Source organism: Abramis brama, assembly GCF_963993115.1.
Source record: "Abramis brama genome assembly, chromosome: 1".
NCBI lineage: Eukaryota > Metazoa > Chordata > Actinopteri > Cypriniformes > Leuciscidae > Abramis > Abramis brama.
In genome coordinates this window covers 10,962,651-11,206,443 of record NC_139963.1, presented here as the reverse complement: position 1 = coordinate 11,206,443, position 243,793 = coordinate 10,962,651, and the positions used below count along the sequence as shown (strand labels likewise).

The 243,793-nt window shown below is 37.7% G+C and overlaps 13 protein-coding genes and 1 long non-coding RNA gene across 15 annotated transcripts in view; 6 read left to right on the top strand and 8 right to left on the bottom strand.

Annotated features, from left to right (window-relative positions):
• Positions 1–615: 615 nt before the first annotated feature.
• LOC311086361 (protein NATD1-like) lies at positions 616–1,495 on the bottom strand. Its single transcript, XM_084119206.1, has 3 exons — positions 1,305–1,495; positions 1,030–1,148; positions 616–947 (listed from the first exon to the last, which is right to left on the bottom strand). The coding sequence occupies exons 1-3, from the start codon at positions 1,468–1,470 to the stop codon at positions 828–830; spliced, it is 405 nt and encodes a 134-aa protein (XP_083975332.1). The 5' UTR covers positions 1,471–1,495; the 3' UTR covers positions 616–827.
• Positions 1,496–13,627: 12,132 nt separating this feature from the next.
• On the bottom strand, positions 13,628–14,260 carry LOC311086453. Its single transcript, XR_014607076.1, has 3 exons — positions 14,121–14,260; positions 13,846–13,964; positions 13,628–13,763 (listed from the first exon to the last, which is right to left on the bottom strand). It is a non-coding gene; the product is annotated as an uncharacterized lncRNA (long non-coding RNA).
• A 4,793-nt stretch (positions 14,261–19,053) lies between these two features.
• On the top strand, positions 19,054–24,521 carry LOC311080912 (uncharacterized protein; the record flags this gene model as incomplete). Its single annotated transcript, XM_084111142.1, has 6 exons — positions 19,054–19,140; positions 19,282–19,420; positions 20,662–20,745; positions 20,820–21,052; positions 21,146–21,249; positions 24,515–24,521. Exons 1-6 carry the CDS (start codon positions 19,066–19,068, stop codon positions 24,519–24,521), a joined length of 642 nt encoding a protein of 213 aa, XP_083967268.1. The 5' UTR covers positions 19,054–19,065.
• A 5,172-nt stretch (positions 24,522–29,693) lies between these two features.
• Positions 29,694–33,398, top strand: LOC311080908 (uncharacterized protein; the record flags this gene model as incomplete). Its single annotated transcript, XM_084111104.1, has 9 exons — positions 29,694–29,703; positions 29,797–30,137; positions 30,238–30,355; positions 30,633–30,724; positions 30,816–30,933; positions 31,150–31,253; positions 31,535–31,714; positions 31,960–32,136; positions 33,122–33,398. 7 exons carry the CDS (start codon positions 29,694–29,696, stop codon positions 31,685–31,687), a joined length of 936 nt encoding a protein of 311 aa, XP_083967230.1. The 3' UTR covers positions 31,688–31,714; positions 31,960–32,136; positions 33,122–33,398.
• Positions 33,399–48,593: 15,195 nt separating this feature from the next.
• Positions 48,594–60,365, top strand: LOC311097288 (ras-associating and dilute domain-containing protein-like; the record flags this gene model as incomplete). Its single annotated transcript, XM_084136875.1, has 7 exons — positions 48,594–48,686; positions 50,651–50,795; positions 51,451–51,629; positions 53,050–53,398; positions 56,665–56,792; positions 58,195–58,334; positions 59,431–60,365. 7 exons carry the CDS (start codon positions 48,594–48,596, stop codon positions 59,516–59,518), a joined length of 1,122 nt encoding a protein of 373 aa, XP_083993001.1. The 3' UTR covers positions 59,519–60,365.
• Positions 60,366–63,102: 2,737 nt separating this feature from the next.
• On the bottom strand, positions 63,103–120,613 carry LOC311085997 (uncharacterized protein). 2 transcript variants are annotated; one of them, XM_084118624.1, is made up of 9 exons: positions 120,512–120,613; positions 114,506–115,488; positions 111,100–111,222; positions 99,789–101,726; positions 98,215–98,388; positions 93,306–93,479; positions 90,451–90,612; positions 68,286–68,332; positions 63,103–64,621 (listed from the first exon to the last, which is right to left on the bottom strand). In XM_084118624.1, the coding sequence occupies exons 2-9, from the start codon at positions 115,450–115,452 to the stop codon at positions 64,071–64,073; spliced, it is 4,116 nt and encodes a 1,371-aa protein (XP_083974750.1). In that variant the 5' UTR covers positions 115,453–115,488; positions 120,512–120,613; the 3' UTR covers positions 63,103–64,070. The 2 variants fall into 2 exon arrangements, with proteins under 2 accessions (XP_083974750.1, XP_083974751.1); XM_084118625.1 differs by lacking the exon at positions 98,215–98,388 and having other exon boundaries at positions 120,512–120,597.
• A 99-nt stretch (positions 120,614–120,712) lies between these two features.
• LOC311086355 (protein NATD1) lies at positions 120,713–123,125 on the bottom strand. The gene is made up of 3 exons (XM_084119195.1): positions 122,923–123,125; positions 122,648–122,766; positions 120,713–122,566 (listed from the first exon to the last, which is right to left on the bottom strand). The coding sequence occupies exons 1-3, from the start codon at positions 123,092–123,094 to the stop codon at positions 122,447–122,449; spliced, it is 411 nt and encodes a 136-aa protein (XP_083975321.1). The 5' UTR covers positions 123,095–123,125; the 3' UTR covers positions 120,713–122,446.
• An 825-nt stretch (positions 123,126–123,950) lies between these two features.
• On the bottom strand, positions 123,951–129,291 carry dhrs7ca (dehydrogenase/reductase (SDR family) member 7Ca). Its single transcript, XM_084090333.1, has 8 exons — positions 129,184–129,291; positions 128,528–128,569; positions 128,022–128,169; positions 125,527–125,639; positions 125,206–125,416; positions 125,029–125,121; positions 124,559–124,714; positions 123,951–124,427 (listed from the first exon to the last, which is right to left on the bottom strand). Exons 2-8 carry the CDS (start codon positions 128,546–128,548, stop codon positions 124,216–124,218), a joined length of 954 nt encoding a protein of 317 aa, XP_083946459.1. The 5' UTR covers positions 128,549–128,569; positions 129,184–129,291; the 3' UTR covers positions 123,951–124,215.
• A 1,494-nt stretch (positions 129,292–130,785) lies between these two features.
• Positions 130,786–154,906, top strand: LOC311096815 (splicing factor U2AF 65 kDa subunit-like). Its single transcript, XM_084136212.1, has 11 exons — positions 130,786–131,016; positions 137,530–137,704; positions 137,892–137,995; positions 139,880–140,031; positions 140,273–140,389; positions 143,566–143,704; positions 144,417–144,496; positions 149,427–149,549; positions 151,576–151,662; positions 152,052–152,294; positions 153,584–154,906. Exons 1-11 carry the CDS (start codon positions 130,968–130,970, stop codon positions 153,713–153,715), a joined length of 1,401 nt encoding a protein of 466 aa, XP_083992338.1. The 5' UTR covers positions 130,786–130,967; the 3' UTR covers positions 153,716–154,906.
• A 19,641-nt stretch (positions 154,907–174,547) lies between these two features.
• On the top strand, positions 174,548–192,551 carry unm_sa1261 (un-named sa1261). Its single transcript, XM_084130455.1, has 4 exons — positions 174,548–174,756; positions 181,991–182,215; positions 187,401–187,603; positions 189,267–192,551. Exons 2-4 carry the CDS (start codon positions 182,044–182,046, stop codon positions 190,116–190,118), a joined length of 1,227 nt encoding a protein of 408 aa, XP_083986581.1. The 5' UTR covers positions 174,548–174,756; positions 181,991–182,043; the 3' UTR covers positions 190,119–192,551.
• Positions 192,552–201,313: 8,762 nt separating this feature from the next.
• LOC311067562 (uncharacterized protein) lies at positions 201,314–216,709 on the bottom strand. Its single transcript, XM_084089505.1, has 6 exons — positions 216,525–216,709; positions 209,947–212,063; positions 205,870–205,963; positions 204,153–204,202; positions 203,922–203,996; positions 201,314–202,119 (listed from the first exon to the last, which is right to left on the bottom strand). Exons 2-5 carry the CDS (start codon positions 212,059–212,061, stop codon positions 203,952–203,954), a joined length of 2,304 nt encoding a protein of 767 aa, XP_083945631.1. The 5' UTR covers positions 212,062–212,063; positions 216,525–216,709; the 3' UTR covers positions 201,314–202,119; positions 203,922–203,951.
• Positions 216,710–217,219: 510 nt separating this feature from the next.
• On the bottom strand, positions 217,220–227,976 carry mfsd13al (major facilitator superfamily domain containing 13a-like). The gene is made up of 6 exons (XM_084116779.1): positions 227,469–227,976; positions 225,055–225,774; positions 223,806–223,960; positions 221,579–221,662; positions 221,191–221,334; positions 217,220–218,078 (listed from the first exon to the last, which is right to left on the bottom strand). Exons 1-6 carry the CDS (start codon positions 227,625–227,627, stop codon positions 217,937–217,939), a joined length of 1,404 nt encoding a protein of 467 aa, XP_083972905.1. The 5' UTR covers positions 227,628–227,976; the 3' UTR covers positions 217,220–217,936.
• Positions 227,977–228,092: 116 nt separating this feature from the next.
• On the top strand, positions 228,093–236,733 carry cdr2a (cerebellar degeneration-related protein 2a). The gene is made up of 5 exons (XM_084116794.1): positions 228,093–228,227; positions 229,333–229,445; positions 231,691–231,839; positions 231,914–232,081; positions 233,673–236,733. Exons 1-5 carry the CDS (start codon positions 228,146–228,148, stop codon positions 234,487–234,489), a joined length of 1,329 nt encoding a protein of 442 aa, XP_083972920.1. The 5' UTR covers positions 228,093–228,145; the 3' UTR covers positions 234,490–236,733.
• A 2,890-nt stretch (positions 236,734–239,623) lies between these two features.
• The window catches only part of sdr42e2 (short chain dehydrogenase/reductase family 42E, member 2), a gene marked incomplete at both ends in the record, with an annotated part of 20,238 nt that continues 16,068 nt past the window's right edge, over positions 239,624–243,793 (bottom strand). Inside the window, one exon of the mRNA XM_084111094.1 lies at positions 239,624–239,842. Coding sequence (XP_083967220.1) covers positions 239,624–239,842 — 219 coding nt within the window. The remainder of the gene's footprint in view (positions 239,843–243,793) is intronic.

Here is a 243,793-nt window from a genome sequence, read left to right as displayed (position 1 = left end):
ACAAGTAAGGTACAAATTTGCTCCTCTGACTCAAGGTACAATAATGTACCTTTGAGGGTACCACCCCAGTGACAAGCTTTTGTTCCTTAAAGGTACCGTTTTGTACTTTTTTTTCTGAGAGTGCTGAGTAAATAAAAGTTATTTAAATACAATATTCTGTCACATTTTAATTTGATTCAAAGTGCGAACTTGATTAACCTTTTACTCTTCATGAACTTTTCTCAAAGGCAGCATTATCAATTAGGGGTTGAAGCGTGAATAAATGAATAATGTCCAGTACAGTGAGTCTGTCCAGTCATTGAGCTTGAAACATTGTCTTGTACTTTGTGTGAACATGCATTCTGTACTCGACTATTATGGTTTATATTTTTACATCTGCCCATTTCACTTTATTTTTTAAAATTTTGAATATGTAATTACCTGAAACAATCTGTGTGTTAAAATGACACATCTTTTGTGTTAAATTTGACACAACATGTGTTGTCCCTGAGCACACACAACATGTCATTTTGAACATCTCTTTTATAGAGTGTAAAAAAATGTGATTTGAAATTGTGAAGTTATTTTTTAAAATATTAAACTCAGTCAGTAAGATTAAAAAGAAAGATATTAGAACATAGTGTTTTTATTCAGCAAGGTCACAGTAAATTAAATTGATCAAAAGTGACATATCTGAGTGGTTACTAGGGTTTCCTGGATGGTTGCTAGGCTGTTGAGCAGTAGAGTGGTCACTTTTGGTTGATGTATATAAAAAACTTCTATAAAATGATCATAAAATAAAACATGGATGTATAAACTGTGAATGTGTTGAAGGTTTAACTCTGCCTTTATTTATCTTCAAGATGAGCCTGGTATCTCAGATGTTGATTTTCATCCACATATTTCCTAATGTACCAACAGGAGATCCTCGCTTTCATATTTTCTTCAACAACGAAATCCAGAGCAGCCTGAAGAAGAAAAAGAAGTAGATGATTGAGTTACAGGGAACATCAGAAGTTGAGTAAGTGAGGGAGTTTACAGCGGTTTGACCTTCGCCAGGTGTGCAGCAACACCTTTACCCCTGTGAGATTGAGGGACCTCAGTAGACATCAACTCCACCAGCTGATCATGTGTGATAGTGTACTTCAGCACTGCACTACTCGCTGCTCCTGCTCACACCACAGACACACAGGGGGATGTTGTTATCAGTGATGCAGGCTCATAACCTAGAGTGCTGCCTATCTAGTGGACATCAGCGCCACTGAATCTGCTGTTTTGATGCTCACTAGGTTTGAGACAGAATGAATAACGTGATTTCCTCTTACCGTCGAGAGTGATTGTGAAACGCTGATTCTGTCTGTCGTGAATCACACACAGATTCGAGGCGTCAGTACATGATCCACAACATGTGTGTTTGTGGAGTCGCTGACTGCTCTTATATCCTCGAGTGAACCGAAATATGCAGTTTACAGACAGTAAGTGTCGCGCCATGATGTGACGTCACCAAACAGTGTGTGTGTAACAACAACAGCAGAGGGCGCTGTGATCATGTTTATTCCTCCATCACATCTGAGATAGATCATGGTATAAAGTGATCTCTTCAGAAGTATTGATTTCAGTAGCCTACAGTAGCCTAACCCTTAAGGAACGAAAATATATTTCCCATTTATGAATGATCAATATATTAAATGATTTAACAGTATATTTGAAAATATACAGAATAATATATTGTGTTAATATCTTACAATAAATTGAATAATACATAAGGAATTGCCGCTTTCCATATATTGAAAAATATGTGACAATATATTTACTAATAAATTACAATGAATGTAATTTTATATTATGTAATACGCTTTATAATATATAGATGTATATATATGATCAGATATGGTACTGTATGTGTAATATATTGCAGATACATTTACTTTTGCAACATAAACACAAAATATATAGAGAAATATATAACGTAATTTATTTCTCTTTTTTTTTTATTATTTACATTCTAAATGTTTCATATTTTCAAGCTAGTTAACAAAAGTACAAGCACACTTGCATGTATTGAAGTATTTAGCCAGGAGACTATCACTGTGCTGAAGAGGGCACAGCCATTACTTTTAAATTAGAATATGTACAGTCTTAATGATAATTAGCCAAACCACAGTCTCTACTCTTCAGCACAATGGTAACACCAAAAACTCGCACATACCAGAAAACTTTTTAAATAAAAAAATAGAGCATTAAACACTAACAGATCTCCCCATATTAATATTGTAAATTTGAAATCCGGAAATCAACACCAATAGAGTTAATTTCAACACTTTAAAAGTGTATATATGGGAACCACCCACAAAGTGTTAGTTCAACACTTTCAAAAGTGTTGCCTCTCGCAACACCGACACAGTGTTACAATATGAACACTAAGAGAGTAAAATATTAACACCAATGCAGAGAACAACAACACTGTTACAGAGCTGGGTGCAGTTAAAATTCTACACTGTTCTGGTGTTGACCTAACACTTTTAAAAAAATGGAAATCACAATCTTCTCAGCCTTATAGGAGTCAAATATTACACCATCCTGGTGTTGATAAAACACATTTTTACAAATAAAAACACTAAGGGCGTTACCAGTTTTTCTTATTAGTGTTCTGCATCTGCCACTTTAAAGAACTGTAAAATAAACTCTTTGAAATAAACACATCACTCTATATTACTCTTTCAAACCTTTATTTCAAAACAATCCAGAAGTTAAACTGTAACCTCAGTCTGGGATCATAGTAGAATTCTGTTTATTGTAAAGTTAAAAATAAAGGCAAAATGCAAACAGTTGTTTTAACGAACTAGTTTTTTATTAACTAACAAGCCCCTTTACATCATAGGTTAACTTTTAAAATAAATAATGAAGGCACAATATAGGCATTTCTGTCACCAGAATTATCAGAATCATCACAGATAGCTGCTTATTCAAATGGTCTGCAATACCTCAAGTCCTGTACATGTCAGTGAATGTAAGCTCTGTGTCAGTGAAGTTGATTCAGTACCTTCGACTTTGCAATACAGCAGTGCTTGAGTCAACATTCAGCAGATGAAAAACAATTGCAGAATATGAGTGGATCAGTTGTGTCCAGTTGCCACAGTACAGTTCAGTCCATAGTTGTTTCACAGAGAAGGAAAGGCTGTGCAGATCCAACTTTCTCGAAAAATCCTGGAGTGCTGGTTCCCTAGACAACACAAAACCAGACCAATTACAATCAATACAATTTGTGTTTTATAAATACAGCAAGTTTATGGTGGAAAAAGATCAACCATCTTAGACTTTCGTGACTCAAACAAGAAACTATTTTGGTTAGATTAAGACTTGAATTTACTGATTTCCAAGTAAATTAAAGACTTTATTCATCCAAAAATTTGTATTCTGTCATTAATTATTCACCCTTATGTTGTTCCAAACGAGTAAGAGTTTTGCTCATCTTCGGGAACACTTAATGAAGTTATTTTTAATGAAATCTAAGATTTCTGTCCCTTGATCGACAGCCTATTCAACTACCACTTCCAAAGCCATGGAAAGGTATAAAGAAAATCACAAGTAATCCATGTGACTCCAGTGGTTTGACCTCAATTTTACGACTTTTTTTACGACAATTTTAACTAAACTTTATTTACAAAATATTAATCTTCAATGCACAATCACACAACAACATCTGCTCTCGCATTAACAACATGCACGTTATTGGATATCAGATGTTAAATATCCAAAGTTCGTCAGAGTTGTAGAAACTTGATGGCGTGTCTGATTAAAACACGGGACAAATACCAGTCCTTTGCTCTCTTTTATTTTCAGTTCAAGATGATTAAGTCTTGGGTAATTCACATGGCATAAAGATCATGGATTGCAGATTCACACGTTGTAAATAGACAGATGCCAACAGATGGACAGGATGGATTGGATGTACAAGATGGTTTTAAGTCACTACAAACGATACAATAAAGGAAATCAAACTCATATAATTCATCAAACATAACATGTATATACTCAAACCAAACAATTGAAATAAATAAATTCAAACAATACAATTGGCAAAAACAAACTTACTTAACGCATCTTAAGGAAAGGACTCAAAGGACATGGTTGGGTCTCCATTCAAACACCCACACCTCACCAATGCAAAAAAGAAACAAAGGAAGGAAGTGAGGCCTACTTATAGACCTTAGCCAGGGGGTGTATGGGTAATGTAGTGTACTATATTTAGTAGTGTAGTCTACTTGGGATTGTGGGATATGTAGTACATATGTATATGGGAAAAAAAAGAAAGAAAGAAAATTACAGAAAAGGGCCAAATTCACAACAGCCGCCCCCAAATACAGTGATGTATTTGCTATTACTCATCTATTTCAGGTAATGGAATCAACTTAGCAACTGGACGTACATATGTTTTTCCATTCATCACAGATACTGTATATCAAACACTTCTCATCACAGATACTGTATATGAAGCACTTCTCATCACAGATATCAAACACTTCTCATCACAGATACTGTACATCAAACACTTCTCGTCACAGATACTGTACATCAAACACTTCTCATCACAGATACTGTACATCAAACACTTCTCGTCACAGATACTGTACATCAAACACTTCTCATCACAGATACTGTATATCAAACACTTCTCGTCACAGATACTGTACATCAAACACTTCTCATCACAGATACTGTATATCAAACACTTCTCATCACAGATACTGTATATGAAGCACTTCTCATCACAGATATCAAACACTTCTCATCACAGATACTGTATATCAAACACTTCTCATCACAGATACTGTATATCAAACACTTCTCATCACAGATACTGTACATCAAACACTTCTCGTCACAGATACTGTACATCAAACACTTCTCATCACAGATACTGTATATCAAACACTTCTCGTCACAGATACTGTACATCAAACACTTCTCATCACAGATACTGTATATCAAACACTTCTCATCACAGATACTGTATATCAACACTTCTCGTCACAGATACTGTATATCAACACTTCTCGTCACAGATACTGTACATCAAACACTTCTCATCACAGATACTGTAGATCAACACTTCTCGTCACAGATACTGTACATCAAACACTTCTCATCACAGATACTGTAGATCAAACACTTCTCGTCACGGATACTGTATATGAAACACTTCTCGTCACGGATACTGTACATCAAACACTTCACATCACAGATACTGTACATCAAACACTTCTCATCACGGATACTGTAGATCAAACACTTCTCGTCACGGATACTGTATATGAAACACTTCTCGTCACGGATACTGTATATGAAACACTTCTCGTCACGGATACTGTATATGAAACACTTCTCATCACAGATACTGTATATCAAACACTTCTCATCACAGATACTGTAGATCAAACACTTCTCGTCACGGATACTGTAGATCAAACACTTCTCGTCACGGATACTGTATATGAAACACTTCTCGTCACGGATACTGTATATGAAACACTTCTCGTCACAGATACTGTATATCAAACACTTCTCATCACAGATACTGTATATCAAACACTTCTCATCACAGATACTGTATATCAACACTTCTCGTCACAGATACTGTATATCAACACTTCTCGTCACAGATACTGTAGATCAACACTTCTCGTCACAGATACTGTACATCAAACACTTCTCATCACAGATACTGTAGATCAACACTTCTCGTCACAGATACTGTACATCAAACACTTCTCATCACAGATACTGTAGATCAAACACTTCTCGTCACAGATACTGTATATCAAACACTTCTCATCACAGATACTGTACATCAAACACTTCTCATCACAGATACTGTATATCAAACACTTCTCATCACAGATACTGTACATCAAACACTTCTCGTCACAGATACTGTATATCAACACTTCTCGTCACAGATACTGTACATCAAACACTTCTCATCACAGATACTGTATATCAAACACTTCTCATCACAGATACTGTACATCAAACACTTCTCATCACAGATACTGTATATCAAACACTTCTCATCACAGATACTGTACATCAAACACTTCTCGTCACAGATACTGTATATCAACACTTCTCGTCACAGATACTGTACATCAAACACTTCTCATCACAGATACTGTAGATCAACACTTCTCGTCACAGATACTGTACATCAAACACTTCTCATCACAGATACTGTAGATCAAACACTTCTCGTCACGGATACTGTATATGAAACACTTCTCGTCACGGATACTGTATATGAAACACTTCTCGTCACAGATACTGTATATCAAACACTTCTCATCACAGATACTGTACATCAAACACTTCTCATCACAGATACTGTACATCAAACACTTCTCATCACGGATACTGTAGATCAAACACTTCTCGTCACGGATACTGTATATGAAACACTTCTCGTCACGGATACTGTATATGAAACACTTCTCGTCACAGATACTGTATATCAAACACTTCTCATCACAGATACTGTATATCAAACACTTCTCGTCACAGATACTGTACATCAAACACTTCTCGTCACAGATACTGTACATCAAACACTTCTCGTCACAGATACTGTATATCAACACTTCTCGTCACAGATACTGTATATCAACACTTCTCGTCACAGATACTGTACATCAAACACTTCTCATCACAGATACTGTACATCAAACACTTCTCATCACAGATACTGTACATCAAACACTTCTCATCACAGATACTGTACATCAAACACTTCTCATCACAGATACTGTACATCAAACACTTCTCATCACAGATACTGTACATCAAACACTTCTAATCACAGATACTGTATATGATCAAACACTTCTCATCACAGATACTGTATATGATCAAACACTTCTAATCACAGATACTGTATATGATCAAACACTTCTCATCACAGATACTGTATATGATCAAACACTTCTCATCACAGATACTGTATATGATCAAACACTTCTCATCACAGATACTGTATATGATCAAACACTTCTCATCACAGATACTGTAGATCAAACACTTCTCATCACAGATACTGTACATCAAACACTTCTCATCACAGATACTGTATATCAAACACTTCTCGTCACAGATACTGTAGATCAAACACTTCTCATCACAGATACTGTATATCAAACACTTCTCATCACAGATACTGTATATGATCAAACACTTCTCATCACAGATACTGTATATGATCAAACACTTCTCATCACAGATACTGTACATCAAACACTTCTAATCACAGATACTGTATATGATCAAACACTTCTCATCACAGATACTGTATATGATCAAACACTTCTCATCACAGATACTGTATATGATCAAACACTTCTCATCACAGATACTGTAGATCAAACACTTCTCGTCACAGATACTGTACATCAAACACTTCTCATCACAGATACTGTACATCAAACACTTCTCATCACAGATACTGTATATCAAACACTTCTCGTCACAGATACTGTAGATCAAACACTTCTCATCACAGATACTGTATATGATCAAACACTTCTCATCACAGATACTGTAGATCAAACACTTCTCGTCACAGATACTGTACATCAAACACTTCTCATCACAGATACTGTACATCAAACACTTCTCATCACAGATACTGTAGATCAAACACGTCTCGTCACAGATACTGTATATCACACACTTCTCGTCACAGATACTGTATATGATCAAACACTTCTCATCACAGATACTGTACATCAAACACTTCTCATCACAGATACTGTACATCAAACACTTCTCGTCACAGATACTGTATATGATCAAACACTTCTCATCACAGATACTGTACATCAAACACTTCTAATCACAGATACTGTATATGATCAAACACTTCTCATCACAGATACTGTATATGATCAAACACTTCTAATCACAGATACTGTATATGATCAAACACTTCTCATCACAGATACTGTATATGATCAAACACTTCTAATCACAGATACTGTATATGATCAAACACTTCTCATCACAGATACTGTATATGATCAAACACTTCTCATCACAGATACTGTATATGATCAAACACTTCTCATCACAGATACTGTAGATCAAACACTTCTCGTCACAGATACTGTAGATCAAACACTTCTCATCACAGATACTGTACATCAAACACTTCTCATCACAGATACTGTATATCAAACACTTCTCGTCACAGATACTGTAGATCAAACACTTCTCATCACAGATACTGTATATCAAACACTTCTCATCACAGATACTGTATATGATCAAACACTTCTCATCACAGATACTGTATATGATCAAACACTTCTCATCACAGATACTGTACATCAAACACTTCTAATCACAGATACTGTATATGATCAAACACTTCTCATCACAGATACTGTATATGATCAAACACTTCTAATCACAGATACTGTATATGATCAAACACTTCTCATCACAGATACTGTATATGATCAAACACTTCTAATCACAGATACTGTATATGATCAAACACTTCTCATCACAGATACTGTATATGATCAAACACTTCTAATCACAGATACTGTATATGATCAAACACTTCTCATCACAGATACTGTAGATCAAACACTTCTCGTCACAGATACTGTACATCAAACACTTCTCATCACAGATACTGTACATCAAACACTTCTCATCACAGATACTGTATATCAAACACTTCTCGTCACAGATACTGTAGATCAAACACTTCTCATCACAGATACTGTATATGATCAAACACTTCTCATCACAGATACTGTAGATCAAACACTTCTCGTCACAGATACTGTACATCAAACACTTCTCATCACAGATACTGTACATCAAACACTTCTCATCACAGATACTGTAGATCAAACACGTCTCGTCACAGATACTGTATATCACACACTTCTCGTCACAGATACTGTATATGATCAAACACTTCTCATCACAGATACTGTACATCAAACACTTCTCATCACAGATACTGTACATCAAACACTTCTCGTCACAGATACTGTATATGATCAAACACTTCTCATCACAGATACTGTACATCAAACACTTCTCATCACAGATATCAAACACTTCTCATCACAGATACTGTACATCAAACACTTCTCATCACAGATACTGTATATGATCAAACACTTCTCATCACAGATACTGTACATCAAACACTTCTAATCACAGATACTGTATATGATCAAACACTTCTCATCACAGATACTGTATATGAAACACTTCTCGTCACAGATACTGTAGATCAAACACTTCTTGTCACAGATACTGTACATCAAACACTTCTCATCACAGATACTGTACATCAAACACTTCTCATCACAGATACTGTATATCAAACACTTCTCGTCACAGATACTGTACATCAAACACTTCTCGTCACAGATACTGTATATCACACACTTCTCGTCACAGATACTGTATATGATCAAACACTTCTAATCACAGATACTGTATATGATCAAACACTTCTCATCACAGATACTGTATATGATCAAACACTTCTAATCACAGATACTGTATATGATCAAACACTTCTCATCACAGATACTGTATATGATCAAACACTTCTAATCACAGATACTGTATATGATCAAACACTTCTCATCACAGATACTGTAGATCAAACACTTCTCGTCACAGATACTGTACATCAAACACTTCTCATCACAGATACTGTACATCAAACACTTCCCATCACAGATACTGTATATCAAACACTTCTCGTCACAGATACTGTAGATCAAACACTTCTCATCACAGATACTGTATATGATCAAACACTTCTCATCACAGATACTGTAGATCAAACACTTCTCGTCACAGATACTGTACATCAAACACTTCTCATCACAGATACTGTACATCAAACACTTCTCATCACAGATACTGTAGATCAAACACGTCTCGTCACAGATACTGTATATCACACACTTCTCGTCACAGATACTGTATATGATCAAACACTTCTCATCACAGATACTGTACATCAAACACTTCTCATCACAGATACTGTACATCAAACACTTCTCGTCACAGATACTGTATATGATCAAACACTTCTCATCACAGATACTGTACATCAAACACTTCTCATCACAGATATCAAACACTTCTCATCACAGATACTGTACATCAAACACTTCTCATCACAGATACTGTATATGATCAAACACTTCTCATCACAGATACTGTACATCAAACACTTCTAATCACAGATACTGTATATGATCAAACACTTCTCATCACAGATACTGTATATGAAACACTTCTCGTCACAGATACTGTAGATCAAACACTTCTCGTCACAGATACTGTACATCAAACACTTCTCATCACAGATACTGTACATCAAACACTTCTCATCACAGATACTGTATATCAAACACTTCTCGTCACAGATACTGTAGATCAAACACTTCTCGTCACAGATACTGTATATCACACACTTCTCGTCACAGATACTGTATATGATCAAACACTTCTCATCACAGATACTGTACATCAAACACTTCTCATCACAGATACTGTACATCAAACACTTCTCATCACAGATACTGTACATCAAACACTTCTCGTCACAGATACTGTATATGATCAAACACTTCTCATCACAGATACTGTACATCAAACACTTCTCATCACAGATATCAAACACTTCTCATCACAGATACTGTACATCAAACACTTCTCATCACAGATACTGTATATGAAGCACTTCTCATCACAGATACTGTACATCAAACACTTCTCATCACAGATACTGTACATCAAACACTTCTCATCACAGATACTGTATATCAAACACTTCTCATCACAGATACTGTATATCAAACACTTCACATCACAGATACTGTACATCAAACACTTCACATCACAGATACTGTACATCAAACACTTCTCATCACAGATATACTGTATATGAAACACTTCTCGTCACAGATACTGTACATCAAACACTTCTCGTCACAGATACTGTACATCAAACACTTCTCGTCACAGATACTGTATATCAAACACTTCTCGTCACAGATACTGTAGATCAAACACTTCTCGTCACAGATACTGTATATCACACACTTCTCATCACAGATACTGTATATGATCAAACACTTCTCATCACAGATACTGTATATGATCAAACACTTCTCGTCACAGATACTGTATATGATCAAACACTTCTCGTCACAGATACTGTATATCAAACACTTCTCATCACAGATACTGTACATCAAACACTTCTCATCACAGATACTGTACATCAAACACTTCTCGTCACAGATACTGTACATCAAACACTTCTCGTCACAGATACTGTATATCACACACTTCTCATCACAGATACTGTATATGATCAAACACTTCTCGTCACAGATACTGTATATGATCAAACACTTCTCGTCACAGATACTGTATATCAAACACTTCTCATCACAGATACTGTACATCAAACACTTCTCATCACAGATACTGTACATCAAACACTTCTCATCACAGATACTGTACATCAAACACTTCTCGTCACAGATACTGTACATCAAACACTTCTCGTCACAGATACTGTATATCAAACACTTCTCGTCACAGATACTGTAGATCAAACACTTCTCGTCACAGATACTGTATATCACACACTTCTCATCACAGATACTGTATATGATCAAACACTTCTCATCACAGATACTGTATATGATCAAACACTTCTCGTCACAGATACTGTATATGATCAAACACTTCTCGTCACAGATACTGTATATCAAACACTTCTCATCACAGATACTGTACATCAAACACTTCTCATCACAGATACTGTACATCAAACACTTCTCGTCACAGATACTGTACATCAAACACTTCTCGTCACAGATACTGTATATCACACACTTCTCATCACAGATACTGTATATGATCAAACACTTCTCGTCACAGATACTGTATATGATCAAACACTTCTCGTCACAGATACTGTATATCAAACACTTCTCATCACAGATACTGTACATCAAACACTTCTCATCACAGATACTGTACATCAAACACTTCTCATCACAGATACTGTACATCAAACACTTCTCGTCACAGATACTGTATATCAAACACTTCTCGTCACAGATACTGTAGATCAAACACTTCTCGTCACAGATATTGTATATCACACACTTCTCATCACAGATACTGTATATGATCAAACACTTCTCATCACAGATACTGTATATGATCAAACACTTCTCGTCACAGATACTGTATATGATCAAACACTTCTCGTCACAGATACTGTATATCAAACACTTCTCATCACAGATACTGTACATCAAACACTTCTCATCACAGATACTGTACATCAAACACTTCTCATCACAGATACTGTACATCAAACACTTCTCGTCACAGATACTGTATATCAAACACTTCTCGTCACAGATACTGTAGATCAAACACTTCTCGTCACAGATATTGTATATCACACACTTCTCATCACAGATACTGTATATGATCAAACACTTCTCGTCACAGATACTGTATATGATCAAACACTTCTCATCACAGATACTGTATATCAAACACTTCTCATCGTACATCAAACACTTCTCATCACAGATACTGTACATCAAACACTTCTCGTCACATATACTGTACATCAAACACTTCTCATCACAGATACTGTATATCACACACTTCTCGTCACAGATACTGTACATCAAACACTTCTCGTCACAGATACTGTACATCAAACACTTCTCATCACAGATACTGTATATCACACACTTCTCATCACAGATACTGTACATCAAACACTTCTCGTCACAGATACTGTACATCAAACACTTCTCGTCACAGATACTGTACATCAAACACTTCTCATCACAGATACTGTATATCACACACTTCTCATCACAGATACTGTACAGTAATGCACCTGAAATACAATTGTGGCAAGAGCACAAACACAAACAAGATAGAAAAACGAATTCACCAAGAGCCAGAGAAAATATTAGAGACACTCAACCTGTCACATATTAATCATAGAATCCTGGAAAAAAATAATGTATCACAATTTCCACAAAAATATTAAGCTTTCAAGTTCTCAACATTGATAATAATACAAACATTTATTAATAACTGATCAAATCATCATATCGGAAGGATGATGTGACACTGAAGACTGGAGTAATGATGCTGAAATTCAGCTTTGATCACAGGAATACATTATATTCACATTATAATACATTTACATTTTAATTTTGAACAGACTTTCTATTGCAGTATATTGTAAGAATAAATATATAATGTTTCACAACATTTCTGTTTGTACTGTAATATTGATTATTCCAAACGTCTGACTTATATAGTGTACATTAATAAAAAATAAAAATATAATTGTCTGCCAGCTGCTAGTGTGTTCCAGGCGGTTGCTAGGTGTTTTGTATAGTAACTAGGGAATTGTCAGGCAGTTGCTGAGTGGTTACTAGGGTTTTCTGGGTGGTTGCTAGGCTGTTGCTAAACAGTAGACTGGTAACTTATATGGTTGATGTATCTATGTAAAAACTTATACAAAATGATCATACAATAAAACACAGCGAGGTAGAATATGTGTAATTCAGCCTTTATTTATCTTCAAGATGAGCCTGGTATCTCAGATGTTGATTTTCATCCACATATTTCCTAATGTACCAACAGGAGATCCTCGCTTTCATATTTTCTTCAACAACGAAATCCAGAGCAGCCTGAAGAAGAAAAAGAAGTAGATGATTGAGTTACAGGAAACAGCAGAAGTTGAGTAAGTGAGGGAGTTTAAAGCGGTTTGACCTTCGCCAGGTGTGCAGCAACACCTTTACCCCTGTGAGATTGAGGGACCTCAGTAGACATCAACTCCACCAGCTGATCATGTGTGATAGTGTACTTCAGCACTGCACTACTCGCTGCTCCTGCTCACACCACAGACACACAGGGGGATGTTGTTATCAGTGATGCAGGCTCATAACCTAGAGTGCTGCCTATCTAGTGGACATCAGCGCGACTGAATCTGCTGTTTTGATGCTCACTAGGTTTGAGACAGAATGAATAACGTTATTTTCTCTTACCGTCGCAGTCGAGAGTGATTGTGAAACGCTGATTCTGTCTGTCGTGAATCACACACAGATTCGAGACGTCAGTAGGCCTACATGATCCACAACATGTGTGTTTGCGGAGTCGTTGACTGTTCTTATATCATCGAGTGAGGCCCTGTCCCAAATGGCACACTCCGGACTTGTGGACTTCCTCAGAGTCCACACTTTGGTGACGTCATGTAGTGCAGACCTATAGGGCCCTTGGCGCGAGTCCACGAGGGCGCATTGAGGGGTATTTTTGGGACAGACTTGATCGTCACGCCGGAAATAACGGTCTCGTTGTTTTTGGACAGGAGCTGCAGGTTCGGGGAATATGCTGCCTATTGTTGTTGTTGTTTTTACCATTGTGTTTGCGAGATGGCTTGCCATGCAGAGAAATGTTATTTTTGCGCTCCGACGTCGTAGTAGAAGACGAGATTATTTTTCGTGCTTACAAATGCTGATGTTTTGCACGAAGGAAAGGGTAAAAAATAAAAGTTATTGATTTGTAGCTAAACGTTATAATTTGTCAAAAGTCGTAAGTGCATTAAGTAATTTTATTATTTGATTTATAGGTCAGCCATTTGATTAGATATACGGGATTAAACCGAGCTATGCCGGTGCTTCACATTTATTTTGATGCAGAAAGAGACACGCGTGTCTCAACAGACAATCAATCAATGGTCTTATTCAGATTCTTCGGGAAATTTGACATTTATTTATTGAAGAGGAAAATAACCCCTTGAGATGAACCATCTCGTTTTCGAGGGGGGTCCTCAAGTCCAGATACAAAAATTGACATTGACCTTACAGCGGCAGTCAAATAAAACAAAAAACACATACACAAATGAAACAGAAATATATTTCCATTATTTACAATAATGGTAAATGCAGAAATATATAATACATAACTCATACAAACAAGACATTCACTCATACAAGACTCTCCAAAGGTTGCTCACTCTTCCCTCAACAGAATAAACACATGTAATATGTACCAAAACACACATCTAGGCACCAGTAAACACATATGCACACATACATGTAAAGGATTAATGCACCATACTTAAAATAGGTTTCATTTAATCCCGTTCAAAGGTATCATCTCTATCAGTGGTAACCACTGTAGAGCGATAGTACAGTAATGCCAGCACAGAGAGAAAGAAAAAAAAAGAAGAAAATTAGAAGAAAATTAAAAACAATTACATGTATTCTGAAGATGTTGAGCTAGGGCATTTTTAAACAATGAAAAGGAAGTCAAAGAGCGAATAGAAATTGGAAGATTGTTCCACTCATACGGTGCTTTATATTGAAATGCATATCTTCCTATTTCTTTATTGATTTGAGGAATAAGAAAATAGATTTGGTTATTGTGACGCAAGTTGTAAAATTAGTTAAATGGAATTAGATATTGTTTTAAATAGGAAGGATAGTCCATATAAATACATTTAAAAATAAATAGTACCCAATGAAAACGCCTTCTATGTGGTAGGGTCAGCCAGGACAGTTGATGGTACATTTCACAGTGGTGTGTTCTGTAGGGGCAGCGAAGGATAAATCTACACAGGCTATTGTAAGCAGTATTGAGAGACTGAAGGCAAGAAACTGTAGTATTTTGGTATATAATGTCGGCATAATCCAAGATTGGCAATAGAAGTTGAGAAACAATTCTTTTTCTGACAAGCAAATTAAAACAATTAATTGATTGGTATAAAATTTTAAGTGAACAATTGAGCTTATTAGTTGTATTATGTACATGAGTACTAAAGGAAAAATCAGAATCAAGCCAAAGACCAAGATACTTGACCTGCCTAGTAGGTTTTATGGGAGTTTGATCAAGAAATTTAATTTTTAGTAAATTTTCAGATGAAGGATTCGGCTTCTTTTGAAAAAGCATTAAATATGATTTTGATTTCTTAAGTAGAAGCTTATTTGACAATAGCCACCGCTGGACTGAATCAAAACCATTTTGTAATGTAGTGCTGATGTCATAAATATTAGGTTTGGAACAATAAATGACCGTGTCATCAGCATAAAGTTGGATATTGCAATCAGTGCAGCTACGTGGTAAATCATTGATGAATATCGAAAAAAGTAAAGGCCCGAGAGAGGAACCTTGAGGAATTCCTCTGTCAATGCCAGTGAAATTAGAGATGCTGCCCCCAAAGGACACACACTGGCGACGATTGTGTAGATAACAATTAAACCAAAGCAAAGAAGAGGTAGACAGACCAACAGAATACAATTTGTCTAAAAGTAAATAATGATCAACTAAGTCAAAAGCTTTAGTAAGATCTAAAAATAATGCACCTGTACACATACGATTATCAAAACTGGAAAACACATCATTGGTAAATTTAAGAAGTGCTGAAGTGGTAGAAAAATGTTTTCTGAATCCAGATTGGTATTGAGATAATAGGTTATTGTCAGCTAAATAATTCGATAATTGGAAAAAGATTATTTTCTCAAAAACTTTTACAACACTATTAATGATTGAAATGGGTCTGTAGTTATTAATATTTTCAGGATTGCCACCTTTGTGAAGTGGAATAACTTTGGCACTTTTCCAGGCTAAAGGAAATTTACAAGAAGAAAACGACAAGTTGAAAAGTGAGGCCAATGGCACTGCTAGTACGTGAGAACCAATTTTAATAAACTTATTCTCGATGCCATCTGGACCAGCACCACTGATAGAGGACAGTTCACTTATGGCCCTTTGCACATCAGCTGGGCTGACCTCTGTAAATGAAAAAGAACTGCCCAGCTGGTAACAAGGAGTCAGATCAGGTAGAAAAGTAGAAGTCTGTACTTGTGGTGCTAAGGAAAAATGCAAACTAAAAGCATTAGCAATGGTAGCTGGATCATCTAACCTTTCATTATTCAGATTCAAATTAGTTGTAGCCCGCTCTGATTTCCCAAGTACATTATTAACCTGTTTCCAAAATCGTCGTGGGTTTTTAAAATCATTCATTAGACAATTTCTGAAATAATTTGATTTGGAGTTTCTCGTTTGCATAGTGCAAATATTCCTTAAACGTTTGTATTCTACCCAGTCAGCAATATATTTAGTACGTCGAAATTTGTACCAAGCCCTGTCCCTCGAAAGATTCATAAGGTCTCCATTTACCCACGGTAAATGACTACCTTTAACTTTGATAGTGGTCCAAGGAGCATGCTTATTTATAACATTCTGAAGCTCAGTATAGAGGAAATTACATGGAATTAAATTGAGCCTGTACCAGTTAATTTGTTGCAAATCATTAATAAATTGGTCACTATTGAAGAATTTGGTTTGCCTTATCTTAATAAATTTAAAGTGGATGCGTGTCAATGTCACGCTTTGCCTCCTCTAGGCGTGAAAATGACACGCATGAATGAAGGTTGAGTATCAGCAGGGGGCGATGATTTCCTCAATGCCAGCAACTCCCCACGGAGCAAAGAGAGAAGCGATATATTGCATTCTCCAAAATTCCCGCGTCAGGTTGGTCAAAGCCATACATTTTTATTATGGTTCTGTAATTTAAGAAATCCTAACGTTGCTGTAGCCTAACGTTATATTTGTGTGTGTGTGTGTGTGTGTGTGTGTGTGTACTGTGGAGTTTTTTAATCTACGGTGCTGTTAACGTTACCGTGGTTAATAACGTTAATGGAAATTGATATTAATTGGCTAACGTTAATTAATTAATCACAGAAAGCTGCAATGACTGCATATTATGTTATATTTACATTATAAAAAGTTGTTATGGTCGATGGGAAGTAACTTGATGATGATGATGATAATATATGCGCGAATTTCGATCCTGAAATATCGATATGCCTAAACGTTACTGATGTTGTATGTTTTCTAAAGGATCTATCCACACATAAAAAATATCGATCCTAAGGTGTTTTTTTTAAAACCAGTAATTGTATTTATTTAGCACGAATTTATTTTATTTAGAAAGTATGCATTAAATTGATTAAACGTGACAGTAAAGGTTTTTACATTGTTACACAAATATATATATTTCATGTAAATGCTGTCCTAATAATTATGATGCTGAAAATTCAGCTTTGATCACAGGAATAAATTACATTTTAACATATTCAAATGGAAAACAGATCGCCTGTTTTAAATTGCAATAATATTTCACAAAATTTGTTTTTACAAAGATTTACTGTATTTTTGATCAAATAAATGCAGCCTTGGTAAGCAGATTAGACTTCTTTCAACATTAAACATCTTACCGACCCCAAACTTTTGAAAAGTAGCGCACATGTAACATTTTCTATAATTATGCTAGTTTGTGCAATTAAATTTATTTGGTTTGATCGTTAAAGTTCAAATGGATTGTGTTATGTTCTGTAATTGTTGTTAATAAATCTGTCAGAAGAAAATGTGCAAAAGTTTTACCTATTGGGGTACAACAGTGACAGTCCTTTAAAAATTAACAGTGGTTTTACTACTTTATACTACTTTACTACTTTATAATATGACAAATCCAGGAAGCCTTGCTGCAAGAGAATTAACTATGTTTTTGTTTTCCTTTGTCCAACAGCTCCTGTTTTTACCCACCATCCTTCCCTGTTACCGCCACCTGTATCTCTTTATAAGAAAACCAATGGCTCTTTTAAGAGCCACTCCTATACTCCTCTTACTACCTCTCTCTCTCACACACTCTCTCTATTTCTATTTCTAATTCTCACTCACTCACTCACTCACTCACTCACTCACTCACTCACTCACTCACTCACTCTCTCTCTATCTCTCTCTCTATCTCCATTTCTTTCGTCTTCAAGTAAGTATTGTTACTCTATTCTTTATTTTTCTTTCACATTACTCTCTCTCTCACTGTCCAAAACATTTTTAGAAATGTAGCTTTATATAGCCTATACTCTGTCCTCAATTCTTTTTGTCTGACCATGTTTTTATCTTCCTTTCCAGTATAGTATCTTTGAAATGGCTGCTCAGCAAGACAGGGGGAGAGCAGATGATGCTATTTTCATTGCAGACATGCTTCTTGCTCAAACCAAAGTATTTTTTTTGAGACAGTGATCTTCCAGTATTGGTAATAATACTAAAGAGTGGGAATTAGAGTGCAAAATTTGAATGAACTGCTCAAGAGTTGGCTGTATTTCAGTGTTATCATACAATGCTCACTTTCTGTCATGCAAGGCAAAGGAAGCGAAGGGCAAAGCAACATCTGCTAAAGGCAGTAAATGTAATGTCCGATGGGTGGAGAGAGATGCTGAAGGACGTCCACTGCTAAAAAGAAGCAGAAGTGGAGAGACACGAAAACGTGCTTCAGCTACAGGTTGTCCATGTCTTCCAGGATTATTTGTGATTACCCACCCAATCTTTCTTAACTAAATATAACTTGTGCCCATTGTATACAGAATTCAGCTTGCTATTTGTTAGGTAACATAAATATGGTTTTGTGTCACTTTTGAAACATAGACCACCAAACTGTGGGGCTTCCAGTGCACAGCTTTTTCCTTTATTTTTTTTCCACGGTAAAACTTAAAAGGATTTCTGTTTCCGGTTTTTAATAATTTTCCTTTGAATACTGTATGTTAAACTGTGCCATCAGAAACACAACATGGTGATGGATGTGTTACTTATGTTATTGACTTCACTGTAATGCTAAGCAGTTCCAAAGAAATTAAGTGGAAGTGACGCAATCGGTGTCAGGTTCATGCTGCTAACAGTTCAAGATTATGTCCAGATAATGAGGGAAAAAAACTTTTAGAGATTAATGGAATTGTCAGACATGTCAATTAACCTATTATAGCCTTAAGTCACTAATGAACACTGTATTATATGCTTGTAAGACATGAAAATTGTTATCTCGTTCCTTTCTACCTATCTTTTCAGTTGATTCCGTTGTTGGCAGTGAGGGCACTACTCCTTTTGAGTCATTTGAGGAGGTTCCCACAGTTACCCAATCAAACTGCTCTCAACACTCATTTGGTAAGATGACACCTGACCTTACTGTAATTAAGCAAGTTAGCAATAAGCATGAAAGGAATGATTATTTTCTTATTTCTGTCTTTTAGACAGTGAGATGCAGAAACTGCAGGACATTCTGACCTCAGGAGATGTTCAAGGCACCAGCAAGTATCCTTCAACATCCAATCTGTAGCCCAAGATGAGTGGTGGAAAGCAAGGTCCTATCACATCAACTGCTTGCTGTCCTGCAATGTGGCTCCAGAAAATAACTGCAGCCACTGCACATCTCCTGCCGTCATTCACTGCAGAGACTGCATGCCCCAAGAGTGGCTGTGTATGGATTGTGACACACACATACACAAAAAACTCACCCTCCATAACAGGGAGTCCTGCATTGAGGGAATTTACAAGCCCATTGAGCCAACAGTGTGCTGTGTACAAAAATATACACTGGTCAATCAAGGTAGTGTTCTGAACCTTTTTGGTAAAGTGATTAAAGTTTTATTCTATTTAACTTTTTTACTTTTATTATCTTAATTGGACATATTTTTAATGCTTTCTCATTAATTATTTCACTTCTCTTTTCAGTATGTTTATTGCCTACAGTGAGACCTGTCCAGTTATGTACTTGCGACCCTTCAAACGTCACAGAATCAGCTGGCAGAGCAATCATTTTGGTTTGCATAAATGGTATGAATTATGGTTTATATTTTTATTTATTCTTGTCCCTTTGTGTGTTACAATGTTCTACTTTTTGATTTTAGGTCGGTATGATTTGCACTTGCCAAACTTGCTGTGCAGTTTATGTCTGGCACATTGGACACCTGACATGAGCGACCTAATAAGCAGTGGGTATTGGCCGGCATCTGTGAATGCTGACACGCTGTTTTCCATAGATGTCTTCAGCTCATTTGAAGAAATGAAAACTGTTGCACCAGGTTTATCGAGACAAGGTTTTTTGCGGATGTTGGAGAGGAGGACCTGTCTCTTTGGAAGGGTAAGATCAGTGTAGATCAAAGTTGCCTCAAGTAGAGATGAGAGAATATTAGTGTAGCTATTTCATTTTACTCTTTACTAATCGAATGTACAGGCTGGGAAAATACATGGAGACGTATTCCAAAGAAGCTTCATGGGATACACATTCTGCCAGTACGAGTGTGAAGAAATGGCCAGTGTAAGGCAAGGCAAGGCAAGGCAAGTTTATTTATATAGCACATTTCATACACAATGGCAATTCAAAGTGCTTTACATAAAATAAATTAAAATAATAAAAAGAAATAAGAATAATTAAAACAGTTAAGAAAAATAAAAAAAATAAAATACAGTACAGTACAAACAGTCGGACGAACATTGGCACAGTGCTCATTCAGTAAATGCATAGCTAAAAAGATGTGTTTTGAGTCTAGATTTGAATGTGACTACAGTAGGAGCACATCTGATCTCCTCTGGAAGCTGGTTCCAGCTGCGGCTGGCATAATAGCTAAAAGCAGACTCGCCATGCTTTGAGTGAACCCTTGGTATTTCTAGCTGATATGATCCTAGTGATCTGAGTGATCTGTTGGGTTTATATTCAGTGAGCATATCTGCAATGTATTGAGGTCCTAGGCCATTGAATGATTTATATACCAGTAATAATACTTTAAAATCAATCCTAAATTTAACTGGGAGCCAGTGTAAAGACCTGAGGACTGGTGTGATATGTTCATATTTTCTGGCTCTGCTCAGAATCCTGGCGGCAGCGTTCTGTATGAGCTGCAACTGTCTTATGGTCTTTTTGGGAAGGCCAGTGAGGAGTCCATTACAATAATCCACCCTGCTGGTGATGAAAGCATGCACAAGTTTCTCTAAGTCTTGTCTGGAAACAAAGCATCTAATTCTTGCAATATTTTTCAGATGATAGTATGCTGATTTAGTTATTGCTTTGACATGACTACTGAAACTAAGGTCTGACTCTAGTGTCACACCAAGATTCCTGACTTGATTTTTAGTTGTTTGACCCCTAGAGTGAAGGTATGCATTCACCTTGAGAACTTCATCTTTGTTTCCAAATGCAATGACTTCAGTTTTGTCTATGTTTAACTGAAGAAAGTTTTGACACATCCAACTTTTGACTTCATCAATGCATTGGCACAGGGAGTCAATGGGGCTGTAATCGTTAGGCGATAGGGCTAAGTAGAGCTGTGTGTCGTCTGCATAGCTGTGGTAAGCAATTTGGTTCTTTCTCATTATTTGGCTCATTGGGAGCATATACAGGTTGAACAGGAGTGGCGCAAGAATTGAGCCTTGAGGGACTCCGCATGTCATGGATGTCCACTCAGACTTATGGTCTCCTATACTCACATAATAACCTCTCCCATCTAAGTATGACCTGAACCATTTTAGGACTATCCCAGAAAGCCCCACCCAGTTTTCCAGCCTGTCAAGAAGTATGTTATGATCGACAGTGTCAAATGCAGCACTGAGGTCGAGTAGCACCAGCACTGATAGTTTGCCTGAATCAGTATTTAAGCGAATATCGTTTATTATCTTTATGAGCGCTGTCTCTGTGCTGTGGTGCGGTCGGAAACCAGATTGAAAATTGTCAAAGGATCCATTCGAGCTTAAGAATTTGTTCAGCTGATTGAAGACAACTTTTTCAATGATCTTGCCTATGAAAGGAAGATTTGAGATCGGCCTATAGTTGCTTAATATGGTCTTATCCAGATTGCTCTTTTTCAGGAGGGGCTTGACAACTGCAGTTTTCAGGGAGTTTGGAAAACTCCCAGAGAGAACTGAGACATTTACCACTTCTAGAAGATCTGCTTGTAAACTGTTTAACACACTTTTGAAAAATGATGTGGGAAGTGTGTCAAGAGCACAGGTTGATGTTTTAAGGTGCTGTACGGTTTCTTCCAAAATTTTGCCATCAATTTCTTTGAAGTCAGACATAGTAACTACTTTCTCAGGTGGTTTGATCTGTCTGACCTCAGTGCAACTCAAGGATGTGCTGATCACCTTTCTGATATTACTGATTTTCTCAGAGAAGAAAGAAGCAAACTCACTGCACTTGTTCTCTGACAGCATTTCACTGGGAATCTGGCTTGGGGGGTTTGTCAGTCTCTCTACAGTAGCAAAAAGAGTGCGTGTGTTGTTTAAATTACTGTTTATAATATTTGAGAAGAAAGTCTGTCTAGCTTTGCCTAGTTCCATATTGAAAGCATGAAGGCTGTCTTTGTAGATGTTATAATGGACTACAAGTTTTGTCTTCCGCCACATGCGCTCTACTTTTCTGCATTGTCTTTTCATATTTTGCACTGCTGTTGAGTTTCTCCAAGGTGCTTTTTGTCTGCCACTCTTCTTCCTGACTTTAACAGGAGCAATATCATCAATTACACCTTTAACTTTTGAGTTAAAAGAATCAAGGAGAAAATCAACAGAGTCTGCAGATATGCTTGGTGTTAAGGATATAGCCTTCATAAATAGTACACTAGTGTTCTCATTTAAGCATCTCTTCTTGACAGACACAGATCTAGCTTCAGTGGCAGGAGAGATCAATATATCAAAGAAAATACAGAAATGATCAGACAGTGCTACATCCTTAATAACAATCGATGAAATGTTTAGACCCTTACTGATAAGTAAATCTAGAGTGTGTCCACGATTGTGTGTGGGTCCATGTACATGCTGAGTCAGATCAAAAGTTTTTAAAACACTTTTGATTTCTTTTGCCATATTGTTTTCTGCACTATCTATGTGGATGTTAAAATCTCCAGCAATGGCAAAACAGTCAAACTCTGAGGTAATTGCTGATAACATTTCTGTAAAGTCCTCAGCAAAGGCTGGAGAGTATTTTGGAGGCCTGTAAATAATGATAAGTAAAATGCGTGGAGCACCTTTTAACACAATACCCAGATATTCGAAAGAAGGGTAATTCCCAAATGATATTTGCTTACATTGATAGATATCTTTAAAAAGAGCAGCTAGACCCCCACCTCTCTTAACAGCTCTGCAGACACTCATAAAAGTAAAGTTAGGAGGGGCTGCTTCATTGAGGATTGTTGCACTAAAGCTGTCTTCTAGCCAGGTTTCATTTAGAAGCATAAAATCCAGGTTGTTTGTGGTTATTAACCCTTAAAGAGTTTCTGTATCTTGGGGGATACAGTCATTTAACAGGCTGTAGGGGGAAGGCCCATGGGGGGAGGGGCATTATGTGGTTGCAGTTGATGAGACACACTGATGGGGTGATGGGTCATGTAATCAGGTCATGTGACTTTATGCCAACATTCCAAACATTTGTATCAAAATCCAAAATGGCAGCATACGTGGACAAAGACACTGGCTATGAGGGAAGTGTTTTTATATTTTTCATGATTATGATATTTTAGAGTGATTTTGTTTTAGAAAATAGTTTTTTAAGGATAGTTTTACATGTTCTTGTGGATATTTTTAAAAAATTTCTTCTTACATCTTTGATTATCAGGCATTGAATGTCTGTATCCTGGGGGATACATTGCCCATATAAGGGTATTTAACAGGGCTGATCACTCACATATATTCTTATGTTTTGAGGCCTGTTCTCTACAGATATTGAATAGGATAAAGGTTTTTCTTTGACTTGTAGTGTAGTGTAGTGTAATGTAGTGTAGTGTAGTGTAGTGTAGTGTAATGTAGTGTAATGTAGTGTAGTGTAGTGTAATGTAGTGTAGTGTAATGTAGTGTAATGTAGTGTAGTGTAGTGTAGTGTAGTGTAGTGTAATGTAGTGTAGTGTAGTGTAGTGTAGTGTAATGTAGTGTAATGTAGTGTAGTGTAGTGTAATGTAGTGTAGTGTAATGTAGTGTAGTGTAGTATAGTGTAGTGTAATGTAGTGTAGTGTAGTGTAGTGTAGTGTAATGTAGTGTAGTGTAATGTAGTGTAGTGTAATGTAGTGTAGTGTAGTATAGTGTAGTGCAATGTAGTGTAGAGTAATGTAGTGTAGTGTAATGTGGTGTGGTGTAATGTAGTGTAGTGTAATGTAATGTGTTGTAGTGTAATGTAATGTAGTGTAGTGTAATGTGGTGTGGTGTAATGTAGTGTAGTGTAATGTAGTGTGGTGTGGTGTGGTGTAGTATAGTGTAATGTAGTGTGGTGTGGTGTGGTGTAGTGTAGTGTAATGTAGTGTGGTGTAGTGTAGTGTAGTGTAATGTGGTGTAGTGTGGTGTAGTGTAGTGTAATGTAGTGTAGTGTAGTGTAATGTAGTGTAGTGTAGTGTAATGTAGTGTAGTGTAATGTAGTGTAGTGTAGTGTAGTGTAATGTAGTGTAGTATAGTGTAATGTAGTGTAGTGTAATGTAATGTGTTGTAGTGTAATGTAATGTAGTGTAGTGTAGTGTAATGTAGTGTAATGTAGTGTAGTGTAGTGTAGTGTAATGTGGTGTAGTGTAGTGTAGTGTAATGTAGTGTAGTGTAATGTAGTGTAGTGTAGTGTAGTGTAGTGTAATGTAGTGTAGTGTAGTGTAGTGTAATGTGGTGTAGTGTGGTGTAGTGTAGTGTGGTGTGGTGTAATGTGGTGTAATGTAATGTGGTGTAGTGTAGTGTAGTGTAGTGTAGTGTAATGTAGTGTAGCGTAGTGTAATGTGTTGTAGTGTAATGTAATGTAGTGTAGTGTAGTGTAGTGTGTTGTAGTGTAATGTAGTGTAGTGTGGTGTAATGTAGTGTAGTGTAGTGTGGTGTAATGTAGTGTAGTGTAGTGTAGTGTGGTGTAGTGTAGTGTAGTGTGGTGTAATGTAGTGTAGTGTAGTGTAGTGTAGTGTAGTGTGGTGTAGTGTGGTGTAATGTAATGTAGTGTAGTGTAGTGTAGTGTAATGTGTTGTAGTGTAATGTAGTGTAGTGTAGTGTAGTGTAGTGTAGTGTAGTGTAGTGTAGTGTAGTGTAGTGTAATGTAGTGTAGTGTAGTGTAGTGTAGTGTAATGTGGTGTAGTGTAGTGTAGTGTAGTGTGGTGTAATGTAGTGTAGTGTAGTGTGGTGTAATGTGGTGTAGTGTAGTGTAGTGTAGTGTAGTGTAGTGTAGTGTAGTGTAATGTGGTGTAATGTGGTGTAGTGTGGTGTAATGTAATGTGGTGTAGTGTAGTGTAATGTAGTGTAGTGTAGTGAAATGTGTTGTAGTGTAATGTAATGTAGTGTAGTGTAGTGTGTTGTAGTGTAGTGTAGTGTGGTGTAATGTGGTGTAGTGTAGTGTAGTGTAGTGTGGTGTAGTGTGGTGTGGTGTAGTGTAGTGTAGTGTAGTGTAGTGTAGTGTAGTGTAGTGTAGTGTAGTGTAGTGTAGTGTGGTGTGGTGTAATGTAATGTGTAGTGTAGTGTAGTGTAGTGTAGTGTAGTGTAGTGTAGTGTAGTGTAGTGTAGTGTAGTGTGGTGTGGTGTAATGTAATGTGTAGTGTAGTGTAGTGTAGTGTAGTGTAGTATAGTGTAGTATAGTGTAGTGTAGTATAGTGTAGTGTAGTGTGGTGTAGTGTAAAGTAGTGTAGTGTAGTGTAGTGTGGTGTGGTGTAATGTAATGTGTAGTGTAGTGTAGTGTAGTGTAGTATAGTGTAGTATAGTGTAGTGTAGTATAGTGTAGTGTAGTGTGGTGTAGTGTAAAGTAGTGTAGTGTAGTGTAGTGTAGTGTAAAAGTTGTCATATGAACTGAAAAAAGAATACATTGCAAAATGTTACCCTAAATGGGCAATGTATCTCGGGAGATACAGAGTGTAACTTAGAAAATAAAGGTCATATTTTGTAAAAAATGCATGAACTGTGTCATTTTAGTCTAGATACATACAAAAATAGCAATGAATCATTTTTCCATCAAATTTATTTATGCTTGCCCCTTTAAGGGTTAAATCGTTGACTAGAAGTGATTTATTTTTAAGTGAACGAATGTTTAAAAGTGCTAACTTAACAGTCTTACTTTTTGTCCCCACATCAATCTTACTTTGACGTGTAATAGGCACCAGATTAGTTAGGTTTGCTGCACGGCTATTGAAGGCCTTAGATTTTCTATCTTGTAATAAAACAGCAATAGAGAAAGATACCGGCACACTGGGTTCCCGCTTGTTCTGTAAACATTTGAGAAAGTTACTGTTATCAGAGCGGGGACCCAAAACACATCACTGAGAGCTGGTATCAGTTGTTTTTGGTTCACCTCGAGCAGATGGAGGAGGGTGTGGGCCCTGGCGTTGTGGCAGAGGCCGAAGTGCTCTCACAGGAGGGGAGGGCGAGCTGGGCCCGCAGGCTTTGGTGCGGGTGGTAATGGTGCCTGTCGTTTTTTGGTTGGTATCTGGGGGCTTGCAGCAAAAGAGTGGGATAGTTTGGTTCCAGCATACACCAGTTCTTCCATTTTCTGTGAGAAACAGAGAAGAGGCGATGCTGGAGAGAGGGATAGCGTGTCTGGTGAAAGGGGCTGTTGCTCTGGTGTTATAGGAGGCTGTGATATGCTGTCCTGGCTTCCCTGGCTGTTTTCCAGGAAGTCGTCCTTGGGTGCTGAATCTTCAAGCAGTTCTGATATGTCTCTCTGTGGGCAGGGCTCAGCTGAGATTGTGTCCGTGAGCAGAGGTTGTTGTGGCGGAGTGGTGTTATCATTGTCCTTGTGTGATATGTCAACCGCATGTCCATTTTGCTGCTGAAGTGAAGTCCTGTGGTCATTCATACTGTGTCCAGGTGTGTGTGTGCCGTTCAGATTGAGTGGATTGGCACAAACTGCAGAAGGATGATTGATGGAGAAGTAGAAATTGTCCTTTAACACTCTTGAACCAAGTTTGTTTGGGTGATGGCCATCCCGATGAAACAGTTGTCTCTGACTCCAGAAAAGATTGAAATTGTCAATGAAGTTTACTCCTTTTATATTGCAGGTTTTTTGCAGCCATGTATTTAGCCCAAGCAACCGTGAAAACCTGTTTGTTCCTCTTGCTGGGAGAGGTCCACTGATGAATGTTTGAACTTTCAGTCTTTTAAGTGTTTCAAAAAGTTCATTGAAATCCTTCTTAAGGAGTTCTGACTGCTCTTTATGAATATCATTCTTCCCCACATGAATGATGAGTCGATTTGCAGTCTTATGTTTCATCAGAATGTTCTGAAGTTCCCTGTTTATATCAGAAGTTGTTGCTTGTGGAAGGCAGCACATAGTTGTATCCCTGCTGCTAATGTTTCTGATTATGGAGTCCCCCACTATCAGAGTCCTGGGCTCGGCAGCGCTCTGAGCTGAGTGCCGCTGTCTGCTTGACCTTGAGCGCCAGTTAGCATCAGTGTTAGCTACTGGCCCATTCAGTCTGTGTTCGATCACATTCATCACATTTGGGGATTCCTCATTTACATTCATTAGTACTTCAAATCTGTTCTCAAGATGTATAGGCGGTGGTAGAAGACCGGTGTTTGCAATCCTTGTCAGAGCTGTATCTGGGGTAGAGGATGCTACTGCGGGAATATGTGATGCTCGTGACAATCTGATGTCTCGAGTGCCTTTTGGTCTCGCTCCCTGTTTGTGCCATCGATTAGTAAGTCGATCGGCTTGTTTCTCTACCTGTCGAGGAGCACTAGTTTCATGGGACTCACCGGTATGCTGAGGGTGTTCATGACGAAGCTCTGTTGTGTGCTCCGTCTGGTTTGATGGTCCCGTAAGTAACTTTGTTTCGAGAACTGCAATCCTTTGTAAAAGTCTGTGGCAGTTAGTGCAGCAAGTAGATTCTTGAACCTGAAGAGGCATTTTCTCTCTTATCCGTATGAATGTAGGCAGTTTTGTTTTCCTTTCCCGGAATGTAAGCTGGTCGGGTAAAAGAATTCTGCGTTTTTGTAGTAATCCAAACTTTGTTGTCTGAGCACTGTGCTGTTTGCTGAAGTTAAAATTAGGTGATAAAAGGAAATAAAATATAAAAATAAAGGAGATAAAATGTAAAAGCGATAGAGCAAAGCGCGGAGCAGTAAGCAAGAGCGTCCGAACAGTAGCTGAGCAGGAAGTTTAGTGTAGAGCACTTCACCTGCCCAGCATGTACACCCAACATGCTTGCTCTTTGTGCAGATGGCAACAGAAAAGTGTACCGATTTCGGCAGTCAAAAGGGTTAGTTGTTTTACACTTGTAGTTGTTTTACTTAATGTAAAATTATCAGAACATATAATGTCTGACACTGAACATATATTTTTTTCTTATTCTATCAAGGTCAGAGGAACCCTATTTTGATGGCACCTTCATTGCCAAGGACACTGATGTACACCATTTTGTTGATGAGATCAGGAGTAAAATGAAAAGTGTTAGTAAAATATGTAGTTTTTTGCACCTTTGATTTATATCCAAAATTTGCAATGTATGATTGTTGTTTTGTTAAATAGATAATGTATCCCTAGTTGGTGTAAGCTTATATAATACACTTAGTTTGTTACTAGCACTTTGAGCATGGTGCACTCTTTCAAGAAATCTTGTGTTGAGGTTTACATTAGATATGGTAGGTGTGGTGGCATCCAAAGTGGCTAGTTTAGTCATTAATTATGTAATAGCAGATCTCTGCAAGAGATAGTGACTATGCATGCAGTTTGTCACCCTGCCTTTCAACTAGTTTGTGTAGCTAGAGTAGAGAAAGTAGAAGATGCATTTTCTGAAGCTGCTCTTTAGTAGTAGTTTGAAAGTAAACCTTTATTGTCACCGATCATTACAAAGATGCCAGTTGGTGTGATGTAACCTGACTCATCCTGATGGATGAAGTAACTAGTTAGAAAAAATAGCAACTTTCAGTTTTAACCAGAATTATTGTGTCATGCAGGCAAAGGGATCTGTGGAGCCAGTCAGTGGTCTGCTGCACGTGAAACGGCCAGAAGGGCAAGCAAACTGGATGAAGAGGGCCTTGAGGTGGTTGTTTGCAGACATGGAGTGCTACTCAAGGCTCTTAACATGTACAGGGGGGAAATATTTGCTTATCCGCTGTACCTGCAGAAGGAGCTCCAAGCAGCCACAAACGGACAGTTCTATTGCACAGATATTGCTTGCAAGTATTGGCCTTACCTTGAGAAGTTGTCAGTCTCCATGCTGGACCTCAGACCTTTACTGCAGATGAGACCATTCCTTTCTGTCATGCATGCCAAGGCTCATTCAACCAAGTGTGAGGTACTGCATATTCTTTATCATACCATGAAAAAAAAAAAAATTATTACTTATATAATACACTGTATATGACTATAATTTAAGTGCCATGCTGATTTGTAAGATAATCTGGAGTGGCAAAAATCAGGAAGGTGCTGGCACAACTGCAGGGGAGGAGGTCGAAATGGTCAACAGCTACTTGTCTCGTTGTGCCCTCACAACCAAGTACATGACAAAATCTGGTAATTATTGCTCATTTATATTATTTTAGGAAACCTGTCTTTTATTTATTTTTTATTTTTATTCTTTTTATTCTAACTGTCTAATACTTTGTACTGAGATTACAAATATTATATAACATAGCAAATATACAGCTGTAAATATTCTAATATACAGTACATTAATAAAACTGCATTACATCTCTCTTAAATTAAAAATCAATTGTCAATGCGTGGATGAACTGCAATACCATGAGCATTAATGGGACTTTCCTCCATCACATCATTTTGTTGTTTAAAGCCAGGAATGATATGCTAACTGTCCATGCTATTGGGTGGAACCGACGGAAGTGGGAAGGCCTTCATCTTGCACTATCCAGCAGATACATCAAGGTATTATGTTATGTCTGAGTTATGTATACAAAGCTTTTCATGATTTTCCTCACTTTTTAAGATTGCAAAGTCAAAAATCTTTTTACACCAGACTTTGAAAAAGGCTGAGGCTGAGTCTCAGAAACTGGAGGATTTGAGCAGTGAACTGGGGTGTCCTGAGAACATCGTGCATCAGTGGGTACATGATGTCAGACAATGGGCTACTGACGGTACAGTATTTTATGGACATTCTTCTAAGTAGTTTACTAATACTGCAATTGTATAAGTGAGAATCTTGTGCCATGCGTTGTCCTGTTTTTGTTTGCTATAAACTTGTGGGCTTGTAAAACTCCTTTGACACTGTTAACAGTGATTTGGGGCTCTAAATAAACTTGAACTTGCAAGACATCATAATAATTTACTTGTATTATTGTTGTTGCTTTAAGATTCTGTAGGTACCAGATGTGATGACCAACATAACCTTCAGAAATCAATTGAACAAATGTTTCTTGGTGTTCATCAAAAAAAGCCAGCCTTTATAATCACACTGGTATGTTGAAAACATCTAATATTTGTGTATTTTTTATTACTTGCAGATGTCTTATCTGGATTGTTTTTGTATTATAGTGTTTTTAGGTCCTTAATTTTAAAATGTCTTCTTTTTAATTTTACAGATATTAGGCCTATTATTATGCCTTTTAAGTCATTTGAGTCATTTTTTCATTTTGATGTATTAATTCTTAAGTCAGTTATAAGTATTTCATGTAACTTTCTGATATCTGTATACACATGCTTGTGCATCATGTTTTCTGTGTTTTTAAAACATTTTAGACAGCAACAAAATTCAACACTTGCGTCGAAGAAAATTGTGGGAAGAGAAGAGAAAACTCCTGCAAACAATCAAGCTCTACAATGAGCAGGTGCCAGATGAGGAGCGCATCGCTGAGGAGAAGGTGGAGAGCGGTTTCTCAGGAGACAGTCTAATATGGCCGTGGGAAGTGCACAGCAGTGGTAAGTAGCAATTTCTCTCTAAGGTGTGTGTGTGTGTGTGTGTGTGTGTGTGAGATTAAGCAAACTAATGATATGTTGTATATGCTACTGTAAACATATGCCACATTTTATCTGATTAAATTTCTATTACATTTTTGCACTCTGCACCAGTTTATGGGATGTCCATACACTACTTGTGTTTTGCCTGCTGTTTAGACTGTACAGGTCAAATTTGTATTGAAGGGATGTTATTTGTGTGACTTCAGAATCCAGCAACATCCTCACCAAGAAGAAGATTTTTGATGTGTTCATGTCAAAAGTGCGGCTTCAAGAGGAAAAGATCATTGTGATGAGGGAGATGAGACAGCACTGCACCTATCTCAGAGAGCTGGCTAGAAACATTAGGACAATGATATCAGAAATGTCTTCTGGCAGAAACAGTGGTTAGAAGCTAACTTTTATTACATTCTTGCTGTAATGCTTTTGGGGATCCTATTAGGGCTGTAATCAACCAAAGAAAATCTTGGTCGACTAAAGTCCTGAAATTTTCGACTAAAAATGACGTTAGGAAAAAACAAAACGTTAAATTAATTAGCTGCGCACTGTGCGCCTTGTTGTCCGCCTAAATGAATTATAAATAAACATAAAAAACTAGTAGGCTTTTTGCAGTATATTAAATCGTTTTTGACGTAATTATTTTGCACTGAAATGAGTCTGACACACGAGTCTGTCGGCTCTGTCACGTGCACCTGCGCAATATCATAGTACTATTTTCGGAAATCATAGGCTATGTTGTCAACTAGTGATATCATGACAAGAACTTTTGAGGAATATGTAACATAATTTAGACAATTGTTTTTGTCATATGTATTATAATAAATGACAGACACTATAATTTCATATACCATTAACTTAAAGCTTTTACTCTTAAACACAAAAGGCACGTCCACTTTAATAAAAACATAATATTTATTAAACAAACCAGATCAAGTAATAATATTCAGCAAACCTTCTAGTAGCCTACTTTCTTCAATCTGTCTCTCTTCTCCAGTGGGTTGGGCTAATCCAAAAGAAGTGAAAACAAGGGGGGTGTTCTGAAGACAGACTGTTACCTGTGAAACAGCGGTGCTCTGAAAACACCCCCATTAGCAATTAGTGCTTTCCACCTGATGAAATGAACGCGACAAAAAAAATCGACCAATCAGAATTTTGGTCGAGCCAGAACGTATCGACTAAATAATCGACTAATCGACTGGGAGATTACAGCCCTAGATCCTATAACCTCACTCATTTTGAGATCCTCAAGTGTTACATTATGGATTCCTTGTGGCTGGATCTAAATGGTCTGTAGTTCTTTAGTAAAGTCAGTTAATGAATAGCTCAACAACAATGGAAGTATTATACCTCACTTTTAATTTTTCCTTCTAGGCAGTTTAAGTGAAGAGGGTCATCGCAGGCTCCTGTGTCTTCTTCAGAAAAGGCTTGCAGATGTAGAGGAGAATTTCCAAGTCGTTTGCTCAAGTTACAGCCTGGCTTTAGGACCAAATGCTGCTTCTCTGCTGGAGGATGGGCCCGAGGAGATACCAGAGGACCATGAAGAAGTTGATTTTGAGAGTTCAGATGACAGTGATTTTGAAGCAGTGTAAATGAGTGCTTCTTAAAGGGATACTCCACTTTTTTTGGAAATAGGCTCATTTTACAACTCCCCCAGAGTTAAACAGTTGAGTTTTACCGTTTTCCGTTTACCGTTTAGCGGTACCACTTTTAGCATAGCTTAGCATAGATCATTGAATCGGACAGGACCATTAGCATCTCTCTCCAAAAAATGACCAAAAAGTTTCGATATTTTTCCTATTTAAAACTTGACCCTTCTGTAGTTACATCGTGTACTAAGACCATATCAGCCTAGAAAATCGCAACTTTTCATTTTCCGTCGGTCTTAGTACACGATGTAATTCCAGAGAGTCAAGCTTTAAATAGGAAAAATATCGAAACTTTTCCAGGAATCCTCGGCCATCGTCTGCCACTGCCAAAGAATATCCAAATAACAACGCAGGAATCCCTGGTTGTTAATTTTATGCACCTGATAAGTCATGCTCACACGGGAAAGAGAGCGGACATAATCTTAAGTAAAGACAGAAGAAAATGACCTGCACTTGAAGTCCTAAACAGGTCAGTAGACTAGTCTACATGCTATTCCTACATGCCGGCTCCATAGGCGCTTCCACTCCATTCTCGAGGCTCTCCAACTGAGTAACCTACTCTTATTATCGAAACCTGGCAGGTAATTATATAATAATAATAATAATAAATAAAACAGCCAGTCCGCGCCTCCTGGATTACGGTCTATTAACTTCAGGTGCGCTATTTCACACTCTGCCTTATGATGATAATTAGTATAATAATTATTATTATTATTATTATTATTATGTAGTTCATTAAAAAACATAATTAAAAACATTACATTTATCATTTAATAATATCTCAACAATAAGGACGATACTTTTTAATGTGACTGATTGCTCAATAATATTCATCAATGATATTTTGGTTAATTAAACAATATGCTTTAGAATTAGAATGAAACAGTTAAAAAAAATGCATCATAATTAAACAGAAACTAATTGTCTTTGGACTTACTGATAGACTGGCATTCTGACACCACGACTTTGTTTGATAACCCTGTCCACCTTATTCATTCATTCATTCATTCATTGACTTATTTATTTATTTTTAGGTTGTTTTTTTTTTTTGCTTGTAGGCCTGTGTACTCTGCTCATTGTGAAAGTAAAATACAGTAGCCTAACTTTGTGACCACAAAGACACAATAGCCTACACCAACCAATCGTGATGTGTAGCCTACTGTAGCTGTACACTTCTGGGCCACCGTACATTTTACACCAGAATTGCATTGCTTAAAACATCTGATGTTAATTAACAAAGCACTCCGAAAAACCACATGCACCAGAGGTAAATGGTTATGGTAAGTATTTTTTATTTTATTTTAAATAACGTATTTAACCCCCTACGTTAATTTGATCTGGACTGACATTTTTTGCTAGCCTTCGATCCAGCGATATCATGGCAGTTCACCCAGTGTGGATATATGTGCTCCAAATTATTATGCAAGTGACATTATCAATAGGATTTCTGTATACAAATTGAAGTGTTTTTTGTTTGTTTCATTTCTCATATCTTTTTAGATAACTGGTCTAAATCTGAGACAGGTTTGTTCAGTAGTTTGCCAGGTCTTTTAGTGTAAATGGAAAACCTACTTAAAGAGGTTGTTCCACATTGTTAATAAGGACATCACATTTATCATGCACCATGGAGGAAGAAAGATCTTTCTGAAGATGGAAAGCATGAAACTTGCAAAAGGCATGAAAATGGCTAATATTTTGTGATAACTGAACAAAGATAATTGAACTCTTTTCTTCTGTGCTCCCAAGTCAATCACAAATCTTTTGACGGTTCAATAATCTCCGTTCAGTTTTCACAAAGTATTAGTTGTTGTCATACCTTTTGCAAGACATTGCACTGTTTCATGCTTTTCATCTTCAGAAAGATCTTTCTTCCTCCCCATGTTGCATGAAAACTTTAACTTGCTTAACAATGTGGAATAACCTCTTTAAGTAGGTTTTCTATCATTTACCTAAGAAGACCTGGTAAATTACTGAACAAACCTGTCAGAGATTGATAGGTTTCTAAAAAGAAATGAGAAATAAAACAATAGCTTTATTTGAAAAACTAAAATCATAATTTGTATTTTCCTGAAATCCTACTGATGTCACTTGCATAATAATTTGTGTATATAGAGATGTAATGATACAGATAAATAGATTCAGACACATACAACAATTTTTTTCATATTTTTGTAGTTGTTACAAGTCGAAAAGAAAGTAACCAATCAGGTATTATTAAAGAAAGTAAAATAAATAAATGGTGTTATAACCAAAATAATTATTTGCAAAGATCGCAAGCCCAGTTAGAGTGTTTTGCCTTCTCAAAGTCAGGAGGAGTCATGTTAAGGCATTTCACATGAAACCAGCGTTGGCATGCATGACATTCAATCTAAAAAAAATTGTAAAAAAAATTATATATATGATATATATATATATATATATATATATATATATATATATATATATATATATATATATATATATAATTAAAGGGATAGTTCACCCTCAAGTTGTTTCAAACCTGTATGAATTTCTTTATTCTGCTGAACACAAAAGAAGATATTTTGAAGAATGTCAGTAACCAAACAGTTAACTGGTCCCATTGACTTCCATAGTAGGAAAAAAAAAATACTATGGAAGTCAATGGGACCAGTTAACTGTTTGGTTACTGATATTCTTCAAAATATCTTCTTTTGTGTTCATACAGGTTTGAAACAACTTGAGGGTGAGTATATGATGACAGAATTTTCATTTTGAAGTGAACTATCCCTTTAAGTTGAAAGTACTTACCCAGTCAGTTGTTGGACCACCTCCAACACTCATCCTTTCTGAACACTAAAAAGTGTATAAATATTAAAATAGTAACAGGGTTACAGAAGACAATAACAGTTTCATGGTGTCTTTTTTCCCCCATTCATGTCTATCACCTGACGCTGTCAGGATTTCCCCAGCCATCTTCTGACGCAGTTCCTTCATGTTGGTCATAGAAGAATTGATGTCCAAGTGGGAGGGAACTTCAGGGAAACTATTGACAATCTCCCATGCCATCTTTGAACAATAGTTGTAAGTGTAAGAATGAATGGTATTTAGTGTCTCAACTATAAGGTTGATTTTCGAAAATCATTTTACAAAAAAAAATACCTGCATAACAAACACACCACAGCTGTATCCATCGTGCTGGATTGTATGCTTAATTGTGGCCTCTCTCCACTCAATCTCCACCCACTCTTTTTTTCCTTGCCTCATTTTGAAGTATTGACTTGATAAATATATGACACAGTCACAGTTAGAGGTAATACAGTTAAAGTGATTGGAAGTAATTAGAGCTGGGCTTAATACTTTTATTTAAGCATTGTATTTTACCTAAATCTGATTGCAGCTTGCTCAGAGTCCTTCTCTTCATCAGTTCCTTGTGGATTAATAAGGAAAATCTGACTGGAAGATGCATGTAGAAGATACTGGAAAAAAGAGAGAAACCCATTTAAAATTTCAGTTCAGCTTTGACTATAAAGAAGGACTTATTGGTATTTTGAAAGCTTTCACCAAAAACTTCCAGTGGTTATCATTCACATTCAGGAAACTGATAACTGCATCATACTTTCTAAAGTCCACCTGAAATATTAGATAATTTCACATTAGTAAATCTTTTTAAACGTGTGTTTTCAAATCTTCAATGTATAACAATACAATGATACCTTCCGCAGACTCTGTCTACATACTGCATCTCTCTCTTTGGTCATGATCACTTGAGCAGTGTAATGGTTGAGCTAAACGCTACTGTCTTTTCCCATTTTGTTCAGTATGGTTTGGAAGTAGCATTCAATTATCTTGATGAAAAGAGCAAATGTACAAAACATGCATATTAGACAAAGGTCACTGACAGCTTTTCAGATGTGCACAATATTTATGGTGTACTTTGGTGATTTAAATCATGCCAATTTTAAATAATAAAGCTCATGAATATTCTTGCCTCTCCCACAAGCCACTTGTGAGGTTGCAGAGTTTTGAACTCTGAGTGATGGACGGTCTTTTCTGCCGACGACACAACAGCAACCACCACTTCAGTGTCTTTTTTGGACCAAAGGTATTCGATCTGCAAATTATATTTTTATTGTAAAAAAGATGTTAAATTCATTGCAATTATTTTACAAAATATAATATGAAGTAATACCTCAGTAGTTATGTCCTTAGATGTTTGTTCCGGTTTATCAGGCTCAGTATTGTCCTTGTATTTTGGCTCATGTTTTCCTTTGGTTGACAGGTCCATTGGTGTATCTGGAGTGTTTTCCATCTCGCTGGTGTTGATGCTGATGTGTTTGTTTTTTGGACTTTGTGATGGCTTTGGCAGTATATAAGGTGGGTCAAAGTATTTTGTCCTACGTTTGTGATGTTTCCTAGATGTTTTCTTTGCCCATTCTTCTTTCTGGCAGAAGAAGTTTTCTTTCGATTGTGGATCACGGCAAGGCAGTGACAGATTATTGTTCATTATGTGTTCTCTGTATCTGGCTTGTAGGGATCCATACATTTTGTGGATAAAGTCAGCAGGACGCAGGTACTTTTTCATTTGAAGGATGCTCTGTTTCACAATCCAAAACCACTCTTCCACATGGCAGTTCGTTTCCCTGGTTTTGGATTGTTGGCTGACTGTGCTGATTTCAGAAAACCGGCTTAGATCACCAAGAAGCACTCCACTCCAGAGGGGGAAAATGCTCATGTAGGTGTTCATGAGGACGTCGATAAGTTCTGGACAGAAAAAGGAATTTTTTTCCCCTGTGTTGCTACCAAGGTTTAGGCTCTTGACCCTTTCCAAAATGGCACTAAACACTGATTTGAATGGTGATGTATCACACACAGGGGTTGCAATTTGTGGTGTTTCTGTGGCCTCTTGCATTGTTTCTGACTCATTGATTTTTATTGTCGTCTTCATTATTCTCAGGTCCAGCGAAGCTTTGGCTGCATTCACCACATCTGTTTCCTCTGGCGATGTTAACAGCACACACATATCCTCAAATACTGCCGTTGCCTCCTCTAGATGTGTGCTGTTTAACAACAAGGCAAAGCAGTAGCGTACTCTTTTACAGCCTTGCTGTCGGTCTTTTTTGAAAATGCCTGGCTCACTGCCTTTATAATATGTGAAGAGCAAAGATGTAAAACACTGAATTGATGATCACCACTGTTTACTGTGTTTGAAACAATTCGGTGTGCTCTCTGGAGATAAGTCAAAATGTTTTCTTTGTTGAATGCCAGAAGGACACTTGACATTAATCCCCAGCTGAAGTCAGTCTCCACCTGATGTACCTGGCATGATGTTATTTGACCAAGGGCCCTTAATGATTCCATTAGCCAATATGTCAAGGTAGGAATTGAGTGCTGATTTGTTAGGAGCTCACTCACATGAAGTGGTGGCATGTTTTTTCCCATTCCCGGCAGTACAAGAGCATAGTAGAGCTGTTTCTTGGGCTGACCGGGAATGCGTGAGGTGACACTACCAGTGGCATCCAAGTGAAGTGTTACTGTTTTTCTTTTTTTAAGATGCTGGGCTAAAATATGCAAACCGCATTGTGTGTACATGTGTACAACTAATGGGTCCACCTGCAGTTGTTGTAGGTAACCAGCAGTCTCAGCACCTTCAGATGTAGCACATTCTTTCATTATTTTTTGTGTAAGCACCAGCTCCATGATTATGTCGTCATGTAGCCTGGTGCTTTTTTTCAGTTCACTGGATATAACCCTTAACACGTCTTCAGTTAAGCATCGTGAGATATTGCCTGCCACAATCTCTTCTGATGGTGATTTTCTTAGGGCTTGATAGTAGTAATTGCTCACACCATGTTGAATGCTTTTAGCAATTTTTCCCCTTCGGAAATATTTGGCCTGTCTGAATTTTTTGTCACTTTTTTTGTGTTATGTCTCCTTTACGGGCTACAAAGACAGTAATTTTCTGTTTTGATTTTGTTGGGGTTTTTTTTATTGTAAAAGTAAAGACTGCTGCACAGCCTTTAAAGGTGCAGGTGGCACGTGCTGTAAAGAAAGGCAGGGATCGTCCATTTTTGCATTTAACATGTTGGTACTTAAAGCACAGCACACAACAAGGACTGGTCTTTGTGAATTCTTTGTACAGGACATCTGTCCATGGTCTCTGGAGCTGGTTTGAACCATGCAGTGGCTTTATTTTATGGCTCCAATTTTATTTCAAAACCGAATTTTTTTTGGGCCTGGTGTTGTGGCCCTCCACTCTTTGTTTCTGTCATGTTCATTTTCATGTTCATTTTCATGTTCCGGTTCCTGTTTTTCTTCCTCTTCATTTTCAGAATATGTGGACAATGAAACCAAGTCACTTTCCTTACTTTCTGTTTTCAAATCCACACCATTTGTATTTATTTCTGAGTTACATGTATGTTCATCATTTTCAGTACACTTTTGTTCTTCTAAAACAATGTGTTCTGTCTGGTCATTTCTGTCTGGACACTCATCCTGGTGATGGACTTCTTGTCCATCTAAAAATGTAATTATTATTATTATTAGTAGTAGTAGTATTTCAGTATAATTCTACCAATTGTAATGTTTTAAACCTACACTACCATTCAAAAGTTTGGGGTTAGTAAGATTTTTTTTTTTTTTTTTTTTACACAACTGTTTTCAACATAGATGTTAATAATAAATGTTTCTTGAGCTGTATATTAGAATGATTTTCTGAAGGATCATGTGACACTGAAGACTGGAGTTATGATGCTCAAAATTCAGATTTGATCATATAAATCAAATAAATGCAGCCTTAGTGGGCATAAGAGACTTAAGAGACAGGGGAAAAAAATATGGAAGTCATTGGCTACCAACAACTGTGTGGTAACCAACATTCTTCAAAATACCTTCTTTTGTTTTCAACAGAAGAAATACACTCATACAGGTTTGGAACAACTTTAAGGGATAGTTCACCCAAAAATTGTAATTCCAATTTATATACTGTTACTAAAACCAATATCCAGATATTCTTCTATTAACCAGTAACAACACACACCCTTTAAAGTTGAGATAGAACACTTTATTTATTATCAATGAACTTATGTCTTCCTTTGAATATCAATATCATACATTGTGCTGTGATTCTGTGAATAAACACAACATCAACATGTTCTTCTATTAACCAGTAACAACACACACCCTTTGAAGTTGAGTTAGAAAACTGTCTGAATTTTTAAAAGAATGATTTTAAAATTTGAATATCAAACTCGGTCCAAACAACTGCAACATGTTCCTCTAGGGGGCAGTAATACCGCACACTCTTTAGGAGGCTTTGCGGGATTTTGTACCATTTTTGCTTTCAATAACACGTGTTGTGCTGTAGTTTTATGAATAACAAAAACACACATTTGTTCTTCTATTAACCAGTAACAACACACACCCTTTAAAGTTGACATAGAGAACTTTATTTATTATCAATGAACTTATGTCTTCCTTTGAATATCAATATCATACATTGTGCTGTGATTCTGTGAATAAACACATCAAAATGTTCTTCTATTAACCAGTAACAACACACACCCTTTAAAGTTGAGATAGAACACTTTATTTATTATCAATGAACTTATGTCTTTCTTTGAATATCAGTATAGCATATACCCTGTGCTGTGATCCTGTGAATGTTCAAAATGTTCTTCTAGGAACCAGCAACATACACAATATGTTCAGAAAAACGTCTATATTTTACACAATTGTATTTGCACATCTGAATTTTTGCATCACTTATGACAGCTAAACAAACTGAAAGCACAGGGATTAAAGTTCTCCGTCGCTACGACGGATTTCCGTTAGGCTAATTGCAGCAGGTCTATGACGGATTTCCGTCAATATGGTTCCAGTCTGTCCTTAATGTCTTAAATTCACTTTTAATAATTTTAAGGCCGTAAATAGGATTTCATTTCTCAAAAAGTGTAATAAATGTCTTAATTTTAGTTTGAATAGGTCTTAAATTAAGGAAAGACGAGGTGTATTCCCCCTACTGAGGGGGATGTGATCAAAGCCTGGAGTGGAGCAAAAGCACGTTCCTCTCTCCATTCTAAGCGTTCTGTAATCACTTCGCTCATGGTCCACTCCGGGTTTTCAATTACCGCTCACGGAAAGTGCATGTCAGGCTACAGTTGCGCGCTGAGTTAGAATAACTATATTTCAGTTACCATGGACACACTTATAATGCAGGTAGGGCTAGGCGATATATCGATATAAAAAATATATCGATATATTTTTGAAATGCGATATGGAATTAGACCATATCGCATATATCGATATAGTTTGCGCTGTAATCCTTGCTCCCCGCGCCTCCGCTCCTCCTTTTCCACTCTGCATGCGTGTTTATTAGAGCATGTTATGAGAGGCGAATCATGACTACTTCAGAAAACCCAGCACAATAGGAACTACCAGGCAGTGACATGAGTGTACGCTGAAATATAGTTTTTCACCTCAGAAAAACGGACTTTCTTGTCCTGTCAGCCGTTATACTGTTCTCGTAGCGCACGCGCAAATGCAGCGGCGCGCGCTGTATCGCCTCACTGATCAAGCTAGTGCAAATGAAACTACGAGCATGCAACGCCGTTACGTTGTAAATTACACGAAATAAAAGTAATGCAGGGATGATTTTCATTCTATTCACCAGGAGCAGTTTCCATGTTTCATTAACAGTTAATGTTAATATTGTGTATTCGCCATGGTAACTGTCGTTTCCATATTAACCCCAAAATGCCACTATTTTTCTTTGTATTATTTTTTATATTTTTAAATGACTGTAGTGGCTCATACCAACTTTGTATTAACAAAAACTAGTTTGGGACTGCTATTTAATAGCTTTAGCATAGGCCTAATGTTTATTTATTACTAGTCTTTATATTCTTACAATTTATGTTAAGTAAAGGGGAAAAGTACTTGTGTGTGTTAACAAATTTTGTGTTAACGTGTTATAATTTGCCTATATATAATATTTTCCCCTTTACTTAACGAAAGTTTAAGTAAAGGGGAAGGCTTAGCGAAATGGGGGGAGAATGGCAAGCCTTTTAGTTTGTGGACTAAAAAAATCAAACCGCCAGGTACGTGTCTTTGCACAGTATGTCACAGGAGACTTCAATATGGCAATAATGGCAAAAAAGTGCTAGGTCAATCAGAAGCTAGTCACAATGCTGCCGTTCGTGCTCTCCAGTAGCCTACATGCTCCCTGCCTGGTTTTCATAGATTAAAATAGCTTTTAAAATACGCCTACTGGCAATATTAAAGCGGTTTAAAACGTCTCCCCTTAAAACGCTATTGGTCTCGACTATGTAAAAAGTTAAAGGAATATGACTTGGCCTAAAAAAAAAATTTCAGTCAGAAGAATTTTTTTCACTTTAATCCCTGAAGCAGTTATTTAGTTATTTTAACAATATAACACACTGTTAGAATTGAATTTTGTGATTGAATATTAAGGGTTTTACTCAAATTTTAAAACTTCTTAATAAGTCTTAATAACATTAGGCTACTATTACAACAATTTTATTCTTCCCAGTGTATAACATTTACTGTGTCTTTACCAGGTGAGAGAGTGTGTGTGTGTGTTTGTGTGTGCTTTTAGGCTTTGTGTGCACAGTTTAAACATTTTTTTTAAGAGTAAAGCATATATGGATCGAACTATTGAGCGTTTTTCCTCTTCGTTTTGTACTTTTTAGACTGTCCCTATCTGCTGTTTTACATTACAAAATGTATAGGTTGTGATACAGTAAAGCCGATTAAAACACAAAAACTACGTGTTCTCGTCTACGTTTTAAAACAGTTCGAACACAACCTGTTTTTCGTTCTTATGCCAAATCGTTATTGATGTATTGAAGTGTTTCGGAGCTGAATCTCTGACAAATGTCAAACGTCAAACGAACTTTATATCGGTAGATATTCTTCCTCATGGAGTTCACACAAAAAAATCCACAGACTCATGTAGCCAAGCAAGGTAGCTTAGACTTGGCCTTTTTACTCGTATCTTCATGAAACATACATCGATCATGAAAAATGACACATCGTTATTTACAGTAGAAGCTCACGATTAAAAAGAGCCTCAATATATTCCATCAATCAGATCTAAAGATATTCCTCATGGCGTTCTAACACAGAAAATACCACAGACGCACCTAGCCAAATACTCATGAAGCACTCACGTTTGATTTTCACTTATAACTTCACGAGGCATGAACAGATCATAGAAAACTGCACATCATTATTTTCAGCAGACTCTCAAGTTTAAAAAGAGCCCAAACTCACCATAATCCATCACTCAGATCTAAAGATACTCCTCATGGCGTTCTAACACAAAACATACCACAGGCGCACCAATGAAGTAGCAGTAGCAGAGATGCTATGTTGTTTTGATGTGACGTTTCAGCTCATAACTCGATGAAACATGCATGTATTGTGAACAGCTTTATTGACAGCAGATTCTCACGATTACAAAGAGCCCACACACAACATAATCCATTGCTTTGATCACGAGATATTCCTCACGAAGTTATGCATAAGCTACTTGGCTAAAAAACAAGTCTCTCATCCTTCCAGGGTGCAAAGTGTTTTCCAATTTTCCCGGAACCGTCCGTGCTCGTTTTCAAACGTGGAATAACAAAAATAACAAAAAAGAATATCATCTTAAAGCTTAGAATCTCATTCAACCACTTCGATAACTCAGAAAGACAGCTGACTAGTCGCTCTAAACCGGAGTGTACCGCCCGCGGGCGCCACCTAGCTGCGAAAATATTCATTATCATATTTTTCAAAAATATTGCCTTGAAACACAAATTGGTGTCATTTGAAAGCTTAGAGTCTGATCTTTACAGTGAATGTAGCCAATTTGAACAACTCCTAAGTATTGCTGAGTTATTTGCTGATAAATAGACATTTTTTTTTCATAATCTATAAAATACTTTTTTTGTACGATGTACTGCAATGTGTCAAAAACATCATACAACTCATGAAACATTAAAAAATCGTTGAAAATGGCACTTCATTTTTTACAGCATATTAGTACAATTAAAATGAGCCCCAAATGAACTTAATCTATTGCTTTTATGACAAGATATTCTTCATGGTGAAACAATATAAAAATGCCCATGAGGGGGCGTCAAAGACTGAACAAAAAGCCTATCTTGGTTCCAAATGCTGTAACTTTTGATTACTTTATCCAATCACCACAAAATTATATCCAGATGCAGCTCATATGTAGAGGGACTTCCCCAAAAAAGAATTTCCTTCCTGAGTAATTCCATGTCAAATAAGAAAGATATGCATTATCATTATAAAAATTATATATATATAGCAGTTTCTCAGCAGGAGAATGTCCAAATGTAATGTAATTTATATTTTCAAAAAAATTGAAAAGTGTTCTTTCAAACGATACCTACCTTTTGACTCTCCTTGCTAGAGTTTTGAAGTTATGAGTCTTTAGTTTTGTGTATGTCACTCAGAAAACTAAAAAACTGTATTGCCTTCCAAATGTGTGAGGACTAAACAAAAAGGCTACCTTTGTTCCAAATGCTGTAACTTTTGAGTACTTTATGCGATCACCACAACATTTGATCCAGATGCAGCTCACATTTAGGGAAACTTCCCCAAAAAAAGAATTTCCCCCTACCTTATTTCCTTCCCGAGTTATTGCATGTCAAACAAGAGAGATATGCAAAATCATAATAAAGATTATATATATATATATATATATATATATATATATATATATATATATATATATATAATATATATTATCAGCAGTTTCTTGGCAGGAGAATGTCATGTAATGTAATTTATATTTAAAAAAAAATTGAAATCTTTCAAACGATACCTACCTTTTGACTCTCCTTGTTATAGTTTTGGAGTTATGAGTCTTTAGTTTTGGAGTTATGAGTCTTTAGTTTTGGAGTTATGAGTCTTTAGTTTTGGAGTTATGAGTCTTTAGTTTTGTGTGTCACTCAGACAAAACAACTCTAAAAATGCCTTCGTTTTTTGTTCATAATTGCTGTTGCTAATTTTGAATAAGAGTTACTGTTCATTGAATTGTACAAAAATAATTTTAATGAAAATGTTTATTATAAAAGGTTAATAAAAAAAATGAATTGCATTTCTATTAAGTTAGAATTAAAACAATGGGTAACAAAATGCTTTCCATTTGTTCTCTTTCTAATGCAATGTTCAGGTTTGACTGTATTATAAAGTAAAACTGGCACTTCAAATTACCATTTAAACCAACCAACCAAACAAAAGACTTGACAAAAATAGTCTTTGAGAATCTCTTATTATATATTAAAATCCACAACCTGAAAAAAATAGGCAAATATGTGCAAAAACCACTAGAATTCACAAGTCTTTCTACAGAGAGCTGTAAATCCATCTAGTGGTTACAATATGATATTGCATGATAATTATGCTCACTACATCCACCAGATGGCACCAATCTGACTTCAAAATTGTTTTCTATAGGCCTAGTCTCTACTTTAACCTGAAATACAGCATTAATAAATATATATATTTTTTTATTATATATAAAAATGTTCTATTATATTCAATGGGAAAAAATTTATCATAATTATTGCATAAATATTAATTATTATCATAACATTATCTCAAAAAGAAAAAATATTATTGAACAAAAATACATTTCATTGATTTTACTGAAAAAAATAATAATAATAATGAACCCCTCAGAGGATTAAGAAAAAGCCTTCCTGCTATTGGGAATAACAAATCACACATTTACAGCGATTAACCTGAACAATAACTAATGTACAGAAACTATTATACATATTATAGTTAGTTTTATATGTGATTCAGTGAAAGAGAAAGAATCCTTGTCATCTCTTTTCTCAGTGTCGTCACCGGAGTAGCTGAAGTATGTTATGAATGATGTTTAAAGAAATGTATTTAATAAAATAAGACATCTGAACTCTCATTAAGAGCATTTCTCATTTATGTCAGAGAAAAGAGAAACACTAAATATAAAATACACTCGAGACACTGATTAATATATGCAATTTATTATAAAGTTTCAGACAGAAATACATGATAACTGCTATATAGATTTGAACCTCGTTTTAATAATTTTATAGAAAGTTTTAACAAAATACTAGACAAATCAAGTTTGTAATGTATTAATATATATTTTGTCATATTTAAACTCTTCAGAGGAATGAATGTGCAGCAAGAATCAACACAGATTTAACACAGTCTAGAGTTCAGTCATAAACACATGTTTCTCCAGCAGAGCTTCTGAACGCTGGATCATTCTGTGACTCTAATACAGTAAAATCACATGATCTCCTGAAAATACATCCTGAGAAATATTACACAATATTAATGTTGACAATACAGTGAAGCCTGAGCATCAAGTGTGTCTCTATTTGTGTCTCTTTCCTGTTAGACTGACAGAAACATCTTCATCCTGACGCTCTCTCTGTGTGTGTGTGTGTGTGTGTGTGTGTGTGTGTGTGTGTGTGTGTGTGTGTGTGTGTGTGTGTGTGTGTGTGTCACTGATCCTGAACCTGTGATTCTCTCTGGAGTGTGTGTCATCTTTATTATACAGTTTATTTAATAAATGTTCAACAGTTTCCATTCAAACTCTCTCTCTCTGTCTGTCATTCTCTCTCTCTCTCTCTCTCTGTCTGTCATTCTCTCTCTCTCTCTCTCGTCTTCCTCTCCTGGAACCAACAGATGATCAAATATATTTAAAGAAACAACAAAAACCCAGAAAACATCCTGCTGATATTCTTAATATGATCAACAAGATCTTCAAACCAACATCAACAAACATTCAGACACAACACACACACACACACACACACACACACACACAACAGGACAGTGAGTTTATACACTGATCACAGAAAACACACACGAGAAAAGAAACAAGAACAGCAACACAGTTTTGAATGCGTGTTAATCTGTGTTTGTGTGTCAGTGTGTGTGTGCGTGTGTTTCAGTCAGTGTGTGTGTTTAGTCAGTTGTGTGTGTTTCCATCAGTGTGTGTGTGTGTCAGTCAGTGTGTGTGTTAGTCAGTTAGTTGTGTGTGTGTTTAATGTGACACAGAGACACTGAAGAGTTAACATTATCAAGTCTAAATCCAGCACAGAGGGGTTCAGTGAATGTGTGTAAGTGTGTGAGTGTGTGTGTGTCAGAGACGCTGTAGAAGGACAGAGTGCCGGCCGACACGTCCACACACACTCCTACTCTCTTACAGGATCCTGAACCAGCAGAAACAGCAGTGCGGTTACTATTGTGCCAGACAGAGAATCCGTGATCAGAGCATCTCAGACTCCAGGACTTCTGATTACGTCCAAACTCACAGTCTAAACTCCCTCCTTTCCTCTTGATTCCTTTATATGACACTGATATATGAGGATCATCTCCACTCCATTCAGCCTCCCAGTAACAGCGTCCAGTCAGACTCTCTCCACACAGAACCTGAAGACACTCAAATCTCTCTGGATGATCAGGATACGACTGACTCTCTCTCACAAGCGTCACCTTTCTGTTCTCCTCAGACAGAGCGAGAAGAGTGTTTGCTGTGTTTGAATCCAGTGTGAGATCAACGGCATCTGAACACAAGAACACACACATTACAACAGCAACATTTACAACAACACACACTGTGGTTTGTAAAACATCCATTTCTGCACATAGTTGCAGATGTCTTTTCCCCTTTTCCATCCATCTATTTTGGGACAGCCATTCTGACTATTCAGTCCAGCCTTTTGTGGGTGTCTATAGCAAAGAAAAATCACAATATGACACAAGTTCTCTCAACAGTCTCTTAAACTGTGCTTCACAGATTTGTCACATATTCAAAATGCAGTCAAAATCAGAGATCTCCAGGATTTCTCATCAAATTATTCCAGGACCAGATTATCTGAGCTTCTATCCACATTCATTGCCATTTGTCTCATTTGTGTTTTTTGTTGTTGTTTTTTTATGTTTAAGAAAGCTTAGGAGTAAGATTTGAAACAAATTTGATTCATTTCCATTTTTGGTCTCTGAGCAATATTTTATTTAATGGTGAACCAAGACGTAAATCCAACATCTACACCAGACCTGTTTTACTCATGGGACTGGTTACTTGATTAGCCCTTTTACAGTCAAATCCTAGGAGAAACCAAAACCAGACCTGGCTATGGATAGAAGGGAAACGCAAATAATTTGCACATTCAGCTGAAGAAAATGAGTTACTCATAAACATGCGTCTGATGCACATGCACGACTGTGTTGTGGCTTTATTAGCCAAGAGTGAGTCCTGCGGTCCGACAGATCACAGCCCCTCCCAGACTCATGTAACACCACCCATCACATGTGTTTGAGGCGTCTTAAAATGTCTATGCATCAGCTAAATGATTTATGCAAAATCTCTCAGGCTTCATTTCAGGGTATAATAGTGAATCTTGCCACGTGACATTTCTTTCCCAAATCAAAATAAAGAAATAAGAAGTAATATTTAGCAATGTTTGCAAACTTATTATCATAGTGCTACAGACATTGTAACTTTCTCTCTACTTTCACCCTAAATATATTTCATTACTTTGATTTATATTTAATTGGTAAATTAAATTAAGTAACTATCAGTATAATTGGCATGCAACCCTCAAAACAGTGTATTAGTAGGTATGTAAAAGAGGTTAATGCTTTCATGTTTTCAGATTTCTTTAGTGTATAATGTTGCTGTTTGAGCATGAAAAAGCTCTGCAAAGTTACAGTGTCACTCCAGAGGGAGTCTTGAGTTTTCTTCAAGGAACAAACCTGTCAATATTCCTCATTTAAATAATTCCCACCCAAGGCATACGTCAAATAAATGAGTATGTTGAAACTTGCGGTTATGGTATCAGGCATGGCATTTCTGAAACTTTCGGAAAGGAGAGGCTTCATAACTAAACAGAGTGTTACTGACAGACTAGGAAGAGAGGTGCTGCAACATGGTAAAATATGTGAAAAATAATGTGTATTTTGAACTTTCAAGCATGAAAACCTTTTCTAGAAGACCCCAAAACCAAAATCAAGACTTTGTAAAAGAGCGTTATAGGTCTCCTTGAAACTTTGTTGTAGTTCAAGGCATATGGACTCTATTCTGTATTCAAATTAAATGAAACTAAAATAAACAAACCTAAACAAAACTCTAAAGATAAACTCTCTGTTGAATGAAACTAAGCTGTAACTGTAAGGAAATGCCTAACATATCCTGTCAGGTTCAGCAAGAGTCTGTTGTTCTAGTGAGTTTGTACAATGTTCATTCCCAGCCACTGCTTCCTATATAATTTTGTGAAGAGATTGGTTTAATTATATACAAGTAGTGGATGTTATTTTGTTCTGGATGTGAAAAAAATGACACAGAAGAAAACACTACTCTGTTATTTAGACAGGCTATTCACAAGACACCAGTAAAGGAGAATGAAACAATAAATGTGGAGTGATATTTGGTGAGCTGTCTTTTGTTCAAGTGTTTTGGCTGTATTTCCTTTGCGGTATTTTAAAGATGTTTTGTTTGGTCGACAATAGAGTTTACTTGTCATGCGTTGTCAGAGAATATGTACCCTTGAGAAAATAATTTTTTCATCAAAATACTGGAAACTGTTGCGTCCACCCAATTATTCTCCTTACTACATAGAAATGTACTAAAACATTCAGACCAAATGATATTTGACCAGGGTTGCATATCTCTGTTAGTGCTACTTGAACTAAGTGCTACATTTTACACATTCATTTTATATTGTGTTGCCATTTCTGGACAGACACTAACCTAGTTTAGATTCTACCCGTTTGTATGTGTAAATGTGATTGTGTAAAACATCTTTTCGATGGTAAAGGAGGGTACACCACAAGGCTCAGTCTTGGGTCCTTTGCTATTTTCTTTGTACATGCTCCCTTTAGGTGCTATTACTAAAAATGTATTTTCATTGTTATACAACAACAATTTCATCTGAACTGATTTGTGAGATGTGTGAATGAGTAAACTAACTGAAAGCAGTTTTTCACCACCAGTTACCGTTGCTAAATCATGCTGGGCTGTGTTTCCCAAAATCATTGTAAGCCATATACAATTCTGTGCCCATTGTGTGCTGCAAAATCAAGATTACAATCTATGTGACCAACTGTGAGTCAACACATCTCTAAAGACATTTCACCAGCACATTTCTCCTGTCCTGAATAGTTAGCTAACCCTGCTGAGAAATCTGGCTGGGCCCAAAAAGCTCTTTTAGTTTTATGTGAATTTTTCATTCTTCTATGCATCTGTGTGTGTTTACAGGCATCATGGTCGACTCTGAGAGCTGAGTTTGTTCATCTGAACCCTGCACAGCTGCATCATATGCTGAGAGAGTACAACACAGCCCGTACGTGCCCTCCATGCTGGACCCCGTCTCCAGAGGATGCAGCGGCGGCCCTCCATACATGTGAGCTCAAATATGAACACACACATCATCCTGTAATCACAGATGAACAGTGACATTTGACCATTGTCAGTTCCATAATATAGTATACCTACAGATTAAATTGATTAAATACTGTTTTATATGTGTATTTTAAAAGGTTTGCCTTAAGACCCTGATATACTCATGCCAAAGTTATTTTTCTTTATTCACTTGGAGGTAAAAAGAAGTTTGAAATACCTTTTCAGCAGTATAATTTAAGCGAATGTCCACGACACCACCCAAACAGAGCAGTGTTTAGATGAATATGTTATATGTAATGTGTGCTTTTCTCTCAGTAACAAAATAAACATACAACAAAAATGACAGCAGTGAGAAAACAGCAGTTAAGAAAGCATCTGATCATAGAGATGTGGATATATTTGCTCTGCAATTCAACTCTCTAGTAAAGTCACATCACATTTATTTGTATATCGCACATTATAAAATTGATTGGTTTAAAGGAGGAATCTTTAAAGCAATAAACATTAAAATACAGTGTCAGTGTTGCTTTCAACTAACCTTTTTAGCATTGGGTGATTCATTATCAGGGGAGGCTTACGTATAAAGGGCTCAAATGATGTCTTGAATGCTCGCTGAGATTCTCTGTGCCTGACAGCAAAAATATTTTTTGTCTTAGCTAATATCCTGGAAAGTTTCGACAACCATCCTCCTCTAATCCTGCCCAGCAGCATCTTTCATCTGGAGCTGGGAAATCCCATCACAGAGCCAGGGCTGTTCCCGCCATTGCAGAATCTGCAGGAGTTTATCCAGTCTCTCCCAGAGAGCCAGACACAGTCTGATCATCAGCCCTCACAGGTAAACCTCCTCCATGCTGTGAACGCCCTAGACACCACACAGAATGCACAGACATTTAGTGCAATGGTTAGTTGAAGGGTGTAGAGGTTTTTATTTAGTATATTTTGAAATGTTGGCCTATAGTTTAGAAACAAGTAATTGTCAATTTTCACAATAAGGAACGCCATCACGTTATAGTTTTTCTGCCTGTACTCAGAGACTTTACTAAATGAAATTAAATCCATAACCCATATTTCTCAACACTGTTGGTTAAATTATGGTTAATTTAATAATAAAATATTTAACTCGCATAAAACTCTTTGACAACTGGCTATTTTTCACTTAAGACAACCAAATCATATCTTCAATGATGCTTTTTGAGAATGGTTTAGTCTTGTTTACAACAAAACCAACCAATATTTAAATCTCCTAATAAAACAAAACTGAACAATATTAAAATCTCTTACTAGAACGATACTGACCAATATTTAAATATCTCAGTAGAACAAAACCGACCAATATTTAAAGTGGCCCTATTATGCTATTTTTAAGGTTCCTTATTTAGTTTTGAGGTCTCCTACAATTGGTTTACATGCATCCAAGTTAAAAAAAAAAATTCGTAATATACATTGCACATCACTTCATTTCTAAGAGTCTGAAAACGGTTTGTTTGAAGATTTGGTCTCACTAAAGCCCTCCTTTTCGCGAGCCTACTTAAGATTGGTCAGATGGCCCAGTCTGTCGTGACTGGTCTACTCTGCTCTGATTGGTCAGGTGACCCAGTCTGTTGTGATTGGTCTACTCTGCTCTGATTGGTCAGGTGACCCAGTCTGTTGTGATTGGTCTACTCTGCTCTGATTGGTCAGGTGACCCAGTCTGTTGTGATTGGTCTACTCTGCTCTGATTGGTCAGATTTCCCAGTCTGTTGTGAATTGTTTTACTGAGCGGTTCGGTACGGTACAGTACAGTACACACTGCGTGAAGAGTAATATTGGGTTGTAATATGCCTTGCCTTGCCTAATATTCTAAAAAGCATAATAGGGGCACTTTACATCTCGTGATAGAACAAAACCAACCAACATTTATATCTCAAGAACAAAATTCAAAATCGTGATAGAACAAAATTACACATATTTATATCTTAATTGCCTTTGAGCGCTCAGATGTCATTATGCCACTGATATATGTGCTAGACAACACTACAAATACAATATAGATGGATCTAAATCTGGGGGATCACCTGAATCCTGGTTTTATATTGTCATATCATCCAAGATCACTTGATTTATGGTAAAGCACTAAGGCATTACTGACATACCAGTATGACTTTTTCCAATGCTGCTTTGAAGTGATGCATAATCTGAAAAGTGCTCTACAAATAAATTGAACATGTCTTGAAATATGGGCTGATAATTATTTTTGTAATTTTGGATTAATTCAGGGCTCCAGCAGTAACTTGAATGAAGAGATTGAACCAACGACTGAACCAATCACCTGCCAGGATTCAGAGGCAACAGATCAACAGCCCGCCACCATGACACCTCCTCAGCTCCGGGAGTCTCACAGCAACCTGAGCTCGTGTGAGGCCGTCCTGACCCAGAAACTCAAGAGCCTGGAGCTCCAAAACAGCTTGTCTGGGAGTACAGACCTGGGCTACCACAAGAGTCTGGCCCTCGACCCCTCCTGCCTGCTTACGCCTCCCAACACCCCTCAGAATCTCGACCAGGCCGAGCTGGAAACCGGCCCGCTGGAGGGGGCGACGCAGCAGACGGCACGCCAGCACAGGAAAGGTAATCCGCACATCTGTGAATAAAAAAAGGTCCCTGAAGGACCTCAGCTTTGTGAAATTTAAAGTTATAAAAAGTCTTTAATATCTAAAATAGTATAGCTAACGTAAATTTGTGGATGGAAAAACCAAAGGCAAACATTATAATATATATATATTACATAAATATAATAAATATGACACGTTTCAAAGTAAAAATGCACTTTCTACAGGCTTGTGGTTTCAGAGTCTCAAACAATGAACACCGCACATTTATGCCAAGCGATTGCTTATGATCTACTGTTGATGAATGAAGATTATGTTTACATTATGGTGTTTATATTGTAATATGATGTGGATGGCTGTAGATGGTTGTAAGAGTGCTTATTTTATCTCCCTCGTCTTTCTGAATGAGCAGCTGGCAATAGAGCCCTCTTTTTCAGTGGCACTGGTTCCCAAAGTATTTTTTCCCCCATTCATTTTTTCCCATAGGGATTTTTAAAAAGTCTTCATTAAAGAGTTATAAGCCATGAAGCAAAGCAACCAGCTACGAGGTGAATCACAACACCACAAACTTTGATTTAAAGTAAAAAACAAAAAGTATTTGAAAATCGAACAAAAAGACTGTGTACTTAACGGTTTAACTTAACGGTTTAACTTAACTTAACGGAGTCTGTATACTTAACGGTTTTTGTGAGGGAAATTAATGTCTGAGAAATATAAAACTTAAAAATGATCAAACTCAATTTTCTTATGGAGAAATTTTTTGTTTACTTCTGGAACCAGACTGTTGCACTCTATAGTAAAACATAAACATTTCAAAATAAGAGTTTTATTATAAATAAAAGTCCATTATGACTAAAGTTTTTCCTGGTTACTGCCTTACCGGTATTATTGGTATTTTGGTTACACAATAAACTGTATCTGGCATTAAAGTCAACGCAAATTTTTGTAGCTTTTGTCTCGGCTGACCTGTACAATTATACATTTTAAGTAGGCCTATAAAAAGATTCAACTTATGAGCACATGTGGACCTTGGGAAAAATGTAAGCATCAATCCCTGACTTGACCATGATCAAGCAAGACACCAAGACACTTGCTGATCTGCTTTTCTCCAGCAGATCCTGGATAAAGGTCTGTTTTGTCACTAGGGTTGGAAACAACAACAGAAAAAACAGCGTTCCTTGCATATGCATGATTTTACACTGATGTAAAGCTGCATGAAAAGAGATGTAGCTCTTGTGCTACTTGTCTTCTATTAGTTTGTGAGCTGTACTCTGAGAAACACCTCAGACATGTTCACCCTGTAGTGTGTTCCCTGATTTCAAAGGCAGGGTGTATTGTCTTTGGAGGCGTATGGGTTGTGCTGGTGTTGATGTGGAGTTGGGTTTGTGTGCTCTGGCTCCATCGGGTGAAGAAGCTGGAAACCAGCATATCTCCTCTCCAGAATGTTTTTCCCACGCATAATATATTTATAATATGAGCAATGGTCAGGTGAGAATTAAAAAAAATAACCTATTCGGAATTAAGCAATCCAAATTGTGCCTCAATCTCTCTCTCAAGATCAGGTAAATCATAGAGTTTCTTCAGCGCTTTAACACTTATTGTAGCGGCAGTTGGAGGAATATGTTAAACTCTTGCGGTTTCATCAAAGACGAGGGATGATTTCCATGATATCAGGTCATACATTTTTAAAGGATGAGAATCCAATCAACAGGAAGCCTTCATGAACTGAAGCAGCATGCAGATTCAGATCTGGGAAAAAACAAACAAATTGTGTTAGTTTACCCAAAAATGAAAATTCTGTCATCATTTACTCACCCTCATGTTGTTATAAACCCATTAAACTTTTGTTCACCTTTGAAACAAAAATGAAGGTACTTAAAGTCCGCGTGAACCGGAAGTTGCAAACGACTTTTCTCCAGTGCTGTGACGCATTTCCCAGTGAAAAGGAATATTGAACAGAGGGCAGGGTTTTACTCTAGCGCTCCTCCTCTCCATCTCTGCTCATAACAGACTAACGGTTTGAGGGGAGTGGTTAAGCGTTTCCCAAACCAAGTCCTCAAACCTACGTCATCAGGGAAGGTCCTCCAATGCAGAGGGGAGGGGCATTTTCAGATTTTGATTAAAGATTACGAAGCCAAAACATTTTAACTTGCACGGATTAATTGTTCACCACAAGACTAGTAATATGCGCTAACAAAGTAAATAAGGGTCCATTTTGATTTCAGTTGGACTTTAAATGAAACCTAAGAGATTTTGTCCTCCATTAAAAGCCCATTCCAACAAAACTTCAAAAATGTCATAAAGTCATTGTAATGGCTGGACTCCCATTGACTCCCATGGTTGAATCCAGATCTTATAAAGCAATGCAAATACTTTGTATTTGTAAAAGAAAAAAAAGAAAAAAAACTTTTTATTCACAAATGATCTCAACTTCCACAGAGTTTATCTCAGATGTGTGTTGTGTTGACGTTCTCTCCTATATGGCTGTTTATGTTGCCAAGCAAATTGTTGCATTTAACAACAGCTTCAAACACAGTCCAATCAGAATATAGAGCTGAAACAAAGAATGAACTAAAATAGTGTGTAAACTGGACATTTGTACATTTAATATATAGTTAATGAATGGAAAGCTCTACATGTGGCACCCCGTTCCCACTGGTTTCCCGCCTCCTCTCTCTGAAGACTAGTGTGGGTTTTCCTAATCAAAGGGACTCTGCTCAGATCACACTAGTTTTGGCTGCTTTTTTTTGGTACTGGCACAAATCCTATAATCTGGTTCAAGAATTACAGAGAGGTGGTGATGTCAGGAGAAAAAAGAGCAATGGATAAAGCATCATGGGAATTTACAGTTGACTTGCTGGGTGGAATCTTAATCGGGACGGGCATTGTTCAGGACGCGGGCCGGGTGGCCGAGCGCTGGAGGAAAGCCCTTTGTGTTTCCACCAGCCCACAGCAGAAGATCTTCATGGGAACAGGAAAACAGTCGTTCTTGTATCATCATCATGCAGAATTATCTGATGTTTATGTCAGTTCAGTTGTTTACGGGTGACTTTTGACCTTTCCAATTTGACCTACAATTCGGATTTCATTTTGACTTTAATGCCATGATAATAATATTGATAGTCCTGTAACAACCTTCATTTTCTTCATGCAAAATATAATTCTTCTGATTTTGGGATGATGTTTGACCTGGACATTCAGTGATATTTGAGTTTGTTTATGCTTTATTTGATCTAGTGAAGGCCCAGAGCTGATTATATGATGTGTTTGATGTTGTTTTCCCAGTAAAGAACGGCCTGGAAGGAAACACAGACCAAAGAAAGGAGGAAGACGAGGAGGACAGAGACGAGGTGTTCACCGTAGAGCTGATGAGAGGACCTCATGGTCTTGGTCTGGCACTGGTGGATGGAATGGTGAGAAATATCTTTGTCCTATTTTTATATTCTATACTTGTCTACTCTTTCTACACTGTATAGTAAGTCAACTTTTTAGTAAAATGTTTGTGCTTTGCGGTAATGGGAATTTAGTTTAATACACACTCTCTATTTACTGTAGACGATGTAACATTTGAAGCTGATAAATAAATTATGGTTCCTCTGGTGAGTTGATTGGCATATTGACTTTAATAGTTGTTCCTTCATTGTGATCATGCTTATGAAATTACTCTGTTTTATATATAGAAGGTATTTCATATCCATTTCTCTGTAGACACACGGCTGTATAAGTCGAATGCAAACTGTAATGCCATTTGAGCTGCACAACATCTTCAAATCAAGGCCAGTCAACAGCTGTTATGATTAAAAATAACAGGGCTAGATTAGATCCGGACATGTAGTCTGTGCTCCAAAACCTAGAGAGCTGCCTACATAGACAGCATCCTAATCTTTAAAGGGGAATACACCCCAAAATTAAACCCCTGTCAGCATTTACTCAACCTCATGTTGATCCAAACCCAATAAGTATTTTGTGTAAATGAGGGATTTCCATCCTTCCATTGAAAGTCCATTCACCCAAACCTTTCATAACGTTCATAAAGACCTCATATAAGGAATCCATATAAATCGAGTGGTTTAATCCACGTCTTCTAAAGAGACGTGATCATTTTATATAAACATGTTTTGTGTAAAATAGACCTTTTTTTTTTATTATATCTGGCTAGATTTGTTCACTGAACTTGTTGCGGTGCATTATGGGATTGTCTTCTCTGCAAAGGATACACGTGTTGCTACCTTTGGTTTTGGTCGATGATGTCTTGGGCGGCAGGACAATGCTTTTGCAGATTTTGCATCATGTGAGACCTTAAAATACTGCCTACATAGGCAGCTTACTATGCTTTGGAACAGAGCCATAGTTACTTTGAGCTATTTTGTTCACTTGCTCAGAGACTTTGGCCCTGTAAATGACTTGGAATTGCTGACTTAGGTGTTAGCTATGAGGTACACATGTGGGGGGTTACATTTACGAGAAACTGCTCAGTAGGGGACGAATGGGTTTGCGTTGGCCACACCGATCGTCTTTTGAAGCCAACAATGAGTCCAGAGCTTGAGTGAACGTGAGATCTCCTGTGTTTCCCAGACATTGAGGTTGATGTTAACAATCAGATGAACTGAGTAAGAACCTGGTGACTGTGTGGTTTAGCATTCAGAGACAATAAAACATCTACTTTCTCCATGTGACTCAGGACGCTCTCAAACAAATGCATCAGTGGTGATTAAGGTGATACAGAAACCAATCATTCACTTCCTGCTGGTGCAGATCCTCATCTAGTCATCGCTAATCTCGAGTCTTCTCTTTGTTTTGTCTTGTTGGTAACAGAAAACTCCCCTGCGAGTGAGCGGGATCTACGTGAAGTCAGTGGTGCCAGACTCCCCAGCAGCGCTCAGCCAGAGACTGCGAGTGGGCGACCGGATCCTCGCTGTGAACGGAGTCAGTCTGGTGGGCGTGGACTACCACAGGTGAGCACTACACTTTTAAGAGACAAACAATGTTCAATGTCATGAAGTTATCTTTGAAAATCAAACATGGAGATGAAAAACAATGATTGTTGCTGCTTGCATTGCTAAATGCTAAACAATCCATAGTTGCAAAAGACTACCTGTTACTCATTAGATGAACACAAGTTTTAAGTTGACTTTAATATGAGCAAATCCGTAGAGTTAACTTCAAGTTGAGTGTGATAGTTTGCCTTATTTATAAAAAAAAGTTAGCACTACTTTTGTTTTTACTTTTTTGTTTTTTGTCTCAATTTAAAAAAACAAAACATTCCCATTGTTTTTTACTATATTTTCACTGATTTTGAGACCAAATATATAGAATATTGTCAAAAAGCTGAAAAATATTGTATTGTTTTAGTAATATGGCCCAGTCATAGGGAGGGCTACTTGTTTTATTTTTTGCAATTGCCACTAGTGGTGCAAAAATTACATATTTTAATTATATTATAACTTCCATTATAAGAAACAAAGCATATTTTAGGACTGTTAAAATGTTTTGCATTTTGACATTGACAATTAAGTGCCAAAATTATTGATTTTATAATGTTTCTGAATGTTGTTGTGTTTAATTTGTTCTCATTTCACACTATTCTTACATTCTTACAGTAGTTTTTAATTTATTACCACTTGTATATAAATCAGCATTAAAGCCAGCACAACTAATTACTAGCATGTGTAAATACTCAAGTTCCCCATTTTCCCACAGTCTTTCTTTCTTTTACTTCCCAATTTAAACTATTATTTTTCATTATTATAATCATTATTGTTTGCATTATAGTACAAAAATTCTCAATTATTATTTTCTTTAATGTATGTATGTATGTATGAATGAATGAATGAATGAATGAATGAATGAATGAATGGATGGATGGATGGATGGATGGATGGATGGATGGATGGATGAATGGAATGTACCCAGAGCTCCTGAAATAAGAAACTTGAATATGTTCATAAGATTCACTTTATAAGATTTAACACAGGCGTCTGAGGTTTCACAGACGTTCTTGACTCTGAAACGGACAGAATAACCCTCCTCTGCTCTGTCTTTCCCTGTCAGTGGAAGAGAACTCATCCGGACGTCCAGCGATTCGCTGCGATTACTGGTGGCCAAAACCCAATCCAGGAGCTTCATCACCAGATGCTGAGAACCAGAACAGACTCGCCTGGACGCTCGACTCCATCATTGAGCTGATCTTTCCTGCAAATCTGCAACTCTAATATTGTGCAGAAACCAAAGTAAAGGCGATTCAACTGGATTCATTCATGCTGTTATTTAAGTTGTTCTTGTTGTTGCTTCTGCTCTCAAACTCTCTGTCTCAAAAGGCCAGAATAATATGTTGAAATCTCCCATTCACAGTAGCGTTTATTTCACACTTTTCTCTCTATCTTTAATGTAATATAGTTTAGCACATGTTTTAAACCGTTGTTTACCAGTGTTTTATTTTCGTTTAGCATCTGTCCGTCTGTCATCTTCTGCTTTCGTGAGAAATAGTTGTGGTCCTGACAGGGTTATTTCAGTTTCCTTAAAGCTCAAACTGGAAACACACAATTACAGCTTCATTCTGTTCATAACATCCAAACACTGCTGTAAATATCAGCCAGAACTACATTAGTGTTAATATTTAACCAAAGTATCATATGAAAGTGCTGTTTTAAATGGTTCATGTTGCTGATGTTATGAAACTACACCTGTACCGTTTTCATATTGATGACATTTCATATTGATATTACTTGTGCGGTTCCTGATGTCAGTCATAAATGATGATATTCTCCCTCAGTGCCAGAGAAACAGTGTTATAGTGTCATCTGTGTTCATGATGGCATTAAAAAACTATCTGTTGTAATATTTATGTGTTATTGTACAAGTGTAATAAATATTATTTTGATTTCTTCTTAAAGAAAAGAGGTAAACTGTGTTTTTCTGTCTAGTGAACGGGAAGTTGTGTGTTGCACAGTCATAACAGCTTTCTGGCTTTAGGGATATTAAATATATGTGCAAAAATATAATTTTGTCAATGTTTTGGAGAACACAAGCTTATCAATGGTTTCAGAACTAACAGACATGGACTAAAAGCCAGAAAACTCTAGTTTGTCGTTCACAGGGTGTTGAACTGAGTCTCGTCCTGCTCTGCTGGGTCTGTTAGTCTGAAGAGGGTTTAGAAATGACGTGTGTGCACACGTGTGTGTGTGTGTGTGTGTGTACGAGGAGTCCAGCTGCTGTGAGGTGGAGTAGAAGAACAGCTCAAGTGTGTGTGTGTGTGTTAGAGATGCTGCTCACCGCAACACTTTAAAGACATTTATAGAGCATTTAATGAGTGAGTTTCCACTGCGACACACACACACACACACCATATACAGGAGCTCATGCTGAGACATTACGCTTGAACATGATCTTTACACACGTTCATCTCTTTAAAGAGATTTAACAAATGCTGCAAAGCTGCTGAGTCGAGTTAGTTTGATTATTCAGAGAACAGTAGAGCTAAACTCTCTCTCTCTGTCATCTTGTGTTCTCTCGCTCTCCTCTGAGTGTTCAGATCCTGCTGGTTTATTTACCCGTATTTTCCAGACTATAAGTCGCTCCGGAGTATAAAGTCGCATCAGTCTAAAAAAAATATAGAAGTTGCACTGGACTATAAGTCGCATTTATTTAGAAATTTATTTCACAAAATCCAAGACCAAGAATAGACATTTAATCTGGAAAGGCAAGTTATTAAACTACACAAAACAACAGGCTGAGTAGGTGTCCGGTGTGTTAACGCAACACATTAACAGTTCTTCAGCTACACAATAGCATAAAGAACATACACCTGGGAGGCTGAATAGGCTAAATTAACATAAGCCAGCGAGTCCAACAAGCAAGTTTTTTTGTTTTTTTGTTTTTTCAACAAACTCATGTACAAACAATATGGCTTACATCATTTTCAACATTCCACAGGAGCAGGTGCAACAACAAAAAAAAATAAAATAAAAAAAAATAATTATAATTAAAATAAGTAAATAATAAAATAAAATTATAGCTAGGGCTTTGATCGCATAATATATTTTTCAAATAAATTAAGAAGTTTCATTGCTTGTTTACTTTCCATTATGTTAAGGGATTTGGTGAAAGAAAGAAACTCTTTATGAAATACATAGAACCTAGGTTTCACTTTCATACATTTACATTTGTGAATGTAAAATTTTGCAAGAATAATTATATTATTTACCAGGAAGTCCCATTCATTATTGTCCAATACAACTCCATAAACAATGTCATTCTGAGAAAAAAGGGTTCAATACGGATCTTTGTGTGCAGCCAGTCGTGGATATCAGTCCAGAGATCTTCAGAGTGCATACATTGAAAAAATAAATGAACAGAAGTTTCAATGTCATCACAAAATACACATTTGTTCGTTTCAAAACCACATCTCTGTCGTAATAGTTCACCAGATGGATACACACCATTTAAAACCTTGAAATGGACTTCTTTCGCTTTTGGATTTATGCGAAATTTTAAGTATTTAGAGCGTAATGAATATATAGTATCTTTGTCCAACAAGCAAGTTACCAGTAAACCAGTTCACCAAACTCCCGCGATCTCATTCCACATCATTTTCTTCATCCTTGTGTCGCTTCTGAACATCTCCGCCATAGAGCGCCCTCTCGCGGCTGTAGACGGTAATGTTTTCTCTTGGTTCATCTCAGTCTGAATTAATTTTTGATATACAAGTCGCACCTGACTATAAGTCGCAGGACCAGCCAAACTATGAAAAAAAGTGCGACTTATGGTCCGGAAAGACAGACATTGGCTTTTGTGGCTGTCACTCCGTGTCTGGTCCAATATGAACATAAGAGTTACATCCACTGTGTGTTTTTAATAACTACTCTTAATATACAGCATGTGAACTCGTTGCACATTATGCACATTTTCTGTTTGGATTATTAAAATGATCAAATACATTTGCTAGAAGAGCCCACTGAACTGAATACTAATGCACTGAACTGAAGACTAATGCACTGTGCTTGACTTGGACGTTTGGCAAATATAGATTTTTTTTTTTAACTCGAAACTGAATAATGCAAAATAATTAATTTCCGAGATAGAAACTGGACTCTGAATTAAATATGAATTATAATGTGGTCATGTGACAATATTCTACTATTTGAAATGTTTATTGTCGAATAATGCCCACTGATTCACTTAATAAAATAGCATTATATTATATTATTACACATTCCTACTTGATTTGTTGGATTAAAGCGAATGGAGAGGAACTGCCTCACTCGAGCCTCAGTGACGGCAGGATAGTGGAGCTCATGCTGTGTTTCTCTAGTATTCGCTGCTGTGTGAATAATGTTTGTCTCCCTCTGCTGGATTGAGTGGATCAAACCTTCAGCCCGATCACACACTTGAGATTGAGGACTGGAAAAGACACCAGGAGTGACTTTACAGTTTATGATCATGGCAAATGCTTTCTTACCGATGATGAACAAAAGACAAACGCAAGACTGTTAAAGCAACAATCATTGCTGGAGAAACAGAGACTGAAACTGCAGAATCACAGGAGAAGAGACTCATCATTTATAGTTCAACTAAATCTACCATTTTAGAAGATACTAACAACATTTACACGTTATGAGCCAATATCATTTAAAGTATATAACTATTGGATAACAAAATTTATTTCTGCTCATTTATGTCAGAGAAAAGAGAAACACTAAATATTAAATACACTCGAGACACTGATTAATATATACAATTTATTATAAAGTTTCAGACAGAAATACATGATAACTGCTATATAGATTTGAACCCAGTTTTAATAATTTTATAGAATGTTTTAACAAAATACTAGACAAATCAAGTTTGTAATGTATTAATATATATTTTGTCATATTTAAACTCTTCAGAGGAATGAATGTGCAGCAAGAGTCAACACAGATTTAACACAGTCTAGAGTTCAGTCATAAACACGTGTTTCTCCAGCAGAGCTTCTGAACGCTGGATCATTCTGTGACTCTAATACAGTAAAATCACATGATCTCCTGAAAATACATCCTGAGAAATATTACACAATATTAATGTGGACAATACAGTGAAGCCTGAGCATCAAGTGTGTCTCTATTTGTGTCTCTTTCCTGTTAGACTGACAGAAACATCTTCATCCTGACGCTGTGTGTGTGTGTGTGTGTGTCACTGATCCTGAACCTATGATTCTCTCTGGAGTTCAGTGTATGTGTGTGTCATCTTTATTATACACTTTATTTAATAAATGTTCAACAGTTTCATTCAAACTCTCTCTCTCTCTCTCTCTCTCTGTCATTCTCTCTCTTTCACAGGCTTCAGATCAACACAATAACTCAACAACAAAAGTGACCAAACAAATGAAACTGGAAACTGAAACTCAGCGGCTCGTCTTCCTCTCCTGGAACCAACAGATGATCAAATATATTTAAAGAAACAACAAAAACCCAGAAAACATCCTGCAGATATTCTTAATATGATCAACAAGATCTTCAAACCAACATCAACAAACATTCAGACACACACACACAAACAAACAAACAAACACACACACACACACGCACAACAGGACAGTGAGTTTATACACTGATCACAGAAAACACACACAAGAAAAGAAACAAGAACAGCAACACAGTTTTTAATGCGTGTTAATCTGTGTGTTTGTGTGTTTCCATCAGTGTGTGTGCTAGTTAGTTGTGTGTGTGTTTAATGTGACACAGAGACACTGAAGAGTTATAATTATTAAGTCCAAATCCAGCATAGAGGGGTTCAGTGAATGTGTGTGTGAATGTGTGTAAGTGTGTGAGTGTGTGTGTGTCAGAGACGCTGTAGAAGGACAGAGTGCCGGCCGACACGTCCACACACACTCCTACTCTCTTACAGGATCCTGAACCAGCAGAAACAGCAGTGCGGTTACGATTGTGCCGGACAGTGAATCCGTGATCAGAGCATTCAAGACTCCAGGACTTCTGATTCCATCCAAACACACTGTCACTCAAACTCCTTCCTTTCCTCTTGATTCCTTTATATGACACTGATATATAAACATCTCCACTCCATTCAGCCTCCCAGTAACAGCGTCCAGTCAGACTCTCTCCACACAGAACCTGAGGCTCATCAAATCTCTCTGGATGATCAGGATACGACTGACTCTCTCTCACATGCGTCACCTTTCTGTTCTCCTCAGACAGAGCGAGATCAGTGTGTGCTGTGTTTGGATCCAGTGTGAGATCAACGGCATCTGAACACAAGAACACACACATTACAACACCAACATTTACAACCAGATCAAAAAGTTCTTGATGTTGATTTGATATGGAGTTTATTAAATGATTTTAATTTGAATTGTGTAAATTTGAGTGTAATTAACAAAATTTAATATTATGTGGAATTTTAAATAGTTCTGAATTAGATTTCTTTATACGTTTATTGAACATTTGAAATTTAATGAATTGAAATGTTTTTATGGCTGAATTTCATAGACATGTATTTTCAGACAGCTTGTTTTTTGTTCTGAAAACTTATCCAGAGATTTATTGAGAAAGACTGGCCAGAAAGTTTTTTTTTAAAGAAATACAGTCTTGATCACAGATAGATAGATAGATAGATAGATAGATAGATGCTAGGTCACAAAGTCTTTGCTAGGCAGTTACTAGGATGTTCAAGATGGTTGCTATGGTGTTATGGGTGGTTGCTATGGTGTTCTGGGTGGTTGCTAGACAGTTGCTAGGTGATTGCTAGGTCACTCTAAGTCTTTGCTAGGCAGTTACTAGGATGTTCAAGGTGGTTGCTATGGTGTTCTGGGTGGTTGCTATGGTGTTCTGGGTGGTTGCTAGACAGTTGCTAGGCAGTTGCTAGGTGATTGTTAGGTCACTCTAAGTCTTTGCTAGGCAGTTACTAGGATGTTCAAGGTGGTTGCTATGGTGTTATGGGTGGTTGCTATGGTGTTCTGGGTGGTTGCTAGACAGTTGCTAGGCAGTTGCTAGGTGATTGCTAGGTCACTCTAAGTCTTTGCTAGGCAGTTACTAGGATGTTCAAGGTGGTTGCTATGGTGTAATGGGTGATTGCTAGGGTGTTCTGGGTGGTTGCTAGACAGTTGTTAGGCAGTTGCTAGGTGGTTGCTAGGTTACTTTAAGTGTTTGCTAGGCACTTACTAGAGTGTTCTTGGTGGTTGCTAGGGTGTTCTGGGTGGTTGCTAGACAGTTGCTAGGTGGTTGCTAGGTTACTCTAAGTGTTTGCTAGGCAGTTACTAGAGTGTTCTTGGTGGTTGCTAGGGTGTTCTGGGTGGTTGCTATACAGCTGCTAAGTAGTTGCTAGGTGACTAAGTGTTTGCTAGGCAGTTGCTAGGGTGTTCTAGGTGCTTGGTTTTCATAAGTCTGCATTATGTTCTGGTGCTGAAATATGGCTTATTCGTGATGTTATACGGTTGCTAAGGAGCTCTAAATGGTTGCTAGGATGTGGCTAGACCGTTAGCAGGGTTAAACTAATAAACTGGTAGAATCATATTATAGATATATTATATTATAGTAGATATCAACAGTATATATTATTATAGAATATATGCTATTAGAATAAACTAATAGACTGGATGTCTGTCCACATCAGAAGAGCAAATCCACTCGTCTCTATGATGATCTGATTCACACATGCACTGTAAACAAATAATCGTTCAAAAACTGTCAATGACTGATGAACAAAAAACGTGAAATTACAGTAAAATATCCAAATTGAAATAAAGTGCACAAAACTTTTCTAAAGTGCACAAGTTTTCATTAAACGTTTTACAGAAAAACACTTATTTTACAGGAATTTCCTGAATTATTAATAACAAACACATTCACTGTAAAATAAAACACACACATGCATGAATGAATGTAAGTATAATTTAGTGCCTGTGAAATAAAGCATCATGCAGAATATCATCAGTGTTTCTCTCCTGAACTGAAGCACAGGCTCGACTCTTCAACACAATGATGACACACACTGACACACACACACACACACACACACACTTTAAACCCCATCCGAACATTAAACACTCACAGATCTCTCAAGATCTCTGCATCTCCACTTATTACAGACTTTATTTCTTTCATGCTAAAGTTCTTATTGAGAATTACCAGTTCAGATGTTGATGTTTATATTAAAGTTGTGTTCAGTGTTTGCTTTAGTTGCTCTGGACTCTTGAGTTTTGAACATTAGTTTTTCTCTGACTGCTTTAACTGTGTGTTTCTGACACATGTTTGTTACGGCAAAAACACCAGAGAAACTGATCAGATGTTGGTCAGTGTTTAGTGATGATAGTCATCATTTAGTTCCTGATTCACTGATACCAGAGTCTCTAATCTCTGATTAAACTAGTTCATATTAGTTGTTAACTTCACATGCCAATACTAATGAAAATGCAGAAAACGTTTAGACAGGATCATGTAGACTCACACAGACATCAAGAATCGCATGAATCTCAACAATAAAGACAATCAACGAAATATTCAGACAAACAGAAAAACTCTGATGTCACAAAACGAGCTCTGCTGATTGGTCCCGTGACGATAGCGTAATATGATGCGTGCGCTGAGGCTCCGCCTTCTTTCACACTGAACTCTTCTCTGACTCATTTCATCTGTTGCTTCTGTCGAGGAAAGATCTCCACGGGTGAAGACATGAACACACTGGAGAGCCGCTTTATAGTAGGAAATGAAGTTGTGCTTCTGATAATGAGGCACTGACACTGTTGTTCATGTTTAACACTGTAAAGCTGCTTTTCAAGCAATCTATTGAATAAAATGCCATATAAATAAACGTGACTTTACTGGAGTGCTAATTTGCAGAGCTCATGCTAACATGCCCATGTTGTTCTGATCAGAGGCTTTCTTATGCTTTCTATAAAGATGTTTATTTAGTCACTGAGAGGAAAGTGTGCAGCACATATTTACATATTCATCTTTCGCTCTCAGCCGTGTGGGCGGAGTCAGATATTCACTAACAGTGTATCGCTGCTCGCGCATCTCGAACTGCGTTTTACCACTAATGCCGGAGACACACGTAACGACTAGCTGAAACATTCTTAGACTGAACTGAACACACTTACAGAGTTTCCAACAACTAGAGCAGATTTTAAACACCGACTGTGAACAACGACTGAACGCAACTGTCTCTAACTCGCCGTGTTTGGGCGTGATCAGTCGTAAGTATCAAATTACATTCATAATTGGCCTTACAGTCGTTAAGTGTGTCCCGGCTTAAATGAAGAACGAAAAAGAAAAAGAACGAAAAAGAACTTTGCCGGGAGTATATTGGGACCTTAAAGGGATAGTTCACCCAAAGATGAAAATTCTGTCATCATTTACTCACCCTCAAGTTGTTTCAAACCTGTATGAATTTATTTTTTCTGCTGAACACAAAAGAAGATATTTTGAAAAATGTCTGTAACCAAACAGTTGATGGACCCCATTGACTTCCATAGTACGAAAAACAATACTTGAAATAAAGCATCATGCAGAATATCATCAGTGTTTCTCTCCTGAACTAAAGCACAGGATCGACTCTTCAACACAATGATGACACACACACACACACATCAATAAAAATACAATGGGGTCCAGCAACTGTTCTCAAAATTTTTGACATTTTTCAAAATATCTTCTTTTGTGTTCAGCAGAAAAACACAGGTTTGAAACAACTTGAGGGTGAGTAAATGATGACAGAATTTTCATTTTTGGGTGAATCCCTTTAAGGCCCTGTGTGTGTGTGTGTGTGTGTGTGTGTGTGTGTGTGTGTGTGTGTGTGTGTGTGTGTGTGTGTGTGTTAGCTTAGCACCACTAATAATAATAATAAGTTTAATAGCTTTCTCAAGCCAACATAACAAAACACCAAAAACTAAAACTGTGTATTTGTGGACTTACATCTGCGTGGTCCTGCTGACATCCTGATCTCTCCTCCGTGATCCACACTAGAAAACACACAAACACACACACAGTATGTTTCATTATATTAGTGAGGACATTGCACAGACCCTTCATTTTATATCACGTTAATGCTATTTTTTATGGCCAAGGCAAACTCAAGCCTCACTCCCAAACACAGAAACACTAGATTTAAGATTTAATTATTTTTAACTAGTGAGGACCAGTAAAATGTTCTCTTTGTCCTCAAAATGTCTTCTTACTATTTCACTATAAAGGTGAGAACATTTCACCCTCACATGTATAGCCAAATGCGCACGCGCACACACACACACACACACACACACACAAGCGTAATTTGCAGGTGGGACATGTCCCCACCACTTTTGAAAAATCTTGCGACACTAATATACCAATACAAATAAATAAAACATCTCCAGTTAACTAGCAGAGCATTCATTTAGTTCATTTGTTAAATAAGAGGGGATCTAGCGCTGAAATGTGTTGTTTTTTAAATCAAGTGGTCAAAGTGCTCGTTGCAGCTGCGATCAGTCGGAGACTGTGTTCTCTTGTGGCTCGCGCACAGTCTTCACTCGGACGCGCGCTTCAATCCGTTGTGGAGACTCTCTATTCGTTCCGGTGAAATTACAAAACAAAATGCACACACGCGTGTCCCTGTCTGATATACAACCACTGATAAACATAATCGGTTTTGATGAGAAAAAAAAAAACCTATACGAGCGCAGATTATACCCAGAACCTCTGACGCGCTTGGAAAAGTTCTGCCACTGGACCACTTAAATACACGCTTAAAGTTGTCGGATCTATGTATTTATTCACGTGAAAATTCTCACCACTAATAACATATATTAGACCTCATTAAATGACAAATTAAACCAAATGTACTATTTAAACTGAATTGTGTTAGCAACACTTTTTTATTAAACATTTTTATTTATTTACATTAGTAAGCTACAGGACATTGTCTTTCAAAACATGACCTGCGCGAAAGAGGAACAAAAATGTATGCATCTGTAACGGGTACCGCAGCAATAACAGAGTAATTCCTGTAATACAGGAGAGAAACGAGGAGACAGTGTTATCAGTTTCGAGCTCTCTGCAGTCATTTATTTTCCTGAATTTTCTTCAGCAAACACATCTCTAATGTTAAGCGTCATTGTATGTTTCACATATTACATGTTCAGTGTCTTTTTAACATTACAATGAATTTTCAGTGTCCATGTCAATGCAAAATCCATAATAAAATAAACCTCTTTCCACCAAATGCATGTTCACTTACTCTTCATGCTTGTATTTTATACTATTTATCAAAATGAAATGTAAAGACAATGGTAATATTCACCTGCTATTTTTTTTTGATACTTAGAATCTTCCATTCACAGTATTTTATCAGTATCATGTTAATACAGTACTGCAAAATCATGCTCAAAACTCATAAAGTGCTTAAAGTGTAACTTTTAATCTCATTTTAAACTGTAAACATTTTTGTATAAACTCATTGAGCAGAAAAACATTTCAAACAGATGGTGGGGAACTGACATACAGTGAGCTAAACATATCTGTTAACATTACAAGCTCAAAAAAATATCTTCATGTGCATATATACACACACGGGGAAAGTGTGTGTTGAGCTGACTTGCTCTCTAGTAATGTCTCTCGACCGTTACTCTGCAGGACTTCGCCCTCTCGTTTCAACTCATTTCAAACTAAATCAAAACAGACCCTAACGAAACTCATTTCACTAAAAAGAGTTCACTCATATCTCACATACATTTCAGCATAAATAAATGCTACTTCTGAGGTGTTTTTATACATTTACCCACCTGTAAAACAGGAGAGAAACGAGGAGACAGTTTCGAGCTCTCTGCAGTAATTAGAAACCCGCAACTCACGCAGCTACAGTAACTCGTCACTCTACACTGCCCCTACTGGCCCGGAGCAAACACTACACACTTCACTTTAAGTCAGGAAAATTCACATTAAAAATAAAACCCTTGGGATACTTGTTGTTGTTTAAAAAAAAAAAAAAATCATATACAATCACTTGTTTCAAATAAAAGACAATAATTGTGAATATTCTTAAAACACAAATACAACACTTTTGTGGTCGTCACACATCATTGTACCCAGCACTTCTGAAAATGCACTTCCGAATGCGTCTCTGTCCCCAGCACATTTCAAACCAAACTGACGTCCACACACACACACACACACACACACACAGAAGTTTCTAATTTTGTGACCTAACAGTTGTGGCACTGGCCACACTTATTACTAGGGGTCCAAGCACCGAAATTGAGAACATAAATCGTAAAACTCAGAAGGATGATCTATTAAAAAAAAGGTGATTTGCATATTGGGTCATAACTTTGGAATGATAAAAAAATAAATACAAAAATAAATGCTGGAAAAAAAAATAACTTTATCAAACTCCTCGGAGCATGATAAATAATTCCATTTTTAATATTTTAATAATAGTTTATATATGAAAAGAGAAGTAATTTCCTTAATGTCAAGAATTTTTAGCTGTGTATCGTGAGAGTGGGAATGGACAGATGCAGCTTAAAAAAAGGACGTAGCAAAGAGAGAAGAGGAAAATGTGTGTGGTAAAAAGGAGAGAATGAGTGTGTAATCTGTGAGAGAGACTAGCGAATGAAAGCATGAAGCTCTGCAAATTCAGGAGGCATCAGAGCACAAACACACACAGACGGTTCATAAACACAGAACCCATTGAGAAACGCTACTTCAGTCCATTCTTTTTTAAAGCATCACTGCATGTTAGGGCTGGGTGATATGACACTACATATCATAGCGATGATATAAAGTTTGAATTGATGGATCTTTTTCTAAATCGTTTACATAGATGGGCCTGTTTGTGGGGTAAGCAAATATCCGTGCAGCTTTTAGTAATCAGGGATTATTGGAACGTTGGAGTGGAAAAAGCAGCACTGATGAATGATACTCCACAAACATCTTCAGCTTTTAGTTTTATTGTACATAAAAAATAATAATCAAAAAGGGGTAAATAGTTTCAAATGAATCTAAATTAATTCTAATTTTAAATTTTAGATAGGCTACACTTTCTAATTTGAATGAACTTATAGAAACAAATAAACTTTACATAAAATAAACATAAAATTACTTAAAAAGCATTGGACTACCTGCAAAAAAGAAAGAAAAGAAAGAGATGAGGTTAGGAATGTAAAGTCAGTAGGTCTAGTATGTAGTTTCTTCATTCACTGTGGCCTGTACCTGCACTGGATGGCCAATTTCACATGTATTTTGTGTATTTTCAAAATACAAGATACTGTATTTGTATTTAAATACATTTTTTCACACAGTATTTTGTATTTTAAATACATTTCCATGTATTTATGCCCATCTCTGATTGGTTCTAACACGCATCAAGCAAACTTGAGCTTACGTTTACACACAACTGATGTGTGAGTTGATGAATGTTTATATGTGAATTTAGGAAAAATAAAATCTGTTCATCATATAAAGCGATCGAGTCTCTTCAGAAAATGTGGACTAAACCGCTCAATTCATATGGATTAGTTTTACGATCTCTGAAGTGAAGTAAACAAAAGAGTCAAACGAATGTCAAAATAAAGGTTCACATAACAGAACATAAACCTGACAATAAGCTCATTCGGCTATTTTTATATGTATAAAAGTTCTGATCTTCGAATCTGACTGGACAAGAGGCTTTCTGCTGATATTTCACCAGAATCATCGTCTTCGTCTCAGCGCAGTTACAGTGTTACGCCACTGGGTGGCGGCAAGAGATTGACTGTGACAGAGTCATTAAACTGTTTGTTCAACGATCACTTTCAAAAACGCTGATTCATTAAAAGGTAGATGTAATGAAACAAGGTGATAATTATTTTAACACTGAGCTCCACTTTTCAAAGCTCAGCTGACCAGCAATGCGTTTCATGGGTAATGCTGAAGTTGATGCTTCACTTAACAGAGACCAATGGCATTGATTCAATGCACTGACCAGCGCTGCCGCCATTCATGGTAAATACCCTTGAACATTAAGAGGATTATACAACAAAGATTTCACTTTTCCTTGGACACGGCAACCTTTTCACGAATATACTGTATATGACTTGACCTCAAAGACAGACGCAGGTAATCGCACACGCTCAGTCGATCGCTCTCATTCTCTGTCTGTTTAGGCTTGTTAAATTTAAATCCACGAAGCCTCTGCACAAATCACCATGATAAACACGGTTATCATTGTTAACTTATTTAACATTCAGTACACATGCACAAAGTTCAAAACAAGAAGGATATATACTTATGACAAAAGGAAACATTCATTACTCTGCGGTTTGCTTGTCAGTATCGCGGCACTACAATATTGCGGTTATCGCGACAGCGCTAATTTAGAAAACAAGCCGTTAATTCAGGACTAAATGAAGCACATTTTAGGTTACCTGAGAAAACAGTTTATTTTACAGTGCTGTCACTGTTAACTGTACCATTCTTTATAATATAATATAATATAATATAATATAATATATAATTTGTGCTGCCAATCAATTAAAAATTAACTAGATTAATCACACATTTTTCTGTGATTAATCGCAATTAAAAACACTGACTTTTTGTCCGTTTTTAATATATTTTATAATGTAATAATTTCACAGTTAATCTCGAAATTAATGTAGAAGCAACATAAGGACAGTATATTTTAAATACTTGTTTTATGGCATCTTTTTATGAATGAATCAGTATCACTGATACTAATACAGCAACTTATGTCTCGATGATGTCTCCCCCACTTTTAAACATTAATTATATCCATTCAACATTAGTGTTTTGAAAGCTATAACTGTCTTAACATTACTTAGACTTCAAAAAAATTTAACAACTTTTAATTTAAGTGAATTTACCACAATCCTCACATAAACCCATAATTAATGTCATATTTACCTGTGGCCATATTTACCATACCTGTGTCTAACAGGTAGGAAATATACTAAATTTAATAAAGTTATCAAACAGTCTGCACTGCATAACTTATAGATTAAATATAGATTAATTCTTATTAAAGATACAAAAGTTATTTTCTTTAGTCAAGAGCAGTGAGTTTTATTCTCTGTTCCCTTCAGTAGCGGTCGGACTCTTACGAAATGAAAATATATTTTCCAATATATTAATTATCAATAAATGATATAACAGTATATTATAAAATATACAGAATAATATATTGTGTTAATACAATATATTGAATAATACATAAGGAATAGCCGCTTTTCATATATTTAAAAAATATATTTACAGATATGTACCAGATATGGTACTGTATGTGTAATTTATTGCGGATATGGTTACTCATGCATATAAACACATATATACAGAAATATATAATGAACTATATTTCTTAGATTTTATAATTACTTACATTATAAACATTTCATATTTTCAAGCTAGTTAACAAAAGCACAAGCACACCTGCATGTGCTAAAGTATTTAGCCAGGAGACTATCACTGTGCTGAGGGACGCACAGCCATCACTTTTAAATATAGTAAATTAAGGGCCCTATTTTAACGATCTGAAACGCAACTATCAAGCGCAAAACGCAAGTAACTGTGGGCGGGTCTTGGGTGCTGTTGCTATTATACCGGCGGGATAAATGACTCTTGCACCCGACGCAAATCTAAAATGGGTTGGTCTGAAGTTGCTTCATTACTCATAGGTGTGGTTTGGGCGTAACGTGAAATAAACCAATCAGAGCGACATCTCACATTCCCTTTAAGAGCAGACGCGGTTGTTCCATGGCGGTTTGCTATTATAACGGCGGATTTGCCAGGCACACGCCAGGAGCGGTTCACAGCCGAGGAGACCGACGTTCTCGTCAGGTGCCGTAAAACACAGAGAAGTGACATTGTATGGGGTTGGAGAAACACACCCAACTTAGCTTCAGTTAAACAGGCGTATGATAATTTGGGTAAATGTTAGGGCTGCACGATATTGGGAAAAAATTACATTGCGATATTTTATTTTTCTGCGATATATATTGCGATATGAAATCTAATCAAATTTTTTCTTACAAACAAAAATGGGGTGAGCACACTACATTCTCATTTTAAATGATTTAAACAGAGTATTATTTAAATTAGAGTAAATTATTTGTTTGTGACTTTAGGATATGGTTTGAATTGTTAACATATTAACTAACATGAACTTACCATGAGCAATACTTTTGTTACTATATTTATTAATCTTTGTTTATCTTAGTTTATATAAAGTTTAGTTTAAATAAAGGTCCACATAACAGAACATAAACCTGACAATAAGCTCATTCGGCTATTTTTATATGTATAATAGTTCTGATCCTCGAATCTGACTGGACAAGAGGCTTTCTGCTGATATTTCAGCAGAATCATCGTCTTCGTCTCAGCGCAGTTACAGTGTTACGCCACTGGGTGGCGGCAAGAGATTGACTGTGACAGAGTCATTAAACTGTTTGTTCAACGATCACTTTCAAAAACGCTGATTCATTAAAAGGTAGATGTAATGAAACAAGGTGATAATTATTTTAACTTTGAGCTCCACTTTTCAAAGCTCAGCTGACCAAGGGTCGCAAGGGTAACGCTGAAGCTGATGCTCACTCAACAGAGACCAATGGCATTGATTCATTAAAGGAGAACTCCGGTCAATTTTAACATTGAGCTCATTTTTTTGTAAATTTGGAGTGCTGTCAGTACAGAGAACAACGACAAAAATCGGTGTTGCCTACACCGTGTTATCCTCTTTTTAAAACTTGCACCCTGTTGACTTCAATGGGGCAAGTTTTAAACCTGCTTTTAGCCTCTTAACATCCTTGATGTGTCATTACAAGTGCCCAGCCAATGTGAGTGATTCCTTCAGAGTGAACACGGTGAATCTGACTGCAGTAGATGTGAAAGATATGAATAAAAATGAAGTTAATTCGGCCAGCGCTCATACCTGTATTTACATCCTGTTTTCGGTTGAAGCCCATAGTAATCGATTGTAGAGTTCTCCACTGTTGCTTAGTTACCTATGATCACGCGTAACATTATAAATGTCTTTACTGTAACTTTTGATCAGTTAAACTCATCCTTGATGAATAAATGTATTGATTTATTTTATTTCTTTCCCCCAAATATAAAATTAAAATTCTTACTGACCCCAAACTTTTGAACGGTAGTGTTTAATGTTACAAAAGCTTTCCATTTCAGATAAATGCTGTTCTTTTTAACTTTCTATTCATCATAGCATCATGAAATAAAAATGTAAAAAACTGTTTTCAACATTGATAATAATCATAAATGTTTGTTGAGCATCAAATCATCATATTAGAATGATTTCTGAAGGATCATGTGACACTGAAGACTGGAGTAAAGATGCTGAAAATTCAGCTTTGATCACAGGAATAAATTACACTTAACTATATATTCACATAGAAAACAGCTGCTTTCAATTGTAATAATATTTCACAATATTACTGTTTTTGTTTGTATTTTTAATCAAATTAATGCAGCCTTGGTGAGCAGAAGATACTTCTTTTAAAAACATTAAAAATCTTACAGATCTAAAACTTTTGACCAGTAGTGTATATAATGCACTATATTGCTTATATTTTATAATTACTTACATTATAAACATTTCATATTTTCAAGCTAGTTAACAAAAGCACAAGCACGCCTGCATGTACTAAAGTATTTAGCCAGGAGACTATCACTGTGCTGAGGAGTGCACAGCCATTACTTTTAAATATAGTAAATATCAAGCGTAGCATAAGTTCTGGCAGGTCACGTTAGTCAAGCTCGCATCAGCTGACCCTCAGCTGATCCACGTCTACCTATAGGAATACGACGCCAATCACTGAATACATATATAAGCTCCTTCAGTATTATCAGCAGCTATCGCGTTTCTCAGGAGCGAATTACCCTCCTCCATCCCCAGCTCCACCTCTCGCCCAGTCAGGATTTGGCATTCTGATTACCCTTGAATCAGCATAAATTCTTGAATTATGTTGTACTTTTAAAATCTTGAATTAAATATATTTGCAAACTTTCATGTTGGTTCTGTTCTGTTTACCCCAAGGGGGGTTATTGCTGCTCTCTTGGAGTTCTGGCCCAGAACAGAACCATACCGCCAATCCAAACTGTATGCTAATTGTCATTCTTATTTGACTGTAGTGGCCCTGACAGAAATAGTTTTAATGGTGCACTATAGTTACTCAGACAAACCAGAAAACCTTTGAAATTCCAAAATAATACAACATTAAACACTATCAGATCTCCCCCTACATTAATATTGAGTAAAACACATCAAATAACACTTAATTTTAACATTTGCTCTCCTTTAACAGTCAGAAGCAAAGCATGCTGGGAACTAGAAATCTGTTGTAACTCATTCCATGAATGTGTTTGTAGATATAAATGTGTGAACATACATTCACATTTATATGGGAACATGTATGTGCGATATATGTACACAATAAAGGATATACCTTTGTGAGTATTACTTTTAATGCTATATTTGTCTTCATTTCTATGTATGTCTATGTCTATCTTTATATGTATTAATATATAGCCATTCATGGCCAATGCATATATTGCAGTATATTAAAAAATATAAGCACTAGTTTCCCATATATGGAAATGTATTATATATTGAATTATATGTTGCAGTGTATTCCCATATATTTTTGTTCCGTAAGGGGATCCCCATCCAAGGTTTTTTAACTGCTTTAAATGGTTTAAAACTGCTTTTTTTGGGTCACTTTTAGACAGAATATTTGCAGAAAACGACACGTATACAGCAAGACAATATAAATGTAATTTCAAAAAGCAAAAATGCAACCTTCCATCCTTTAAGTGGAAAGTTCTGCGTGATCTACTGACGACACGCAGATTAAAGAACACAGACAGATCATTTCCATAATGCAATCTACCAAGAGCAGTGCAAATTAGCGTCTGGTTTAAGACGTAGTTGTTTTCGGCAGTAAATAATGGTGCGAACACCAGTACATTGACGAGCGCAAACTTTAGTAAATCACCTTGCGTGAATCATTTAAATACTCCCCTAAAAAAATAAGGTCAGCTGCAAAAATAAATGTATCCAAACCTTTCAGCGCTAATTTTTCACTGTGTCTTTAGTAGATCCTGACAGTAGTTTTTTTAACGCCAAAAGAGGGTTTGCGCTGGCCCTAAATCTTAGCTTAGACTATATGTCTTCCTTCATTTTTAATTTGTAGCTGTTGCGGTCAAATATTCACTTTCTCTACTCTCCATGGTACATCAGTGGTAGAAGTTCAAACTAATATCAAGTAATTTACGTCTCTTCTATGATTGGTTGACATCTCAAGAGAGGCTAGCCTCCTCTACCATGTTACTTTTCTCAACACTCCGAATCGCTGAAAGTGAAATACTCAATGGTGATTGACAAATTATTTTTTTTCAATGGAGTTACACTTAAAGAGGCGAAATTACACACAAAAAATAAACATTCTGAGACATTTTCACCCCAAAACTTTTCACCTGTGCCTCCTCTGACGAGCCACCACTGGTTCCCTTTGTTCCCTGATTAACATTAATGACAGACAGCATTAGTGGCTGCTGACACTTTTAAGACCAGCCGCTGCTGCACATGATGTGGATTTCACACGCGTCTCATTCTCTCTCTTTACGTTCATTTAAGACTTTATATAACTCATTTAAAGGGCACCTATTATGCAAAATTCACTTTTACATGGTGTTTGAACGTAAATGTGTGTTGGCAGTGTGTGTACACAACCACCCTATAATGATAAAAATCCACCCAGTGCTTTTTTTATAATCCCCATAAATCATCAGCACTGTCTCAGAACGAGCTGTTCTCAGAATCTATGCAGTGTGACGTAGAATTGCACAAGCCCCGCCTACGACTGTTGATTGACACTGCAGTTTGAGCATAGACCCGCCCTGAGTGAGCTGGACACAGTCCGCCATTGTTTCGAGCTGGAGCAGCTGTAGAATGTCTCCTAAAGCGATTGAAGTGTTTTGTTTTTAGGATGTTAGAATAAACATAGCAGTCTTCATTTACTCTCGTTGTTACTCGAGGATGGATCTGTACTGTTCGTGATCCAGCTTACGGTCTCCGGAGCGACAGGCCTAACGTTACTGACCACGGCAGAGATGAAAGTGAGAGCGCGCACTTTATGACAGCTCATCCAGCCGTTTTACAGATATAAAGTTTACCAGTTTATTAAGAACCCACTGAAAAGGTGTGTATATATTTGTTTACTGTTAGTTGTAACGAGTGTTTTGTGTACTTCGCTGTGTAACGTTATGTTCCATGATAATGAAAGGGAGAGAGAGAGAGAGAGAGAGAGAGAGAGAGAGAGAGAGAGAGAGAGAGAGAGAGAGAGAGTTTATGGATAAGACTAAATGCGCACTTGTTATACTGTTTATTCTTACAGTGATTTTCTAGAGTAAAACTAACGCTTTATCTTGTGTGTGATGTACAATAAACTTAATTGAACTCATCAATATATTTTGGTCATCATTCGGACGGGGTCTAAGTTACTACAGCAGGGTTGTATTAATAGCGGAGCAGATGGCATACAAGTTATAAACGTAATTAAAATAAACATACCTGTTCTATCTCTATTCAGCATATATTCTCTAGCTCTGTGGGCATTATTGTCGGATTCGAACACCGTTTGTGTGAGTTTCTGTTTTGATATTATCATCTTTCTGTGAGATGAGATTGTCCTGGCTCTGAGTGCAAGCTGGTTAGGCTCCGCCCCCTGTGCATGGAACCGCATCTCATTAACTTTTAAAGGAGACACTAAAACGGTGTGTTTTTCTCAGCCTCCCAAAAATGACAATTTAAACATGCTGTAAAAAATTATCTGTGGGGTATTTTGAGCTAAAACTTCACATACACACTCTGGGGACATCAGAGACTTATTTTACATCTTGTGAAAAGGGGCATAATAGGTGCCCTTTAAGACTGCTCTTATGAGGATACTCAACAAAACTGACTTTTTGGCATAAATGTGTGTTACTGCTCGTTCAAGCATAAAAGAGAAGTCAATTCTGGCGCGCTGTCTGTGCGCACGATACTGGCGCACGTCTTTCTTTGCGTCGCGTGTGTGTGTAAGGACATTCAGAGAGCCTATAAAAAAACAGATGCTGCGCTAATTTCTTTAAATATTTTGAGTTAACGTTGACAGCACTAAATATAATATAATATAATATAATATAATATAATATAATATAATAAAGCAGTTACACTGAGATGGTTTGGACAATGTGTTTTTGTAAGTTCAATCATTGTCTACAGACAGAATTAAACCATCAAAATTACATGTTTATTTATTTTATATAAATTTGCAAAATTGTCTATATTAGTGTTTTTTAAACTTTTTAATTCCAAGAAGCACTAAACATGACAATCCCTTTGAGAGATCATTGAGACTCTGCAGGTTGGTAGATCTCCAGGAACATGATTGGGCACCCCTGTTTTAAAGGGATAGTTCACCCAAAAATGAATGAATTCTGTCAGTAATTACTCACCCACAAGTTGTTCCAACCCCGTAAGACTTTCGTTAATCTTTGGAACATAAATTAAGATATTTATGATTAAATCTAAGAGCTCTCTCACTGCTTCATAGGCTGCTAGGCAATTTCATCTGCTGGCCCAGAAAAGTTAGTAAAGACATCTTTAAAATAGTCCAAGTGACTACAGTGGCTCAACCTTAAGTTTATCAAGCGACGAGAATACTTTTTGCGCACAAAAAACAAACAAAAATAACGTCTTTATTCAACCATCTCTTCTCTTCCATGTCATTCTCCTGTTGATGTAGTGTAACAGTGCAGCGCTACTTCAGAACGTAGGTTTAATATTGGCCAGGATCACACACATCACACTCATGACCAGCGTCGGCCAAGCCTAATCTTTTACTATTGGTTCCATCCCTTTGAATGGAAATTAATGCATCAATCTAGTTAATTTGTATAACTATGGTATACTGACAGAATAGTTTTATATAATTAGTGTACATCGAAATGCTTATACATAGATGTTTATTTAACTTTTACAGACCCAAATAAAACATTTTAAGTTGCCAGACATGATTAAATATATTTGTGTCCATTATATTCTTAAAATAATATAATATATTTTCTATAAAGACACTTATTAGGTGTCATAATAACTAACATTGATAAAACAAGCACTTATGTGTTAAACGACAAGCATCAGTAATCGTACAGACAGCACATTCAACCTGACAGCAGCTCAGAAGCATCTGAATGAAGCTTTATGAGTTTGAGCGAAATTATCAGATTCTACTCTTAGTTCATAGGCTTCATTATTCTACCCCTCCATCTCCTCTACTTGTAACAAATGTGAATCTGCCGAGGGCTCTCTGGGACAGCTCTTCTGGTCATGCCTGAACTTTATACGTTTTGGAGTGAAATTATCGGATTCTACTCTGAGGCATATTCTTGTGACCTCTCCCCGGACACAGCAATTGCTGTTTTCAGCTGGTCTATCTCTCTTCATGGCTTCGCCATTTAATTCAAGAAGCCGTCCAATATGGAATGGTGGTCGCTAAAAAAACAAAGACATCAAAACCACTTTTTAAATCTTGGCTGTGTGAACTCTCTACCACTTTGCATTTAGAGAGACTTATGGCTCGTTTCCACCGAGCGGTACGGTAAAGTACAGTACAGAACAGTACGATTCGGGACAGTAAACCCTCATCCGGCTTGTGTTTCCACCGCCAACTGTACCCTTACCTGATAGGCGTGGTGTAGCCTATGCCGGAAAGAAGCGATCAACGTCATTTTCGCGCGAAGAAGAAAGCGACATAGTAAACAACAATGGATGACATACAGCAGATCTTGTACTTGCTTCTCGGCTGTTTGTCAAAAGAAGACAAGCACCGACATTAGGCATTTCTTAATACCAAATACGCAAAGTTCGAACTTGCCAAGTCCGGCTCAGGAGAATGACTCCCGAGGATGCGAGTCCGGTAATTCTGCAAAATGGAACAGCGCGCTCTTGAAAGTAGGGCTGCAACAAACGATTATTTTGATAATCGATTAATCTAACGATTATTAGAACGATTAATCGATTAATCATCGATTATTTCGCCAACTAAACAGTAAGTTTGGAACGATTATCATAGGTGTGATTGGCAAAGGAAAAAAAAGCAGGAAAATTCGACTTCACAAGTGCATTTCTTTACACACACACGCCCCCACACACGTGCAATGAATTGGAAACACTCGCTCTGCGCCAGTGTGGACCCGCACCGTTATGAATAGGGATGGGTATCGTTAAGGTTTTAACAGTCTTACTACTCTTACCGATACTCCTTATCGATCTGGTACTTTAACAGTATTCTTATCGGTTCTTTTTGTTATATAAAAAAAAGAAAAGAAAATAATAATAATTTAGAACATAATTAATATTGCTTTTATATTTTGAAATGTAAAATAAATATCTATAATAAAAGAAAAAGCAATGCTTTAACAAAACAAATAAAACATGTATGTTATGCAGAAGGGTGCAGGCTTTTGTGTTTTATATAAGACATAGGACACCAAAAACAAAGTACAAACAAAAAAAAGTATACAATAAAACAAATATACAAATTATATACCCAGTGCTTTAATTTCTTTTAATTAGTAGACATTACTGTTCAGGAGTAATATGGGCTAAAAAGACATCTAATAAAGTCAGAGTAAAATAACACTGCAGAGTTTATCATGGATAGATTAAAGCTTATAAAAGCCAAAATTATTCATTCAAGAGCTGCAACTGATTTTCTCTTTGCCTTTTGTTGTTTGATCCACATTAATGGAGCAATCGTCACAGCAGGTTTATTACACTGTTGCCTCTTTAAGACCAAATGCAGATCTAATCATTATTACGCATCATATTTTCTCTCCCAACAATTTACATCCATTTAAGACATAAACTCTAGTGAATGTGAAGTGAATAAACTGTTTAAGTGAATCTCCAAAACGGCCATTTTGACATTTTTGTGTATAGCCTATTTGATCGTTTAGATGCACACACGAAGCCCAAAATATACGTTGCTTGTCTCGTTGCGGTGTGTTTCGGAGCGCGCGCCGCATTTGGAACATTTGCGTCAATTTTGGTACTTTTAATAGCCTTTTATTATCAAACGCGTCCCGCAGTTTAGCAACAGTATAGACTACATTTTACAACAATCACCGATCGTGCAGATTCTGACGTTACGTTTGGGTTTTAGGGAGAAATGACAGCGCACCGCTGTGAAGGGAAGGAAGTTGCGCTACAGAATGCGGCTTTAGTTTTTAATGGTTATACCTCAAATATCTTCTTTTTTATAATCATTGGAAGCCAAAATCTAAATCTAAAATAAAATTAGTTTAGAAGATCTAAAGTGTAGCCTAACAGAGCATGTGAGCGGAGTGGAGCGGGAGCGGGCGGATCTTGGACAGAGCGCAGAGCGGAATTTTTAAAAGGACGGAGCGTCGCCTTATTTCCCGCTCCAATTTCGCTCAGCTCACACCACGAGTCTGAAGCATGCTCAGTCAAACCTAAACCAGGATCCATCTGTCTTGCATAGTCATCAACAGTAGACTATTTTCAGTCAAAACTCGGCTCAATAATGGAGTTCAAAAAGTAGGCTACTTCAAAAAGGAAAATGAGAAGTCACACAGGTGTAGGCTACTATTAATATAATAAAACTAACTAACAATGATAATGTGGTACAAGAAAACGAATGTGGAGACATCGTTTCAGTCAGCAAAGATTCATTTTGGAATCTCAAAAGACACATCTCTCGAAAACATGAATGTGAGCTACGTGAACACGCTGGGAAGAAAACAAAAGGTTAGCAAATTGAATACGGTAACTTGTAACAAAGTGTAAATTAAATATAGCGTAATATTCAAACAAATTCGTTTTTTCATTCAAGTAGACCTAATGGTTCGTTTTATTTAGACGAATTTGTGTCGTCCGTAATAATATTTATATTATTAGGACCATTTATTCGTTTAATTTTACAGCAGTTTGTGTGTATGGAAGCCAATTTAAATTTTACTCGTGCGTGTTGCGCAAAAGTTCACTTAGGCTATCAAAATTCTGGCCTTATAGTTAATTTACTTTAAAAAAATGTATGCATATTTTTGTTTATATAATTTTTATTTATATTATTAGGCCCATTTATCCGTTTAATTTTACAGGACTTTTTGTGTAGGCTATATTCCTTCTTACATAAGCCTGTAATTTGAAATAAAACATTTCAATTTGAAAAATGTTGTTACTCATTAGTTCTTTAGGAGGCAAGGTTGTGGTCTAAGCTAAAAGTGATAGCCTACATGGGGGGCGATTTGAGTGGAGCGCGAACTGAGCGCTGAGCGATAATGAGCGGAGCGGCCTGATGTAGCTTTGAGCGGGAGAGCGGAACAGTTCCGTGAGCGATGAGCGGAGATTCTCACCGCTCCACTCCGCTCACATGCTCTGTAGCCTAACCATTTGAATGTTTAGTTCTGTCCTCATCGTCACTCATTAAGGAGGGCTGTTGTGTTGTGCGCACCGTGGCTCCGCGTGAAAGATCGCGCTCTCTCCCTCACACACACACACACACTCTCTCTTTAGCAAAAATGCATCACAGACAAATGGTTCAATATTACTATATACAGAAGTGGCTGGCGAAATTAAATTTGCAAGATAATAATTTCTTAATAGCAACTAGAATGCATTTCCAAAGGAACTGCGAAGTGTGCTTGCTCGGGTGCGGTTCACTAACGTGAGTAGGAAGTGGATAAGGATGCGTTGAAGTTTGCTTGATCTGAGAATTTCAACAATAGTACTTTTTCAAGATTGTGCAAAAAGGTGAAAAGCTATGTGCATTAAGAGACATGTCTGCAATGTAGACTAGTGCCAATGGCATTGTTTATGTGGCTTGGTTGTTGGTTTTGAAATATTTGGTTACGACTATACAGCAGAGAGTGGGAGTGTTTTGGGTGATGAAATAGTAGCCTATTGAAAAGAAGTTGACAGTCTTCATTTACTGTATCCAATAAACCAATACAAAACTTGCCCAGCTGTTCTGTGGTTGAGTGTTCCCTTTGATTAGGAACAAATTTACTATTTCAAATTAAGGTCTACTGTAATTAGCGCGATGCTTTGATTGCTGCTGTCAAGATGGTTGTCATCACCTAGAAACGCTGATTTTTATAGCCTAACGTCAGTCCTCATATTGTAACTAAATGAAAAACGCTATCAGTTTCACTCTTAGCTTACTCTAGCGATGCAATCACAACAACATGGATAACGCTGTTTGGCCTTGCCTAACTTTATATGACATATGCGCCATATGCTAGAGTTACACATCCCGCTCCCGCTGCCATTTCAGGGCTTGAATTTCGGTGCGGGAATGTGGGGATTGCGCATTAATTTAAACCATTCCCGCAAGGTTAGCTTTTATAGTGCGAGAAATTCACGCACAAATATATTCGCTTCATCTCAGAGCAAATGATTAAAAAATAATTCACAGATGCGAGAAAAAAGATGTCAAACTGTCTTTTATTTTCGAATTTAATTCCTCAATCAGCGCTGGACCGGCATTTTCTGTCTTCCGCTGAGTCCTGGCCGTAGACAGATCATATGTTTCACGCTGTCAATGCAGTGGTCTGCGTTGCACTGATCTTATTCACACTATCGAGTGTAGGTGCAGCATTCTAACATTGAGTCATAATGAGCTGCTTGTGAAGAAATTATCCGCTTCCAAATTATGTCATTTTAATCACGAAATTGAAACATTAAAAACCATTTTGCTCTTTATGGTGTGCGAGTGATAGAGTGCGGCAGCAACGAACCAACTGATCAACTTGCAGCGTAACAACATTGAATGTTCGGCCGAACAGCTGATCATAGCTGTACAGGGCGCCTTATTATTTTTCATCTCCATAAATATATCTAGTAGTAAAGATAATGCAAAGGCTAGAAATCAATTAATCTTTTGCTGGTACTTCCTTGTCATCATGGAGAGCGCAGTTCATGGTTGCATAGCAACGACAGACGCCACGGGAGAGCAAGTGCTTGTGGAATGGAGAGAGCGGCGCGCTCACGCTTTCCACTTGTTTTTACCATAGACTGTAAAAAATAGGTTTTTACACATCTAGAGCGACGTTGTTGATTGTTTGAGCATGTGACTGCGCGTTTCTCCTTGTTTTCTATTGTTATGCACAGCATATTTCCCGCGCGCACAAACACAGCCACAGACAATGAATTGTTCGGTTAGCGAAGAAGAGCATGATGTATTTTGTATAAAGTTTTTTTTTGCTTTGTTATTAATTGTTTTGAGAACTGGAAATTAGGGCTGCACGATATTGGGAAAAAATGACATTGCGATATTTTATTTTTCTGCGATATATATTGCGATATGAAATCTAATAAAAAAAATTCTTACAAACAAAAATGGGGTGAGCACACTTACATTCTCATTTTAAATTATTTAAACATCAGAGTATTATTTAAATTAGAGTAAATTATTTGTTTGTAACTTTAGGATATGGTTTGAATTGTTAACATATTAACTAACATGAACTTACCATGAGCAATACTTTTGTTACTATATTTATTAATCTTTGTTTATCTTAGTTTATAAAAACACAGATGTTCATTGTTTAGTAATGTTACTTCACAGTGCATTAACTATGTTAACAAATACTGTACAACTTTTGATTTCAACAATGAAGGCTACAGCCTAAATGTTGAAATTAACAATGTTGTAGAAGTGCAGTTTAGTAATAGTAAATGTTAACTAATGTAGTTAAATAGTTTAATAAATAGAACATTATTGTAAAGTGTTACAGATTTTTTTATACACCAATTCAGACGTCTCGTGAGTTCAGTGTTGGACAGGTCAGTTGTTTAAACCATTCATTAAACTGAATCGGTTCAAAGTAATCATTAGTTCGCGAATCGGACGTGTACGGCACGCGTTGTGTAATTATCTCGGCAGTTTAGGATATCGCACAAGATTTGACAACACAGAAAACATTTCATCACTTTTCGACACCATCGTGTCAATCGATTTTGATTAATATGCGCGACTCAGCGCGAGGGAGAGAGAGCAAGACAGCGCTCGTGTTGTTTGAAGACGGTGAAGGTGAACGACACATCATGCAGCCCTACTGGAAATGCACAATTAATGCATACAAATCTGTAGATATTAATAAATGAAGATGATTAAATTAGACCGATGCATCAGAAGTTTGTCAATTAGCCTGAAATTTAAAAAAAAAAAAGAAAAAAAGTCAGATCTTGTGCATCCTCACATTGGAGTCTCAAGTTCATGTACAAAGTTTGGTTTCGATACGTGACAGAGTTCCTGAGATATGGACGACTTCCTGTTTGGCGACTACACCGCCGATTTCGTTTGGTTGTGACGGGCAAACGCTTCCGAAAATCAAAAATCCTTCTAGTAACTTTTGTGAGGCTTGGTCCAAGGATCATGTACGTCCAGTTTCGTGAAGTTCGGACCAAATTTGTGACCTGTGAAAATTTTGTTTCGCTTTCTGTTCAATCCAATATGGAGGACGAACGACATGGACTCGTGATGTCATCTTTGCGAGCAACTTACACCGGTACTGACCGTACGTTTTAAAGTTGGAACGGTGTCTCTGTCTAAAAGGGCCTAGGCGCAGGAGCTGGCCAAAATTTATCTCCCGGTAATAATAATAATAATAATAATAATAATAATAATAATAATAATAAGAAAACTTAAGAAGAACAATAAGAAGAACTTAATTAATAGCACGTGTACTTTCTTAATTTCTCCAGTACCGACGGCAGAACCGATAACGGTAATAGCTTATCGATCCAGCGGTCTTTCATAATTCAGCACCGGGGCCCGTTTAATACCGGGTTTCGGTACCCATCCCTAGTTATGAATGCCTGTGCAGCAATGTGAAACAACGGCAAGCACACATTCTCGTACTGTTTCGACTTTATTCTCGAAATGTTTCGACTTTAATCTCAAAATACTAGATTTTTTTCCCGTTGCGGTTCAGGGCTTCAGTAGGCTATTCTGATCATGCTATGACATTTTCTCATTGTGCAGCTGGCTCTAGCTGTATTTTCTAACCATGACGGGGGAGTTTTATGCGTATGCGTTTAAGAATAATGTCACTTGCCCGGTCATGTAAGTAGACTACAGAATTTATTATAGCCTACTTGTCAAAATTAAAATAGGAAACTCCACTATGTCTCTTTACATTTATTTTGTCCCGTTGTCGGCTTCAGCTAAGAAAAGAAATAGTTCGCCCCACACGTCCAAAATTCTTAGCACACTTTCGAACCTTCCGCAACGAGTGCAGGCTCTTTGGTGAAGCTCTGCTTTGAATTAAGTTCCATCGTGACAAATGAATGGACTACTTGCGGAGTGACATGAAGACATGAATCAGAGGCACAAAAAACGTTGACAGCGGTGAGCAGTCATTATGTTGACCAATACCCGAACTGTGCTTTGCGTGATTTACGAGAGCATCATTTTCAGGTTGGAAAAGCCGGATTTCCGGATTTATCCGGAAGAATCACACCCCTGATTATTCAGCTATTTCAATTAGTTAAAACACAGAGTTATACATATTCTAAAAAAAAAAAAAAAAAATCACTTCAGCTTTTGAAATGGTTGTTTTAATGAACTTTGAGCCAACTAAACAGGTCATTCTCTTTAAGTTTTCAGATTTCTGTCCAACTCAAATCACACAAATGCTCTCTAAGCACAGACAAACTTAATCTGCAAACAATTATAAGAACAAAATAAAATAAAAATTGACATGAAAATTGATCTGACAGAGACATTCTCATTCACCTTTTAATTTACAGTATGAAAAAGTAATGATATTCTTCATAACATCTCCTTTTGTAAGTCTTCATGAATATGGAACAAAATACAGGCAAGTGATAAGACTGTAATACCTAAAGTTGTTATAATAATAAAAACAGCCCTGACTCCTAAGCTCGATCAAGCTTTATTCTATGCAAAAATAAATCATCACATTACTGTAATTATATTATTATTAGTTAAGATTATTGCTATTATTAATAGTTATACTATTAGTATATGCTATTCGTAATATGCTATAATCTCTAATAAAGAGATTTACTGCTAGTTATTTAGCTCCATCTGGAGAACATTCACCTCTCACCGGCTCCTCTTGTTTCCTCTTTAAGTGCTTTAAAATGCATGTTGTGCTCCCATGAAAAGCAAGTTTCGCCTTGCATGTATTGCACACGACAGCATTCTTGGTTTTGAAGTTTTGTGAAACTTTCACACACCTAGCTAGTTCGGATTCGTTTGCACTCCGTCATAATTCGCGCTGTTTTCTTCTACCGCAATAGCATTTGTAACGGCTGCATTACACTCTAGCGCTAAAGCGCCGTAGTGGTCAAATCGTGATATTGCAGGCCCTTACATTAGGTCACGTGAGATCAAACGACTACTCGACAACAAGATATTTTGTCGACAATGTCGACTAATCGTTTCAGCCCTACTTGAAAGCGTCACTCAGCTCGCTCTGCTACTCCGGTTATCTCTGTATGTTTAGGCAACAATAAAACGAAATGTTATATAACACCACTCTTCGTTTTCATTTAAAAAATTCTTTAACATTATAGCCACACAAATGTGGTTCAGACAACACGAATTGATTATATTCATTGCATGCATAACGTTAGCCTATTTATAACAAAACAAAATATAAAACACAACCCTGCCTCTTTTTGTTTAAATTTAAAAAATATTAAACATATTAATATGGTCCAGGCAATATGTGCACTTGTACTAAACAACAAATGTTGCAGTAAACAACATTACAGTGATCATCTTCACTGTAATAAAATTAAAAATGGCAAAACTCAACCCTGTCTCTTTTTTGTTAAATTTCAGTTTGATCAATAATAGCCTTTATAAAAGTAGAAGTAAAAGGTACATGAAGCTATACAATAAAAAATAAAGCAAACAATTCAGTCGAACATACAAAGTCAGCGCTTTAGTCTAAAATTACAACGGTAAAGTTAAATAGCCTAATGTTGAATATATAAAGTCATGAAACGATTGGCCAGGGAACAAATTATAGATTCACAAGACCAAAGATCGGCCGTTACGTTTACACAAGACGAATTATATCTCATGTTTAACCACTACAGAGACGTCAGAGTCAGCGGCAAACATCAGAATGACTAGCCGAGGAAAGGTGTTTCGAGGCGGGGTACATGAGCGCCGAGCGCCCGGTGATTGCCTGGATCTCACAATCTGGATCAAATTTTCATAAATCTTTATAAATAAACCATAGATTTGAGCTTTAAACAACTACAATCTCGCCTGAAAAACTTCCTTAAAACTACATTCCGTGACACAATAACAGTAGTATTATATTTCAACAGTATATTAAAAAATGGCGCTTCTTATGTTGTCATTCCCCTTGTAGCACGCTTAAGTGACGATTCTCTGTCAACCAATCAACGTCCTGCAGTGAGTCTAGCTCCACCCGTTAGTACCGTACCACTGTGCTGGGTACCCCAACGGAAGGGTACCGGAAAAGTAGTTCAATATGGTTCGTCATTTTGGTACCATTCACAACTTTTGACAGTGGAAACGGAAATAATTGCGTACCGTACTGTACCGTACCACACCGCTTAGTGGAAATGAGCCATTAGACACAACCTTTCAGGTAACATTGCTAGCTTTGAGGCCACCTGGGAACCCTTTCTTAATCATCTATCAAATGTAAAGGATTACAGTTTAAATGTTTGATCCTTTTATTGTTTGCATGATCACCATATTGCCTATGCCCACTGGCCTAGAAATATATGTATAACATTATAACAAATATGTATAAAACTGGAGGAAGTGATGTAATTCAACGGTTGTAAAATCACCCTTTTTTTCTTGACGTTGTCTTTTTGACGTTATTTTTTTTTGTTCTCTGATACTTTTGCTTCTATTTTAAAAGCTTGATGCTGATTCTCTTCCAATGTGTGGATGAGCGCAAGCAGTAATTTTTTTTCTCCTTTTGTGGTCCGAAAAAGAAAAAAAGGCTAACAGCATTTGAACACCAGGTTGAGTAAATGATGAATTAATTTTCATGATCAACATACTTGAGTTTGTTCAGATGTTTGAGTGTATCAGAGAGCAGCTTCACTCCTGAATCTCCTGGGTGATTGTAGCTCAGGTCCAGCTCTCTCAGGTGTGAAGGGTTTGAACTCAGAGCTGATGCCAGAGCAGCACAACCTTCCTCTGTCACCAAACAGTGAGATAATCTACAACAGTAAATGTTCATGTTATTGTGCTTCATTTTTGCAAATGTTTTAGATATTTTTTCTAGAATTTGTGATAGAGCGGCAGGGATGCAGGATATGGGGATGCTGAGGGTCCTGAAGCACACCTTATACAGGACAATAAATACAACACTGCAAAAAGTTTCAAAAACAAATCAAATTATTTTATGTTCTAACCAATATGCAGCTATATGGGCAGCTAGGGGTGTGCGATATGAAAAAAATATAAAAAATATCAAAATCTTATATCATGATATGAGTAATTTTATTTCACAATAACGATATATATCACAGAATAATTATTTTCACTTTAAAAGGGTCCTTTTATGCCATTTACAAAGTCTTGATTTTGTTTTTGGGGTGTATTAGAATATGCTTTCATAATTAATTAGGGATGTGGTTTACGTGGTTTCAGACTCGATCGGAATCGGACGTTACCTCCCGATCAGGACTCGGATATATATATTCTAGGGCTGGGAATCGATAAAAAAAAAAACTAATTAATTGCACAATTTGCTGTAATTAATTGCAATTAATTGCATTTCCCCCAAGCTTGTAATCATCAATATTTAAACTTAGGATCACCTAATTAAATTAAACAACACAGGAAAAAAAGGGAACAGAAAATAGCCCTATATTAAAATAATACTAAACAAACATCAATATATCAATATATTATTATTTTTCAATAATAAATCAACATAATCAATTTAACTGATTTTTTTTTTTTTTTTTTTTTTTACTAATTATCAAAATAAAACATAGACGTCCTACAAAGCTATTATTACCAGAGCATGTGATCAGAGCAGGTAATTTTACCATTGTTGCCCAGCATGGCTATACCAGCTCAGCAAACATAAGTCTACTACAGAGAAATGTCACGTTATTTGAGCGGACTTTGCTTTTCCAGTGCATGATCGGTACATGATTGGAGCGGTTGGGCCGTTAACGACAGAGCAGAACGTGCAGTGCAAACACGGAGTGGAACATTGAGCAGAGAGCGCAGCAACGTGCCGACACACACACACACGGAATGGAGATCGCGGCGCACACACGGAGCGGAAAAGACCTGCTCATGAAAGCTGCGCAAGAATGAAACCTGATCGCCGAACACGGAGGGGCGGGACGGCATATTTTCGGGCTTTTCAATAGCAGCCGCAACAGGAAATCTTTAAAACGAGGCAAAAAAAAAAGTGCTTATTATTTTTAATTCCCCCAGCCCTAATATATTCTCATTATTTTTTAACACATCTATAGTTATGCGGTGGCAGAGAGTTCGACAGTTTCACACTGAACGCGTTAGCAGAGCGTAAGCAGCGCAGGACCAGTGTATATGGTGAGCAGGAGCAGGACACGCGCGTTTTGCTTTCACACTGGCAGCGTTTGTCACGGGCGGGTTGTGTAAAGACAGAGTACTCTATAATGGATAAGTTGGCATGATAAGTTTCGTTTTCAAATACATTTAAGAGAAAAGACTTGTCAAAAAGCTTATTTTATTAATAATTTCATTTATATAACTTTTGGTTCATCTTTGTTTTTATTGTTCTGGCAACAAGTTTGTTTTTGGATATTTGTTTTCTTTTTAAATTGCTGTTGGTCATTTGTCTGACTGTTTAAAACACAATAGATATCATCAATGCACTTTTTGGATAAAACTGCTGTGTATTTTGGCCATGATCAATGCATTGTCACTTTAATTCAGCGTAAGTAAGCGTTGCAGCAAAAATAGACTCGGTGCCGAAACGATCGCGGCACTCCTGCTTCTGCTCTGTTCCTGCTACGTGCTGCCGCGCCGCCTTTGCATGCGGTGTGAATGCTGTAATCTGTTAACATGGGCGCCGAAAAAAATACGCACTGCTTATGCTCTGCTAACGTGTGAAACCGGCGTGAAACCGGCATAAGAGTTAGGAGTGCAGTTCCTAAAAGCACATTAATGGCTTTGCAAACACTGTGGCACTTTTATTTTTTTATTTGTTTACATGCCTGCCGGGTATTTTAAGTTGAAGTGCTATTTGTTTATATATTAGACTTTTTTATATTTACTGTTGCACTAATTCCAAAAGTGAAGAATTTATGTTATTTATTACTTGATTGTTCAAGCTACCTCACAGAAGTGCTCTGTTTGTTAACATGTTGTTGAATGTTAAAATAAGGTGAATTAAATAAAAAATAAGGAACATACTGGATCTGTTTTTCGCTCTTCTTTATTCTTTTATTATGTATTATAGAAGTATCGGATCGGGACTCGGTATCGGTAGATACTCAAAATCAAATGACTCGGACTCGAGGGCAAAAAAACCTGATCAGGACATCCCTATAATTAATTGTTCAAAAAACAAAGTTTTCACATATTTTACATTATTACAGCACTTCTCCCCCAGTCTGGCCCGAACATGCTGTTTATTGCTAATATTAAGATGTCTCTAACCTTAATAAAATAATAATAATTATAATAATAATAATAATAATAATTAAAAAGAAGAACTATTTAATACTGGGAAGAAGAACATTAAAAGATGTCTTCTGAAGAAACCCCACTTACGTTTAGGCAATACTGTTAAAGTGGGACACTTGGATTGTCAAAGTGGAATACTTCATTTTTCTTCTTAAAAATTCTAGACAGGGAACTGTTCTTGAACATTAACATATTGAATGAATACATGTATAGGTCAAACCTTAATATGTTGAGTTGACAGTTTGGACTCTTTAGTCCCTTACAGAGCAGCTTCACCCCTGAATCCTGCAGGTCATTCTTACTCAGGTCCAGCTCTCTCAGGGGGGAGTTTGGTGATTGTAGAGCTGAAGCCACTATTCCACAGTGCTGATCAGTGAGATTACAGGCTGTTAATCTGAAAAAGAAGAACTAATAGTATTAATTTGGCTGAAAATTAAATCAACGTCTAAATGCAACAATTTATATAGTATTATGCTTGTGAATACTAATATATTTTACTCATTAAAACTGAAAAAAAAAAATCAAAATTTATTTTCTTTTTTTTGGGGTGAATGGCATTATATACAGTGGGGAGAACAAGTATTTGATACACTGTCGATTTTGCAGGTTTTCCTACTTAAAGCATGTAGAGGTCTGTAATTTTTATCATAGGTACACTTCAACCGTGAGTGGTGGAATCTAAAACAAAAATCCAGAAAATCACATTGTATGATTTTTAAATAATTAATTTGCATTTTATTGCATGACATAAGTATTTGATCACCTACCAACCAGTAAGAATTCTGTCTCTCACAGACCTTATCGTTTTTCTTTTTTTTAAGAAGCCCTCCTGTTCTTCACTCATTACCTGTATTAACTGCACCTGTTTGAACTCGTTACCTGTATAAAAGACACCTGTCCACACACTCAATCAAACAGACTCCAACCTCTCTACAATGGCCAAGACCAGAGAGCTGTGTAAGGACATCAGGGATAAAATTGTAGACCTTCACAAGGCTGGGATGGGCTACAGGACAATAGGCAAGCAGCTGGTGAGAAGGCAACAACTGTTGGTGCAATTATTAGAAAATGGAAGAAGTTCAACATGACAGTCAATCTCCCTCTGTCTGGGGCACCATGCAAGATCTCACCTCGTGGGGCATCAATGATCATGAGCAAGGTGAGGGATCAGCCCAGAACTACATGGCAGGACCTGGTCAATGACCTGAAGAGAGCTGGGACCACAGTCTCAAAGAAAACCATTAGTAACACACTATGGCTGTGTCCAAATTCAGGGTCTACATCCTTCGGAGTACTCATTTGAAGGATGTTACGTCACAGCGCCGCGACGAAGGCTGTCCAAATTCGTAGGATCCTTCAAATGCGGCCCACAAATACGTCCTCCTTTTCCCCGAATTGGAAGGATGGGTGTGGTGGATCCTTTCCCGTCCTACCTATCCCATAATTCTTTTCGGCAGAGCGTAATGGCGGACGAAGCGAGCGGTAGCGGAGTGGGAGAGGAGTATGCTTTTCGATGTAAGTTTTTTAAAAACTGGCTTTTCAAAAAAATATATATTTTCAGTGGTTGAATTTTTTTTTTTTTTTTTTAATAAGGAATGGCCAAAGCTCAGGCTTGTCATGTATTTGGCTTTTCATTCTTGGATAAGAATTGTGAACATCCCCATACTGAGATATAATTTAATTTTCACATTAAATTAAATAAAGTTTTCTTATTGTGGGAAAAGCATATTCTGTCATTGACCCGATTTTAGCAATAACAAAGATAACTGATGGATCCTTTATGGTAATACATATGATATGGTACAACTACAGTGCAATGCAAATAGTAAATATAAGATAAAGTGAGAGGTAGGCTAATAGTAAATAGTTTAGTCAATAAAATAAACAAACAGTATACAGCAAATAAAATAGTAATGAAAAGTATAATTATATAATATCATAAGTACTAATGTAATAATAATAATAATAATATATTGATAATAGCATATAGTTTATGTATAATACTATAATAATAGCAATAGAATATGAAATATCAATTACAGAATACAGACAATAAAAAATAATAAGTTAAATAGTTACTATGAATAGTGAAATAATTTAACAGCATAACTATAATAGATTGATAATCGCAAGTGGTATATTATTATAATAACAATAATAAATAATGTAAATTTATACATTTTAAAATATTATTACATAGGCTATATAAAATAAAATGACGCAACCCTGTCTCTTTTTGGTAAATTTCAGTTTTTAAAAGGTATAAGAAGCTATACAAGTCAAGAAATAAAGTAAACGATTCAGTCAAACATACAGCAGGCTACACCGTTAAAGTTAAATAAGCCTAAATATATAAAGTTATGAAACTTCACTTTGCCCTCAGCCACAACAATCTGCCAAGGAACAAATTATAGATTAATGAAACCAAAGATCGCCCGTTAGATGAACACAAGACGAATTATTCTCACTAGACTGACAGCGGCGAACGTCAGAACGTCAGAAGCACTAGCCGAGGCAAGGCTGTTCTCGGCGGGGTACATGAGCGCTGAGCGCCCGGTGATCCCTGGATCTCACAACTCCGAAACCGTCAGATAACATTTTTAAAATGGCGCTCTCTTTATAAATAAACCACAGATTTGAGCTTTAAACAACTACATTGTCGACTGAAAAACTCTTAAAACTACATTTCGTGACACAGTAACAGTAGTATTTTTAAATTTCGCGGCCTTTCTCCTCTGAAAATATGTGAAAGAAGGGTAGGCTGTCCAAATTCACAAACACCGACTTCCGGGTTTTGCGGTCGTCGGAGGACCCCTCCTCCTTCAACCGGGTAGGAAGGATCCTAAAGAGGATGCAGACCCTGAATTTGGACACAGCCTATGCCATCATGGATTAAAATCCTGCAGCGCACGCAAGGTCCCCCTGCTCAAGCCAGCGCATGTCCAGGGGAGGAATGGGAGAAGGTTGTGTGGTCTGATGAGACAAAAATAGAGCTTTTTGGTCTAAACTCCACTTGCTGTGTTTGGAGGAAGAAGAAGGATGAGTACAACCCCAAGAACACCATCCCAACCATCAAGCATGGAGGTGGAAACATCATTCTTTGGGGATGCTTTTCTACAAAGGGGACAGGACGACTGCACTGTATTGAGGGGAGGATGGATGGGGCCATGTACCGCGAGATCTTGGCCAACAACCTCCTTTCCTCAGTAAGAGCATTGAAGATGGTCGTGGCTGGGTCTTACAGCATGAAAACAACCTGAAACACACAGCCAGGGCAACTAAGGAATGGCTCCGTAAGAAGCATCTCAAGGTCCTGGAGTGGCCTAGCCAGTCTCCAGACCTGAACCCAATAGAAAATCTTTGGAGGGAGCTGAAAGTCCATATTGCCCAGCAACAGCCCCGAAACCTGAAGGATCTGGAGAAGGTCTGTATGGAGGAGTGGGCCAAAATCCCTGCTGCAGTGTGTGCAAACCTGGTCAAGAACTACAGGAAACGTATGATCTCTGTATTTGCAAACAAAGATTTCTGTACCAAATATTAAGTTCTGCTTTTCTGATGTATCAAATACTTATGTCATGCAATAAAATGCTATTTAATTACTTAAGAATCATACAATGTGATTTTCTGGATTTTTGTTTTAGATTCCATCTCTCACAGTTGAAGTGTACCTATGATAAAAATGACAGACTTCTGCATGCTTTGTAAGTGGGAAAACCTGCAAAATCGGCAGTGTATCAAATACTTGTTCTCCCCACTGTATATACATTCATAAAACAATTAAAGACATTAACGAAATGTCTTAATTTAAAAAAAAAAATGTATTTCAAATTGTTTTTTAGATATTTTTTCTAGGATTTGTGATACAGCAGCAGGGATGCAGGATATGGGGATACTGAGGGTCAGAGAGTCTGATGGCAGCACCCCTTATACAGGACTATAAATACAATGCAAAAGGTATATTAAAAAAATCAATACATTATTTTATGTTCTAACCAATATACAGGTATGTGGGCAGCTAGGGGTGGGCGATATGACCAAAATCTAATATCACGATATAAGAAATTTTAATTGGCAATAATGATATAAATCAAGATATAGCTATTTTTTCTAGGATTTGTGATACAGCAGCAGGGATGCAGGATATGGGGATACTGAGGGTCAGAGAGTCTGATGGCAGCACCCCTTATACAGGACTATAAATACAATGCAAAAGGTATATAAAAAAAAATCAATACATTATTTTATGTTCTAACCAATATACAGGTATGTGGGCAGCTAGGGGTGGGCGATATGACCAAAATCTAATATCACGATATAAGAAATTTTAATTGGCAATAATGATATAAATCAAGATATAGCTATTTTTACTTTAAAAGGGTCCTATTATTCCCTTTTACGACATCTTGATTTTGTTTTTGGGGTGTACTAGAATATGCTTTCATAATTAATTGTTCAAAAAACACATTATTTTTCACATATTTTACATTATTACAGCACCTCTCCCCCCATTCTGGCCCGAACGCACCATTTGTTGATAATATTAAGACGTCTCTTACCTTAGTCAAAAAAGAATAAATATATATAATTAAAAAGAAAAAAATACTAATACTGGGAAGAACAACAATAAAAGACGTTGTCACATTGTCAGTTTGTTTTTATTCCTGTTCTTGTCTGGGTTTGGATAAACTGTTAATTAATTCCGTTCTGTCTTTCTCCGCCCCCTGCCTGTTTGTTTCTATGGTTTCTGATTTGATTTGAGTTTCAGTTGACATGTGTCTCGTTAATTAGTCTCATTAGTTCCTCTGTGTTCTGTCTATTGAAGCTGTGTGTTTCTTTCTGTTCTTTGTCAGTTCTAAGTTGCATTGAGTTGGTTTTTCTGTTCTTGTTTTGGAGATTATTTTGTGAAGTTTGAGTTCGTTTTTGATAAAGCTGCTGCACTTAGATCCTGTTTCATCTCTGCTGCAACCACTGTGTAACATACATCTTCTGAAGAAACCACACTTACTTTCAGGCAATACTGTTTAAGTGGGACACTTGTATTGTCAAAGTGGAATACTACTTAAAAAATTCTAGACAGGGAACTGTTCTTGAATATTAACATATTGAATGAATAAATGAGTAAGTCAAACCTCAATATGTTGAGTTGACAGTTTGGACTATTTAGTCCCTTAGAGAGCAGCTTCACTCCTGAATCCTGCAGGTCATTGTTACTCAGGTCCAGCTCTCTCAGGGGGGAGTTTGGTGATTGTAGAGCTGAAGCCACTATTCCACAGAGCTGATCAGTGAGATTACAGAATGTTAATCTGAAAAAGAAGAACTAATAGTATTAATTTGGCTGAAAATTAAATCAACGTCTAACTGCAACAATTTATATAGTATTATGCTTGTGAATACTAATATATTTTACTCATTAAAACTAATAACTAATTCTTACAAATAATGGTCATAAAGGGCTGGGCAATATGACAAAAAAAATCATATCTCTTTTTTTTTTTGGCTGAATGACATTATACGATATATATATATGGGTATTATATATATGGGTATTTTCTAGTGGTGGGCCGTTATCGGTGTTAACGTGCTGCGTTAACGTGAGACTCTTATCGGGCGATAAAAAAAATATCGCCGTTAATCTATTCTCAAAGTTGGGTTGGAAGCTGGGTCTATACTACGCAAGCTATGATGACTTTCACTTTGATATTTTAGCGCAGATTTGGTTCGGTGTTCGGTACGCATTTTCAAACCGAATGGTTAATTGGACCATTTTTCCTGCCGACCAACGAACTATCCAGTGTCCACAGATCTGCAACATTCACCATGGATTTACTGTAGTAACACTAACTGCAACCATGGAAGTTTGGCAGGAATAGTAGGCTATAATGCTTTCAAGTAACATTACATCGGTTTTATTTTGACATTATGAATAAAATTGCTGCCCTCAAATGTTAATCTGAACTAAAAATAGACCTTTGTTTATAACTACTACAATATTAGGCTACATTTCATTTTTTTCCAAGGAGCTGTTTTGTTTTATATGCTCATAAGAAGAGTGTCTTATAGCTCCATCATTGCTCAAAGTAAAAAAAAAAAAAAAAAAAAAAAAAAAAAAAAAAGTCATACTTTATTATATTAGGTTTAATAAAAAAATAAAAAAATCTCTGGCATTTCTTCACAAGTTCTTTTAAATGTCACTTTGTATTTAAGAAACACATGCCCTTTAGTCATTATTTGGGTAGCACACACATATTCTGAATGCCTTCGGCAGAATTCAAATGAGCCATTTTAATCTAGATTAATTCCAAGATTACAGTGAGATTAATCTAGATTAAAAAAAATTAATTATGCCCACCATGTCTCAAATCATGTCTCAAACGCATTAAACAGCACAAGTTTCTGTCAGAGCATCTGAAGGGGCAATCTGTGTTAAACTATAAGCATTTACTATATTAAGGCCTTCAAAATAACTCATGAGGTAAAACATGTCTCATATAGGACAAATTGGATTTTGTATTTTTCCTGCAGCAGCTCACTCTGTCTTCCGTTTTTTTTTTCAGATGTGCTCGTAATATCAATCTAATGTATATCAATATAAAAGGTGTTTCATTTTATATAGTTTATAAAAATAAATAAATATACTGTACAAACTTAATATTCTGGCCAGACTTTTGTTCATACTGTAATATGTTTATATTTTCACACTTACAGAGCTTTTCTGCAGTTCCTCACAGCAGGTACCAGTCTCAATTTACCCTCTTTTGATTTAAAGTTGTACTTCATAAAGTCTAACTCATCCAGTGCCTCCTCTGACATCAGGATCATGTTTGCCAATGTTGAGCACTGTGCAAGAGAAAGACTTTTTCTTTTTGTTTCAGAGTTTAAAAATGCCTGCATTTCTTTAACAACAGAATGATCCTTCATTTCAATCATGCAGAGTGACAGATTTATCCATCTTTCAGGACTGACATTGTTTTTTTGACCTCGTTTGAGGTTTTGGATTATTTTCTTGATGCTCTCTGGGTTGTTCTCTGTTTGAATCAGCACATCCTGCAAGAGTCTGTGATTGGATTCCAGTGAGACACCATGAAGGAATCGAAGTAAAAGATCCAGGTGTCCATTTTTACTCATCAAGGCTTTATTCATTACTCCCTTCAGAAACACATCCAGAGGAATATTCTCACACTGAGTTCTGGACTTTACTGAGAGGAACATTTTCAGAACTTCACTGTTCTTGTGTAAATAGCAGAAAAACACATACAGTGCTGCAAAAAACTCCTGAAAGCTCAAATGAACAAAGCTGTAAACCTTCCTGTGATAAATCACAGATTCCTCCCTAAAGATCTCAGTGCAAATCCCAGAATACACTGAGGCGTCAGTGACATCTATGCCGCTCTCTCTCAGGTCCTCCTCATAGAACATGACATTGCCCTTCATCAACTGATTGAAAGCCAGTTCAGCAAGTTTCACAATCACGTCTCTGTTGGACTGCAGGAGTTTCTCTGGATCTCTCTCTTCATACTTCTGGTTCCTCATATGAGTTTGAATGAGGAGGAAGTGTATGTACATTTCAGTCAGAGTTTGAGGGATTTCTGCACTGAGATCTTGTTTCAGGATGTTTTGAAGCACAGTGGCAGAGATCCAGCAGAAGACGGGTATGTGACACATGATGTGGAGGCTTCTTGCTCTTCTGATGTGTGAGATGATTCTGCTGGCTTGATGCTCATCACTGATTCTCTTCCTGAAATATTCCTCCTTCTGAGGGTCATTGAATCCCTGAATTTCTGTCACACGGTTGATGTAGTTAGATGGGATCTGATTGGCTGCTGCTGGTCTGGTGGTGATCCAGATGAGAGCAGAGGGAAGAAGATCTCCTTCCATGAGGTTTGACATCAACACACCCACAGATGAAGACTCAGTCACTTCAGAAACTTTCTTACTGTCTGAAAACTTCAGTGTCATTCTGCTTTCATCCAGACCATCAAAGATCAACACAACTGTACATTCATCATACATCTTTGAGTCCAGATCTCGAAGTTCAGGATAAAAGTCCAGCAGAAGTCTGTGAAGACTGTACTGATGATCTTTAATCAAGTTCAGCTCTCTAAATGGAAGCACAAACATGAAATCTACATCCTGATTGGCTTTTCCCTCGGCCCAGTCCAGAATGAACTTCTGCACAGAGACGGTTTTTCCAATTCCAGCGATGCCTTTAGTAAGAACAGTCTTGATTTTGTCTTTCTTCTCTCTTCTCTTCTCCTCATATCCAGGTTCAGGTGAAGGATCAAATATGTCATTGCAGTGGATTGGAGTGTCTTGGAGTGTCTTGTAACTTTTCTCCATCTGTAGCACCTCGTGTTCTTCATTCACTCCTTCACTCTCTCCCTCTATGATGTACAGCTGTGTGTAAATCCTGTTCAGGAGGGTTTGATTCTCTTGTAGTTTGATTCCCTCAAATACCCTCTCATATCTGTTCTTCATGCTGGTTTTGTGCTGGTCTTTGACTCTCTGAAGATCATCATGCACTGGTTGGAGAGAATCGAGCTGCAGGGCTGCCTCTGTGTCATGATGACTGATGCGTTTCTGACAGGAGGAGGATGAGCTGGTCTGACAGGACACATATCTGATCTGGTCAGCTCTCACACCACTGAAAAGACATTGAGAGACAAACAGAAAATACATTTATCAAAATAGAGAAAATATTTAAATATCTTTAATATTGAAATATGTTATTTAAAATCATACCACAACCACAATGATAAAGAAGTGTTCAAGGTTCTGTTCCCCTCCAATATTGCACAATTTGTATGTCTCCCCGCTTACGGAACAAAAATATATGGCAATATACTACAAAATATAATGCAATATATTACATAAAACATTTCCATATTTGGGAAACTAGCGCTTATATATTTCAATAAACTGCAATATCTATATATTTATAGTAGTATTGGTAGTTATACCAATATAACTGTATCCTTCTGTAAAGCCCACGTCTAGAAAACACACACTCCCACCTAATAATAGATGAAAGTCCCGTCCGAATCGGTGCATGAAATCACAGACATCGGGTGATAAGAATTGTAACTCAAACTCAGCAGTATACAGCACATAATGGTAAGTACTTTATTACTATTTTGTTCTACTCACAAGCCACATGAACATTGATTCAGACAGCGCCCGATGCATTAGTGAACCGACTGAAGCGAATGAAACAGACTCAAGTGAATCCTGTCTGATTCAGAGTGAAGTATCCTATTTGGATTAGACTGACGAATCGTTCACCAAACCAAATTCATCAGGAAAGTTCTTTGATTAACACTTGACTTGCATCTGAATTGCAAGGTATCATTTCTCAAACTGTTTGCCTTTTTGTTCATATGTTAACAAACCTCTATTGAATTGCATTGTAGTCAAATGTGTATTGATGCCCATTAGTGATGCGCGGGTCGTCTCATAAACCGCGGGCCCCGCGGGTAGCCCGCGGCCCGGGTTGGGGCGGGTAAAGAAATTGTCACTTTATTTGCGGGGTGGGTTGGGGCGGGTCATTAAAAACTAAATAAAATAAAAATCCATATATGTTGCATGCAATGTCCAGCCTATATTAAATATTTGGGAATATCAATCTAATCATATTTTAGTAGGTTCTTTGATAAGGCCGTAGCAATGCAACTTGCGTGATTTCCCCAAACATTTGGCATCACGTGACACAGCTCGCGCAAAGCAGCTCCCACCGCCAGCCACAACAACAAAGACGGAGAAATAAAAGTGAAGATGGAAGATGAGGTGCGGGAGAAATTGAGGTCTGGATTTTACATAATTAAAAGAAAAAAAGGTGAATGATGAATTAGATGAATACAAACGCAACTTTGTAAATATTGAAAATGTTTAAATCATTATCTTATTAATATGACCTGATTTATGGTTCATATTCAGAATAGTCTGTTATTGTCAGTTTACATGGCGATGTTTCCAAGCACTTTCAGGCTTAAATAAAGGCTGTTTTCATTTACATTGCAATGCCTAGTATATCTATTTAATGGTCGCGGGTGCGGGGCGGGGCGGGTTGTAAAAATAGATACAGTGGTGCGGGGCGGGCTGGGGCGGGCCAAATAATTTCATAAAAGCGGGACCCGCGGGTTGGAAAAAAAGCCGACCCGCGCATCATTAATTCCCATACCTAATAATATAAAAAAATGAATTGCCCTAATCAATGGCTTTGACATGGTCGACTACTACATATAGTTAGTCTTCCAAACTCCACCATGTTGCATATGTAGTTAATCGCTAGTTAATCAAGAATGTCAAAACGCAATTCCATTTTAACAATTTTTTTAAGGTTCTACATCTTTAGTAATTACAGTAATTAAAGTTACTGTGACAACTAGGGGTGGGAATTGGCAAAAATGTGATGATTCGATACTATTGCGATATTTGGGCCATGATTCAATATTATTGCGATTCTTAACATATTGCGTTACAGCAAGTATTGCGATTCGATTCTGCGATATATTGCGATTCATGCCCCCCATATTATTCAAAGTCATTACAAAAAATGAGGAAAATAGGACTGCTCAACTCACTTCAAATGTCACATTTAATTCTGTGAACATCATCTTCTACACATTAACTGAAGTGCAAAAACTTAGAAGGGTAGTGCAAAAACTTTGTCCTTGAACATTCAGGACAGACCTTATTACAGGACAGGACGCAATTATCTCTGAATAGGAGACCTCTTGCATGAATGGTGAGCTCCCAGCACAAAACTATAAATACATTGTTAAATATTGTTAAATACAATAGAGTAACATAAAGCAGACATAATAGAGTAATAGGGCTGTGCCGGTAAACTTGACAACCGCACCACCATGGCTGAGTAGCACCGCCGGTGATCCGCCAAAACACATTTTTTTGTATGTGAATGCTGTTTTACGTGAATATTATGACATGAGTGAAGCACAAAGCTTTGTTTACAAAAGAAAAAAATAGGTTAACAATTAAATGTTACATCGCAGCCATGGAAACGTTCTGATTCATGACGAATGAGAGAGTTGTGCGTGAGCCCATAAATTTAAGCTTGTCAGTTTTGAATTCTGGTTTGCGATCTGGTCACCCGATTATCAGCAAATTTAACAATATTCCATTAGTTATTCCATATAGAAAGTTTGAATTGTCTACTTTTAAACTAAACAATTCAAAACGAAAAGAAACTGACTAGCCTACTCTCTGCTTATGTATTCCGTATGAAGTGTGCATTTCTCTCTATATGTGCATTCACTGCGAAGATGATGAGTCAGCATCGTCAACTTCATCTTTGCAGCCGACACTGACACAGAAAACACTAGTTTTATTATTAGTATTTATTATTAACAATTAAAATGTCTCTTTGCCACATTCATAATCATTACTTTTGCCGGTTCTTTGTGACAGCTGTTATGTGTGCTATTGGCAGTGTCACCCTCTGGTTATATGAACACGCAGCACCGCATCAGCGCCGAAAACATGGAGATTTTATTTTAGAGAATAATCACACAACCTATTCGATATTCTATAATTAAATAAACTACTCGAATAGGGCTGAAACGATTAGTCGACATTGTCGTCAACGTCGACAATAAAAAATTGTCGACAAGATATCTTGTTGTCGAGTAGTCATTTGATCTCACGTGACCTAATGTAAGGGCTTGCAATATCGCGATTTGACCACTACGGCGCTTTAGCGCTAGAGTGTAATGCAGCCGTTACAAATGCTATTGCGGTAGAAGAAAACACAGCGCGAATTATGATGGAGTGCAAACGAATCCGAACTAGCAAGGTAAGAATGCTGTCGTGTGCAATACATGCAAGGCGGAACTTGCTTTTCACAGGAGCACAACATGCATGTTAAAGCACTTAAAGAGGAAACGAGGAGCCGGTGAAGTTATCCAGCTGGAGCTAAATAACTAGCTGTAAATCTCTTTATTAGAGAATGCAATACTACTAATAATAGCAATAATATTAAAGGACAATTCCGGTGAAAATTGAACCTAGGGGTAATTAACACATGGTTACCGATTCGATCGTTCTCTGGGATGCTTTTTCATGATAATCGAATGTAAAGAGTTTTCTCTCTAAAAACAGATTAGCTTATAACGCTAGTATATAGGGAATAGAATAAGTAAAAGTAAATCGCTAGTTAATACCACTAACAAGGCTCAAAATAGCCTCACACTAACACGGTAGCATAATGAGGGACCCTACATGCAAACCGAAGCATTGTGAACTTTGTAAGTGTACACACAGTTTAATAAGAAGATACTTTATAAAGACAGTACATTACACGTATACAGGCAGGAGCCATCTTGGAAAATAGTCTCGACTAGTCGAGCCTTGAACGCTTTTTTAAAACGAAAAAATTATTTTTATTTTTATTAAATAATAATTTTATTTTTATTTATTTTCTCTGATGCGTTCAGTGCTTTCTTCCGGAAACAACGTACCATATGAGATTCCAAGTCACAGTTCATCTCACTTAGCACGGCGTTCGTGGCTCAACTAGTCGAGACTGTTTTCCAAGATGGCTCCTGCCTGTATACGTGTAATGTACTGTCTTTATAAAGTATCTTCTTATTAAACTGTCTGTACACTTACAAAGTTCTCAATGCTTCAGTTTGCATGTAGGGTCCCTCATTATGCTACCGTGTTAGTGTGAGGCTATTTTGAGCCTTGTTAGTGGTATTAACTAGCGATTTACTTATTCTATGCCCTATATACTAGTGTTATAAGCTAATCTGTTTTTAGAGATAAAACTCTTTACATTCGATTATCATGAAAACGCATCCCAGAGAACGATCGTCTCGGTAACCATGTGTTAATTACCCCTAGGTTCATTTTTCACCGGAATTGTCCTTTAACAATAATAATATAATTACAGTAATGTGATGATTTATTTTTGCATAGAATAAAGCTTGATCGAGCTTAGGAGTCAGGGCTGTTTTTATTATTGTAACACTATTAGGTATTACGGTCTTATCACTTGCCTGTATTTTGTTCCATATTCATGAAGACTTACAAAAGGATATGTTATGAAGAATATCATGTCAGTTACTTTTTCATACTGTAAATTAAAAGGTGAATGAGAATGTCAGCTCAATTGTCATGTCAATTTTTTATTTTATACTTACAATAATTGTTTGCAGATTAAGTTTGTCTGTAATGCAGCTGATTAATTTTTGTTTATTTTTTCCTATTGAAAGAGAACAGAATATTTAAACCAGAGGTCTTCAATCCTGCTCCTGGAGGGCCACTGTCCTGCAAAGTTTAGTTCCAACCCTAATCAAACACACCTGAATCAGCTCATCAAGCTCTTCAGAATCGTTTGAGTATTCAAAGGCAGGTGTGCTGAAGCAGGTTGGAACTAAACTCTGCAGGACAGTGGCCCTCCATGAGCAGGATTGAAGACCTCTGATTTAAACAATGTTTAGAGAGCATTTGTGTGTGATTTGAGTTGGACAGAAATCTGAAAACTTAAAGAGAATGACCTGTTTAGTTGGCTCAAAGTTCATTAAAACAACCATTTCAAAAGCTGAAGTGATTTTCTTTTTTTTATATTATAGTTAGAAAATGTATAACTCAGTGTTTTAACTAATTGAAAAAGCTGAATAATCGTTCCAAACTTACTTCAAAATATGAAAAGACAATGCAGAAAAGCAGAGTGCATGTGGCGGAAGACAAAACTTGTAGTCCATTATAACATCTACAAAGACAGCATCCATGCTTTTAATATGGAACTAGGCAAAGCTAGACAGACTTTCTTCTCAAATATTATAAACAGTAATTTAAACAACACACGCACTCTTTTTGCTACTGTAGAGAGACTGACAAACCCCCCAAGCCAGATTCCCAGTGAAATGCTCTCAGACAACAAGTGCAGTGAGTTTGCTTCTTTCTTCTCTGAGAAAATCAATAATATCAGAAAGGTGATCAGCACATCCTTGAGTTGCCCTGGGGTCAGACAGATCAAACCACCTGAGAAAGTAGTTACTATGTCTGATTTCAAAGAAATTGATGGCAAAATTTTGGAAGAAACCGTACAGCACCTTAAAACATCAACCTGCGCTCTTGACACACTTCCCACATCATTTTTCAAAAGTGTGTTAAACAGTTTAGAAGCAGATCTTCTAGAAGTGGTAAATGCCTCACTTCTCTCTGGGAGTTTTCCAAACTCCCTGAAAACTGCAGTTATCAAGCCCCTCCTGAAAAAGAACAATCTGGATAAGACCATATTAAGCAACTATAGACCGATCTCAAATCTTCCTTTCATAGGCAAAATCATTGAAAAAGTTGTCTTCAATCAGCTGAACAAATTCTTATGCTCGAATGGATACCTTGACAATTTTCAATCTGGTTTCCGACCGCACCACAGCACAGAGACAGCGCTCATAAAGATAATAAACGATATTCGCTTAAATACTGATTCAGGCAAATTATCAGTGCTGGTACTACTCAACCTCAGTGCTGCATTTGACACTGTCGATCATAACATACTTCTTGACAGGCTGGAAAACTGGGTGGGGCTTTCTGGGATAGTCCTAAAATGGTTCAGGTCATACTTAGATGGGAGAGGTTATTATGTGAGTATAGGAGATCATAAGTCTGAGTGGACATCCATGACATGCTGAGTCCCTCAAGGCTCAATTCTTGCACTACTCCTGTTCAACCTGTATATGCTCCCAATGAGCCAAATAATGAGAAAGAACCAAATTGCTTACCACAGCTATGCAGACGACACACAGATTTACTTAGCCCTATCGCCTAACGATTACAGCCCCATTGACTCCCTGTGCCAATGCATCGATGAAGTCAACAGTTGGATGTGTCAAAACTTTCTTCAGTTAAACAAAGACAAAACTGAAGTCATTGCGTTTGGAAACAAAGATGAAGTTCTCAAGGTGAATGCATACCTTCACTCTAGGGGTCAAACAACTAAAAATCAAGTCAGGAATCTTGGTGTGACACTAGAGTCAGACCTTAGTTTCAGTAGTCATGTCAAAGCAATAACTAAATCAGCATACTATCATCTGAAAAATATTGCAAGAATTAGATGCTTTGTTTCCAGAGAAGACTTAGAGAAACTTGTGCATGCTTTCATCACCAGCAGGGTGGATTATTGTAATGGACTCCTCACTGGCCTTCCCAAAAAGACCATAAGACAGTTGCAGCTCATACAGAACGCTGCCACCAGGATTCTGAGCAGAACCAGAAAATATGAACATATCACACCAGTCCTCAGGTCTTTACACTGGCTCCCAGTTAAATTTAGGATTGATTTTAAAGTATTATTACTGGTATATAAATCATTCAATGGCCTAGGACCTCAATACATTGCAGATATGCTCACTGAATATAAACCCAACAGATCACTCAGATCACTAGGATCATATCAGCTAGAAATACCAAGGGTTCACTCTAAGCATGGTGAGTCTGCTTTTAGCTATTATGCCAGCCGCAGCTGGAACCAGCTTCCAGAAGAGATCAGATGTGCTCTTACAGTAGTCACTTTCAAATCCAGACTCAAAACACTTCTGTTTAGCTATGCATTTAATGAATGAGCACTGTGCCAATGTTCGTCCGACTGTTTGTACTGTACTGTATTTTATTTTTTTTATTTTTCTAAACTGTTTTAATTATTCTTACTTCTTTTTATTATTTTAATTTCTTCTATGTAAAGCACTTTGAATTGCCATTGTGTATGAAATGTGCTATATAAATAAACTTGCCTTGCCTTGCTGATTAGTCGGTGAAATAATCGATGATTAGTCGATTAATCGTTCTAATAATCGTTAGATTAATCGATTATCAAAATAATCGTTTGTTGCAGCCCTATACTCGAATATTCAATATTTAAAAATCGTGACTCATCCTTGCATGGAATCTCGTTTCTTTTCCCAAATCTTCACTCACGTCTCACCCATTTTCAAAGGGGATTATAAATGTTTCTTCCTTGGTTCGCTTTTAATTAGTTTTTAATTATTTTTTTAATTAATTCGCCTATTATTTCGTATTCTTTACTGTGGTGAAGTATAATTTTATTTTTTTAACTGCATTAGTTATTTTTGCTACTCATAGTAGGTGTTTTTTTTTTACTGTGACTAATATGACAGTAGTATTATTTAATTAAATGCATTTATGGTGAGATTAGTAAAATTTCATGACAATCTGTGTTCATTTCAACCACGAACCATGATGCGCTGTCACTTTAATTCAGCGTGTGCAGCGCAGCAAATATAGACTCGGTGTGGAAATGATCGCTGCAGACGCACCGCTCCTGGAACGCATTACCATTAGCATGGGTACGGAAAAAAATATGCACTGCAATCGGAGTATGTGTGAAACAGGCGTTACGCTACACGGCTAACCTGCTCTGAAACAGGTTTTATTCTGGGTTAGAGATCGCAAACCCAAACGGGACCAATCAGCTGTGAGTAAAGTGACATGCATCTGATGCGATAAAGCCACTCCCCCTGTATCTCTCGCTCCAAATTAAAGCAGTTTATAGTGAAAAAACGTTAGAGACAAAATTGATAATCGCTCTAAATTGATGGCGCTCTACATGTTCTGTGTGATTGACGTCACACTTTCAGGTGCAGGCGCTTCAGAGTTAATCGCAAACTCTGGATCAAACCTGAGTTGACAGAGAACGTTTATACTGAGCTTGGTGAAACCGCTGAACCTGATCTATACGAGGTTGGATTTATCTGTATTTGTCAACTCTAAACCTACTCTGAAACTCAAGAGTTTGTTAAGATAGCTTCATGCAACAGGACACTGTTTTTTTTTTTTTTTTTTACCATGGTTCGCTCTTTCTGTTTTTGTTTTCATTTTCGATTCTAAAGTAATAAACATTACACTAGATCTTTAAATTAGACCAATACAAGTCAATTAATTAAACATTAGTAAATTAATAAAACAACAAAAGTTGGACCAAACTAAGACAATTAAATAATAGTAAATTGATTAAATTAAATAGTATCAACAAAATAATAATAATAATGAATTAAATATACCTTTGTACTAATAGTACATTAATTAAATTACATTGAATGATATAAGAAGATTGAGTTACAAATATTTTTATCTAAAAATAAAACTATGTAATCCAACTTTTGACCCAATGAAAATGAATTTGAATGAAGTAAATTAAATGAGTTTAAAAATGCTCCTAAATTAAATGAAGTAAGAGTAACAAATTAATTTTTAAAGGGGTCATATAATGGTACATGCACTTTTACAAGTTGATTGTACTGAAAAGTGTGTTGGCAGCGCCTGTACACAACAATCATAAAATGATAAAAATCCATCCAGTGTTTTTTTTCTAATCTCCTTATATGTTTTACACTCTCTGAAATCAAGCCGTTGGATTATGTGACGTCACAAAATCGATGCCCCTCCCACGATTGTGATTGACAGCAGCGTTTCAACACAGACCCGCCCTCGCTCATGAGCGAGCTGTCTGTCATCATAGTGCATTGATATGCTGGAGAAGAATGGCGTCTAAGCGATTGTGGCGTTCTGTTCTTGGGTGTAATAAGGAACACAGCAGTCATTTTGATGTTTTTGATGGAATATTCCCAAAGCATTGACGCGGGGATTCCCCACGATCAACGTCCATGCTTTCATGTTTGCGCGAATCATTTCACACCAGACTGCGTTACACACGAGGGTCAGTAAAGCTGGTTTTGCTAAGAAGCTGTTCCTGAAAATAGGATCAGTACCAACTATTTGTGTTCCTGCTGCAACTCCAGAAGAAGAAGTGAGTGTAACGTTTTATTAACCTTTATATTAATATTTATATTAATCTTTGCAAATCTATTTTGACCAGTTATATTATGACCAGGTAAAATTAGTGTTTTCTTACAATACTAATGAGAATTTTTAATTAAAGTATATTACAAAGTTTTAATTTATACTCTAAAGAATCATATTAGCTTGTACAAAAATGGCATTATATGACCCCTTTAAGTGTACATGAATATACTCACACAGGGTCGAAGGGCACGGCTTCATTACAGAGATCAGTGGGGTGAAATATGGATCCATTTCTCTTCATAGACACACATCTGGATACTGGAGATGATGATATCTTTCTCTTCCTGCTGATGATACTGAGAAAAACAGAGATACATTTCAGATCATAATGAGATATACACTACTGTGCAAAAGTCTTAGGCACATTTGTATTTTCACCCCCCAAAATGGTTTTAAGCCGGTTATTGATATGTTTTACTGTAGTGTGTCAGTAGGAAATATCAGTTTACATTTCAAAACATTCCTTTTGCCATTAATTGTAATAATCCAGTGACTTTTTTGTATGCACACAGAGTCTGACAACAGCCGGTATGATATGATCTAACCATCATCAAGTCTGTCTGTGATCACATGAAGAAACAGAAAAAACTGAGACAAAATCCAGACGAAATGTGGCAACGTCTGTATTTTAGATCATTTCTGAAGCCAGAAAAATAAACCACAGCTGCCTAAGTTACCCTAGTTGCAAATAATGCAAAATAAAAGCTATTGTAGGGGCAGATACAAGCTCACACATCACTGATCTACTGACATAATTCACACATCACCGACACGCATGCATATCGGACATGTCCCCTGTAAAGGCACACTATGCAGTTTCCGTTTTTCTCAAACAGCGACCCCTAGAGTCGCTGTGGAGTACTTGTATTTAACGTTACCGTCGTAAAGACCACTCACGCAGAGCTGTCTCTGCACTCTTCAGACCGCGCTTTCTTCGTTTTCTACTTCGACTCTGCCATGATTCACGTTTGAAATGCATGCTAGTGTCTTCCATAGAGGCTGCATCATATGTTGTTGATGTATGTGATGTCGTGCAAGCAAGTCGTGATTCTCGCGAGATTTGTCGGGGCGCCACCTCTCAAATTTGCTTTGCTGTTTTTGCATTTGCATTGCTGGGATTTAGCGGATTTGAAGCGAAAGTATTTGATGAACATATACTATGTGCAGAGAGCATTCGCTCACTATCATCATCTCATTTTTGATGGAAGTGGCGTTTTGCGGCATTTGCATCTAAACTCTTCATATGCTATTAATAAAAAGCAAGCAACTAAAGAAAAACAGAAAGTCACTCACTGCTCTTGATTGAATAACTTAGTAGCTTTAATAAAAATAAATGACTTACTTGAATGCTGCTGTTAAATGCTCTGGCAAGGAGATAAACATGGCGGACTGTGTACAGCTCACTCAGGGCGAGGTCTATGCTGATAGGGCAGAGTCCGTCAGCAGTCGTGGACGGGGCCTAAGCATTTTTGATGTCATAAAATCTACATTCTGCAAACGGCTTGCTCCGAGGCACCACTTATGATTTATGGGGATTAAAAAAAGAGGAGTAGGTGGATTTTTACCATTATAGGGTGGTTGTGTACACACACTGCTGACATAGATTCATGTCCAAACACCATGTAAAAGTGAATTTTGCATAATAGGTCCCATTTAGCGAGGCAAGGGCAGCCTCCGCAACTTTGGTAAAGATGCATGCCATAGGTGTGATTGGCAAAGGACAAAAAAGCAGGAAAATATACGGTGCACCAACCAACGGCAAGCACACACGCAACTTCTAAGGAAGACTGTATTCTCGTACTCTTTCGACTTTATTCTCGAAATGTTTCGACTTTAATCTCGAAATTCTATATTTTTTTGTATTTTTTTTTACGGATTTCTTTCTTTCTTTCTTTTTCCGTTGCGGTTCATGGCTTCCGTAGGCTATTCTGATCATGCTATGACTTTTTCTCGTTGTGCAGCTGGCTCTAGAGGCAGTATTTTCTAACCATGTCGGGGGAGTTTTATGCGTATGCGTTTTAGAATAATGTCACTTGCCAGGTCATGTAAGGGCTAGACTACAGAATTTATTATACTTGTCAAAACGAAAATAGGAACTCCACAATGTCTCTCTTTACATTTATGTTGTCCCGTTGTCCGCTTCAGCTAAGAAAAGAAATAGTTCGCCCCACACGTCAAAAATTCTTAGCACACTTTAGATAACCTTCCGCAACGAGTGCAGGCTCTTTGGTGGAGCTCTGCTTTGAATGAAGTTCCATCGTGACAAATGAATGGACTACTTGCGGAGTGACATGAAGACATGAATCAGAGGCATAAAAAACGTTGACAGCGGTGAGCAGTCATTATGTTTACCAATACCCGAACCATGCTTTGAGCGCGACCCGCAAAAAAACATTTTCAGGTCGGAAAAGCCGGATTTCCGGATTTATCCAGAAGAATCACAACCCTGAGGGAGACAGGGACAGCCAAAAGGGGAGGGCAATGTACTTATATGCCCAACTCTTGAAAGCAAACCGAAATAACGGTCTGTGTCGAGGCAGAATGGAGATGTGGAAGTATGCATCCTTCAGATCAATTGCTGCGAACCAATCTTGGGGACAAACATACGTGGTAATGTGTTTCTGCACAAGTATCTTGAAGGGGAGCTTGTGAAAGGGCACCAGTTCAAGACTCGCTGATCCAAGATCGGTCGCAACCAATCTGGTAAAACTCTGACTTAATCTCGGCTGGAGGGACAGGCTCTATTGGACCACAATCTCCGCTTGCTTTGCCTGTGACTGAGGTAAAAAGGACGCAGCTGAACCTTGGGGGGATGCCTGGCGAACTGAATCATGTAACCAGTGGGGAAGGACTGGGAAGCGCTAGCCAGGCTCCCAGGCTCCATGTGAGTGGCACCAGAGGGACAACCAACATACTCGGGGTAATTTCAAATAGCTTCCTCACTCGGAAGAACCGAGTTGGGTGTTAACCACCTCAGCCTGTGCTGTGCAGAGGAACCGGTGTGGGTAGCAGCAGAAATCTGAATGAGTGAGCTGCCGGCCAGCTCATATAACCGTATGTCCGGGTGAGTGGATCGGCACGCAAATCTCAATCACCAATTTCATTCTACTCAGAGGTGATTTGGGCTCCCATTTAAGACCCCATTTGTCAGTATCGACATAATGTTGAAAATGCCTGACAGATAAGGGACTTGACACTTATAGAAAGATGAATGAATTACATTGTTACACCAGTAGGTCGCGAGAATTGGCTGTTAATAAAATGTATTTGTCACTGAATCATTAATTCAAGAGATTTGTTCAAAAACACTGACTCCTCCAGTAATGAAACAAGTAAATCATTCATTCAAATGTAAAAATGAAAGTAATAATAATAATTTAATTTAATTAGATATTTTTAAATAGACTGCAGCAATTAAAATATTTTCAGAACCTCTAGTAAATTAAATATTTTGTTTAGTTGTCTATTCAGAATCGTGAGAGAATCGTGATCTCTAATTAAAAAAAATAATAATCTTGATTCTCAATTCATCGAATTGAAGAATCAATTCAGCTCAAGCAGATAGTGAATGATACTCACGCAGGGTCAAAGGTCACAGCAGGTCCATCACTGATATTAGGGGGCAGAGGCATTGAGTTGTTACTCTTCATGGACACACAGCTGAATCCTGAAGATGGTCCATAACTGAGATTAGGGGGCAGAGGCATGGAGTTGTTACTCTTCATGGACACACAGCTGAATCCTGAAGATGGTCCATAACTGAGATTAGGGGGCAGAGGCATTGAGTTGTTACTCTTCATGGACACACAGCTGAATCCTGAAGATGGTCCATAACTGAGATTAGGGGGCAGAGGCATGGAGTTGTTACTCTTCATGGACACACAGCTGAATCCTGAAGATGATCCATTACTGAGATTAGGGGGCAGAGGCATGGAGTTGTTACTCTTCATGGACACACAGCTGAATCCTGAAGATGGTCCATAACTGAGATTAGGGGGCAGAGGCATTGAGTTGTTACTCTTCATGGACACACAGCTGAATCCTGAAGATGGTCCATAACTGAGATTAGGGGGCAGAGGCATGGAGTTGTTACTCTTCATGGACACACAGCTGAATCCTGAAGATGATCCATTACTGAGATTAGGGGGCAGAGGCATGGAGTTGTTACTCTTCATGGACACACAGCTGAATCCTGAAGATGGTCCATAACTGAGATTAGGGGGCAGAGGCATGGAGTTGTTACTCTTCATGGACACACAGCTGAATCCTGAAGATGATCCATTACTGAGATTAGGGGGCAGAGGCAGGGAGTTGTTACTCTTCATAGACACACAGCTGAATCCTGAAGATGGTCCATAACTGAGATTAGGGGGCAGAGGCATGGAGTTGTTACTCTTCATAGACACACAGCTGAATCCTGAAGATGCTGCTTTCTGAGTGTAAACAAATGCCTCCTCCTCTCTCTCTTCAGACACACTAATTTTACAGGTCCGGTTGTCCTCCTTTCTCTCCTCATAGACACTCATTTTACAGGTATGTGGATGGGAGATTTGATTTCAAGCCTGTATGTGGCAAAAAAAACAAAAACAAGAATAATAAACTTAATTTTGAAAATTAAATTAAAAAGAAACTCTTTGGTTTTACTAGATTATTATAATTTCATAAACTTTCTGACATGGACCCTACATGGACCCTAATCAGACTAGTAGCACAGATGAAATAAAAAAAGTTACACCATGTAAATTGGAACGGATTGGCCAAATCCAATTAAAATTTCATTCGGATTGTAAGGGGTGGTTTAAACCTCATCTAATCTAATTGAAAGAACATGAAAACCTTTGTTCAGATTGAAAACCGAAACTGAAAAGTTCTGTGCATGTGCAATGACGTAAAGATGGTGTAATGACGTATGTAGGTGTGTGATATGTATTGTTGGCGAATGTATCGTAATTGTTGTTTTAACGATATGCAAAATCAAATTATCGAGTGTGTCACTCATTTTCAGAAAACCAATCAAAACGCTGCATGAAGTGTTCACGAATTCACTGCGTGTAGACTAAGGGTGTAACGATTCTCCAAATCCTCGATTCGATTACATTTTTGATTCTAAAGTCACGGTTCGATTCGATTCTCGATTTAAAAAAATAATTTTGATAGCACAAGCTATGCCATTTTTAGACTTTTATGCAATATAATAATACCTGACCTTTGTTCGCAATGTACCACACACTACATTGTCAAATTTAAAACGTTTATTAACAACATAATGTAACAATAACTTATATCTTCAGTCAATTGGAAACTTAAACAATATAACCTATTACCTATTATAGTCCCGGGGCTCCCTGGACTCCTCAGAGCAGTCACAGGCGAATAGCACGGCGTTTAAGTGGGTTCCCACAGCGTTTGCAGCGCAGTACGAGAGAACGTTCTCGTAAGGGAACGTACATGGTTACTTGCGTAACCTCGGTTCCCTTAGAGATAAGGAACGAGTACTGCGTTGCCTTGAAGTGCTATTTCGCTCATATCAGGTACTTCGCTTCAGTCGATTTAAACCTAAAGTCCTTTGGCGAGTTTTCTGTGAATTTATACACTTCAGCCGCATCCAAATTGGCGCGCTCGAGGTTGGCAGGGCGCCAAGCGCTCCCATTGGACAGCACGCCACTGCTAACTCGCCATAGGTTCCTGCAGTTGCCGCAGCACAGCCAGCTCGCTCGCTCAGACGAGCTATGATGGTCTCGCTGTGCAGCTGCAATGCGTTTTAAAATAAAGGCTTCAATATTCTCTAGAAAAGGAGTTTTACCCATTACAGGCAAGCCGAGCTGACGTGACATATGGGGCGTGGCAGCATCGACGATTCCATTTTTTGATTCGATGATCGAGATTGAGCATTAATTTCGATCGATTTCGATTTGACACCCTTAGTGTAGACAAGTATAGGCTACTACTGCACGCACACATTCTGAGGATGGTGCAGCACGACAGATTGCCATGTTTGAGAGTAGTTAAAATGAGCGAAGAAACTGCGAGAGGAGATTAAAACGCAAGCAACCGCACAATCCACACTAGATTTAATTCCTAGACGTGGGTCTACATCTCTAGCATGGAGGTGGTTTGGTTTTAAAAGTTCAGATGTTAGTCAAAAGACGCCAATCTGCAAACTTTGCAGAAAATCGGTTGCAGTCAAAAGCAGCTCGAAGACCAATCTCTTTCCATCTTCGAACTTCCCACCGCACTGAATATGAGGATTTTGAAAAGCTTCGGGAGTCATCTGAACACGACGTGCCTGCAGCAGACAGGGTAAAATAATAAAAACACACGGAACAAACTTTGGCCGAATCATTTAGCAAGAAAGTTCCGACAGAAAAAGCGACAGATGGCAAGATATAACAAACGCGGTCACCAATTACGTTGCCAGGGACATGGTGCCAGTTAAAGTGGTAGAGAGAGGGTTTTAAACAGCTTTAAAAGATGTTAGACCCAAGATACACACTGGCTGGGCGAAAATACTTCAGTGAAACACCACTGCCTAAATTGTCATGAGACATGTCGCCAAACTCTTGCGCATGAAGTGCAGAAGGTTTTACATTTTGCCACAACAAACGATTATGGTCAAGCAGATCATCAGAAGCATAGCTCTCTCTGACAGCACATTTCATTGATGAAACCAGGCAACTCCAAAGCTACTGTCTGCAGACTTTGTGTGGTCATCTTACTTTAAAATGGTCACTTGCTGATGAAAAAGCACTTGCTGATGCACAAGAGCAGCTGAAGCTTCCTCAACACAAACTAATCCCAGAGTCACCAACAAGAAAAGGCCATTCGTCATGTTTTAACTGCAGACAAAAAGAACAGGCACCTTGTGCCAACATGGCAAGATGTTGAGGTGCTGGAGGCGGTAAGCAAAGCACTTAGTCCTCTGCTAGAATTTACAGACGCTTTGTCAGGTGAGCAACTTGTAACAGTTTCTTACTTAAAACCTGTGCTGTCCTTATTCAACTCTGAAGTATTCGCGGTGAAGTCTGATGACATAGACCTAAGTAAATAAATCAAACACACCATTCTGGAGTACCTGAACTCCAAGTTGAAGTGGAGTTTTGAGTTTGGCATCCACACTTGACCCCGGTTCAAAAACTGCTACAATGACAATGACAGGATCAAAGCCATTGGGACAGCAGTGATGGCAGAACTCATGGCTATGGTGACAGAGGAAGACAGCCCTACCCCAGGCCCCTCAACTGCTTCTGCTCAGGCTATGACAGAGGAACCTGGAGCAGGTGATGATGACACCAGGAATTCAGAGGTGAGACTCTGAACGTTGCTATTGAAAAGTTGATCCAGAGCTACTTAATGACACCTGAGGTGGACAGTGACGTAAATCCACTTGATTGGTGGAAAAAACAAGAAATACGTTTTCCCAGACTTGGGAAACTAGCAAACAAGTACATGTGCATCCCTGCCTCAAGCAGTCCTTCTGAGAGGGCTTTCAGCACCGGAGGAAATACTGTAACATGTCACTGTGTTGCTCTCAAGCCAGATGCTGCAGACAGGCTGTGTTTTTATCACACAACTTGAAACGCATGTAGATCTAAAGAAACCCAGTTGATGGCAAATAAAATGTTCAAGCTGCTGAAAGCCTCCTCTGAAAGTTTCCTCTTTTCTAGTGACTTTTATATTATAAAGGCTACTTTAAAATTATAAAGGCTATTATACCTTTTAGTCTTTAAATTGTAGACTTTGTTTACAGTAGTATAATTTGTTTACATATGCTATTTGTTTTCCTGAGTGCAATATTTTTGACAAATCTGAAGTGTTTCAAATGTTACAGCTGTTTACTTTTTGAGCAATATTGGAAAGAATTTGAAGTTAGTCATTTGATAAAAAAAATAAAAATAAATAAAAAAAATAATATATATATATATATATATATATAATAATAATAATAATAATAATAATTATATATATATATATATATATATAGGCTAGTTTTGTAGGCTACATATGTAGGCTACTACTGTAGGCTAGTTTTTTGTATCTTTGACCATGGACAATTTTAACGTACTTGAAGGGAGTAATTTGTTTACAAAGTTTATCTTGTTCTGTTTTTGATAGAAATTTGCATTTACATACTTTTATAACATTGTCATGTTTTTGCTTGTTACTTGTATTCTGCACAGTTCACCTTACAGCAGAGCAGTGACTTTTGTTGTCCTTACTTGTAATGCTTCAGTTTTAAATACTCTTTCCTTCAATACATTGTAAAAATTAATACAATGCAATACAAAGCATTTACTACACATTTTTGAATGATGCAAAATATCGTCTGATCATCGCTATCGGCAAAATCTCAGAAAATATCGAGATATAATTGTTTTGCCAATATGCACACCCCTAGGCATATGACGCGCGGAATGAGCCTTCGTTGTTGTTGAATAGTGACATAAATGACTGTCGTGACATTCTAAAATTCTCACAAGACAAGATGTCTGTGGATAAGAGTCCGAAACAAGGAAGGGTGGGTCGTGTGGATTCATCAATTAAAAATAATTAATTCTGATTGAAACAAGGTGTCCAAACTGTCCATGAAAACGTAACTTTTGTTTTTCTAGTGTGCATTGTGTAGTGAAGTTTTGTATTTTCAATTAGGCCTGCACGATTAATGGTAATTAAACTGCACGTGATTTGGCCAAGAGAGGCTGTTTTTTTTATTTTTATGTTGAGCTTGTCAGTGAAGCACAGCTCTGTGATCGGTAGGACATGCTGCTCCATCTGAACACCAGAGGGCACTCACACACACACACATACTATGAAATAATATTTTGTGTAAGAAGCCACATCATCTCACAGAGGGATGTTTTCAAACCCTCAACTGACATTATGAAGTTTGGAGTTTTAACGTTAACTTTAAAAACGTTATTAAATGTTGTCTTTTGTCGGACAAGAGGTTCATTATGCTTCTCATGTTTGGAAAGATGTTCGACGCATGACATGTTGCTTTATCAAATGCACGTTATAAGCGACTTAAACTCGCAATGCTTTCAGATGGAGCAGCATTTACTACTGATCACAGAGCCGTACTTCACTGACCACCAGCGCATTAAAAAAATAATAATTATTTTGTTTATTATTGTTGTCAGGTAACAGCACGTAAATCTACATTCATCATCAAGTTTTGAAAGCAGATTGCAGCACAGTTCATGTCAATCTCAGCTGCTGTTTGGACTCTTTCAGGCGAGGCTGCGGTTTACTTTCCACAAGTAGGCCTAACATTTCGGGTCATTGTTCGAGATGAGACATGGCTTACTATTGCGCTTTATGGATTAAAAATATTCACATATGGTTTATTTAAAGTCAAACCAAACCACGACCGATGCTATTTAGACCAGAATTTCAAATAAAACATCAAGTTTATCCATTCACAGGAGTGTTAGTTTCCACCGTGAAGTAGTGATAGCCGTTAGCGTGTTTGAGTTCGACATGTTATAACGCAAATGCTCTATCTATATATTGATGGGCATTACATTGGCCGTGATTTTACTGATAATAATATTGATTGTAGCTATAAAAACGTTTTCACAAACTTACCGTGACAAGTGAAGCCATTTCTGAATCTTGAATTCTCTGAAATGGCGTCTGTTTTTCTGATTCGACCGCTTTCGGTTTCACTCTCTGAGACAGACAAGCCCCGCCCAAACTGGACTGAACGTGATGACGTGGGGCTACGTGCTCTCAACATCTAGAGCAGGGGTGTCCAAACTCAGTCAAGGTCAAGGTCTGATTATCTGGTTCAGGTGTGTTTAATTGGGGTTGGAGCTAAACTCTGCAGGACAGTGGCCCTCCAGGACTGAGTTTGGACACCCCTGATCTAGAGACTAGATGTGTCCACTTAAAAATGAAATAAATAAAAGAAAAAAAAATATTTATTCATTTCAGAAGTAAAAATATAAATCAATAAATCACTTTTTTCCTGACAGATGAATTGGGTTAATTAGGGCACTGTGGGACACCTAAGCTTTAATATGTCGCTACAGGGCCCATCCCATTGGGGTCCCCGAGGTTTTTGTGATGCTCAGAGTTTCTGTTTATATGAATATTTTGTCAATTGTCACCGTTGTTGAGATTCATACGCTGATTCTTGATGTCAGTGTTTGACTAGTTTCTGCTGCAGCTCAAAACTTTCTGAAAACTTTATTTTTTTTTATAGTTTTTTTTAAAGAAATCGTTCTGCTCTGCTGGATAACATGATGTAGTTTCAAAAGACTGTTATAACTAACAGCAAAAATAAATATCCATATACTCAAAAACTTGATCAGATCAGTACTTGATGATTATGTCATCATCAATAAACATCTGATCATATTTTCTCTTGCCATAACAAATATACTTGATAAAAATAGAGTTACAGCAGCAAGATAAGCATTAAAAGTAAAGAGCAATTCTGGTGACTTGAAACATTCAATAAAACATCAACATCTAAACCTCTGTTGGCCGATCTAAGTTTGTTTCAGATTGATCAAAAATAACATATAACACATATCTGACACAAGTTGTGTAACTATAACACATTAGTGTGTAAAAGGTTTCAACACACATCTGTGTAAAGAGGAATAACACATTAGCTGTGTTAAAGGTAACGCAAAATGTGTAGTCCTTATATAAACACAGAGATGTGTTAAGAAATTACACTGGTTGTTTGTTAAATTCTACAACTTAACATCTTTTTTTACAGGTTGTGTTTTTTTCAACACATCGTTTTATAAGAGCGCGCCGACACTCACCACCAATGTGCATTGTATGCAGTGTTTGTACAGTATGTTCTCAAACAGATCTGTCTGTGTAAATAAAAGTTATTTAAATACAGTATTTTGTCACATTTTAATTTGATTCAAAGTGCAAACTTGATTAACCGTTTACTCTTCATGAACTTTTCTCAAAAGCAGCATTATCAATTAGGGGTTGAAATGAATATAAATGAATAATGTCCAGTACAGTGAGTCTGTCCAGTCATTGAGCTTCAAACATTGTCTTGTACTTTGTGTGAACATGCATTCTGTACTCAACTATTGATGAAATGGTTTATATTTTTGCATCTGCGACTTTCACTTTATTTTTAAAATTCTGAGTATGTAATTACCTGACACAATCTGTGTTAAAATGACACATCTTTTGAGTTAAATTTGACACAACATGTGTTGGCCCTGAGCACACACACAACAAGTCATTTTGAACATTTTATAGCGTGTAAAACAATGTGAATTGAAATTGTGAAGTTATTTTTTAAAATATTAATATGTTCTTATAAAGAACATAGTGTTTTTATTCAGCAAGGTCACAGTAAATGAAATTGATAAAAAGTGACATATCTGAGTGGTTGCTAGGGTTTCCTGGGTGGTTGCTAGGCTGTTGCTAAGCAGTAGAGTGGTCACTTATGGTTGATGTATATACAATTTTCTATAAAATGATTATAAAATTAAACATGGATGTATAAACTGTGAATGTGTTGAAGGTTTAACTCTGCCTTTATTTATCTTCAAGATGAGCCTGGTATCTCAGATGTTGATTTTCATCCACATATTTCCTAATGTACCAACAGGAGATCCTCGCTTTCATATTTTCTTCAACAACGAAATCCAGAGCAGCCTGAAGAAGAAAAGAAGTAGATGATTGAGTTCCAGGAAACAGCAGAAGTTGAGTAAGTGAGGGAGTTTAAAGCGGTTTGACCTTCGCCAGGTGTGCAGCAACACCTTTACCCCTGTGAGACTGAGGGACCTCAGTAGACATCAACTCCACCAGCTGATCATGTGTGATAGTGTACTTCAGCACTGCACTACTCGCTGCTCCTGCTCACACCACAGACACACAGGGGGATGTTGTTATCAGTGATGCAGGCTCATAACCTAGAGTGCTGCCTATCTAGTGGACATCAGCGCGAAAGAATCTGCTGTTTTGATGCTCACTAGGTTTGAGACGGAATGAATAACGTTATTTTCTCTTACCGTCGCAGTCGAGAGTGATTGTGAAACGCTGATTCTGTCTGTCGTGAATCACACACAGATTCGAGACGTCAGTACATGATCCACAACATGTGTGTTTGCGGAGTCGTTGACTGTTCTTATATCCTCGAGTGAACCGAAACATGCAGTTTACAGACAGTAAGTGTCGCGCCATGATGTGACGTCACCAAACAGTGTGTATTAACAACAGCAGAGGGCGCTGTGATCTCTTTAGGAGAGCTTGGGTTGTTATCTTTCTCACTTTATCAAATTTGATTTAAACTTTTCATTGAAGGATATATTCCTCTATTTTTCTGGGAGTGACTATGCTATTGATAATGTTGTTAATTTCTTTGTGTTGCATTGTAATTTTTTTATTCACAAAAACAAATTTCTCAAGACTTTGCCTAGATTTGATAGCCTGACTACGTCAGACTTCCTACTTCCCCTCAATTTCATTTCGCTTCTGTAGTCAGTCTGAGATAGCAGCTTATCTTTCAGTTTTCCATCGGCCTTCGGACGGCCGGGCCAATCAACGAACAGAGGGCGGGCTGAGAGCCGTGACGTAGACGCTGATTGTACCGTGGATGCGTAGATTTACTTCACATAATCTGCAAAAGTCGTTCACAGCCATGTTTACTCCGGTATTTCGCTTGATGGTTTTGTTTTCGCATCATACATGTGTTTACAGTGGAAGTTAGATGCGGCTGAGCATGCGCATAACACACGCCATAACCAAACGTCATGTGATTGGCTTACGGGTAACCAATGATTTTAAACTTCAGACAAGCGCCCCCTAGCAAGAGAGAAAACACTTCTCTATTATGCCATTCCAGACTCTGTCTACGAAGCAAAGTGAAGTAGCAGAGTCTGGTATTACCAGGCTATAGATTTGATATTTTTATTGCTGAGATTTCCCTTATTGTAAAATCTCTTAAACTCATTGATAACAGTAAGAACAACAAGTTTCTTAAGAACTATGTACGGTTTTTTCTTACTTGTTGAGGAGTCAGTTATTGTTTTGTTTTGTTAATCAGTTAATGTATTCAATGCAGTGCTGTTTCTTCTTTGTAAAATAAATAATAACAAAAAAAAACAGCAGAGGGCGCTGTGATCATGTTTATCTCTCACATCTGAGATAGATAGATAGATAGATAGATAGATAGATAGATAGATAGATAGATAGATAGATAGATAGAATTAAACATCCACAATCTTGCTGATTTATTACATTCTCTTCTAATTGCCGCACTACAGCACAGTGACACATCATATACTTTTACACAGTGTTGTCCTTCAGTCCTCAGACATCTCCACAGCTGCAGTGTTTCTGACTCCTGCTGCCATGATGGAGAAGAACAGGTTTGGGAAGAGAGATCTGGCATAGAGAGCTGCTTTAGGGATGAAGGAGCGGGACATTAAAATCTCCTTCTTCTTGCTACTCAGAGTCTTCAGGATCTCAGTGGCCATTTCCTCAGCGTTCACACCAAAGGACTTCGCTTTGAGGTCTGCAGTTTCCAGTCAGTGGCCAAGCAGAAGGTCCAGGGGAATACAGTGGACAATGCAAACAAACAAGAAAGATGTTAAGAGCTACAAACCGTGATCTTTACATGATGAACTGACGGTGGCGTTCACTCACGTGTCCACATGGGTTTTGCTGAGTCCTCGTCCTTTGGGTTTGTGTCTGGAGTTTTTATGAAAGTGTGGTTGACGGTGCTGACGGTTATCCCATATTCCTGAACCTCAGCCCGCAGACACTCAAAGAAAGCCTGAACGGCATGCTTGGACGCAGCATCTGAACAAAGCAGAACGACTTACACAAAGATATCTAAATATTCAACATATGCATTGATTTATTACTGCCGATTAACTGTATGAACATTAAAGGAATAGTTCACCCTAAAGTAAAACTCATCATGTCATTTCAAACTCATGCTGTTGTGTTTTCAGTAGAGCAGTTGATTTTAATGATCTTTAAGCTGGAAAAGAGCTGCATTAACATTCTTCAAACTTTCTCCTGATGTGTTTCATTCAGAAAATAACAGCATGCGAGTTTGGAGCGTCATGAATGTGAGTAAATGATGTCAGAATTGATCCTGTAAAACTCACAGGTGGCACGGAAGGGCACTGTCAGTTTCCCCTGAATGCTGTTGACTAGAAGAATGTGACCCGTTCTCCTGGAGATCAGCGACTGAAGAACGCCTGTGACCGTGAGTAAGATCAGTTTAAAATGCTTGAACACAACTGAGAGTTATTGTTGACAGCTGTGTAGGAGTTACATTTTACCCTTAACCAGTGTGACGGGCCCAAAGTAGTTGACGTCCATGACAATCCTGTCCATCTGGAGGGACAGACTGTGTACAGGAGCCTTCACCTTCATGCTGGTGTTGAAGACGAGGACATCCAGACAGCCGTAACACTCCAGGATCTCAGAGATGATCTCAGGAACGCTCTCCATGTTACTGAAGTCCAGCTCCACCAGTTTGGGTGGAAACGTCTAAGCAGTAAAGTTTGAACCCCACATATTACATCCACAGTTTTAACAAAAAACATTGCAGAATATTTCAGACAATGTTCGTATATTGTAAATGGTAATTCTGCACTCAAAAGTGTTGGATCTGATTCACTCATCAGACGCTCAGCAAGAGTCTCCAACTTTTCCCAGTTATTTCCACAAAGGATCAGTCTGGCTCCACCAGTATGGAAGAGTTTTGCACATTCTAAAATGACCACAATGTAAAAAAACACACAAAAAAAACACAGTTCAACCAACAAATATGCAATTCATCTGCACACATATGCAATCATGGTTCATCACAGTCTCACAAGGACATTTATTTTAGAGGAGACCAGTCTATCATTCCTAACATGCAGTACATTTTCATGTCCTCATTATACTGTATGTCTCAATATACTGGATAACATATCCCACCATTTTTTAAGATAAAATTATTAATTATATGAGTTTTCAATAATCATATTGTGTTAATATTAAATTGTTTCTCTACTTTGGTTTAAGCTGAGTTTGATGCCATTTTTACCTTGCTATTTTTGTTTTAATTGAAATTAATTTATACATTTTTCTTATATATGTCCTCATCCATTTCCCATCGGCATCATGTTATTCTTCGTCAGTGTTTGAGTCTGTTTCTGTTTCATTTTGGTCACGTTCATTTCAGTTCCCTGTGTTCATTTCCTCATTTGTTGTCATGATGTTGTGCACCTGATGCTTGTTCAGTGTGTTATTAGCCTGTGTCTGTTTATATTCCCTCAGTTTGTTTAGTCTTTGTTCGGCATAGACTTTACGTAGGATAAAGCTGTTTCTTTGTTGTTTGTTTTCCTCTCCCAGTTTGATCCCCTCTCTTTTATTTGTTTTCCTAGTGAAGAAAAGTGATTTGCTAGTTAAAAGCGATCCACGTCCTCTCCTCCTTTGTAACCTCAGCAACAAAAGTGTGACAGAACACCAAACCTGTCGATATGGGTATGGATCTCTACCCAGCACCTTACTTCCATACAGAAGACTCATTAATGGATTTAATCCAGGTAGGTTGTCCTCTGGAACGGCATGTGGAGGAATTCATGGACATGTGCCATCATGTACCCTGGAATGACGACACATGATGATGATGATGCCGTGGGAGTCGGGGGAAGTCCAGCTGTTCACTACAGCAGTAAAATGACTACGCGCTGTGGATGGATGTTTCCTCCGTGACCACTGGGGTGTTTAAAGACAACACCAATGCCATCACTTCCTTGCAAACTCCTCACATTCCAGGGTCTGTCCAGCCAGTCCTCCAAGAACAAAGAGTCCGAGCCAACAACAGAGCTGATGCCTTCTGCGAATCCAGAGGAGGAAGTCATTGTCCCGTGTCTAGAGCCAGATGCCATTTTCACCATAGAGTCCGAGCCTGCCAGCTTGAGGAGCTAGAGCCGCTTGCAACCTCCATCGCAGAGGGAGTCCTAGTCGATTTGGACCGCCAGGCAGAGGGTTTCTTCCCAGCTGTAAGCTCTGAGATGTGTTTGAGGTCGTCCACTCTATCCAGTCTAATCGACCAATTGCACCACCTTGTTCCACCCAACTGTCAAGCTCCTTCGTCTCCACTGGTTCAGCCTGGCTTCCTGGTTCCTTCGTCTCTGCTGGTTCTGCCAAGCTGCCGAGCTCCTTAGTCCCTGTCGGCTCCACCTAGTATCCTGGTCCCACCCACTCCACTCATTCCATTCTGTTTCATGGCTCCACCCCCTCCTCTGGTATCATCTGGCTTAAATGGTACCTTTCCTTGCCCTGGCTGGGGCCATCCAGCTCCTCAGTTCCTTCTTCCTCCTACTTCTCCGCTGGCTTTTCATAATATTTAGGGGTCCGGGCACTCCTTCCCGCCCCTTGATTTACTATGTCTCCCCTCCCAATCACTACGGGCTGTCTGGGGGGAGGGGGTGGGGATGGGATATCAAAGTAGGAGTCTGTTTCGCCTTCACTTTGGTCTGTTTCTCTTCCGTGTTTGTCACATGTTCATTTCAGTTCCGTGTGTTCATTTCCTCATAGCTGATTGTTTTGTGCACCTGTTTCATGTTCAGTTTGTTGTTAGCCTGTATATATATATATATATATATATATATATATATATATATATGCCCCCAGTTTCTTTAGTCTTAATTCTGTGTTGTCTTTACATAGGGTAAAGCTGTTTTGTTGTTGTTTGTTTTGCTCTCCCAGTTTTATTCTCTTTCATTTGTTTTTCTAGCAAATAACAGCGATCTGCAAAATAAAAGCTATCCACCTCCTCTCCTTTTTCAACTTGCACCAAAAAATATTACAGAATTTGGTATGAAAAGATTTCAAAAGATGGTTAAATGTCGAAATTACTAGTTAACCTCATGTATAACTCTCAATCCCTCAATGAGAAATGGCTAACTTTAGCTCTCTATTTTTATCCTGCTAAATTTTAATGCCAACTTGTAAGTAATAAAGTTAAGATCATATTTCTATATTTACACATTTCTGATTTACCCTTTTATAGAACTACTTCCTTAAATCCCAATAGAGACATATTCATGTTAAGGTACTGCATGACAGGAATGATCCAGTTGTTCTGTAAAAGCAGCACCATTTCCGAGTGTTGAGAGTGAATCCGTAATCAGCACCACTTTGTTCCTCACAGTTGTCTTGGCTAAATGCCTGAGTATCAGACTGTAGAGATAAAAGACACCAGCTGCGAACACCACCACTGAGAGCACAGGCCAAACTGAGAGACTCTGAAAGAGACATTCCAACAATGCAAATTAATTATTAAAGTTTACAAGAATTATTCCATCAAAATAAAAAAATATTTTAACATTTGCTCACTCTAACGTCATTTCAAACCAGTATGACTTATTTTCTGCAAAATACATTATATTATACAGTTTCGATGACTGTATTGAAGAATGTCCTATAATGGGATTTCACTGCAACCAGGGTCTCAAAAGCTCCAAAAAGGTCAAAAACACTATCAATAGTCCATTTGACATGCATTCTGTGTTTTGTGTTCAACAGAAGAAAGAAAGTCATTCAGGTTTGACACTTTAAATACATTTGCTTAAATGCTTTAAAAAATAAAACATAATTTCTTACCATAATATCACTTATACCCATGGTGTTTCAGTAATGTTAGACCTTAAACAAATGAAAAAGAATATACATTAATAAGAATTAAAGCCATTTATAAAGTCATGCATTGACAAAAATTTATATCAAACTCTCTGAATCTGTATCTTAGACAACCCTGTCTATAACAGGACAAAGTATAATCTATGAAACCGGATTATAATTGAATTTCCTGCATTTTGCCTTTGTTGATTAGTAATTTAGTAATAGTTATATTATATTTTGGCTTAAAATAAGAGTAGTTTATATATATGTTACCAAAAAGCATATGCCTTGGTTAGATATTTGTGACAGTCTATACATTACTTTATATTAAACAATACCAGTAGTAAAATCACAAAGTAAAACTCTCTAAAGTTTATCTGTGTTCAAACCATTTACTCCATGTTGAGAAAAGCTCTAAATATATTCCAGACTAGAATTAGCCAAGAATGCCCAGCCAACATTTGGATTACTGCGGCAGGACTGACTAAGAAACAACAACAAAATTAAAAATCAATACAAATAATTTTTGGTCATAACAACACTGAGGTAAACATGTTTTGAACACAGAACATCAAATCAGCACAACAGGACACAGTCAACACAACTAGACAGAGCTCATATTGTTCTTCATCACTTACCACTAAAACGAGTCTTTAAACGTGTTCTTTAGGATTATATGAATCAGTGTTAGTGATCGTCAGCTCACTTGCACAGCTCTAAACACACACTGCAGGGTTTGAGTGCTTTTAATAGCCCACAGCTGAAGCTGTCCTGTGTTGTATATAGCAGCATGGGAAACTGTTGTTAAGTTTAGAAGTAAAGCTTTAAATGGGTTGAGTCTTTGAACTGAGACTGGTGTTAATGTTTGATTATTCTTCCTCAGAAAAGTGAAATTCACCATGATTTCAGAACAAAACTTAAAAGCAATTAATTATCCAGGGTATTTGTACAAAAGCTTTAAGTCCAATATAAGTTGAACTAATAATAATTTGGAGAACAACAGTGGAAGAAAATCTGTGTTCGCATTTTTACAGATCACATCAGACTGAGACACCAGTAACCAGTTTAAACTTCTCTATTTCTCTCTGCGAGGAATGTAGTATCACTAGTTGTTCTTAATCCTAAAATCACTGGGGGGAAAGTATAATCAACTTTGATCATGTGCATATTTGTTAATATGTGCATATAAAAAAATCAATGCAATGATTCATATGCTATACTTTACATTATTAGTTACTGACAAAACATGCAGAATTATAACAAGCTATTTTTTGAAAATAAATAATAATTAAAACTCTTATATTATGGTAAAAGGCAAAATATTTCAACCTGAGTTTCATATCTGATTCTAAAGAAACAACTATCTTAGTAAACATTAAGGGGTTACATTTGTTTGGAGAATTACACTTGTAATTCTTGTAACTTGTATGTAAATAAATTGTATGTAAATGTACATTTTTCTCCAACCAATCTTTAATTTAACAAAATGTTTCATACAAATATTTTGCTCCAAATTAAATATTGGTGATTTCAGAAATGTTGCTTTAAATAAATGGTCGTATAAAAGTAGAAGAAAAAAAAAATCTATATCACAAATGGCAGCTCACATAATTTAGAGCAAAAATGTCCCCAAGTCAGGGAAAATTCAGAATGAAGTTGATTGCTGTGTCTGTGTGATTCAGATTATCTTTAAAGCATGCTATTAGTCAAAGATGATCCTGACTTCACTATAAAGATTCAACAGGCTTTACCTCAAGTCTTTTTGCAACCACAACTTAAATATTTTTAAAGGATTTTCTATTTGGGGTTGTCATTTACACATTTATTTCTGGCTATAATTATGCCTTAATATTTAACCAAAGATTTATCTTGAAGCAGAAGATGTTATGTTCCCTTTGACAGTAATTAGCTGAAAGAATTAGCTTTTTTTTATTTTGTTTATTTGAGGCCTAAAAAAGCTTTAGCCTAGAAAACATTCTTATATGTCTTATGTCATGTCCAGAAATACTCTACATAATAATAAAATATTTTCCTAATTGTAGAGGGGGTGATTTCGGACACTGCCTCTGTTATTGTAGTTCAACAGCTAATAATGATTGTTACTTCCTGCTTGAAAGGGTAACACTAGTGTAGACCAATTAGACGACGCGTAACCGCCCGCATCTGTAACTGACAGCAGTGTCAGCCAATTAGAATAGCTGAAACGCACGCCCACAGTGCTAAGCCCCGCCCACTTGCCTAGACCTGCAGTGAAGCTTCCCAGTCTGTTATAAAATATAGGACTCATTTCCTAAACAAACGTTTTCAGCACATGTTGACATCGCGCCACCGTTATCAGATGAGAGAGCGGATCACTATAGTGTTCAGTGCCTGTGTTTATGAGCTGACACTCACATGAGCGCCTGATCCGTCAGATCTGATCATGTCTGATTTCGAGGAGTTCGAGAAACAGCTGAGCGAGAATCGGCAAGGTACAGTAAAGACATCTGCAGCGTTCATGACCTGTGTGTGTGTGTGTGTGTGTGTGTGTGTGTGTGCTCTGCTTCAGTCTATTAAACAGCTGCCTGGACATAACAGCATAACACAATTAACACAACAATGACTGTGATGATGAATGATAAATAAACGATAGCAACTGGCTAATATAGGTATATGAACACTATTGAAACTATTTTAATTTTAGTTTCAATATATAAGTTTTCAAGTTTTCGCAATATTGCCATCTGTCAATCACACATGCAACTAAATGTGCATGTGCGTTTCTTCATATGAACACATGGATACATGTAGAATGTATTTTAAATGATACAGATTTATTTATAATATTTGTACACAGATTTAGTTACACTATATAGTGGCCCCAAAAGTATTTGGACACTTTTGAACACATAAGCAATGATTAAAATATATGAATTTCATTGCATAGATAACATAGCCTAATATCAAAGCAAGTGTCATCTGTTCAAATGCTACAGGATCTTTTTCTTCATTTACTGATCATTTTTGCTCAATCCCTGTTAATCTGCTGGTGTTTTGGTGACTTTAGTGCCTGTCTGAAGTCCAGCAGAGGAACCACAGGTGTAGAGAATCAAAATTATCAACATTATCCAACATTTCGCAAAGTTGTTCTTATAACATAATTCTTAGTCGTCTTCAGTATATACTTAAGTATATATCATTGAAAACCTAACGTGTGTGTGTGTGTGTGTGTGTGTGTGTGTGTGTGCTCATAAATATCCAAATGTTACAGTTTCATCTATTAGTTATTTACACTGGCTTATATGGGTGTAACAATATACTGTCTCACAATATATCACAATAAAAAGATGCAACAATATGTATCATGTATAGTTCACTCGAAATTAAAGTTTACATCAGATATGGTAATGTCACATACAGTATGGCAAAACCACAAGGTCACACCTTTGAGCTTCCATGTTATTATTATTGATAAATTAAAAATAAAACACATTATTTAATAAAATACTAAATTTAAAACATGTTAAATGTATGCAGTCAGGGGCAGAGTTCAAGCAAATTTGTCTAACATGATACTTTATTTTTAGCTAAGTGAATTATTAATATTTATATTCTGGTGTCACTATTGCCCTGTGCATTGTGGGAGAAGAACAAGTCAAAACCTATTCAGGTCTATGACTGATGTAATAGTTTAATACACAGCGTATGTTAGAAGTAATAATTACCGTTTTAACTCTCTTTTGGCTTTGTTGAAAGCATAGTGAGATCAGTATCATGTTTTGAACCGAATTGTGACACAAGTGTATTGTTAGTGGCTTTTATGTACACAGTGACATCTGATATGACTTATACAGTGAGGAAAATAAGTATTTGAACACCCTGCTATTTTGCAAGTTCTCCCACTTAGAAATCATGGAGGGGTCTGAAATTGTCATCGTAGGTGCATGTCCACTGTGAGAGACATAATCTAAAAAAAAAATCCAGAAATCACAATGTATGATTTTTTAACTATTTATTTGTATGATACAGCTGCAAATAAGTATTTGAACACCTGAGAAAATCAATGTTAATATTTGGTACAGTAGCCTTTGTTTGCAATTACAGAGGTCAAACGTTTCCTGTAGTTTTTCACCAGGTTTGCACACACTGCAGGAGGGATTTTGGCCCACTCCTCCACACAGATCTTCTCTAGATCAGTCAGGTTTCTGGGCTGTCGCTGAGAAACACGGAGTTTGAGCTCCCTCCAAAGATTCTCTATTGGGTTTAGGTCTGGAGACTGGCTAGGCCACGCCAGAACCTTGATATGCTTCTTACAGAGCCACTCCTTGGTTATCCTGGCTGTGTGCTTCGGGTCATTGTCATGTTGGAAGACCCAGCCTCCAAACACGTTTAGTGGAATTATGACCAAAAAGTTCTATTTTGGTCTCATCTGACCACATGACTTTCTCCCATGACTCCTCTGGATCATCCAAATGGTCATTGGCAAACTTAAGACGGGCCTTGACATGTGCTGGTTTAAGCAGGGGAACCTTCCGTGCCATGCATGATTTCAAACCATGACGTCTTAGTGTATTACCAACAGTAACCTTGGAAACGGTGGTCCCAGCTCTTTTCAGGTCATTGACCAGCTCCTCCCGTGTAGTTCTGGGCTGATTTCTCACCTTTCTTAGGATCATTGAGACCCCACGAGGTGAGATCTTGCATGGAGCCCCAGTCCGAGGGAGATAGACAGTCATGTTTAGCTTCTTCCATTTTCTAATGATTGCTCCAACAGCGGACCTTTTTTCACCAAGCTGCTTGGCAATTTCCCCGTAGCCCTTTCCAGCCTTGTGGAGGTGTACAATTTTGTCTCTAGTGTCTTTGGACAGCTCTTTGGTCTTGGCCATGTTAGTAGTTGGATTCTTACTGATTGTATGGGGTGGACAGGTGTCTTTATGCAGCTAACAACCTCAAACAGGTGCATCTAATTTAGGATAATAAATGGAGTGTAGGTGGACATTTTAAAGGCAGACTAACAGGTCTTTGAGGATCAGAATTCTAGCTGATAGACAGGTGTTCAAATACTTATTTGCAGCTGTATCATACAAATAAATAGTTAAAAAATCATACATTGTGATTTCTGGATTTTTTTTTTTAGATTATGTCTCTCACAGTGGACATGCACCTACGATGACAATTTCAGACTCCTCCATGATTCCCAAGTGGGAGAACTTGCAAAATAGCAGGGTGTTCAAATACTTATTTTCCTCACTGTATATATGATACTGAGCTGCTTGCATAATATCCAGTCAAGTACAGTATAATGAATGTAAGCCTTGCAAATGTATATACAAAACAGATTCCTTCTGCAATACTTTCATAAATAGGTGTGTCTTTTCTTGTGATTAAATGTGTGTGGTTTGACAGATGGCAACAAATGCAAATTCTTTATTAAAGGTCACATATTGTACACCTTTCTGAAGTTTTATTTTAGGTCTTGATGTCCTTAAGAATATATATTTGCGGTATAAGTACCAAAAACCATCTCAATATATTTTTACAGCTCCTATCTCAGGAGCTCTGCCAAGAACATGTTGATTTTGGTCTGTCTACTTAATATTCATGAGCCTCTCTTCTGATTGGCCTGTTGTTTTCTGAGTGACCCACCATTGGTGGGGATGGTGACTGAAGGTGGTGACTGAGTAGTTCTGACATCACATTTATACAGAAGTCACAACGGCTCGTGAAAAGGCACAGCTACTTTATGCAGGCTGTGTGCATTTGTCTGTGGATCGACTGTTTTGAAACTTAAATGGTAGTTTCATAGCCCCTAGACCTCTGTTATCATGAAAAAAGCCAGGAAATTTCAGTTTTGACAATATGGGACCTTTAAATACTTGTAATGTAATAATAACATATTATCAAACCATCTCAGTTTTGTGTAAATACGGCAAGCATACAAGTGAAAAATCCCATAGACCTCGAGCCATATCTAGACAACAGAATATCTTCCTTGAGCGGTCTTTTGATTTGAGCTAGTATCAACCAGAACAACTGCATAGCTATTAAACAGGAATTAAAACAGGACATATTTTGACTAGATTTAGTTTTTAGGTTGTACTAGAGTAGGTTTTCATGCTTGAATGTTCAAAAACACATTATTTTTCACATATTTGACATTGTTGCAGCTCCTCTCTTTCCATTCTGCAGTAACGCTCAGACTGTGTCTGAAATCGCCCCATAAACCCTCATTCACTATTACCTACATTACTCCACTAATATAGTCCACTTGAAGGAGTGAATGAAACGTGAATTCGGACACCGAGCGCTGGAAGAGTTGCTGCTTTTGCATAGTTTGTGCTTTCTGTTTAATAATCATTTGAAACTTAGCAAACTGGCAGCTCCAGTAGTAATGAAAAGATTTATCTTGAACTCTGTCATGGAAACTAGCATGTATAAACCTTATACCTTTATGATATTACGCTGTACCCACATTGGACCAGCGGTTTGGAAAATGGATGAATGGATGGATGATTCAGTTGCGGGCGCCATCTTCTGGTCAGACGCGGGAATTCATTCAACATGACCCTCACAGTGCATTATGGGTATTCAATAGCTGTTGAGTGTACATCAGTTGTACACTAATTGCGGTGCATTGTGGGATTGAAGGAGTGCTCTCGATAACATCCACTATGGTTTCGGACACCAAATGGTGGTCCCCTTAAATCAGTGGTTCTCAACCTTTTTTGGGCCAGCGCCCCCTATCCAATATCCAGGTCCCTGAACGCCCCCCACCCCCAAACTAACGAGCGAGCAGGAACGAGTGAGAGTTAACAGATGAATTAAGTGCAAAATTGTCATTTATTAATACAATTGAACTAATCTCCACAGTGATGAATCCTAAAACAAGCTATAAGCTGCATTGGCATAGCAATACCAGTGTTTCTCACAGGATTTTTGTTAAATCAGTGGTGAGTGTACCTCTGTCCCTCTAGGGGGGTTCGGGGGCATGCCCCCCTGTAAGAAAATTGTGTGCATTTTAATCTTAAATTCATCAATCTGGTGCACTTTGATAATTCAAAATTAAAAGCTCCAACCCATATTCAGTGTGCAAATTAAACAAAGAAAAATTCAAACCTCTTTTAGTTGTGTCTGTCTACATTACACTACTACATAATAATAGTTATAATATTAATTCCATAACAGTAATAGCCATATATTGTAAAACAAATGCACTGAAAAATAAAGGACGGTCATTAAAGCGGTAATGTCTGCACTTAGGTTTTATTACGCATATAGGAGAGTATTGCAAGAAGCAGCTTACATTAACCTTACTTTCGAAAAATAAATAAATACAATCATGATTTTTCATGAAAAATTATGTTAGAATTGTAGGCCTAAAATACCTTGGTATCAGCTTGTTTTCATCAATGGTATGGTATTAATTAATTAATAGTATTAATTTGGTTTGTCATGATTAATTTGTGTTCATAATCAGTTATGAAGAATAAACAATTAAATTATTATTGTATTATCAATTATTTTTATATCTTGAAAGTACCCAAGCAGCGTTTCGTGCTCAGATGTGACGGCAGAATGAATACATTACCAAAATGTGATTGCAGAATATATTTAAATTATCCATTAAATTGTCATTTTCTCTTTACTGTCTTGCGAGTTTAACAATAATGCCTGACCAGTAAATATAAACATTTTGGCATTAGGGATTGGAATTAGTTAATGCCTAAAAATGTAAAACCTTATAAATAGAATTTAGTTTAATTAATTTTAAAATTCGTCGCCGGAGTGAATAGAAACATGATTTATTTAAAATATTTGAAAAAATATAAGTGTTTCTTAAGTCAATACTTTTTAATGGCTTGTCAACTTTACATTCCTCCGCTGCATGATTCTAGTCAGCTGGATTGCTTGAGCACTGGTCTACTGGAAAAATAATAGAGTCGTTGAAAATGTAACAATACATAGCTTAAGCTACATGTCGCAATAAACTGAAAGATTTTAGAATGTTAGGCATTCTAAACTTTTGAATAAGAAATAATATCAAGTTGTCAAAATACAACTCGTCAGAACTCAGTGAATCACAACAAGCGTATCGGTGAGAACACTCATTTAAACAGCATACACACACCCGAACTTGACTGCACATTTTTTATACTGCGTTCAATCGTAATGCAATATAAATTAACACAAAAAAACCTGCCTAGTGCCTACCTACAACACTGACGGTATTCTTATGTGCACCATAGACGCGCATGCACACACAATATGACATCACACTCTGTGCATGTTTTACAACATAATTTAACATATACATAGTCCTAACACTTTTTAAATAGCCCACTTAAAGTGTTTATTACAAATAAATTACTAAATGCTTAAAATGAATAAAAGTAAATTAACAAAAATTTGCGTTATACATTTAAACTTGTGAACGCCCCCCATTTACACCTGAACGCCCCCCTTTCAAAAATCTTTCTTCAAACGCCCCCCGGTGTTCTCTGAACGCCCCCTGGGGGGCGGTACCGCCCCCGTTGAGAACCACTACCTTAAATAGTACCCTATTTGAGGTTATAGGTGGTGATTTCGGAGACAGTCCTGGTTTAGTTCCTGTCTCTATGAAGCCCCTCCTTCTGAAAAGCACAATGTGCTCTGATTGGTCAACTGGAACAGTGTGTTGTGATTGGTCAAACACTTTGAGCGTGTTTGGGAAATGCCCCACCCCTTAGCATAACTGCTAGTTTCAACACACTACTAACTAACTCAACCAGGCCCCGCCCCTTTATTTAGCGTATGCTTTGGGCGGAAATTATTTAAATGAGGAATATTGTGACGTGTTCGTTCCTGGATGAAAACTGAAGATTACAATGGAGGCGTTTCAGGGAGTTCGGAAACAGCGCACCTCTGGCTTCTGCTTAGAAATTAAACAGAAATATTTTGGATTACAGTATATTTTCACTTTTAAAGACTTGATATTTCCATTAATATGAATAACATTATTCATGCAGAGAGAGAGAGGGAGAGGCATAAGAGGAGGAGTCGCAGTAGCTCTCCTGGTCGTAGCAAGAAACGGTGCAGCTGGAGCAAAGACAGAAGCAGTCGCAGCCGAGGCAAGAGCAGTCGCAGTCGGGACCGGAAGAGCCGGGACCACAGGAGCAGCTCACGGGATCAGAAGAAACACAGGTGACACTCAACACCAGCCTGACACTGTCCATCAGAACCAACACAAGACTTGTTTATTCTTGCACACCCTTACTGTTTCTGCTGTCTGTAAAACTATAAAGTCTTCTAAGTTGACATCACAACAGAGTTGGCAGAGTTGATTAAGTGTGTGGCATCTTCCCCATCTACTCTGATTTTTTTTCCTCAGCTATTCTCCACGTCGAACGAGGAAGAAAAAGATGTGCAAGTATTGGGACGTTCCTCCTTCAGGCTTTGAGCACATCACTCCAATGCAGTACAAAGCCATGCAAGGTGCGGCATGAGTAATCAAAGATCACGATAACAGTAACTGTCGTGATCACCATTCCCTATGCACTTCTGATGTTGCACACACACAGAGGAAATAAAATGAAGCAAAATGTGTGGAGAAAGACATTTACTATTGCAGCTCGAACTTAAAATACCTCAAAGTAGAGATAGATAAGGGATGATTTTGCTTAGGTGGCCAAACAAATCTATCATGACACAGTTGTTTTTGCTGAAAATTGATTGAAATAATGGTTTCTGTATTAAAGATGTATTCAGTGTGTATTTATTTTTTTACCTATACTGACACCTTTCAGAGTGGATGCTATGGAAGCCTCTTTACTGCCAGGGAATAAAAAAAAGTGACTTTTTATCTCTTAATTCTGATATTTTTTTTCACAATTGCGAGCTTATACCTCACAGGCCACTTTATTAGGTACACCTGTTCAAATGCCTGTTAATGCAAATATATAATCAGCCAATCACATGCAGCAACTCAAAGCATTTAGGCATGTAGACATGATCAGTAAGATCTGCTGAAGTTCAAACTGAGCATCAGAATGAGGAATAAAGGTGATTTAAGTGACTTTAAATGTGTCTTGGTTGTTGGTGCCAGACGGGCTGGTCTGAGTATTTCAGAAACTGATGATCTACTGAGATTTTCACACACAACCATCTCTAGGGTTTACAGAGAATGGGCAGAAAAAGAGTAAATATCCAGTGAGCGGCAGTTCTGTGGGAGAAAAGGGCTTGTTGATGCCAGAGGTCAGAGGAGAATGACCAGATTCAGCTGATAGAAAGGCAACAGTAACTCAAATACAAGTCGTTACAATGGAGGAATGCAGAAGAGCGTCTCTGAACTCACAACAATCTTTGAACACACAACATATCAAACTTTGAAGCAGAAGAGCTACAGCAGCAGAAAACACACTGGTGACACTCACCGGCTACAATTCACACTAGCTCACCAAAACTGGACAGTAGAAGACTTGAAAAACATTACCTAGTCTGATGAGTCTCAATTTCTGCTGCAACATTCAGATGGGAGAGTCAGAATTTGGCATGAAAGCATGGATCAATAATGCCTTGTATCAGCGGTTCAAGCTACTGCTGGTGTAATGGTTTGAGGGATGATTTTTTTGCTTTCCTGAGTATTGCTGCTGACCATCTCCATCCCTTTATGACCACATTGTATCATCTTCTTATAGCTTCTTCCAGCAGGACAACATGCCATTTCACAAAGCTAAAGTCATCTCCAACTGGTTTCTTGAACTTGACAATTAGTTCACAATGCTGAAATGGCCGCCTCACAATGGTGAGAAAAAAAGTCAGAATTGTGAGATAAAAAGTCTCAATTACCTTTTTAATATATTTTTTTATTACATGGCAGAAACAAGCTTTCATTTGATGCAGGGTATAATTTTGAGTTTAAAAATGATGTTAAACATTATAAAACTCAGACTATATGGCCTGGTTTCACAGACAGTGCTTAGATTAAGCCAGGATTAGGCCTTAGTTAAATCAGGGCATTCAAGTAGTTTTTATAAACGTGCCTTAGAAAAAACATTATTGGTGTGTGCATCTTGAGACAAAATAATGGCAATGACATATTTTAAGATATATCAGTGCAAGTTGCTTTCAGTTAAAACAGCTCAAACATGCATTTTAGTCTGGGACTAGTTTAAGCCTTGTCTGTGAAACCAGGCATAAATGTTCAGATGTGCCACATTAAATCTGTAGTAAAAGAGTTGATAGACTTTAAGAATTTTTGTTGAAGTTATTCTTTTGTGAGAAACACTCAACTCTCATCCATTTAACATTTTATGTTTTCAATTTAAATAATTGGATTTTTGGCTGAACTGTGCTTGAATTGTTTGTGTTGTAATGTAGCTGCTGGGCAGATCCCCAGCATTGCCCTGCTGGCTACATCCACTAATGCTGGTTTGGCAGTCGCACCCGCACAAGTGCCCGCCGTTGGCAGCCAGATGACCAGGCAAGCACGACGCCTGTATGTTGGCAACATCCCGTTTGGCATCACTGAGGTAAGTGTCCCAGAATAGTGTCCCTCAAAACATTTTGTTTGTACAGTTCAGTTCTCATCCTCTTGTGCAATGATGAATCAGCCATTTAACTTGAACGTTACAGATGAAAAGTTATTTCTAGAAATGAGAGTTAAAGTTTGGTTTGATGTAAAGAGTTGTGTCAAGTGTTCCTCTATGTACTTTTTTTTTATAAAGAAAGACATTTCTCTGGGAAAAACTTGCTTTGATGTTTATCTCTCAGGAGTCAATGGCTGAATTCTTCAATACCCAGATGAGACTTGCAGGACTGTCTCAAGCTCCCAGCAATCCTGTGCTCGCAGTGCAGATCAACCAGGACAAGAACTTTGCTTTCTTAGAGGTGAGACGATACAGATGTCACTCAGTAAAGTAGTCTGACAGAAATAGACTGCAATAGAATGATAAAGAATATAGGAATATATTTGTAAAGACAATAATAATGGTGGAGTGTTAATATTAGTAAAGTCACTTGAATTTCAAATGTAATTTGGTCCATAAAATTTTTAATTAAAAGTCTTGTTTCCATCCATTGTAGTTTTGCTTAGCAAGCAAACAAATGTAATCCATAGGCCTTATGCCATAAAAATATCTTTCCATATTGTTGTTCTAGGCATTTCAATATTGTGTTTCAAACACATGCTGACATCGGAAGATAACCAAAGCTTTACGAAATCTACTGAAATGATGTTCAAAGCGCCAATGAGGGTGTGTTCACACTTGGCCGGTTTGGTTTGATTTAACAAACTCTGGTGTGATTGCTTTGTTAGTGCGGTTTTCCTCAGTCCACTTCCAAACAATCTTTGGTGCGGTTCGACTGAAATATGAATGTAACATGGACCAAAGACATCTAAACGAACCAAAAACTAAACATGATTTCACGATATGACTCTTCAAAGGACAGAATGCTTAAGGATACCTGGGGTACTTCTAAAATACTTAAATGGATGTATTAGAAGTTTCTGTGCAAAATGTATTTTTGAAATGGTTCAGTTTATCTCTGCTGGATCTCAATCTGTGGAATCATAGAGCTACAATCATCTTTGCTAAAATTACACGTCAATCATAATCAGAGCTTTAGACTATGAATGAGATCAGTGAATCAGGTCATTACATGATGATTACGTCCATTTAACCATCATGACCTGATCTTATTTTCTCTTGCACTGCTTTATAAATACAAAGTTGCAGCAGACTAGAGAAAAGCTAATGTTAAAAAGTCAAGGGTCAAGAGTCCAACTAAAGCAAACACTGATCATCATAATGATGACTAACAAAAACATTAAATAAAACAACATCTAAACCTCTGATAATTCTCAATAAGAACTTTCATAGATGTATGAAATAAAGTCAAACTGGTTTATAATAAGTGTAATGGCTGGAAGTCAGCTGTGGTTGTGTTTTGTCTCTTCTCTTTTTTTCTGTTCTTGTTGTTTCTTTTCCTCAGTGATTCTGCTTGTTGACAGCAGGTGTTCATCATTAATGTTCAATCGTCACTCAATTAATCACTTAATTATCTCATTAACTCCAACACTATTTCAGTGTATTTTAACCCTGTAGTGTGGACCCTTATGAACACTGAGCAGTGTTAATTTATCACTGAGGATTTTATTGTATATGTGTCTTTCTTGTCAAAAAACCTGACGCATTTATAAATTATCCTGTCACAATAATTACATTTTTTTGTTTTACCCTTGCCATTCAAAGAAACAATACATCTCACATACAGTGAGGAAAATAAGTATTTGAACACCCTGCTATTTTGCAAGTTCTCCCACTTAGAATTCATGGAGGGGTCTGAAATTGTCATCGTAGATGCATGTCCACTGTGAGAGACATAATCAAAAAAAAAAAATCCAGAAATCACAATGTATGATTTTTTAACTATTTATTTGTATGATACAGCTGCAAATAAGTATTTGAACACCTGAGAAAATCAATGTTAATATTTGGTACAGTAGCCTTTGTTTGCAATTACAGAGGTCAAACGTTTCCTGTAGTTTTTCACCAGGTTTGCACACACTGCAGGAGGGATTTTGGCCCACTCCTCCACACAGATCTTCTCTAGATCAGTCAGGTTTCTGGGCTGTCGCTGAGAAACACGGAGTTTGAGCTCCCTCCAAAGATTCTCTATTGGGTTTAGGTCTGGAGACTGGCTAGGCCACGCCAGAACCTTGATATGCTTCTTACAGAGCCACTCCTTGGTTATCCTGGCTGTGTGCTTCGGGTCATTGTCATGTTGGAAGACCCAGCCTCGACCCATCTTCAATGCTCTAACTGAGGGAAGGAGGTTGTTCCCCAAAATCTCGCAATACATGGCCCCGGTCATCCTCTCCTTAATACAGTGCAGTCGCCCTGTCCCATGTGCAGAAAAACACCCCCAAAGCATGATGCTACCACCCCCATGCTTCACAGTAGGGATGGTGTTCTTGGGATGGTACTCATCATTCTTCTTCCTCCAAACACGTTTAGTGGAATTATGACCAAAAAATTCTATTTTGGTCTCATCTGACCACATGACTTTCTCCCATGACTCCTCTGGATCATCCAAATGGTCATTGGCAAACTTAAGACGGGCCTTGACATGTGCTGGTTTCAGCAGGGGAACCTTCCGTGCCATGCATGATTTCAAACCATGACGTCTTAGTGTATTACCAACAGTAACCTTGGAAACGGTGGTCCCAGCTCTTTTCAGGTCATCCCGTGTAGTTCTGGGCTGATTTCTCACCTTTCTTAGGATCATTGAGACCCCACGAGGTGAGATCTTGCATGGAGCCCCAGTCCGAGGGAGATTGACAGTCATGTTTAGCTTCTTCCATTTTCTAATGATTGCTCCAACAGTGGACCTTTTTTCACCAAGCTGCTTGGCAATTTCCCCATAGCCCTTTCCAGCCTTGTGGAGGTGTACAATTTTGTCTCTAGGGTCTTTGGACAGCTCTTTGGTCTTGGCCATGTTAGTAGTTGGATTCTTACTGATTGTATGGGGTGGACAGGTGTCTTTATGCAGCTAACGACCTCAAACAGGTGCATCAAATTTAGGATAATAAATGGAGTGGAGGTGGACATTTTAAAGGCAGACTAACAGGTCTTTGAGGGTCAGAATTCTAGCTGATAGACAGGTGTTCAAATACTTATTTGCAGCTGTATCATACAAATAAATAGTTAAAAAATCATACATTGTGATTTCTGGATTTTTTTTTTTAGATTATGTCTCTCACAGTGGACATGCACCTATGATGACAATTTCAGACCCCTCCATGATTTCCAAGTGGGAGAACTTGCAAAATAGCAGGGTGTTCAAATACTTATTTTCCTCACTGTATTTCAAAAGGGCATCTTGCTTTTTTTTATTATTTATTATAAATTTCGGAACCAAGAGAACCAAACCACAAGTGTGAACACAGGACACCCTGAGAGACATTTTGGTGATTTTGTGATGCACAGGAAAACATTTCCATTTAATGAAACTGGGCTACTCTGAGCTATTCCTGACTGAATCAGACTGTCTATCTTCCCCAGTTTCGATCAGTAGATGAAACCACTCAGGCCATGGCATTTGATGGCATTATCTTTCAAGGACAGTCGCTGAAGATCAGACGTCCACATGACTACCGCCCTCTTCCCGGTATCTCTGAGCAGCCCGCTTTTCATGTTCCAGGTCAAGACTTTTGCCATGTTTTACCTTTTCATGTGTTTTAGATCAGCAGACTATTAAACATTGTACAACTTTCTACAGGGCTTTTTCAAAATAAAGGGCCAGATTTACTAAACAGGGCAAATTAGCGTAAGACTGCAATCACATATAAGCATCGATGGGACTGTAAATATTCTAAAGATGGTCTACTGTCAATGCACTAATTAAAGTACACAGACGCAGAAGCTTATTTCCATTACGACCAAAGCAATCTACCAAGAGCAGGAAATGCAATAAAGTCAGCAACAAAAATAATTGTTCACGCCTTTTTACCGCTAATTTCTCTCTGCCTGTCTTTGGTAAATCATGACAGTAGTTTTTTAAAGGGGAAAGGGGGTTTGCGCTACCGCTGACCCAAGCTGTTATTAAATCTGGCCCAAAGTCTGCAATTTATGCACCACTGGCAACATCAAACAGAACTGCAATGGATTTCTTTTTATGGATTAGACATAACATTGGCTCAACTAATGGTGTCAGTTTGTGTTGGGATTACCTGTTTTTCTGACACACCAAAAAAATATGCCATTGGTTGAGTCAGTAGGCCGTAAAAAGGGTTGAGTTTTGAATTCTTATTTTGAAGATATAGAAAACTGACTTAAACACAACCATTTTTTTTATGTTGCCATGTTTATTTATATTTTCCAGGGCATTAAAATCCTGTTGTCCTTGTTTTCAGGTGTTGTTTCCACAGTTGTACCGGACTCCCCTCATAAACTCTTCATTGGAGGTCTACCAAATTATCTCAATGATGATCAGGTACACTTTAACCTTGCTTCTCCATCAATTAATCAGTTATTAGGACCTAAGGTCAGTTGGTTGTGTACACTAGCAAAGAGTATCCCATTTTCTTATTGACCATTCAAAATTGTGTTTGACAGAATATATACATGTGTGGAAATAGTACATATTACTTTACTGATATACAGAAAGTCTGTAGCTGAAATCCCTTTAGTGTAACATCACCAGCCATGACACTTTTAATCTAACTGGTAGATCATTTTTTCATTTTTTAAATGTTAAAACCACATTGAAAGAGTGAAATGGATACATGTTGATATTTAGGCTATGTTCACACTGCAAGCAAGTCCATTTTTAATTTTCTGCTCAAATTCATTCCAAATTGCAGACTATATATATATAGGAATAGGAATAGGCCAAATTATTCCAAGGTTATAATGATTTTTGGCCAACCTTCATTCACTTTGGCCCATGTTGTTTTTGTTAACTAAAAATGAAAATAAAACTATTAAATGTGGTTAACTGAATAATAATATATAAATATTAATATATAAAACTTAACCAAAAACTTAAACGAAAATTAGAAAGGCAACTGCCATGGTAACTTAAAATCCTAAAATTACTGAAATGGAAAATGGAATTTAATTAATTAATTTAAAAATGACATAAACACAGAACAAAAATAAATTAAAACTTAACTAAAATTAAACCTGAAAATATAAAAGTACAAGCTAATTCAAAATATTAATAAATACTATAATATTGTGAAATAACATTGTTTTTTTGTCACTAGCCCTGCAAACTCTGTACTTTGTTTGCAATGATAAATAGGTTTCATGTCAATATCTTGCAAAAATTGCAGCTATGTGTCATAGTCATTGATGTGTTTGAATATTTGACCCAATCTTCTGACCCATGAAAAGAGCAATTGGTGGTGCAAGGAATATTCCAGTGTTCCTCAACCAGTGTGCCAAATGTCACCTTTTTCCCATGCATTTTAAAGGCTGACAATGCAGAAAAATGCTCACAAAATAAGAATATAATAAATAAATACAGTACAATAAGACCCTCCACAAATGTAATATTTAACATATAATATGCTATGATTATGTCCAAGTTATGTATTAGTTAAAATTTAAATAACCGCATGAATTCCGACTTGACTGGGCACACTGATGCAAACTAAATTGTAACTGAATATGTCCATACATATTTTTGCTCATCACACTGTCATCCAAAAGCAGATCTGTGTCACATGAGAGGGATCTGGTCCACATTCAGCTGCAGTGTGAATATAGCCGATTAGATTTTTGATAGGACCCGTAATTACAGCGAATTTGCAGTTATATGTGCAGGTGAAGATGGAGTAAAGATAGAAGTCACACATCATATTTCATAAGTGCGCTTGCAGAAGTTTGTTGTTTCTATTGCAGACACAACCGAGGGGGTTTGGGTAATGGTGCACCTCATTGATCTAATTGGAATTTAGCTAACTAACTAATTTAATCAATTGGAGCTGAATGTACCCTGGTATTTATTTCATTCATATTCTCATATATTTTCTTTCTTGCAGTCGCTGTTACTGCTTTGAAACTCACAGCTCTTTCATTTTTTGTTCCCCCACTTTGTCCCCCAGCTAGGGGCCCGTAAGATCGTTAAGTCTGCGCTCATAATTTGTTCAGTAGTTCTGATCTACTGCTGCCATGCCAACATGTAACACAAGGCAAGTAAGACATTCAGTTCCTCACACGGATTCACCTCCTGTCAGCAGGGACCCTCCCCTCGCTGTCCTCTCTCTTCCTTCACTCTCTCGGAGCGCGAACATCACTAAAGGGTCTTTGGGTAACTGGGTTGGGCTTTTGGAGGGCTGTGAATGTGAAATGTTTGGAACGGTTGAAGCAAATTCAGCTCTCTGCAATGTGCATATAAAACAAACGAAGTGACTCACATTGATGTTAGACCACTTCATGTCTACCGTAGGGCTCATTTTGACTGGTCTGAATGATTTTTCAGAAACTTTGATTGTTAAACAATGTTTTTATCATTGCATGCAAAGAAAGGACCTTTCTTTATGCACCTTTTTTACGTTATTTTAAAGTGTCCCTATTATGCTTGTTATTATTGTCTTCCAAAAGAAAGAACCGAATCTGAACCGCCTGAAACAAGTCGTCAGTAATTCCAGGCTTAATTCCTGCTCGAACCTACGGTACGTCTGGAGTTAGAGTTTGGTTCACGTTGACGATTTTCTGCGCTGCAAAAGCAAAACCACTTTTCATGCACTTCCAAAGGATAATTACTCTTGCTCAAATTGATACGGTAAAACCGATGCCATTTTTACTGTTCATATCACAGGCTACGTTTACATGCAATCAAATAATCCGTTAGTAGTCGGATTGACGGCTCAATCGGACTGAAACGCCTATGTGTTCTTAATCGATCCGATTTAGCTCGATCCGACTGAAATTTCGATCGGATTGAAAGGGGTGGTTTATTCGTTAAACGTTTATATAAAAATTACTACTAATAAAATCTAACAAAAAGCAAGAAATTGTTGAATAATAATAAAACCAATTTTAAAAAAAGGAACCTTTAAAATAGCATAATAGTGGCACTTTTGTATGTGACTGCTTTAAGAAATTGCGCTTTGTCATAGTCTAAACCAGGAGGGACAGTTTTAAGGGGCGCTTACAATAGGCTTTGAGCATGTGAAATTCTTCGGACACTGCAATGGGCGACATATGATGTCGTTATATGACTCTTTTACATTTTTCAAATCCTGTGACAGGTCATTCTTCTATTGGTCACACGTCTTCATGTGATACAAATTCGAGTTCCCCAAGCTTTGAAATGCATCAAAACCTTCACATGAATTAGTTTCTTGTGTTCAACATTTGCCAGTGGAACAAAAAGTGTAGTGTAACCGCCCCTTAAGACTCAGAAACCCAACTGTAGTTACACTGAATAAATGTATAGCATAAATCATAATAATAATTGTAATATTGAGAAAGGCTGGAGTGAAGACCACTAGAATCGTACCCTTCTGCAATCATAAAAAGAAGGGAAAGTCAAGATAATAATGTTTTCTTGTGTTTCTTGTGTCATGGTGTGTCGATGTACTGCAGAAATAGAGCGCAACAGCTGACCTTTTCAGTGGCCTTGGTTTCACAAGTAACCAAGTTTTCTATTCATTGCTCCAGAGGGAGAAAATATATTTAATAAAGAGTCATGAAAGAAACAGACCAGCTCTATTACACCCAGGGTCAGAAATTAACTTCTCCATCAAGGGCCAATATTTGCCCCTTGTCCCCTGGAAGTGATTTCCATAGACAACCTTTGCAAGGTTCATTTTTATAATGACCTTATTAAACGTATCTGTGTTGCCTTCTATGTAAAATATGTAAATGTACCCAGTTACTTCAATCAGTCAAAATACTATCAACTGTTATCAATAAAATGTAATCAACATTAACATAGGTCATCTTTACACTGCAAAGGTGGAACAAAAGCTGCGTCTGACATGGCATTTATGTTTAATTACACAGACGGCTTAAAAGTGGCATAAATGTATTTATACAACAGTTGTATAATGTAAAAAAAACAGGATCTCGTGTCATGGTAGCGCTGCAATATTATGACAAAAATTATTATTGATTAATATTAATATGTGTTGAAAAACATGTCTTGCCAGAACCGTTTATAAATATTAGTTTATTGCTTTTTGTGCAGTAGAAAATCAATACTTCACATTGGTTATTTTAGTAGCATAAAAAAAAAAATGGCTATTCAAACCAAGAATGGATTATTTACATCACTGACACCATGACTTCTGTCAAAATATCCCGTTATAATCACTGAAGCTGTCTTCACTTCAGAATTAATCTCTTACACTGTATCTGCACTTTGTTGTTTATGATGAGAGAATTCACGAGAGTGCAATATTCAGTGCACTAACGAAACTCCAGCGTAATTAGCGGTGACTAATCTGAACACCTCTCTGATTGGCCGTTGCATTCATAAACTCAACAGAAACGTGTGTGATTGGTTATAACGCAACAGCTGTAATAGATTGTTTAATTGTGTAAGGCAGTGGTTCTCAAACCTGTCCTGGAGGACCACTAACACTGCAGGTTTTCGTTGTCTCCCTAATCAAACACACCTGATTCAACTCATCAGCTCATTATCACATGGGTTAATGAGCTGATGAGTTGAATCAGGTGTGTTTGATTAGGGAGACAACGAAAACCTGCAGTGTTAGTGGTCCTCCAGGACAGGTTTGAGAACCACTGGTGTAAGGCCATTTTTTTTGCTCCATTATCTTGAATTGTTTTTTGTTTTTTTATTCTTGGCACAAGTCTCTTAATTTCTGACCCTGATTACATGATTACTTTAAACAAAGTCTTCCTGTAGTCAATAATTTTATCCCTTAAAACTCATCTTTGATCACCAAAATTACATATTTAAATTTTCTTCATGACTTGAATGTAACTCTACACCCTTGCCTCATTTAGTACATGTGGTTCTATGAATATGCAAATGAGCCCCGCCTCAACTCACTCACTCAGCTCAGCCACTCGTTGACGATCACACGTTGATCTGATTGGTAACAAGGTAGTTTGTGACGTCAGAAATACCAGCGATTTCAAACCGTGTTTTTGAGACTGTCTTTGATTCACTGCAGTCTTAAGGAGAAAATACTCAGCAATGGTGTCGACTTATGAATTTGCACATGTTTTGTTTTAAAACATATTAAAAACACCATACAGACATATAAACAACAGATATTTGAGACAGTGAATGAAATTTTAACTCCCAGAAGTCACTGTTGCGCTCTATTGGACCTGCCATCTTGTACACCCCCATCATGGGTTCACTGGACAGGATTGGGTAGGATTTGCGCTTTCTGCTGCTGTTGTGTTCACATGCCTGTGCGTCCTCGACTGTTGTGCAGGTTAAAGAGCTCCTGACATCATTTGGTCCTCTCAAAGCCTTCAACCTCGTGAAAGACAGTGCCACATCACTGTCCAAAGGCTATGCTTTCTGTGAATATGTGGATATCAGCGCGACTGACCAGGTCAGTCAATTCAGGTTTAAGTATCAAAGGAACACATCCTTTTAGTTTACGTGTATCATTATTGGTTAATGCACATATATTATTGAAAAGTGAAGTCAAAATAATCTCATAAAACATGTCAAGGACATATACGGGTTATATTTCATCCCAAATGTCAAAGACATATATATATATAAATATATATTTAGCTAATTATTTGCTTATTACATATCAAGGAAACAGGGACTCTACACCGATGAGCCAAAACATTATGACCAAACACAGGTGAAGCGAATATCGTTGATCATCTCCGAACAAGGCCACATACTGTATTAAGGTCTGGGTAGATTAGATGGTTAGCAAACAATCAGTTCTTGTAATCAACATGTTGGATACAGGAGAAATGGGCAGGAATAAAGATGTGAGTGACTTTGACAAGGGCCAAATTGTTATGGCAAGGCAACCGGGTCAGAGTATCTCTGAAACGGCAAGGCTTGTGTGTTGCTCTCGGTCAGAAGTGGTGTGATTTTACCAACAGTGGTCCAAGCAGGGACACACCACAAATCGTCGACATGGTGTTGGGCGCCCAAGGCTCATTGAAGCACGAGGGCAACGAATGCTATTCTGTCTGATCCGAGCCATCAGAAGATCTACTGTGGCACCAGAAGTCACACACAATTTGAATGATGGTTATGGGAGTAATGTGTCACAACACACAGTGCATAGGGCAGAGTAGCTACAGACCAATCAGAGTGCCTATGATGACCCCTGTCCATCGCCGAAAGTGCCTAAAATGGGCACACGAGCGTTCCTGACAATGGTGTTCCCTGGTGGAAGTGGCCTCTTTCAGCAGGATAATGCACCCTGCCACACATTGTTCAGGAATGGTTTGAGAAACATGATGAAGAGTTCAAGGTGTTGCCCTGGACTCCAAATTCTCCAGATCTCAATACATTTGAGAATCTGTGAGATTTGCTGGACTGACAAGTTCGATCCACTGTGGCTCCACCTCACAACCTACAGGAATTGAAGGATCTGCTGCTAAATTGTTGGTGCCAGAAACCACAGGACACCTTCAGGGATCTTGTACAGTCCATGCTTCGATGGGTTGGGGCTGTTTTGGCAGCATGCGGAGGACCAGCATCATATTAGGCAGGTTGTCGTAATGTTTTGGCTCATCTGTGTATATATACAGTATATATATTTTATTATTAACTTTTTTATTTTGTTTTACTGTTTACACGAGATCATTTTCAACTAAAAACATAAAACGTTTTATGTGTTTTGGCCGTTCGTTTACACGATAGCGGCATTTTGGGTGCCTGAAAACGCAAAGTTTTGAAAACGGGTTTCGAAGTGCACGTTTTTGAGAATGGTCTCCGTGTAAACAACAAAAACACGCATCTCTGAAGATGATGACGTCATGCACATGCGTATTACGTGATCAGTCTATAGACCTTATGTAGCTCCGCCCCTTTTCAGCCCTGCGTTCGTTGTCTTTTGACTTCCGGTCTGTATTTTCACAGCGATTTTGCGTGTTTATTAATGAACGGCTCGTTTTAAAATCTTCCCGGTTGACTGACATTTGTTAAGTCATCTGCTTTAAACATCACAGTCCTCATGATAACTTTCGTTAACTTTACATGAAGTAAATCCACTTCAAAAGTTAATTACTCCTGGACAGCAATGCCTTTGGAATATACAGAGCGACCGCAAAAACGGAAGTTAAAAGACAATATTCTAAAGATGGCGGCGCCCTCGTTTCTCTGGCGCATAAGGTCTATAGTTTTGAATCGCCATCTAAAGGCCTGGCAGAAGAATTCAGTGTTTTAGATGTTTTCTCGGATCCGTGTGAATGAGGATCGTTTTGACAATGGTGTTGTCTGTACGTGGCGAACTCAAAGGAAAAACTTCTCAGTTTTAAGCATATCGTTGTTGTGTAAACTTACCCTAAGACTATTATGTTAAGGATGGTCAATGATAGGTCAAAAATGTCCTATAAATATCTTTGTGAGATTGACTCAGATAGCGGTTGTGTTTTGTTCAGGCAGTAGCTGGATTACATGGCATGCAGCTCGGCGATAAAAAGCTCATCGTCCAGAGGGCAAGCGTGGGCGCCAAGAATGCCAATCCTGTAAGTTCCAGCCCTCCACACTTCAACACAGCAGTTCATGAATGTCTTATTATTTTTGCCATAACAGCTGACCATTATTGACAAGAACAATGAAGCTGTTCACTTACAGTACTGTGCAAAAGTCTTAGGCATGTTAATACCCCCCCCCAAAAATGGTTTTAAGTCAGTTATTAATATCTTTTGCTGTAGTGTGTCACCAGGAAATATCAGTTTACATTTCCAAACATTCTTTTTGCCATTAATTGTAATAATCCAGTGAGATTTGTGTATGCACAAGGACAAGCACAATTAACATGCCTGAGACTTTTGCACAGTACTGTATATGGCCATCTTCAAGCTCTCAGCTGTGTCAGAGGTGCAGTCTCGAATCACGTCTTCTCTGCATGCAGACTGCTGTGGTAGAGACGCCAGTCACGCTCCAGGTCCCGGGACTGCAGCGGGTGCAGAACTCCGGCCTGCCCACCGAGGTGTTGTGTCTGCTGAACATGGTCATGCCGGAGGAGCTGCTGGACGACGAGGACTATGAGGAGATCCTGGAGGACATCCGTGAGGAGTGCTGCAAGTACGGCACTGTGCGCTCTATCGAGATCCCGAGGCCGGTTGATGGTGTGGAGGTGCCAGGCTGTGGGAAGGTGATGAGTGCCTTCAAGAGGAGGAAATAACCTGAAAACATTCACATAATCAATATTCCCCAACCAAACCTTTACCATGGTCGGATTTTAATAGGATTCGAGGAATAGTTCAGCTCTACAGTGAATTAAAATTCTGCCATTATTTACTTACCTTGTTATTTTATAAAAGAGCACATATTGGATATTTATATATATATATAAAAAATAATACATATAGCTTTGGAACAGCATGAAGATTAATAAATGGTGACAAAATGTAAATTTTGAGCGAATTCGAATTGTAATTTTATTTAATTTTTTCATTTATTACTGAGGAATAGCCTCTGTTTGGATCATTGTAGTTATTCTTAATACAAGATTATTATTAAGTAAAACTAAAACCATTAAAAAACATTTTCTTGCTTGAAATAAAATAAGCATTAACTGAAATAACACAAAATATTAAAAAAAAACATATTTACTTTAGGGTAGTTGCCACGGCAACATTTCTCATTTTCGTTTATTTGAAGTTGATGTACTAAAATAATTAAAGCTAAATCTGAAATCAAATAAAACATTCACATAAAACAAACTAGAAATTCAAACATCAACAAAAAACTAATAAAAAAGACAAAAACTCAACTTAACATTACAAACTAAAAACTTAAAATTACTTAACATCAAAAATTAAATGTTAGCCTACTTAACATTAAAAATATGAAAATAAAAACTTCATTAAAAATTACTGTAAAACTCAGTAACTTACTGGCAATTTTGGTTGCCAGTAAGATTGTAAATTAACAAAAGTATAAATCAGCAACTACAGTTGTACTGTAAAAGCAAATCACAACTGCAAAAGCAGCAAAACAAGAGCAGCTGTTAATGTACAGTTATTTACTGTAATTTTATTTATAGTATATTACCGTTATAATACCATGCACTGAATTATCTCAGGAAAGTGATTGTCTTAAACTGCCATTTAAGTTTAAAAATAATATTTTTACTTTGGTAATAATGTGAGTATATTAGTTCTGTGAACTTATTTAATTTGAGTGCACTAAAAAATAATATTTCTTAAAAATAAAATTAGTGAAGCTAAATGATTAAAACCAGCATCATCAATTTAACGCGAATCCCTGCTAGCAAACAAACGCACTCATGCATGTGCTAATGCAGTTAGCAAAGAGATTATCACTGATCCAAAAAAAACAAAAACTATAATAGTATCTCAATAATACTGTTTTAATACTTCTCAATACTTATTCATACTCTAAGGCTTGTCTTATAGCGGCAGTTTCTCTCTGTTGCAGATTTTCGTGGAGTACGTGTCTGCTGCTGAATGCCAGAAGGCCATGCAAGCGCTGACGGGACGCAAGTTTGCTAACCGCGTGGTGGTCACCAAATACTACGATCCAGACATGTATCACAGACATGAGTTCTGAGGGCAGAGAGAGAGAGAGAGAGAGAGAGAACGCACCATCTGAGTCTGAGTACAGCGATTTAATGAGCTGTATGTAGTTTTACACTTGTCATCTTCTACTTTGACTTCTCAATTACTTTTCCTTATTGAAAAAAATAGATCTGAGTAGCCATGTAGAAATAACTGAGTCATTTAGTACAGCAGTGTCAAGCGATCTCTTCCATGTTAACGGGTGTTCACACATATAGTGATTTACAGTAGTCACTCATTTTCAACGAGAATTGGTGATTTCCAAAATCAAGCGGGCATCAGGCAACGTGATAGAGGCATTAGAGCACATGTGATTTGTCTTGTGTGAGAGAGGAAAGGAGCGATTTCACTGTTCTGTACACTCTCAGAGAAGGTACACCTTTATTTTTATATTTTATTTAACCCTTAAGGGGGCAGATTGGTACCTTAAAGGTACATATTAGTACCTCTTGAAAGGGAAAACTGGCAGTAATTGTTTAGACGAATTGAGTGAGTTTGGTTCATGCAAACAATAATCTTGTTTAAATGACACAAATTATGCACTTTATGCATTAAAGCCTATATATAAATAACATTTACAATATACATATACCCTTCTAAAAGAAAGGATTAATTATCAATTGAGCACAGAGTAGGAATGACCACATATACTGCCACTCGATGAGCTGATGAAATCACTGTATGTGTGAACGTAAATCCTGCAGCAGTGTATGACAAAACATCATGTTGGCCCCGCCCACAGTGAAACCTCATTGGTCCAAAATCCTGCTTCAGTTAGCTGTGTTTGAAACATCAGATTTGCTCTATTTGACTGTGATTTTGAGGCTTCGTGAGAACAGAAATATCACTCGACACCTGAAACTTGTCATGTTGTGCCTATACTTAGAACAAAGAATATCAGAATAGAACATGATTCTCAGACTAGAGATTGTTTTGTGTGTCTTTGTATTAACCTGAAGCTAAATGCTAACATCAAACAACACTGAACACTGCAAACACACAACTAAGATGCATTACATGCTCTTTAACATAGACATTGACTGAGTTTTGTTAAGAACAGAGCTTCTGCATCATACCAATGAGAGCTTATTCATGTTACTGTCTTTTTTAACTTAAAAACAAAAAAAAATCAAATATTTAAGTCAACAAATGCCTCCATGATGTATTATATTATATTATATTATATTATATTATATTATATTATATTATATTATATTATATTATATTATATTATATTATTATAATAAATATATTCCTGTTTTTCTTTCCACATTATACTGAGAATTATTATTATTATCACTATTTTCTTTCTTTTTTTTTTCTTTTTTTTTTGGATTAAGGTAATAAGCAAAAATGCTATTATCATGAAAATATTGTCACAATGCCAGAAAAAGGCAGAAAATAATGTATTTATTTTGTTTCTTTTTGGGCTGAAATATGATCCATGAGTGTTCTTGACAGGTTTTATGAAATTCACTGGTAAATTGTTGAAATACTGCTAATAGATACAGTATGTTAATGCTGTAAAGCTGCATATTTGCACATGTGTTTCTGTGTACAGTATATCCTTAAAGATTGACGGATGATATTTTATATCATGTTTCAATATTCTTCAAAACAACATGGGCTGCCCTGAACCGATTTTTATGCCAGAATGTATTGGTTCTCATTGGAAAAATGTAAAAAAGGCTGAAATGTCTTCAAAGATGTCAGAACAGATAACATTTGACCAAGAAAACACAGCCTGTTTCTCCCTATACTCTCAGAAAAAAAGGTACAAAAGCTGTCACTGTGGCAGTACCTTTTCAAAAGGTACACCTTTGTACCTAAAGAGTGCATAATAGTCCCTCAAAGGTACATATTGGTACCAAAAGTGTACATATTAGTTCCAAAAGTGTACATATTAGTACCTAAATGGTACATATTAGAACCCTTTTGAAGGGTACTGTCCCAGTGACAGCTTTTGTACCTTTTTTTCTTAAAGCCCTTACAGAAATACTTATACTGTAGTATCTGCTATGGAAAGATGATCCGACAGAGCAGTTTTCGCTCTTATATCTCATTCTTAAGAAGCCCATGTGTCAGTCAGACGATGACTTGTAAAATAGAGACATACAATAATCCACCATCATTTCACTTTAAGCTAAAATGTGCCTCAATAGGTCTTTTTCTTTGGCTAGTGCTGCCTTGCCTTCAATAAATGACATGATCTTCAGTGCGGTCTCTGTTGAGTGTAGGTTGTTGCGCTCCATGGTACTGAAGTCCAATTACGTCTGAAATACACTATTCAACCTTTAAAAACTGAACAGATTGCAAAACACTAGGAAACATACACTTGCCAACTTTGTCAAATGTTACAGAGAAAAAACATCCATCGCACTGAGGATCTGACACTACCACTTTCACAGCAAACTCGTGCGGAAATGTGCCTTGTTTCTATTGGAGATGTTGGACAAATGAAAACAATAGTTCTGAAATTGTGCTCCAAAATCGGCTCAAAATTTAAAACATGTTTAATCTTTTTCCGACGGGATGGGACTGAGCCGCTATTGAAGGAAAAAATCGATTTAAAGGCACACTATGCAGTTTCCGTTTTTGTCAAACAGCGACCCCTAGAGTCGCTGTGGGGTACTTGTATTTCAATTTCTCGTTTTCTCTTCCTTGACTCTTCCGACTGCGCTTTCTTCATTTTCTTCGTCGACTCTGCCATGATTCACGTCTGAAATGTGTGCAAGTGTCTTCCACAGAGGCCGCTTCATATGTTGTTGATGTATGTGAAGTCGTGCCGTAAAGCAAGTCGTGATTCTCGTGAGATTTGTCGGGGCGCCACCTCTCAAACCTGCATTGCTGGGATGCTATCGGGATGATTCGCCCTACTTCGAGTTTGTTTACCATCGAAATGACTTTGAAGCTGTTATATTAAGGTACAAATCTTGCGTAGTCTTTAATGCTTTTGCGTTCTCTCTGAAAACAATTTCTGCATTCCCCCACAGAAACTTTGCCTTCGCTCACGAAAACTTTGCGTTCCCTCACAAAACTTTTGCCTTTCCCCAGGGGAACGCAAGACATTTGCGAGAGGAAAAAAAAAGCATTGACATATAATATTTGGGACGGAGCCATATATTGCAGTTTTCTGTGAAAATCCGTCAACTCCAACTGACCAATATCTGCAGACTGGCTCTAAATTTGTCTGTGTTGACTCATCCAGACTGTAATTCAGGGGAAAGATCATGATGTTTCGTGCTTTTACCTCCCCAGCTGCAGTGAGTCATGAGAAGACATCAGACTCGAGAGTGAGTCATGAGAAGAGATTACGTGTAAATATGTTTAAAATAAAATTAGATCAGATCAATAATGTTTATTCACACTGAGATATCTGTTTGATCCTTGCAACAACAACAAAAAATCATCAGTTTTGTGCTGCTTTATTGAATCTAAATTGAGCATTTTTATGATTGGCAATATTTGTCTTGAAATCATCCCTCTCAGTGTTTCGGCATCCTTCACTGAGGCCTGTCCTGCAGTGTTTCAGTCCACCAGGAGGTGGCGCCCTGCTCTGGCTGTGTTTGTCCCCTGCTCTCTGTGTCACGTCTCTCACTGTGTCACAATATGCTGTCAGAAGGCTTCTCAGTCTTTACAGCACAGCAGTTCAGCGGCTCTGGCATTCACACACCAAACCTGTCAGCGGCAGATGGTCGGCGGCTTGGCTTCGAGATGCTTTCACAAATGTCAAGGCTTTCAGACTTTATGTATTTTGTGTTTCGGGTCACATTTATTTACGTATATAGCGCTTCACACAATACAGATTGTTTCAAAGCAGCTTTCGCAGTAATGAACAGGAAAATAACAGTCAATGTAGCAAAATTCATTAGTTATGAAACAACTTCAATTTCAGCTCCAAAGCAGCCCTATAAGACAATAGTGACATTGCATTGATTTTCCCTTAATGATAAAGATAATGATTGCTCTCTTCTAAAACTAAAAGTATAACAATAATAATCCCAAGCTGGTTTGCTTTTTTAACTGGTTTAAACAGATGGTTGACTCAAAAATGAAAATTCTGTCATTATTTGCTCACCCTCATGTCGATCCAAACCTTCGATCTTCTGTGCAACACAATTGGTATTTTTTTTAAAGAAATGTCTCAATGTTTTATTTATCAACATTCTTCAGAACATCTTTCATGTTCCACAGAATAAAATAAATGCATACAGGTTTGGAACGACATGAGCAGTGTCGTATTACAAGTAGCGTGACTTACTTAAGTAATCAGATTACTTTTTTCAAGTAACTAGTAAAGCAACACATTACATTTAAATTTACCACAAAATATCTGAGTTACTTTTTCAAATAAGTAATGCAAGTTCCCATTTATTGACTGACAGCTCTCCTGTCCCATGTTGATAGAAATCGGGAGTGCGGTGTTGTGTGCGCTGAATGTAAACATGATAGTTATTGTAGTTTTAAACTAAAGCCCCATTCGCACGGGATAAGTATTACCTGGTGACCTCTAGTCATTTGTAATAATTGCAGAGATTGTCTGTGATCTTAATCCCATGCAAATCAGCCATGTTTGTAATTTGTAAAGTAAAAATTCCCACGCAAATGACCTACCATATTTCGCCGAACTCCGAGGTCCCGTGATAATATTAGTCCCGTGCGAATCGGCATCTCTGTGATTGGGGAGGGGCGTTTACAATTTTTTTCAAGGTTTTTGTTTCCTGTGCGCTTTTTATCCATATTTCGCAAAGAATGGAGGCTGCGTTGGAGTGTTTTGATAGTATTTTGGCTGCTGGGTCTTATCGCTATACACCATGATACGATACAACTATACAATTTGCAGAAAGAGAAAGCTGAAAACCATCAGAAGAGCGAAAACAAAAAGAATGATTAGATGGAGATGAATGACATGTATTGCAGCGGTGAGGAACATTCTTCTGTTTATGATCATACATCTAGACCTATAATAATGACGAGAAAAGGTAAGGCAAAAGTAACGTAACATTACTTTCCATAAAAAGTAATGCAATTAGTTGCTTTTTTTATGAAGTAACACAATATTGTATTGTATTACTTACAAGTTACTTTCCCCAACCCTGGACATGAGGGAGAACGAATGATTTTTTGGATGGACTATGCCTTTAAGCTGGTCTTAGCTGGTTTGAACGGTTCTCCCAGCCTGATCAAGTTGGTCTTCATCTGGTCTAGCTAATCACCCAGCCTGGCCCATTTACCTGTTTTCAGTGATGTGCAGCGTATATATCTGTTAAAGTCACAATGAAATCAAAATGGACAATTCTTGTTCTGTTTTTTTATGTAATACTGCAGTATTTATTATACTGATATACAGTAGTCAACATTTGAATTGGATCAGAACCTTTTATCAAAGTTATACATGAATTTTGAACAATACCCGTTCTTGTCTTAGGACAACTTTGCTGAATTTTTTTTGATCCACTTCAAATGTTGACGACTATTAGAAGATTTATCCATCCCGATTATTTGTTTTTAAATTCATGTGTTCATGTCAGTCTTGAATCAAAATAACAGCTCATCTCTTCTCTGATGATGTGTTTACTGGCGCGAGGGCGGGGCAACCTGTCAATCACATGAGATCCACCAATAGCAAACCACAACCATCCAATCAATTCCCCACGGACAAAATCAAGCCCCGCCCTACATTTGATATAGTTTGAGAAGGTGTTTCTCTTGGATATACGTCACAGTAGGGGAGACCAAACTTCTGCATCATGTTGACTCAGTTTTAAATCCCCTCTGCTTCTTGCCTCTGGTCTTCTCTGTGTTCTAGCGGAGTCATTTTCTGCCGTGTGACTGAAGCTCAAATGATTGGTTTCCTGATGCAGGTTAAGCAGCCAAATGCTGTTTCTCTTTAAAGATGTAACCAGGCGGACACGAGGTGGATGAGTGTTCACACACCATTCTGTGAATAGATCACACATCTTTAAGCCATTTCCCCTTCTCTCTCCCTATCCCTTTCAGACCAGCCTGAAAGCAAAAACACAACAATGGAGACAATGCGATTACATGTTGGACATCAAACCCTTTCCCCATGCACTATATCACTGCTGTATTCAGCGCTGTTAATGTCAGAGAATGAGTGTGTGCACTCATTTTTGTAGATGTTTGGAAAGGAGATTGTGCTAATTTAATTACCAGCGTGCCATCTAAATTAGACTAAGATAGTACTAAAGGAAAGACAGTATTTTGGTGTTAAAAATTAACCATTTGATTGCATCAATTACCTTTTTTAAACATACATTGGCGTGTGAACTGTTTATATAATTTTTGCTCTGTACCCTTGAATAAATTGGCAAAAAATGGGGTAATTAGGAAAAACATTAATCTAAAAATGAAAATGTTGTTCCGAACCTGACTTTCTTTCGGCTACGGAGCACACAAGATACTAGGCACAATGTTTCAATCAAAAGTGATGATTTTTAATACATGTTTCTTCTCCTATTATGTACAATTCATCCATGCATGTTATTTCAAAGACAAAGGAAAATCAAAATGTAATACCTTGTTCAATATCTGCATTTACTTTACTTTTCAGCTCCATTCAACTCACTCACTCGTGATCCAATTGATTTCCGATGGATAGAATTAAGTTGCACTCACTTTTTTTTTATTCTGCTTCACTTGGAAAAGTATTAGATTGCAGAAGTAAAACGAGCCGTGAACTACACTAACATAATGTCTTGGAGTCTGTGACTTTAAAACTCTTGATTATTGTTGAGTCTTCAGGCACAGACATGCGCTTTCCGTTTATAGTGTGAGACTCCAATAGCAAATGAAGTATTGAAGCTCGTACTGCATGGTAATGTGAAACGTGAACCGTACCAACATCATTTCCAGTCTGAAGTACCTTACAATACCTTAGAGTGCTTTAAAAGTGTCCTCACATTTATCACATTCAGTTGAATCAAAGGGAGCGTGCGCTGTACTCATTGATATACAGATGTGGAAAGAAAGTCTCTCTAGAAGAACAGATTGCTTATTTCCTCCTCTCAGATGAATCAAGTACTTCACTCGACATGTCAGATCCAGACAGCTCAAGCACAGTTTACTCTCGACAGTTTGACCATGACTATATTTAAGTCTTTAAATCAGCTGATAAGAAAGAGAAAAAGCTTTATTAAAGGTCAGTCCTTTCAATTGAGCACTTTTTGACACTCTTAATAAAGATTTTGTGAGATTTTTTTCATTGACCTAGTGTGCAAGCTCTCTTTTTCTTGAGCTTACGCACTGAATTAACGTGAACCTCGACTTTTGGCGCGGACGTCTCAGCTGTGTGTGAACAAACAATGTCCATCATGTCACGTGTGTCCTCTCTCGAGCAGAATGACAGCCAGCTCTCCCAGAATAAAGACGTGATTGTGACTTTTCAAACCTCCTGCAACACAGCACAAGGTCTGCATGTGGCAGACGGGGCATAAATGAGAAGAATCACACGTCTAAACTGGATCTATTGATGCTGTTGTGATGGATTTTTAATAGATAAGATAGTTAACTATATATTTTAAACTATCCATGATTTTGACAATTGTATCAGGTTTAGATGTTACAATTGTCAAAATCATGGATAGTTTAAAATATATAGTTTTCTATCTTATCTATCTAACACGTTGAAACACAATGTTCTAAGACGTTCTGTTCTTTGTCTAATTGTGTTCTCAAGTGCTGACCATGACAAAATCAAAAATACTTTCTGTATTATGTCATGATATATTGAGTCATCAACTGAGCTCTTAACCCTTTACAATGACATTTTTGCTTATGCCAGTAACAGAGGGTAAAAAGGTGAGGGCTTGCTTTACCAATTGAACCAATCATGGCTGGGTTTCCCGAAACCTTCTTAATGCTACGTCGTTCTTAAGTTACACCTTAAGCTGTACCTTATCATTAATACGTGCTTCCCGAAACGTTCTTAGTTAAGTATACCTTCTGTAAGTCATACGTTCGGAAGGTTGGTCTGGACCACTCTTAGCTTTACCTTATCACTGTTGCAGGTCTATATGACAATAATTCTGAAGTTTTAATACACCCAGACAGTGTTCAGTTAGGCTAATTAAAGTGTTTTCATGCAAAGAATAAAATTGTCAATCACACTGATTGTTGTTAGAATTTGAATTATATTATTAATGTAATAAATGAGCACTTTTAAAGGCCAGTGAAAGCATAGGCTACTGTCAGTTAAGTCCTATTCAGACGCTAATTGTTTCTCATGGGCTCGTCCGGTATTTTAAACATTTACAGGGGTGAGTCTGTGATTTTAGTGCCATCCGAATCCATAATATCAGTGTTTTTCTCACCCAACCCGCGTAAAAATCCCTGTCCAAATTAGTACCTACTGTTTTTTGACAAACAGGTCGTGTGGTAATTTAATTGCCGTCTGAATCCACATCTCTGAGTTTACAAGAAGAGATTCAAAATTCACAGTTTAAATCCTTTTTGATCACTGCCGAGCACCGTACGTAAGATGTAAACTTTTATTACTGAAATGCTGGAAAGTATTTACAAGAACACTATTTCATCGCAGCTCCACCTCAGCGAACAAAAATGGGAAAGAGATGAAAGCACGTAAAAAATTTGAAATGGTTATTGTGGCAGCAATATATGTTACAATTTTAAAATATGTAGGCTATTATAATTTGGATTATTTTTTATAATATCCAATAGTCCTAATAAATTTAATTTCAACTATTTCTGGGAGGGCGTGGCGCGTCGGCACAAATAAACTGATGTGGATTTTAAAGTATTTTATCAACTTGAAATACAGGCATATTTTTGTCGATGTGTTCCTAAAAATATGCATATATTTTTACGTTTGCATGTGATTGTTTTAAACCCGTGTTTAGACCTGCGTTTCCCCCGTGTCCGACCCAACCCGCACCCATCTGACACAGTTGGATATTTTGAGCAAAATTTGCAGGTCACCCGCGACTATTGCCATTTGTGCTGCATCGAACTTCGCGTCTGCTGTCATGTTGGATCCATAGATATAAACAAACTGCTTCGGTGTGTCACATAGACGTCGTCATCGTCTTGCTGCTCCCTCCCCGTTCTGTGATTGGTTCCCTTTTTGAGGGGAAAATCTGGTACATGGTATCCAGGCTACCTAGCAGCGTGAATAAAATCGCGCTGCGCTCAAGGTAGCATGGGGAAACCCAGGCTAAAAATGTATATGGCCTCCAGAATATTTTGAATGAATATCAGAAAATGCAATATCAAAAGAAATAACAGACCCTCTGCTTTTAAACAACAACAAAAAGTTTTATTCTATTCGTCATCTATTCAATCTATGGCAGGGAAAGATTGTGCTTCAAAGATTCTCAGTTGTAACTGAGAGTGGGTCTGGGGAAAGTTCATTCACAGCCCATTTCCAAATGGGGCGTCACCAACAGACGTCGCTTAAATGCCTCTGGGCGCAATTGGATAGACCTAAAATCAATCAGAGCGATCGTTATCGTGTAAAGCCCACCTCAACGTTTGTGATTGGTGCCTCGATTTGGAAAGATTGGAAATGGGCTTGAATGGGCTCTTGGCCAGACGGACTTGCAGAGCAAATCTCAAATTTGCCGGAAGTTCGTCAGGGTTTTCCCAGGCTAAGGGAAAGAGTCAAGATCGAACAAACTCAAGATCAACTCAAACACAGAATCACAATTAACAATGACCAGAACGGACAAAGAGCAGAACCAATGGGATATAAATGTACAGGGTGAACTGAGGAACCAAACTAGACACAGGTGAATATAATCATTAATGAGGGAAACCAAATCAGTATATACCTATCTAGGTATATTTCACCCAAAAATGAAAATTGTCATTAATTTCTTGCCCATGTGGTTCCAAACCCGTAAGACTTTAATTCATCTTCGGAACTCAAATGAAGATATTTTTAATGAAGCTTGGGAGATTTCTGTCCCTCTTTTGAAAGTTAATTACAGCAAAACGTTTTGGAGCTTTTGTTTACCATAACTGAACCATTTGATTAATCATTATTTCTATGACACCGTTATGAACCTTTTAAAGTTTCAAAGTTTGTGTGAAACAGACTTTCAATGGAGAAACAGAAATCTCTTTGTTAAAAATATCTTCCTTTTTGTTCCGAAGATGAATGACAGTCTTATGGGTTTGAAACGACAAGAGGGTGAGTGAAACATTTTTTTTTTCAGTAAACTAAATTTTCATTTTTGGCTGAACTAACCCTGAACTAACCCTTTTCTGAAACTGAACTGAACAAGCAATTTCAGGAAGGGAAGATGCAAAATAAATATATAATAATAATAATTTGAAATGAGAACCTAATTATTTGATAGTTATCCCTCACATTGAGCATTGAAATAGCTAAAAAATGCTCTGAAGCCAAAACTACAGCAAGATAATGTTTTTAAATAAAACCCCCTGAGGATGCCTGGTAATGTACCCTCAAAAATGTGTAAATTTTGTTTACGATAGCAGCATCTCATTCTCTCATTCACGTGTGTGAAAGGGTGGTGGGGTCGGCACGTGAAGACAAATCTCACACTCTTGCGAACTAAAGTACCCAGATCTTGAAGGACAGCTTCTCCAATATAGCACCATCCTGTGTTGTCTGTGTATTCAGCACATGGCAGGAGCTACAGGAGGAACCGCTGCAAAACGTGTTCACCTCTCACGTGTGACAGCGCTCGTCTGATGGGATTGAACATCCCATTTTACAATATAATCCTATTTTATGTCGTACACAAATAGCTCTTTTTGTCTGTTTTCTGTGAGTCATTTTTAGTAAACGGTGCCATTTGCACCCCATTTGTGTCCTCATGACTTAACACGGTACACAACATAGTCACATTTTTTGATAGATTGGACTCGGTTAAGTGCGTACTGTAAATTTTTCACTCAAAAATATTGTGATGTTTTTCATCTAAATATCTTCCAGTTTGCCATTTATATCCGTTATCTACATTTTAATTGGTTATATAGAAAAACAGAGCTTATAAATAAACAGTGGGTTGTTAAAAATAGTCTACCTACATGTTAAATTAATGTATACTTACAGTAATTATTTTAGGTTTTTCTAAACAAAAAGTTGCAGAAGCATTTTTGTATTTTACCTTCCCTTTCTTTTCAACCCTATTATGATACGACCCCCATTTTTTTCTTTTGAACTTTTATTTGAACTCATTAATCAAAGAATTCAGAAAAAAAGTGTTATGGTTTCCACACACACACAAAAAAAAATTAAAAAAAAATTAAAGGAATAGTTCACCCAAAAATTAAGATTCTTTAATTTACTCACCCTCAAGTTTTTCCAAACCTGTATGAATTTCTTTATTCAGTTGATGGTAGCTATTCACTTCCATAGTATTGAAGTCAATGGGGCCCATCAACTGAGATTTTCAATTTTGGATAAACTATCTCTTTAAGCAGCACAACCGTATTCAACATTTATATTAATAAGAAATGTTTCAACCCCAAATGATTCAAATCTGATGTAACAGGGTTGGCACAAAACCAAGAACAAAGAAGAAAGATGTCATGGGTAATTTTTAAAACATTTTTGCTGTTTTAATATGTGATATAATGTAAGACTGACTGAAACAGAAAGATTATATCAGTATCAGAATGAATTCCAAACTTAATGACAAAGTTTGAATAATGTTGCTTCATTAGGGTAAAGGGTAAAGTATTGCTACTTTTTAGAGTTGTAAACTAAAGAGTTAGCATTGGGAATCGTTGTTTTATAACTGAAAACGCATACTTGTTGACCCCTAATCCCTGTACGGTGGTCCACCAATATGTATTGCAGTTACAATCATGGCCCTGTTCTTTTGTTCCTGTGGTGGGAAAATACATCTTCTTGAAAGTCAGTAACCTTTTCAAATGAAATGCTGAAAAAAAGGAACAATTTCCTGACCACGACCCTTGTTCTCTAAATGGGTGGGGTGTCACAATTGCCCATTACTGCTATCGGACGCTTGTTTTCAGTGGAAGTGCATTGTTCACAGAGATTGCTCATTGTTCTTTGGCTCCTGAGCGGTAAGATTTGGTCCCAGAGGGAATTGCTGTTATTTGGGGACTGTTTTTCTGAACCCGTGGGTCTGAGAGGAGGAGAACGTGCTTCTGTCTTGGATTCGATTGTTGCTGGGCGCCACATGAACAACAGACTGCAAACGTCACAGTCTGTCTGTCAGCCACTCACTAAAAAAGCCAAGATATTAGCCGTCCAATTCCCTCCAGAGCGCCCTTCCACTATTCAAACACTCATTTGCCAAGGCACAATTATGTAACATTTATCAGTTTCACTTTATTTTGATGGTCCTTTTAACACATTCTGTTGCATCTACATCTACAACTCTCATTAGAGTATTAGTAAAGTACTAGTAGACTGGTAGGGTTAGGGTTATAATAAGTTGACATGTAGTTGCAAAGTTACTTATAGTCAGTAGAATGTCTATTGGGGAGCATCATAATAAAGAGTTAGCAGATATTAAGCAGAGAGTTTACTAATACTGGGAGTTAGTTGATATGTAGTTGCAAAGTTGCTTATAGTCAACCGAATGTCAAAATAAAGTGTTACATTTATCTCGATCAGATCCATCACTGGAAGGGAAAATCACCGGCAGTCAGAGAAAGCCCAAAGGACGTCTTTTTCCCATTCTCGAGAATATGCTTCACTGCAACGTTAAAAAGGGGAGAGAGGAACTGACAAGTAGTGAAATTGTAACATGGCTCACGGCTAAACTGGAAGAGTCGCCGATCAGGATAGCTGTCATAAGCTAATGTTCGTTCTGAGAGCACTGCACTCTGGGGGATCGGGATTGGGACTGAATTACAGCCATGCGACTGGCCGATGATGGCCATCAGAGCTAGTCACTCACACACTGAGGCTTTACCTCATAAATCAGTCAATTTAGCTGACAGTCAAAGCCACAAATCTATCCAATGAACATTATTGTAAGGCTGGTGTTTGGTTGGGCTATTTGTTGTCATGTGTCGTGATCCCCACGTTTCCCTTGTGTTCATGCCATGTGCTTTTGTTTTCATTTGTTACTTTCTCATGGGTTTATTGATTTCATTACACACTGTAACCCCAATAAGTTGGCAAAACTCAAATAATTTGAGGTAATCAGTTACATCAAATGTTTTAAGTTAAGAAATTTAATGTTTAAGTAAGCAGAACTTGCAGATTTTTATTTTGTAATCATACATAGTAAGCTAATTCATGTATAACTTAAAATTATCATGTAACCTCAACTTAAATATTTTTAGTAGTGGAAACTTGTTTAGCTTTAACAAGCTAAATGCTAACTTGCTAATTTGTGACACAATGCTTTGATAGCATTAGTCTGTCATGATCCTGTTTCTTTCTCACACACACACACACACACGCACACACCGCTATTTCCTCCTTTACGCACACACCTTCTCATTCAATCCTTATTCCCTCTCAGCTGTTTCTCCTTTACTATTAGCCATCGCTCACTCCCCTCTTCACCTGTATCCTCTTTTCCTCTGATTAGCGTGCCTACTTCTTTTCCCCTTTCTCTACCTGTCTTTGCCTGAGTATTGCATTCTCTCATGTGTACTAATCTCCATTTACCCTCGTGTCTTTGTCGTGTCTTAGTCCTGATGTGTCGGGAGCTGACTTACTTTGAGAAAACTCTACTGAGCCGGAGAATCGCTGCTTGCCTCTACTCTCCCTCGGGAAACGCCAGCCCGCTCCGTTTCCCTGTCATACGGAGCTTCCTTCTGAGCATCTCTTTTCGCCTGGGCTGACTGCTGTTTATGTTATCTACAAGCCGAGACCTTATTTGGACCTTTTACTACTGCTAGTAGTTCTAAGTTTCCATGGCATGGAAGGCATGAGGAGGAACTTGCTGCTGCGCGGCACAGCGTCGATATTCAACATATTCCAGGGATCGAGCCCGCATAGCGTTCGTCATTTCTCTCCTTTCCGGAAGGGATCGTGAATGGGGAACGGCTGTTTGGGAGTCAGAGGCAGAGTGCATCGATCGCTTCTCTCTCTTTAAGGAAGAAATGATCCGCGTGTTTAATCGCTCGGCCTATGGTGAAGAAGCCTCTCGCCTCCTGTCTTCACTGCGCCAGGGTAAACGCTCAGTAGCGGACTTTTCCATAGAGTTCCGCACCCTGGCCACCACCTGCGGGTGGAATGAGCCCGCACTACTAGCACGTTTTCTTGAGGGGCTCAACGCTCAAGTCAAGGACGAGATACTGGCACGAGAGGTTCCTACTCGCCTGGATCCCCTGATAGAGCTCGCCATACGAATCGAGAAACGTTTCGCAGAGCTCACGGAATGGAATCGGCTCTTCTGACTTCTACACCAGCTGTCTCACCATCTTCTTCTTCCGCCGCCCTAGACTCTGAGCCCATGCAGCTCGGCAGCATCCGTATCTCTGCAAAGGAACGAAAACGAAGAATTGTAAATCGCCTCTGCCTTTACTGTGCATCTGTCTCCTGTAGGGCTCTCATTGACCCAGGCGCGGAGGGAAACTTCAATGATGAAAGGTGGGCTCAAGAGCAAGGTATTCCCCTGAAGGAGTTAGATGAAGCCACACCCCTTTTTACTCTTGATGGAAGTCCTCTTCCGAGGGTTAGACGTGAGACTTCTCTTTTGACACTCACGGTCTCCGGTAACCACCATGAGACCATCTCCTTTTAAATTTTTCGTTCACCTTATTTTCCTTTAGTCTTAGGTCATCCCTGGCTTGTTAAGCACAACCCTCAGATTAATTGGGTTAAAGGTTCTGTTTTGTCTTGGAATGTGTCGTGTCATGTTGAATGTTTAACCTCTGCTCTTCCTCCTGTTTCCTCTGTCTCTGTTTTACAGGAAGAACCAGGTGACTTGTCTGGGGTTCCTAGAGAATATCAAGATCTCCGGATGGTCTTTAGTCGGTCACGGGCGGCCTCACTCCCTCCTCACCGTCCATATGATTGTAGCATTGACCTCCTCCCCGGTACCACGCCTCCTCGCGGACGGTTGTATTCCCTGTCGGCGCCTGAACGCGAAGCGCTCGAGAAGTATTTATCCGAGTGCTTAGACGCTGGCACTATTGTGTCTTCTTTCGTTAAGAAGAAAGATGGGTCTTTGCGTCCTTGCATCGATTATCGAGGTCTGAAATGACATAACCATCAAGAATCGTTATCCCCTGCCGCTTATGTCATCAGCCTTTGAAGTCCTGCAGGGAGCAAAGATCTTTACAAAACTCGACCTCCGTAACGCCTATCATTTAATCCGCATTAAACAGGGGGATGAATGGAAGACTGCGTTTAATACTCCCCTTGGGCACTTCGAATATCGCGTTCTTCCGTTCGGATTGGTCAACGCCCCAGCAGTCTTTCAAGCACTGGTCAACCGGTCGTTTACCTCGATGACATTCTCATTTTTTATCCCTCTCTCCAAGTGCACGTCCAGCACGTCCGCCGTGTTCTTCAGCGCCTTCTCGAGAATAAACTATTCGTTAAAGCCGAGAAATGCAAATTCCAATCGGTTTCCTTTTTGGGTTCGATCATTTCGGCAGATGGGGTTAGTATGGATCCTGACAAGGTAAGAGCAGTCACCGATTGGCCAGTCCCCGATTCTCGTACCGCTCTTCAGCGTTTTCTTGGTTTTGTTAATTTTTACCGTCGCTTTATTTGTAACTTCAGCCAGATCGTCGCTCCCTTAACTGCGTTAACGTCTTCCAAGGTCCGGTTTCTATGGTCAGAGTCCGCCCAGAACGCTTTTGACCGTCTTAAGACCTTGTTCACTTCAGCCCCCATTTTATTATTTCCCGACACCTCCAGACAATTTATCGTTGAGGTTGACGCGTCTGAAGTTGGCGTTGGAGCTATCCTTTCGCAACGGTCGCCTATCGACGATAAGATCCATCCCTGCGCGTTTTTCTCACACAAGTTGTCTCCCTCGGAGCGCAATTATGATGTGGGAAACCGCGAACTACTCGCTGTTCGCCTCGCCCTTGAGGAATGGCGTCAGTGGTTAGAGGGTGCCTCCGTTCCGTTTATCGTGTGGACTGACCACAGGAATCTTGAATATATTCGGTCCCTTTTTTCGTCTCAGAGTTCTGATTCTAACGTGCCGTCTGTCCAGAAGTTTATTCAGCGCTGCAAGCGGACCTGGACGAGAGTAAGAGCCGCCCTTTGCCGCTCCCGAAGACGGACTCGTAGAGCCGCTAATCGTCGTCGTGTCAAAAGCCCCAGATACATCTGTGGGCAAAAGGTATGGTTGTCGACCTCTAATCTTCCTCTTCAGTCAATTTCACGCAAGCTTGCCCCTCGTTTTATTGGACCTTTTCGTGTGTCTAAGATTATCAGTCCTGTCGCAGTCCAGCTTAAGCTTCCTAACCATCTCCGACGTATTCATCCCGTTTTTCACGTATCGTGCATCAAGCCGGTCATTCGTTCCCCTCCGTGCTCTTTCTCTCCTCCTGTCCAAATCAAAGGTTCCCCTGTCTACACGGTCCGTAGATTGTTGGACATCCACCGCCGGGGTCGAGGTCAACAGTTCCTTGTAGACTGGGAGGGTTATGGTCCTGAGGAGAGGAGTTGGGTACCCTCTTGAGACATCCTTGATCAGTCACTCATTGATGATTTTTTTCGGTCCCGTCAGCCCTCCCCCTCGGGAGTGCCAGGAGTTAGAATCTAGAAGGTAGAATCCTCTTACCTTCATGACATAGTCGGTGTATTTATAGCCCTATTTTTGCCATGTGTGTTTGTCAAGCTTTTGACATCTTTTGATGCTGTTGTCCACTGCTTTGAGTTTCACTTTCATGCCATGCATGCTTTAGTCAAGTCTATATTTAAGTTATGTTGATTTCCAAGATATTAATTGTTGATACACTATTATGGAATAAACTGCATTTGGACTCAGAAAACGGACTCTGCTTCAGTGGAACTGTTATAATTATTTAGGTTTCCATAACATTTCTGGCACCCTCAGTTTCTATATTATGCTGGTCTCTGGTCTGGTCTCCATCAATGTAAGTCTGCTGCTTTTTTAGCCCATTTTTATTGTCTGATTGGTGAAACCTTAAGTCTGATCGCTCATGAAAGTAGCTCCTCTCCTCAGCAATCCATATATGACTTACTTGATTTTCACTGTTTTCCTATGCAGAACTGCTTTACATACAGCGATGCCATTCAAGAACCATTTTGGGTGTACATGAATATATAACTGAGTGTTTAGAGTCAGGAAATTCATACATTTATTCAGCAAGGATACACTAAGTTGATCAACAGTGATAGTAAAGATGTGCATAATGTACCAAAAGTACTTTATTTCAAATACATGCTGTTGTTTTCAACTTTCTGTTCATCAAATGATCCTGAAAATACTTATCACGGCTACGACAAACATAAAGCAGCACAACTTGTTTTCAACATTGATAATAATAATAAAAGTTTCTTGACCAGCAAGGATTCTGAAGGATCATGTGACACTGAAGACTGGAGTAATGATGTTGAAAATTCAGCTTTGATCATAGGAATACATTACATTTTACAATATAGTACAATAGAAAACAGTTATTTTATATTGAAATAATATATATCACAATATTACTTTTTTTTATTATAAATGCAGCCTTGGTGAACATAAGAGACTTCTTTCAAAAACATTAAACAAATCTTGCCAACCTCATAACTGTGTGTGTGTGTATGAACTGAAGATGAATAGAGATGTTGTCAAAAGAGCAATAAAGAAAGAGTCTGGTTTTGCACACTCGATACAGTATTGATTGAAGTGTTTCGAACAATGCAGTCCAGTCACAGCGTTCACCTTGCGCTCCATGTGAGCGTTACACAGTGTGCATTTACTGACAAAAAAACACTTCACCAGACATAAGAGCAGTGGAGAAACACACACAGCATTGGCACATTGACATGTCGTTGTTTGAGAAAGTGACATGAACATTTAACAGGAGATTTCACAGTCTTCATCATCACAATCTCCAAATGTAGAGCGAAACGAGCTCTGGTGCTCAAGAGCCTCGCAGAGATTTACTGAGCGTGATCCTAAAACACGTTTGTGAACAGTGTGTGTGTGTGTGTGTGTGTGTGTGAGTGAATGACCCTCACCATGGCTACTGCTGTCAAACGGTCGAATCTGTCAAGCCTTGGGGAGCTCATTACAAGATTTTGAAGGAATTTATTTAGTGCTGTACAAGACACACACACACACACACACACACACACACACACACACACACACACACACACACACACACACACACACACACACACACACACACTTCCAACAATATGTGGGGTTGTAGAGACACAGCTGAGTACCAGTGACTCAAAGGTTTGGACACGTTTCACAGATCTTAAAAACCTTGAAATTATGTCTATGTATTTATTTATTTATTTTTTAAAAAACTATATATTTATTTTTTTATTTTTTATTGATTAGTTAGAGCAGATAGTGAAGAAAAACAACCTTAAAATTAAATTCAGTTTAACAAGCATCTAGTGTGCAGAGCTGGAATATAGACACAGAAGAAGCTCAAATGTGATTTAATTTGGTTCTTATATTTTTGTCACTACATAATTCTGAATTGTGTTTTTATTTAATGACACTATAAAATATGGAATATTAAAGGGGCTGTGTGTAAGAACTTTCATGTATTAATCAGTTTTTATTGCACCGTGAACAGCTTTATTTTATTTTTTTTTCAATTTTTGAGTATACAAATTATATTTTTATAATTATAAATTATATATATAATTTATTATATATATATATATATATATATATATATATACATATATATATATATATATATATATATATATATATATATATATATTGATATATTGATATATTGTTGGGGTTTTTTTAGTGTGGTGACAAAACAAATTCTACTGGATCTATTTTCAAACACTTTACACATAATTTATTATAGTAATAACAGTAAATTATAATTACAATCTAACCCTAAGCCTATACAGTAAGTGCATGTTGTTAATTAATATTCCTCATTACTTATTTTTAATATTTTACTCTATATAAATATTTTAGTCAGCCGTGCTGATATTCAGTAAAATGACTTTCGTGTGATATTGCTTAAATATATGAGGACTGTGTATAAGATACAAATACTTCACATCAAGGGTTTGCTCTGAGTCCTGCTTAATCTATTTAGTCAAGCATGCATGCATGCATATCGAGGCTCAACATAAGCTGCTATATGCATGTTGATAATGTGCGCACGCAAACACTCATCTGAGCTATTCAACACTCACACATATGCAGGCTTTCCTCGTGCAGGATATAATTAAATGTTCCCAGATAAAGCAATCTGTTCTCCTTCATTCCCATCCAGCACAAAGCAACAATAACTTATAACTCGCATTCAATTTGATGTAAAAGCCTTTTCTCTGTCTCTGGAGTCATGTTTTACACTGGAAATCTTCCTAGTGCTAGATAGTTTAATATCAGTCCACAGCAGAGTATGAAGGAGTTGAGTGTGTGTGGACGGCGCATTAGCGATTAATCAGAGTAATTTGGCATGAGTTAAGCTGCTTTACATTCATCACATAAGCAGAACAACAGGCCTTCATAGAGACACATGCAGATATACATGTGTATATATAGACTAAGTATTCTGTTATTATTATTATTATGTACACACTCTTAAGTATTACAACAGACTACAAGTTGCATATTACATATCTTTATTTATCATGTGTCTATGCCGTTCTGATCCATTATGAAAAATGTATTATTCTTATATTACATTTATCAAACCCAAAATCCCCACTCACACTCTTCATCAGACATAGGGGTGACAAGTCTCAATGGCAAAGATTGTCCTAATCACCCTGAATTCACCCCTAATTAACGGATCACAAATTGTGTATCAAAATTAAACTGGTTCTAATATTAACTAACATTGATTTAAAACATTTCGAAATTATTGTAACATTTTTACCTGTCTGGGAGAGATTACTTTTTGACACAAAGACTGAAAAGTCAATGAGGACAAAGGTGGCCTATTTTAACCAACAAATGAACGCATGCAAACGCTAACCATCCTCCGCCTCACCTTTAATTCATCAACATATATTTAGTTTAAATGATAAAGAGTTCCCACATCTTGACCAATGAATGGCCATGACACTTACAATGATTACTCAATCCAGAGTTACTCAAATCACTTAAAGGATGAATTTAATCATTTTATTGGCATTGCATTCTCAAAGTTTCCAGCATAATAAGTAGACATACTAAATAAATATGTCATTGCTGGTAATGTATTTCCCTGACGTTTCCATGATTTTTGGTTTAATTAAATTAAATTCACATTTATTTGTATAGCGCTTTTCAAAATTCACATCATTTCAAAGCATCTTTACAGAAAATACATGAGTCCACATTACAATTTAGAGTGATCTGTTATCAGAGGTAACTGTCTAAGTTATGTATTTCAGAAATGTACATATACAAAATCACAGTTAGCGAAAAAGGTATTAATTTAAACAATGTAATAATGCAGAAACAATGAGCTCATTGAAGTAATGAATATATGTTTGGAAATCACCATATTTTACGGTGTTATTATTATCTGTGCGACTGCAGTCTCTGAGTCTCCAAGCGCCTCACGAGAGAAGAAATCTGTACGGAGACAGAATGCACCGACTCCAGTGATCCATCGCTCTCTTCTCTGATTGGTCGGGAGTGAGCAGCGCTGCCTCGGTTTGCTCTCTGATTGGTTGTTTTCGCAATGGGCCTGTGCAGCGCTCGCTCAGTCTGTTCTCTGATTGGTCGAGAACGCGGTGGGCTGGAACAGAGCTGTCAGTACTGACATCCACCACCAACGGAGAGACAATAGGGCAACAGCAGTCGCTCTGTCGGACGTGTGCTAGAATCAATACTATCAAGGCTTTAAGATATAAATAACAGAGAGGAGAGCTGAAAGATACATGCATTGCTCCTGATGCTCTAGTTATAAACATTGACCACAACGGAATGACAGCGCGGGGTTTGCGCATCATTTGCTCCTTGAAAGGTAGGAGACGTATTTAACATTAATATAATTGATCAAATATGCATATTGATGCTCTGTGTCATTCTTATTTGCCATTGTCAATTGACAGTAAGAACTGCTATACTGTTTAGGTAATACAGATGACTTACTTCCATAAAACCTTACTTTACTTCGAATATGAATAATATAATTCTTATATGTATTATAATTACACATTATTGGTGCATGCAAACAGCCAGGCGCATGCATTCGTTGTTTTCCTACTATTGACATAAAGGTCTCAATGCAGCTGAGCCCTTCACTATGTAATCTGCATATGAAGCAATCCACTGAAGAACAATAGGCTGCCAAAACACATCTTGAGCTGCTGTTAGAAGGGTCAAGTGAAGGCATGCCATTCATATATACATATCCAGTGACAAATGTCAGTTACATGCTAAAGAGAGATGGTTATTCATTTACTTCTTGTTTTTATTTTGCATGCATGGATAGCCATGCACATGCACACTCACACAAACCCAAAGGCGTAAAGTGTACATTCAGTGCATGAAACTGAATGTCCTGTTTATAACCGGGATTGTTCAGACAGGATTTTGCTGGCCAGATGACAACAAATTTAGATGCAAGCTTAATGAGTAATATGGGTTATTACAGGGCAAATATAATGTGGGATAGATGCATTTAATTTTAGATTTGGCAGTCGAGATTTGACACTGACATTTTTACAGAACATTTACTCAGTATTTACATATTTGATATATGTATATATATTTGTGTATATTTAAAAGAGGTTTTCGGAAGATGCCGATAAGCTGAAAATGCCCAAAATACTGGCCAATGCATGAGTCTGTCATACTAGATGTGAGTGTTCAGACACACACACTCACACAGCGGTGTCCTTTGTCTAGATGAGCTCCATTATTTGAATCCCAAGATCTGATATCCAGAATTTCAACAGTCAGTCAAGAGTCTAGTATTATAATGTTTAAACTGTGGTGACATTATTTCACTCTATGACGTTTGTGAAGAAACAATCCTCTAACTGCTTGAATTTAATGAAACCTGAAATTTATTTTAAATGTAATTGCAAAATTGTGGTCAAGCAACCTTGGTCAGGCATCCTGCAATGTTTGAAATAAGTATATTTATCAGACCTAAGAAATACCAGCTAGAAAATACCTTTCATGCACAGAGCCACACAGACAATATCATTTGCAATCCTGTTTACTTCCATAATCTGCCATATTTCTGAATGAAACATGTATTGAAAACACAAATAATGATATTTATTTAATGATAAAAAGTCTCAAACTTCTATTTTATCCGTTACATCAAGCAGGTGGCTGGAGAGGGTGGGGGATGAATAAGTGAAAGGCCGTTTGTGATGCCAGCTAAAACGAACGAGGTGGAGCAAGTTATTCTTTTGATAAAAGATTATCAGGACAAATATGCACAGAAGAAATGTGCACAATAAGGTCAATTTTGATTGCATTTTTTTGACTCGTGCTCACGGTGAATGCAGCACCAAGGACCGAGCCTCGAGCCCTTAGTGTCTCCACTGATCTGACTCCAAGCGTGAACATATAATGCTTCATAGCACTGTGAGCATCGTGTGTGTGTGTGTGTGTGTGAGAGTGTGTGAGTGAACAGAACCAGCACTAACAGGGTTTATAGGGTTTTCTCTAAAACAGTGGTCTCAAACACTGCTCCTAATCAACTTAACTTTTTAAGTTACTCATGGTACGTTTACACGACAACTATGTACTAAAAGCGGAAAAGTTTTACCTTTGCGTTTTTTTCTTTGTACAGACGACAACATTGTCAAAACGATCCTGTTCACACAGATCCGAGAAAATTACTAAAATCGCTGTATTATTCATGCCAGGCCAGTAGATGGCGATGCCACTTTGTAAAGAAACACTACGCATCTATAGACTGAACACGTAATACGCATGCGTGTGACATTACCATTTCAAAACGTTTTCGTTTTTGTAGTTTAAATGGAGACGATAACGGTATAGTTTTCAAAAACATGCACTTTGAATCCCGTTTTCAAAAAGTTTCCACTTTCAGGCCCCCAAAACACTGTTGACGTGTAAATGAACGGCCAAAAAGCTCCCAGAGTTGCAAAGCATTGGACTCGAAGCCAAACAACAAAATTAATAAGAAATCGGAGGTACAACCTGGAAGATACAGTAGAAAGCAACTTTAGAATCAACTAATTTAAAAGGGTAGTTCGTTCAAAAAGTTTAATTATGTCATGTACTCACCCTCATGCCTCATTCTTTCCTCTGTGGGACACAAACAACAATATTTTTTTAAAAATGTATCTAAATATTTTTTTTTTTTAGTCCATATACAATAAAAGTCAATGGTGCCTGATGTTATCTGGACCCTAGCGTTCTTCAAAATATCTTCTAGAAGAAAGAAATGCAGGTTTGAAACGGCATGAGGATGAGTAAATGATGACACGAATTTCATTCTGAGCTGAAACTATTCCTTTAAGGCTTTGGAAAAATCAATAGTTGCTCAGTGGCATCCAGTGAATAAGGTGCGTATATTTGAGTATTCTCTGTATTTTCCAGATATTCATTTCCTCTGCGCTCCCGCTACACGTGCTTGGCGTTGTGATTAATGGTAGAGGGATTTGTGCTGCAAAACCGTTCGACAGGCTTATACATCTATCCTCCATACCCTGATTACTCCATAACTCCAACGGCAATTTCAATCTAGTTTTGAACCCTGCCTAGTTCAGTTTTCATTGCAAGACAAATCTTCTTCATTTCAAAGACTGATGGCAAGAGGTTTTCTGAAAGTACACAAGGTCCTAACACCATTTTCAGCCGCCACTGGTGGTTTATCTGTGTGCTACTCGATTACCATGGGAACAGAGTAAATAAATTGTACTGTCGACAAACAAAATCAGCCTGCTGAGCACTTTCTGGCAATATCTGTACTGGTTTCTCATGTTATACTGTAAATTGGTGAGAAAGGATTTGTACTGCACAAATACAAACACCGGGACTACCTGCACTTGGGAGAAAATTGCCCTTGTGAAAAACAACTGTGCTTTATTTTATTACTTGTAGTGTCTGTCTTTTTCAAATAAATGTACTAGATATTAAATTACTGAGATAAAAGGCCACTTGAGTGTCTAAGTCAAAAAGATGTCATCCCCAAGACTCCGGTTCCTCCTTCAATACAAGTCTATGGGATTTTTTCAGCCATTTTATGACCGCCAGGCAAAATCTCAAGACAGGTCACTTCGAAAACTAGCAGCACATTTCTCCTCAACAAGCTGCATGATTTGAGCCGTCATTCATGTCCGAGTTATGCACTGAAGTATAATAATTAGGTTTATGGGGTTGTTTGACTCCTGAATCCCGAATATTATGAAGTTTAATGATTATGTTTAGGGGTTGTTTGACTCCTGAATCCCGAATATTATGAAGTTTAATAACTATGTTTAGGGGTTGTTTGACTCCTGAATCCCGAATATTATGAAGTTTAATAATTAGGTTTAGCGGTTGTTTGATGCCTGAATCCCGAATATCATGTCCGAGTTATGCACTGAAGTTTAATAATTATGTTTAGGGGTTGTTTGACTCCTGAATCCCGAATATTATGTCCGAGTTATGCTCTGAAGTTTAATAATTATGTTTAGGGATTGTTTGACTCCTGAATCCCGAATATTATGAAGTTTAATAATTATGTTTAGGGGTTGTTTGACTCCTGAATCCCGAATATTATGAAGTTTAATAATTAGGTTTAGCGGTTGTTTGACGCCTGAATCCCGAATATCATGTCCGAGTTATGCACTGAAGTTTAATAATTATGTTTAGGGGTTGTTTGACTCCGGAATCCCGAATATTATGTCCGAGTTATGCTCTGAAGTTTAATAATTATGTTTAGGGTTTGTTTGACTCCTGAATCCCGAATATTATGAAGTTTAATAATTATGTTTAGGGTTTGTTTGACTCCTGAATCCCGAATATTATGAAGTTTAATAATTAGGTTTAGCGGTTGTTTGACTCCTGAATCCCGAAATGCATGTCCGAGTTATGCTCTGAAGTTTAATAATTATGTTTAGGGTTTGTTTGACTCCTGAATCCCGAATATTATGAAGTTTAATAATTATGTTTAGCGGTTGTTTGACTCCTGAATCCCGAATATCATGTCCGAGTTATGCACTGAAGTTTAATAATTATGTTTAGGGGTTGTTTGACTCCTGAATCCCGAATAGACCCTTGACAATGGCTGCAGGTTGTAGTTGTAGTCTAGATGACTATTGCTATGCATACTGAACATAAATAGTGTTCAGCTCTAAAGGAATTAGATGTATATTTACAGTGAGAGCGTCGAGTGTAGTGTTCGTAAGAGCCCGTATAGCATTGATTAAGCTGCTTGTAATGATGATTACCTTTAAATGGCTCAGCACAGGATTTTGGCAGCCACTTCATCTCTTGCAGTATTGCTTGTTCTGTCGAAGCTGGAGGAGGAGAGCCAGAGAAGTAAACACTGAACACAAGAGAAGGAACAGGTCAATAAAGCGCCAGGCTCGGCACGCTGGTAAAGATGAAGCGAGCTGTGCTACAACATGGCACATTTACTCGAGAGATGAGAAACTGTGTGGGCTGATGATGTCTGTATGTCCACTGGGAAAAGGACATCCAGTTCAGTTACTGCTCACTATACTGTTATTGTACATCTATCTATCTATCTATCTATCTATCTATCTATCTATCTATCTATCTATCTATCTATCTATCTATCTATCTATCTATCTATCTATCTATCTGTCTGTCTGTCTGTCTGTCTGTCTGTCTGTCTGTCTGTCTGTCTGTCTGTCTGCCTGTCTGTCTAACTCTATCTATCTGTCTGTCTGTCTGTCTGTCTAACTCTATCTATCTGTCTGTCTGTCTGTCTGTCTGTCTAACTCTATCTATCTATCTATCTGTCTGTCTGTCTGTCTGTCTGTCTGTCTGTCTGTCTGTCTAACTCTATCTATCTGTCTGTCTGTCTGTCTGTCTGTCTATCTGTCTGTCTGTCTGTCTGTCTGTCTGTCTGTCTGTCTGTCTGTCTGTCTATCTATCTATCTATCTATCTGTCTGTCTGTCTAACTCTATCTGTCTATCTATCTATCTATCTATCTATCTATCTATCTATCTATCTATCTATCTATCTATCTATCTGTCTCTCTGTCTGTCTCTGTCTATCTATCTATCTGTCTCTTTGTCTGTCTCTATGTATCTATCTGTCTTTCTGTCTGTCTGTCTTTGTCTATCTATCTATCTATCTATCTATCTATCTATCTATCTATCTATCTATCTATCTATCTATCTATCTGTCTCTCTGTCTGTCTCTGTCTATCTATCTATCTGTCTCTCTGTCTGTCTCTATCTATCTATCTATCTATCTATCTATCTATCTATCTATCTATCTATCTATCTATCTATCTGTCTGTCTGTCTGTCTGTCTCTATCTATCTGTCTATCTGTCTGTCTGTCTGTCTGTCTGTCTGTCTATCTATCTGGGACATTCTTGCTACTTGCATCATCTTGCATTTCCCCCCCATGTTTTCCCCTTGGAGAATGGCTCATATATCAACCACACGTATTTAAAATTCAGCTGTGATGTGGTTGTCACTTTATTTTGCAAGTCAGTGATGCATGAACAGAACTGAATGTAGCAGTACTGTAGCAGTCTAATCAATTTGTTTCTGCTGCGATGTGAATGTTGCCTACTAGATCAAGACTTTCTTATTACCTGACACAGTCCCCCTTTTATCTTATTAGTCTTCAGTCCTTGAGATGGGAAGTAGAATGACCTAGATTTGTGCTTGGGGTTCAAAGTGTTTGATGAGTAGCCAAAAACAAAAATCCCCCAAAAAAAACAGCTCCACACTTTCCTCCTCTCTCTCTCTCTCTCTCTCTCTCTCTCTCTCTCTCTCTCTCTCTCTCTCTCTCTCTCTGACACACACACTTTCATATTTCCACAGATGGTGTCAATGAACAGGAAGTGCTGTCATCCTGTCTTATTCAACACATTCTTCTCTATTAATGAGCACTGGCAGGACCGATGTGCCATCAGGACTGCAAATTCATTCAGAAATCTCATCAGACAGTCTGTTATATTAGCGGAAACCCCATTGAGCATTCTTTAAGATTATGCCATTATGAAATGTAATATCTCACGACATTGTAATTTTGTGTTTCACAACATTCACAATGCCTTTAAATTGTTTTCCCACATATGCTAAAACAACAGATGTTTAGAGAAATAAAAGCATGCCCAAACTCCATTTTGCAAGTTTGATAGATTTTCGGTAACTTTAATTTACAGTGTCCTTGTTACACATGTTAAATGTACTTACACTAAATTATGCAATTAAATTATTACAAACTAACCCTAAAACAAACCATAATCCTAACCCTATAGTAAGTACCTGTTGTTCATTAATAATGCTCAATCCTTAATTGTATAACTACACTGCAACAAGGTCACCTTAAAATACAGTTTAACCAAATTGTCTATTATTAACTTATGTTACACATACCGGCATCATATTGGCCATTGTTCACCCTTTTTTGACAATCTTAAGTTGCTTAGAAAAGTAATAGCATGCAATAGCTTCAGCAAGATTCATGTTTTGGGTGTCATACATGTTCACAAATTGTGTCAGATGCAAATTCCCAGCCTCTTAGACTGTGTTTGTACTATTTGTTGTGCATTGTAACTACATACTTACTTTATGAATGATATTCTTCTCATATTGTTCTTTTTGACTGAGCCGATATTGTGCATGTTAGCTGAAACAATAGAACATGGTGTTATGCAACAGGCCAGTTTGTCCTCTAACACCTTTCGGAGAGTGTTTCGTGGTGCGGAAATAAAAAGCCCTATGGGACTATGTGATTTTAGCATTACAAAAGGGATCGGTCCGGGTCTGTGCGCTCTAATCTTTTGTTCTGCTCAGTTCCTCTCATGCGTTCTCATTTGAGATACAGTCTGTGATGTCGTGCACATGAAAGGGCCTCCACAGAACAGACAGAAGATCAGTGAACTGTAGGATGCATGAGGTTATATAAAGACTTGTTTGTGTTGCTAACCAGTGCCCACAATCTATGTAACTGTGATGTTACTGATAAAGTGTGTGTCCAATGCAATCAGGTTCAGCTGTGTGGAAATAGTTATTTTAGGGTATTTTATCATGTATATCAACAATCTTCTCTTTTTTTCCTTCTCCTGCCTTTAGATTTTTAAATCATCACCGTTGTCGTGGTAACTGGCCTCTCCGTCTCTGGAATAATGAGCTCCTCACCTCACATGTCCCGTTCCTCTATTGACATCCTGGAAGAGCTGCAGCTCATCACTGCGGAGAACCTGGAGAAGCTGGACTTTAATAAATACTATGAGGTCATCAGGGAGCTTGGGAAGGGCACCTACGGCAAGGTGGACCTGGTCATTCACAAGATCAGAGGTAGGTTGAAGGGGATGGACAGCAATTTTGTGAGGATATAGAAGTACAGTATGTTCATCACTGGCTTTTCAACAACATGTCAATTGTTGAGATGAAACATCTTTCTAAAAACACATTCTAAAAAAACTTCTTATTTACACTGTAAAACCTTGCTGTAAAAAACTGGCAAATTCTGACAGCAACATACAATTTTCCATTAAATCAGTAATATACCGTAGAAAACAATGCATTATGGGTAATATTTGTCATTTTCGAGAAAGTATCCTACAGTAATGTACTGTGAATTAACAGCGCTCAAAGCCGACTTTTAGAGGCTGTGTTCAAAATCACACCTCATACCATCATTCATTATTCCCTTACATTAGTTCACTAATATAGTCCACTTGACAGAGTGAATAAAAATAATTGAGTTAATTCAGACACTGATGAACACCTGACAAGCAGAATCACTGAAGAACAGAGAAACAAGACCAGAAAAAAAGAGTAGAGACGAGCAGAAACACAAGAACTGACTTCCAGACACAGCCTTAAGGCCCTTTCAGTGTGAAACCAGTTTCTTTCATACATTTAAAGAAGTTCTTGTTGAGAATTAACAGAGGTTTAGATGTTGTTTTATTGAAAATAATAAAGTGTATAGTCATCATTATGACGATCAGTGTTTTACCATTCATTTACAGGATTTTTTTTTTTTACAGTTTAGAACCTCCATGCAATTTTAAAGACTATAAGTAATAAAAGTATATGAAAGCACATAATGACCAGGGTCTGCCAAGCACCATAAAAGCAGTACTACTGGGTCTTCTGTAGACTTTGCTCTCCATTTAATAGTAATTGATGTCTTGAGACATGAAAAGGATCTCATTTGTGTTTTTTTCTTTCCTATGTGAATTTTTCCTATTCAAACTGACTGAGAATGTTTGTACACAAAAATGAAATCCACCTACATTTACAAACACACAAGCACACATTTCTCTCCGTCCTATGAAATCATGCATTATTTATCAGTCATCTGTCATATTTTTAAGATCCTCTAGACCACGTACGCTTTCACACGAGAGCTTTTGGAATGGACACGAGTCCATCTGACATAGAAGTTTAGTTCGTTTGACTTCTGAATAGATGGTCTTGTGTACAGTTCATAGATTCACCAGACAAATACAAGTGCCGTTCTCTATGTAGCATTTTTTGGCAGCTCACAGGTTTTTTTTTTTTTTTGGCTACAGTTGCAAACTAAAAGCCTTTTGATTACAGTATGACCATGCTGTTCTTTGTGAAAAGGAGATAGTGAAGCTAGTCATCAACATGTCTGGAGGTGCTTCATATGGCCAAGGAAGTCTTGCTGGTTAAGGCCTTGTTGGAACACCAGCAACCAAATCTGGCAACCAACTATCAAAACATATGATAAGATGGTGACCATCATGAAGGCATAGCTTAAAAAAAACAAGCACCTCCTCCCAGCTACAGATTCAGGTTCTTTCAGGATAGCCACATGTTCTGATCAAGACGTCACGTTTACCTTTCTTTTTTAGAAGCGTATTGATGGTCTCCAGCGTATAAAGTGCCCCCTGTTTGGCTTGTGCATTCTCCAGATTTCAAAGAGATGCAAAACACACCATCTGTCAGCATCCAAAATCCCCATCAGTCTCACCTTATTTATTATTTACATGCAGTATGGGCCATACTTAGAGGATTGATGCTGCAATGCATTGTGGGGGCAGTTCCAGGAATCCCGCTGGTCTCAGCAGAACTCGTCTCGTGAGCTGTCATAAAATTTACATCTCAGGATATCTGCTCTAATACCGGACAGATTTTGCATCTATATCATGGGACATCCTTCAGAGAAAGTGTGTTTACCAACTGGAATATCACTAGAGGAGTGAACTGAATTTGTATTTGCTATTTTGGTAGTTTGCTTTAAGGGCTCCGCTGTTTTTGACAGTTTCATGTTATTTGTGGGAATTCTCAGACTGTAATTAAATGTTTTGTATTCCAGAATTGCTTTACGCATATATATATGTATAGTTTGTTTCTTCCATTAAAATGGATTCAAATATTGATCCAAGTCTCCTGCTCAGGGTTGTGTATTGTACTTTACCTCTTTAAGTTCTCACTTTAATACTCCATCCAATACTCCTACAGGTTGTACATAACATCTCAGACTTCTGACCTCTAAAATGTTCGATTTGGCTGAAGGTTGTAGAGTGCTATCGTTTCGGTTTGTGAACAACAGACGTCTCCAAGCAACTAAATTGCAGAGGATAAACGATGCTGTGCAATGCTAACATTTGTTCTGCAGTTGTACAGTTATCAGCAGAGAGGATAATGTGTTTCATACTGTGTTTTACACACCTACGGCTTAATTGTCTTGTAATGTAGGAACTCACTGATGCATTTCAATGGCTTAAAAGTGAATTCTGCACAGTTTCCCAAATTGAAAGTCTGACTTCAAGTGGTGTTCAATTACACTTTTCCAAGTAGGAAGTTCAGACACTCAGAATGTAATGCAGCAGAATATCACCTGCAACCAACTAGCATGGGATTACCAAGCTCTGATTATTTAAAAAGTATTTTTGCTATTTAAAAAAAGGACAAGCCCTTAGGTATATATAGGAAATATGTCAACAAAGAGTTTGTCAAACCATTACATATCTTTACAAATCTTTGTTTGCACAGAAGACTACACTGTAGTATCTCAGTCAATCAGAAAGATGTACTGCGTTTGCGTTTTCTGTGATCAACTATAAATTGTAATTCGAGAATTCCCAATTCGTTTCCACCTAATGCAGTCCCAGATCAGGAGCTTTCGCAGTTAAAGGAACTAGCCACTGAGAACTAAATTTCCCCTAAGGCCATTTTCCTGGTCAGTAGGAACTCTGAAGTAACGTAAGCCAGCCGACAGTGACGTCATTTAAGTGCCGCATTCAACAACTGGAGAATGGAGGACGGCGTGATTGGAGCTGTGTTTTGTTGTGTGTCGTGGGATTCGTGATGGAATGTAGACGTATAAGTTATGCGATGGAGAGGGCTAAAAGACGAAATCTCCTACAACAACTTGCAGTGCTAAACAACACAACACCGCAGACAAAGGTCACAGGTAAATGCCGTTAACATTAGCTCTCTGTATGTTTATGTCTTGTAACAATATAAAACACTTTCCACTTTAAACTTTACACGGTTTTTAAAAATGTTAGGTGCTGTTTCGAATGGGATGTGTTCGACCAATCAGCGTACACTTACTTTATTGGTAGTTTCTATTGCGTTGGGTTAGACCCTTCTCTGAAGAGTTAATTTAGTTAATCCGTTCCTAGAACTAGGTTCGTTCCCAGTCCCTGCGGTGCAAACAAGCCAAAGAGAAAGTTCAAGGAACTAGGAACAGGTTCCTCCGGTGCAAAAGCCCCTATTGTCTATCATCTGCCTGAGCAGGTGCAGCTGTCGGCTGTGCTTCTAATGAAGGTCCTTTGTGAAGGCCTTTATCGTGTACACACAGGCAGCTTCTGCTATCTCTTGTGTTATGTAATAACAAAGTTGGGGGCGGGGGTTCCTCTTGCCATTTGACCTTCCTTTTAAGTGCCTAGCAGCTGCTAACCATCTGCAGTGTTATGCAAAGGACTTCTCTAGTGATTCTCAAGCAAAATCTGTCTTTTTTTGTGTTCAAGACATTGATGAGACTATGTGACTGACAGTCACAGTTTGTCCCATTTAGTGAGTAAATAAGCCTAAAAAATTGAACAGCAGAAAACGATACACATTTAAAATATGGCATATGGCACGAGTGTCTGGGGAAATAGATGGAAATGTGTCGTTTTTGTAAATATTTCACAATATTTCACAGACAGAAAACCAAGTGGAATACACAGTTCTGCATGTGGATATCTAAGGGCGTTTTCAGACCTGTAGATCGCTTGCTTTGTTCCTAAACGGGGATCAAAATTGTTGCAACGTTGCAATTTTTTTCTTGGTTTGGTTCGCTTACACAAGGCAGCATTTAGAAATGGACCAAAACACTAGTCACATGTGAGTAAACCGTCCTCTCATTGGTTAAAGCGCACCAGTTTATATTCCGGCCTCCGGGATTCTGCTCATAGTGGTTATCCGTCAGGACTAAATCAGATGATTAAAGCCCATCTCTTAGAGACGCTCGCTAAACACCTTGTAAATTGGGTATTTTCATGTGTCTTGGACAGTTGTTCTGAAATATGTTTGTCTGATCAAATTTCAATTAGGCATTTCACTTCGCCTTTGCTCCAGGTTAACCCATGATTCATTTTGAGAGAGGGGGGAGAATTAGGACGATTCTAGGTCCTTGGTCAGACAGGTGGCCCATTCGGCACTCGGACCCATCCCCCATATTGAGAGACAGCCTAGTTTATTGGTCCATTGGGTTGGATTGCTTTCTCGCCACAAGTGAACCGGTCCAGAGTTCGTTTTCAAGCGGCCCGCCTCGTTCAGGCAATCTTGGACCGATTGTTTTGGTGCAGATCCAAGAGCGATTGTTGTGTTCAAATATGCCCAAATGAACCGAACTTAGGGAGAAAACACATCAGGTTCCGAAACAAATCCTCCAAACGTGTCAGGTGTGAAAGTTCTTCCTCAGATGCATCTGTTACATTTTAAACATGATTTTGTTTATCGGTGGGCTGATAAAAACCAGTGCAGATGTCTTCCAATCTGATTCAAGCCTGCCGTGGATTGGTGATGGTCCGTCTGAGACTGCCCTCCTCATTTTACTAGTGAAAGTCATTTGATGCATTGATGCACTGAAAGAGTTTTTACTGCAAGGAAAATCTACTGGTGCCCCATACATAATACAATGTGTTTACTGCAGTTGAACAATGCAATTAATCAAAGTGTGTAGCTAGAACTGTTTGCATTCTTACTTTCATGGCTTTAATGAGCAAAAAAGTTAGAGCAGAATTAACCAACAGAAAATAGACTCATGTTTGCTGTTTTTGCTTCAGGTATTCTTTCAAATCCTTTCAAACTTGCTTTAGAATTTATATTCAAAGAAAGCTGTTCCCTTGAAAAGTTAATTCCCATATTAATACATGACTTGACATTGTCTCTGCGTGACATTTAAAAAGAGCACATTCAGATCTTGCAAAGTAGGCCAGTAGCTTGGTGGAATAATAAGCAATGCTTTAAAAGCTAAGCAATGTTAACCTCTACCTCTGTTCCTTCCCTCCAGGCACGAAAATGGCCCTGAAATTCTTGCGAAAGAAAACCACTAAGCTGAAGAGTTTCCTTCGCGAGTACAGCATCTCTCTTTACCTGTCACCCTGTCCTTTCATCATCAACATGTTTGGCATCGCCTTCGAGACTGACGAATACTACATCTTCGCTCAAGAGTATGCGCTGGCAGGCGATCTCTTTGACATCATTCCTCCGCAGGTGAGACAACAAGAACTTCTGTACCTCGCTTGAATCTCTTCTAATAGACATATTCAGACTGTGTGCTAAAAAAGTCCTAAATGAAAGCATTAAAATGATTTGGTTCTATGAAGCTATTTTTCATTTCTTATTGAACAGTATGCTAAATTTAGATTTTAGATATTTAGATTACCTTTATTGTCATTTTAAATTTGTTTACAATTTATTGTCATTTGTCATGTATAACGAATTGAAAACTATGTTGTACCAATAAACTTTTACCATTATCATACCATGTTGTAGCATTCTCATAAACATATGAAGAAAAATTGAGCCATATAAAGCAATATAAATCTCATTATTGCGATGTTATTGGTTGTTTTGGGTGATTGCCAGGGTGTTGCTAGGTAGTTGCTACAGTTTTTAGACTGGTTGTTAGTGCATTGCTATATGGTGACGAGGATGTTCTGGGTGGTTGCTTACTGACATTAAGCCAAAAGAGCTCATCCTCAAGTCTTTGTGATATTCTTGTCAGTAGATATGACTCAGATGCCTCCTTTAATGCAAATCTATGGGATTTTTCCCCTTCCGCAATGATCCTCTTCTATGTGTGACGCATGATTTGAGTCTCATTCATATTTGGGCGATTTACATGGTGAAGGTTAATAATTAGGGTTTTGTTTGATGACTATTTTGCATTTCAGTATCTTCCCCTTTTTACTTTGCTCAGTGTTGACAATCTAGCGACTTTGACGCTAGATTAAGCGACTTTTAAGACACATTTAGCAATTTTGTTTTTTATTTTTATTTTTTTGTAAAGCGCCACGTGGCAAACCTCTATTTAGTTTCCCAGACTTGTACTATCCCATGAGCATGGTGATTTCCCACTGCAGAGAATGGCTAAGATGAGCAGCACTTTCAGTTGAGGCTGTGCGCTGTCAAAGAAAAAATAAGAAAGACAAACAATCATTTTAATATAAATATAAATCATGTAAATAGAGCAGCAGCATAGAAGTGACACACATAATCTTAATGGGCTTCGTTTCAGTCACTATTTCATATTCTCGTTCCGTTGCCTGACAGTATAAACAGAGAAATATGTAAATGAGAACAGATTTATAGGGGATTAGGCTGTATTAAAATAAAGTATTTGGAGCACAGAGAGTAGGAGTGAAACAAAGAAACGTAAAGGACTGACACTAGACAGATGCAATGTAACGGTGTCACTAATATGTAAATGAGCATATCATGTAGTCAAGTCAAGTCCCCTTTATTTATACAGCGCTTTTTACAATGCAGATTGTTTCAGCTTTACAGAGATAACAGGAAAATAATGCAACAAAGTTTATTTCTAGAAGAAAATAGCGTCACAGTCCAGCTTAAGTAAGTTCTGTGATGGTTCATTTTTGTTGTAAAGTTCATTTATATATGAACTATACATGAACTTTACATTTACATCATTTATATATGTAGCTGCTCTCTAGCGAGATTTAGCAACTTTCTGAGCAGTCTTCAGCTTCTTCCCATTGAACGTAGTTGGCAAGCTAAATGAGGACTTTGTGTTCCCTGCAAACTTGTTGCTGCTTTACAAAAAGTCTTCAGATTTGTCAGTCTGTGAGAATCATGATAATATCCATTATGTAACCACATGGCGTCTAATTCTGTACTCTCTCCTTGTGCGTAGGTGGGACTGCCGGAGAACGTTGCCAAGCGGTGTGTGCACCAGGTGGCGATTGCTCTGGATTACCTGCACTGCAAGAAGCTGGTCCATCGTGACATAAAGCCGGAGAACGTCCTCATCTTTGACAAGGATTGCCGGAAGGTGAAACTCTCAGACTTTGGCATGACGAGGCGTGCCGGCTCTCCGGTGAAGCGGGTGAGCGGGACCATCCCGTACACGGCGCCAGAACTGTGCGACCCCGGTCGACAGGAGGGCCTGTGCGTGGACTACAGCACCGACGTGTGGGCCTTTGGTGTGCTTCTGTTCTGCATGCTCACCGGGAACTTCCCATGGGAGAAAGCGCTGCCGTCCGACGCCTTCTACGAGGAGTTTGTGCGCTGGCAGCAGCGGCGGAGGCGGACCAGCACGGTGCCTTCGCAGTGGCGTCGTTTCACAGACGACGCGCTCCGCATGTTTCGCTGTCTGCTGTCCATCGAGCAGGACCACCGATGCTCCGTCAAAGATGTCTTTAGCTACTTCAGCCACTGCTGGATGCTCGACATGGAGAACGGGAACACGACGCACGCCTCGGCCGGGAACTGCAACGGTGGCGCGGTGATGAATAACCGTCAGGCTGAGCTTAGCTCTTCTTCCTCTGAAGAAGATGAGTTGGTGGACCGATTGAAGCAGCAGAGCTTGTCGCCTGTGTGTGGAGTAGCTAAAGGGATCGTGATGGAGCCGGTGATGGCGCACTTCTCCTCTACATCCACCAACAGCTCGGCTTCCTCCAATGGCGGCTATGAGCGCGCCTCCCGTGACAGCAACGGCAACAACGGTCGGATCCTGGTCACGACGCCAATTGAAATATGCGTGTAGAAAGGTCACTTGAATTAACCTACCTTGCACATATACTTGGGATCACTAGATGACAATAAGGACTCAAGTCCTTGCGAAGCATCATTAGGAAAAGTGCGTACAAGTGCTCCAAGAGCATCCCAAGGAGAGTTGACAGTGTGAAACTGTTCCCGATGAAGAGCATCTCTGAGGGAACGTGTAAGACAATCGACTAAGCCTGCTGATTGTGCGTCAACCATGTTTTCCACGTATAATTAGACCAAAACGACATTGAAAAAACTCTTCTATGAAAATATGGAGCAATATGTTGACTTTTTTGGTGAAAAAAAAAATGATTGAAATCAGAAAGATTTTAACTTTGGATAAAACAGCTAAAACATTTCACGTGGAGACTTAACGTGGTTTCAGAAGCACAGTAGGAGCTGTGTTGGTATTGTTTCGTGCTTGTGTATCCCTGTGGTCGGTCAGTGGATATGACTTATTGATTACTTTATACGTGTGTTGTATTATTCATTTAGGTCTTGACCTTTTTGTTATTTATTTAATACTGTAGCGTTACAGTGTTTAATTATAATATTTTGGAGAAACAGCACTGTCAAATCTCAGTTTGCTCACTATTAATCCCAAACTATGAAGAAAAAGTCACTTAATTGCAGAAGACTGTTAGGAAGGTTTGAATGGTAGATGCAAAAACTCTCTTTAGAGTAACGTATAGATGCAATCCATGTAATTCCTCTCTATCTAGGCATGCAGTCCTTGGCCCTGCGTCACCTAATACGAAATAGTTGTACAAATCTTGCATTGAGAAACAGGGCTGTGGGTGTCCCGCTAAATACAAGAGCGATTTAGACATGACGGCTCCCAGAAGCATAGTTTAAAAACCATTCAGCCTTTGTGTGTTGGCATACAGTTCATACCGTAAGAACAATACAATACCACATTACATACATTTCCTCTTTTGCGTTCTCTCTGAGCATCACGGATGGAGGCCCTGATAGCACACGTATTTCACTTGAGACGTCTTTTTGATTTCCTCTAGATGTGACCCTTGCAATGTCTTGGACGAGTTCCTGTCGGACGTTAGATCGATTGACATTTTTTATATTTGAATTGGCTCTTTTCAAGATGTTTATCAGATGTATGCGATGCTTAAAAAAGATCGTTATGCTTTCCAGATGATGTTCTCTTTCATAAATGTCTTGTTGACATACGTGTGCTTTGCTTACCGAGTGAAGGATTTCTCAGGTATACCATTCACTGTGTAATATTCAAAAGTCAACATGAAATCAAAATTAACTTATTTAAATACACATTTCTGGTCTTACTGTGCACGACTGGTCTTAACGACTTTGCACATAAATCAAATCAAAGATTTCTGCCTCTAAAAAGGTTTTATTTTTTGATTACATTACAAAATCCCTTTTACTTTCAATCCCTCTTTCCCCTCCAAAACACCGGACTTCATTCTGGTACAGTAAGAGACACTTCACAATCAAAGTAATTCAGTTGACGCCCTATATATATTTTTTTTCTCATTAAACATCCTGTTTTACATTAAAATGTTAATTGTGGTTATTAGTAAAAATATTGTTAAAAAGTGTTTTAAACCCCACTTCATGTTGTCTTTAACATCTAGTTTGTTAATGTAAGTGCAGGAAGGGTGTGTTAAATGAAGGTGTCATATTTATGTTTCATAACTAATGGTGATGTCTAAAAAAATCTGCTGCTTTGTGTCAGGGAATGAAGGTCCAATTGAATTTCTATATAAGATCCTTTTATTTGAGCCATTAGTTACATATTAAAAATGTTACTAGCTGCTAAACCTGGTATACTTCGCATTTAGACTCAAATGACAATACAGTGGAATGTACTACTCTGTTCCACACAAGCCTTGCGCAATTATTATTATTTTTTATTATATTTGTTCGATTTTGTATTCTTGTTCGAAGAAAGGTAGCAAAATTGATGTGCTGGAACTGTTTTGCTCTTGTGTTGTTAAAATTAAAAGAATAAAAGTGTTGACGACAATGTTTGAAAGGGCCTTTTGCATGGATATAACAGAAAAGTTGGTATCTGTGCTACTTTTTAGAATTGTGACAAATATTGTGTAGTAATACGTTCAATTAGCACAAGTTTGCTATAACTTGGTAAAAGTTTCAGTGGAGTCGAAAATGACAGTGTGCGAATAATAAAATAAATGTTTTTGTATACTTCATGTGCAGAACAACAGCAGGCCGACAGTGATGGAGCAGGACATCGATTTGCTCTCATAGACAATAAATCATGAAGAAACTCAATGCTACACTGAAAGACATTTTAACCCTTCGAAATGTATGAAGAATACAATACCATTGTGAAAATCTTTCGTTGAAAGGACAAAAGCAAACCCAGAAATATTTGCATGATTCAACATTGCTCTGGAGAAACTGTAGAAATAAACACTAAAATACTGAATGCTGTGGCTTTTGTGTGTTTTTTTCTGAAGCATTATAGAGGCTGGTTTTCATATATGGATCATTCTGTGCTCCGGTTTTGATTTTTGAAGTGCTTAAATGCAAAGTTCCTATACTTTTTTCATGTCCCACCATATTAATCGGACTGCTGATCTTCTTGTTCCTATTATCTGAGAATATTTCACTCCCTTTACCTGACCTTGAGTATTATAAATAAGCATATAAGTAGTCCCTCACATTGCAGTGATATTACAAAATAAATCAACCACCATTGGACTACTGAAATATGTGACCCTGGACCACAAAACCTGGGTCAATATTTTTAAATTGAGATTTATACATCACCCGGAAGCTGAATAAATAAGCTTTCCACTGATGCATGGTTTGCTAGGATAGGACAATATTTGGTTACAAGTTACAACTATTTGAAAATCTGGAATTTGAGGGACCAAAAAAAAATATAAACATTGAGAAAATCGCCTTTAAAGTTGTCCATTTATGTTCGCGATTGTGCTGCATTCACTCACAAAAATAAATGTTTTATATATTTACGGTTGGAAATTTACAAAATATCTTCATGGAACATGATCTTTACTTAATATCCTCATGATTTTTGGCATAAAAGAAAATTCGATAATTTTGACCCATACAATGTATTGTTGGCTATTGCCACAAATATACCCGTGCGACATGTGACTGGTTTTGTGATCCAGGGTCACATATCACAAGTTTCAAATTGAAATTTCCCGTGAGTGCCTCTAAAAGCGTGTTCAGTTTGATCCGGAACAGATGAACGTGAATCTGGCAGTGTTTTATTACATTGGTTGTTGTACGTATTGCAGCAGTTCTGAATTAAAATGTCCCATGAGTGGCGCTAAAAGGTTAATGAATTTGAAAATATCATACCACCTACATTAAACCCTAAACATAGTGTTAACAAAGGACATAAAAACAGATTTACTGAAACAATCATGTAATTTTAGCTTGTTTCTAAAAGTTCATCATGACTTATGTTTCATGGGGCTCCATGGTCCCCTTTCGCTCCACATCACAAGTGTAATGCTGTACCAGGTGAGATATCGAGCAAGTTTACTACAGCAAAGGCCCTGTTTACACCTGGTATTAAGATGCGTTTTGGTCAATCGGATCACAAGTGGACAACACTAAATACGTGTAAACGGGGTCTAAAACGTTTTGAGCTTGTCCAGTTTTGACCACTTCCAGAGGTTGAAAACACATTCGATTTACACTATGAAAGCAATCCTGTCGAATGTGTTTTCAAACAGCCACAAAAGATTGTCTTCTCTTCATCTACTGTTCTAATGAGTAAGATTATGAGAAGAGCTCTAGCCAGACGGGGTTTAAACTATCGGCTGTAGACCCAAGTTTTGTTAGAAGATTAAAAACTGACCAAGCACAATGTCTTTCCGTCGTCTCCGGTCACATTCATCTGTAAATTGTGTGAGCTTATTTCGTCCATTAGATGAAAAGATCTGAAAAACACATACATTTGCCCGTCCATAAAACCTCCTCTTGAAGAAATCAGGACAGAAGTGGTTAAAAGTGGACAAAAGAGACAATTAAAACACCAGGTGTGAACGGGAATGTGTCTCCCTCGTCTACTTGTGATCCGATCCACCAAAACGCATCTCAATACCAGCTGTAAACAGGGCCTGAAAAGCCACACATATATGGAGCTGGTGTTATTTATCCAAAAATATGTCTTTATTAATCAATATAAATATATATAATATAATCTGCACCTGTAATCATAATTTTGTATGAAAATGATTATAAGTGATTGCTGTTTTACTGCCTCTACTGTTCATTTCAGCTGGAAGCTGCAGTGATTTGTATGTATTGGTATGTTTTTTTTGTGTTTTGCAAAAATGTAGGTAGAGGTAATTCCATCCATCATCCACCCATCCATCCATCATCCAAACTGCTTTATCCTTATGAGGATCTTGGGGTGCTGGAGCTTATCCCAGTGTCTTGGGCCACATGCGGGGAACACCCTGAATGGAAGGCCATTTCACACCTACGGACAACTTAAGAGTCTCCAATTCACCTTTGGATTGTCTGGATCGTCTGTGGATTGTGGGGGAAACCGGAGCACTTGGAGGAAACCCACGCGGACACAGGGGAGAATATGCGCAATCCACACAGAAAGGCCTCCTGGCTGAGCCGGGACTCGACCCGGGGAGATTCTTGTTGAAGGAGAGCTTCAGAAGACTGGGGCAAGTGTTGGGCAGTTGGTGCTCTTCGGTCATGTTTGACCAAAAAAATTTACGTTTTTCTTTATTATAATTTTTTATTTCATTGGAATGGTATGAAACTTGGTAAAGATTTTGGCACATGCTATGTTAACACAAATACATAATCATGGACATGATTCGAAAAGGTTAAATGGTCCAGTAAAAAAAGTGTCACACTTGTGCTGGTCGAAAATGAGCACATTTGAAATAAATTGAGAGATGAATTTCATCTAGTGGAAGCGTTTGGTACTGCAGCCAAACAACATCTTATTAAAAACAAAAACGTTTTTTGAAATATCAGGCTCAAATTTGGAACAAAACTTGTTTAGATTTATTGCTTTGATTTTCTTGCAGTTTTCGAGTAAAACATGATTTTTAAAATATATATTTTATAAAGAAATTGAAAATTGTATTTTTGTGCATTTTTCATAATAATGCACAAAATTCTGTAACTTTTTTTTTTTTAGTTCACTTTTTAAAACTTTTCACTTCAGCAAAATCTTTGAAAAGAGATCAAACTTAAGTCTGTGCACTAAAGCATTCAATATTTACGACAGTTTAAGTTGGAAGTTTAATTTTCAGGTCTATGCTCAAAACATGACTAAATGGATTATAAATACAGTGTAAATATAATTTAATTAAAAAACATCTGCTAAAAATACAAAATAAAAAACATTATCAAACTAAAATATAGTACATTCATTTCATATTTTTGACCGACACGCGAAGAGCACCAGAGGATTACTAATTGACTCATTATGGGATGCTAATGAGAATCAATGAGGCGTATGAGATGTGAGAAAGAGCCCTATAGAAATCGGTGCGTGTGTCTGCACTTGCTAGCTAAATTTAACATTTACCCTTTCCACTAAAAACAAACATAAAGGGTGTAAAAATGTAATGAGGATATCTCGTTTGTCAAAGATTTGCTGGTAATGCTCGACTAAAGCACCAGCTCCAGTAACTACTTCTGCCATCTGGACGGCTCAGACTGCAAGGGAAACAAAAACACAGCTATGTTGTATGTTTTGTTCCCATGATAAGTGCTGGGTTAGGAGAGAATATATCAAACTAAACTCCCACCGTATTACCATCCCTCCTCGTTCACACCTCGGAGCCAAACGCGGTTTAGCGAGACGGAAAATCATAACCCTGTGGTGCTGTTTTGGACATCTAGAGATGTGACTCAGCGGCTGTTCTTGCACAAGGAGGATTTATATGGATTTCAATAGGAGATCGTGTTGAATGTCAACCATCTAGCAGTGGGAGGTAGTGAAATACAGCCTGGAACAGGCAGTCCGAACCGGAAGAACAGCTTGATCTATATTAGTCCGACTGGATTTTGAATGCTTAAAACCCAAAACAGAACTCCAAGATCCCGACGTCAGCCTCTTTTAAGGCTTTCAAGCGATGAAATCCAGTGCGGTTTGCTGGTGGCAAGAGCTATTCGTCAGACACTATTTATGTGCGGTAGCATATGGGTTTTAAAGTGATTCACACTGAACACATGGTGAAACATGCTGATTGCGGTGATCATCTGAGCACAATCAAACAACCTTTTCCTGCACATTTTGGATCGTTATCAGTACACTCTAAAAAAAATGCTGGGTTGTTTCAATGCAAATTTGGGTCAAATAGGCAAACCTAGCCAATTGGGTTAAATTTATTAATACAATTTTTAACCCAATAGTTGGGTATAAACTATATAATAATATTATATATATATATAACCCAAATTTGGGGTAAAACAACCCAGCAGTTTTTTTAGAGTGTACTATTGTACTATTATTATAAATTTAGTACAAACAAAAAGCGAGAGAATATCATAGCAATATGGGAGTGTGCTCTTTTGACTTATGAGTCTGAAAGCATGCAGCCACTCAGAAAAGTAAATGCACAGCAACATGCTAACAATCATGCTAACAATGCTAACTGATCCTTACAACACAAAGACCTTATTGCTCTGCATGTTACAGTTATGTTTTGTTCAAACTAATCATTTTTTTTTCATAAGTGTTATTTGCTAAGCTAGTAGGCTACACTGTTAGCTTGCTAACTGAAGATTACTGAAAACAAAAATAAAAGGAAATGTATTTGTTGACCATTTTCAGCCTCCGTAATATGTAATTTAAAATGCAGTAACTGGCATATTTTCGTGATTAAGAATAAATACATGTAAAGTGAACTTTGAATATATATATATACTTTTAAAAAGTAAACTTTGTAATAATGTCAAATTAAAAGGTTTTCTTTCTTTCAAGTTCATTTTAAAAAGTTTATGTTTTAATAATCTTTTGTCGTGCTTTAAATAAGTGTACTTATATTGATGTTACCGATGACTAAAGCACATGTGAAGTACCTGATTATAATTTTATTGTTTTTCGATATTGCATTTAAATACATATTTTAATTTATTATGATTATTAAATATAAAGCCGTACTTATGTCTTACATAAGTTGTTAAAAAAACAAACTCTATTTAATTCAATATGTACATTTGAAATAAATTTAAACCATACATTTTTTTATACAACTTAATTGTAAATTAAATGAAATTAAAGGGTTAGTTCACCCAAAAATGAAAATTCTGTCAGTAATTACTCACCCTCATGTTGTTCCACCCCCGTAAGACCTTCGTTCATCTTCGGAACACAAATTAAGATATTTTTGCTGGATCACTCCTCCATAGGCTTCTAAGGCATTATAACTTGCTGGCCCAGAAAATGTATTAAAGACATAATTAATATAGTCCAAGTGACTACAGTGGCTCAATCTTAAGTATATAAAGCGACGAGAATACTTTTTGTGCGCAAAAACAAAACAAAAATAACGACTTTATTCCACTTTTCATTTCCTTCTCTCTGGGCCTCGAGTTTTTTCACCTGGTGTTTTAGCGCAGCGCGTCTGTGTTGTACGTCATACGTAGGCTCACTATTGGCCGACGCTGGTCATGTGTGTGATGCACTCCTATGGAGGAGTGATCCAGCTCTCGGAATCAAAAATATCTTAATTTGTGTTCCGAAGATGAACGAAGGTCTTACGGGGTTGGAACAACATGAGGGTGAGTAATTACTGACAGAATTTTCATTTTTGGGTGAACTATCCCTTTAAGTGTCCGAAAACATTGCATTCAGTTCCCTCTCAAATATATATTCTTTTAAAGTGCATTATCCCTGTAATAGGTAGGCTACTTGTTTTAAAAACTCGATAAGACTGGGAAAAGATTCTTAGCCACTTCCTTAGGGAGAGTGAGATGCAAACTGTGGACGATCAGAAAACCTTTAGGCAGAGCTGCAGATTACGATAAAGGCAAAAAAACAAATTACACTGTTGGATTTCTGTGTGCTGAGATAATGTTAACGCCCAGAGCCAACGAAAGCAGAGAGAGAGAGAGAGAGAGAGAGAGAGAGAGCAAGAGAGGGAGAGAGAGAGTGAGTGAGAGAGAGAGAGAGAGAGAGAGAGAGAGAGTGAGTGAGTGAGTGAGAGATTGAGAGAGAGAGAGGGAGAAAGAGAGAGAGTGAGTGAGTGAGTGAGTGAGTGAGAGAGAGAGAGAGAGAGAGAGAGAGAGAGAGAGAGAGAGAGAGAGAGAGAGAGAGATATTAGCTGCAGGCATCCGCCATAAAGCATCTTTTCGCAGGCGTGATCCTGCATCTCATCTCTCTATCCCTCTCTCTCTCATCTTCTCACGGTCAATCTTTGAGATAAGTACAGATTAGTCAACATGCTGGCAGACAGTACCAGTGCTGTGCTTGAAAAGTAAGGCCATCATAACCTTTCCACGCTATTAACCTGACATTTCGAGAGTTATTACTGTTACTGATGCTGGATGCTTTTTTGAGTCCGTCTCCTACTTTTGAATGGCCGGCGATGAAGAAAGATGCTTTCGACTCAAGACTGTTTTGCATCTTTCCAACAACAGAAGCAAACAGAAAGATTGAAATTATCTTTCAAAATGTATGAAAACATTGTCTGTCATCCAAAACCTGCCCTGCCAACTGACTTCAAGCTCACTGAACTTTTATTACTTTGAATTAACTGTTAATTACATTAACGGTTAACTATTTGATGTTTTAATACTGAACTATTTACATTTGACACTGCTTAAAATGAAAAATCTTGCCTTGTCCGCATATATAGTAAGGATGCACCGATATGAACATTTTGACCGATACCGATAACCGATAACTCTTTATATTTGAAAGCCGATAACCGATAAGTCTTTATATTTGAAAGCCGATAACCGATAACTCTTTATATTTGAAAGCCGATAACCGATAATTCTTTATATTTGAAAGCGATAACCGATAACTCTTTATATTTGAAAGCCGATAACCGATAACTCTTTATATTTGAAAGCCGATAACCGATAACTCTTTATATTTGAAAGCCGATAACCGATAATTCTTTATATTTGAAAGCCGATAACCGATAACTCTTTATATTTGAAAGCCGATAACCGATAATTCTTTATATTTGAAAGCCGATAACGATAATTCTTTATATTTGAAAGCCGATAACCGATAATTCTTTATATTTGAATGCCGCTAACCGATATATTGGCCAATAAATCTAAATCCAAATTTTTATGTCATTTTTGAGAGCCTGATTACAAAAACAAAAGTCTCACCATTAAAAGAAATGTCCCAAGCACACAATTATAATGTTCTCGTGATATTTGTATTTAGCCTATGTGACAGACTTGCTTGCACTTAACCAGATTTTCCTTCTTGATGTGATTTCAGTCATATTTTTTAAGCGATTCAGAACCTTCAACAGCATCTGAAGTGTCTCAGCTGAAGGAAATAATACATTATTTATCGGTTTTAATATATCAGCCACATTTTTATCAGGCCAATAATGATAACATTAAAAATTAACATATACTGTCCGATACCGATAATGCTGGTCAATATATATCGTGCATCCCTAGTACGAAGTTGCATCATGGACTATCACAGAACAAACTTCATTTATAGTGTGATACATAATAACGTCTCACAAAAGCAGCGAGAAGCGCAGGCAGAGGTCTGAGCAACACCTGCACTGTTATTGGATCAGTGTGTTCACACACTGCTTAGAGACCGACACACTATTTCCAGCACAAACAGAGCGCATGTCCGCAGGGACCTTGGCAGCCCAGCAGAACTGGTGTCTGATGGGGAAATGAGGAGGAGGACTCACAAGATTTGACTGGAGGAAAAATAAGCACAGATCTATTCGAGTTTAACAGGACTGTCAGTATGTGAATCTGAGAACGTATCCCAAGGCAATCATAATTACTACTATATCTTATTTATAATGATTTGAACAAACATCTAACCTTATTCAACTTTGCTGTGTAACTCGTCCACCAACATTTGTGCTATTGACATTATTATTTATTTTTTTGAAATAACTAACAATAGGGGAATACAGAGTCATATAAAACACTTGAATCTATACAAAAAAATAAAATAAAGATCACAATTCTGCATTGTATCAAACATCAGTCATACATATAATAAATCAAGTATCCTTTTCAACAGCTGAGATGTGACAGCTTTACGATTGTTCTGTATTAAAGTCAGAGAGTCGTAAAAATCCTTTAAGTCAGTAGAGTAAATATATATGTATTTATAAGTATAAGGATTGTTTCAACATACTATGTTCAAAAATGCAAAAAAGGTATGCACTCTAAAACTCTTTTATTATAGACGGGAGATAAAGTAACTTAATCTCCTGTCTATAATAAGAGTTTTAGAGTGCACAACTTTTTTTGCATTTTTTATTTGATATGTCTCATCACCTAATTAGCTGGGAGAGCAGTGAGTGTGTTGATTGGAACATACAATGTTCTGTAAAAAATAATTAAATATAAATTTTTACATACCTAATAGGCCTATAATATAAGCTAAGCTAGCAGGCTAATCGGGTAGATGTATGCTATGCTAGTACAAGCTAACTAAAAAAAAAAAAAACACAGTAAGAACGAGAAATGCTTGATTTCACAACCTATAGCTTGAGTTCTATACTAGTATATAAATTATGTTATTTAAAAGACATTAATGGTCATTATAACGCATTTTAAAATTATATAAATAACGTGATTTTGCAGGAATTGTAATGGTGCTAAAAATACTACCCATTACCCTTTATGACCCAGGCCAGTAAACAATGACCGAACACATTAGTAACACCTACTAAAAACCATGGTAACCACCTAGAACATCCTAGCAACTGGAGAGCAAAACATGTTAGCAACTGCTCTATGCAATCCAGTCAGAGAAAACCTTTTCAACTTAAGATAGACACCCACCTTTGCAGAGGAACGGACCACTCGTAACGTAAAGGTTTAGTTTTAGTACAAGTTTAATTTGCTGTAATGGAGGCATGAAAGAATCTTTTAAAGAAATACTCACTAACCCTCACTGTTTGATTGTGAAGGTTGTTTAGCACCACCATCTGGACAAACATGTGCATCAACACATCCATCCCAATGCAACATGAAGAACAGTCACACAGTCGCATGTTAGGAATGTAGAACATAAAAACATTTATTGAAACAGAGCTCGAGACATCACAAGGCATCGGGTGAAATGGAAAAATCCTACAGACTCCTCGATTCCCAGGCCACAAGATTCAAAACTCAAATCAGATTCATGTTTAAAGCACCCTGTAGCTGTTATCAACATCAAATTATACAAGGTGCTAAAACACACTCTGTTCATTGGCAAATAAATACACACATATGCATTAAACATAAATAGAAATAAATATGTTCACATACTAGTGCATACGGTACCACTGGAGGAGACTCAGCATTTCAGTTTTATGTGATAAAGACGTCACTGTTAAAAAATGGTCAGTTCGTGTTGCATTAATGAACAATGAGATGCTGAAGTTCATATAAGAATGACAAACTAAACAAACAAAACGAGCACTTCTGCTCAGTGCACTTGTACTGTAACTTTAAATGAAACAAGGCTGTCATTATTAACTTTCAAAGGGCTTTACAGGACTCAGTGTGAAGCGGAATGAGATATTTGGCCTTCAGTGAAATGGAGATGGTTTATGTTGTAAGATCTGCAGAGGTTGAGTATATCGAGCGTTCGTTCAGACAGCAGAAGGAATGCAGTGAGAATCATCCAGCGTCGTCCGGGGCACAGCTCGACTCAAGCGACGGGCCGTCAGACGTTCAGCTCATCCGGTCCAGGTGCCTTCAGACTCCTGAGAGTACATGTAAACACTCAAACACGTGAAGTACAAAATCAACTGGAACAATCTGTAAACACTTCAGGGATCCACTGCGCAGCCACATGACCTGCTGAAGTCTACCTGTGGAGGAAGATCAACAAACAAATGATCAATACACCATTGAAAACTAAAAACGGAAAACCTATACATTTTGGCCGTTCAATTTGCGTTTTGGGGGCCTAAAAACACAAACTTTTGAAAACAGATTCAAAGTGCATGTTTTTGAAAACGATACCGTTATCGTCTGTGTAAACAACTAAAATGTGAAAACTGTGACGCCACGTTCATGCATAGGCGCGTAGTGTTTCTTTACAAACGGATATCGCCATCTACTGGCCTGGCATGAATAATACAGCGTTTTTAATCGTTTTCAAGGATCCATGTGACCGGGGATCGTTTTGACAATTTTGTTGTCTAGGGTTGGGAATCGAATACTTGAGGTCGGGAATTGGAGACTTGTTATAAAAGAAAAATTTCGATTCCTCTTATCGATTCCTTTGTGAGCATTTCAATATGACTTTAAACAATTCAAGCGCAAGACGACTCGCGCTCTGTTTTCAGTGCTGAGGGCATGTGTAACTACATTGGGAAACTCTTAAAGTGACAGCAGCCTAATATTCCTGCTGCCGTCTCTATAATAACACTAATCAAACGACAAAGGACAAAGAGAAAATTCCCTTGTTCTTGACTGGATAACTTTTGTAACTATATTTGTAATATACTGTATATTTTATAAAGTGCAGTGTTATTTTACATTTGATTACAGTTTCTGTACCTGAATACCTGAAAAACTTAAAACACTGTATTTCAATCATATATTTGTTCTGTTGTATTTATTTGTTGCGATTGCTAATTTTTTATTTGTTTGTTTTTTAATTAATGAGTGTTTACTTGTCTTTAATAATGTTTTCAATTTATATTAGTTAGGCTAGTTTGTTTTGCAATAAGACTAAATGTGTCGAAATCAGAAATCGATAATAATCGTAATCGATAAGCAAACTCATAATCGATAAGCAGAATCGTAATCGTTAAAATTCAAAGATACCCAACCCTATTGTCGTCTGTGTGCGGAAAAAGGAAAAACTTTTCGTTTTCTTGTAAACGTACCCTTAGATTAATGAAATATTAACTTGTTTGAGTTATCACTAATGCTGAATAATGCAATTGTCACCAAAAAAAGAAAAGAGTTTGTCATATGATAAGTGGTGCAGTGTTGGGGAATATGCAGTGTTGGGGAATATGCAGTGTTGAAGTGTTATAACACCAGTTACAGCGCAAAATAAACTTGAATGAGCATCTGAAAGTGTGTTAAAAGATAGAGTACAACTTATCGAAATCCGTATCATGTCATGTGGAATCACTCAATCAGTGTTTCAACCGTGGAAAGAGGCCAGTAAAACAGCTTGTAAACAATGTCATGTAACGTCACATTTACCTCAGAAAAACCATATCCAGTGACCATAAACTCGTTAGTCAGCTAGAATAACTCTAGAGAGGAACATTTTGCTAAATATATGCACCATATTCATTATAATTTTTTAATGTTCTTCAATATTTAATGCATGTTTGAATAAATCTGTCAAGTTTTTATGACAGCCACCATTTAAATGTTTACATTTCATATAACTTTATCATTATAAAAATAAATAAAAGTGTAATTTAAGTGTTTGTATACAAATCTGTTCATTTTTACCTTCAATTATAGTAGGCTAATGAAGCCTATAGGCTACAACTGACTCCCATAGTTTACAGCATTAGTTAAGAGATTTGTTTTCCTTGAGAAAATTTGCCATGTATTGAACCTGATATCCAAAGTAATAAATACTGAATCGAATCAGAATTGAATTGTGAAATTTGTGTCAATCCCCAGCCCTATAAAATACCTTCAAAGACATTTCAACCCGTCCCAGATGTCATCTGTTCTTCAGCCTGTTGACGCTCAATCTGGATGCTTTATTCTGAGAAGACAAAAACACGAGCGTTCCTTATCGGCACTGAACATGATGCAAGAGGAAGACAATAAAGCTGAGGAATTCAATACTGCAGTCTATTATGCTGCAAACTCATGTCATTTTCATAACTTAAACTCATCTAAAACAATATCTCTGAGTCACCTTGTGCTTCGGGCATCTTACGGTGAAGTTCTCCTCATTGAGCGCACTGTCTGTGGAGAAACAGCAAAGACAAACACCTCAAACACACAAGCATCAGTGCAACAAAACAGAGATGAGTGTTCAAACCCAAACTCCAGTACAGCCGGATATGGGAAATAAGCCGATGCCTTACAAGAAGCTGGACAATACAGCTAAATCAAGCCCAATATTTTCATCGCTCTGAAATGACTTAAAACAGTGGTTCCCAAACCGGTTCCTAAATGTATCCTCAATCAAACACATTAGCTCATCAGTAGAGACTCCATATCATTTACCATCTAATTATTTGTGTATCTGATCTTTAATTGTTGACTGTACACATCCGTCCAGATCTGATTGTTTTCTGGAATATCTGCATTGGTTTCTATGGCAATGGCGTTTCGTTGTGAGAAATATGCCAAAAACAACAACAACAACATGGGTTTCCACACAGATGTTGTTTTATTTACATCATGACAGTGTGTGGCCGCCGCGCTGAACTACTGCGTCTTCTGAATGGTTTTATTCAGTGCCGTCTTCTCCGCCGGTTTCAAAATATGTCTCTGTTATATTGACATTTTCTGCTCGTCACTTCAGCATGTTTCCTATAACGACGTTTGACGTTTTACGTGGTGTGAGAAAGTCACATAAAACCACATGGAAATCCAGTCAGATCAGTCAGACTGAAACCGAAATCGATTTGAATAGGATTTCAAACCACATATGAATGTAGCTTGAAACGGATTTCATGTGATTTTTTGCCAGATTTCAATCGAATATGCACAAAAATCTGATTTGGACTGACAGTCAACATTGACTTGTTGCCTCGCTGCCCTATCAGACAATGCCTGCGTAACAGTTTAATGATCTACAGCAAAATAGAGCGAGCTTTGGTGAAAACTAAGCAAATAGTTAATTACTATAATAGTGATTTCTCGCTAGAAATGACATCAGAAGTGGAAAATGTTGGTCAAAAACGTACATTTACGCCATCTGACCAACAACCACATCTTTTAGACGCCATCTTTCTTTTTTTTCTAGCTTAAAAATGCAGCATTTGGAGGATGAATGCAATTTTAGTTTCACTTCCTGTCTCCTGAGATACTTCATCTGATGGATTTCTGAAGGCAGCATAGATGTATCCTTCACTGCCTTTGATATCCCACAATCCTGTGCTTTCCATTCTGGGACAGTTGAGCTAGAAAAATAAAGTGGCGTCTAAATGTACGTTTTTGACCAATATTTTCCACTTCTGATGTCTTTTCTAGCAAACAATTATTAATGTAGTCATTAAATATTCTCTTAGTTTTCACCAAAGCTTGCTCTATTTTGCTGTAGATCATTAAAGATCTCAGAAGTCTGTCTGAAATCAGTTTCGTGAGGTGCCTTCGTGCTCAAACACTCCCTGCAGAGTCATTGCCTGATAGAGCAGCGAGGCAACAAGTCACTGCCTAAGATTTGGCACTAAATGCTTCCTTCACGGAGATATGAAGGCAACAAGGGATGTCCGTATAGGGGAAAAAAGGAAACATTGGAAATGTGCAGTTCTGGTGGCTCCAGGAACAGGGTGGAGAACCACTGCCTTGAAACAATGTTGTTTTGTTTTTTTAAATCAGAAGAACCATCATGTGAAACAAGCTGTTGTACACTGCATTACTAGGCTTCAGTCGGTGCGGTGTGACGAGACCGTGAGCATTACCTGACTGCAGGGCACAGGGGAAGTGGTACTTATTGGGGCAATCTTTGAAGAAACATCCCAGAGTGGCACCAACCATGTGACAGTGCGAACACACCTGTAACAACCAAACACAACACACACACACCTTACAGCTTCTGGAGATTCAGAGACAGTGGTGTTTAAAGTAGTATAGCTTTGTAATGTCATGTCAGCACCTAGGGCATCTTCACGAGTGACAAAAATAGAAGAGTTGAATAAATACAATTAATATTATACAAGATGTTTTACATTAACATATGATAACAAATTCTAAAATCTTTACTAATTAAGTCCTTAGTTGCCTACTTGTATTAAAAGTGAGACAGCTTAATAAAATGTTTAAAGGAAAGAGGTGTCTTGCAGAACATACACAGAGTTGGGTCTTCGCCTTTAAGCAAAAAATGATGGTCAATCTTGTATGATCTATGAGAACAGGCTTATTTTACATCAAGCCAGACATTATTTTTATATATAAAATAAGGGGAAAGATTCTCACGATATCTGTCAGGAATATGTCCATTACCATATTTAACCAAAATAAAATAAATAGATTTTGTATCAAAGAAAAAAAATCCCTTGCGAAATCATATATATATATATATATATATATTTAGTGTTGTCACGATACCAAAATTATTGTTTCGATACCGATACCAAGTCAAGTATTGCGATTTCGATACTTTTTCGATACTTTTCCTGAAAAGGGAGAAACACTCTCAAATATCATTGCTGTGCTTTATTTTAAAACCGGGACAACATTCTAATCATATAACACACTAATAAATGAACATATGAACAGCAGATATATTAAACATTTGAACAAAATATGAAATATCAAAATATAAAAAATAAATTAGAGCAATGACATTCAAGGTAAAAAAAATGATAAATTTAGCAGCATTATCTCATTTATCATAAGAAACATAAGAGCTTTATCTTGATTCTGAACTTTGAATAAAAATATGAACAGCGATTATATTAAACAATGTTTAATATTGGTAACATATGATAAGCCTCATTGGTGATATATTTGACGTGGGAGAGAGAGTTGTGGAAGGCCTATACTTCATGTTAAACATAAATAGCAGCAAAGACAACGTCGGCAGTGTTGACGGCAAAATAGGCTACAGAATAATTCGTTCTGTATTGAGAGGTGCAATATTTGAAAATCGATCATATTTTTTTAAATTACATTTATATTTATGTCAAAACTTTCAAACATCAAAATGTCATTTATTAATATGTATTCGTGTCAAAATGACATGACATGACAAATGACATATTTTGCCTGGAAACGCTTCCAACACGCTTGCGTGTCGCGTGAAAAATAGGCGTCGGTTCTATTTCTAGCATGCACACGTTTTCCGCGCGTCTCGAGCTGCGCCCAGACGCGTGTGTCACGCAGGCAGTTAACATGGGAGCCGAAATAAAAACGGACACGACACGCAGCCAGTGTGTCACCGGCCTTACAAATCTTGAACGCGGTCATTCTTAGAAGTATCGATACTAATAAATTAAGGAATCGTGACGTTTTTAATTTCCGATTTACTTTTGAAGTATCAGTGCACCGTGCAACAGAGCAAGGTAGGCAACGTACTTCCATATGTCACTCCTCGCGTCATCTTTTTCTACGAGTCGTGGGCCACTTGTGCTCGCACATGCAGCCATCTCGCTGTAGTGTTTTGTCACATGACACTGACAGCGGCAGGTTCTTTGCTGCGTGCGTCAGGAAAAAAACACAGACGTCCATAGGGAGGCGTTTTTTTAATATTTTTTTTTAAGTATCGATACTGATTAATTTAGGTATCGTGACGTTTTTCATTTCCGAGTATCGCGATACTTTTGAAGTATCGATACACCGTGCAACACTATATATATATATATATAGATAGATAGATAGATAGATAGATAGATAGATAGATAGATAGATAGAATATACAGTGAGGAAAATAAGTATTTGAACACCCTGCTATTTTGCAAGTTCTCCCACTTGGAAATCATGGAGGGGTCTGAAATTGTCATCGTTGGTGCATGTCCACTGTGAGAGACATAATCTAAAAAAAAAAATCCAGAAATCACAATATATGATTTTTTAACTATTTATTTGTATGATACAGCTGCAAATAAGTATTTGAACACCTGTCTATCAGCTAGAATTCTGACCCTCAAAGACCTGTTAGTCTGCCTTTAAAATGTCCACCTCCACTCCATTTATTATCCTAAATTAGATGCACCTGTTTGAGGTCGTTAGCTGCATAAAGACACCTGTCCACCCCATACAATCAGTAAGAATCCAACTACTAACATGGTCAAGACCAAAGAGCTGTCCAAAGACACTAGAGACAAAATTGTACACCTCCACAAGGCTGGAAAGGACTACGGGGAAATTGCCAAGCAGCTTGGTGAAAAAAGGTCCACTGTTGGAGCAATCATTAGAAAATGGAAGAAGCTAAACATGACTGTCAATCTCCCTCGGACTGGGGCTCCATGCAAGATCTCACCTCGTGGGGTCTCAATGATCCTAAGAAAGGTGAGAAATCAGCCCAGAACTACACGGGAGTAGCTGGTCAATGACCTGAAAAGAGCTGGGACCCCCGTTTCCAAGGTTACTGTTGGTAATACACTAAGACGTCATGGTTTGAAATCATGCATGGCACGGAAGGTTCCCCTGCTTAAACCAGCACATGTCAAGGCCTATCTTAAGTTTGCCAATGACCATTTGGATGATCCAGAGGAGTCATGGGAGAAAGTCATGTGGTCAGATGAGACCAAAATAGAACTTTTTGGTCATAATTCCACTAAACGTGTTTGGAGGAAGAAGAATGATGAGTACCATCCCAAGAACACCATCCCTACTGTGAAGCATGGGGGTGGTAGCATCATGCTTTGGGGGTGTTTTTCTGCACATGGGACAGGGCGACTGCACTGTATTAAGGAGAGGATGACCGGGGCCATGTATTGCGAGATTTTGGGGAACAACCTCCTTCCCTCAGTTAGAGCATTGAAGATGGGTCGAGGCTGGGTCTTCCAACATGACAATGACCCGAAGCACACAGCCAGGATAACCAAGGAGTGGCTCTGTAAGAAGCATATCAAGGTTCTGGCGTGGCCTAGCCAGTCTCCAGACCTAAACCCAATAGAGAATCTTTGGAGGGAGCTCAAACTCCGTGTTTCTCAGCGACAGTCCAGAAACCTGACTGATCTAGAGAAGATCTGTGTGGAGGAGTGGGCCAAAATCCCTCCTGCAGTGTGTAAAAACCTGGTGAAAAACTACAGGAAACGTTTGACCTCTGTAATTGCAAACAAAGGCTACTGTACCAAATATTAACATTGATTTTCTCAGGTGTTCAAATACTTATCTGCAGCTGTATCATACAAATAAATAGTTAAAAAATCATACATTGTGATTTCTGGATTTTTTTTTTTTAGATTATGTCTCTCACAGTGGACATGCACCTACGATGACAATTTCAGACCCCTCCATGATTTCTAAGTGGGAGAACTTGCAAAAATAGCAGGGTGTTCAAATACTTATTTTCCTCACTGTATATATATAGATAGATAGATAGATAGATAGATAGATAGATAGATAGATACTGCATTCACTGCTCCAGACACATCAATTCATCCACCATCTTGGAACAGTCAACATGACGCTGTTCATCACTCACACTAACAAATCAATGATTTTTAAAGAAAATGCAACAGTATTGTGCAGCCTATGCTTATAATAACCACAAAGCTAACCATAACTATCAGCAAATGACACTTCTATGTATATCTCTATGCCCAAAATCGGACAAACAGATAGACATGCAGGCAGACAGACGGATAGACGGATGGATTGATGGATGCATAGATAGACTAGATAGATGGAGCTTCATGGAAAAACATCTTGGGGGGAAATGCGTTAATGGTCATGAAAATAATGTCACAATGCAAAAAATCATAATAATAATTAAAACGGGTTACACTTTCAAAATGCAAAATATAAGATCTTTTAATAATAATAATTTTGGGGAGAAATAAGACCCAGAAAAAATAAATAAAATAACTTACTGTTCCTTGTGCAAGTCGGATGGCCTCCTCCAATCCGTAGAGTTTCCCTTTAACCAAAAAGATGCCTGCAGTCCAAACGCTGCAGTCCTCATGTATCCAGAGCTCAGCACAGGCCCCGGACTCCTCCGCGTTCTCCTTCCCCTGCCGTGGGACCTCCCGGGATGCCCCGTCCTCTAAACTGCAGACGGAGTCCGGATCGCTGCAGTCGGGGTCCTGCTTCTGGGCTTCGGGACTGTGGTCCACCTTACAGACGGGCTGAGCTCCGCTGGAGTGGTATGGCCCATGCAGGTCCCCGAGGCCTTCGACATTCCCGGCCCGTCCACACAGGCAGCAGAAGCGCCGGACCTGAAGCCTGGCCTCGGAGCTGACCCGGCCCAGCTGCAGACAGGAGGATTTCGGGATGACTCCCGAGACCGTCTGCTGGGACCCTTTCTTTGCCGAATAATCATCCTCTTCCCTAAAATTAACGATTGAGCAGGAGGAGAACTTCATACGGATGTAAGGGGCAAAGCCGTCCAGCCTAGCGTGAGTCTTCTCTTCTTTGTGGTTTGCATATCGGAGTTTGATCTCTGGCTCTTTAGGAGAAAACAGGGATGAAACTCCAGACGTCCAAGGTTTTCTTCTTCTCTTAGCCTTACTTGCTGCAGATTTACTGCCTGGTGACGGCCTCGCCTGCTTAGCCGTTTTGGGTCTGGGTTGGGATCTGGGTTGGGATCTGGATTGGGAACTAGATTGGGATCTGGGTAGGGATCTGGGTTGGGATCTAGGTTGGGATCTGGGTTGGGAACTGGATTGGGATCTGGGTTGGGATCTGGGTTGGGAACTGGGTTGGGAACTGGGTTGGGATCTGGGTTGGGAACTGGATTGGGATCTGGATTGGGATCTGGGTTGGGAACTGGATTGGGATCTGGGTTGGGAACTGGATTGGGATCTGGGTTGGGAACTGGATTGGGATCTAGGTTTGGGCCTCGGTTTTGTCCTCTTCCTACTTTTCGAAGCCGGAGTCTTCCGGGAATGGCTTGGCGTTGAAGAAGATGCCCCAATCTGTGGAGATGCCAAGTTGCTTGTGTTTTCGCCATCTGAGGTAGACGGGAAGTTTTGGGAATAAGCAGCTTCCGTGTCTTCTTGATCGCTGTCCTGCGGGGATATGGGTATCAAGACCGACTCCATCCACGACAGCAGCGATTTGGATCCGGAGCCAGTCCTACCATCGCGGCCTTCAAAGATCGGTTCATCCATTGCGCAGACGTTGTTCACATTTCTGGGATTGTCCATTTGATGATCATAGTCGACTTCCTGCTTCATGGTGAAATTGTTTCGTCTTGCACTGCTCATGTCGTTAACGATAACACTTTCAGTTCGGGGGCGCCAGCTCGAAGGCGTCTTGCATCTGGAGTTGCTCACCGGCACCTCAATGACGTCACTGTCCTCGTCACTGGAGATGTATTCAGCGGAGCAGGGAGACGTTTCGTTAGCGCCGGTACATTCGGATGCGAGAGTTTCAATGGCAGTCGACTCAACCGCTGAGCTGGTGGAACGTAGTGTGTGTGTGGCAGCGTTGGCGTCCTGAGGTAAACGTGACGAGCCCTTAGTCTGTGACAGTGCGTCACTAAAGTATGGAAGTGTCTCTAATGCATTGTGTGCTATCCTACCTCCTAGTGTGCGGTTTTCTAACACTTTCTTGCGACATCTTTTCGCTTGCGTCAACGTTTCATCCATTTCAACGTCATAATCTGCGTCATCCTCAAACTCTTGGTGTGTCGGTGGGCACTGAGACAGTATCTGAGCCACGGACGGCAATCCATTGATCAGGGGTAAAGGCATAGAGTAAGAGCCATGGGATGATGTCCCGCAAATCCCATGGTGCTTTGATCCTGGTTCTGGGTGATCAGGTGGAGTCTGTTTGCTGGGCCGAGTGATGTACCGACCGGACCGAGACTCGGAGATGTTAGTGCTCTTGCTCCCTGAGGTAATGCCACACCAGCTGGGCTTCTTCACCAAATCCAAAGCCTCCATTGAGTTTAATGGGCCCTGCCTGCATCCCACAGACAGATCCAGAGCTGAGGAACGAGACTCCTGAAGGTGCATGACATCGACCTGGTCCAGAGGGTCCATGACTGAAAGAAACCAAATGCAGGAGTCACTAGGGGCTTTCGCACCGGGTAGTTCTAGGAACTTAGTTCTAGGAACTAGCCACCAGGGTGGTTCCCCGAGAACTGTTAGGCTATACATAGAAAGTAGACAATATATGAAAAGGTATTAGCATATGCCGTGTGGTTGATCTCCAGTGTTGCTAGCTGAGCAGAAATACATAATCATGTTTCTCTTGGTCGCCTCAAAGTTGCGTTGGGTTTTCTCCTCTACGTAAAGGTTAAGAGGCACATCTATCACTGTTTTCCATGTTCGTTGAGTTAGTTTCTGGAGTAAATATATAGGCTATAATCTGTGTGTTAACACAGCTTTTTTTAAAATGGCGGGAGCTGGTGTTTCGCGTGTGTTCTGTCAATCTAGCTACACTGACATCACTGGTAGTTTTCTATACTGCTGGTTTAGACCCTACTCTTAAGTAGGAGCTGATTAATTCCTCCAAAAGGAGTTCCTAGAACTAAAATCGTTCCTAGTTCCTGCGGTGCGAACACGCCAAAAAGGAACAATGAAAAGGTCCTGTTAGCATGGTCAACGTGAACTCTGCTGGCGTATTAGAATATGTAAATATAGAGAAAAACAGAGAGAAAAACAGATGTCTCAATAGTTTGGTATGAAATGCATTTTCTAAGAACTTATATTTCAAGTTTTGACTGTAAATGTCATGCCTATAACGCTGGAATTGCCCTGTAATGAAAATCAACAAGACTTTTCTTTTTCAGTCTAACCCAGGGGTGCCCAACCCTGCTCCTGCCGATCGACTGTCCTGCACAGTTCATCTCCAACCCTAATCAAACACACTTTAATTTTCAAGTGATCCTGAAGACCTTAATTGGTTGCTTCAGGTGTGTTTGATTAGGGTTGGTGATAGGGTTGGCACCCCTGGTCTAATCCCACACTTTCCACATGTAACTCGATTTTGATTCGTTTAATCATCATTTTTGGAGCATCACTGCTATGGCAAGCAGTTTTGAATTTTATTCATTCCCAGGATATGAATTCTTGATATCAACAATTCAATTTTCACTAGTTAACATGTTAATTCTTAACATCAACAATCAATGATGTCATCACTCGCAGATATACAAACTCTTATTATAATTCTTGATATCTGTTATTGTATTTTCACTAGTTTAATGTCACCATAGGCTGCCATTCAAATTCAATTGTTGATATCAAGAATTGATTTCTTACTAGTTGAAGTCCCAATTTCACATATCATAAATATAATTCTTACTAGTAAAAATCATACTTTTTTATATCAGTAATTACATGGTTACTAGTGCAAATGTCTGTTCTTGATATCAACAACTGAATTGCTACTAGTAAAGTTTTTAAATCAACAATTCGATTGTCACTAGAGCCCGACCGATATATCGGCAGGCCGATATTATCGGCCGATATTAGGCATTTTCCTAACTATCGGTATCGGCATTTATAACGGCCGATAAATTAATATTTAAAAAAATGCAGCGTGCAGTGATTTATGTAAGGATGGCGCTGCCAATAAAGCACCTAAAAGCTGTTACAAAGAACTGGCAAAAGTGGCAAAAAAATAACAGCCGCGTCCGGTGTAGACACAGTGTTAAAGCTCATTCTGCTACGTTACAACATCAAGCAATATTCCAATAATTTATGTAATTATAACACTTTATATAGGGCCATTTTGCATTAAAAGTAGCCAGATGGAGACGCAACACGTTCAGAATTAATACACTTTTAGTAAACTACAGAACAGCGCGAGCAGGAAGCGGCGCACCTCACGCGGGCAGAGAACGCGTCCGAGAACGGACACTGTTAGTGATATAAAACGCACACACAGGTCTGTTAAATTAAGCAATACTTTTAAGGTAGTCTAATATTTTTCTGACTAACAAAATTACTGACACAGTAAAGGGTAGATTTAAATAAAGAAAAACGAAATTTAAATAAAGAAAAACTAAATTTAAATAAAGAAATTAAACGAAATTTAAATAAAGAAAAACGAAATTTAAATAAAGAAATTAAACGAAATTTAAATAAAGAAAAACGAAATTTAAATAAAGAAATTAAACGAAATTTAAATAAAGAAATTAAACGAAATTTAAATAAAGAAAAACGAAATTTAAATAAAGAAATTAAACGAAATTTAAATAAAGAAATTAAACGAAATTTAAATAAAGAAAAACGAAATTAAGTTAAATTAGAAAACGAGATTAATTTAGATTGATAATAACGGGTAAAAAGTCTAATACATTTTGTTTCTATTATTCTATTTTCCACAATGTCAAAGCAACACAGCTTAATCCAAAACACAAGCTCAGGCATGCACTTCGGTCCATACAAACTCCGCTGTTCTGCGCTCTTGCCAGAGAAGACTTGCGCGTCGGTTCTATTTCTGGCATGCACGCGTTTTCCGCGTGGCTCGAGCCGCGCCTGAGAGACGCGTGTCTCACGCAGGCAGTGTGCAAACTCCAACCTGTTAACATGGGAGCCGAAATAAAAACGGCCATGCCACGCAGTCAGTGTGTCGCCGGCCTTATTCAAGCGCGAATGAGAACCGTTTCGCGGGGGATCCCAGATGTAAAAAAAAAACAACAACAAATATTCGAATGTCAAATTTTCAAATCGAATACCAACCCACCGAACGAATATTCGGGTCCAGCCCTGTAGCCTAGTTTCACGTTTAGTAGATTTTGCTTACTACTTATTTAAAATAGTATAAAACTACTGTACGTAATTATAAACGTTTTCATTATGATATTATTAATTTTACTTTACTAAAAAGATCTGAGTTCTTCCTCCACTAAATTAAGAATAAAAATAGAAGAGTATTTAGAATATAATATAATATAAAATGCAATGCAAACTAGTTTGGTTACAGCTCAAATTCTCATTCTATCATTCACCCTGCCTCCATTGCATATCTTTGTCACACAATTATTTGATCACCACATTTGAGTGATCATTGCAAAACGTTTATATATTTATTCTGTTTATACTGTGTATTCTATATACAGTACCCATCAAAAGTTTGTACACACCAATTGGAAAGTGTGTCCAAACTTACTGTACTATAATACACATAAATAATATTGCTACTGTATTATAATATACACACAAATAATATCGGCCGATATATCGGTATCTGGCTTTTTTTTATCGGTATCGGCATCGGCGCCCAAAAATCCATATCGGTCGGGCTCTAATTGTCACTAGTGACTATGTTAATTTCTGATATCATGAATGTGAATATTAGTAAGAAAGCATTTTAGATATCAATAATTAGGAGAGCAATTTCAGATATCAGAAATATATTTTCAGATATCCTGTCCGAAATATCAAATTAAATATGCTGAAATACATTTACAGGAATCAAGAATTAACATTTCAATGAGTGACAACTGAGTTCTTGATATCAGGAATTTATATTTTTTTGTAGTAACAGAGTAATTACTGATTATGAAAAATTATGATTTTTACAAGAAAGAATTGAATTTCTGATCAAATATCAAGAATTCATATCCTGGGAATGAAAGTCAAAACGGCTTGTCGTATCCCTGTGTGTCAGTGTAGAGGTCAATAGGTCGTGGCATCAACCCAGACCTCTGGTTGTTTTGTGGATCAAACTGGCATAGGATAGTGTATTAAAATGTCTGACTTCCACAACAATCTACATCTCTGCCATCACTTTCACCGCTTCGATCGTCAACTACTTCCTTTCTTAGTACTATGACCTAATTTTTTTGAAGCACTGCAGTCTCTATCATCAATACCTCCTGGAAAAGTTACAGCAACATCAACCTAAAACAGGGAAGAAGACAATTATACTACCAGAGTGCCAGTACTGAAGATCCCCTAAAAGGACTTTGTCATTTATGCATGACACATATTTTTTGTTTGGGGTCTTTTTGAGTATTGATTTTACAAAATGTGCATGTACAATGATATATATATATATCAGCATGTGACCTTCACTTCCTTGTTGCCAAAAATGTCAAGCACATGACAGATAGCCTAGATTTTAACTTTATTGGCTGAAGGGGATGTCATACGATGTTACTTAGGATATATATATATATATATATATATATATATATATATATATATTAAACATTATTATTGTATTTGAATTCCAATTTTTTAAACGATGTCCCATAGAGGGTTAAAATAAAGTGCTCCTTAACCAAGAACACAATCTTTTCTAATGATGCTCTCAAAGTTCACCTGAAATCAAGAATCATCCCACAGCAACATCAGGATAAATACTAACACACAAACCCAAGAGCAAAGCAGTTCAATACGCACACATCAATCAATATGAAGCCCAATAATGTGATTTTTATTGATGTAAGGAGCTTTGCTGCGCCATGTTTTGATCGATCTATCGACTGCTATAGATGAACTCACTATCACTGAAGCTAACGCTAGCCAGGTGTCAGTGCAACACTCACCCGAGGATGAACACGTCCCTTCACTGCCCAGAGTTACTCAACATCTTATCAAAGGCACGGGAGGGGGGCTATAAAATGAATTTGGTCTAAAACACATATAGACTAATCATATAAAAGAGTAAAACTACTGGCGAAAGCAGGACAAGGCAGTTCTTCTGTTTAACTGTGTGACTCCGGCTAAACATGGCGGCCGGAATACGAAACACAATAGAGAAGCTTTCAAAATAAAAGACAAATCTTCAGTACAAAAGGCCAACTTATCAAGAGTAGGCCTCATGAAACACTTCTCCGTAACATAACAGCATATAATGGCTAAGAAAAATAAAATATAATGAATATACACGTTTAAAAGTTACATATTTTAAACAGGCTGCTAACTAATAAGAAAAGTAATGTGAGAATGAACGGTGTTCTATCTCTGTCAAAGTCACATTTCACCATTAATATCATCACGTTATTTTTATATTATGACTATTATGTAAATATTTCAGCTCAAATTCTCAGTACCATAATGCTTCTTAAAAGAATTGAACTTTTTTCCCCCTCATCATTCTCCATTTGATGTCCATTAAGAGTGTCATTAGTGTAATAACACAGTAATTATCTTATCCCAATACATTTTTATATTTTAACTGAATTCTTTGTTCCATAATGTACAAATCAAATTCACATAATTATGACATATCACAGTGTTTGATCATAAGGTCAAGTTTATTGACATAATAAAAATAACAAGTAACGACCACAAAAATGAGACCACCAAATAATAAATATATTCAAAACCAAAAGTTTTCTGAGTGAATCAACTGGAAAGGCACCGATAGGCATTCATTATCAAATTCATTTTAAAATTATATAAAACACAGAGAATGCTCATGTACTGGTAGATAAAATAATAAATTATATAGCTCACTGTTAATTGAATATGTTGATTTGGTCTTTTATGATCATAAAGCACTCCAGCAGCTCAGAATAATATGTCACATATTAATAACATATTGCACAACCCTCTGTCTCTGAATTACTTGAGAAACCTTTCTGACGCTAAAATATATTAATTCACTTTTGTCTGTTGTGTCACTCTTCACACATAATCAAATCATGTCTGCTTAAAACATTTTCAACATTTCTACATACATTATTTGGCGAGAAATAAGCAGAAAAATGTATAGGCAGCCGGTCAATATTGCATAGTGAGATCCACTTTATGTCACATTACATTACAGTTTGCTACATTTCAGATAATTTATCTGATTTTTTTGCATTTGTGTGACATAATCTGAGCATATCCCTCAAACAATAAACACACAACCTGAGAAACAACACCTTTAAAGAAACTGTAATAAGAGACCCCAGACTCCTGATTCATCTAAAATCAGTGAGAACATAAATCACTCCAGCATGAGCCGAGTTCAGCCATCGATGTACTTGGCGTCGAGTGTGTGGCTGTCCCGTATGGAGAAGGGTCTCCAGGCCAGCACCTGCAGGCCCGTGACACACAGCGGCACCACACACACCAGGTAAAACATCATGCTGTGCAGGGACTGGAGAGCACTGGGAGGAGGAGAAGGAGGACAGAGGGCAATGAGAAATGAATGCAGTGCAGCTTTCCACCACTAGAGGAGGACAGACCATTGGCGGCAGGGCACTCGAGTCTGAGTCACATGCTTATAGAGGCTTGTTTCCGCCACAGAATAATAAATAAATAAAAAAGTAGTAATTAATACAAGTAATTGCAACTTTTTATCTCACAGTTCTGACTTTTTTTCTGATAATTGCGATAAAAGGTAAGAAATCAGAAAAAGTCAGAATTGCGTGATATGTCGCAATTGTGTTTTATAAAGTCAGAATTGCGTGATATAAAGCTGCAATTGCGAGTTAAAAAGTCTAATTTCCTCAGAATTGCGAGTTTATATCTCGCATTTCTGACTTTTTAACACACAATTGGGAGATATAAAGTCAGAATTGCATGATATAAAGTCACAATTGCGTGTTATAAAGATATAAACTCGAAATTATCTAGTAAAATGTTTTATTCTGTGGTGGAAACAAGCTTCCATATACACTTCCCTACTATATAGTAGGTGAAAAACAGTATGTCACAAGAAGTCTGTCTGAATTCACAGTAGGCTACTCATAAAAGAGCCGGTAAAAAGTACTCATATGATCCACTGAGATTCTGAAGTGTGTATATGATTATTATTATTTTTTTCTTTACTATCCCATAAGGCCACAGAAGAGGATTTGTGAATGGCAGTGAAGCGACGAAACTGATGCTGGTAGATCACATGATAATGACAACATGGTGGATGTAGTACATCTGGATTACATTCACACTACACACATTCATACTATACAGAACATACTTTATTAGCGGTCGTGAAGTAATTACTTATTCAAAATAAACACCTACTCAAGAGAGTATTGCTGCGTCTCAATTCGCCTACTTGTACTACGCCCTAAAAGTATCTATATTTTTTTGTGAAGAAAAAGTAGAAACTTTTGAGTGTGAGTAGACACGCTTTAAGACATACTATCACGTCATACAATAGTGTCTTTAACGGTGGCTCTCTGTCGCTTAGTCACACGCATCCTGTCATGCAAACTGACCTGTCAATCATCTTCCAAAATCCTCCACATTTCTTTTTATTTAATTTCCTGGATCCACACTTCAAAAATCCACCAGAAATAGTAGACCATCCGGGGACTTCTGGCATACTCTTTTCAACATAACTATGCTTTGGGACACACTTATTCTAATCTCACAGACTAACTTAGTGTGTTACATTCAGGGTTGCCAAGTTTGTGGTTTTCCCACAGAATTGAGCCACTTTCAGGCCCTGTTTACAGCTGGAATTAAGATGTGTTTTGGTGGATCGGATCACAAGTAGACGAGGGAGACACATTCCCGTTCACACCGGGTGTTTTAATTCTTTATGGGCGTGTAAATGAATGGGCTTTTTCAGATCTTTCGAGCTAATGGACGAAATAAGCTCACGCAATTTACATACGAACACGAGCGGAGACGACGGAAAAACACACAGCTTTAGTTTCTGCTCTGACTGACACAAGACCAGCCGAACGCTGTGAGTGTCGGGATTCACCGGAAACAGGACCCAAGCGCAGGGATGAGCAGTGAATGCTGATTTATTAACAATAAAAGGAACAATGACAGTCCAACAACTGGACTCAAACACACACAGACACACAACACAACAGGGGAGACACAAGAAAGAACAAAACCACTCAAACATTACATAAGAACAAGGCGGGACAAAGACTAGAGTTATGCGACTGAAAAACTAAACCTATGCGTCTAAGGAAAGAAAACTAAAGTAAAGTAAAACAAGTCCACGACAGGAGAAAGCTAGGGAATTAAATAAAAATAAACCCAGGGTAAAATAATAAATAAAAGAGAAGGCTAAAGTAACCACACCTATAAATCAGGGAGGAAGAACTAGACAGAAACTAGAGTAGCTCAGTAAAACAAGACAACTAAAGAAGGCTAAATAAGAGAAGTTAGACTAAGAAAACCCCAAAGCAAAAACTGCAACACGATACTAGAGAAAGATCTGAGACAGGAACACAGAGACATGAAGCACAATATAAATAGAGCACAGGAGGAGCAGACAAGCGCAACGAGAGAAACAAGGACTAAACGAAAGGGTAATGGCAACATAAAGACAAATCCCAAAACAAACATGGAAACACTGAACAAACACACAACAGACAAAGCTGCCTGGGCGGAGCCCAGTGTGTGTTAAATCAGGGCCTGTAGATTTTATGATTTGTCCAAACGATACAATGTTGTGTTGAATGTAAACTCCTCTTAGGAATTTCCCTCTTCAATGTGGATTTATCTGAGAATATCCCGTTTGCGGCACAGCAGAGTGTCGTGGATCATCTCTAAGACTGACACTTAAGATTTAGTCCTACACTTCACAATTACCAATGAGATGCTTGATAACTAACTTTTAAGCGCAGCTTTGAGTCAAGAATCCAGTAATTCTCAGAGGCTTGATAAATACAGGCCCAGGAATGGCGAGAGAACATTGTGCTTGGTGCGTTTTTACTCCTCAAACCAAACTTGGGTCTCCAGCCGATAGTTTAAACCCCGTCTGGCCAGAGCTCTTCTCATAATGTTCCTCATTAGTCCAGTAGACGGAGAGAAGACGGTGTTTTGTGGCTGTTTGAACACATTCGACCACATGAGTGTTTACACTACGAAAGCAATCCGGTCGAATGTGTTTTCACTCCCTCTGGAAGTGGTTGAATGTTGACAAGCTCAAAGTGTTTTAGACCCTGTTTACTCCTGTATTTAGAGTCGTCCACTTGTGATCCGATCGACTAAAACGCTTCCTAATACCAGGTGTAAACAGGGCCTGTCAGCACAAATCATAACAGTGACCGTTTACTGACAAGCCTTAAAGGAGTCGCGCCTTTTCAAGTTGAAGGTGTGTATAACGCATAACAGTGACTGTAAAACATGTATTTTATGTATGGGGTGGCATATATTGAGTCTTGATATTTGGATAGGGTCACTGGGCTAGTTTTGTTACACATTCCTGGCAACCCGGGTTATGTTGCTTATGTTCTGAAATAAATATTCCTGGACATGGTTTTGCTTTGACAGACTGTATTGGAATATCTGACAGGTAAACCTTACCTCGGATCCACGGCCTTGGAAACCTCTTGCATGTCCGCATAGCCATACTGGTTCAGGATAGACACGGCCATCATCGGGGCCAGAGACTGAGCCGGCTTCGTGAATAGAGCGTTGGTCCCGAAGACCATAGACGAGAGAGGAGTGCTGGAAACATTTAGAGGAAAAAAAACATCAGTTATTTAAATTTGGACGAACCATATGCATTTGCTTGGGTGTTTTAGCACACATGCTAATTTTCTACACCTTTAAATGACAGGAATTATGAATTAAGACTCATCTTCGATAGCTAATAGTGCCATATTTTAATAAAAAAATGAGTATGACTAGTTGAGAAGCAAGAGTTTGATTGAAAGCCAGTTAGTTATAATGTGTGAGAGCGCTTGAATACCTGCGCTTGTGTTTCTGCAGGTCCGAGTCGATGATGTCGGCCAGAGGCAGATTGAAGAGACTGAAGGACGCCTGAACCAGGACCCTGATTCAACATCACACATCCACACACAGGCTTATTATTCACCTTGTTTCCTCTAGTCAAGTCAAGTCACATTCATTTATACAGCGCTTTTTACAATACAGATTGTTGAATATTAAATTAAATGTTAAATTTAATGTTTGCAACTAAGCAAGCCAACGGCAACAAAGGAGAAAAAAGGCATAAAAGGCGACAGTATTACACTTTTATCACCATTTCATACACACTGAACTCTGGAAAAATAATAATAAGGTAAACAATTCAGGGGAATTTGATTCATGATTTGATTCCCCTTTAAGCAGAAAAAACAGCATTAGGTGAATCTCATTATATCATCACTTAAAAATGTTAAATGACGTCTGCATTACATTTTTCACACATTAAATTGTTTTAGTAACAATGGTAAAAATTACTGTTTACCACTATGCATTGTTATATTGGACAGTGTTGGGTGTGTTACTTTAACAAAAGTCATTAATTACTAGCTATTAATTATGCATTCAACAGTGCAATTAGATATCTGTACTAATTACTCTCTCTATAAAGTATTGTATTACTAATTACTTTCTAAATCCTGCATTAACCTCAACTAGTTGAACAATACAAGGACAGACATGAAACTGCTCTTTAATTCTGTCAAATAAATAATAGAAAATTGCATAAATTATTCTTGAACTGACCAAAAGGGTTTAAAAGAGAGAAGGTCACATTAAAAACATACATTTTAAATGTTAGATGTTAAATTTTGATGTTATTATTGTTAAATATAGAATTGTTGTATAGTCTATACAGTATTTAATGTAATTACATCAGAAGTAACTGTAATTAAATTACAGAAAATTCAAAAGGAATCCCTTACTTTACTTCTTCAAGGGAAAATTAAGTAAATTACAATAATTAACACTGATATTAGGGCATACAAATTTAGCCTAAATTATTAATACCATTCCTCTGTTTATCTGGAAAAAAAAAGTGCAGAAAATTATTTAAATTTTTTTACATGAACATTTTAAATCTAATAGTTTACAGTGGCTGTTTGGTGGAAAATATGTATTTTCTGATGGGAAAAAGGTCACCCTTTTTAAACAAGCTCAAAGTAAATGCCGATTATTGAGATGCGTTAGGCTGTATGCTGAATAATGTTGGCCAGCCCGATTCAGAAACACAACACATGCAGTAAAAGTCCAGTTGGTATGTACGCTTTACACACTAATGAGCAGAAAACACATAATCTGGCCTACAGTACATGTGTAAAACCTTTATTCACTGGCAAATACTGTAATACCCAAATACACTAGTGTTCAAAAGTTTGGGCTCAGCAAGACTTTAACTTAAAAAGGAATTAATACTTTAATATGGCAAGGGTACATAAAAATGATCAAAAATGATATTAAAAAGCTTTTACATTTAAAATATTTCTATAATAAATGCTTTTATTATAGAAATAGTTCAATGTTTTGAACTTTCCCTTCATCAAATAATCCTAAAAAAATACTTTCAATTTTCAACATTGATAATAATACTGAATGTTTCTTGAACATCAAATCATCATATCAGAATGATTTCTGAAGGATCATGTGACACTGAAGACTGGCGTAATGATGCTGAAAATTCAGCTTTGATCACAGGAATACATTACAGTCTACTATATACACATAGAAAACAGTATTTTGAATAAATTGTAATAATGTTTCACAATATTACTGTTTTCACTGTATTTTTGATCAAATAAATGCAGCCTTGGTGAGCAGAAGAGACTTCTTTCAAAAACATTGTTTTTACCACACTGTAAAAAATTTTCAATTAAAATAAAAAAAAGTTGCTGTCTTAAACTTTTAAGTACAACCAACTTGGATGTTTATGTCATTTCAACTTAAATTACATTAAACTGATTTAAAAAATGTGTTGAATCTTGTATAACTTGTGCTTAACTTATCTTGACAAGTTAAAGCAATTTAAATAGCATATGTTGTCATAACTTATTGATCATTAATTTTATACATTGCAGCACCAAACTATTGAACGGTAGTGTAAATCTCTAAACGCACAAACTTCCCCAGTGAACACTCTCTTGTAGGAAACACATATCTCATGGTTTCTTTGCATGTTTATTCCTTTATCCCAGAACAGCCGTGTAATTACTCACATGCTGGAAGTGAGGAACAATGCGAGGAAATAGTAGCTGGCCGGACCCAGCAGTAGCATGATGACGGCCGCTCCGGCCTCCACGTAGAAGCTGATCAGGATCAGTCTGTAGTAGCCCAGCTTATGGAGAAGATTCTGGCTGCACAACACCAACACCTGTAGAGCAAAACAGGCAGAGAGGTTTCTTTACGGGGCGTTTCAGTGCTGTGTCCCAGCTCTGCTCATAAGTTTGCACACCCCTTGCAGGATATGCATTAAACTTGGATGATGAGGGTACATTGTACTCATTTTGTGTTGTTCAGGGAAACATCATGTAGTTTCTAAAGGGCAGAAGTATATATATATATACATACGCTGCGAGGAGACGCGGCCTGAACTGTGATGGGAAACATCTTGACTGTGATAAGAAAAAACAGGTGCGCTTAAGCATTCGGTCCTTTTTAGGGTCTCATCTTCCTGTTTTTGGTTTGTTACATTAAGTTAAGGACAGAATCTCAAGCACACCTGTTTTTTCTCATCATAGTCACGATGTTGCCCATCATAGTTCGGCACAGGATCAGAACCGCGTCTCCTCACAGCAGATCTTCGTTTGTGTGTGTGTGTGTGTGTGTTTGACGGAGGGTTTTCTGATGTTGTTTCAACTCCTTTACACATTTTATAAGCTCTTCAAGAGTTCTCAGCTGGACAAAATATCATCATATGTAGCTACGCAGTACGCACATACAATGAGGTCATTTAGCCCAAAACACAGCATTGTTTTGTTAAATGCCGTCTCAAAATAGGGAATATGTCATAGAAAAAGCCGACCAATCAGGTTGTGAATGAATCCCTATGCCTTTAGGTTTGGTCTCTTTTGGTTCGGTGATAAAAATGGCAATCTAAACGCTAAGCAGGCCAGGACTGAATGAAGGTCCGGATCAAACAAACCAAGCAAACCAAACTACAGTACAAGTGTGAACACACCCTTAAGGTGATGAGACATGGGGCAACTTTTTGAGCAATGTTACTGGGCAGTGAAAAAGAGGCAAACTGAAAATGGGGAATACATTTCTATTTGGATACTTTAGATCGGTCGTGGGCCCTGTGTCTCATCTGGTTGACTGCAACATTGCTCAAAAAGTTGCCCCGTGTATCATCACCTTTAGTGATGATGATGATGAGAGCTATAAAGACGTTTCTATCCTTGAAACAGGGGGGTTTATTCAAATCCAAGTATGAAGGACAATAAGCAGTAGCAGTTGATGACGCACCTGAGGACAGATGAATCCCGCTCCATACATGACGCTCTTGGCAATCGGTGGCAGGACGTCCTGAGGAATGAGATGCTCTGCAAAAATCAGGGTGAAGTTATTGTAAAAAGCCAGCAAGAACACCTGGAAAAAGTTCATGATGACGAAGAGCTGGAAGTCTCTATTGGTGAGGATCTGCCAGGTCATGGACAGCACAGAAGACACCGAGAGCGAAGGAGAACTGGGCTTTTCCTCAGGGGTTTTATAGTCGAACCGACTCTCGCTGTGGAAACCTGTGTAGAGCATGCAAGCGCAGGCCAACGCGGCCACAAACACGCTAAAGCCCTGGAAGACAGCGAAGTTCTCCATGTTCTCGGACACGAGGCCACTGAACAGCACACTAGACGAGCCCAGCAGAGACGCCACCTGGCTGTATTTGATCAGCCTCAGCCGGTTCTGATGGTGTCCCGAGATCTCTGCGAAGAGAGCGCACTGGGCCAACAGCACGAACGTGAGCAGGCCGTCGAACGCACACAGGGTCACGGTGAGGTGTACGCCGCTCAGCCAGTCGTGCTCCTCGTACGTCCTCCAGGGGAACCAGGCCAGCAGGAACGACAGGGCGTACAGCGGCGCCCCGTATAAGATGGAGAGTCTGCGGCGCGAGCAGCACTGCAAGCCGGAGTTGTCCTGAAGATATCCAAACACCGGGTCGTTCAGCGCATTCCAGATCATATACACAACCTGTGCAGAGACACAACTGTTAGGAATGCACCGATATGAACATTTTGGCCGATACCGATAATTCTTTATATTTGAAAGTCGATAACCGATAAATTGGCCGATAAAGGGTTGTTGAGTGCATTCCAGATCATATACACAACCTTAGTTAGCCTAAAGAACATTTTCCTTCCTTGATTTGGCTTGAAGTACATCAGGGTGATCAGGTGTTTACAGTGGCTGGTTAGGCCGGTCTGTTTTGATGGTTTTCAAGAGGTTTAGTGTTGTAAAGTGGCGCGGCTGAAAGACCAGCTAAACATTAGCTAGGCCACCCAAACCAGCAAATCTGGTTTAACTAGTTTAAGTTTGTAAACTTTGAAAATATTAACTTTACTATTTACTTATCCAATAGAGTACATGTTTCATAATAACGACAGAAAGTATTGCTGATGGATACGCATGTCTATAAGATGACCAAAAAAATTCCAAACAAATAAAAAAAATTAACAATGTAATGTATTGAAGTATTGGCTGTACCTTAACAGATTATATCTTTTAACTGAAAGGATTTGGAAGAATCAACGTGCTTGCATATATGAAGATATAAACTATTCCAAAAGTTTTTTCACACTGGAAAAATAAATGGATCAGTTTCATCCTTATTCCCTCAAAATGAGCAAGAACTGTCAACATCCATATATTTTGCCACAGTATCATTCACAGGATTTATTATATGTAAGATCTTAAAATTAACTTCTTTAGTCTTATTGGAAATGAAGTACTTATGAGGTAACAGCCAGGCTTCCTTCCAGTATATAAATTCAATAAGAGAGGTCCAGTAAATATATTTATTATTCTTAAGAATTTGTCGAATATGCTTATTACACTTCTTGTTAAATATATTTATTCCATCTTATATCAAATCAGGTTTGCAGGTGTAAAATGTTTTTTTTTTTTTTTTTTTTTGCAGGTGTAAATGTTTTTTTATTATTTTTATTTTTTTATTGCAGAACTTACACATAATTACAAGCTCAGAGAAGTGAAGCAAGGTTGCATCTCTTAAAATGAACAAACGATACGAAATAAAATAAATAAATAAATAAAATAAACATTTGCATATAGCACATTATGTAATTATACATACAAAAAAAAAAAAAAAGAAAGAAAGGAAAAGAAAAGAAAAGCATAACAACAAGGTTAAGTCATATCTTTGAATAAATCATCATAATCCATCAAAAATTTTGCACTTTTTTTGTTATTTATAAGTCTAAGGGATGAAATAAAAGAATTAAGGTCAGCAAGAAAAAGAGGGAAGCTCAAAGGAGACTTAAGCCATTTTTGCTTGTGGATGAAGAATTTTGCATACAAGATAAGGAAATTAACAACATGCTCAAGGGACATCAGCTTTGGGTTTTCATAATAAAAGATAACCTCTTTGAGAATGATGCAGGTGTAAATGTAGACATCAAATAGACGTCGCCGTGACGTACGTGTGCTATCGGGCTTCTGATTGGCTAAAAAGTTCTGGCCGCGCCTCCAACGACACTCGCTATTTAAAGAGAATATGCTTGCAAGTGTTTTTAATGTTTCAATTGATAACACATAAACTGTATTACAAAAAAGATATAGTTTACAGCAAGGTCAATATACCTGAAAGCATGAACTCTATAGCAGTTCAAAATTAATGAACATGTATGTTAAAACTTGAGAAAACTCACCTGTGACTGGTGGAAGGCTGTCTCTGATATCTTGTACCTGTTCAAGAACAGCTTTACGTAGTAGAAACTAAACATGCTGTTCATCATGGCAGAACCAAGCGTTGTCATAGAGTAAGCCAAAGCAGCGGGATTAGGAGCAAAGTGCCTCATGATTCTCATAACACGGATGTTTGACGTGCTGGAATTGTTTGTCCACAAATGCAATGAAACTTAACACTATTATAAAACTCATGCAGTCGTAGCTTATTAGTTAATTTCTCCAAACCCTACCAATGGAATGTTGACAGAAAAAAATAAAAACGATTTAGCTGAAACACTTAAGTTTTGAATATATCCATTCACAACTCAGCTCATTTTAAAAACAGTGGTACACACACTTCCTGGTATTCCACAGTAGGCGTGGCCTACACGCACATCAGACCCCGCCCCCGTCCTCTGATTGGCCAGCGTGAAGATTCGTTCTTGTTGTTATCCTTGCGTCTTCTCTTCACTCCAGTTGAAGTCTGTGACTCTGCCACGTTGCTGTAAACACCGGTTCACACCGCTAGGGATTGAAGCCTTGAAAGCCCGGCTCACCGGCGTCTATCCATCAGACAAAGGGCTCTAATGCCTTAAAATAAACAGGAGAAGAAACTGAACGTGTGCTTCCAGTCGGCGAAGCTTTGTTTGCAGTCGAGATGCTCACGGACGTGATAGTAGAGGAGGACTTTGATCGCAATGAGGATGATATGTGGTACAGCAGGAAGGATCTGGAGCATGGTACGACTCACTCACCAGTAATGCTTATATATCATGTTGGAAAGATGGTAGATACCTGTGCTTTTCATGAAAAAGTCATGTAATTACAAATATTGCCATTCATTTATACACCCTGATTGTAAAACATTAGAAATGCATGGATAAGGGCTTCAACTGTGATGTGATTTGACTTTCTCGAAGGTCAGGTGATATTTTATCTTGTAAATCTTGAGTGAAATGAATGCTAAATGTGTTCGTGTTAGTGATGATAGGGCAGTGTTTAAGCTGTCTATCTGAAGGTCACGCCCATATAAACCCTTTAAATGCGCACTCCTGACGTCATCAGCCGACGAGGATACATCTGAGACGTTTTATACTTCAAGATGTTTGTTTTTTTGTGTATTCATCATGTCACAGTGTATTATTTGGTGAAGCTAAAACCCGTGAGGAGGAAACCATTCTTTTTAATGGCTTTAAATGTCCATAAATACAGTTTCAAGTGTAACATAAGCAGTAAAATATGTATGTGTGTACTATACACCATTTTGGGTTCCTTAAAAAAACAAAAAAAACATTTTTTTTTCTTAGTGTAAAAAAAAAAAAAAAAGTTTTCCAGCATAAAGAATCTTTTGTGCATTGAAAAGGTTCCATGGAATGTGAAAGGTTCTTTGTGGAATCATCAATAAAGAACCTTTATTTTTAAGAGTGATGGTGTTTCGTCTGCATGTTTGTTTCCATGGTTGCAATTTCATGTGCATTATACTTTTATTATCATTTAGATGTACATTTTCTTATTGCACTCTTAATAATTGGATTAAGTGTTCTACTTTTTGAATGCTTTTGTCCTGAGCGACTTTCATATTTAAGGGACACATTTTACTAGCGTACGTGTGTTTCCTGGGAGTCATGTGCAATGCATCATGCACTACTCGTCAAACTACTAATTTGAGAACTGCTATTGTGAATCATCCCTAAAAAGTGATGCTTTTGTGGAAAGACTTGTTGTTGATCTGTACAGCTCTGTTTGGGCGTCTGGTTGTTCATTCCTACCGCTGGGTTTGGCAGGATAACACCCACTACGTCTGTCCTCGATGTTTACTGTCTCCTCTGTCTGTGTTTGGGACAGATCTCCATTTGGCCGCTGAGCTGGGCAAGACTTTGCTGGACAGGAACCATGAGCTGGAGCAGGGCCTTCAGCAGATGTACTCCACCAATCACGAGCAGCTGCAGGAGATCGAGGTGACGCTTCTCACACAATACCCCACTTCTGCTCCCATATGGCACAGATTGTGTATGGATAGTGCTCTGTAGGTTTGAAATGTCCTCTGTGTTGTGCCTGCATTGTGACCTTATGAATAATTATGCATGCAGTTTTTATGTTCTCATATTAATTGAGAGACTACATGGAATATTTGTCACCTAGTTGGATTGTTGAAATGAACTAGTGAAGGGGATTTAGGGTACGTTTACAAGACAACGATGTACTGAAAATGGATACGTTTTCCCTTTGCGTTTTTCACGTGCAGACAAAGTATTCAAAACGATCCCCGTTCACATGGATCTGCGAAAACCGCTAAAATCGCTGTATTCATGCCAGGCCAGTAGTTAGCGATGTCACTTTCTAAAGAAAGCGTTTTTGTAGTTTACACAGAGATGATAACAGTATCGTTCTCAAAAATTTGCACTTTGAATCCCGTTTTCATAACTGGTGTGAGTGAGTGGAGGCGGGGCTCATTTGCATATTCATAGAACCATGCATACTAAATGAGGCAAGGGTGTCGAGTTACATTCAAGCTATTTTAAGGTATGAAGAATTATTTTCTAGGAAAAAAAACGCTTAAATATGTAATTTTGGTGATAAAAGATGAGTTTTAAGGGATACAATTATTGACTACAGGGGGACTTTAATAAAAACGATGTTGTGTAAATGGCCCCTAAAATGGTGGAAAACTTGGTGGCCAGTTACTTGAGCTAAGAACACGATTATTCACATAACATTTTTACCTAAAATCTTGAAACGGGCACAGGCACATTGGACACTGTCTTTCATTCAATAAAAAGGCATACATTTGTTTGGTAACACTGTCTCTGTACTCGTATGAACTCAGCTAGTCTTTCACTTTATGGAAATGCGTAAACGGTGGGAGATTTCCTGTTTGATCCTCTTTCCTCCTCCTCATGCTCAGGACATCGTGCAGCAGGACTACTGCTATTTCTGACACCGTATCTGGGTCTGGCATGACCCCAATTGTGAGATTTGTGGTGTCATTTGGCTAATGGCCTGGCATGGCAATACGGTCTTATGCAATTGGTTTTCTAGTGTGTGGAATGGTGTACTATTCTTTTTTTTTTATTATTTGTAGTGTATATAGAGCATGTATAGTATGCTCAGAATACCATGACCATCATGTACGGTGACAAAAATGTAGCATATGAATGTTTTAAATGTTTATTGTTGCATAATGCATTGTATACTTTGATGCACTACTTAAACAGTATGTAGTATTAAATCTCAAGCAGACTTCATCAGCATTAGTGTCTAACAGAAAGATTGGCTTTAATGAAAAGTAGCTGCTGATTGGTTAATGTTTACTTGATCCTGGCTTTATAACGGTCATCTCTCTCTAGCCAAATATTGACTTCTCAGAAACAATGCTGTGGGAAGTTGTTAATTGCAACATGAAGTTACTCTACCGTCTCATGTTGTGAAACATTTACGAAAGTGCATTTGGTTGTGAAATGTCACTGTAACTTGTGAGTTTTGTTGCAGTTTTGTGCCTGTGGTTCAGCAACGGATGCTTTAGAGCATCTTTAGCATTGGCTTCCTATAAAATGATGAAGCCTATACTTTCAGGGGTGATGATAATGTCCAAGATGGGAGTAATGTAAAAATGTAGTGCATTCCTGTGCCAGTAAGCAGCAGCAAACAAACTTATTTGGTCAACAATTCTCTGTATGTTAGGCTGGGAAATGTCTAAAAACTGAAGCTTTTGATCTTGATTGGAGAAAATATTGCAATAGAGTCAGGGGGAACGCAAACTTCTAAGGGGGAATCAAGATAACTTAAATTAAAATGAATTAAAAGAACACAAAACAAGCATTAAAATAAGCTAAAACCACAAAAAAAATCCAGAAATTTCTCATTTTAATTCACCCTCTCTTGTTTCTTTTGAAGAACCAAACATCTGGAATCATGTAATGCAATAATTGATTATTATTTTTATCATTATTTTATTTACAGTAACCAGGGGGCGCTATTAAAATATTAGTGTTGCTGCTCTCATGAGACAAGAGCATGAGACTAGTCTATGGGAAACTTTATAGCCAAATATAAAGTTGCTAAATTGTATATTATCAGTTATATAATTGTGAATATTCAAAATATCACCCAACTCTAGACAGTGTCAATTGTGTGTATTGAGTGCATATTGATCTGTCTGATGAGCGAATATTTGAAGGCTTGTGTCTGTATTGCCTCTTGCAGTACCTGACCAAGCAGGTGGATCTCCTGAGGCAGATGAACGACCAGCACGCCAAAGTTTACGAGCAGCTGGACTTGGCGGCACGAGACCTGGAGAAAAGCAACCAGAGGCTGGTGCTGGAGAACCGTACTTCCCAAAACCGGATCGAGAGGTAAGGACGAGTCTGAGTCCAGGTCTCCCTGAGATGTGGCCTCTCTTAACGTGACTATTGCTCTTTATCCGCAGCCTAACCGAGACCATAGATGGGTTGCAGACTCACATGGAGGGCCTTCAGAAGCAGGTGGACGAACTGAAGATGTCCCAGTCCAAGCGAGATCTCGCAGGTGTGCGCCGCAGCCTTGGTGCCCAAAGCATTTCATGTCTGAAAGAAATCTATGATCTACAGCAAGACAAGTGAGTCTGGGGCCAAGTGACGCCAACAAACCCTTATCATTCTCATCAACATCACAAAAACACCCATGCATTCATGTCTCAACATGTCAGTGGAAAATCCTCTTTGGGTGTATTGTTATTAAAGATATTGCATGTACAGTAGATAATTTTTAGTATATGTTAGCTTTTAGTTGATTATGGTGAGAAATACTCCTCAAATTATTTAAAAGTGTGTTCCTTCATGGTACAAGGTGTCAAGTGGGGTTTTGCCCGGCTTTAACATAAACTTAAGGCTAATTTAAGGACAAGCCCAGTCCAAACGTCTTGCTTTAGTAGTCAACAAGTAATTTGTGTTCTTTAAACCACTTTAATGGAGATTTTAACATTGTAATTCTACTAGAGCCGCTGGACCCTTGTAGGACTAATTGAAGCAGACGTTTCTCTGTGATGTCCAGCTCGTGGATGACCTCTCTGATATGTCTGCTACACGGCCCACCTGTAGCGTTAGCACGTGCTGAATGGGCATCTTAAGGGCCTCGAAAGCCAGACATCATAATCTGACCCGGCCCTTCTACCATAATCCAGTAATCCCTGATCTAATCCAACTCAGCAGGAGAGGCTAATATGGACCTAGAAGAAAACGGTGTGCAACAGGCCCAGTGATGCAATTAGCAACAGGTTTCTTTTTGAATGCAAAACAGAAATAAAATAAAATGGAAAACAAAATAATAGGGCCCACTATTATGTTTTTGTCTGATATTATCTTTAATGTAGTGTAATAGTGTTATAGCCGTTTTTGAATGTAAAAGTTCTGCAAAGTTTAAAAGATTAAAGTGCAGGAGTAATGGAGTTATTTTCTCCCAAAAGAAAGTGTCGATTCTGAACTGCTCAAATGAGTCGTTGGTAGTTTCTCACTTTCTGCACAAACCTACCTAGGCAATTTGCATAATGCCAGCCCATGGTCTTCACTGGCTCCCTGCAAACAATGACCCTCAAACACTGTAGTTGTAGCTGAGACTGGAAGAGTTTGGTTTGTGTTAACAACAGCGTTTTCTGCGCTGCAAATCCACTTTGCATCTCTTCCAAATAATGAGTGCTGGAATTGATACGGCAAGACCGACACCAGTGTTCTGTTCACGTCACTGTGTATCAAGTGGTGACCAATCAGAGCAGAACAGACCAATCACAACAGACTTGACAATCTGACCAATCAGAACAGAGTAGACCAATCACAACAGACTTGACAATCTGACCAATCAGAACAGAGTAGACCAATCAGAGAAGAATAGGCCAATCGCAACAGACTAGGTCATCTGACCAATCAAAGCAGAGTAGACCAATCAGAGCAGAATAGACCAATCACAACAGAGTAGACCAATCAGAGCAGAGTAGACAAATCACAACAGACTGGGCCATCTGACCAATCAGAGCAGAGTATATGTATAATGAATTGTATGAGAAATGCCAACAATGTATATTATGACAAAATTAATTCGTTTTTTTTTTTACGTTGGATGCATGTAAACTAATTGTAGGAGAGCCACAAAAAACGACTCATGAAGAAATGGTTGATGTTGAAAAGCAGGGGACTCAAGATCCTGTTGTCTTCTAGGTGCTTGAGCTCCGAGAGCCTGCATGAGGAGAAGTCCTGGCCTGTGCTGGACGACAGACGTGAGGAGGCGGAGGAGACCTCCACCCTTCAGCACACCCTCCACAACCTCAAGCTGCAGCTGGCGGCGGAGCGGGCCCGACGGGTGGAGGCGGAGCGCGAGGCGGAGCTGACGGTGCAAGAGAACAGCGCGCTGGAGGAGCGCCTGAGTGTGCTGGAGGGAGCGCGCCGTCGGCAGGCCGAGCTGGAGGCCGAGGTGGAGGAGCTGCGGCAGCTCTGGCGCTCAGAGTCGACCGGCACGAGGCTGACGGACTCACTGCTCCCCGATAACGTGTTCTTCGGCGGGGACGATAGGTCGAGGGTGGAGCCGGAGGAGGAAGACGGGCTGGAGCTTCCTCAGGGGAGGCGTCGCTGCAGCAGCGAGAGCTTCGTCCGAGGCGCTCGAGCAGAGGATATCCGGCGCGGACACGAGCGCACGTGCATCCGCCGGGCCCAGGCGGTGAAGCAGCGCGGGATCTCCCTGCTCAACGAGGTGGACGCGCAGTACAGCGCGCTTCAGGTGAAGTACGAGGAGCTGCTCCGCCGCTGCCAGCAGGGGGCCGACAGCCTGAGTCACAAGGCCGTGCAGACGCCCACGGCCCACGCGCTACAGCGCCGCAAGAGTCAGGCTAGCGCCGCGACCGAGACCAGGGACGAGCTCCATCAGCCTGAATACAAGGCCCTCTTTAAAGAGATCTTCACCTGCATTCAGAAAACCAAAGAGGACCTGAGTGAGAACAGGCCCGGGCAGAGCTGGCGGTATTATACATCTTCAGTGTAGTGATCCTGCACTTCCAGACAGATTTAATAGTCTTTGTGTGTATGTGTGTGTCGATTGCACTATAACACCTGTGCCTATACACAATATACTACAGTACACCAAACCGTCCACAACCTGCAGTGGACGCAGGCTTTTTGTGTACTTTCATCTCAAAGTCTTATTCCCGTGATTTGAGACTTGTGTAGCTCTGCGATACAGCCATACCGAGTTGAATCTGTGCTTTGGGTTTGCCAGCACCTCTTGAATTCGTAGAACCACGTCTGTGTAAGACTTAAAAACGTCTGACATTCAGAGGCTAGACTAAATTATTATTACTAACCACTAACACTGATAATAACAAACTAACTTAATGCAAATTACATGCATGTTAGGGTGAACCTCACAAAACGAGAATGAGAAGTTTCACTCCAGACTCTAAATTAATACATTTTATTGTAAATTGAAATATGGCCCAGATTTCGTGAGATTCACCTTATAAACTTAAAAAAAAAAAAAAAAATGATTTAAGGAATTCAGTAGGACAATATGTAGCCATATATTTCGAGTGTCTAGAAATTTCACAAGCAATATTCTTTTCTTTTTTTCTTCCTCTCTCTCTTTTCTTTAAGAAAATGCTGCATGTGATTTCAGTGACGTTACTGTAATGATTTCGTTTGCTGCTTTTATAAAACGTCCGGTTTTAGAGTTTACCTCAATGGTTTGATGTGCTACGCAAAATAGTTACGAGTTAGCTCATGTGTATGTAAACAATATGCTTGAAATTCTCACATGAATTTGTGTGTATAGTTTGTTTAGCGCAAATCGTAGTTCAATGTTTGGCAATATCTCGCTCGAGTTCCAGCACTTTGTTTTGACGTTCATTTAAACACCACTGTGAAACTATGCACTTTAGACAGGCCTACGGTCAGTTTTGTTTTAGTTCTATTTTTATTTAAATGTTTTCATTCGTTACTCTAGTTCAGACTCAGAGATTTTATTTATTTTTTTGATTGGTATTCGTTCTGTTTTTCAATTTGATCTCGCCTGTGGGTTTAGGTCAACGTTTGAATGTTACCGATGTCTTGATGGAGATGTACTGAATGACGGTCTTTAGTTTCGACGACTGAAGGCTCTTGAACCGATGCTTTGACTGAGTTACCTAAACGTTACACCAGCACAAAGTAGGACGTTTTATGATGCAAGTAGTTTTCTGGTCAGTGTGGTTTAACAGTTGGTCTAACAAAACCTTATTATTACCGGCTTATGTGTTTAATAACTGTTGTATTTCAAAACGCAAACCATGTGCTACTTAATACTTAATCAGGATCAACCATGTTCATGTTGTAACATTGTGAAGCTGTTGAATGCCTTGAGTTGGGAGATGACAGTATTAGCAGGCTTTGACTTTTTGGATCAATGTATTGCGTAGATGTCTAGGACAGACAGATAGAGAAAAAGAAAGAGACTGATGTCTTCATTAGCAGGCAGGGAAAACCAATGTTCATTGATGAGTTGGTCCTGACAAAGAAAAATATTTGAATATATTGTCACGAGGGAGACAAACATATATTGTGGTGTTTTGCATTTCTGATCTCATTGCTTAATTTCAGTGTTTAGGAAAATGGTGCTATACTGTATTGCAGCTACAAAAGTCTCTCGCTTTCAAACGACAGCCAAACTTTTGCGGAATTATATGCTTGTTCAGCGTTGTGTTAGAAGTCTACAGTGCTCATAATCAGAGGTTAATGTGCAGCAGAAATATAATTACTTTGACTTTAGCAGGGTTCCTGGAAATGTAAAAAAAATAGTGCAATGAACTGATTTAGTCTTAAATGCAGACCAAAAATCTTGTCTGTAAATCATTTTCTAATATTTACTTGCAGATAAAACAATCAATTTGTGATAACCACATGATGAAAATTGTTTATATTTGTTGAGAGAATGTACGAAATTGAATCTGTTACCTATTCTCCGTCCTGATGATTGTTTCAGCATTAAATGCATACATCTGGAATCGGAGTTCATTGTTTTAAGTAAAAAGCTTTAGTTTTTTACATTTATTTATTACTGTTATCGACTGCAGATTATACAATTTGACATGCTTGAAGAAATGCACAATCTGATTATTACTGGTGCTGAATATGCAATAGACTAGACCAATGCCTTTTGAATATCTGTGATCGTGTATGTATAATGGCATGACTAACATTTTACTTGGGTTGCAAACTATCCAGTAGCCTAAATAAAACTGTATGAATGAACCAATTATGGATGTTCTGGTTTATTTAATCATGACCAATCCAACATAATATTAGTTTATTTTAAAGCTACTGTGTAGGATTTTCTCCCATCTAGCGGTGAAAATGTTTATGACTACCAACTGAATATTACTTTCTAGCCCCTCCCATTCCAAGGGCGTTTTAACTCCTACGGTGGCCGTATTATTTCAAATCTGCCGGCAGTCGCGAGTAATCTCCCCCTCGCATTCGTCACGGTGCCACTGAGTGTAAAAACGCGAAAGGCGAAGCTTGAATTTCCAGGTATGTCCCTCTTTGGCTAATGTATTTTCAAGATGGAGGCGCAACATGGCTGCCGCCATTCGAGCGACTCGCTCGTATGTATCCTAAATGGCAGATTCTGCGCTTACGAGAATACTTGATTAGTTGGTAGAAGTAATTACACATTAATGAGCACATATCATTTTCAAAGAACAAAGTGTTTTTTGCTAAGAATCAACAAAAAAAAAATTACACAGTGTAGCTTTTATGTCCTTTTGTAGAAATATATTTTTCATAACAAATTCTCACATGTAAAGCCAAATAAGGGCTTAAACGTGTTATTTTTGTAACTTGTGGCGCCCACTCGTGGTCTTTTTGGGAATATTAATAAGATGCTTTTCTTTTTTTGTTAACCTCTATATATCATAAGAGAATGCCATATTTTAATAGCAAGAAGATTCACAGCACAGTTTATTATTTAAAAAAAATGCCGAACACTTGTCTAATGTCACAGTTGTAATTTACATGACGTACAACATGGAAAAACAACGTGCAAAGTCCTAAAGACAACATCTGTGGAACTGTCCAGTAAATATACAAAGCAAAATCAAAGGATATAAGTCTACACTCACCATTACAAGCACAGCTTCAGAATATAAAACATTTCATTGGCATTTATGAATGCCACGCATGGCATACATTTATTGCTTATAAATGCCTAAAATGCAAAAAAAATAATAATTCCCATTCACACACCACAACAGTTCATAATGGGGTTCATCGAGTCATTAGAAACGAAGATCTTTAAACAACGTTATGACATGACAGAAGAATCACGGGTCAGTAAGTGTGTGTGTCTGTCTACCTAGCATTGTTCTGTCTGTCTTAGTAAGTATATTTCTTTCAAACTTTACTTTCAAAAATGTGTTTATTCACCTTATTTGAACTTCTATGCTGAGGTAGAGACAAAAGGCCTTTAACCTGCGTCATCTGAACAAAATATACTGTAACTGTGTATGTTCTTAAGTATGAATATGAATGTATATAAAGATATAGTGTATGCTGAAATAAAAACATTCATTTTGTTTACTACATTTAGGAAGTGCAACTATCAATACACTTCATTCTCTGGAAGACGATGAGCAAATACTCTTATCCATTAGGTGTAAAATAAACTCAGTGATATAACGCTTCAACATCACAATCAAAAAATTGCTGTCTGCCAAGATCACAATAAGAATTTCTTGCCTATTCCAAAATAATGAGAATAGGCTGCAGACTTAATAATATTATATTTTTAAAAACAATAAATACATTAATTATTGTCTAAATACTAACTAGCATCATTTTTAAACACTTACTCGCAATTTGTTTCTCCTAGCTGCTCTGCAGGTTATATCTCAATTTTACACAAACCCTGAATCACACCCCTCAAATCTATAAATATAGATCATATCCAATTTACAACACCACAGTGATATTTGTTTCTAAACTGATGTGGGATTGTGGTTAAAGATCGGATCTGATCTGAACAAAAAAAAAAAAGTTGCAGGTTCAAATTAGGGCTGAGCATTATAGCTACAAACAAATAAATAAATAAAAAACAATATTCTTCAGGCATTTGACAATAGAAATCTCGACATAATCTGAAGCAAGCAGCCAGTGTAGTAGCCTATTCGATTAAAATATTTAACACAGTAAGTAAAATACAGTTAACATTTAGTTTAAAATAATCAGTGCATGCTTTCCACACTCTTTTTAAATTATATTTCATAAGTTTAACTTATATGCACCAATATAACAATTTGCAGTAATAAACAGAAGTAATTATGCATCTGTTTTTTTAAGTAATGGCGCAAATTTGAAAATAAAACTGAAGTTGCGCTAGTCTTTTCTTCCCTGTGACGTAAATCTGAGTGAAACAGCTTCTGGAACAAGAACAAATGTATATTATTTGTAACAAACTCTTCTGTTTTGTTAATAAAAAAACAAGAACAAATGTAGGGCGGGGCTTGATTTGGTCCGTGAGGATTTGATTGGATGGTTGGATGGTTGTGGTTTACTATTGGTGGATCTCATTGTGAGAGTGAAGAGAAGAGATGGCGCTGCAAAAGGGAGGGGAAGTTATTTTGATTAAAGATTATGAGGAAACATGAATTTAAACAAAAAAATGATGATGATGATGTGCATAATAAATACTGCGATATTCCATTTAAAAATAAAACAAAGATTGTCAATTCTGATTTCTTGGTGACTAAACTGATTCACGAAAAATACTTCTCTTTTAATGCTCTCAATGTAAGTCACGATACAAAGAAACATTTACACTAGTTTGATGATAGTTTTTATGCGATATTCACAATGCTGCATCTTTTTAACGGTGAAAGAATGTAAAAATGCTACACTGAAAACAGAAACTAATATTTCAATAGATCTGTAAATTAGCATTATATCAGATAATGAAATAAGTTTTTTTTTACTGTAAATTTAACTTAAGTATGTAAATCCTAAAATGTTGCTACCGTATTAAATTTCTGACAACCACAGCTGCCAGTCTTTTTTTTTTTTTACCGTAAATTTAACGGAATTTTTTTTACAGTGTAATTTTCAATTCTCTATATCGCCCAGCCCTAGTTTTTTACTCTAAGGAGCGAGCATTATTCCCAGCAGATCAGGAGTGAGAAGAGTCCGATCAGGAGCATCAGGAGCAGCAGGAACAGGAACCGTGTGTTGGGGAACGAGGCGGCTGGACGTCCCGGTCGGCTCCGCAGGTACTGGTCCACCGAGTCCGTCAGGCTGAACTTCTCAGGAACGAAGCCCAGTTCTCGCTGGGCCTTCTCGATTTTAAAGGTGTGACTGACAGCAATGCTTCTGACCTGAGAGGGATGCAGAGGTCAGGAGAGGTCAACATGCTAACAGCAGACAGAGATGAGGTGATATACTGATCTGGGGCCTGTACCATGATGGTAGTTGAACAAACTTTCGAGTTGACAAAACCAAACCAATCCAACCAGGCTTTGTTGATATCATGATGCAATTTCTCTGTCAACTCAGGCTTTGATCCTGACTTTAGGAGTTTAGGTGTGACATCAGTAGCGAACCGCCAATCACATGCTGAGAAAGAGTGAAACTGCGATTCATTTCTCGCGAGAGAAGCAGCGCGATTCACTTCTCTCTTCTGCAGAATATTACGAGATTAAAAGAAATATTAAGAATTTGAACAAATTTACACAGCAAGAAGAAAATAGCTGTCTATGAAAGAGGACAACTAAACGAAAAAGTCTTGCCATATCAGTGCAAGTTAAAGTTGTGAAGTTAGTTTATACAGTTGATAAAGGTATAGAGAGAATTGAACATTTAAGCTCACATGTAGTCATTTTATAGCTTTATCTGTTGATTCTAAAGCGTATTTATATTACCTTTATATATTTAAACTGTGCGTAAAAATAAATTGTACGTGTGATCGATTAATAATTACATAAATAATATCTAAATCATACAAAATTATTATTCTAAATAAGTGTTGCTAAAAGCCAGATGAATTTGTCTTTAAAAATCATTTGCTATGTAGTGACCTTTAATTTAGAGTAGAAACAGGTGGAGTGGCTTTATCCTTTGCTCACAGCTGATTGGTCCAAGTTCGGTTTGCAACCTCTTACCTGGAACATCACCTGTCCCGGGCCAGGTTAGCCGTGGAGCATAAGTTACTATGGCGATGAACACCTCTAAAAGCCAAACCACTTTCATGGTGCCTAAAACCCAAGGGTTGGCACAAACTAAACTGAAACATACTTGGCTAGCCACCTAAACCGGCTTCATGGTACAGGCCCCAGATCAGACACACAGGTCACATGCTGTCACCTACTGGACACCTCAGAGACACATGCTTCGGTAAAAACAAGTGCACATTTAATACAATGAAGTGCACTTGTTTTTACCGAAGCATGTGTAGCTACTTAAAATCTTAAACATATATATTTTTAAAAACACTGTACTTGCAGATAGTATAATGAAAAAAGGCCACTTAAAGAGTATTGTGAACTGTTTCATGACTTAACACACATAAGTACACTTTTTGTAAAAGTGTTTTTGTAAAAATGTTAAACGTTTTACTTTAAAGTATACATTTTAAATGGCTATGTTTCAATAATCTTTTGTCATGCTTTAAAGTACACTTATTTTAATGTGTTGACTAAAGTACTAAATCACATGTAAAGTGCATCATTTTAATTTAAACTGTAGTGTTATTTGATATTATATTTAAAATGTTTAATATTTACAACTTCATTATTACTAATGTGGTTCAGATAACATTATATTTTGAGTTTCTATTTATTAAACCAATCTCATTCATTGTATTAACTCAATTTTTTAATTTCAATGAACTCAACATTTTAAGGCAACCAGGTAACTTACTTTTTTAAGTTAAACCAACAATCATTTTTACAGTGAAATTACATACAAAATATATTTAAATACACCATAAATATATATTTTTTAAGTACAATCAACTTGGATGTTTAAGTAATTTGAACGTAAATGAAATTAAACTGAGTGGAATTATATTTAAATGAGTTGAATCTTGTATAACTTATAAAAAAAAGTTGAAGTTGAAAGTTGAGTTAAAGTAATGTAATGTTGTCATGACTAATTGATCATATAGTTTTTTTACAGTGTACATACATGACACACGTTTCAATAAAAAGAAAATGGCATTAAAATATATTTTAGTTTATCAAAAATGCTTTTCAGTTCAGCAGTAACTTTAACCAAATTTCAAAGACAATAGAAATAATTATGAAATTACATATAAAGATGTACTTAAGTCCTACGTAAGTTAGTCAGAAAACAAAAACAAAAAAGCTTAAATTCAACTAATTACATTTAATATGAATTTAAACAAGAAAAAAATAATTTAATTGTGAATGATACGCAATTACGTTACATTCAGTTCACACTTACGTATATTCTTGCAAAATTGTAAATAGTATTTAGTAATAAGTACTATTTTAAAAAGTTTGTTTTGTTAAAAAGTTTGTCCCTTTCTATGTAAAGCATTTTGAATTGCCATAGTGTATGAAATGTGCTATATAAATAAACTTGCCTTGCCTTGCCTTGTTTGTGGCAATCGTTATTCGGTAAAAAAGTTTGTTATTTGAGTTGGTGGGACTGCTTTTCTCATTGGCGGACTGGTTTAAAGCATGATGAGAGTTTAGGTAGATTAAGAGGTGTCAGTCAGATTGCCCTGAAGCGGGACACGGCGCTGAGAGATGCGCTCTGGATTTGACTTCACAGATCAGATTCTGAGGGCTTCACATTTACTAATGGCTTTAATGACCTCCTTTTACCTGGCATTACTTTTACATTGAGTGTGTGTGTACCCGCGCGCTCTCCTGGCACCACGAAATGCCCCCGCGGTCTCTCTCCCCTTACCAGCCTTCAGATTGGGTATCGACACGGAAAATCTGCAGTGGGCCGAGAGCCAGAGACGGTTCCCCTGACCCAACACACACTGCTGTCTAGACTAGGAGCCGTCGGAAGAGTGTGTGTGGGCACTTTATAAAGCTCATACTCTCAAGCAGGTATTATGTGTAAATAATGTGTGTGGATATGTGTATCATAATTGTAATGTGTATATATGCGTGTATGTGTATTTAGGTATATATGTACTTGTACATACATATACATACATATGTGACCCTGGACCAAAAAAAAAAAAAAAGTCACATGGGTCAATTTTTTTCAATTGAGAGGTATACATACTGAAAACGTAAGATTTCCACTGATGTATGGTTTGTTAGGATAGGACGATATTTAGCCGAGATACAACTATTTGAATATCTGGAATCTGAGGGTGCAAAAAAATCAAAACATTGAGAAAATCTCCTTTAAAGTTGTCCATCTATGTTCGCGATTGTGCTGCATTCACACACAAAAATAAATGTTTTATCTATTTACGGTAGTAAATTTGCAAAATATCTTCATGGAACATGATCTTTACTTAATATCCTAATGATTTTTGCCATAAAAGAAAAATCGATAATTTTGACTTGTGACTGGTTTTGTGATCCAGGGTCACATATGTGTATATATGTGTATGTGTATAGTTATTATTTGTAATGTATATGTATAGATATGTATATATATATATATATGGGAGATAAACTGTTTTTTTTCTATGTATATTGTGTTAGTATATAGTTAGTTTTCGGACTGCCCCCAGTAGTGCCAACAGATGAAAAGCAGGTAAGTGTCCTCTAACCATAGCTTGTTCTTATTTACACACCTTTTTCTTCACACTAAAACAAAACTCTTAAAATATATTTTTTTTTCCCAAAGTGTGAAAGTAAGATTCTAAAAGTCTCTTATATACAGTATATATACTCTTATTACAATTTAAAATAATTGTTTACTACGTGAACATATTTTAAATTGTAATTTATTCCTGTGATGCAAAGCTGAATTATTTACACTCACTGGCCACTTTATTAGGTACACCTGTTCAACTGCTTGTTAATGCAAATATATAATCAGCCAATCCCATGCAGCAACTCGATGCATTTAGGCATGTAGACATGATCAATAAGATCTGCTGAAGTTCAAACTGAGCATCAGAATGAAGAATAAAGGTGATTTAAGTGACTTTAAATGTGTCTTGGTTGTTGGTGCCAGACGGGCTGGTCTGAGTATTTCAGAAACTGATGATCTACTGAGATTTTCACACACAACTATCTCTAGGGTTTAGAGAGAATGGTCATAAAAAGAAAATCATCATCTTCTGATGGCCCTTGCAGCAGGATAACACACACGTCACACGTCACAAATCT

Excerpts from the sequence above, each read along its gene's own strand:
- mfsd13al (XM_084116779.1), bottom strand. The coding sequence starts at position 227,627 with ATGAGAATCATGAGGCACTTTGCTCCTAATCCCGCTGCTTTGGCTTAC. Across the intron at positions 221,335-221,578 it reads CTGCAGAAACACAAGCGCAG|CACTCCTCTCTCGTCTATGG; the intron begins GTATTCAAGCGC and ends AAATGTTTCCAG. Across the intron at positions 218,079-221,190 it reads TCCAAGGCCGTGGATCCGAG|TGCTCTCCAGTCCCTGCACA; the intron begins GTAAGGTTTACC and ends TCCTCCTCCCAG.
- LOC311086361 (XM_084119206.1), bottom strand. The coding sequence starts at position 1,470 with ATGGCGCGACACTTACTGTCTGTAAACTGCATATTTCGGTTCACTCGA. Across the intron at positions 1,149-1,304 it reads TTTCACAATCACTCTCGACG|GAGCAGCGAGTAGTGCAGTG; the intron begins GTAAGAGGAAAT and ends TGGTGTGAGCAG. Across the intron at positions 948-1,029 it reads TTGCTGCACACCTGGCGAAG|GCTGCTCTGGATTTCGTTGT; the intron begins GTCAAACCGCTG and ends TTTCTTCTTCAG.
- LOC311086355 (XM_084119195.1), bottom strand. The coding sequence starts at position 123,094 with ATGGCGCGACACTTACTGTCTGTAAACTGCATGTTTCGGTTCACTCGA. Across the intron at positions 122,767-122,922 it reads AATCACTCTCGACTGCGACG|GAGCAGCGAGTAGTGCAGTG; the intron begins GTAAGAGAAAAT and ends TGGTGTGAGCAG. Across the intron at positions 122,567-122,647 it reads TTGCTGCACACCTGGCGAAG|GCTGCTCTGGATTTCGTTGT; the intron begins GTCAAACCGCTT and ends TTTCTTCTTCAG.
- LOC311085997 (XM_084118624.1), bottom strand. The coding sequence starts at position 115,452 with ATGAGTGTCTATGAGGAGAGAAAGGAGGACAACCGGACCTGTAAAATT. Across the intron at positions 90,613-93,305 it reads TGTCAACTCAACATATTAAG|ATTATCTCACTGTTTGGTGA; the intron begins GTTTGACCTATA and ends TTACTGTTGTAG. Across the intron at positions 68,333-90,450 it reads AAACATCTGAACAAACTCAA|TGTGGATCACGGAGGAGAGA; the intron begins GTATGTTGATCA and ends TGTGTTTTCTAG.
- LOC311067562 (XM_084089505.1), bottom strand. The coding sequence starts at position 212,061 with ATGGACCCTCTGGACCAGGTCGATGTCATGCACCTTCAGGAGTCTCGT. Across the intron at positions 204,203-205,869 it reads CCCCTGTGCCCTGCAGTCAG|ACAGTGCGCTCAATGAGGAG; the intron begins GTAATGCTCACG and ends GTTTCTCCACAG. Across the intron at positions 203,997-204,152 it reads TAAGATGCCCGAAGCACAAG|AATAAAGCATCCAGATTGAG; the intron begins GTGACTCAGAGA and ends TTGTCTTCTCAG.
- dhrs7ca (XM_084090333.1), bottom strand. The coding sequence starts at position 128,548 with ATGGGTATAAGTGATATTATG. Across the intron at positions 125,640-128,021 it reads ACTCTCAACACTCGGAAATG|AATGTGCAAAACTCTTCCAT; the intron begins GTGCTGCTTTTA and ends TGGTCATTTTAG. Across the intron at positions 125,122-125,205 it reads GCCCGTCACACTGGTTAAGG|GCGTTCTTCAGTCGCTGATC; the intron begins GTAAAATGTAAC and ends TCACGGTCACAG.
- cdr2a (XM_084116794.1), top strand. The coding sequence starts at position 228,146 with ATGCTCACGGACGTGATAGTAGAGGAGGACTTTGATCGCAATGAGGAT. Across the intron at positions 231,840-231,913 it reads TCCCAAAACCGGATCGAGAG|CCTAACCGAGACCATAGATG; the intron begins GTAAGGACGAGT and ends CTTTATCCGCAG. Across the intron at positions 232,082-233,672 it reads TATGATCTACAGCAAGACAA|GTGCTTGAGCTCCGAGAGCC; the intron begins GTGAGTCTGGGG and ends GTTGTCTTCTAG.
- LOC311096815 (XM_084136212.1), top strand. The coding sequence starts at position 130,968 with ATGTCTGATTTCGAGGAGTTCGAGAAACAGCTGAGCGAGAATCGGCAA. Across the intron at positions 140,032-140,272 it reads TCCCGTTTGGCATCACTGAG|GAGTCAATGGCTGAATTCTT; the intron begins GTAAGTGTCCCA and ends TTTATCTCTCAG. Across the intron at positions 144,497-149,426 it reads ATTATCTCAATGATGATCAG|GTTAAAGAGCTCCTGACATC; the intron begins GTACACTTTAAC and ends ACTGTTGTGCAG.
- unm_sa1261 (XM_084130455.1), top strand. The coding sequence starts at position 182,044 with ATGAGCTCCTCACCTCACATGTCCCGTTCCTCTATTGACATCCTGGAA. Across the intron at positions 182,216-187,400 it reads GGTCATTCACAAGATCAGAG|GCACGAAAATGGCCCTGAAA; the intron begins GTAGGTTGAAGG and ends CCTTCCCTCCAG. Across the intron at positions 187,604-189,266 it reads TTGACATCATTCCTCCGCAG|GTGGGACTGCCGGAGAACGT; the intron begins GTGAGACAACAA and ends CCTTGTGCGTAG.